Genomic DNA, 288358 nt, shown 5'->3' with positions numbered 1-288358 from the left:
CAGAAACCATGGAGGAAAGAAGACAGCGGGATGATATATTTAAATTACTAAAAGACAAAAAATGCCAAGCAAGAATTCTATATTTGGCAAAATTGTCCTTCAAAAATGAGGGAGAAATTAAAACATTTTCAGACAAAAAGTCACTGAGAGAATTTGTGACCAAGAGACCAGCACTGCAAGAAATACTAAAGGGAGCTCTAGAGACAGATACGGAAAGACAGAAGAGAGAGGTGTGGAGAAGAGTGTAGAAAGAAGGAAAATTAGATATGATATATAAATACAAAAGGCAAAATGGTAGAGGAAAGTACTACCCAAACAGTAATAACACTAAATGTTAATGGACTGAACTCCCCAATTCAAAGACACAGACTGGCAGAATGGATTAAAAAACAGGATCCTTCTATATGCTGTCTACAGGAAACACATCTTAGACCCAAAGATAAACATAGGTTGAAAGTGCAAATGGGAAAAGATATTTTATGCAAATAACAACCAGAAAAGAGCAGGAGTAGCTATACTAATATCCAACAAATTAGACTTCAAATGTAAAACAGTTAAAAGAGACAAAGAAGGATACTATCTACTAATAAAAGGAACAATTAAACAAGAAAACATAACAATCATAAATATTTACGCACCGAATGAGAATGCCCCAAAATACGTGAGGAATACACTACAAATAGTGAAACGGGAAATAGACACATCTACCATAATAGTTGAAGACTTCAATTCACCACTCTCATCAATGGACAGAACATCTAGACAGAGGATCAATAAAGAAACAGAGAATTTGAATATTACAATAAATGAGCTAGACTTAACAGACATTTATAGGACATTACACCCCACAACAGCAGGATACACCTTTTTCTCAAGTACTCATGGATCATTCTCAAAGATAGACCATATGCTGGGTCACAAAGCAAGTCTCAAAAAATTTAAAAAGATTGAAATCATACACAACACTTTCTCAGATCATAAAGGAATGAAGTTGGAAATCAATAATAGGCAGAGTGCCAGAAAATTCACAAATACGTGGAGGCTCAACAACACACTCTTAAACAACCAGTGGGTCAAGGAAGAAATTACAAGAGAAATTAGTAAATATCTCGAGGCGAATGAAAATGAAAACACAACATATCGAAACCTATGGGTGCTAAGACGGAAATTTTTTGCCCTAAATGCCTATATCAAAAAAGAAGAAAGGGCAAAAATTCAGGAATTAACTGTCCACTTGGAAGAATGGGAGAAAGAACAGCAAACTAACCCCAAAGCAAGCAAAAGGAAAGAAATAACAAAGATTAGAGCAGAAATAAATGAAATTGAGAACATGAAAACAATAGAGAAAATCAATAAGACCAAAAGTTGGTTCTATGAGAAAATCAACAAGATTGATGGGCCCTTAGCAAGATTGACAAAAAGAAGAGAGAGGATGCAAATAAATAAGATCAGAAATGGAAGAGGAGACATAATCACCGACCTCACAGAAATAAAGGAGGTAATAACAGGATACTATGAACAACTTTATGCTAATAAATACAACAATGTAGATGAAATGGACAAGTTCCTAGAAAGGCATGAACAACCAACTTTGACTCAAGAAGAAATAGATGACCTCAACAAACCAATCACAAGAAATTGAATTAGTCATTCAAAAGCTTCCCAAAAAGAAAAGTCCAGGACCAGACGGTTTCACATGTGAATTCTACCAAACATTTCAGAAAGAATTAGTACCAACCCTGCTCAAACTCTTCAAAAAAACTGAGTGGAGGGAAAGCTACCTAATTCATTCTATGAAGCCAACATCACCCTCATACCAAAACCAGGCAAAGATATTACAAAAAAAGAAAACTACAGACCAATCTCTCTAATGAATATAGATGCAAAAATCCTCAACAAAATTCTAGCAAATCGAATCCAGCAACACATTAAAAGAATTATACATCATGACCAAGTAGGATTCATCCCAGGTATGCAAGGATGGTTCAACATAAGAAAAACAATTAATGTAATACACCATATCAACAAATCAAAGCAGAAAAATCACATGATCATCTCAATTGATGCAGAGAAGGCATTTGACAAGATTCAACATCCTTTCCTGTTGAAAACACTTCAAAGGATAGGAATACAAGGGAACCTCCTTAAAATGATAGAGGGAATATATGAAAAATCCACAGCTAATATCATCCTCAATGGAGAAAAATTGAAAACTTTCCCCCTAAGATCAGGAACAAGACAAGGATATCCACTATCACCACTGTTATTCAACATCGTGTTGGAAGTTCTAGCCAGAGCAATTAGGCCAGAAAAAGAAATACAAGGCATCAAAATTGGAAAGGAAGAAATAAAACTATCACTGTTTGCAGATGATATGATACTATACATCGAAAACCCTGAAATATCCACAGCAAAACTACTAGAGCTAATAAACGAGAACAGCAAAGTGGCAGGTTACAAGATCAACATTCAAAAATCTGTAGTGTTTCTATACACTAGTAATGAACAAGCTGAGGGGGAAATCAAGAAACGAATTCCATTTACAATTGCAACTAAAAGAATAAAATACTTAGGAATAAATTTAACTAAAGAGACAAAAGACCTATACAAAGAAAACTACAAAAAAATGTTAAAAGAAATCACAGAAGACCTAAATAGATGGAAGGGCATACCGCGTTGATGGATTGGAAGATTAAATATAGTTAAGATGTCAATCCTACCTAAATTGATTTACCGATTCACGCAATATCAATCAAAATCCCAACAACTTACTTTTCAGAAACAGAAAAACCAATAAGCAAATTTATGTGGAAGGGCAGGGTGCCCCGAATTGCTAAAAGTTTCTTGAGGAAAAAAAACGAAGCTGGAGGTCTCACGCTGCCTGACTTTAACGCATATTCTGAAGCCATAGTGGTCAAAACAGCATGGTACTGGCATAAAGACAGATATATTGACCAATGGAATCGAATAGAGTGCTCAGATATAGACCCTCTCATCTATGGACATTTGATCTTTGATAAGGCAGTCAAACCAACTCATTTGGGACAAAACAGTCTCTTCAATAAACAGTGCCTAGAGAACTGGATATCCATATGCAAAAGAATGAAAGAGGACCTGTATCTCACACCCTGTACAAAAGTTAACTCAAAATGGATCAAAGATCTAAACATTAGGTCTAAGACCATAAAACAGTTAGAGGAAAATGTAGGGAGATATCTTATGAATCTTATAATTGGGTCGGTTTTATGGACCTTACACCTAAAGCAAGGGCACTGAAAAAAGAAAGAAAGAAATGGGAGCTCCTAAAAATTAAACACTTTTGTGCATCAAAGAACTTCATCAAGAAAGTAGAAAGACAGCCTACACAATGGGAGACAATATTTGGAAACGACATATCAGATAAAGGTCTAGTATCCAGAATTTATAAAGAGATTGTTCAACTCAACAACAAAAAGACAGCCAACCCAATTACAAAATGGGAAAAAGACTTGAACAGACACCTCTCAGAAGAGGAAATACAAATGGCCAAAAGGCACATGAAGAGATGCTCAATGTCCCTGGCCATTAGAGAAATGCAAATCAAAACCACAATGAGATATCATCTCACACCCACCAGAATGGCCATTATCAACAAAACAGAAAATGACAAGTGCTGGAGAGGATGTGGAGAAAGAAGCACACTTATCGACTGTTGGTGGGAATGTCAAATGGTGCAACCACTGTGGAAGGCAGTTTGGCGGTTCCTCAAAAAGCTGAATATAGAATTGCCATACGACCCAGCAATACCATTGCTAGGTATCTACTCAAAGGACTTAAGGGCAAAGACACAAACGGACATTTGCACACCAATGTTTATAGCAGCATTATTTACAATTGCAAAGAGATGGAAACAGCCAAAATGTCCATCAACAGACGAGTGGCTAAACAAACTGTGGTATATACATACAATGGAATATTATGCAGCTTTAAGACAGAACAAACTTATGAAGCATGTAATAACATGGATGGACCTAGAGAACATTAAGCTGAGTGAGACTAGCCAAAAACTAAAGGACAAATACTATATGGTCCCACTGATGTGAACCGACATTAGAGAATAAACTGGGAATATGTCATTGGTAACAGAGACCATCAGGAGATAGAAATAGGGTAAGATAATGGGTAATTGGAGCTGAAGGGATACAGACTGTGCAACAGGACTGGATACAAAAACTCAGAAATGGACAGCACAATACTACCTAACTGTAATGTAATTATGTTAAAACACTGAATGAAGCTGCATGTGAGAATGATAGAGGGAGGAGGGGTGGGGACATAAATGAAATCAGAAAGAAAGATAGATGTTAAAGATCGAGATGGTATAATCTATGAATGCCTAGAGTGTATAATAATAGTGAAATGTACAATGTACAAATTTTTAAAATGTTTTGGCATGAGGAAGAACAAAGGAATGTCATTACTGCAGAGTGCTGAAAATAAATGATAATTAATACTTTAAAATGTCACCTTATATGTGAGACTAAAGCAAAAAATGTTTGTTACAAAATTTAGATTCTGACTAGAGCATTTCCTACTATAATTCATGTAGATAGTTTGATTGAATGTCATAAGTACTTGGAATCTCAGATAGCACATGAGATTTTGTTGGTTTGTCCAGAGTGATCCCCCAATGAATCCTAGAATGATTTGATCAGTGACTGGAAAAGTATTTGAAAGCCCCCTTCAGGGAATGGTGAGAGTGGGGAGAAATTCAACTTCCCCAAGTTGAATTCTTCATATTCTCACAAGCAGTGTGGACAACCAAAGCTATAGGCTGAACCCCCAGTCCTGGGGTTTGTTCACATGAAACTTAACCCCACAAAGGATAGGTCAAGTCTACTTAAAATTTAGGCCTAAGTGTCACCCCCAAGAGAGCCTCTTTTGTTGCTCAGATGTGGTCGCTCCCTCCAGCCAATATGATGAGCAGTCTCACCACCCTCCCCCTCTCTGCGTGGGACGTGACTCCCAGGGGTGTGGACCTTCCTGGCAATGTGGGACAAAGATCTTGGAATGAGCTGAGACTCAGCATCAAGGTATTGAGGAAAAACCCTAGAATGAGCTGAGAATTAACATCAAGGAATTGAGAGAACCTTCTTGACCAAAAGGGGGAAGAGTAAAATGAGACAAAGTGTCAATGGCTGAGAGATTCCAAACAGAGTCGAGAGGTTATCCTGGAGGTTCTTCTTACGCATTAAGCAAATATCACCTTGTTGTTCAAGATGTAGTGGAGAGGCTGGAGGGAATTGCCTGAAAATGTAGTGCCGTGTTCCAGTAGCCATGTTTCTTGATGACGATTGAACAATAATATAGCTTTCACAATGAGACTCTGTGAATGTGAAAACCTTATGTCTGATGCCTCTTTTAGCTACTATATCAACAGAAGAGTAGAACAGATGGAATAAAAATAAATAATAGGGGGAACAAATGTTAAAATAAATTCAGTTTGAAATAATGGTAAATGAAAGCGAGGGGTAAGGGGTATGGTACATATAGTTTTTTTCTCTGTTATCATTTTATTTCTTTTTCTGTTGTCTTTTTATTTCTTTTTCTAAATTGATGCAAATGTACTAAATGATGAATATGCAACTATGTGATGATATTAAGAATTACTGATTGTATATGTAGAATGGAATATCTAAATGTTTTGTTAATTTTTTTCTAATTAAAAAAAGTTAAAAAAATGTTTCAGTGCTTTTTATTAGGAGGCAATTTTAAGGTCTACTTTTAAAGAATACTAAAAAGAAAGGTGTTTTTTGGTTCAGTGGTAGAAGGCTCGCCTTTCATGAGAAAAACCCAGGATTCCTAGACCACGCACCCCCAAAAAAATGTTTTTTGGTTTTTTGTTTTTGTTTTTGTTAGTTCTTGGCATTCAAGGAAATCTCTACCACTAGCTGGATACAAGCTTAAGGAACAGATGCCTCAGAGCCAAAATCCCAGAAATAACAATTTAAAATACCAGAGTGTCCAGGCTGCAACAAAGACTGCAAAACATACAATGAAATAGGAAGTGATGGTGCACACAGAGGAGATTAAAGCATTAGAAACTATCAATGAGGAGGACTAGATCTGGGACATTTCAGATAAAGACGTTTAAAAAATGGTTCTAAATACACTAAAGAGCTAAAGAAACACATGGACAAAGAATTAAAGTAAATCAAGAAAATGACAGATGAATACAAACAATATTAATAGAGATATGGAAAATGTGAAAAGGAAGGAAATAGAGCTGAAGAGCACAGTAACAAAAATAAAGCATTCCCTAGAGGGGTGAAAAAGCAGACTGGACCTGGCAAAAGAGAGAATAAGTGAACTTAAAGTAAGAACATTGAAATCACTGAGTCTGCGGAGCACAAAATAAAATGAATGAGGAAAATTAAACAGAGCCTGAGAAACCTGTGTAGCATTATCAAGATACCAACATATATATTGTGAGAGTCCCAGAAGGAAAAGAAAGACAGAAAGGGGAAAAGAATACTCAAAGAAATAATGGCTGAAAACTTCCCACATTTAATGAAAGACATGAATATATACAGGCAAGAAGCTCAACAAATTCTGAACAGGATAAACCCAAACAGATATACACCACAACACATTATAATCAAACCATCAAGTACTGAAGATGAAGAGAGAAATCTGAAAGCCACAACAGAGAAACAATGTGTCACATACAAGGGAGCCTAAATGAAATTAAATGCCAATTTCTCATAGGAAACCATGAAGGCAAGAAGACAGTGGGATGACATGAAGTGCTGAAAGCAAAAAACTATCAACTAAGAACTCTATATCCAGCAAAACTATCTTTCAAAAATGAGAGAGAGAGTTAGAGCTCTGAAGCTATAAAAGTCGGTAGTACCCCATACAGGAACTGTTTAAAAAGTTGAAAAATGGATCAGACTTCAAGTAGAGATATGAAGGAAGCTGATCTGGATAGGACTAAGGTAGAGAAGAATACAGGGTAAAGGATAATATCATCCATATTTTAACACTTCAACTTCTGTGTGAGACCAAAGGGAGAGATGTTTATTTGGTGCAAAATTTATATTGGGTAGTGCATTACCTAATTTAACTTGCATGGTCATAAGCACACAGAACTAGAATAGATTATGTTGGTTTGTCCAGGTTAGTGCGATGCCCCATTATAGGCAAGAGTAACTTGGGTAGTGAATAAAGAAGTATTTGCAAGTCCCCTTGGTTGACTGGGGAGAAAGGAGGAAATATTCAGCTTCCCCATTTGGACAATTTCTGATATTCTCATAAGCAGTGGGGACAACCAAATCAATAGGCCATTGATCTTGGAGTTCACCCCTATGAAACTTATTCCTGCAAAGGACAGACTAAGCCTACTTAAAATCAGGCCTAAAAGTCACCACCAGAGAACCTATTTGGTTGCTAAGATGTGGCCTCTCTCTTTAAGCCAACTTTGCAAGTGAACTCACTGTCCTCTGCACCATGTGGGACATGACTCACAGGGCTATAAATCTCCCTGGCAAAATGGGACAGAACTCCTGGGATGAGCCAGGACCTGGCATCAAAGGATTGAGAAAGCCTTCCTGACCAAAAGGGGGAAAAGAGAAATGAAACAAAATGAAATTTCAGTGGCTGAGAGAGTTCAGAGTCGAGAGGTTATCCAGGAGGTTATTCTTATGTATTATATAGATATTCCTCTTTAGTTTATGGTATGCTGCAGTGGTGGGAGGGAAGTACCTGAAACTGTTGAGCTGTGTTCCAGTAGCCCTGATTCTTGAAGATGATTGTATAAAGACATAACTTTTACCATGTGCTGTGTGGTTGTGAAAACCTTGTGTCTGATGCTTTTATCCAGGGTAAGGACAGACGAGTAAAAAAATATGGATAAATAAATAAATAATAGGGAAGATAAGGGTTAAAATAATTGGGTGGATGGAAATACCAATGGTCAATAAGAGGGAGGGGTTAGAGGTATGGTATTGTATGAGTTAGGGTTATCTAGAGAAACAATCAACAGAGAACACTTGCAAACATAAAATGTATATAAGTGTCTCACGTGACCACGGGAACGCAGAGTCCAAAATCCACAGGGCAGGCTGTGAAGCCGATGATTCTGATGGAGGGTCTGGATGAACTCCACCTGAGAGGCTTGCCAGCCAAGACAGGAAGAGGCTGTCTCTTCTGAATCCTCCTTAAAAGGCTTCCCGTGATTAGATTAAACATCACTCACTACAGAAGACACTTCGCTTTGGCAGATTACAAACGGAATCAGCTGTGGATGTAGCTGGCATGATCATGATTGAATTCTATGAAAAGTGCTCATTGCAACAGACAGGCCAGCATTTGTCCAACCAGACAAACAGGTACCACCACTTGACCAAGCTGACACATGAACCCGACCATGACAGTCCACCCCTTGTCAACTTGGCACCTATATATTTAAACCATACCAAATTTCCAAATAAAAAAAATAAAACGCACATTTTTTTTCTTTTACCTAACAATACTCAACTGTCCTGCATATGACTGGAAACACATTAAATCTCGAGCGCAAATCCTCAGGCAACATTCATTCTTAAACTTGATATCTTTCAACTTAAATAGTATAACATGAACAAAACAGAATCACAGCCCTCATTTCTGTAACTGATCACGTGTTTGAAGTTCATATTTATCACTACCTTCTTCCATCACCCACTCCATGTTTCCTTTACCCTCAGCAAGCACTTCAGCTGGCTGTGGTTCTTTGCCTGGTGGGGTGACCCAAACCTTTATTCCTGAAGTTTCAGAGCCATTGGTAGTCTTGCCTGGATTGGGTTGTTGCAGTTTTCCATTTATTTTAATAGCAGGGCATGGTAATACTAAAAGACGCCCTAGGGGATCTCCTATATTCCAAGAAAACTCTTCTTTACCCCCATTATGTAGTTGCAGTCCTACTTCCCCCTGATAGTCAGGGTCAATCACCCCAGACAATAATGTAATCCCCTTCTTGGCTCATTGATCCAGTGGCATAAGTAGCCCACAGTGACCAGGTGGCAATCTTAACTTCCAGTTCAATGGAATTATTGTTGTCTCTCCTGGAGGAAGCACTCCCCATTTTGGAACTAAAACCTGTAGACCAGCAGAGCTCAGGGTCACAGAGACAGGAAGCAAAAATTTTCCTGGTGGATCACTAAGGATAATAGTGAGTGGTGCCACTTCCATTTCCACCCCGTGGTTCCTGGACCCATGGATCCTGGCTATGGGAGAAACAACACCATACAGCGATGCTGATTCAGAGCATATACAGCTTCCTGGAGAACATTACCCCAGCCTTTCAAGGTACTGTCACCTAATTGGCACTGTAATTGAGTTTTCAAAAGGCCATTCCACCATTCTATCAATCCAGCTGCTTCTGGATGATGGGGAACATGGTAAGACCAGAGAATTCCATGAGCATGTGCCCATTCCTGCACTTCATTTGCTGTTAGGTGTGTTCCTTGATCAGCAGCAATGCTGTGTGGAATACCATGACAATAGTTAAGGCATTCTGGAAGCCCACGGATGGTAGTTTTGGCAGAAGCATTGCATGCAGGGAAAGCACACCCATATCCAGAGTATGTGTCTATTCCAGTTAGAACAAATCGCTGCCCCTTCCATGAAGGGAGTGGTCCAATGTAATCAACCTGCCACCATGTAGCTGGCTTGTCACCTCAGGGAATGGTGCCATATCGGGGGCTAAGTGTGGGTCTCTGCTGCTGGCAGGTTGGGCACTCAACAGTGGCTGCAGCCAGGTCAACCTTGGTGAGTGGAAGTCCATGTTACTGAGCCCATACATAACCTCCATCCTACCACAATGACCACTTTGTTCATGAGCCCATTGGGCAATGACAGCAGTTGCTGGGGAAAGAGGCTGACTGGTATCCACAGAACGGGTCATTTTATTCTCTTGATTATTAAAACCTTCCTCTGCCAAGTCACCCTATGGTGTGAATTCACATGGGACACAAATATGTCCATGTTTTTAGCCCACTCAGAAAGGTCTATCCACATACTTCTTCCCCAGACCTCTTTGTCACCAATTTTCCAATTATGGTCTTTCCAAGTCCCTGACCATCCAGCCAAACCATTAGCAACAGCCTATGAGTGAGTATACAAACGCACCTCTGGCCAGTTTTCCTTCCAAGCAAAATGAACAAAATGAATTGCTCGAAGTTCTGTCCACTGGGAGGATTTCTCCTCACCACCGTTCTTCAAGGACACCCCAGAAAGGGGTAGTAGTGCTGCAGCTGTCCACTTTCAGGTGGTATTTGAATATCATGCTGAGCCATCTGTAAACCAGGCCCGAATTTTCTCTTCTTCAGTCAATTCACTGTAAGGAACTCCCCAAGAGGCCACAGCTCTGGTCTGGGAAAGAGAAGGTAATGTGGCAGGAGTGGAAACCATGGGCATTTGGGCCACTTCTTCAAAAAGACCAACTAGGCACTGTTCTAGTTTGCTAGCTGCCAGAATGCAATATACCAGAAACGGAATGGCTTTTAAAAAGGGAAATTTAATGAGTTGCTAGTTTACAGTTCTAAGGCCTAGAAAATGTCCCGATTAAAACAAGTCTAAAGAAATGTCCAATCAAAGGCATCTAGGGAAAGATACCTTGGTTCAAGAAGGCCGATGAAGTTCAGGGTTTCTCTCTCATCTGGAAAGGCACATGGTGAACACGGTCAGGGCTCCTCTCTCAGCTGGAAGGGCACATGGCAAATACAGCATCATCTGCTAGCTTTCTCTCCTGGCTTCCTATTTCATGAAGCTCCCCGGGAGGCACTTTCCTTCTTCATCTCCAAAGGTTGCTGGCTCGTGGACTCTGCATCATGGTGCTGCAGCATTCTCTGCTCTCTCTGAGTCTCTCTGAATCTCCAAAATATTTCCTCTTTTATAGGACTCCAGTAAACCAATCAAGACCCACTCAAATGGGTGGAGACATGTCATCCCCTAATCCAGTTTAACAACCATTCTTGACTAAATCACATCAACCAGGGAGATGATCTCATTACAGTTTCAAACATACAGTATTGAATAGAGACTATTCTACCTTTAAGAAATGGGATTTATATTAAAACACGGCTTTTCTTAGGGGGCATACTTCCTTTCAAACCAGCACAGGCACTGTGCTTCTTTTTTGGGCGTAGGAGGGGCCAGATGCAGGAACTTATCCTTCACCTTAGAAGGGATATCTCGACATGCCCCACACCACTGGACACCTAGAAATTTCACTGAGGTGGAAGGCCCCTGTATTTTTGTTGGATTTATCTCCCATCCTCTGACACACAAATGCCTTACCAGTAAGTCTAGAGTAGTTGCTACTTCTTGCTCACTAGGTCCAATCAACCTGATATCATCAATACAATGGACCAGTGTGATGTCTAGTTGGTCTTTTTGGATTTTGGTGACAACATATTCCTCATTTGAGTGTGCTACTCCAGCCCATTTATCGAGTGATCAGAAAAGCTGCTAATCTTGAGTGGGGACCTGAACAAGAGGAGGCTCTGCCACAGGTCCAGGCTGCTGTACAAGCTGCTCTGCCACTTGGGCTGTATGATCCAGCAGATCCAATGGTGCTGGAAGTGTCAGTGGCAAATAGAGATGCTGTCTGGAGCATTTGGCAGGCCCCTATAGGAGAATCACAACGCAGACCCTTAGGATTTTGGAGCAAAGCCTTACCATCTGCTTAGAACCACCAAGTTACCATGAGACCTGAGTTGCCTATCATGACCTGGGTGTTGTCTGACCTACCAAGCCATAAAGCTGGGCATGTGCAGCAGCACTCTATTGTAAAACGGAGCTGGTATATACAAGATAGGGCCAGAGCAGGTCCTGAAGGCACAAGTAAGTTACATGAAGAAGTAAGTAAGTTAGTCCCTGCGGGCAAGATTATGACATAGGGCTGGAGAGTTGATATACCCCTGAGGTAGGACAGTGAAAGTATATTGCTGACCTTGCCAGCTGAAAGCAAACTGTTTCTGGTGGTCCTTACTAATAGCTATTGAGAAAAAAGCATTTGCCAGATCAATAGCTGCATACCAGGTAGCAGGGGATGTATTGATTTGCTCAAGCAATGATACCACATCTGGAACAGCAGCTGCAATTGGAGTTAACACCTGGCTGAGCTTATGATAATCCACTGTCATTCTCCAAGACCCATCTGTTTTCTGCACAGGCCAAATAGGAGAGGTGAATGGGGATGTGGTGGGAATCATCACCCCTGCATCTTTCAAGTCCTTAAGAGTGGCAGTAACCTCTGCAATCCCTCCAGGAATCCAGTATTGCTTCTGATTTACTATTTTGCTTGGTAGGGGCGGTTCTAGTGGCTTCCACTTGGCCTTTCCCACCATAATAGCCCTCACTGCACAAGTTAGAGAGCCAACGTGGGGATTCTGCCTGTTGCCTAGTATGTTTATGCCAATTATACATTCCGGAAATGGAGAAATAACTACAGGATGGGTCCAGGGGCCCACTGGACCCACTGTGAGATAGACCTGAGCTAAAACTCCATTGATCACCTGGCCTCCATAAGCCCCCACTCTGACTGGTGGTCCAGAGTGACGTGTTGGGTCCCCTGGAATTAATGTCACTTCTGAACCAGTGTCTAATAATCCCTGAAATATCTGATCATTTCCTTTTCCCCAATGCACAGTCACCCTGGTAAAAGGCCCCCGTCAGTCTCCTTGGGGAAGGCTTGGAGGCAGATGAACAGTATAAATTTGTGGCAGTGTAACAGGGTTCTCCCTCAAAGGGACCTGGCCTCCCCTTCATTCAAAGGGCTCTGGGTCTGTAAACTGTTTCAAGTCTGGAAATTGATTAAGGGGCCGTGACTCTGTGTTTCTGTAGTTCAGGTTAGACTTCTGTTCACTTGACCTAGAACTCTTTTGTTTATACAGCTCCAACAAGAATTTAGTAGACTGCCCTTCTATTGTATTTCTAGGTACCCCATGATTTACTAGCCAATGTCACAAATCTCTGTGTTATATAATTTTGACACCTGCTTTGAGTTTGCTGTCTATTATAATAGCCACGTCTACCCTGTCTTTGGTGATTAAGTGCTGCCACCTGGCTTCTGCCAACTTGGGATCCTGTCATGCCCATTGTGTTTAAGGATTCCAGCTCAGTGACAGCAGTTACTGTAGTAATATCTGACCTACAGAGAAGTGCAACCACAGAGCTCTTCAGGGATGATGGTGCTAGTCTCACAAATTTATTTCTCACTGTTCTGGTAAAAGGTGCATCCTCCACACACCTGGGGTGTAACAGCAGGCTTTGCATGATAAATCCACTCTAACATTCCAATCTCTCTAAGCCTCTGGATCCCCTCATCTGCATTATACAGTTTTAGCATTTCAACCTCAGGTAATGTCAGTCACCTTTTGATCCATGTTTCAGCCAACCATCCAAACAAACTTTTAATACCTTTTCTAACCCCTCGAGCTATAACACTGAATGCAGAATCTCTGCTTAGTGGGCCCATATCAATAAATTCAGCCTGATTCAGCCTTATATTCCTCCCACCATTATCCCACACTTCCAATCCATGGAGTGAGTTGGCAAAAGTGATAGTCAAAATATCACCACTCGATTCTTCTAATGCTTTGCTTGTACAAAGCCAGGCTCTGGGGGATAATGTCTTTGACACCTTTACAGAGTTTTGTAGAAATAAGAGGTATAGAGATGTTGGTTGGTTGCTGTTAGATACAGTGGCTACATTAAGGAGTGAAAGGGATGGACTTACGGCTTCAAACGAGAAGCTTAAGCGCCATCTGACAGATGTAGATGTTTCTATGAGTATCCTGAAGGAAAATCTTATTTCCTGTAGCCATAGACTTGAGATCTCTGAAAATCAGACTCAGAATCTTATTGTTAGAGTAGCAACTTTACAACGTAAACTGAAATCTCAATCTTGCATGGTGTCTGCTGTTAAAGTGAGGGCCTTGATTAGAGAGGAGTGGGACCCTGATCTAATTCTATGAAATGTCCTCATTGCAACAGACAAGTCAGCACTTGCCTAACCAGACAAACAGGTACCACAATTTGGCCAAGTTGACACATGAACCTGACCATGACAATGGCTTTTTCTGGAGTGATGTAAATGTTCTAAACCAATGATCATGGTGATGAATACACAGCTATGTTATGATATTTTGGGCCACTGATCATATACCATGTATTGAATGTATGTGTGTGGAGATCTGACAATAAAAATATTTTTTTAAAAAATGAGGGAGACAGGTGCATGGGTGGTTCAGTGGTAGCATGTTCACCTGCCATGTGGGAGAGCCAGTTTTGATTCCCAACCCATGTACCACCACCCCCACCAAAAGGTAAGAAAGAGGGTGGACAGGTAGTTTAGTGGTTAGAATGCCTGCCTTTCATGTGAGAGACCCGGGTTCAATTCCCAAACCATGCACCCAAAAAAAAAAAAGAAAGAAAGAAAAATGAGGCAGAGATTAAGACATTCCTGTATAAAAGCTATGGGACTTCATCACTAGAGCATCCTACAAGAGATGTTAAAGGGAGCTCTACAGTTGAAAGGAAAGATCAATAGATAATAGATTAAAGATATAAAGGTCCTTGGTAAAGTTAACAACATAGGTAAATACAAATGCCAGTACTACTGTATTTTTGGTGTGCAACTCCACTTTTTACTTTCTAGAGAATCTAAAAGGCAAATACATAAAACGTAATAACAATTTAATGGTTTTGCACTCTAAGGCATAAACATGTATTTTGTGACAAGAATTAAACAAAGGTGGGGGAATAGAGGGGTATAGGAACATAGTTGATGAATGCAAATGAAGCTAAATGGGTATTAAACTAAATGAGATTATTATAGATTTAGTATGTTAAATTTAAGCCCTATGGTACCACACACACACACACAAAAAATCAGAGAATATGCAAACTCATAAAGACAAAAAGTAAAGTACAGGGTTTCGGGGCAGAGAGGAGGGGGAATGGGGAGTTAATACATAATGAGTACAGTTTCTGTTTGGATTGATGGAAAGTTCTGGTTATGGATGGTGTCAAGGGTAGCACAACATTGTAAATGCAAATAACCCAACTGAATGTTATGCTTGGGAGTGGTTGAGATGGAAAAATTTATTTTTTTATGTTTCCGCAATTAAAACAAAACAAAAAAAAGAGCAACTAAAGAGCAATGACAATTAAATACAGGACAGCATCTAATAATGGAGGAAAAATAGCTCAAAAGGACATTACTGGGACAGATGAAAAAAATGGAATGTAGACTGAAAGCTTTATATCAATGGTATACTTCATGAACTGGATAACTGTACTTAAAGCAGGTGCATAAGTGAATATCTTTGTTCTTCAGAAATGTACATGGACATATTATGTGTTCAAGGAACATGATATATGCAATCTATTCTCAGATGGTCAGAAAATTATAGATATATGGATCGATAGATGTATAGATAGAATAGACACAGCAATGCAGAAAAATGTTAAAATTGGTGGATCTGGGTAACTGTGGGTGAGGATATGCTAGAGTTCTCTGTATGGAGTTTGTATTATTTTTGCAAGTGTCCTGGAATTTTGAAATTACTTCAAATAAAAAGTTTTAAAACAACAACAACAAAAGGGTAAAACTGTCTTGGACCTAAAAATCTTGGCAGGCACAGGCCTCTAATATTCTGATATAGAAGATAGTTCTCTGGTTGTTAAAAGCACTGGAAGATGGGAAATCCCAGGCTTTGGCAAGGGAGTACACTCCTCCTTCCTTCCTCCAAAGCAGTTCTATTAAAAGGCAGAGCTATGCTCAGAAAAAAACCTCACACAAAATTTAAATTCCTTTTTAAGTTGTCATGAACCTGAATGAACATTTGGAGGTTTAATGTTTTATATTTTGAAAACTACTAACTACCTCTAATTATGAAATGTGACAACTCCATACACCTGAAATGGATGATCCCAAGTAAGTCCACTATCCTGTAGAGAACCCATATTAAGCGGGTCATTATGGAACGGTGATAAATATTGCAAAGGACATGATTCTAGTCACTCTATGTGTGGTTTTCTTGCCAGTAAAAACAGTTCACAGGGTCTAGTGCTACCACTGTGCCTGCTCACCTGACTCACCTTGGTCTCTCTGGAGAGGGGTTGGGGCTGCGGGGAGGAGGCGTGCGGGGCACAGCTGGCTTCGGCGCGATGCTGGCTGCAGGGAGGAGGCCATGGACGATGTGTTTCTGTATAAGTGAAACCCAGCAGAGGTCACTGGTGGGAGTAAGGGAGTCATCTCAGCCTGCCACTATCACCCTGGGCCTGAGAGGGGACACCTGCTCCAACTAACGGGCATCCAGCTCCACCAGGAGCTCCACCCATCCCCTACTGTCCCTATCCCCATCTGGCCAGGCTCTCGTACCCACCCGGGGAGCACCACTTTAGCTGCCCATGTGGCTGGCCTCTTGTCCTTCCCTCCCCAGAGCAGCTTCCCTAAACAAGCCCCAGGCACTCTCTAGCACGTCCACCCAACTCAGGACACAGCCCCCCATGATCCTACGCACTCGCTTGCCTACCCTCTGCAGAATGCACGTTTCCTGAGAGCAGGAAACCTTATCAAGCCCGCAACCCTAGCACCCTGCATGCTGCCTACTACCTAGTAGAGGCTCAGTAGATATTTTACGTGGTTTGCCTCAAAGACTCAGAGTAACAAAAACTAGCTCCTACCCACAATGAAAGTCAGAGAACCCTGCTTTAGGCAAGGAGTCTCTCAAACGCTCTTTTTTTTTTGTATGCTGTATGGTGGGGGTCACATTTCATTCTTTTCCCATGTGAGTATCCCGTTAATGCTGCACTATTTGTTGAAGGTTTGTTTGCTTTTTCTTTCGTTTGCTTGCTTGTTTGTTTTTGGGAAGTGCATGGGTCAGGAACTGAACCCAGGTCTCCCACATGGCAGGCAAGAATTCTACCACTGAACTACCCTTGCGCCCCTTCTCAGACACTTTTGGGTCTAGAGATGTCTTCGTACTCTGCACACTGGCCATTCATTCATACTAGAGGAGGAAAAATGCCATGAAAGCCATGAAAAATCCTTGTCTTCATCCTCAACAAGGTAGAGCACAGGGAAAACACCCAAATACTTAAAACACAGAATTTATGGAATGTGCCAAGACAGGTAAAAACAAAGTGGTGAGGTGGGAAGGGAGAGGAGGGCACTTTGAGGTCGAGGGACCAGAAAGGAGACTCCAAGAGTTTCTCTCTTTCTTGGAGAAAAACACAGAGGCATTTAGAAATGGGTCTTCAAAAATGGCTACTGCTCCCGAAGTTAGGAAATGTGAGGAAAAAGTATTCCAGGAAGAGGCAACAGCATGAACAAAGGAAATGTAGCAAGACATTGGTGGAAGCATGCTAGAAATAAAAAAGTACTCCGGTTCACTGGGATACAGAAGCACTGTAGAGGGAGATGCTAGAGCGGTGGGCTACAGCTAAGAGCGGGAGCCGTTCCCCTTTGAAGGGCTGACACCTGACTACAGGAGATCCTGTGGTCTTGAGAAGAACAGTCATTGAAAGTGGGCCCTGGGAAGACTAATGGCAGTGGTATGCAGAAGGTACAGGGGGAGTAGGGAGGCTAGGTCAGGGGGAGGAGCCAGGGCTCTGGACATCCTTCAGGAGTGAGGTGGTCGGGAAGACACTCCAAACATCTCCAAAGCATTCTCTTCCAACTCTACTTGGATAGATGCCCACATGAGCAGGAGCATTGTGGCATATCCCTCCACTCTCCTCTACCCACTGTGTAGTTCCTGCCACCCTGTCTCAAGCAATTTCACAGTTTTATTTGCCCGCCTCTTCTCAGCCCCAATTGCCTAGGAGATGCTTGAGGACAGGAAAGTTTTAGCCACCTTCGAATCCCCTGGGACTGCATCCAGTACGTCCTCCAGAAATGCCTAGTGAGTTTGTTTTTTGAAAGAGCAAATTCCCCAGACTATACTGAACATTCTTCATTTATACCACTATAATTATTCCCTAACTGCAGTCTTTCTGCCTCCAGTTCCTAAAAGACAGGATGACTCTATCTCTAGCCATCTTGAAAACTCTCAGGATCAGCCTTTCTCTCTCAATAACACAGTCCAGCATGGCAGAGAAAGCTTGCTAAATTGGTTGCTTCCAATGGACCCAGCTTCATTTCTTGCCACCCCTCCTCAACTCCACACACCTTCTCTATGCTTCAGGACTCAGAATTGTCTTCCATTTCTCAAACAGCAAATAATCTATTCCTTTTTGGGTCTTTGCATATGCTATTTTCTCCACCTGGAATTCCCTTTATGCACACCCCAAAGTCCCTGGTCAACTCTCCAGACTGACTTAGCTGCCCTTTTCCTGGTACACATATCTGCAATAGTTCCCGTCTTACCATTTTATGGTGAATTATTTGGGGGCCCGTCTACCCTCTAAATATTGTGGCCATAGGCTGTCAATAAGTTGTAAGAAACAGGTATACACTGTAGGAACTCAATAATGTTTACCACTTTGAATAAAAACTCAATAATCACGCCAAGTTAGCAAAATGGCAATGAAAAAATATGCTTCAATTATGTCACCACTGCTTCTCAACATCCATCTGTTTAAAAAAAATTCTGTATTCAGCCAACTTTTACTGAATACAAAGCTAAATCAAACCGACTCTCTAATCTCACTTTGAATCAACAGTTCAGGAGTGCCCTTATCACATTTGGTTTTCTGTTTGTTTTTGCTCTTAATTGTATTACATTTGTGGAGAACTGAATGAAAGAGGATTTAAGATTTTGGCAGGCAAGTATGGAAGCAGGAGACAGGAGCAAGGGAGGATCTATACAGGAAGGGAGTAGAATGATGGACTGTGGATTTAGAGCTGGAAAAGAGGGCAGTGAGGACACGAAAGATGTAACCACAGTCAATTAAAACATTGCAAGTGGGGGGGGTCAACTAATTGTTGGAATCAGCATATAGGAGGAAGTGAGGAACTAAGACAGAGGAGGCATGGTCAGAGAATGAGATCATGTAAGAGAGTGTGGCCACGGGATGCAAGAGTAATAAGCAGAAGGAACAGCAAAAGCAAAGGCCTGCAGGAACAGAAGTAATGTTGGTGGTATGGCTGGAGAGGAGGGGCGGAAGGCATTGGGTTCTGATGAGGGCAGTGTCAAGATCAGATTGGCGTTTAAAAATAATATCTGTAACTGCTGTGTGGAGAACGTACCTGGGGGAAAGGAAGAGCAAGAGTGGAAGCGGAGAAACTAATGAGGAGGTGCTGGAGGCCAGGGTGGGGGTGGAGACAGCCGCCAGGTGAGATGCGCTGGAGTACACGTGGTAGATGGGTGCGGGGGAGGAATCAGGCATGAGTCCTCTCAGGACATTCCAGTGGCGCAGGTTTGTGTAGGACAGTGGTGAAGTCGCCGCTACCGAACCGTATATCGTAGGAGTAGCAGGGGGTGATTTCTGTCCGACTCCGGCCAACCCTGAGCTAGACAAGTCTGAAGAACTCGTAAAATCAGGGCTCCTCGCAGTGAAAATCACTTCCTTTTTGTGCCCGCATCTCAGCCCAAATCCCAAACCAGCCCAAATCCCAAAACTGCCCGAATCTCTCGACCTTTAACTCTTGGCACCACGGGGTCAAAATTCAGGACGGGAGAGTATCTACTTACAAACTGGCTCCTGCGGCCTCTCCGAAATCCCAGGAGCATCCTTGCGGCAGTGGGTCAGCCAGCCTAGAAGCTGAACTTTCTAGCGGATCTCAACCCTCCCGAGACGACTCCCTAAAGCTTAAAGCTTTCCTCTCGTGGGCCTAGCCCCAGACGCTGTTTCTCCGGATTGGACTTCGCAACTAGTATGTCTGCTATTGGCTCTCTTTCCCCCTTGGCCAATCTGAACTAATTTTACTACCATGCCGTTGCCCTTGACAACGAACGGGTTTCTTTTAAATCTGCAACGGGGCGGAAATAGTCTGCGTTCCCATTCTCTTATTGGCCAGTTCAAGTGTCCGTCTCTGAAGTCACAGCCTATCCGGCGCTCTGGGAGGCGGAGGGCGGGCGGGATGAAGGTCTCAGGCAGCGTGGCGGGCTTGAACTGATACGCCCTCGCCGCTGCGGTAGATTTGTGAGAACCCCTAAGTCAGGGCGCAGTTAGGCCTGCGACCGCCTCAGTCCCCCGCCCGGGACTAAGCTGAGGAGCCGCAGCACGGACCGAGCAGGGGTATCAGGGGCCAGGCAAGTAACCAAAATGAGGGACGCGGCCTCTTGGAGAGGAATCTCCGGATTCTTAGATTTTAGTAAATTAATTCAGCCTTCTGTAGTATGGATCCTGCCAAAGAGACCCCGGCTTCGGGCGGAAATGCGGGTGGGGTCGTGGTGCAGGAGCGCTTGCTCAGGTGCTGTCTGCATTTCCCTCATTAGATCGAGACCACCGATGGAGAGGACCCCCTCAGTTGGCACGGGCCCCGTATGCGTGCCTTTGGGGCACGTTGTGGCCAATGAGAAATGGCGCGGGTCGCAGCTGGCGCAGGAGATGCAAGGTCCGTGGGCATGCAGTCTGTATACCCCCTACTCACCCCTCCCCGCCTTTTTGCCGCCTTTTCCTCCAAAACTCACCAAACGCATCTTTTTGTCTGTATTTTAAGGGAAAATTAAGCTCATTTTTGAGGATGGCCTGACACCGGTGGATTTTCACATATCTAACAGATCCTGCATTCTTTATATCACCGAAGCTGATTTAGTGGCAGGAAATGGCTACAGAAAGAGGCTTGTCCGGGTTAGAAACGTAAGGACAGAATTAAATAAACTGAAAATGAAAGTGGACTTGCAGCCCCGTCCTCCCCCATTTCTCGAAATAATTTATATAAAACCATTGATCCTTCCAAGCATTTCTGCCCCTTTTCCTGAAATCAAAGAATAGCTTTCTTAAGCTTTAAAAGAATTTTGTTTCAAAATGGTTTACTTTTATTTTTTGCTGCTTTGTAGGCCAGTGATCTTCAAGGGATTGTCCTAGTTGAAAAAACACAGATGAGTGAGCAATACTTCTCAGCAGTACAGAAGTTTACCGTGCTGGACCTTGGGATGGTTTTGCTTCCTGTGGCTAACCAGATGGAAGCTTCCTGCCTGATTATCCAATTAGTAAGTGCTTAATTCTACTTCTTCACAAAGCCCTTTCTTACAGAGTCACAGCTGATCGTGATGGATCCTTTAAGTTAGCACCCATCCTTATTATAGTTGTAAACCAGTCAGTCCATTCTTTATCATTCCATGTATTACTTTATAAAACTTTTTTAAGAACTTTAAGCTCAGAAGCTGTCCCTGCATCCAGGTGACCTTACACCTATTCTAGGCACTCTAACAAAATAAACAAATTGGAGACCTGATTTTAGACTCCCAGGACATCATTCCTCATTCTGCACTTAGGCTGATAAAAATGTCAACTAGGAATTGCTTTGTCTAATCCCTACATACTTTTTGTTAAGCACTGGAGCACTTCCATGTGCAAGTTTATAATCTTAAAAAGCATCCAAACAAACCTGGCTTTCCATTGCCCTCACTGGTTTTTCACTTGACTGCACATTAGAATCTTCTGGGAATTGTCAAAACAGTGATACCTGGGCTTTACCTCAGGTCAATCAAAAATCAGACTGTGAGGTTAGGGCATAAGCATCAATTTTTCATTGTTGTTTTGTTTGTAAAGCTCCCCCTAGATTCTGATGCTTGGTGTGGGTTGAGAACCAAGTTGTTTCACTCTCCCTCACTGCCCTTGGTACAATGCTAGTGTCATCTGCTTCACTGTAACCACCTGTACCTTAAGACTGGGCTTCTCCTTTGATAGGCAGCCTTCCTGCAGGTCGTGTATCAAGCAAATGGCTATCCTTTAGCCCTACTCAATTTAAGCTGCTTTATGGACTGTAGCAAAGTGTTTGAATTCCTATGTTTTACATTAGTTTTATCCCAAACACTCCAAAACCTCAACTTTTATAAATTCTTAATTTCTTATGTTACTCCTTTGTGTGATCATATGGTACATCTTTCAATAATTTTGTTCATGTCTGAAAAATTATATTAGTGGTATATGAAAAATCAATCATTTAAGCACCAGTAAGTGGTCCTGAATCAAACAAAAAACTCGATTTCCATAAAACTTTTTAAGAAAGCTGCCAGTCCTCTAGATGGTGCTCATGTGCTCTTTTTCCTTTAATTTCCACTTCAGGTCCAGGAACAAGCCAAAGAGCACAGTAAGAACCCTTTTCTCAGGAAGAAACGGCCCGTGCTCTCTGAGGCATCCCTCCTTCGAACCGTGCAGCAGATCCCAGGAGTTGGGAAAGTTAAAGCTCCCCTTTTGCTTCAAAAATTCCCAAGTATCCAACAACTAAGTAATGCTTCCATCCAAGAACTCCAGCAGGTGGTTGGCCAAGCTGCAGCACAGCAAATCCATACGTTCTTCACACAGTCCAGATGATGGCTCGCCTTACAACATCTACTACCTTTTCTCCTTTACACCACAAGTTACAGGATCTGGTGTTCTTTTCATCTTTCAAAGTGAAGAAAAAGGGGGTGCACGGGTAGAATGGTAGAATTGGTAGAATTCTTGCCTGCCACGTGGGAGAGCTAGGTTCGATTCCTGGCCCATGCACTCCAAAAATTTCAACAAATGGTGCTGTGATAACAAGATAAGATAGAAAATAATGAAATGTGACCTTGCACAGCACACCAAAAAAAATAGAAGAAATATTTCCTTTCACAGCAGCAAGTAAAAGATGAGGCTTGAATGGAGACTGCAAGTTATCTCGCATGGCTCACTGGGGTCAGGCATTTTATTGAGCCCCAGATGGTGCTGCCTTCATTCTGCCAATGTAAACAGGGCTGCAGAAACTGGGCTTTGGGGATCTTCCTAAGGGAGTCGGTTTAATTTAGGGATGCGCACACTCAGCTGAAGCCAGCTTGAACGGAGTTTAATGTGTGATTTGACCGGCATTTACCACAGAAAGTTCTAAATTTCAGGTGGTGGGTGTGAACATCTAAAGAAAAGCAAAACCTCAGTGAAGCGGTACATATCATGAGCCTATTTTTCCTGGTGTCAGAGGGCTGCTCTTAATATACCTGTACTTTAAGGGCTGCCAGTGTAAATAAATTGTACTGCCTAGTCCTACACTTTTTTGGCAGCTGTGTACTTTGTTTATAAGCCCTGAGCATGTCTTCCAAAACACATAGAGCTTTGAAGTTCCCATTTATGTGTGTGAGGGAGGAAAATAACTAAAAATGTAAATGTATGGCCTATTAAGGGGAGGATACACAAAAAAGTGACTGGTAGGGGAGCAGGGACTGGGAATCAAAAGGTACAATTAGCCATTAAAAAAATAAATTAAGGGTAACATATGTTGGGTTTTTTCTGGTTTTTTTTTTTTTTTGCAATGTAACATCTTTATTTTTTAGTTTGGTAATTAGTTTCTTTCCCCAATTGCTAAAGGATACAGATGGTGAAGTAAAGAACAATCTTCCTCAAAGCTATAGGCTGAGCCCCCAGTCTTGGGGTTTGTTCACATGAAACTTCACCCCACAAAAGATAGGTCAAGATTACTTAAAATTTAGGCCTAAGAGTCACCCCCAAGAGAGCCTCTTTTGTTGCTCAGATGTAGCCTCTCTCTCCAGCCAATATGATGAGCAGTCTCACCACCCTCCCCCTCTCTGCGTGGGACATGACTCCCAGGGGTGTGGACCTTCCTGGCAACTTGGGACAAAGATCCTGGAATGAGCTGAGACTCAGCATCAAAGGACAGAGAAAAACCCTAGAAGGAGCTGAGAATTAACATCAAGAGACAGAGAACCTTCTGGACCAAAAGGGGGAAGAGTAAAATGAGACAAAGTGTCAATGGCTGAGAGATTCCAAACAGAGTTGAGAGGTTATCCTGGAGGTTATTCTTACGCATTGAGTAGATATCACCTTGTTGTTCAAGATGTAGTGGAGAGGCTGGAGGGAATTGCCTGAAAATGTAGTGCTGTGTTCCAGTAGCCATGTTTCTTGATGACGATTGAACAATGATATAGCTTTCACAATGAGACTCTGTGAATGTGAAAACCTTATGTCTGATGCTCCTTTTAGCTACTATATCAACAGAAGAGTAGAACATATGAAATAAAAATAAGTAATAGGGGGAACAAATGTTAAAATAAATTCAGTTTGAAATAGTGGTAGATGAAAGTGAGGGGTAAGGGGTATGGTACATATAGTTTTTCTCTTATTTTATTTCTTTTTCTGTTGTCTTTTTATTTTTCTAAATCGATGCAAATGTACTAAGAAATGATGAATATGCAACTATGTGATGATATTAAGAATTACTGATTATATATGTAGAATGGAATGATTTCTAAATGTTTTGTTTGTTAATTTTTTTAATTAAAAAAAGTTAAAAAAAAAGAACAAACTTCCTCATCCTCTGAGTAATTTTGTTTGGTGCTACAAACTGAAATTATTAATTGGCATTAATCAGGTAGTGAGGAAAGCTGGGAACTAAGGGTTTAAAATGAATTCAAATAGAGTGCCCAGATGGCAGCTTAGTGAGGTGTGGGATTTAGTTCATCCTCCAGAACAGCTACTAAATAGCCAGGAACAGTACAGAACAACTCCTGGGGCCACATCAGTGACTGGACACAAAGCGTACCCCAATCTGGACTGACTGCGAGCCCCCCCAGAACCGTGAGTTCCCAGAGCCACCGTGTTGGCGCCCCTTCCCCACAGACTGCTTCCCAGAGGGGAAAGGATAGGGACTTTACCAGCAGCAGGGACTGAGCACAACTAAGCTTCAATTGTGGAATTAATTTACAGATTCTGACTACTAAAAATAGGCCCCCAGCTGAGCTGAACCTGGTCAAAGTGGAGGTTGCTGATTTTTGCCCCGATGCCCAGGGGCAGGGCTGATGGAAAAAGAAAAAAAAATAAAAACGGATAGCACATAATACTTGAAAGGGTCTGGGCCCTGAAGGAAAGGAGGGTGCACATAGGATCTGAAGGTACACAAAGCAACATACCAACTTATGCTCTTGACTGGCAAACCTGAGGAACGAGGGTCCTGCTCTGAGAAGGATTTTTCTCTTTCTTTTTGTGGCTGTGTTTCTATAAGGGCTTCACTGCCTTTGGATACAACGACAGGGCTTCTCAGGCTGCAACTGCCCCAGGCATAGGCAGAAACAAGCTTGTTTGAGAGCTTATCTGTAGCCTATGCCTTCCTCAGGGGAGGGGTAGGACCCAGATCAGGTGGAATTCCTACCCCAAGGAGTTCAGACCCCAAGGTTTGGAAGTTTGAAGCAATTAAAACCAGCCTACCTCTCTTCTCTATATTAACATTCTGTATCTTTTCTGCTGTTTTGCTAGTTCTTTTCCTAAATCGATGCAAATGTACTAAGAAATGATGATCATACATCTATGTGATGATACTAAGATTTACTGAGTGCATGTGTAGAATGGAATGATTTCTAAATGTTGTGTTAATTTCTTTTCTTTTTTTTTGATTAATAAAAAAAATTTTTTTAAAAAAACCCAGCCTACCACCGCTCCTCACACCCCCACCAGGGAGAGTCTGCTGAAGTTAAAGGTATCGCGTGACCTTATGCTGTTAGGACCTGCAGGCAGACAAGCACCACATACTGGGCAAGATAGGAAAACCAGAGTCCAGAGACTTCACAGGAAAGTCAACCTGCTGGGTCTCACCCTCAGGGAAAAATGATGCAGGTATGAGAAAGAACAAAGAAATGTCATTACTGCAGGGTGCTGAAAAAAGATGGTAATAAATATTTTAAAATTTTACCTTACGTGTGAGACTAAAGCAAAAAATCTTTATTTGGTACAAAATTTATATTTTGAGTAGTGCATTTCCTAATATAACTTATGTAGACAGCTTAATTGAACACCATAAGTACATGGAACCTTGAGTAGGACATGAGATTTTGTTGGTTTGTCCAGAGTGATTTGAACAGTGAATAAAAATGTATTTGCAAAGACCCCTTCGTGGAATGGTAAAAATGGGGGAAAATTCAGCTTTCTCAAGTAGAATTCTTAATATTTTTCACAAGCAGTGCAGACAGCCAAAGCTACATGCTGAGCGTTCATATGAAACTTAACCCCACAAAGGATAGGTCAAGCCTACTTAAAATTAGGCCTAAGAGTCACCCCCAAGAGAACCTCTTTTGTTGCACAGATGTGGCCTCTCTCTCCAGCCAACACAACAAGCAAACTCACCACCCTCCCCCTGTCTATGTGAGACATGACTCCTAGGGATGTGGACTTTCCTGGCAACGTGTGACAGAATCCTGGAATGAGCTGAGACTCAGCATCAGGGGATTGAGAAAACCTTCTCAACCAAAAGAGGGAAGAGTGAAATGAGACAAAATAAAGTGTCAATGGCTGAGAGATTCCAAACAGAGTCGAGAGGTTATCCTGGAGGTTATTCTTATGCATTAAATAGTTATCACCTTGTTAGTCAAGATGTAGTGGAGAGGCTGGAAGGAACTGCCTGAAAATGTGGAGCTGTATCCCAGTAGCCATGTTTCTTGAAGATGATTGTATAATGATATAGCTTTCACAGTGTGACTGTGTGATTGTAAAAACCTTGTGTCTGATGCTCCTTCTGTCTACCTTATCAACAGACAAGTGAAACATATGGAATAAAGATGAATGATAGGGGGAACAAATGTTAAAGTAAATTTAGATTGAAATGCTGGTGATCAGTGAGGGGGAGGAGTGGTGGTTATGGTATGTATTAATTTTTTTCTCTTTTCTTATTTCCTTTTGTGAATAGATGCAAATGTTCAAGAAATGATCATGATGATTAATATTCAATTATGTGATGATATTGTGAATTACTGATTATATATGTAGAACAGAATGATCAAAAGATAAGAATGTTTGTGTTTGTTTGGTGTTTTTGTGGTATTTAAAAATTAATTTAGAAGAATGATGCAGGTGACTCTTTACTCCTGACAGGAGGCCAATTTGGTCTGGGAAAACCTAACTGGGGTCTATAATACCTAAGTAGACCCTCCTAAGGGTGGTGGGGGGAAAGGCACCATACAGGCAGGGCAAGAAACTAAAAAACAAACTGAAAAATTCTGTTCTTTTAAACAAAACCTAAGCTAGTGGTCCAGAATAAGCTGAACTGAATGTCAAAGAACAGATAGAAAACAAAGTCATCCAGCAAGAAAATCCTAGGTAAAAAAAGTGAAAACAATCTCCAGAATAAACTAATTAAATGACTAGATGGCAGCAAAAAATAACAAATCACACTAGGAAAATTGAAGATATGGCCCAATCAAATGAACAAACCAGCAATTCAAATGAGATGCAGGATTGAAACAATTCAGAATGTTCAAACAGACATGGAAAATCTCATCAAAAACCAAATCAATGAATTGAGGAAGGATATAAAGAAGGCAAGGAATGAACAAAAAGAAGAAACTGAAAGTCTGAAAAAACAAATCACAGAACTTTTATGGGAATGAAAGGCACAGTAGAAAATATGAAAAAAAATGAAAACCTACAATGTCAGATTTCAAGAGGCAGAAGATAGGATTAGTGAACTAGAGGAAGGGGCATCTGAAATCTGACAAGCAAAAGAAAATATAGGGAAAAGAATGGGAAAATATGAGCAGGGTCTCAGGGAACTGAATGACAACATGAAGTGCACGAATATACGTGTTGTGGGTAACCCAGAAGGAGAAGAGAAGGGAAAAGGAGGAGAAAAACTAATGGAGGAAATTATCACTGAAAATTTCCCAACTCTTATGAAAGACTTAAAATGACAGATCCAAGAAGTGCACATACCCCCAAAGAGAATAGATCCAAATAGACATGCTCCAAGACATTTACTAATCAGAATGTCAGATGTCAGAGAAAGAGAGAATCTAGAAAGCAGCAAGAGGAAAGCAATCCATCACCTACAAGGGAAGCCAAAAAAGAGTATGTATAGATTTCTCAGCAGAAACCATGGAGGCGAGAAGACAGTGGGATGATATATTTAAATAACTAAAGGAGAAAAACTGCCAACCAAGAATTCTATATCCAGCAAAATTGTTCTTCAAAAATGAGGGGGAAATTAAAACATTTTCAGACAAAAAATCACTGAGAGGATTTGTGACCAAGAGATCAGCTCTGTAAGAGATACTAAAGGGGGCACTAGAGGCAGATATGAAAAGACAGGAGAGAGAGAGCGATGCGGAGAAGAGTGTAGAAATGAAAACTACAGTAAAGGTAAAAAGAAGAAAAATTAGGTATGACATATAAAATGCAAAAGGCAAAATGGTAGAAGAAAGTACTACCCATATAGTAATAACACTAAATGTTAATGGATTAAACTCCCCAATCAAAAGACATAGACTGGCAGAATGGATTAAAAAATAGGACCCATCTATATGCTGTCTACATGAAACACATCTTAGACCCAAGGATAAACATGGATTGAAAGTGAAAGGTTGGGAAAAGATATTCCATGCAAATAACAATCAGAAAAGAACAGGAGTAGCTATACTAATATCCAACAAATTAGACTTCAAATGTAAAACAGCTAAAAGAGACAAAGAAGGACACTATGTATTAATAAAAGGAACAATTCAACAAGAAGACATAAAAAATATTTATGCACTGAGCCAGAATGCTACAAAATACATGAGACAAAAACTGAATAGAGAAATAGACACATCTACCATATTAGCTAGAGACTTCAATTCCCCACTCTCATCAATGGACAGAACATCTACACAGAGGATCAATAAAGAAACAGAGAATTTGAATAATACAATAAATGAGCTAGACTTAACAGACATATATAGGACATAACAGACATATATAGGATACACCTTTTTCTCAAGTGCTTATGGATCATTCTCAAGGATAGACCATATACTGGGTCACAAAGCAAGTCTCAATAAATTTAAAAAGACTGAAATCATACAAAACACTTTCTCAGATCACAAAGGAATGAAGCTGGAAATCAATAATAGGCAGAGTGCCAGAAAATTCACAAATATGTGGAAGCTCAACAACACACTCTTAAACAACCAGTGGGTCAAGGAAGAAATTACAAGAGAAATCAGTAAATATCTTGAGGCAAATGAAAATGAAAACACAACATATCAAAATTTATGGGATGCAGCAAAGGCAGTACTAAGAGGGAAATTTAGTGTCCTAAATGCCTATATCAAAAAAGAAGAAAGGGCAAAAATCAAAGAATTAACGTTCACTTGGAAGAACTAGAGAAAGAACAGCAAACTAACGCCAAAGCAAGCAAAAGGAAAGAAATAATGAAGATTAGAGCAGAAATAAATGAAATTGAGAACAAGAAAACAATCAAGAAAATCAACAAAACCAGAAGTTGGCTCTATGAGGAAAATGAGATTGATGAGACCCTCATATGAGGCTGACAAAGAGAAGAGAGTGGATGCAAATAAATAAAATAAAAAATGGAAGAGTAGGCATAACCGCTGACCCTACAGAAATAAAGGAAGTAATGAGAGGACACTATGAACAACTTTATGCTAATAAGTTTGACAATGTAGATGAAACGGACAACTTCCTAGAAAGGCATGAACAATCAACATTGACTCAAGAAGAAATAGACAACCTCAACAAACGAATCACAACTAAAGAAATTGAATCAGTCATTAAGAAGCTCCCCCAAAAGAAAAATCCAAGACTGGATGGCTTCACATGTGAATTCTACCTAACATTCAAGAAAGAATCAGTACCAATCCTGCTCAAACTCTTCAAAAAAATTGAAGATGAGGGAAAGCTATCTCACTCAGACAAAGATATTAACAAAAAAAAATTACAAAAAAGAAAACTACAGACCAATCTCGCCAATGAATATAGATGCAAAAATCCTCAACAAAATTCTAGCAAATCTAATCCAGCAAAAATTAAAGGAATTATACACCATGACCAAGTAGGATTCATCTCAGGTATGCAAGGATGGTTCAACATAAGAAAATCGATTAATGTAACACACCGTATCAACAAATCAAAGCAGAAAAACCACATGATCAACTCGATTGATGCCGAAAAGGCATTTGACAAAATTCAACATCCTTTCCTGTTGAAAACACTTCAAAGGAAAGTAATAGAAGGGAACTTCCTCAACATGATAAAGGGAATATATGAAAAAACACAGCTAACACCATCATCAATGGGGAAAAACTGAAAACGTCCCCCCTTAAATCAGGAACAAGACAAGGATGCCCACTATCGCCACTTTTATTCAACATTGTGTTGGAAATTATACCCAGAGCAATTAGACAAGAAAAAGAAATACAAGGCATCAAAATTGGAAAGGAGGAAGTAAAACTCTCACTTGCAGATGATATACTACATGTTGAAAACTCCAAAAAACCCATAGCAAAACTACTAGAGCTAAAAATGAGTACAGCAAAGTGGCAGGTTACAAGATCAACACTCAAAAAGCTGTAGTGTTTCTATACACTAGTAATGAACAATCTGAGGGGGAAATCAAGAAAAGAATTTCATTTACATTTGCAACCAAAAGAATAAAATATTTAGGAATAAATTTAACTTAAGAGACATAAGACCTATACAAAGAAAACTACAAGAAATTGGTAAAATAAATCACAGAAGACCTAAATAGATGGAAGGGCATACCATGCTCATGGATTGGAAGACTAAATATAGTTAAGATGTCAATTCTACCTATTAATTTACAGATTCAATGCAATAACAATTGAAATCCCAAAAACTTACTTTACAGAAATGGAAAAACCAATAATCAAATTTATCTGGAAGGGCAGTTTGCCCCAAATAGCTAAAAGTATCCTGAGAAAGAAAAATGAAGTCGGAGGTCTCACGTTACCTGACTTTAAGGTGTATTATGAACTACAGTGGTCAAAACAGCATGGTACTGGCATAAGATAGATATACTGACCAATGGAATGGAATAGAGTGTTCAGATATAGACCTTCTCATCTATGGACAATTGATCTTTGATAAGGCAGTCAAGCCAACACACCTGGGACAGTATGGTCTCTTCAATAAATGGTGCCTAGAGAACTAGATATCCATATGCAAAAGAATGAAAGAGGATCCATATCTTACACCCAATACAAAAATTAACCCAAAATGGATCAAAGACCTAAAGATTAGACTAAGACCATAAATCTGTTAGAAGAAATGTAGGGAGATATCTTATAAATCTTATACTAGGAGGCAGTTTCCTAGACCTTACACCCAAAGCAAGAGCATTGAAGAAAGAAAGAAAGAAATAGGAGCTCCTCAAAATTAAACACTTTAGTGCATCAAAGAACTTCGTTAAGAAAGTAAAAAGACAACCTTCACAATGGGAGACAATAAATGATATATCAGATAGAGGTCTAGTATCCAGAATATATAAAGAGATTGTTCAACGCAACAACAAAAGACAGACAACCCAATTACAAAATGGGAAAAAGACTTGAACAGACACTTCTTAGAAGAGGAAATACAAATGGCCAAAAGGCATATGAAGAGATGCTCAACTTCTCTGGCTATTAGGGAAATGCAAATCAAAACCACAATAAGATATCATCTCACACCCACCAGAATGGCCATTATCAATGAAACAGGAAATGACAAGTGCTGGAGAGGATGTGGAGAAAAAGTCACACTTATCCACTGTTGGAGGGAATGTCAACTGGTACAACCGCTGTTGGAGGCAGTCTGGCAGTTCCTCAGGAACCTAAGTATAGAATTGCCATATGACCTGCCAATACCACTGTTAGGTATCTACTCAGAGGACATACAGGTAAGGACACAAACGGACATTTGCACACCAATGTTTATAGCAGCATTATTTATAATTGCAAAGAGATGGGAACAACCAAAATGTCCATCAACAGACGAGTGGGTAAACAAACCATGGTATATACATACGATGGAATATTATGCAGCTGTGAGAGAGAATAAAGTTATGAAATATATAACAACATGGATGGAGCTTAAGGAGATTATGCTGAGTGAGATTAGCCAGAAACAAAATGATGACCACTGTATGGTGTCACTGATATGAGCTGACATTAGTGAGTAAACTTGGAGAATTTCATTGGTAACAGAGAGTATTAGGAGATAGATATAGGGTAAGATATTGGGTAATTGCAGCTGAAGGGATACAGATTGTGCAACAGGACTGATTGTAAAAACTCAGAAATGGATAGCACAATACTACCTAACTTAATACAATTATGTTGAAACACTGAATGAGCTGAATGTGAGAATGATAGAGGGAGGAGGGCTGAGGGCACAAATGAAATCAGAAAGAAAGATGATAAAGACTGAGATGGTATAATCTAGGAATGCCTAAAGTGTATAATGATAATGCCTAAATGTACAAATTTTAAAAATGCTTTTGCATGAGGAAGAACAAAGGAATGTCATTACTGCAGGGTGCTGAAAATAGATGATGTATTAGTTAGGGTTTTATAGAGAAACAATCAACAGGGAACACTCGTAAATATAAAATTTATAAAAGTGGATTCAGAGAGAGCAGAGAATGCTGCAGCACCATGATGCAGAGAGTCCACCAGCCAGTGCCCTTTGGAGATGAAGAAGGAAAACGCCTCCCGGGGAGCTTCATGAAACCGGAAGCCAGGAGAGAAAGCTAGCAGATGATGCCGTCCTCGCCATGTACACTTCCAGCTGAGAGAGAAGCCCTGACTGTGTTCGCCATATGCCTTCTCACTTGAGAGAGAAACCCTGAACTTCATCGGCCTTCTTGAACCAAGGTATCTTTCCCTGGATGCCTTTGATTGGACTTTTCTATAGACTTGTTTTAATTCTCGGCCTTAGAACTGTAAACTAGCAACTCATTAAATTCCCCTTGTTAAAAGCCATTCCATTTCTAGTATATTGCATTCCGGCAGCTAGCAAACTAGAACACAAGACATTTACAAATTTACTTATAATTTCTTTTTTGACCCACGATTGTTTCTGTGTTGTTTAACCTCCATAAATTTGTGCATTTTCCAGTTTTCTACCTGTCATTGATTTTTGAGCTTCATTTTTGTCAGAGAAAATGCTTTGTTTAACTCCAACCTTTTTAAGTTTATTAAGATATGTTTTGTGACCTAGCATGTGGTCTATCCTGGAGAACATCCACGTGTAACGAGAAGAATGTATATCCTACTATTTGGGATGCAATGTTTATGTCTGTTAGATCTAGTCCATTTACCATATTATTCAAATTCTCTGTTATTGATCTTGTGTCCAGATGTTCTATCTATTGATGAGAGTGGTGTATTGAGGTCTCCAACTATTATAGTAGAGGTGTCTATTTCTTCCTGTGCATTGCCAGTGTTAGTCTCATGTTTTTTGGGGGTACCTTTGTCAGGTGCATAAATATTTAATTGTTATTTTTCTTGGTGGATTGATACTGCTATTAATATATGTGTCCTTTTTTGCCTCTTATAAAAGTGTTTGACTTTAAATATATTTTTCCCATATTAAAAAAAAAAATTTATAAAAGTGTCTCACATGACCGCGGGAATACAGATTCCAAAATCTGCAGGGCAGGCTGTGAAGCTGACAGCTCCGATGGAAGTTCTGGATGAACTCCACCGGAGAAGCTCACCAGCCGAAGCAGGAGTGGAACGTGTCTCTTCTGAATCCTCCTTAAAAGGCTTCCCATGATTAGATTAAGCATCAGTCATTGTAGAAGACACTCCCCTTTGGCTGATTACAAATGGAATCAGCTATGGATGCAACTGACATGATCATGATCTAAATCTATGAAATATCCTCATTGCAACAGACAGGCCAGCACTTGCCCAACCAGACAAACAGGTACCACAACTTGGCCAAATTGACACATGTCTCTGACCATGACAGTCCACCCCTTGTCAACTTGGCAGCTATATATATATCACCTTAAACCATACCCAATTTCCAAATGAAAACAATAAAACACACATTTTTTCTTTTACCTGACAATGCTCAACTGTCCTGCACATACTGGAAACACATTAAATCTCTCCATAATAGAGTGCAAATCCTTGGGCAACGTTCATTTTAAACTTGATATCTTTCAACTTAAATAGTATAACATGAACAAAACAGCATTACAGCCCTCATTTCTGTAACTGATCACGTGTTTGAAGTTCATATTTATCACTACCTTCTTCCACTACCCATTCCATGTTCCCTTTACCCTCAGCAAGCACTTCAGCTGGCTGTGGTTCTTTGCCTGGTGGGATGACCCAAACCTTCATTCCTGAAGTTTCAGAGCCATTGGTAGTCCTGCCTGGATTGTGCGGTTGCAGTTTTCCATTGATTTTAATAGCAGGGCATGGTAGTACTAAATGACGCCCTAGGGCATCTCCTATCTTCCAAGAAAACTCTTCTTTACCTCCATTATGTAGTTGCAGTCCAATTTCCTCCTGATAGTCAGGGTCAATTACCCCAGGCAATAATGTAATCCCCTTCTTGGCTTGTTGATCCAGTGGCATAAGTAGCCCAAAGTGACCAGGTGGCAGTCTTACCTGGAGAGGCAGGAGAGTTGATATACTCCTGAGGGAGGACAGTGAAAGTATATCGCTGACCTTGCCAGCTGAAAGCAAACTGTTTCTGGTGGTCCTTACTAACAGCTATTGAGAAAAAAAGCATTTGCCAGATTAATAGCTGCATACCAGGTACCAGGGGATGTATTGATTTGCTCAAGCAATGATACCACATCTGGAACAGCAGCTGCAATTGGAGTTATCACCTGGTTGAGCTTATGATAATCCACTGTCATCCTCCAAGACCCATCTGTTTTCTGCACAGGCCAAATAGGAGAGTTGAATGAGGATGTGGTGGGAATCACCACCCCTGCATCTTTCAAGTCCTTAAGAGTGGCAGTAACGTCTGCAATCCCTCCAGGAATCCAGTATTGCTTCTGATTTACTATTTTGCTCAGTAGGGGCAGTTCTAGTGGCTTTCACTTGGACTTCCCCACCATAATAGCCGTCACTGCACGAGTTAGAGAGCCAGTGTTGGGATTCTGCCAGTTGCTCAGTATGTCTATACCAATTATACATTCTGGAACGGGGGAAATAACTACAGGATGGGTCTGGGGGCCCACTGGACCCACTGTGAGACAGATCTGAGCTAAAACTCCATTGATCACCTAGCCTACATAAGCCCCCACTCTGACTGGTGGTCCAGAGTGACGTGTTGGGTCCCCTGGAATTAATGTCACTTCTGAACCAGTGTCTAATAATCCCCGAAATATCTCATCATTTCCTTTTCCCCAATGCACAGTCACCCTGGTAAAAGGCCCCCGTCAGTCTCCTTGGGGAAGGCTTGGAGGAAGATGAACAGTATAAATTTGTGGCAGTGTAACAGGGTTCTCCCCCAAAGGGACTTGGCCTCCCCTTCATTCAAGGAGCTGTGGGTCTGTAAACTGTTTCAAGTCTGGAAATTGATTAAGGGGCCATGACTCTGTGTTTTTGTAGTTCAGGTTAGACTTCTGTTCACTTGACCTAGAACTCTTTTGTTTATACAGCTCCAACAAGAATTTAGTAGACTGCCCTTCTATTGTATTTCTAGGTACCCCATGATTTACTAACCAATGCCACAAATCTCTGCCTGTCATATAATTTATTTTTATTTTTATTTTTATTTTTTTATTAATTAACGGAAAAAAAGAACTTAACCCAACATCTAGAAATCATACCATTCTACATATGCAATCAGTAATTCTTAACATCATCACATAGATGCATGATCATCGTTTCTTAGTACATTTGCATCGGTTTAGAAGAACTAGCAACACAACAGAAAAAGATATAGAATGTTAATATAGAGAAAAAAATAAAAGTAATAAGAATAGTAAAACAAACAAACAAACAAACAAACAAAAAACCTATAGCTCAGATGCAGCTTCATTCAGTGTTTTAACATGATTAATTTACAATTAGGTATTATTGTGCTGTCCATTTTTGAGTTTTTGTATCTAGTCCTGTCGCACAGTCTGTATCCCTTCAGCTCCAATTACCCATTATCTTACCCTGTTTCTAACTCCTGCTGGACTCTGTTACCAATGACATATTCCAAGTTTATTCTCGAATGTCTGTTCACATCAGTGGGACCATACAGTATTTGTCCTTTAGTTTTTGGCTAGACTCACTCAGCATAATGTTCTCTAGGTCCATCCATGTTATTACATGCTTCATAAGTTTATCCTGTCTTAAAGCTGCATAATATTCCATCGTATGTATATACCACAGTTTGTTTAGCCACTCTTCTGTTGATGGACATTTTGGCTGTTTCCATCTCTTTGCAATTGTAAATAATGCTGCTATAAACATTGGTGTGCAAATGTCCATTTGTGTCTTTGCCCTTAAGTCCTTTGAGTAGATACCCAGCAATGGTATTGCTGGGTCGTACGGCAATTCTATATTCAGCTTTTTGAGGAACCGCCAAACTGCCTTCCACAGTGGTTGCACCATTTGACATTCCCACCAACAGTGGATAAGTGTGCCTCTTTCTCCGCATCCTCTCCAGCACTTGTCATTTTCTGTTTTGTTGATAATGGCCATTCTGGTGGGTGTGAGATGATATCTCATTGTGCTTTTGATTTGCATTTCTCTAATGGCCAGGGACATTGAGCACCTCTTCATGTGCCTTTTGGCCATTTGTATTTCCTCTTCTGGTAGGGGTCTGTTCAAGTCTTTTTCCCATTTTGTAATTGGGTTGGCTGTCTTTTTGTTGTTGAGTTGAACAATCTCTTTATAAATTCTGGATACTAGACCTTTATCTGATATGTCATTTCCAAATATTGTCTCCCATTGTGTAGGCTGTCTTTCTACTTTCTTGATGAAGTTCTTCGATGCACAAAAGTGTTTAATTTTGAGGAGCTCCCATTTATTTATTTCCTTCTTCAGTGCTCTTGCTTTAGGTTTAAGGTCCATAAAACCGCCCCCAATTGTAAGTTTCATAAGATATCTCCCTACATTTTCCTCTAACTGTTTTATGGTCTTAGACCTAATGTTTAGATCTTTGATCCATTTTGAGTTAACTTTTGTATAGGGTGTGAGATATGGGTCTTCTTTCATTTTTTGCATATGGATACCCAGTTCTCTAGGCACCATTTATTGAAGAGACTGTTCTGTCCCAAATGAGTTGGCTTGACTGCCTTATCAAAGATCAAATGTCCATAGATGAGAGGGTCTATATCTGAGCACTCTATTCGATTCCATTCATCGATATATCTATCTTTATGCCAATACCATGCTGTTTTGACCACTGTGGCTTCATAATACGCCTTAAAGTCAGGCAGCGTGAGACCTCCAGCTTCATTTTTTTCCCTCAAGATGTTTTTAGCAATTCGGGGCACCCTGCCCTTCCCGATAAATTTGCTTATTGGTTTTTCTATTTCTGAAAAATAAGTTGTTGGGATTTTGATTGGTATTGCATTGAATCTGTAAATCAATTTAGGTGGAATTGACATCTTAACTATATTTAGTCTTCCAATCCATGAACACGGTATGCCCTTCCATCTATTTAGGTCTTCTGTGATTTCTTTTAACAGTTTTTTGTAGTTTTATTTATATAGTTTTTTTGTCTCTTTAGTTAAATTTATTCCTAGGTATTTTATTCTTTTAGTTGCAATTGTAAATGGGATTCGTTTCTTGATTTCCCCCTCAGCTTGTTCATTACTAGTGTATAGAAATGCTACAGATTTTTGAATGTTGATCTTGTAACCTGCTACTTTGCTGTACTCATTTATTAGCTGTAGTAGTTTTGTTGTGGATTTTTCCGGGTTTTCGATGTATAGTATCATATCATCTGCAAACAGTGATAGTTTTACTTCTTCCTTTCCAATTTTGATACCTTGTATTTCTTTTTCTTGTCTAACTGCTCTGGCTAGAACCTCCAACACAATGTTGAATAATAGTGGTGATAGTGGACATCCTTGTCTTGTTCCTGATCTTAGGGGGAAAGTTTTCGATTTTTCCCCATTGAGGATGATATTAGCTGTGGGTTTTTCATATATTCCCTCTATCATTTTAAGGAGGTTCCCTTGTATTCCTATCTTTGGAAGTGTTTTCAACAGGAAAGGATGTTGAATCTTGTCAAATGCCTTCTCTGCATCAATTGAGATGATCATGTGATTTTTCTGCTTTGATTTGTTGATATGGTGTATTACATTAATTGATTTTCTTATGTTGAACCATCCTTGCATACCTGGGATGAATCCTACTTGGTCATGATGTATAATTCTTTTAATGTGTTGTTGGATACTATTTGCTAGAATTTTATTTAGGACTTTTGCATCTATATTCATTAGAGAGATTGGTCTGTAGTTTTCTTTTTTTGTAATATCTTTGCCTGGTTTTGGTATGAGGGTGATGTTGGTGTCATAGAATGAATTAGGTAGTTTTCCCTCCACTTCGATTTTTTTGAAGAGTTTGAGGAGAGTTGGTACTAATTCTTTCTGGAATGTTTGATAGAATTCACATGTGAAGCCGTCTGGTCCTGGACTTTTCATTTTAGGAAGCTTTTGAATGACTGATTCAATTTCTTTACTTGTGATTGGTTTGTTGAGGTCATCTATGGTTCTTGAGTCAAAGTTGGTTGCTCATGTCTTTCCAGGAACCCGTCCATTTCATCTAAATTGTTGTATTTATTAGCGTAAAGTTGTTCATAGTATCCTGTTATTACCTTTATTTCTGTGAGGTCAGTAGTTATGTCTCCTCTTCCATTTCTGATCTTATTTATTTGCATCCTCTCTCTTCTTCTTTTTGTCAATCTTGATAAGGGCCCATCAATCTTATTGATTTTCTCATAGAACCAACTTCTGGTCTTATTGATTTTCTCTATTGTTTTCATGTTTTCAATTTCATTTATTTCTGCTCTAATCTTTGTTATTTCTTTCCTTTTGCTTGCTTTGGGATTAATTTGCTGTTCTTTCTCCAGTTCTTCCAAGTGGACAGTTAATTCCTGCATTTTTGCCTTTTCTTCTTTTCTGATATAGGCATTTAGGGCAATAAATTTCCCTCTTAGCACTGCCTTTGCTGCGTCCCATAAGTTTTGATATGTTGTGTTTTCATTTTCATTCACCTCGAGGTATTTACTAATTTCTCTTGCAATTTCTTCTTTAACCCACTTGTTGTTTAAGAGTGGGTTGTTGAGCCTCCACGTATTTGTTATTTTTCTGGCACTCCGCCTATTATTCATTTCCAACTTCATTCCTTTATGATCTGAGAAAGTGTTGTGTATGATTTTAATCTTTTTAAATTTGTTAAGACTTGCTTTGTGACCCAGCATATGGTCTATCTTTGAGAATGATCCATGAGCACTTGAGAAAAAGGTGTATCCTGCTGTTGTGGGATGTAATGTCCTATAAATGTCTGTTAAGTCTAGCTCATTTATAGTAATATTCAGATTCTCTATTTCTTTATTGATCCTCTATCTAGATGTTCTGTCCATTGATGAGAGTGGTGAATTGAAGTCTCCAACTATTATGGTATATGTGTCTATTTCCCTTTTCAGTGTTTGCAGTGCATTCCTCACGTATTTTGGGGCATTCTGGTTCGGTGCATAAATATTTATGATTGTTATGTCTTCTTGTTTAATTGTTCCTTTTATTAGTAGATAGTATCCTTCTTTGTCTCTTTTAACTGTTTTACATTTGAAGTCTAATTTGTTGGATATTAGTACAGCCACTCCTGCTCTTTTCTGGTTGTTATTTGCATGAAATATCTTTTCCCAACCTTCCACTTTCAACCTATGTTTATCTTTGGGTCTAAGATGTGTTTCCTGTAGACAGCATATAGAAGGATCCTGGTTTTTAATCCATTCTGCCAGTCTATGTCTTTTATTGGGGATTCAGTCCATTAACATTTAGTGTTATTACTCTTTGGATAATATTTCCTCTACCATTTTGCCTTTTGTATTATATATATCATATCTGACTTTGCTTCTTTCTACACTCTTCTCCATACCTCTCTCTTCTGTCTTTTTGTATCTGACTCTAGAGCTCCCTTTAGTATTTCTTGCAGAGCTGGTCTCTTGGTCACAAATTCTCTCAGTGACTTTTTGTCTGAGAATGTTTTAATTTCTCCCTGATTTTTGAAGGACAATTTTGCTGGATATAGGAGTCTTGGTTGGCAGTTTTTCTCTTTTAGTAATTTAAATATATCATCCCACTGTCTTCTAGCTTCCATGGTTTCTGCTGAGAAATCTATACATAGTCTTATTGGGTTTCCCTTGTATGTGATGGATTGTTTTTCTCTTGCTGCTTTCAAGATCCTCTCTTTCTCTTTGACCTCTGACATTCTAACTAGTAAGTGTCTTGGAGAACGCCTATTTGGGTCTAATCTCTTTGGGGTGCACTGCACTTCTTGGATCTGTAATTTTAGGTCTCTCATAAGAGTTGGGAAATTTCCAGTGATAATTTCTTCCATTAGTTTTTCTCCTCCTTTTCCCTTCTCTTCTCCTTCTGGAACACCCACAACACGTATATTTGTGCGCTTCATATTGTCCTCGAGTTCCCTGATACCCTGTTCAAATTTTTCCATTCTTTTCCCAATAGTTTCTGTTTCTTTTTGGAATTCAGATATTCCATCCTCCAAATCACTAATTCTATCTTCTGTCTCTTTAAATCTATCATTGTAGGTATCCATTGTTTTTTCCATCTTTTCTACTTTATCCTTCACTTCCATAAGTTCTGTGATTTGTTTTTTCAGTTTTTCTATTTCTTCTTTTTGTTCAGCCCATGTCTTCTTCATGTCCTCCCTCAATTTATCGATTTCGTTTTTGAAGAGGTTTTCCATTTCTATTCGTATATTCAGCATTAGTTGTCTCAGCTCCTGTATCTCATTTGAACTATTGGTTTGTTCCTTTGGCTGGGCCATATTTTCAGGTTTCTGAGCGTGATCCGTTATCTTCTGCTGGCGTCTGGGCATTTAGTCAGATTTCCCTGGGTGTTGGACCCAACAGGTTGAAAGATTTTTCTGTGAAATCTCTGTGTTCTGTTTTTCTTATCCTGCCCAGTAGGTGGCGCTCGTGGCACACGTTTGTCTGCGGGTCCCACCAGTAAAAGATGCTGTGGGTCCTTTAACTTTGGAAAACTCTCGCCGTGGGGGAGTTTCGCCAGCCGAAGTGGCTTGGAAGAGTGCCAGCCAGCCCGGGGGTCCTAACGCGGGGAGGGTCACCGGCCGCCACAGCCCGGGAGAGCACCCGTCCGAATTTCCTAGTCGGCCCGGGGTGCCAAGCGTGGCGGGAGGGCACCAGCCGCCGCGGCCCGGGAGAGTGCAGCGTTCACAGCCGGACCGGGGAGTCATGTGTTTGGAAGGGACCCCCCTGGTCACCGTTCTCCGCGGCCTGGGGATTTCTGATACAATTCTCTCAGTTGTTCTGGGGGGCCGCGCGTGGTGGGGGTGCCAGCTGCCGCAGCTTGAGGGGACCGCCTGCTCAATTCTGCCAGCTGTCCCGGGAAGGAGGAGAGGAGGGACTCCGGCCGCTTGCCGCCCCGCCCGGGGAAGCCCACGCCCCTCGGCGATCTCACCGGAGCTGGTTCTCCCAGACAGTCAGCTGTTCCAGGATGGGGTACGCTGTCTTTTTTATTTCTGTCGTGGCTCCGGGAGCTTTTCTGTATTGTTTCTACTCCCCTAGTAGCTGTTCTGGAGGAGGAAAGGTGAGGATGGCAAGGCTGTCGAGGACGGTGGCGGAGGAGCCAGTGAAGGCAGAAGAGGGCATGGTGGTGGTTGGAGAGCCGCTGGAGCAGGAGGAGAAAGGGAAGGATAAGATGGCGGATGGAGCGCTGCCAGAGCAGAAGGGGAAAGAGAAGGGCAAGATGGCGGCGGGAGCGCCGCCGGCGGAGAAAGAGGAAGAGGAGGGCCAGATGGCGGCGGGAGCGCCGGCGGAGAAGGGGGAAGAGGAGGGCCAGATAGCGGCGGGAACGCCGCCGGTGGAGAAAGAGGAAGAGGAGGGCTAGATGGCGGCAGGAGCGCCGCTGACGGAGAAAGAGGAAGAGGAGGGCTAGATGGCGGCGGGAGCGCCGGCGGAGAAGGGGCAAGAGGAGGGCCAGATGGCGGCGGGAGCGCCGCCGGTGGAGAAAGAGGAAGAGGAGGGCTAGATGGCAGCGGGAGTGCCGGCGGAGAAGGGGGAAGAGGAGGGCCAGATGGTGGCGGGAGCGCCACTGGCGGAGAAAGAGGAAGAGGAGGGCTAGATGGCGGTGGGAGCGCCGCTGATGGAGAAAGAGGAAGAGGAGGGCTAGATGGCGGCGGGAGCGCCACTGACGGAGAAAGAGGAAGAGGAGGGCTAGATGGCGGCGGGAGTGCCGGCGGAGAAGGGGGAAGAGGAGGGCCAGATGGTGGCGGGAGCGCCACTGGCGGAGAAAGAGGAAGAGGAGGGCTAGATGGCAGCGGGAGTGCCGGCGGAGAAGGGGGAAGAGGAGGGCCAGATGGTGGCGGGAGCGCCACTGGCGGAGAAAGAGGAAGAGGAGGGCTAGATGGCGGCGGGAGCGCCACTGACGGAGAAAGAGGAAGAGGAGGGCTAGATGGCGGCGGGAGCGCCGCCAGCGGAGAAAGAGGAAGACCTGTCATATAATTTTGATGCCTGCTTTAAGTTTGCTATCTGTTATAAAAGCCACCTCTACCCTGTCTTTGGCGATTAAGTGCGGCCACCTGGCTTTTGCCAACTCGGGATCCTGTCATCCCCATTGTGTTTAAGGATTCCAGCTCAGTGACAGCAGTTCCTACAGTAATATCTGACCTACAGAGAAATCAACCACAGAGCTCTTTAGGGATGATGGTGCTAGTCTCACAAATTTATATCTCACTGTTCTGGTAAAAAGGTGCATCCTCCGGACATTCCTGCGGTGTAAGAGCAGGCTTTGCATGATAAATCCACTCTAACATCCCAATCTCTCTAAGCCTCTGGATCCCCTCATCTACATTATTCCAGGGCAGTTCTGGCATTTCAACCTCAGGTAATGTTGGCCACCTTTTGATCCATGTTTCAACCAACCATCCAAACAAACTGTTAGTACCTTTTCTAACCACTCGAGCTATAACATTGAATGCAGAATCTCTGCTTAGTGGGCCCATATCAATAAATTCAGCCTGATCCAGCCTTATATTCCTCCCACCATTATCCCACACCCTTAAAATCCATTGCCACACATATTCCCCTGATTTCTGTCTATATAATTGGAAAACTCACACAGTTCTTTTGGAGTATAATGTACCTCCTCATGTGTGGTACTTTGTACCTCACCTTTAGGCACCTGTAGGGACTTTAGACTAGTTATAGGTCTGGAGGAAATGAGGGGTGGTGGGGGTGGGTCATGAAAAGAATTATAAATATCTTCCAAGCCATTTGCTTCAGGGCCTTCGTTTGTAGTTTCATCTGGTGAAACAGGATTAATCATTCTAGGGCTAATCCCTTCAGAAGGAGGTTGGATGGCCAACTCCTCAAGGCAGGCTGGAGGTGGGGCGGTTAAGTCCTCAGGGCAAACTATTACAGGGTTATCTAGAGAAGACTCAGCATGATCTCAGGTTTCAACCTCACCCCCGACATCGTTATCAATCCATATGTCACCATCCCATTTTTCAGGGTCCCAACCCTTTCCAATCAATGCCCTCACTTTAACGGCAGACACCATGCAAGACTGAGATTTCAGTTTACATTGTAAAGTTGCTACTCTAACAATAAGATTCTGAGTCTGATTTTCAGAGATCTCAAGTCTACGGCTACAGGAAATAAGATTTTCCTTCAGGATACTCATAGAAACTTCTGTATCTTTCAAACAGCGCTTAAGCTTCTCATTTGAAGCCTTAAGCCCATCTCTTTCACTCCTTAATGTAGCCACTGTATCTAACAACAACCAACCAACATCTCTATACCTCTTATTTCTACAAAACTCTGTAGAGGTGTCAAAAACACTATCCCCCAGAGTCTGGCTTTGTACAAGTGAAGCATTGGGAGAATCAAATGATGATATCTTGACTATCTCTTTTGCCAACTCACTCCATGGATTGGGAGTGTCATTCTGATTACGGGAATGAGTCCTTAGTGTCTTTGAGTCCAGTCAGAGTAGAAAAACATTCATAAAAACCCATTTTTAAGATTCTGTTTCTTAAGAACCACTCTTGTCACCAAGATGTATTAGTTAGGGTTCTCTAGAGAAACAGAATCAACAGAGAACACTTGCAAATATAAAATTTATAAAAGTGTCTCATGTGACCGCAGGAACACAGAGTCCAAAATCCTCAGGGCAGGCTGTGAAGCCGACAACTCCGATGGAGGATCTGGATGAACTCCACAGGAGAGGCTCACCAGCCGAAGCAGGAATGGAACCTGTCTCTTCTGAATCCTCATTAAAAGGCTTCCCATGATTAGATCAAACATCACTCATTGTAGAAGACACTTCCCTTTGGCTGATTACAAATGGAATCAGCTGTGGATGCAACTGACATGATCATGATTTAATTCTATGAAATGTCTTCATTGCAACAGACAGGCCAGCACTTGCCCAACCAGACAAACAGGTACCACAACTTGGCCAAGTTGACACATGTCCCTGACCATGACAAATGGTAATTAATATTTTAAAATTTCAACTTATATGTGAAACTAAGGCAAAAAATGTTTATTTGGTACAAAATTTATATTCTGACTAATGCATTTCCTAATATAACTTATGTAGATAGCTTGGTTGAACAACGTAAGTACATGGAACCTTGGGTAGGACATGAGATTTTGTTGGTTTGTCCAGTGATGCCCAGATGAATCCCAGAATGATTCTATCAGTGAGTGGAAAAGTATTTGCAAACTCCCCTTTGGGGAATGGTGAGAATAGGGGATAATTCAACCCCCCCCCCCAGTTGAATTCTTGATATTCTCACAAGCAGTGTGGACAACCAAAGCTATAGGCTGAGCCCCCAGTCTTGGGGTTTGTTCATATGAAACTTAACCCCACAAAGGATAGGTCAAGCCTACTTAAAATTAGGCCTAAGAGTCATCCAGGAGAACCTCTTTTGTTGCACAGGTGTGGCCTCTCTCTCCAGCCAACACAAGCAAATTCACCACCCTCCCCTGTCTACGTAGGACATGACTCCCAGGGGTGTGGACCTTCCTGGCAATGTGGGACAGAGATCCTAGAATGAGCTGAGACTCAGCATCAAGGAATTGAGAAAAACCCTAGAATGAGCTGAGATCCAGCATCAAGGGATTGAGAAAACCTTCTCAACCAAAAGGGGTAAGAGTGAAATGAGACAAAGTGTCAATGGCTGAGATTCCAAACAGAGTTGAGAGGTTACCCTGGAGGTTATTCTTGCACATTAAGTTGATATCACCTTGTTATTCAAGATGTAATGGAGAGGCTGGAGGGAACTGCCTGAAAATGCAGAGCTGTGTTCCAGTAGCCATGTTTCTTGATGATAATTGTATGATATAGCTTTCACAATGTGACTGTGTGATTGTGAAAACCTTGTGTCTGATGCTCCTTTTATCTACCTTGTCAATTGACGAGTAGAACATATGGAATAAAAATAAATAATAGGGGGAACAAATGTTAAAATAAATTTAGTTTGAAATGCTAGTGATCAATGAAAGGGAGGGGTAAGGGGTATGGTATGTATAATTTTTTTTTCTGTTTTTGTTTTATTTCTTTTTCTGAATTGATGCAAATGTTCTAAGAAATTATCATAATGATGAATATACAACTATGTGATGATATTGTGAATTACTGATTATATATGTAGAATGGAATGATCATATATTAAGAATGGTTGTGCTTCTTCCTTGTAATTTTTTTAATTTTAAAAATTAATAGAAAAAATTTTTAAAAAGTAAATAATAGGGGGAACAAATGTTAAAATAAACTTAGATTGAAATGCTAGTGATCAATGAAAGGGAGGGATATGGGGTATGGTATGTACGAATTTTTTTCTGGTTTCTTTTTATTTCTTTTTCTGAATTGATGCAAATGATCTAAGAAATGATCATGATAATGAAAAAAAAGTGACTACATAAGCACAAAAAGAAAAAAAAAAGATGTAATGGAGTGGCTGGAGGGAGCTACCTGAAAATGTAGAGCTGTGTTCCAGTAGCCATGCTTCTTGAAGATGATTGTATAATGATAAAGCTTTCACAGACTGTGTGATTGTGAAACCCTTATGTCTGATGCTCCTTTTATCTACCTTATCAACAGACATATAAAACATATGGAATAAAAATAAATAATAGGGGGAACAAATGTTAAAATAAATGTAGATTGAAATGCTAGTGATCAATGAAAGGGAGGGGTAAGAGGTATGCTATGTATGAATTTTTTTCTGTTATCTTTTTATTTCTTTTTCTGAATTGATGCAAATGTTCTAAGAAATGATCATAATGATGAATATGCAACTACATGATAATATTATGAATTATTGATTATATAGAACAAAATGATCATAAGTTAAGAATATTTGTGTTTGTTGTTTTAAAAAATTAGAAAATTAATAAAAAAGTAAAAAAATAAATAAATTTAGATTGAAATGCTAGTGATCAATAAAGGGAAGGGTAAGGGGTATGGTATGTATAAATTTTTTTTCTGTTGTCTTTTTATTTCTTTTTCTGAATTGATGCAAATGTTCTAAGAAATGATCATGATGATGAATATGCAACTATGTGATGATATTGTGAATTACTGATTATATACGTAAAACAGAATGATCATAAGAATGTGCCTGTTTGTTGTTATATATTTTTTTAATTTAAAAAAGGGGAGAGATTAAAATTTTCACAAAGAAACAAACAAAAAAAAGAATTCAAATACTATATAGTATTTTACTATATAGTAAAATTTGGGGCTCAAGGCAAGTTGTAAAGGCCTACTCTTCTTTTATCGTGAATCAAGGACTCTCCTCCCAGTACCTGAAATGCAGAGACTTCTAGACTATAGTCATTCTCAGAATTTCTATTGAGTTTTCCAGGCTCACAAGCACTGTTACCAACCAAATTCCACTGTTTCTAGCTAAAGTCACCAAAGTTCAATTCTTGTTAAAAGCTGGGAAAAACATTTTTGTGAAAGCTATTAAAACCTCTGTCAGTAAATATGGTAACGTTAGCAAATTGGTCCTTTCAATTTTTCTGTTTGTCATCTCAATATTACTATCTTTTGTTTGTATGACACACCTATAACCAAAAATAGACAGAACTTTTAGACCTTGTCCCCCAAACCCTAAGAACTAGTCCTCATGAAACTTCATGTGGGAGCAGAAGGCTTCAGCACCATATATTTTAAAGATAATTTCAAAAGACCCAGCCCTGCTTTATGAGATCTTAATTTAAAAAAATACAAATTTTTGTGCATTAAAGGAGAAATCTTATAAACAGGAAGAAATTAAAGGTGAAATAACAGTAAAAAACATCACTACTGTAAATGAACATGTTTATTTAAATATTTATACAAAACATGGTCCTAGGAACACTGGATACACTTTTCCAAAGGTGGTCAATTCCCTTTAAATAATAAGCAATAAAAAATTCTTGTTAATTCTCAGAATTAGATTTCAGTGTTAAGTTTTTAGCTATATACCCATTCTATGTCAACAGTGAGTCTTAACAGAATCACAGTGTCATCCAACTTATAGCAAGAAAAATCAATTGGCAGAATGTCATTTTAGAAAGATCTTTAAGCTAGAATCATTTATATCTTTACCTTATAAAATATCAAACTAGCTTTCAACCCAAGATGCTATTAAAATATACAATTACGTACTTTCTCCCCAAAAGTGGAAAATGTTTTGAGTATCAAACAGTAATATTACCTACCTTGTAGACAGTATCTTCACCTAACACTGCCACTGTGTTAGCATCTTGTAAATGACATGAAACTAGAATGAAAGCTGCTCCTAAATTGTTTTTATTTAATAAGTCATGACCAATTTGGCATTAGACTTTATCTTGAAGTAGCATTCATATTATATAGAAATAATAGTAAAATCTTATTTTAGGTTAATGAATTCCCATTAGGAAGCAGCTCTAAACACTAATTTAAATCTATCATTGTAATCCCCCTGACCTGCCTTAATTCAGGGGTCATCTGAATTCTAAATTATGGAACAGTCTCTTATTACCCACACTTGGAAACTATTACAAATAAGACTAATGTAGGTAACGCAAACTTTAATTCCAACAGTGACTAAAGTCATAATTGTAACCAGTAAAAAGTCACATTTTTAACACTATTCTATTTACAATACTTTCTATAATAAATAACTTGCAACAATATAGTGAACACCTCACATCAGCTTGTTATCCGCACATTTCTAGAGGCTTCAGTTGCAGGTTTACAATGTGAGAAAGGATTTGTGAATTTTTAGAAATTTTCTGTGATGGCACAAATATTAAGGCACAGTCAGCCCTCGGAAATATTGTGGGCCAGACTTTGGTTTTTTCTCATTAGAACAAAGAACTGTCGGTGTTGAGAAGGCTGAACGGAGAGGGCAGCTTCTTCTTGACCTGAGGCCTTTCAACTCCAACAGAAGGAAGGCACATGGTGCTCGCTGACTTCTGTCTGTTCTTATTGGTGCCCCAACTCAAAAAGAAAAGCTTTTTCGAGGTTTTCTTGGTTTTATCAGTTTTATCATCATCGTCTATGGCTAAGCAGATCATGGAGTAAGTTTTCTGCATTCCCACAGAGTATGTGGCGCATTTATTATGCTGCACATAAAAAAGAAAAAAAAAATGTTAGAAACCCTCGAGGTGGTTATAAAGTTTAAGATGCACACTCTGTAAGTCCTCTTTAACACCAAGTTAATATAATTTTGAAACTCAGTGATAAGGCATATGCTCAGTAAGTAGTAATTTAGGCTTAGTAACCACACGCAACTTCAGGTTCTTATTATATAATTTTCTAAGTAATACAGCCTGAGACCCAGGTGCCTGCCCATGCAAAATAAATAAATAAATAAATAACAGTAAAGTAATATATATTCATGGTAAACAATAAGAAAATTCATACAATGAACAGTAGGTCACTCTCCTGCCTTGACTTCCAGGCCCGCCATTGAGGGAACCACTGTGTAATACTTGCATATAGGGATAATTGCATATATAAGCATTCATATGTGTGTAAGCACTATACTATTTGTCTTTTCTTAAAAGGAATAGACTACAGGGGGCTGCCAGGGTAGTTCAGTGGTAAAATTCTCGTCTGCCATGTGGGAGACCCGGGTTCAATTCCCAGCCCATGCACTTCCCAAAACAAACAAACAAAAGAAACCAACAAAAAACAAACCTTATCAACAGATGAGTAAAACAAATGGAATAAAAATAAATAATAGGGGGAAAAATGTTAAAATAAATTTAAATTGAAATGTTAGTGATCAATGAAAGGGAGGGATAAGGGGTATGTTAGGTACGAATTTTTTTCTGTTTTCTTTTTATTTCTTTTTCTGAATTGATGCAAATGTTCTAACAAATGATCATGATGATGAATATGCAACTATGTGATGATATTATGAATTACTGATTATATACGTAGAACAGAATGATCATAATAATAAAAATTTTTTTTTAATTTTTTGAAAATTCAACAAATGGTGCTGCAATAACAGGATACTCACATGGAAAAAGAATGAAATGTGACCCCATCACACAGATACAAAAAAAAAGGAATAGGCTACACACACTGTTCTGCAGTCTGCTTTCATTCACTTAATTCTCCGTTTTTTTTGTTTGTTTGTTTTTAAAAGATTCGAAACCACACTGAAGATATTACTCTAACATACAGGACTCAAATGGGAACTCTGCAGAAGAGTTGTTCACCAAACTATGCCTCAGGCAGTAAAATCAGGCTGTCTATATAAATTTGCATACATTATATCCCAATATACTTTGTACATGAGTTATGTAGCAGTAAGAGGAATATTTGTTGTAAAATACCCATCTTGAGTTACACTCCTTTGGATGAAGGTGTCACTCCCTTTCCTATAAAACTGACCATTAATCCCAACATGCTCTATAGGGCAACATATACTATCATTTAAAAAAACATTTGAGGGTGGTGCGATGGTAGCTCAGCAGGCAGAATTCTCACCTGCCATGCTGGAGACCGGGGTTCGATTCCCGGTGCCTGTACATGCCAATAAAAAAAAAAAAAAAAACTTGAGGACTGCAAACAAATCCTGCTGTACTCATCCTGCTTAGACTCCACTATGTAGCATTATAGTCACTCCCCTACAAATACCTTCAGTTCTCTTCCTCCTCCATACTTACACAGTAAAACGTCAGTACCCTCAGCCTCCCCCAGGCCTGCATCCAAACAGCTGCACATTGCCAGAGGAATTTACCAAGCTGACTGGCTTCCCTAGAAATTCTAACCCTGATCCCCACAAACCCTTAAATACGTACCCAATAGCAACTATACATTTTCCTAGAGCTTTCATTCCTTTCCTCCTAGAAAGCCATTTCATACCTTCTCCTAAAAACACTTACACGCCCTTTTCAGCAGGAGGGCCTTCTGTCTTAAGGATATCCTTGGCTTTATACTTATTAGCATCTGTCTCCAAAGAGCAACCCTCCCATGTGCCTGATCTCAATCTCCTCTCCCTCTTTTGTTCCTCATTAACCTCTCCCTGTGCTCATGAGTTGCCTGTGGCATCTCCTTTGAAAAGCCTTACTTACTCCTGTACCCCCATGCTGGTTTGAAACTGTCCTGTACCCCAGAAAAGCCATGCTCTTTTAATCCAATCTTATGGGTGTAGACTTGCTGTGAGTGGGGCTTTTTGATTAGGTTGTTTCCATGGATACGTGACGCCCACCCATTCAAGTTGGGTCTTAATCAGTTTACTGGAGTCCTTAAAATAGCTCATGGAGAGAGCAAGAGCTCAGAGCCAACAGAGAGACACAAAGATGAACCTAGGACACAGACATTTGGAGAGCTAAGCTAAGAGATGAAATCCAGAGTTTGCCTAAGAGAAGCTAAATGAAGATCCACAGAAGCTTAGAGAAAAGGCCACTGGAATCAGAAGTTGAAAGCAATGAACTGGGAACAAGGACCAGTAGACGCCAACCATGTGCGACAGAGGTGTTTCAGATGCTGGCAGCCTTTCTTCAAAGTATCTTTCTCTAAAACCTTCTGGACCAAAAGGGGGAAGAGTGAAATGAGACAAAGTGTCAATGGCTGAGAGATTCCAGAGTCCAGAGGTTATCCTGGAGGTTATTCTTATGCATTGAATAGATATTGTTATCCAAGATGTAATGGAGAGGATGGAGGGAACTGCCTGAAAATGTAGAGCTGTGTTCCAGTAGCCATGTTTCTTGAGGATGATTGCATAATGATAAAGCTTTCACAACGTGACTGTGTGATTGTAAAAACCTTGTGTCTGATACTCCTTTTATCTACCTTGTCAACAAAGGAGCAGAACATATGGAATAAAAATAAATAATAGGAGGAAAAAAAAGTATCTTTCTCTGGATCTTAATTTAGAAATGTAAATTTGTAACCTAATGAATTACCTTTGTTAAAGCCAATTCATTTCTGGTATATTGCATCTGGCAGCTTTAGCAAACCGAAACAGCCCCCTTCCCACCTACTACCCCGGTTCCTTGGCTTCTTTGCACAGCCACACTTCTGGAAAAGCTGCTCTCTCTGCTTGCCTTCATTTATTCTTTTTTTCCTGTCCTCATCCAGCATGCCCCCCACCAGCCATTCCCCAAATCTTCCTGGGGCACCGCTCTGGACTCTTTAGGGCTCTATGGAGCTCAATTTGAAAACCACTGAAAGTCCAGCTCTTACATCAGATGGATGTGAAAACAGAGAAACAAGGAAGGTACGAACTTGCTGGAGGTTACACAGCCTGTTAGTGCAGACAGGGCCAGATTCCAACTTGTTGATTTTAAACCTTGGCTTCCTCTCACTATATCCGTCATTAACAAAATACACTCTGAAAGGAATGAAGGCTCTCCAACAGAGTCAAGAAAGAGAGGGGCAGGAGGCAGTACTCCAGGCACCAATCAGTTCAATTCAGTGACTGCTGCTCTGGGCTATATGTGTTCTCATTTCTTATTTTGTTTGAAGAAAGGATTCAGAAGCTAAAACAGTACTCAACTGTCATGCTCTAGCAAGCCCATGCTGGGTGCAAAGTAGAAGCAGAAGTCATCATCATCATGGTTAATATTTTGACACCTCTTATGAATTGAAATGTGTCTGTGCCAGGCACTGTCTTAAGAGCTTTCATAAACTAACTCAAAGTCCAGACAACAATCCTAAGTACTTAGCCCATTTTCCTGGAGGCGCAGAACTATTAATATAACTTGCCTAAGATCACACAACCACCGGTAACAAGAATTCAGATCTGGGCAGTCTGGAGGTAGAAACCTGGCTTTTAACCACCACATCAACTTCTTCATTGCCCTCAGTTCAGAGACACGGTAAGAAGGTAGCCTCTTCCGTCTCTCTTCAATGGGAGGGCCTATCCCTTGGTTCAAAGGCATGACAGTAGGCTTCAGTCTCTTTTTGGAAGATGGCCTGCTCTCTAGCCACGCCTCCTTTTGGCTTGTCTCTCTACCCCAACCCTGCAGTCCACAGTTGAACTCTTTTATTTAACCTTCTTTTGAACAAACAACTTCCTTCCTGTTTCTGGCCGGAACCTCTATTACTTTGCCAGCAACTCTGTGGGTTTCAACCCCCCCCCCAAAACACAATTTCCCTTGATTTCTTCTCCAAGGTGCTCTGTGAGTCTACTGACTTCTTTGTCTTCTTTTTGAAAATCAAATTGAATTCATATACCTTAAAATGCACCATTTTACAGTATCCAACTTAGTGATTTCCGGTGCATTCACAACATTGTGCAGCCATCACCATTCTCTACAGAACATTTTCATCACCCCAAAAATGAAATCCCATACCCATTCATGGTCATGCCCCATCCCCTCTTGTCCCTAACCCCTGGCCACCACAGATCCAGTTTCATCTCCATGGATTTGCCTGTTCTGAACATTTCTATCAATGGAATCACCAAATTCCTTAGGTCCACCTTCTCTAGTCAGCTTTCTGTTGCCCCTTCTCTAATGGTTCTTGTTGAGGCCACCCATTACTGACCTGCAGCTATTGGCAGTGGCATGGCTCTGCCTAATTGTATTCAACACAGATGACTGCTCTGTCTCTGAAAGATTTCCTTCAAGATTGATTTCTGAAGCTCTCTCTTATCCTATCTCTCTGAACTCTCCTTCTCAACCTCTTTTGCTCCTATTTTTCTTCTAACCAACCTCTAAATGTCTGAGGAGTCTCAGAGTTTAGTGTGGGACCTCATCCTTCCTGCAGGTGATTTCACTTATTTTCACAGCTTGTATGCTAAAGATGCTCAAATATTTATTTTTAGCTCTGGCTTCTCCCTCGAACTGAACATTTGAACCGCCAACTGCGTGCTTGATGTGTACATTTGGAAGTCCAATGGCACCAATGGCATCAGAAATGTGCAAATCACATTTTTCTGTCTCTGGCTCCCTGCTCTTCCCATCATTATGAAAAATGACTGCCACTCATGCAGTTGTTCACGCCCCAAAGGGCGGCATCGCCCTCCTCTCCCAATCTCCTTTCCACAAATCCAGATGGTACCTCTGTCTCCCCACCTCCACTGCCACCCATAGTCTAAGCCCCTAACATGACCAGCTTGGTGCACTGCCACGGCCAGTTCACTGTCCTCCTGGCTGTCATTTGACCAGCTGCTAGGCAGCAGCTTCTTTTCTAAAATAAACATCAAATGATGTCACTCCTGTTCTGAGAAGGTTCAGTGACTTCTTATCTCCCTATCCCTGCCAACGGGGCCCTCCCTACCCTGCCTCCCTCTCCCACCTCGCTTCCTGTTGCCCTCTCCTGTGTCACAGGGCACCAGGGAACCTTCTGTTCCCTCCTAGAGGCTTGCTTCTTTCTCATCATTCCTGTCCTCATTCCAACTCCAGAGGAGCCTCTCCCTACCCCCTGACATTCTATCATATTACATGTTACTTTTTTAAAAATAATATTTATCAAAATCACAACCGTTTATTTACCTCTTTAGTGTCAGTTTCGTGGGAGCAGGGACTTTCTGTCCCAGTTCCAGCTGTAGAAGATTGCCTGGCACAAGTCGATGCTCAACCAATAGTTGTTAAATGCATAAATGAGTGTTTTTGTACAGAGGAGTGCCTAAGGCATGCATTAACTGCAGTAAAATACAGCAATGTATGTGTGGTATGATTCTCCCACTTGGATGAAAAAGAAACTAAGGCTATAGCTGAGCACATGAACTTTTACAAGCATAAAACAGTGCCCAAGATCCCACAGGAAACCAGTGACAGTCTCTGGAGTAGAGAGGGGCTTTCTCTCCAAATGGTATAGCTTTCCCATACCATTTGGAGCGGCTTTTTTTTTCCTTACCATAAATACTTACTACTTTTGTAATAAAAAATAATTCAATCAGGAACATACTCCAAGTGGTTATTTTAACTAGGGGATTAAAAAAAAGTTACCCCAGTGAATAAAAAAGTATTTGCAAAGTCCCCTTTAGGGAATGGCAAGAAAGGGGGAAAATTCAACTTCCCCAAGTTGAATTCTTGAGATTCTCACAAGCAGTGGGGACAATCAAGGCAATAGGTTGAGCCCCCAATCTTGGGGTTTGTTCATATGAAACTTAATCCCGCAAAGAATAGGCTAAACCTACTTAAAATTAGGCCTAAGAGTTACCCCCAAGAGAACCTCTTTTGTTGCTCAGATGTGGCCTCTTTCTCTGCAGCCAACACAACAAGCAAATTCACTGCCCTCCCCCGTCTACCTTGGACATGACTCCCAGGGGTGTGGACCTTCCTGGCAATGTGGGACAGAAATCCTAGAATGAGCTGAGACTCAGCATCAAGGGATTGAGAAAACCTTCTCGACCAAAAGGGGGAAGAGCGAAATGAGACAAAATAAAGTGTCAATGGCTGAGAGATTCCAAACAGAGTCAACAGGTTATGCTGGAGGTTATTCTTACTCATTAAATAGATATCACCTTGTTAGTCAAGATGTAATGGAGAGGCTGGAGGGAACTGCCTGAAAATGTAGAGCTGTGTTCCAGGAGTCATGTTTCTTGATGATGATTGTATAATGATATAGCTTTCACAGTGTGACTGTGTGATTGTGAAAACCTTGTGTCTGATACTCCTTTTATCTACCTTATCAACAGACGAGTAAAACACATGGAATGAAGATAAATAATAAGGGGAACAAATGTTAAAATAAATTTAGATTGAAATGCTAGTGATAAATGAAAGGGAGGGGGGTAAGGGGTATAGTATGTATGAATTTTTTTCTGTTGTCTCTTTATTTCTTTTTCTGAATAGATGCAAATGTTCTAAGAAATGATCATGATGATGAATATGAACCTGTGATGATACTATGAATTGCTCATTATATATGTAGAACAGAATGACCACACTAAACAAATAAATAAATAAATAAAGTTCCCCGAAGGTGCAAGGGTACTTCAGCGGTAGAATTCTCGCCTGTCATGCAGGAGACCCAGGTTCGATTCCCAGTTCATGCACTTCCCAAAAAACAAACAAACAAGCAAAACAAACAAACAAATTCAATAAATGGTGGTGCAATAACAGGACAGTCACATGGAAAAATAATGAAATGTGATCCCGCCACACAGCACACACACACACAAAAAAACCTCTCCAATTATATGTTTGACCCATGATGAGCAGTTTCCAAGATTATGTGTTATTTTGTGAGATGTGACCAATGCAGGGCAGAGGGCATGGTAAAGAAGTCTGGGCTGAAATCACAATTGTCACCTGCATTACCCTTCACTGTCCGGGGCTGCCAGCACTCACCATGGACAGCGTAGACTCCAGAAGGCTCACGACCTTCATCTCCACACCGTCCTTGCCAAAGCTCTTGAGCAGTTTCATAACCTCACTCACAGTCAGCCACTTACAATCCACGTCTTGAACAGAAACAATATAATCTCCTTCCTTGGCTCCCGCCAGCTGCAAAGGTGTTGTTTAAGTAAAGGTCAATGCTTTGTTCATTCAAAATCCCTGAATCATACAGTCTCTACCTTCATTAACAAAATAAGGGTTGGCCTAAGTTTGCTTCAAGAAAGCAAAATAGGGCGGGCTACAGTGGCTCAGCAAGGCAGAGTTCTAGCCTGCCATGCCAGAGACCCAGGTTTGATTCTTGGTGCCTGCCCATGTTAAAAAAAAAAAAAGAAAGAGAGCAAAATAATTCATACTTTTCTCTCTATACTTTCTTATAAAGTCAGAGTCTGTAAAATGAACCTGCTTCATCAGCGCCCTAAACTCAAGCACCCAGATCAATATGTTTGGGTTGCTTTCTTTGCATTTCATCAGTTTGATCCCCTGACAAAGATGCCAGTGAGTTTTGCTCCAAACCCAGAACAGTGCACACTTACTGCAGCAGAACAGTAAGGATCCAGGAAATGAACTTGAACCGGGGCATTTCCTCTCAAGGTGAACCCCAGGTCTCCTTCTTCTGTGATGAAATGAATGCTCCGAGGAGGTGTCCATCGCTTGCAGGCCGAAAACACAGACAGGGGGCCCTTTGGGATGGAGTGTCATTAGTGGTAGGAATTGAAGACTGAATCAGAAACTTGAAAGTTCAATTGGCCTTGAACTCAGTGAAAAAAGCCATCTGGGAGAGTATGTTCCACAGCAGTCATATCAGAACATTAATAGCCATTTCCCCTTTTACAAAATGTAAAAGCTGTCCTCTTAGGTTATCAGGATAATAGATATTTAACTTACCAGCTTCTGGAAGAAGTCTGTTACTAACATCTTGGAGAACTGCGGTGGTATAATTTCAACTTCTTGTTCAGTTTTAGCTAGAAAAACAGATTAAAAGGGAAAGAATAAATGTTTCTGTACCTGAGAGTTGTTCTTGAACTGAGGGCTTCAGTCTTCTTTCTGAAAGGAGGAAGTCACAAAAACTTGGTCCTAGGAACCTGTCCTTCCCTTACTTTACAAATAGTACAGAAGATGAAATTCTCTTCAACCTCCAGGACCTTCCATTTGGGCACAGCCCCTTCTGGGGCCAGGACAGAGTTGTAACAGACAGGCAAACTCTCTGTCTTCAGGGAGCTTGTATTCTAGCGGAATTCCTTTGGCCCTCAATAAAATCCCACTGAAAAGTCATCTGTTTCCAGAGGAGCTGTTATGAAGTTCGAGGTCTCGAAGTATAATGTCCCAGGTAACGGGCTTGCTGGCTTCACCCAATAATGAAGGAAGTGAAGATTTCACAGCAGGAAGCTATGCTTTGCCAAATTGCGTACAATAGCTACGAATCTCTACCAGCCCATTCCCACAGGCTCTGGCCCCACCCTTTCCATAAAGCTAGTTTGTTTCCAATGAAAGATCCTGAGAGCAAGCAAATTTATAAATCAGCATCAGCAAAAAAAGAAAATCTAAGGGAAAATGGCACCACCAGGGTAGAACACAACCCTGTATTCACAGGATGACCCTGCGGCTTCCTACAAACTGCTAGACACAGCCCCCAGCCCAGGTAGGTAGCCTGTCAGCTCTGAGAGCAGTGCCACCCACCACCCTCGGACAGCCTCACCTAGAGCCACAGGTTTCCCTCTGTGCAGCTGAAGTATCTACCTCCCGACTTCTCAGTACATGGGTGGACAGGGGCAAAGGAAGCGGCTACGGTGTCCACGAAGGAGAATTCCCAAGCTCCATTCCTGCCTCCACCAACTATCAGCTTGGTCACCCAGCACAGGTATTTTGATCTCCCTAAGCCTTTATTTCCTCATCTTTAAAATGGGGGGGATACTAGTACCTCCCTCTTGGTGTTGGAGGGAGGGCCGAATGAGATCCCGTATAACATTGTGCTTAGCAATGTGTCTGGCAGAAGCCCTCAAGTTCAATGGATATTAGCTAACAGAACAAGCCCAGGACTGTAGATCAAGTGGGGCTTTCTAAGGAGCTGATCCTTGCACATCAGGGATAAATGCGAGAGACATGGGTCAGAGATAAAGCAGAGTGGGAGGGGCCATAGACTACCTTTCTCCACTTACCCCTAACTCCTTTGGGAAGGAATCTAGCCATTCCTCAGCGTAAAGCCACCTCTCAGGGAAGGTCTCCCCACTCCACCCACCCAGCAGAATTGATCGTCACCTCCCAGAGGGCAGTAAAAACTGCCTAGTTCATTTCTGATTCCTAAACACCTGAGGGGGCTGAGAAAATGGTGGTGATGAAAGACTAAGATTAGGAAAGGGAATCCAGATGCATTTGGCTTTAAAACGATAGCATTAGAGATAAACCACAAAGAGCTAACAGCAGTTTTTCCAGAAGGCAGCTGGAACCGTGGGAGGTTGTGCATGGAACCTAGCGATGATATTCAGGCTGAAGGCAAAGCTGCAGGAATCTCCTGACTAGAGGCAAATGGTGGAAACCCCAAAGGAGATCATGAGGCTTTAAGGAAAAGAGCTCAGAGAAAGAAAACCAAGTATGCCAGGAGGGGTGGGTAGGATTGGGCAAAAAGGACGGCCAGCAAGGGGACAGAGAGGGAGGTCTCAGGAGGTAGGAAGAGAACCAAAATGGCAGGGAGCCCCTAAAGGACGAGGGGGGCTGGCAAGGTCAGCTGCTACAAGGGATCTATGGGGACAAAGACCCTAAAGCAGCTCCTAGATTTGGGTAGAAAGAAGAGAAAACTCCAGGTAAGAGCAGCACCTTGCAAGCTTACCTCCGTGGCCCTCCTGGGACACAGCACACCAAGATGGCTCATCAAGCCTCTTCAGGATGAACAGATAAATGCCCAGCTAGCTGGGGCACCCCAGGCTCACCCATAAGACATGCACTGCTGTGCGTTTAGCCACTCACAAACAATGTCAGGAGCATCAATCAGGTCCAGCAGATCATCGTCCCCGTACTGAGAATACTTGAGCTGGGTCCGCCGGTGTGTGGCGCAAAGCACTTCCTGGAGCCCCTTGATGTCGCGGAGCTTTTTGCACAGGTTCGCCTCCCACAGGGACTGCCCGTGATGTGTGTTGGCTTTGCACAGATGCGACTTTCCTGCCGACAGAACCAAGCGGCGTGTTTACTGAATTGCAGGTGGGGGGCCAAAGGGCTCCAGGACCGGCCCAGCAAGGGGATCACCTCTTTTCCAAAGGATCTGCCTGGGCGGCTTTCTGCTCCTTAATGTATGTGCATTATGCGCACTTACATCTATACAACATTCATTCATCCAACAAAATAAATATTTATCAAATGTTTTAGGCACTAGAGATAAAGCAGTGAAGCAGCAAAACAGCCCCTGTGCTCATGGAGTGAACACGCTAGGGGCTAAACACAGATCATTAACAAGCAAAGAAATACATAACAGATTATGTGGTGATAAGGTTATGGAAAAAATAAAGCAGGGTGTGCAGATGTGGCAAGAGAAGTCTGGGAATGGGGAGCTGCTACCCTACAATGGTGATCAGTGAAGGGTCCTAAGCAGTATCCTGAAGGAAGCAGCCATGAGGATACCTGATGGATGAGCTCTTCCGAAAGAAGCAAAAGCATATGCAAAGGCCCTGGGGCAAGAGCATGCCTGGGTGTTAAGGACAACAGGAGCTGATGTGGCTGGAGAGCCAGAGCGTGGGAGAAAAGGTTAGGGAGTGAGGTCAGAGAAGAACTGGAGCTAGACCATGCTTGAACCTTGTAAGTGCAGGGTGAGGACTTTCCCCCCTATGCTGGGGGAGATGGAAACCTGTTAAGGGTTAAGCAGAGGACTGATGTGATATGATCCACATGAACAGTCTATGAAGGTGCAAAGAACAAGGCAGAGAGACCAGCCACTGCAAAACACCAGGCAAGACCTCTCTGTGCCTCCATGTCCTCAACTCTTCAATCGGGATCCCACTATACGATCTCATAGGGTTGCTGTGAGGCTTAAGTGAGTTGATGTTTGTTAAGTAGGTGCTTTATCAATGTGCCTAGGACCAGGGTGGAAGGGTAAGAAGTGGTCCAATTCTGGATGTTTTCACAGGGAGAACCCATGGGGATCAACTAATCACATGGAGTGAGAAAGACAAGGGTGGAGGGGGTGTTGACTCTAAGGCTTCTGGCCCAAGCATCTAATAGAATAGAGTCACCATTCCTGCCCTGAGATAGGAATCTGCGGGGGGCAGAAGGGGGCAGGTGGTGGAAGGACTCAGGTCTGGACATGGCAGAGTCTAAACCAGGATAATTCACATCAGTTCTTGGTGCTGCAGCTGAGCCATCAGAAAATCACATATGTGTCTTTCCATATGAGGATGGCAAAGGGCCATAGGAAGATAAGTCAAAGCTACGGCTTCACTGGGATGCCTGAGCCCTCCTGGAGCTCCTATGAGAACCCGGATCTGGAAGCGCTGTGAGGGTCACTGAATCCACAGTGGCCATGGGGATACCACACTTCTTGGGAAGCTGTGAAAACATGGACACCCTACTGTCTGGAGCCTGTGCTGGGGTTTGCCTGGGGTCGCTCAGGGGCACAACCAGCTGAAAGTCACATGCGGTGCAAGGAGGGAGCAGGAGAGCCAGCCCCATACCCAGGGGCAGGGCTGATACACACCCAGCTGCTGGCGCTGCTGTCCATTTTTGAGTGTGGCCAAGGGCGTCAGTCCCTCTGGCATGTGGTCGTAGAGCTGGGACAGGCACTTCTCCTGGTGATCCTCATCTGTGCCAGGCTTCACTGCAACAAGAGCCACGCACAGCCTCTAAGTCCCTCCTTGGGGACATGGCCATGGGCTCGGGAGATGGCCCTGCAGACCCACTTAGGAATTTCTCTCTCAACACCACGTCTCCACATCTCCTTTCTTCTAATTCGAGTGCCAGCCTTCTAAGGCATGTAGGGTCTATTTAACACCCTTGGAAACAGCTCAGGCAATCCGGGCCCATAAGTTTCACTCAGCGCAGCACCAGGCACACACCGGGAGGTTGTGACTTGGCACGGGACTGCCCGCACTCTGTCTCTTCCAAATCACCCAGTTCCTGGAAACTCCTAGCTTAGCTCTGACCCTGTCACTGATCTTCAGGCCTGCAACGAGAGCCATCCCCAGTACCACCCCCACCTTCAACGCCACCCTCCCTGGCACGCTCCCCAAACCACTCTCCCTCGCCTGAACACTTTTTGGACTCCAATCCTTTGCTCTGCTCTTAGCTATCCTTTTCCTCTTTGTTCAAACCTCTGAGAAACTGCCCACATCAATACCAGGCAGAACCAACTGCTGCCTCACTTGGGTCTCTATAGCAATTGCAGAGGTGCTATACTCTTATTTGCTTACCTGTTTAGTTCTCCCTACTGGACTATATAACAATACTAGGAAGTAGAAGCTAACACTTTTTCAGAGAGCTTACTATGGACAAGGCACTGTACTGCATACATACTGTCCCTATCTGAGGTTTCACACAGCCTTGTGAGGTAGCTTCTATTCATATCCCTGTTTTACAGACAAGTAAACTGGCACAGAGAAGCAAGTAACTTGCCTAATGTCACACACCTAATAAATGGTGGGGCTGGGATTTGAACCCAAGCAGTCTGGCTCCAGAGTCTATCCTTTTAAATACTCTGTGGTGCTAATCACAACAAAAATTTTATCCAGCCTCTAATGCAGGGACAGGAATTAGGAAGAGAAAAGTGAGGTAAATTAAAGGGGAGTGTCAAAAACTCAGTAAGATATTTCAATGTAATTTTTAAAATTTAAAATTTTTAAATTTTATTTTAAAAATACTTATTTAATGCAAAATAACCCGTGATGAACAACACATCAAAATTCCTTTTTGTCTCAAGCTCCAATAGGGCTCACTGTCTTCATTTGAACTTTGCAACATCGCAGTTTATTTTGCATTCATTTTCATTTTAAAAAAATATTGCATTAAAATGATACCTATCTGGAGTGGGCCATCATAGCTCAGCAGGCAGAGTTCTTGCCTGCCATGCTGGAGACCCAGGTTCGATTCCCAGTGCCTGCCCACGCCAAAAAAAAAAAAACTCACCCATCTTCCTGGACCATGTACCCTTCTCCCACAAAAAATGTTACCTATCTTAATTACTGAGTTCTTAGCATCTCTTTAAATACTGTGCCTCACACACCACAACATCCAGAACAATCTTCTGGATTTCAGATGAAGCCCTCTGCTACATCCCCAGCAGAGAGAATGCTAGCCCCTCCTCTCACAGCAGGAATTTATAACCCTGAATGGCACATCCTGGCCTATGTGACATTACTTGGGTCCACTCGTAAGTCCCTCCTGCTGCCCTCAGGCTGTGACATCTCCAGTGAAGGCTCAGAATCCCCCAGAGGCAGCAGAAATCATAATATTGACCCAAACCCAGAGAACCCGTTCCCCCAAACCTTACACTGGTGGTCGATGAGGAGGGTGGCGGCGAAGTAGTGGGCCAGGGCTCGGTAGTGGTGGGACTTCACAGAGGCGAGGGTGGTCCAGGAGTAGGGTAGGTGCTCCTTCACCGGTGCCTGGCTCATGGCCGCGTGCAGCTGCCCGTAGACCTCCCCGACCTGAAACAAGGGGGATTCATGAGGGGGCGCCCGGCACAGAGAGTCCAGGTGCACCAGGGAGAAAAGCCTCAACATGGGCTGCTAGAGGATCTGAAAGTGACTCCAAGGGCTCTTCGGGTTATCAGTGTGAACAGAAGACCAGGAACTGTCCTTATGCTGACTTTCAGGCTAAGCTACAGATGGAATCAGTGATCCATATCTGAAACATCAGGAGTTGCCAGGAAAACGCCAACCAGCAGCGCCGGCCAGGGCAGGCATGCTGCCCAGAGGTCACGGGCGCAGCCTGCTGTGGGAGGCCCGTGGCTGCCAGGGGCCTCATCCCCACTGCCTTGCCCCTCAAAAAGCACAAGAACTAGGAGGCACTTACCTTGGCAGCCTCCTGCGACAGCTTCACCAGCGTGAAGAACTCATTCCGGATCCCAGGAAGGCTGATTTTCTCAAACACACATTCCTGGGCTTGTGCGAGCATCATCTTGACCAGCACGCTGAGCATGGCTGGGCTCATGTCGTAACTTGGAGTGTGAGTGAATGTCTCTTTCAGGTAGTTTAAAACCCCTAAAATTGTATATTTTCTGCACGTTAGGTGAGGGAACATATTTAATCCTCTCTGCTTCTCAGAAATATGAAATCAACGGAAGCACAAATATCTAACTGAAGTTCTGATCCATGCTCTAACATGGATGAACCCTGAACTGAAATAAGCCAGCCACAAAAGAACAAATATTGGATGATGGCAGTCAATGAAATATCTAGAAAAAGCATATTCACAGAGACAGAAAGCAGGTTAGAGGTTACCAGGGGCTTGGGGGAATAGGGGTTAGAGGGGTGAGTTAGGGCTTTAACGGTAAAGTTTGGCTGGGGTGATGGAAAAGCTTTAGAAATGGAGGTGGGATAGCAGCACATTGCAAATGCAAATGTGCTGAAATGTACACATAAAAATGGTTAAAATGGCAAATTTTATGTTTTACATATACATTATCACGATAAAAGATATGCACATATCTATATCTATCTGATGTCTGAGAGCATCTTGAAAAAAAGATTCTCTTTCCAGACATCCACATCTGTGTCAAGCAAGGAAGCTAGCCTCCTATGTCCCCCTCCATGCCTGTCTCACCCGGCACAGCTGTGAGGGATTCCATTCACCACCAGGCATCTGATGGGGAGGGGTGGGGGGAGGAGCTGAAAGCAGGCAAGACGACTGAGGGGCTTGCAGGATGACACACACATATAAGACTCAGGATATCTAGAAATTCAGGGATTCCCCCCAGGACCCCAATTCGGTCCCCTCCAATGGAAATTTTCAGGCGTAAGCCCTTGGCTGATTTTTCTATACCTTTGAAAACTAACTGCCACAAACACTAACTGACAATCAACCTGGAGGTGTATTCCTATCCAACTGGTTCCTCCGGTTTTACCACGGGTCATAAATTGCCCTGCAGAAGGGTTAGCAGACACTGGGGGCTGCTTCCTTCTGGGGTTCATGCACACTCCCAATTCTTCTGAAGTTTCATTTTGGACCTGCATGTCTATACCTCCAATCTTGGAGACAACGGCTCTTCCTGTCTTTTGCACTAAGATTTTTTAGACAGACGAGCCCAGGAAAGGATCTGCCATGGAAAAAATCCATTCCTACATGGAATCTCAGCATAGCATTTCAACCCCAGGGACAATCATTTTAACACAACAGATTCCACGTTTAGCCAGGAAGGAAAAGCTACGGTTCATTCTTCCCAGTCCTGCAGAGCCAAGTGAGATGTCGAAAAAAATTCCCTACTAGGGGGCTACACCCAAGGCAGAGAAGGAGCATCAGCTCAGATGGGAACCTACTGTGGAGCCAGTCTGGGGGATGAGGCAGTGGTCTGCACTGTGCCTCCGCTTTTTCCTCAATTCCCATGCCAAATCTGCCCCAGGCACAGGTCCCCCTGGAGGGGCACAAAACAGAACACTGGGCCTCACATGCGCCTCGCTAGTCTTGCCCACGACACTAGGGTCTTGTAACCCCTGGCCGTGTATGGGTCAGCGCTAAGCCAGTATTCTCCTCCATCCTGCACCTGGCTCATACCAAGCTTTCAGGGATGACTCATTGGGGGAAAAAAAAAAAGCTAAAATGGGAAAAGGCTTTGGAAGTCCCATAAGAAGGTGACAGAACTATTAAGCATGCATCACTGAACATAAGGTCAGAGAACAGTAACCTCAGCTGGCAAGTTGTGGAATGAGCATAATGCTGAAGGTATGGGGGGGAACAGGCACACCTCATAAAAGAAAAGAAAGAAGCCCACATTGTCACCATACAGGAATACTCATTCTGCAGGATGGGGGGGGGGGGCGGTGTTTGTTGGTAAAAATAGAAATAAATAAATATTATGTGCAAAGGAACAGCTGATTCCCTGCCATTCTTAGGGCGGTTCATTTGGAAAGATGAGTCGTAACCAAGGACTCACTGTGTACACAAGACTGTGTACTCGGACAGACTGACAAAGCGGTGCTTGGAGCACTCAGACAAGGGAAATCAAAGCAAGCCTTTCAGGCTTGTGCCTCCAAGTGGGGGCCTGATGAGGACCCACAGACCTTCTTCAGCTGGAGTTCCTGGGTTCCAAGTAGCAGGACCCAAGCTCGCTCCTGGGCAGTACCTGCAGAGACCCACCTGGGGAGACCTATGTGTGGAGACTCACCTGGGAGACCCACCTGGGTAGACCCACCTGGGTAGACTACCTGGGGAGACCCACCTGGGTAGACTACCTGGAGAGACCCACCTGGGGAGACCCACCTGGGGAGACCCACCTGGGGAGACCCACCTGGGAGACCCGCCTGGGAGACCCGCCTGGGGAGGCTACCTGGGGAGACCCACCTGGGTAGACTACCTGGGGAGACCTACCTGGGGAGACCCACCTGGGAGACCCGCCTGAGGAGGCCTACCTGGGGAGACCCACCTGGGAGACCCGCCTGGGGAGGCTACCTGGGGAGACTACCTGGGGAGACCCACCTGGGAGACCCGCCTGGGGAGGCTACCTGGGGAGACTACCTGGAGAGACCCACCTGGGAAACCCGCCTGGGGAGGCTACCTGGGGAGACCTACCTGGGGAGACCCACCTGGGAGACCCGCCTGGGGAGGCCTACCTGGGGAGACCCACCTGGGGAAACCCACCTGCAGCTCTCTGAAAGGCGTCCACAGCACTCTCCAGCCCGTCCTGTGCCTGCCGATGGCACCGGGTCCCGATCTGTGTGTAGAGGGCTCCAATGTTAAACAGAATGCTGGCCTTCTCCAGCAGCAAGTTCTGCTGGCTGACTGGTACGCCGGTGAAGGAGTCATACCTATTTAGGAGAAACACGGTTGGAGAACAGGGATCTCTCCGCTAGTTAAGGTCTACCTTTCAGTGAAGACAAATGAGCACAATTAATTTCCTGTATACAGAATGCGTGTAAAAAAGATTAATAAAAGTAAAATACAATTTCTTGAACAAAATTCAAAGAAGCACATGAAAAGAAACTTTGGTTCTAAGCAAGATGACAGGCCTGATTCTACTGAATTTATCCCCCCTCCCCCCCACACACCCATATGCAAAAAAGAAACCTTTTTGCCCCCATAAGCTCTCTCCCAAATGAAATATATGTCAATTCCTAACCCCTCCAAATTTTTCCTGAGGTTTAACAGATTGGGGATTTGTTTTAAAATTCATACATCAGCTGGAAGGCAGACTGGAAGCTCCCTCCTAATTCAAGACTGAGCACAGAGACCTAACTGCATTTTTATGAAAAGTCAGATGCCTTTCCTTTCCAAAAGGAAGGTATCAATAGCTGTCTCCTGTGCTAAAATTAATTTCGAATATGCCCCTTGACTATTGGAATTTACTCTTCTGTAGCCTACACACCCATATGCACCCAGAGAAGGAACATAACCAAATAATCGAAACAATATTAATCTTAGAGAATAGCAATCCTGGAGAGGAATTAAATGTTCTGCTTTTTTTTTTTTTAACTTATGGCAGTAACATACATACAACATAAAATTTGCCATTTTAACCATTTTTAAGTGTACACTTAGAGGCATTAATTACATTCATAATGTTGTGCCAACCATCATGATCACCCATTCCCAAAACTTTTCCATCACCCCAAACAGAAACTCAGCACCCACTAAGAAATAACTCCTGCCTCACCTCCCCCCCACAGTCTCTGGTATCCTCTCATCTATTTTCTGTCTCTGTGAATTTGCTTATTCCAGGTTGTGCTGGTCTGAATCTGTTATGTACCCCAGACAAGTCTATGTCCTTTTAACCAAGACTTGTGAGTGCAGACCTACTACTGGGTAGGACCTTTCTGATTAAGTTTTTTCCATGAAGATGTGATCCCACCCATTCAAGGTGGGCCTTAATCTACTTGCTGGAGTCCAGAAGAGTTTAGAGAAGCTAAGAAAGAAAACACCTGGGGGAGAAGGAAGAAGGACCCACAGCAGCTGAGAGAGCCATTTTGAAACCAGAATGGGAGAGAAGAACGAGCAAAAGTTGCCATGTGCCGGAAGAGTGAAATGAGACAAAGTGTCAATAGCTGAGAGATTCCAAACAGAGTCCAGAGGTTATCCTGGAGGTTATTCTTTTTCTTTTTCTTTTTTAATTAAAAAAATTACAATAAACAAACATTCCCAACACATATACTCAGCAATTCACAATATCATCACATAGCTGCATATTCATCATCATGATCATTTCCCAGAACATTGGAGGTTATTCTTAAGCAATAAGTAGACATCACCTTGTTATTCAAGATGTAATGGAGAGGCTGGAGGGAATTGCCTGAAAATGTAGAGCTGTGTTCCAGTAGCCATGTTTCTTGAAGATGATTGAACAATGATATAGTTTTCACAGTGTGACTGTGTGATTGTGAAAACCTTGTGTCTGATGCTCCTTTTATCTACCTTATCAATAGATGAGTAAAACATATGGAATAAAGATAAATAATAGGGGGAACAAATGTTAAAATAAATTTAGTTTGAAATGCTAGTGATCAATGAAAGGGAGGGGTAAGGGGTATAGTACACATAAATATTTTTTTCTGTTTTTGTTTCATTTCTTTTTCTGAATAGATGCAAATGTTCCAAGAAATGATCATGATGATAAATATGCAACTATGTGATGATATTGTGAATTACTTATTAATATGTAGAATGAAATGATCAAAATAGGAATGTTTGCGTTTGTTTGGTGTTTTTTGATATTTAAAAAAATAAAATAAAATAATTTTTAAAAAAATTTGCCATGTGCCTTGCCATGTGACAGAAGAACCCTGGGTGCCAGCTGTCTTTCTTCTGAAAAGGTATCTTCCCCTTGATGCCTTAATTTGGGCATTTTCATGGCCTTAGATAAAACTTGAAACCTAATAAATCCCCTTTGTAAAAGCCAATCCATTTCTGGCATATTGCATTCTAGGAGCTTTAGCAAACTGAAACACAGCTATTTCATATATGTGGAACATTCCAATATTTGTCCTTTTGTGTCTTGCTTCTCTCATGTCACATAATGTTTTCAAGGTTCATCCAGGTTGTAGCATATACCAAAACCTCACTCCTTTTTAGGGGCTGAATAATATTCCATTGTATATAAATACCATACTTTATCTATTCATTCATCTTTTGATAGACACTTGGGTTGTTTGTACCTTTTGGCCATTGTGAATAATGCTACAAAGAGCTTGGTTAACAAGTATCTGTGCGAGTCCCTACTTTCAATTCTTTTGGTTATATAGCTAGGAGTGGAATTGGCCTGGGATTAAAAAATAAATTCTATTTTTAATTTTTTGAAGAACTACCAAACTATGTTCTGCTTCCGTTTTTTAAATCAAATCCATTTCTCTCTGGTGCCCTCGTCATCAGTGAAAAAACCGCTCCCCACCTCCATCCACCTGAGACAAGAACCTTGCTTCTCATTAGTTTCACCTTCTTGGTGTTAAGCAACAATAAAATGAGGATGAGAAAAATGCCTCTTCTCCTTGGCTCATTTGTTCCAAGAAACAGAAGGTCTAATTGATACCTTCTCCCCTTCAGAACCCGTTCATAAATAAAAACTAACTTATTTACATCTCGCCGTATTGTACTCTCCTGTATGGATGCATCAATCAGGCAAGAGCGGGCCTCAATGCAAAAGTGCAAAGGTGCCCCCGGGCTGCTCAGGATCTGAAACAGCGGCTGAAGTGGGAACCCCCCAGCACCTACCACGTAAACATGATCCCCATCTGTCTGGTGGGCGGGAAGAATCGGCTCTCAACAAAACCCAGCTGGATGAAGTAACTCATCAGCAGTTCCACTCCGGCCTCGTCCCGGCTGGGTGTCCGACAAGCCTGAAAGGAAGAGACCAAGAGGACCAGCGATGAGGGACACAGCAGATGGTCCCTCCCCAGGAGACACTCTGCGCACACACAAACAGGAGACACTCGCTCTTCCCACGGGGCCTGGGACCTGCTGCTGGTGTCGTGAACTCTTGTTCTCCCCTCCTCCCAATAAATGTTTAAGTTTGAAATAATTGCGAATTTACTGGATAGTTTAAAAAATAATACAAACCCAGGCAGTGAACTGCAACATACCCCCCCACCCAGATACTGGATCACCAACTTTTAACATTTTGCCACATCTGCCTTATCATTCTATTATCTATCAACTATCACTTATCCATCTACATCTATTTATCCATACAACTATCCATTTATATATCCATCCATCCACCTACCCAGCTATAGCTATCTGTCTATATCTGTTCACTCGATTCATCCATCCATCTATATCTATCTGTCGATTTTCTAAATATGTGAGAGTAGATTGTAGTCACTGATGCTATGAACTCTTGGAGGGGTGGACAGGCTCTGGGATGAAGTCAGAAGTCCTGCAATCCAGCCCTGGGCACAGCTCCTCTCTTATGGTTTTCACATGTAACAAGTGGAATGAACCATTTCAATGGGCCCTCCCTATCACCTCCACCCATGTGCAATTCTGTAAGACTACATCATGTGAGCCACTCCCTTCCCTGCTGCATCAAACACTTACTTGTCTGAGGTCCATAAGATCTGCTATTTCATCTTCATAGAAGTAGCCATCTTCATTATAATGTTCCAGGATAAAATCCTTTATGAAAAATGAGATAAGATGCTGTGAGATGGGATACAAAACCACAAATATGTAAAACAATACTACACAGCTTTCCCTTTTGCTTCTCATGAAGATGTCACAGCTTCTTTCTATGACTTAAAGTGCTGATGTTTGGAATCAGCTCCTCTACTAATATAATGGAAATGCGTAAAATCTGAAAATGATTTTCAAAAGTTACTAATTATGTTATTGGCAATATTAATTAAAGGGAGGTTGATCTGAAGGACAGGGTTTGTCCAGGGTTTCCTGTGACGTCCCTGAGAGTGGGGGTAAGAGGCCACTTGTAATATCCTTTACACAGCAGCAGGTAGCTCTGACAGCTTCTACTGGGAACATTTGCGAAAATGTTCTTAATGGGTGATAAATACGCTTCTCACAAGATGTTAATCTCATAGAAATCAAAGAGGATTCTGATAAACTCTAAAGGTGTTCCTGACTTTCGAAACTTAGTAAACTAGGACTAGGATGAAACTTATTTACTAGGATAAAAAATATCGAGCTGAGGGGGCGGGCCGCGGTGGCTCAGCGGGCAAAGTGCTTGCCTGCCATGCCGGAGGACCTCGGTTCGATTCCCGGCCCCAGCCCATGTAAAAAACAAACAAAATACAATAAAAACAAGAAGTTGTTTCCCTTTCTTCCTTCCTTCTCTCTGTCTTTCCTTCCCTTCCTCCCTCCCTCTCTCTAAAAAAAAAAAAAAAAAAAAATATCGAGCTGAAACCCACTGCAAACATCAGGGACAAGACAGAGCCATTCAACATCACTGCTATTATTTAGCATAATTCTCAAAGTCTCAAAGCCAACCAAATAAGAAAAATAAGAGATATAAATATTAGAAAGGAAGAAACAAACCATTTTTTTTTTTGCAAAATAAGTGTATCTACAAAACTCAAAAGTATAACTGAAAAACTATTAATCTAATGAGAATCAAGTAAAGTGGCCAAAAAGCTAATACATAAATGCCAACAGTCTTCTTTTCTTATGCAAACAATAACCAGTTAGAAAAATGTAACAAGGAAACAATATGTTTCACAAAAGTAACAAGAAAACAATATCCCTAGGGATTAAATTAATTTAATTAATTATGTAGATATCTACTAAACTGTACAGAAAGACATTATCATATTCTTTCTTTCATTTATGCTTCAAATCATTTTTGAACAGGACAGATGAAGCCCCCACGAAGCTTGCTGTTTGTTGGCATCAGCAATTAGAAATATCATGTTCACAGATGAACACTTACAATATTGTAAAGGTGCAATTTTGGCCAAATTAATCTATGAATCTAAGGAAATTTCAATCAAAGCTCCAAGAGTACTACTTTGGGGGAATCTGACAAAATATGGAAGCAAAAACCTAGAGGAAATGCCAAAAAAATTGGAAAAGCATAGTAATAAAGAGGTTTGCACTCCTTGGTGTTCAAAACACACAAGGATTAAACAGGGGAACTCGTGGGAAAACGGACAGAATGGAATCAGATAAGGTCAAGAAGGGAACTGAAGTAGATTTCAGAATTGGGTACATAAAAAAAAAAAAAGGAAGCATCACATACAAGTGGGGAGAGGATGTAGCAGGCCCAGCGAGAAGGAGGTGGCACATAAAACGGTGTGACTGAGGTGAGGTTAACAAAGGGAGAATTACTTGGTAGGGCAGGGGTGCAGAAAGCCAAAGGGATGGCGGGGTAACCCGGTGTTATTAAAACCTCAGAAGGCTCAAGGAGAAGCAGCAGCTACAGAAACGAGGAGAGGGGGCTGCCTGAGGGGGGCGCCCGAGAGCAGCTGGGGCCATGCCAAATCCTTAACATAGGAGGCAGGTGGCCGGATTCAAGGAAGAATCCAGGGTGCTCAAGGATAACTAACTTGAGCAAATCACACAGCTAAATGGGAAGGGAGTACTGGGGCGATGAGGAATCTTTACACATCTTGATATTTTCTGAATGTTCCACAATAATGACTCTTAATTGGGAAAAAAATCTATTTAAAAGCTAGAAAACAACTTGCGCTGTCTGACAAAGGGAATTTATTTTGAAGGTGCTTTTAAATGCAGCCATTCTAAAGTCCATTTACTCTGAACAAGATCATATTCTGAAGCTTTACTGACCATTAAATGCCCCAGACTCCTAGATTTAAAAGGCAACTTAAACTGCTCTCATTAAACTGGCGAAGCCACTTCTGAACTCTGTGTTGGTCTCAAACACAAATGTGTAAGGGAAAAAACAGAAAGTCCCTATGCAATCTCACTTTTGTATGACTGAGAGTGTATAGTCCACTTCAGGCTAAATGATATGGCTGGACGCCCCAGCTGACCAGCAGTGGTCAGCCCACCACATCTGATTATTTTTTTTAACTTGCTTTCATGTGAAATTCAGCACGTGACACATCTGGATCCTAAGAGATACCCATAAAATTCCTGAGTTTCTCCAGGAGCCTCCCTTCAAAATACCTGCACTCTTGCAGCTCTGGCACTAAGCAACAGACTAAAGCTCCAGAAACTGTTATAAAAAAATGACTAAAGATATTTATACAGACACATGGATTGCCATGAATCCTACAGACCTGTGGCATGTGTCACATCCAAAGGAGAAGGCAGCCTGTGAAAAGGTGGTGTCAAACTGTGGCTCCTAAATTGTTTGCTATCCAGAAAATCAACTTTTTGATAATCCCAGGTCTTACAAGACTACCAACTTCTCTTCTCAAACTCTAAAATAAACCCCAAACTCTCAAGGAAAGGAAAATAATTCCTGGGGGCATTTTTCATGCGGCTGAGATTAATTCTCATCCCTCACGCCCAAACATACGGGAAGGCTCAGAGGCAGGCACTGCCTTCCACCTCGTCTCCTCTTTCTTCTCCTAAATGAAAGTCTTAATTGATTCATGAAAGTTCAGGCTGGTGGGGAGCTGCGGAGTCAGACACAAGGGAGAGGTGGGCATTCCAGGCATGGGAACGCCTCCTGCCCTCAGCCTGGGGATGCTGCCTCTCAATCCCCCACTGAGCCAGAGGCCTGAAGGCAGGACCTGGGCACTGTCCAGCAGCCGGCTCAGAGCTCAGGGCTCAGGGCTCAGGGCTCAGTGACCTGCACAGGTAGGCTCCCTAGTATCTGCTGTATGAAAGTGGAGCCAGGCTTCCTGCTATCTATATACAGTTAAAAGAAGGCCAGATACTATACACTTTAAATAGGGGAATTGTATGGTATGTGAATTATATCTCAATAAAGCTGCTATTTAAAAAAAATTAATTAATTAAAAGGAAAAAAGAAAAGGAGGCCAGATACCCAGGATACATATAGGAAAGGAAAACCCCAAACCTCTAACAGCTAAAGTATTCATTATTTTCATAATAAAGTGTTGGGGGAAATTAATTTTATTCTTCCAAAAATATGACCAGTTATAAAATGTAAAAGCTTTTAACACTTTTTTTTTGCATGGGGAGGCACCGGGAACCGAACTTTAATGGGATACAATTTTAAAATTCAAAGCGCATTCACTCACAGACCCTCTTTGACTTGGCCCATGGGGAGGGCCAGCCTGGGTTCCCAATCCCACATCTCCAGGCACCCAGGAGGAGCTTTCAGAATCGACAAAGATGAGAGCAAGAGCAGGAAGGGAAGGGTCAAGGCTCTCTGCAGAGCCTGCAGAAACCCATCGACCTAAGGCCACTGCAAGGGATACACAATGTCCATATTTTAATTTTAAACACAGTCTAGTGTCCATTGCTTGGAGATTTACCTTGAGCACGACTGAAAAGTCAACGTCTTTGGTTTCCTTCAGGCCAAGGGGAATCAGTGGAATGGTAAATGCTTCCCTATAAGGAACAGAAAAAGGTGTATGAACATCCTCCAGCCCAGACGCTCTGTACCCCAAGCCCCCTTCCCACCAGCGCATCTGGGTTCCCCCACCCCCACCCTCCTTACACCAGTCAAGGACACACTTGGCAGACAGTCTCAATTTCCATAAATGACAGTTCTGGTCATGACCCTGCCTCTGTTTTAAAACTGAATATGGCTCTGTACTGGTTGAAGCTGTTATGGACCAGAAAAGACACGTCCTTTTACGTGATCCAATCTTATGGAGGCAGCCATGTTTCTTTTAATCCTATTCAGTATTGTTGGGTATAAACTTTGATGGGATTGTTTCCATAGAGATGTGACACACCCAGGTGTGGGTGGGACCTTCTGCCCCCTGCGCCTTCCCATGAGATGCTAAGCAAGCCGAAGCCAGAGTTTTGCCCTGAAGAAACTAAGTGAAAGCCCACAGATGGAAACCACAAGCATCAGAAACTGGAAACAAGGAACAGTAGATGCCAACCATGTGCCTTCCCATCGGCCTTTCTTGAGTCAAGGTATCTTTCTCTGGATGCCTTAGTTTGGATCTAAGGGAGCCTTAGAACTGTAAACTTGAATCTTAATAAATTCTCTTTTTAAAAGCCATTCCGTTTCTGGTATATTGCATTCCAGCAGCATTTAGCAAACTAATACAGGCTTCCTGTCACTTCTGATCTACCCATCCTAACACGCAAGGTCCCCTACACTCTGAACCCTGGCTTACCCCTTAGGTCTCAATCCTTCCTATGCCAACTGTGCTCAGACTTGCAGTGTGTCAGGATTTGTCCTTGGTGCACTTGCTGCTTCCTTACCTGGATACACAGCTTGCTGTGCAGTATGTATCAGCCCTCCACTCCCATATCCTGTCCTCCTCCTCCACCTCCTCTCCTCCCTGCAATGGGCCCCACCTCTCTTGCAGCTCTCACCCTGCAAGATCCTCACCTCACAGGCCTGAACTCTCTGCAGCCTCCTCCTTTGGGCACATCATTTAAGAGTCCCATCACCTGCCCAACAAACACCTTAAGGGCAGAGGCCCCACCTGACCCCTAATTACTCCAAACACCCAGAGTGGGGTCAGGCCCAGGTCCGCTGCCTCCCCTCTACCTCCTCTCTCACTACTGACCACTCACTCGGTAACCCCATAGGTCACACTGTGAGTGCCCCCTATGCCCTACACTCTTAGGGGTAGGCCAACAGGAAGTGGAACAGCCTTGTGCCATGTTTTGCAAACAGGGATTTAGCTTCCCTGACCTGTAACAGGAGACCTCCTGCGCTGCTCCGGGAGAAGGCCAGGAATGCTGGGCAGGGTGAGTGGACAATGAAGCTGTAAGCTGAAACTGTCTCTGTGGCAGGAAGAAAACAATGGGGCTGTGCTGAAAGCAGGTGAGTCTCAAGTGGGAGTGTGGCTTCCCCAAGGCAACAGGGGAGGAAGCCTGGTGGAAGGACATGAGGACAGGACAGGCCTCTCTCCTCTGGGGCCCCTGCGACCACCTGGGCTCACCCCATGCAGGGTGGGTGGAAGGCAAGGCCTGTTCTCCCGGGGTCTGTCCAGGCAATGAAAAGGAGAGTGAGTGTCCTGAGGCCCCCACCCCATGGCACCTCCACCCCAATTTTGGCTCTAATGTAACTTTCTACGTGTCCTCAGGTCTTCCCAGGGTCTTCTCATCTGTACACTGGGAGAATTTCCACTCTTCCTTTCTCATGGAAGTGTTTAGAAATCAAAGGGGTGAAGAAAGAAACAAGCTACTTTGAGAAAAGAAGGATGGAGAATTCAAATGCAAGGTGTCCCCACGAATCTGCACCTCTCTACCAGTGGCAAAAGTGATCAGCTCTGGCTACATAAAAGCCACACTGTGACCCACGGGGGTCTTCACTGCATGGCTGTGTGGGAAACGCCCACCAGGGGCTCCTGCTCTGCAAGACAGCAGCCCAAAAGCTTGACCCCTGCTCCTCATGGGTGAAAGACCGCAGTTTAACTGGGAGAATCCTTTATTTTGTCGTTTTTCTAAATAGGTGTTCAAAACTGCAGATGGGAGGGTAAAAGGGTCAAAGTGCATCCCAGGTCACAAAGGGAAAAAGAAGTATTCACATCCTAATGTTTTCCCTTTTGGCTCTGCACAAAGGCAGAGGGGCCATACTGAAGATAAGGAAGCACATTCCACAGGGTGAGGCAAAAGGCCTTCCTTCTGCTAATCCCGGGAACTATTTTCTCTCTCTTTTTTAAAACTGTTGAATCATGGAGAAAGTTTATTTTTAAGTGCCTTACATATTCTATAACATAGAACGCAAATTTTTATTTTTGAAAAGATTGGCAGTCCCCTCTCATTGATAACATGAGTGAGGTATTTATTTTATACAGAAACCTTATGGTTTGATAATGATTAGCTCCAAGAAGAGCCCTGAAATGAAAATATACAAAACAGTTTTAGGAACACATGTATTCCTAAATCATACAAAGGGATATATTTATTTTAAAATAAAGTCTTTGGAAAGGAACCAGTTCACCAAATTTTTTTTTACCAAGAAACGACAAGAAAATACTTTATGCAGTAATAAAAATTAAAGCAGAAATAGCAAACTCAACTTAGTCTTCTAATACCTTAAAAATAGCATCAATCCTACGAATGACTGCTTCTGAGCCAGGGAACTCTCTTCTGACTGAGTTTCCCTGGTGGGTTGCCCAACCTTCCGAGAAGCCTCATTTCCCCATACCGAAAAAAAGCTTTTGAAGCTTTTCCAAGTTATTCCTCCTTCAAGATGGCCATTTCTTTCAGAGGTAGTTCGCCCGAGGAGACTTTCTTAGTTTTCTTATCTCAGAAGCCCACACCTCAATATCCCACCTCCCATGAACACTTTGAAGGGATGCTTTGGATTTAGAATACTATTTTCTCAAATATTTAAAGGGTTACATTTCTGAAGTATCTCAGTTGTACCATCTCAGAGAACTCACCTGGGTCCCAGAATCGTAGATGTAAAAGATCCCATGGCCAATGTGGTTTCTACTTTTTTTGTAATTGTATCAAGAGATACAATTATCCCCAGGCCCTATGCATGGGGGTGAGACGGGGGGGGGGGGGGGTCCAGAGGGTGACAGCGGGGTAAGAAGGGCAAGTCAGCCCCCCTCTGGAAGGTCGACCACACTTGAAGGTATAACCACAGAAGAGATTCCAGGCCCTATTCCTGGTACCGCCCCAGTCCATGTGAGAGAGGCTGTCTTCCCACCTGGACCCAGATGGGTGGCTCTTTATAAAATCACATCCCTCGGGGTCCCAGGACAAATCCCCCTTTTGCTCAACTCTCCAGGCATTTTGCAACAAGCTCCACAGGTTCATCCGTTTAGCTCTGGCACCTGGCTCAACCTCCACCTGGTCATTCCCTCATCTCCTAGTGTGGGGTCAGCCATGCCCTCAGCCCACAGCCCCCCACTTGGCCCATGTGGTGCACCCACCCTAGGTGCAGACACGTCCCAAGGATGAGAAGGCCTCTGGAAGAAGACCTGCCCCACTCACTCTGTGCTCTGATAGACGCCCACCGAGATGTTGAGCCCCTCAAGCTCCTCCATGAGGACCTGCAGGTCTGAGTTCATGTAGCTCAGCTCCAGGCGCACCAGCTCCTGCACCCTGTGGTTGGTGGCTACTCTGTTAAGAAAGAGGAGGATTGTAACCCTGGGCTCTCGTGAAGTGTACGACCATAAAAATGTTCTTTCATGAACTGTAACAAACGTACCACATGAATGCAAGGTGTTGATGATAATAGGGTGGTACATGGGAGCTCTTGATTTTATGCATGATTTTTCTGTAGACCTACAACTTCTCTAATTTAAAAACGAAAGAGAGAAGTGGCCTCAGCCAAGCCTGACAGCTGCTAGGTGAGCACACACACACACCCCCATCCCTGCAGGGAAGCTCGGAGGGTGGGACTGCAGATGTGACAGCCAGATGTGACCAGAGAAGGTGAATCAAAGAAGCGGGTTACCTGCCCCATCCTGTACCACACCTGCCAGCAAACAGGCCTGGGGACAGTAGTCAACAGCACTGGGGAACTGCCAGAGATGAAAGAACAGATAATCCTGCAAAGAATTAGTCTCCAGAAGAGAAATGAGGACTGTTCTTGGTTGCCCACCTAAAAGACCATAAATTATCCCCTTAAAGGAAATGGATGGTGGTGGGTGGGGATGGGGGAGGAAAAAAGGGAATAGGGAATTATTTCTTAATGGGTGCAGAGTTTCTGTTTCAGGTAATGAAAAAGTTTTTTTTTTTTTGAGAGACTATTTTTTTTATTAGAGAAATTGTGGGTTTTACAGGAAAATCATGCATAAAATACAGGATTCCCATAACCACTCTATTGTTAACACCTTGCATTGGCGTGGTACATTTGTTACAATTGGTGAAAGCGCATTTTTTATTAATTAAAAAAAATTAACAACAAACAAAACAATAAGATATCATTCCATTCTACATATATAATCAGTATTCTTAATATCATCACATAGTTGCATATTCATCATTTCTTAGAACATTTGCATCGATTTAGAAAAACAAATAAAAAGACAACAGAAAAAGAAATAAAACGATAATAGAGAAAAAAAAGTTATACATACCCCTTACCCCTCGCTTTCATTTACCACTAGCATTAATGAAAAAGTTTTAATAACAGAAGGTTGTAACAGGAGCACAACTGTAAAAGTTCAGTAGTGCCACTGAACTTATGCTTGAAAAATAGTTAAAATGGGAAATTTTGTGTTTACGTATGTTACAACAATTAAAAGTTAAAAAAAATGAATGGGAAAGTAGGAGTGTGGAACACTTCCCAACTCATTCTTTTTGTATCTATGAGCCTAAGAGATACCAAAAGCTAGAGAAAGGCTGCAAAAAATAAAACTACAGACCAATATTCCTCATGAATACCTAGGCAAAAATCCTCAACAAAATAATGAGCAACCTGAACATACAACAAATACAAAGGATTATATACTATGACCAAGTGGGATTTATCATCTTAGGAATGTGAGGTTTGTCTAATACCTGATAATCAACTGATGTTATATACCATATTAATAGAATAAAGAGGAAAAAAAAAGTCAATGGATGCAGTAAAAGCATTTGACAATAGCCAACACCCACTGATAATAAAAAGTTCCAACACACTAGGAATTAAAAGAACACTTCCTCATCTTAATAAAGGGCATTTAAGAAAATCCACAGCTAATATTGTACTTGATGGTGAAAGCCTGACTGCTTTCTCTCTATGACCAGGAACAAGGCAAGGATGTCTGCTTCTGCCACTTCCAATAAACACTGTACTAGAAGTTACTGCTAGTGGCAATAAGGCAAATTAAAAAACTAAAGGCATCTACATTGGAGAGGAAGAAGTAAAGTAAAATTGCTTTTATTCACCGATGACATGGTCCTACATGTAGAAAATTCCAAGGAATACACAAAACTACTAGAACTAGTAAACAAATTTAACAAGATTACAGGGTACAAGGTCTGAAAATAAAACTAAGAAAGCAATTACATTCACAAAAGTACCAAAAAGAATAAACTACTTAGGAATAAATTTAATATAAGTAGTGCAAGACTTGTACACTGAAAACTACAAAACATTGCTGACAGAGATTAATGGCGAGACATCCCATGTTTCTATGGACTGGAAGACTGATTACTGTCTGGGTGTCAATTCTCTCCAGTTTATGGATATACAGACTCAACACAATCCCAATCAAAATCCCAGCAAGCTTTTCAGTAGAAACTGACAAGCTGATCCTAAAATTTATATGGAAATACAAAGGCACTAGAATGGCCAAAACAGTTTTTTAAAAGAACAAAGGTGGAGGATTTAGGCTATCTGAATTCAAAACTTACTATGGCCTAAGGATAGGCAATGGAACAGAATAGAGTACAGAAATAAATCCTTACATTTTTGGTTAATTGATTTTCTACAAAAGTATAAGACAATTCAGTGTAACAAGCGGGACTAAAGCAGTTGGACAGCCATACGTGTGTTTTACTACAATAAAGCTATCATGTTAAGTATAGCATTTTCAGTGAGTTCTGTGGATCAGTCTAGCAAATTACTGAACCCAAGGGGGTGGCTAAGGCTGGGACCTCCAAACTGGTAGGCAGATATTTAGAAATGTGAGTGTGGTGGGCCCCCCAACTCGTGATAGGGCCTGAAAGACAACCTTAGATGATAACCCTGAACCTGTGGGGCCTAAGGTGGTTACAGTCAGAACTGAATTGAATGGCACCATGACAGTGTTTGCAGATGGTGTCGGAAGCCACTGGGAGTTGACAAAGTTTTTGTATACTTTTAGAACATCCACAGGCAAAAAAAAAAAGAACCTAGACCTAAATCTCATACAATATACAAAAATTAACTCAAAATGAATCATGGTGATACTGTCTGGATTTTAGAACTTCACCTACTGTATGAGACCAAAGGAAGAATGGTTTATTTTTTCCAAAACCTAAATTTTCTGTAGCACATAACCTAGTGCAACCTGTCTCAATAGTTCATTTAAACAACCGTAACATATGGTGCCCAAAATGGGAATGAGGGCTTATAAATCTATGTAGCTTAATGTAATACCTGGATACATTCCAGGGTATCTTGGGCAGATAATTAAAAAGTATTGGCAAAGTCCCTTGAGAGACTGGAGAAAAAATATGGAACTATTAAAACTTTCCCACTGGGGAAACCCTGGATACTGTTTCAAACATTAGGGACTCCCAAATCAATAGGCTAAGCCCTTGATGTTGAGGCTTGCACTTATGAAACTTATTTTTGTAGCAGAGAAGCTAAGCCTACCTATAGTTATGCCTGAGTTACTTTCAGAAAACCTCTTTTGTGGCCTCTTGTTCTCTAAGCCCAACTCTGCAAGTGAAATCATTGCCCTCCCCACCATGTGGAATATGACATCCAGGGATGAAAGTCTCCCTGGCAACGTGGGATATGACTCCCAGGGATGACTCGGTCCTGGCACCGTGGGATCGACAATACCTTCCTGACCAAAAGGAAGAAAAGAAATGCAACAAAATAAGGTATCAGTGGCTGAGAGAGTTCAAATAGAGTCAAGAAGCTATTCTGTAGGCTACTCTTATACAAGCTTCAGCTAGATATTGATAATAACCATCATTTGCCAAATCTCACCCAGTAAGTACCATTCCTGTTAACCCTAAAGAGCACCTAGGGCTCCATCTGAAATTCTACAAAAGTTTCGCACACTAGGATTACTTTCCAAAAACCTACAACTTCTGGATAGTTCCCAGGCCAGATAAGTATGGAAATCCAGTGGGGCCAGCCTCTCCAAGAACATCGAGTTTCATCCCCCATCCCATATTATCGACAGCCCTTTCCAATATGAAAAAGTTAGAATGGGAATAACTCAAATACCCCTAAAGACTGGAGGAAGGATCAAAGGAGGAGGAGGAGTTATAACAGAGAAGATAGGATTTAACAAATGAGTATGACTGCTAAATCATTGTATTGATATTTCTTTTAGTCTCCAGTATATGGGAGCAGCTAGAAGGAAAAAACTAAAATTGTGGAGCCATAACCCATACCAAACACTGAAATTTGGTCTGTAACTACTTGTTACAATGTACTTTGAAATTTATTGGTTTATTTTTGCATATATGTTTTATGTATATAAAAATAAACCAATAAATTTCAAAGTACATTGTAACAGGTAGTTATATTTGTTACATTTCCACAATAAAAATGTTTTAAAAAAATTGATCATGGGCTTAAATGTAATGTTGCAACATTATAAATCTCTCAGGAAAAAAAACAGGAAACTCTTCAAGACCTAGAGATAGGTAAAGACTTTTTAGATCTGACACCAAAATCATAATACATAAAAAAGAAAATTTAAGAAATTGAATTATATTAAAATTAAACATTTTTGTTCTACAAAAGGCATTGTTAAGTAGATGAAAGGACAAGCTACAGCCTGGAAGAAAATACCTGCAAACCATACATCAGTCAAAGGAGTGGTTATCTACGATATGTAAAGAATGCTCAAACTCAACAGTAAAAACATAACTTGAAAGTGGTTAAAATGGGAAAGGTTGCGTTGTATATATGTGACCACAATAAAAAAAAATTGTTTTAATTCAATTAGAAAATGGGCAAAAGACATGAACAGATATTTCACTGAAGAGAATATACAGATAACAAACAAGCACACGAAAAGGCCAACACTACTAGCCATAAGGGAAAGGCTAATTAAAAGCACAATGAGGGGGGTGGGCCATGGTGGCTCAGCAGGCAAGAATGCTTGCCTGCCATGCCAGAGGACCCAGGTTCGATTCCTGGTGACTGCCCATGTTAAAAAAAAAAAAAAAAAAAAAAGCACAATGAGGGGAGTGCAAGGGTAGTTCAGGGGTAGAATTTTCATCTGCCATGCCAATTCCCAGCCCCTGCACATTCCCCACCAAAAAAAAATTCAACAAATGGTGCTGCGTTAACTGGACAGCCACATGGGAAAAAAGAATGAAATGTGACCCCCATCATACAGCATACAAAAAAAAAAACACAATGAGATGTTGTATATACTTTACCAAATAAAAATGCAAAAAATAAACAAAACCATAGAACTAGACAACACAATGAACCCTAATGTAAACTATGGACTGCAATTAATAATATAATTCTATTAATGATAGGGAAAAATAGGAAAGTGATGGCATATGGGAAGTCTGAACTTTCTGCATGATTTTTCTGTAAACCTACTTGTACATGAATGTTTACAGCAGCTTTACTTATAACAGCTTCAAACTGGAAACAACCCAAATATCCTTCAATGGGTAAATGATGAACGAAAACTGTGGTAACTCTATGCCATGGAATACAGCTGCAGAAAGAAAAAGGAATAACCTATACATGTGACAGTTTGGATGGATCTCAAGGGAATTAAATGAATGAAAAAAGCCAATCTCAAATGATTCCATTTGTACAAAGTCTCAAAAGGACAAAATTATAGGCATGGAGAACAGGATACCGTTTGCCAGGGGTTAGGGATGGGGGAGAAGGATGAGTGTGTTTGGGGTTTTTTGGTATGCTATGGGTCACACTTCATTCTTTTTCCATGTGGCTATCCCGTTATTGCAGCACCATTTGTTGAAATTTTGGGTGGGGGGAGGGGAAGTGAATGGGCCAGGAATCAAAGCCGAGTCTCCCGCGTGACAGGTGAGATTCTACCACTGACCTACCCTTGCACCACCTGAGTATGTTTTTTGCTTGTTTGCTTGCTTTTCATTTCGGCAAAGAAGATACTTGATTACGGTTTTAAAGGTGTAGCATGAGGGACCTTGTGGTGATGTAACTATCTATATCTTTATGTGGTAGTGGATACACAAATCTACATAAGCTGCAGAGAACTACACACACACACACACACACACAAATGAACAAAAAATGAATGAAATCTGAATAACCAATGCCAATAACAGTTTTTGATATTACATACTCTTACGCCAGAAATTGCCACTGGGAGAAACTGGGTGAAGGTACCTGCACATCCCTGTCAATTATTGTGCAACTTCCTGTGAATCTATAATTATTTCAAAATTAAAAGTTGAAAGAAACTATATTAAGTGAAAGAATTCAGATGTCAAAACTAAACATACTCCCCTCGAGGGACTGGAGAGAAAGGAGGAAATATTAAACTTCCTCACCTACGGAATTCCTAATATTCTCATAAGCAGAGGGGACAACCAATTTAATAGGCTGAGTCCTTGCTCCTGGGGCTTGCCCCTATGAAACTTATTCCTGCAAAGAAGAAGCTAAGCCCGCTTATGATTATGTCTAAAAGTCACCCTCAGAGAACCTCTTTTGTTGCTCAGATGTGACCTCTCTCTCTCTCTCTCTCTAAGCCAAACTCAGCAGGTGAACTCACTGCCCTCCCCCTACGCAGGACATGACTCCCAGAGCTATAAATCTCCTTGGCAATGTGGGATATGACTCCCAGGGATGAGCTGGGCCCCAGCTACATGGGATTGAGAAAGTCTTTTTGACCAAAAAGGGGAGGAGATAAATCAGACAAAATAAAGTTTCAGTGGCTGATCTCAAATAGAGTCAAAGGTTATTCTGGAGGTTATTCTTATGCATTATAAAGATAGTCTTTTTCTGTTTTTGGTGTATTGGAATAGCTGGAGGGGAATACCTGAAACTTTTGTACTGTATTCCAGCCTTCCTGATTCTTGAAGATGATTATATAACTATATAGCTTTTACAAGTGTGACCATGTGATTGTGAAAACCTAGTGGCTGACACTCCCTTTATCCAGGGTATGGACAGATGAGTGAAAAAAATAAAGAGAAAACGAAGTAAATAATTGGGTGGGTGAGTATAAGGGGTAAAAATAAAATTAGGTAGATTGCACTACTAGTGGTCAATGAGAGGGAAGGGTAAGGGATACGGGATATATGGGGTTTTTCTTTTTTCTTTTCATTTCTTTTTCTATAATGATGCGAATGTTCTAAAAATGATCATGGTGATGAAAACATAACTATGTGATGATTTTGTGAGCCACTGATTGTATAGCTTGGATGGACTGTATGGTTCATGAAGATATCTCAATAAGAATATTTTTTTAAAAAAAACTACACATAGAATGGATGGTGGTGATGGTAGCACAATGCTGTGAATGCAATTAATACCACCAAACTATATACCTAAATGTGGGTAAAGGGGGAAATTTTAAGTTGTATAGATGTTACCAACATAAAATTAAAAAAATAAAACTACATGTGGCATCATTCTACTTATAGAAATGTCCAGAAAAGGCAAATTTATAGAGACAGAGAGCAGATCAGTGGCTGCCAGGACTGGGGGTCGGAGCAGGGACTAATGCAAACAGGCATGAGTGGAGTTTTGGGTGCTGTAAATGTGTTTGCCCAACTCTATACATTTACTAAAAGTAATTGATTTCTAGTTTGTTTAGGTATGGGAAACACGGAACTAAACAAAGTTGAACAGGGACTTCAATATGCCACTCTTTATCATGAATGCCCATAGGGGATTTAGTATGCAGCGCATTAAACTTGATGGCCTACAGAAGCATTTAGTTCTGAGTATCAAGCATCTAGTGTTTCAAGCTCTATATTATGCTGGATTAGAGAACAAGGTACTCAGTGAAGCCTATAAGAGTCAGAAAGAATTTAATGAATTAGGAGGGGTTTTATTTGGCCCTTAAGCATGAATTGAATTTATGTACAACAAGGGAAACGGATAGAAAGTACCAGACATAGGAAAGTGGACTTCATGCCTGACCCATGATGCATAAATGCATTCACACTTGTATGCAAATATATACCCCTGGAAATTACTACTGACCTCTAAATGTTGAGTACCCAGACCCAGATCTACAATCATAAAGTTCTATTAATTATTTTTTCTTTATAAAGTCTCTAATATTGATTTCTTCCTTTAAATCCCTACTTCTGTTTTTTCAATTAAAATTGCATCTTAAAAAGTCATTGAATTTTACAGTACGTAAATTATGCTCTAATATAATTACAAAAAAAAAAAATCAAGGATAAATCATTGTTAGAGGTCCTGTGGGTAAGTGAAGACACACATTTAGGTTAAAGGGGAGAGTCCCACGAGAGCACAGGTGGAGCTTTCATAGCAGCAGCACTTCCCTGGGAGGGAGGAGGCAGTAAGGGGAGGATACGCTCAATCTATTTTATAGTCTCTCCATTGTTTGCATGTATGACTTTCATCATTTAGAATGCTTAAAATGAATGGATTTGCAGACACTGAAAAATATGGACTTTGTATTTTTTCTACAGAGAGAGGGAATGAGGCAAGATTGCAGAATTAGGAGTATAGATTCCCGAGGAAAGAAAAAACGTGTCTTTAACTAAATTTGCAAGCAGAGGGTTTGATACCTGCTCAGGAACCTTCCAGATGCTTCCTCCTTTTACAAATTAGGAAGCCGTGCATAAATATCAGTGACAATGAACACCAGCACTGAACTCTGAACCCTCCCATCAAATCCTCAGCCAATCCTTTGGGACCTCATTTCACGGAGAAGGAAACAGGCTCATCAGTCAAGGTCTCCAGGCAGCCAGCGAGACTGGCGATCTGACCAGGTGCCCATCTTTGGCTACTGAAAGTCTAGCCACCTGCTCAGCTCCCATCCACCTTTCCTTCGGAGCACAGAGGGCTAAAGCTCTTTCTCTAAAATCCGCCCTTTCCACTCAGGCTCACCCCCATTCTAACAGATATTTGGGCCCAGAGGTTTCTGGCAATTATATTACATTTATTCCTTTCCTTCCCTCCATCTTTCCCCCTCCATTCATGGAACTCTTTCTTCTTAATAGACAAACACACCTATGCTTTCCCTCCCCACAAAAGACAAGCTGTACCTTGAATGCATGTATGGTGGCACATGCCCTCTTCCTGCTCAATAGGTTTTCACAAAGGGATGTTTGGGCTTCTTGGCCAGGCATTGGGATTTGTTTTGCTTGTTTGCTTTTTGGTTGTCACCACCAGAAAGAAATACATCTAATATTATAATACAGCACACACATGCAGAGGCACACACACACAGAAGAAACAAAAGCCTCATCAAACCATCCTTAGCTGTACATCATGTGATGCTCTATTCTTTTCTACTCTAATATACTTCCTATTTAAAAAAAAAAAAAATCTGCTTGCAACCCACTGAATTGACTTCATTACACACCACTGTCACAACCTGCAACTTGTAAAAATCTGTACTGCAGAGATATTATTGAGAAAATGGCTGATTCACAAGGATCCAAGGGAGAAAATTCTCTCAGGCATCAATACTGGAGACAGGTTCACTTCTTAGCAACTGGTTTTCTTTGGGCATATGGACATGAAGCATGTTTCAGATCACATTCCCATCCTCATAACAGCTGCTGGGAAACTCGAACTCAGAGACAAACTGCAGCTCTAGTATAAAAAAAGCATTTAGGGTCTCGTGGCATGCGCCTTAAGGCATAAGCCTTACCTCCAGCCAAATCACTTTCTTATTCTTACATTTTCAGTCCCCAATTCCTCATTCACTCACATTTCAATCTTATGTGTTACAGCAGCATGTTCAGGTGCCTTGAATCCGCTTTGGAAGAGGGCAAGATAAATAAATACAACACTGTTGCCTTGCATTTTTCTGTACTCCTCCTGGAACTGGACACAGTTCCTTCCACATGGTGGGGACTTAATAAATTTCAGATGATAGAAGAAGCGACAGAGTGATTTCTATGGGCAGCAGGGTGGCTCATTGATTCTTAGTAGTAGAGGAGGTCCAAGAATTTAGCCCTGGAGCGCCACCACCCAAATATTTGGAGGAGCTCCAAATGCCAACTTTTGATTTTTCACCTCAACAGAATGATCTATTACATTCCCATCCTGATTTGGCAATAATTCACGTTTTAAGATTTGCACCCAATCCATGAGCTGGTTAGATATGGACCTCCATGGGTGGGTCACTCTGGGAAAGGTTGGCAGCCAAGCACAGCCTCGAGCTTGGTTTCCAAAATGCTGACCTTTGGTCTCAAGGTTGATTCAGAAGTCAGCCCTAGAATTTGAGCTATTTTTCTAGTACAGATAATGTACTAGATTCATTGGTGGAGGGATAGGGGCCTTCTGGAAAAAAAGCATGCCAATTCAAGAGAATGAATGTGTTCCAGCTCCATCTATATCCAGGCTGGGGGCATGGCTTGGGGCAATGGACAAGTATAGAACCAGCTGACCCAAATCAAGGATTAGGCCAGAGTCTCGGGTTGGCAATATTGGAGCTCTGCATCTGGGCTGCTTTTCTGGAAGAAAAGAAGTCACTTCTATAGGCTTTGTAGAACCTCTTCTTGGATTCTGTTTGGGTGCACACCACCTTCAAAGCCCCTGTGGGTCTAGGAACTGATATTACAGCCACAAGAGGCCTTGGCCAACTTGGAATGAGGCAGAAGGGTGTTTCTGCCCTTCCCTGCTCAGAGGTTCCCTGCCCAGGTTCTCCAGGGCCTGCTCCTGGCCTGAACCCAAGGGAAGGTCCAATCCCTTGGGTATTCCCTGAAAAGAACACAAGTGCACTGAAAAAGTTAAGAATGCAAAAATGTCCCAATCCACCAGATGTGGATGAGGAAAGTAAAATCACATTCCCCATAGCTACTGACCACAACCACATACACTTGCACTCAAATTTGAACTTCTGAGATCTTTTACACCAAGAGAAGGACCTATGTAATGACAGCTGCTCCACCTTAGTCCAGATTTCTTCGTCTTGAGGATGCATGTGAATTTTGCACTCTGACCTGTAGGTCTCATTTGGTTTGGTAAACTTTTCTTTTTCTCTCAAATCTTTTAGTAAAATTGTCCCTCAGGGAACAGGAACCGCATTGAGAGAGAGATCTGGCAACCCTGGGCCTGCCCCCCATGGACAAAATCGCAGTGCCCCACTCCAGAGAGGGTGCATGGTCTGTACTTCCCCACAGACCCCACCACTCCTTACTGCCTCAAAGCACTGATCTCAACCCCCTTCACTCATTTCCATGCCCACCAGACCCCATAAGCCTCACATTTGGTTCTCTGATCTAGTCCAACAGCTACCAATACAAAAGGGGAGCCAGGAAAAAGTTCTCATTTCTTAAAAATAGGAAGCTTAGAAAGACATCTATCCTGTTTATAGGAATTTGAAAATAATGGTTTAGTTCATAATATCCTTATGAAGTAGATAGCACTAGTCTCATAAAGGTGGAAAAATTAAGGTCTGGGTAACCTGACTCTTTGCCATACAGCTAGAAGATGCATGTCTGTCTGTCCTGCATATATGTTGAAGGAATCTACTCAGAGCCTAATGGGTTTATTTTTAGTGCAGATTTATGGTGTAAATTCTAATACTGAATGAAGACAACTGTGTAAAAGTCAGCATGGCAGCTTGCTGAATTGGAAGTGTGGAAAAGGAAGAGGGGAAAAAAGCAGTTATTTTTTAAAAATATCAATTTCAAGGGCTCTGGAAGAATTTTCCAAAGTCTCTATTTCTTTCTTTCTTTTTTTTTGTTTGTTATAATGTTTTTATTACGATATAATTCACATACGTCTCACCCATTTGAAGTTAAAAAAAAAAAGAGGTGGTTGAGAGCCAGGAGCCCAGAGAGGTTAGTTAGTTCAAACTGAACAATGGTGACAACTTGCTTTAAATCTCACAAAGACCGCATCAGTTTCAGAAAAACATCAACTCATTTCTACCCTAGCTTTGTTCAAGGGAGGAAAGGGAGTTTGGAAAAGCAAGAGAATATTGTCCTTGTCTATCCTGAAAAAGCACATTTAAAATACGTGATTATGGAATAAAAATAAATACTAGGGGGAACAAATGTTAAAATAAATTTAGTTTGAAATGCCAGTGATCAATGAAAGGGAGGGGTAAGGGGTATGGTATGTATAATTTTTTCCTTCTTTCTGTTTCTGTTTTATTTCTTTTTCTATTGTCTTTTTATTTCTTTTTCTGAATTGATGCAAATGTTCTATGAATATGCAACTATGTGATGATATTGTGAATTACCGATTATATATGTAGAACAGAATGATCATATGTTAAGAACGTGTTTCTTTCTTGTCATATTTTTAAAAAAGTTTAAAAATTAATAAAAAAAATTTTTTAATAAAATAAAATATTTGATAACTTCCTACTCAAACTCTAGGAAGTTCACAGACTCTCGGCAAATATGGACCAGAGACCAAGAAGATCTCAAAAGGGCACAGAACACAGCTCTTCACAATGCCTGCCCAGCCGCAATACCCGCCTGCCAACACAGCTAAGGGCTGCTCCGCAACGCCTTCGTTTCCCAGGACATTTTCCCGCACGTGCCTCACCCCCACTTCCAAATGCTCTATCTTTGACCCGCAGCTGCAACAGGACTTCTGGGGGCCTGAAGACAGACAGCCAGGCCAGAAGGACCTAGTTTCTAACTGAAATGACCCCCTGCCCTCAGGGACAGCTACTTCATCAGCTGCCCAACAAGGCGAGATAGACTTGGCAAAATGTCCTATTTGTTTTGAGAAACCGTTGGTGCCAGTTGAGTCAGATTAATAAATACCTTTAGGGTTTTCCTCTGACAACACTCTCCAGAGAGCAGCACTTTGAACGTTTAGGTAGCTGAGGAAATCATTAACAACCAATTTCACCCCTACCCCTCCCAGCTCTACCACCACAGACTTGACAACAAGCCGGAGCCACAAGTGGACGTCAGAGGCTTTTTGCTCGAATCATTAACAGAGCAAGGCAGACAAAACTGCCATAGAAACTCAAAGTCCCCTTCCAAGAAGGGCCTCCCTCTCTAAGTCACTCTCTATCCAATTTCCTTATTTTATTGTCTCCCTAGGAAATATCACTTCTGAATTGCTTACTTGAGGATCTCCAACCAGGAGAGCTTGTTTTTACAAGCTAGACCAGTGGAGTTTAATATAGCAGAATGTGTAAGGTTCACTGACAAGGCTTCAGGTGCTACAATGCAGCTACTATTTCAGAAACTACAATCTGTCCAATTTTGGGGGACATGTCAAAGAAGAATATCCACAATTATCTGAAAGTCTAGTAAAATACTCTTATTTTTCCTAACTACAAATCTGTATGATGCCGGAGTCTCTTCATCTTCTTCAACCAAAATAACATATCACAACAGACTTGACTATAGAAACAGACATGAGAACCCACATGTCTCCTATCAAGCCAAACATTAAAGAGATTTACAAAATTATAACACAATACTACTCTTCTCTCAACGTCTTTTTTTTGTTCTGTTTTGGAAAATATGTCTTCCAAATTCTCACCCATGAGAATTTAAGCATCAGGAAAGTCAAGCCTCGTCTGAATTACTTGCAGCCTGGTCCCCTCCACCTCAATCACTGCCACTTACGAGGTGCTCAACAAATGTGTCTGTTGGGGGGATGAACAGGCAAACCAACTGCAGCCAAGAAGTCACAGCATCAAGATATGATGAATATGCAACTATGTGATGCTATTGTAAATTACTGATTATATATGTAGAACGGAATGATCATATGTTATGAATGTTTGTGTTCGTTTTTGGTATATTTTTTTTAAAATTAGTAATAATAAAAAAAAAAGACTGCCCACCAGCTGGGCAAGGTGTCAACAAGAGGCCACGGCTGCCAAACACAACATGGGCGAGCGAGCTGTGCCCTTCCCAGTACCCCAAGTCCAGCATGTGGCAGGCATTCCCCAAATCTGAGGGCCACTGTGCAGTACAGGGCTGACCCCATCCAGGTCCTGACTCATCTTGAGACAGGGACACTTTCAGACATTTTAAACGCTGAATGCTGCAATATTCTCCCAGTTTCCCACAGTAACAATCCCCCTTTTGCCCAGTTACAAAAATCACTGGAGAAGAAGTTCCCAGACAGTTCCCCTCTCAAGGACCTTTTGTCCTTTGCTGTTTCACGAGTAGCAAAACCAATACAAGCAGAGCATTGTTCATTGATGGAACAGTAGCTTCGGTGGGGGGGCGGGGGTTGTTAAATTATTCTTCTGTACCTTTGCAGTATTTCACAATATAAATAAATAACACACAGGTAAAAGAACATGCAAACATCAGAGGGAGTAAAAAGAAATGCAAGGTCACCTCCAGCCCCTATCCCCTGCTTTTCCCCTAAGCTGACTCTACTAACAGCATTCTTCATATCATTTGGAAAGCATCTGTGCATATACAAAAGCACAGGTACAAATCCTTTAAACACATATGTATACATACACAGGCTATCCTGTCTGTACCTTCTTTTTCCTCATTTACTATCTTCAAGATCTTTCCTAAGGAGCAAATACAGAATGAATTTATCCCAAGTTCAAGGTCAGATACCCTCCTACTGAGTACTCTGTGAGCAGACCACACAGCTCTAGCAGGTCCGTAACCACCAAAACATGAGTGCCTCGGGGCTCTCTCACAAACTTCAGATTTGGTATACTTGTTTTTCCCAATAAGTTCCTGAGCAGCCTCTGGCACTCCAAAGGCCCCATCAATTTCCTGCAGCCTTTGTGTGCCCCCCTCCTTGGAATCTCCAAAAGGCCAGGTGTGGTGGTTTGAAGCTGAATATACCCAAGTAAATCAAGTTCTTAAATCTAATCCATCCCTGTGGGTGTGAACCCACTGTAAGTAGGACCTTTTGATGAGGCTACTTCAATTAAGGTGTGACCCACCTCAATCAGGATGGGTCTTAATTCCATTACTAGAGTTCTTTACAAATGGAATGAATACAAAAAGAGAGAGGGAGAAAGAAAGCCACAGGAAACAAGAAATTGAAAGGGAACCCAGAACAGAAGGAAGAGACCAGGACAAGATGTGGCAGAGAAGCCAACCATCATCACTGGTAGACGGTCTTTGGGAAGAAAGCATCGCCTTGATGATGTCTTGATTTGAACATTTTTCCGGCCTCAAAACTGTAAGCTAATAAATTTCCATTGTTTAAGCCAACCTATTTCACGGTATTTTCTGGAGCAGCCTCGGAAACAAAAAAAAAAACCTGAGAAACCTCAAGCAAATCACAACTGCAAGAAAGCAGACCCAGACACCTTCCCCATCAAAAGGTGAAGGCTTCTGGATTCCAGGTCCCTGTGAAAGCTCAACTTCTCTTTCTGAGTCCCCAGCAGGCTCCTGTCTCACTTCCCAGGGCAGCAGGCATGGTCCTAGCCCAGCCGGCCTCTGCAAGTGGTGGCCTGGGAATGTAAAAATTATCCCTAGATTGTAATATGCTTCCACTGAATGTGACAAAGGCCTCATGCCAAAATTAATGTCAGCAAGTGAGGGGCACTGAGGATGGGTATGGATTGTTTGTGGAAGAAAAAGAAATATCTTCGTATAGATTATGGTGGCAAAGGCATGTCTATTTACTTAGGTTGGACTGTATGACGTGCGAATAAAATTGTTTAAAAATGAACAGAGAGAAACAAGTGCTAGAGAAAATGTGGAGAAAAAGATGCACCTATTCACTGTTGGTAGGGAAGCTGAGAGGTGCAGCCCCTCTGGAGGACAGTGCAGTGGTTCCACAGGAGGCTAGAGGTGGAGTTGTCATATGATCTTGCAACCCCATTGCTAAGGTATATACCTGGAGGAACTGGGGACATGAATGGACGTTAGCACACTGGTGTTTATAGCAGCAGTGTTTGCTATTCACAATGGATGGAGGTGGCATGAGGGTACAAGGACTGAGAAGAGGAAGGGGAAATGGTGGTATTTATATGCAAGGGACTACTGAGCAGCCACAAGAAGGCATGCAACTAGGTGAATGAACCTTAAGGACTGTATGTTGAATGACATGTCAGGAACAAAGAGACAAATATTATCATGCCTCACTCATATGGATTAACTATAATACACAAAAGCATGGGTTATTTATCAGGTTGGGGCCAATTGTAAAGGGTTCTAGATTGTAAACTCTTACTGTAGTCACATATATTCACGAGTTGTAACTGATATTTCTAAATTCTGAAATACTGAGCTATTTGCATATAATCTGGTCATTCTCTGAAACCTCGGATATTCATGTGACATCTGAGACTCAGAGTTAGAGCTCTGAAGCTATATAAGTCAGTAGTACCCTGTACAGGAACTGTTTAAAAAGGTGAAAAAGGGATCAGACTGTGACTAGAGATATGAATGCAGCTGATGTGGATAGGACTGGGGTAGATCAGAAACAGGGTAAAGGATGATATGGTCCTTATTTTAAAACTTCAACTTCTATATGAGACCAAAAGGAGAGATGTTTATTTGGTGCACAATTTATATTTTGGGTAGTGTATTACCTAATTTAACCCGTATCGTCAGTTTAGTTGAACACCAAAAGTACATGGAATCTGGAATAGGGCATGAGATCTTATTGGTTTGCCCAGGTTAGTGTGATGACCCAATATATCCCAGAGTAATTTGGGCAATAAATAAAGGAGTAGTTGCAAAGTCCCCTAGGGGCACTGGGGAGAAAGGAGGAAATATTAAACTTCCCCATCTGGGGAATTCCTATATTCTTACAAGCAGTGGAGACAACCAAATCAAATAGACTAAGCCCTAAATCTTGGGGTTTGCCCCTATGTAGCTTATTCCTGCAAAAGAGAAGCAAAGCCTACTGTTAATTATAGCTAAGAATTACCCCCCAGAGAACCTCTTTTGTTGCTCAGATGTAGCCTCTCTCTCTAAGCCAACTTGGCAGGTGAATTCACTACCCTCCCCCACCCTCCCACTAGGTGGGACATGACTCCTGGGGATGAGCCAGGACCTGACATCACGGGAATGAGAAAGTCTTTTTGACCAAAAAGGGGAAGAGAGAAACGAGATAAAAACTTTCAGTGGCTAAGAGCTGAGGTTATCCTGAAGTTATTCTTAATATATTATACAGATATCCCTTTTTAGTTTATGGTGTACTGGAGTAGCTAGAGGAAAGTACCTGAAATAGCTGAACTGTGTTCCAGTAGCCTTGAATCTTGAAGAAGACTGTATAACTATATATCTTTTACAACATGACTGTGTGATTGTAAAAACCTTGTGCCTGGTGCTCCATTTATCCGGGGTATGGACAGATGAGAAAAAAAAAAAAAAAGGATAAAAATAAATAAATAACAGGGGGAGATAAGGGGTAAAAATTGGATAGATGGAAACACTGTGGGTCAATGAGAGGGCAGGGTAAGAGATATGGGATGCATGACTTCTTTTTTCTTTTGATTTCTTTTTCTGGGGTGATGCAAATGTTCTCAAAAGGATGCTGGTGAAGAATATATAACTACGTGATGACACTGTGAACCACGGATTGTATAATATGGTTGGACTGTCTATGTGGATATTTCTCAATAAAAATATATTTTTAAAAAAGTTATCCTCAGAGCTCTGAAGGAAGAAGAAATTCCACACTCCTTGGACCCAGGGGGAAAGCAGCAGATCATGGTGTCTCTCACTGCATTTAATTGGGAAGCAGGGGAATTTTTATAGCTACCTAGGACACAAGTAAGCCTTTCCTGAGTTCTATGCTTGATAAAGAGCTATTTTACCACCACTGGATAATAACGAGTGATGTGTGTCCCCACGAGCAGAGGACTGTACTGGAAGCCTCATGTTGGAGAGGTTGGACACTGGCAATTAAAAGGCTCCATTCTCTCTTTTCTGCCGCGCTGCCCTTTCTGCAGCCAACAAACATTTACCACACAGCAATTCTAGACCAGGCAAAGTGCCAGGCATGGGAGAAAATAGACAAGTCCCACGAGAAGCAGGGAAAACATACTTGAAGACAGTAACTGGGCTTCCAGTCAGGATGACTGATTGAATCAAGGCCAGTCACCCGATGGTCCCCCTCTGCCCAAACACCCAAACCGGCAGGTAAAATACTTTTTCTCTTGACATGACCAAGTACTAGGTAGGAAAGAGTCTGCCCCAGGTCCTGGGAATTAGGAGGCAACTCACAGCTACAACTGAGCCTGGGAAAAGAAGGCAGGCAGGTCTTCCTGGGAGTTTAGGGACTAAACAGGTACACCTCAGGGAGACCTGACTTGCCAGCTAAGGCACAGAGCCAGAAGACACCTACTTCAGAAGGTTTTCCGCTCCTGTTCTCAGCCGCTCGGCTTTCAGGATCTGCTGGTTCAAGGCAGCCCTTTGATTCTGCAGTTTGCTCCGGCCAGTTTGCGCAAGGGGATTACAACCCTACGGGAAAATGAGAAATGCACTTTCAAAGGTGAGCCATTCTAAAGATCTTTATTACAATATTAACATATTATAATATGCTATTACAATATTTAACAGAACTGATTAAATGTTAATATTTAACTTTTTAAAGTAATCTTTTCTGAACATAAAAGAAACAGCATAGAAAATGCATAAGCTATTAAAAACTATAAAGAAGAAAATAAAAGTCACTCATAACACAACTGTAATACAGCTACTATGAATTGGTCTCCGTCCTTTCCATCCTATTTTATATGTAAGCTGTTATTTCCCACATCAGTGGTTGTCAGGGGTCCCCAAGATGACCCCACATGTGGAGATTTGCTAGACGCAGCATATAATTGTACTCAGGGCTAAGATTTATTGCAGTGGCTTAGTCAGGATAAACAGCTGGGTCATCAGGGAAAAAGACAGATGTGTGGTCAGAAGTAATCCCGTGTGCAGATCCCCTACTGTCCCTCCCTCCCACGAGGGGTCACAAAAAGCACATCCACCAGCTACAAAAGTACAGTGACATTTATGCGATGCTTCTACCCAGGGAAGCCCACTGGAGAATCGGCACCCAAGGTTTTCACTGAGGTCTGTCGCAGAGGCATCCTCTGCCTAGTACTTACCAAAATTCCAGACTTCCAGAAGGAAAGCTGGTGTTCAGCACAAAACACATTCTTTGCACAATCAGCCTAGACACTGCGAAACACCCTTATCTGTTAGGATACGTGGGAACACTCCAAGGGCCGAGTTCCCAGGGGCCAGGAAAGAGCCAATATTGCAGGTAGGACTTTCTAAGGACGGTAGCCTGAGACCTGCTATAGTAAATCTTTTCTGCCCAGGGGTACATGGAGTTCATCATGTTTTTTCACAAAAATCTTATTATGAAATGTTCCTCAAAAACATTATATTTGTGTAATACTGCCTACCTTTTTTTTTGTTTGCTGTTCTTAGGTTTAGCATTTCCTTGAAGGCGGAAATTTAGATTGTTTCCAAATATCTATTATTATATATAATAATTTGATGCACATTTGTGAACATGAATCTTTACACATCTTGAGATCTGTTTTAAGGTATGTTTCCAAGGCAGAGTTACAGCATCAAGTCTTTTTAAGGCTCCTAGTGCACTTGACCCAATTATCCTCCAGGAAAGAAGGCACATGAATTTACACCCTGTGCTCTCTCTCTCTCACCTTTACTAAATGTAAGTTTCCTTAAAAAAAAAAAAAAAAGAAAGTAAATAGCTTTATGGATTATGGAGGTATAATTCACATACCATAAAACTCACCCATTTAAAGTGTACAATTCAGTGGGTTTTAGTATCACTATCTGATTTTACAACATTTTCATCACCCCCATAAGAGACTGCCCAAGTATTCATGGGCAGTCTCTTTCCCTTCCTTGACTCGCTCCCCAACTCTAGGCAACCACCAATCTACTTTCTGTCCTTACAGATTTGCCTATTCTGGACCTTTCATATAGATGGAATCACACAATATGTGGCATTTTGTGCTGGGCTTCTATCACTTAGCATGTTCTCAAAGTACATTCATACTGTAGCATGCATTAGCACTCTGTTTCTTTTTGTCCTGAAATAATATTCCACTGGATGAATATCCCACGTTTGTTTATCCCTTCATCAGTAGATGGATTGAGGGTGTTTCCACTTTTGTTTATTATGAATAAGACTGCTTACTTGTGCAAGCTTTTGTGAGTATACATGTTTTCAATTCAATTATCTTGGGTATACCTAGGAGCGGAATTGCAGTCTTATGGTTTACTCAGTTTAACCATTTGAGAAACTGCCAAACTAATTTCCAAAGCAGCTGCACTGTTTTACATTTCCACCAGTAGTATATGGGGGTTCCACATCTCCCATATCCTCACCAACGCTTGCTATTGTATTTTGATTATAGACACCCTAGTGGGTGAAAAGTGGTATATCCTTGTGGTTTTGATTTGTATTTCTCTAGAACTTAATGATTTTAAGTTTTTTTTTGGTGGGGGGTGGCGGGGGGGGGGTGCTTGGGCCACGAATTGAACCCAGGTCTCGCACATGGCAGGCGAGCATTCTAACACTGAAATATGCGTACACCCTTACTTAATGATTTTTTAACATGATTTCACACGCTTACTGGCCATTTTGCAACTCTTCATTGGAGACACGTCTATTCAAATTCTTTGCCCATCTTTAAACTAGGTCATCTGAGTTTTTATTATTGAGTTATAAAATCTGTTATTTCAAATCTCTGCCAATTTGATTTTTAAATTTGCATTTTTTATTATTAGCGAGGATAAACATTTTTTCATTTATTATTGAGCACTTGAATTTCTTTTCCATTAAATTGTCTGTGATCTCTGCCCATTTTTTTTTCCTGGGGTGTTTAGATTATGTTTCATTCTGCAAAACTTTTAAAAGTTTCATTTTAACCTAAGGGTATTCTTCCTACATCCAGACAGGTAGAGGTTCTGGGTCTGAATTAGGACTATGTTCCTTTTTAAAATTTATCTCCAACAGAAGGGGGAAAATAATTCAGTGGCTGAGAGAGTTCAAATAGAGTCAAGAGGCTACTCTAGAGGCTACTCTTATGCAAGCTTCAGCTAGATATTGCTATTTATCATGGTTTGCCAAACCCCAACCAAAACCATTCCTGCCAACCCTAAAGAACACCCAGGGCTTTATATGAGGTTCTACAAAGTTTCCATACACTAGGGATTACTTTCCAGAAACCTACAAACCCCAGATGGTTCCTAGGCCAGATAAATCCTGAACCCCGGAGGGGCCAGCCTCTCCAGAACATCAATTAGTTCCATTTCCTTATCCCATACTATTAATAGCCCTTTCCAACATGAAAAACTTAGAATGGGCATAGCCCAAATACCCCTAAAGACTGGGAGAAAGATCAAAGGAAAAGGTGGAGCTATAACAGAGAAGATAGGATTTAACGAGTGCATGTGACTGCTGAATCATTATATTGATATTTCTTTCAGTCTTCACTGTCTTGGAGTAGACAGAGGGAAAAACCTAAAATTGTGGAACTGTAACCCATACCAAGCTCTGACATCTGTTCTATAGCTAACTGTTGCAGTGTGCTTTGAAATTTATTGCTTTTTGTATATATGTTATTTTTCACAATTAAAAAAAAAAAAAACCAGAAATTATGAAGAAAAAAATTTATCTTTAGTTTCTGCCCACTGACAATCTGTGGTTACTCCCTGGGAGTGGCCTGGTGGGCATCAGTGAGGAGACTGCCCTTTCCAACTGCTCCCAGCCATCTTAGCTCTTCACATACCTAGCCTCCCTCACCTTTGCCCAAGCCACAACTATGGCCTGGACCCCAGAGAGAGAGCAGTTAGTTATCTACAACCCCAACCTTCCCAGGGATCCCCATATCAGTAGCTTTTGGACTAGTGGGCCAGAAACGAATCTCATTTCTCCTTCCAAAAAATTTCTGATTCCTACCTTCCGGCAGGTCACCTCCACTTGACCCTGAAGACCCCTACCTAATTTTTCAAGTTTCAAAACTGCAGATATGTAGAATCTAAGTTGGAATGAATCTTAAAGTTAGTATCCTTCAAATCATTAAAAGATCCCTGATTTTTTAAAAATAGAAAATGGTCTTTTTTATATATAAAATAGAAATATCTTTAATTTTAAGCTAATTTCATATTAAAGGGCTAAAATCATTACCAGACTGTTTCTACACCCTAAAATGACTTTGAAGAGATGGTTCAATCTGACTCAAAATTACATGGTGCATCAATGCTGTGTTTTATTTTACAAGGAAGCTTTAAGAATTCCTTTATGTGCATTCCCAAGGCTAAGATAAGCAGTCATTCCAGCTTAAGGATAAGAACTTATTCTTTCCTCCTGTGCTTTCCCAACCTCTGGCTGGCCCAGAATCACCCAACAGCCCACAGATGTGGGATCAGGTTTCTAGATAAGACATAGGAATGCTTAGGATTAAATATGACTAATTGGACCCAAAACGACATTACTTTTTACTGACAGGGAGGAATTCCGGGCACTGCTGGAAACACCAGAAACGCCCACAGGGCTATTTAAGAACTTCCCTGAGCTGAGAGAGGTGAATGCAGACAAACCAGCCAGAAACACCCCCTGGTGTCACCAGTCGCCCCTGTTAGGGGTTCCCTTGCTGGTGGGGACCCAGTGCCCACCCTCGGCTCAGTGTCCCCTGGTCTCTTCTATTAACAAGGCCCGAGCCCTGAACAACTTCAGAGCAGACCTTGCAACTTGGTGGCCGAGGTGGGTTCAAGATGGGATGTAAAGAGCTGCTCCAAAACTGGAGTGAGGTTGTGCCCAGCAACCAGGGCAGCACAGTCACACTTGCATGGTCTGGGAACAAGGGGCCCCAACTGAGTTGACCTAACCTCGAGGGGGTCACTGTCTACAAGCCCTATGGTGAAGTGTGACCCCTCTACACTGAGTTTGTTTGGTTGCCATATCAGACAAAGGGCTGGACATTTCTAGCACTCTTGAAAAGTGGAAGCACAGTCTAACAGCCAACACCCAAGAAAAGCAAGTACCGAGAAAAATCTCAGCTTCATCACGAGCTTACTTAGTGGACACCACCCACTGTCAGACAGCCCAGGTGGACCCTGGTACAATATCTCAGATCCCACAGTTCTGAGATTTACAGGTTAAGATTAAGATCCGAGGGCGGGCCACGGTGGCTCAGCAGGCAAGAATGCTTGCCTGCCATGCCAGAGGACCCGGGTTCAATTCCCGATGCCTGCCCATGTAAAAAAAAAAAAAAAGAAAAAAAAAGATTAAGATCCTACAGTCCTGGATAAACAAAACGTGGTACATACATATGATGGAATATTATGCAGCACTTAGACAAAATGATGTCCCGAAACATATGACAACATGGATGAACCCTGAGGATATAATGCTGAGTGAAGTAAGTCAGACACAAAAGGACAGATACTGTATGATTCCATTAGTATGACTCTGATAAAGCCACCAGTATTTTGGAGCAGCTAGAAGGAAAAATCTGAGTTGAGGGCAGAGTAGCCCATGACAAACTCTGGGAACTGTTCTGTAGTTGTTTGTTGAGGTGTGCTTCGAAAATTGTTGCTTTTTTTTCTTTCTTTTCTTTGTGTACATATATATATATATATATATATATGTAAAAAGTTATATTTTGGTTGAATAAAAACTAAAAATGAGAAAATGATTCTAAAATATAACATACATGTATATATATATATATGTATGTTATATTTTAAAACTATAAAGCATTTTAAAAAAACTATAGGCAGTTATAGTAATACTAGATAAGATAAATGCCTGAAATCAGAAATTTGAAAATATTTAGTAACACAGCTCACTACTATAGCAAAGTTGATATTTGTAATAACTTTTTACCTGATATTTTGAGAATGTACACAGTTTTGATAGAATCAAATCATACTTTAGATACTGTTCAATATTTAGAATTCAAGTAACTCCGATATCGGTATTTATAGATTTTTTTTCCTTCCTTGCTTTAATTTTAATTTGGTTTATGAAAAATATTGTACAAACAGGCTTTATGATTTTTAACTTTTTTTTAAATATAACATGATTTAAAAAAATCATGTTATTTTTTTTTAAACTATATGATGATTACTTAACTTTTTTTTTTATATGCCTATGGATAAGCTAACTAAGATATCCATTTTAGGTGGTTAAGATTTCCATATGTTCATTATAAAAATATTTGTATCTTCAAATTTCCTGAAATAAGGAAAATATTTAGTAACAAAGGCCACTACTATACAATACAAATATCTGTAAGAACTTCCTACTTGATATTTGAGAACATTCAGTTTTGACAGCTGATCAAATGGTATGTAAGTCAGTATCTTTTTTTTTTTTTCTTTTTGCTTGAGCAGGTACCAGGAATTGAACCTGGGTCTCCAGCATGGCAGGCGAGAACTCTGTCTGCTGAGCCACTGTGGCCTGTCCTTGTTGCCTTAATTTTAAATTGGTTTATGAAATTACTGCACTAACACAGGCTTTAGAATGATTATACGGATACTTTATTAAATGTGCCCATGGTTAAGCTAACTAAGATGTCTCGTTTTGGTGGTTCTAAGTGTATTGCTTGTTTTTTTAAACTAAAATTAAATTCAAATTAAAAAAAAAAAAAAGATCCTACAGGCCATAACGGTTGGAGGTAGCACTTAAGCTTCTGTGCTTCCTGCTGTTCTAAGATGAGCACCCCCTCATGCACCCCCATGCACCCCCTCAGAGACTAAGGCTGCCTGGTGTTGCCCCACATCCTCTGAGTAACAATCCATGTCCTACTCTCCCACCTCAGCCTATGGCAGTCACCCCAACCTCCTTTCCCAGGGGGTGAACATGTGACTCATGCCTTGGCCAGCCGGAAAAGCAAAGTCCTTGAGCCCCAGAGTTTGGTTCAGTAGTAAACACCCAATGGAGGACAACCAGGTTCAACCAGAGCCATCAGGAAGAGGCCTTCATTCCCCCCCATGGGCCTTGAATCTAGGATGATGAAACGCTGGGCAACTGCAGCCACGTAACCACCAGCTGGGGAGTGCCTCTGCAGAGATGGAGCCAACCTAGAGGCAGCAGAATTGAGAAACGGGGTCTTGTCAGCATCATTTGATCAAGCCGGTCCTGAAGTCACCCCTCTGGACTCCTCGGCTGCAGGAGTCTATGCATTCCCTTATGTGTCTAACCCATTTTAAAATACACAGATTTTAAATGTACCATTTAATGAGTTTGGACAAAGGCATACACCTTGTAACTCCACACAAATCAAAATGTAGACTATTTTCATCACCCCAGGCAACCAATAATCTGATTTCTATCAGCACAGATTTCTGCCTATTATAGAATTTCATATAAATGGAACCACAGAGTTATGTATGCTTTTGTGTCTGACTTATTTTGCTCAACAGCATGTTCTGAGATTTATCCATGTTGCTGCATTGATCAGTGATTTGTTTCTTTTTGTAACTGAGCAGAATTCCATTGAGGGGATGTAACATGGTGTATTATCTGCCTAAGCCATTTGGGATTGGGTTTTCCGGCACGCGCAACTAAAAATGTCCTAACTAGAATGAATTCACCTAGAGCAAAAACTCCCTCCAGCCATCAAAACACACCCACAAGCCCTTAGCATGTACTCAAATTGTTCATCTGGGAAACAAGTACTTAAGGATAGCATCTAGGCAAAAACTGGAGACACTGAACTTCGAAGAAAAGAAAGGATGTTTGACCCCTTCCCACACAGGCCAACCCTGGAAAGGTGGAAAGGCCAGGTCACGTGGAAAGCAGATGCTAGGAATGAAACCGCCTTTCCTTCCCAACTGGGGGGCACTGGGCCCTGACCTCCTCCCGAAACCAATGGAAGTCTTCCATGCACACCGTCAAACATAAAGTCCGCACAGATAGATACGTTTTCAGCAAGTGTTGGTCAAAGTGCGGGTGTGGGAACTCGAGGTCAGGAGTAAGACTGGGGGTGACAGTGCAGGACAGAAGGCAGCTCCAGACCAGAGATCTCACAACAAGGTATGGGAGGGCAGGTGCTTTTAGCTGCTTTTCCAGCATAAAGATATTCTCTGCCTTTCTCAATCCTTCCTAATTATACAATTCCTCACTCAACCACCAAACTCTGGAAAACAGAATTTTACATTTGTGAGTTAGCCAGAAGTTGTCCTCCAGAAAGCACAAAAATAGCCTGCAATACCCTGCAATATAAACACATGCCCAGTTTAACTTTTCACCACACAGCTGACTCAAGGCAGGTTGGAGGGAAAGAATCTTTTTTTTTTAAATTTTGTACGGTGAGGGTCACATTTCATGCGACTATCTCGCTATTGCAGCACCATCTGTTGATTTTTGCGGGGGTTGGGGTAAGTGCTCGGGCCGAGGATCGAACCTAGATCTCCCGCATGGCAGGAAAGAATTCTACCCTTGCACCCCCTGATGGACAGAATCTTGCTTTTCCATGTCCATGAAAATTAAAGCTGTGAATTTGGTGCTTGTGAACAACAACGCCCACCCCGTAGTCCCCACTGGCCCTTCCACGATCTCCCAGGGGTAGGGACTAGAGGGAGAGACGCATTTTCCTCTGGCATCCCAATCCATTCCCACAGGAGTGAGGCCATATCAATCAACACTTAACTGGCTTGCTCCTGTCACTCAGTTCCACAAATCTTTGTACACACCTACTGTGTGCCAAGCACAGTTTTCCCTCGACATGCTGAATAACAAAATTTTACTGTACCTCCATCAAATCTTACAATCACCGTAAAATTTACAATCACCAAATATTACAATCGCTAACATTTCCACAAATCAAAAGTATTTCCATTTGCACACCGATGTTCAGAGCGATATTATTCACAATTGCAAAAAGGGAGAAGCAACTCAAATGTCCAGCGATGGGAAACAGATAAACAAAACATGGTAAATACACACAGGGAATATTACCCATAGAAAGGAGTGACATTCTAATACACAACATTGATGAATCTGAAGACAGCATATTGAGTGAAATATGCCAGGCACAAAAGAACAAATATTATATGATCTTATGTATATGAAATAATTATAATAGGCAAATTCATAAGTCAGAAATCAGAATACAGGTTACCAGGGGCAGGGATGGGGATGGAGAATGGGGAATTAATGCTTAATTGGTTCTGAGTTTCTGTTTGGGATGAGGGAAAAGTTTTAGTAATGGAAGGTGGTGATGGTAGCACAATATTGGGGATGAAACTAACACCACTGGATTGAATATTTTAAATGAGCTAAAATGTGAAAATTTAGGTTGTATACATATTACCAGAATTTTTTAAATGTTTAAAAAACCATAGAAGTGTACAATATAAAGAGTGAATCTTAATGTAAATTAGGGACTACAGTTAATATAATTATAACATTGTTTCATTATTTGTAACAAAGCTCCCATACTAATGTGAAATGTAAACAACAAGGAAAACTGGGGTAGGAGTTTATGAGAACAGTACTTTCTGCGTGATTTTTCTGTAAACCTACAATGCTCTAATAAAAAAAAAGATTTTTTAAAAATTAAATATCTCCAGAACCAACCAATAACTTGTTTATTCCAGATGGTGGGATGCATTCACCAACTGTTAACAGTCCTCATCCAGGGAGTATATAAAAATGTGTATGTGATTTTTAATCTGTACACTTCTTTATTATCTTTCTTACAATATGTTATTTTCATAACACAAATAATATTGAAGAAAAAGAAATTACCTATAAAGTTGATGCTTTCTGTCACCTGCCCTTTCCCCTTCTTTGCAATCAAATGGAAACCTGGTAGTTTCTAAGGGAGTGTGGCATAGAGAACTTGCCACGGGTGTGAGTGGAAAGACCAGAAAAACTCACATCTGTCCCTCATGGTCTCTGTGTCCCTGGTGCTGAGGGTGGGTGGCCTCAAGTCCAGCCGGCACCACTCTCCATCCACCCCCTGGACGTCCAGTGGCGAGGGTGGGTGCAAGCACAAGTGCACCTGCTGTGTGACTGTGTTCTGTGGCCACCTCCAATACAGCCTTTGTGTCACGAGACCTTAGCACCTGAGCCAAAGGAGGAAGTGGTGATCGCACAAAAGCCAATGCCCAGAAGCATCAGGTGGTGTCTTGGGAGCTGTCCAAGTCGCCTCAGGAAACAAGGGACATTTACAGTGTTACAGCTCATCCCACTGACTCTCCTCTGAGTCACCCTGAAAGTTCTGTTTCTGCCAGGGGACACCTCCCGGCTATGAGCCCACAATGTGGGGAGGTACTTGTCAGCGGGCTCTCTGGGCAGTGGCAAGCACCTGTGCAGCAGGCAGCCCCTCACCAAGGCCATGGTCAGCAGAGGCCATGCCTCAGACGGTGGTGGGGTGCAGGGGTAACCTCACCAAGTTTCACACCTTTCCTTTCCTCACTCCCACCCTGGAAAAGTACTCAAGGTTGCAAAGGGATGGGTCCAAACAGCTGGAGGGACAACATAACTCCCCGGTAAGGCTGGAGCTGATGATCCCCGTGACCCACGCTGTGTTCCTTGGATTCAGCTGAGCAGAAGGCTTCCCCATGTATGTGCTCTTAGAAATGATGCACGCAGGTGTCTAAGATGAAATTAGACCCCAATAAAATGAATGGTGCAGAGGACAAATAAGAAACTTCTGGATTAAAAAAAGAAAGAAAGAAAGAATTCTCCTTCCTTCTCTGCCAGAGGCTCCAAGAAGCCCAGAGTAAACAAGGACCATAAATCAGGACACAGCGAACCTTGCTGCCCTGTCCAGCCTCAAGGTTTCTGTGAACAAGAAACAACTTCTACAGCTACTGAGCAAAAACAATGGAGCTGAATTCATTTCGGGTCATTAGTGTTCCCAAAGGATAGAGAGGCAGAGATAAGAACTGACAATGCCATACTTTGTACTGCGTCTCTTCTTCCACTTAGGGCGAGGATTTTCATTGAGAGGGCTTTCAACAGCCCTGGGAAAAGTCTTTCTCCAGTTTTTCTCCAGCTGGCCTTCTCTTGGCCATGAACAGTATTCCCATGGATTTTAGACCTACAGAAGGGGCCCCAGAGAAGGGACCAGTGTCCCAGAAATGTACAAAACTCTATGTAATTTTAGGCCAGAACACACATTCTTCCAAGGCTGTCATTAGGATGAGCACAAAAATCTGTTTGGGAAAAAGAAGCTGCATTTCCCCTGGCTATTCCTTTAAGAAAGTAATTTACACAGTAAAACTATGAAACCATTTAATAGTGAATGTATGGTAGCTGCATAGTAACCTTATTCAGCTGTACCTCTATTCATAAGAAAGAAAAAGAAAAACAAACAGTAGAAGTCTGAAAAAGGTAAGAAAGTGAGAGGTGGTATTTGAATAGACCAGGAATAGTTTATTTTATTTTTAATATTTTTTAATTCAGAGACTCCCCCTCCTCCCCTCAAGCTGCCTGCCCAGGCTAGGAGAACGAAGTCTGTACTGAGCTGTGTCTATGTCCAACATGGGGCCTGGTCAGGCTCTTGGGCTCTGGACAGCCAAGTCTTAAGTGACCCCAAGAAGACCCTGATTTACTAGGGAACCTGCCGCTGTCAGCCACTGTCATGCTCATTCAGGGTCTCTACCCAGTAGACATAAGGGGACAAGTAGTTTTCATGGTGTATGCAAGCCACAGGAAACACAATTGTAACTCTGAATATGGCCCCTGGGCCCCCGCTTCTTGCCCTCTAGATGAAAGCAAAGAAGCTGCTTTCTTTCCAAGCAGGGCCTGAGCCATCCCGACACAACTCCCTGCCTGGCTCGACACCCCAGGAAATGAAGCCAGCTGGGAACTGCCAAAGAAGCCTCGCCCGAGTCAGGGCAGTGTGTGACCCAGAACGTGATAAAGGTCAGGCAAAGAGCGGCCACTCAATAAATGCTTTGGGGATGAATGGAGCAGAATGGCATCTTAAAGACAAGGGGAAGGTGGCGGTGAGGGGGGGAGGTATGACAAAGAAAAGAGGATGAAAGATAAATTTGACTTTAGTAGAAATCAATTGGATCCTTTAAGTGGGTTCAATTCCTAAAAGTTCAAAGACAGGAGAGGGTATCCTGACCGGGCAGCAGCAGTATGAGATCAGGGTGCTCTGACTGCCTCTCCAGTCTCAGGGGCCTCACCTCCTGCCGCTGGTTGCTCACCCTCAATAAACCCACTGCAGCCCTTTCCAATCCTCATCTCCCACGGGGATTCCTGGACCCACTCCACACATGTTCCTTTCACTCATGAATCTTCAACATGCCCCCTCCCCAACTTCTTCAGTTCAGCTTTAAAAAAGGCTCAAGGCTTCCTGTTCTAAAACAAGCCGGTCCTTCTCCTTCTACACCTCCAATCCACTTCTCTGCCCCCTGCTAAATTGACTGTCACCCCAATTCTCCAACCACTCCTTTACTAAAACCCCATGAAAGAGCAAAGCCAGTACTTTCTAGTGCTCTTCTGATTTGTTAGCCATCGTATCTCCACTAAGAAACACTCTTCTCGCCCTGTCCTTGACACAGCCACCCTCCTGACCTGCCTACCACCTCTCTGCCTGTCCCTTAAGTGCATTAGTCCCCTCTGTCCTTTGTCCTCTTTTTTACTTAGCATCCCACACCACTGCCTCCCTAGTCAGGGAGCTCATGGCTGCCAGATCTGTGGAACCGTCTCCTGGTTGCACTACCCCCTTGGATAGCCCAGCAAGGCCTCCAATCCACCTGCCCCCACTCCCTTCCTGGCTCCCCCCACTCAGCGAGCTTCCTGGCCATCCACCCAGACACCTATCTAATTCTGGATCCTCCTTGGCAGTGCCTTTCCCACCATATCCTGCCCCATTAATTCTTTCCAATCCTGCTGACACTGCTTTTGTCTGAGCCCTCATCAGGGTCTACCTCCTCACTGGGCTCCCAGCCTCCAGCCATATCCCTGGGCTGGGTTAGAGGTACAAGTAAGTGGGAAGGCAGCAATTACATAGTGCTTCAGATGACTGGTTGAAAAGGCATCAAGAGTCTATATCACAGTAGGAAGTGTACAAATGAGGTTGCAGGGGGCTAAGTCCCCTAACCCCTTCAACCTGGACCACCGCTGCCTGTCCCCCAGCCCCCACCCAATTAACCACTCTTCCTGTGACCCAAATCTCATGCGTCTGGTCCAGCTCTGAACACTGTGATGGATCCCCATGGCTCCCTGGCTCCCTAGCTGGATGGGGGACCCCATAACAGCCTAGTTCCCACTTATACCTCCACCTCCCGGGGATGACCTGGCAAGCAAGCAAGATTCAAGGCCCCTGCCTGAATTGCTCCCCTTCTTCAGTCTGGGAGCATCTGCTTTAAGTCAAAACTGTTTTGGATCATAGATCAGGTGAGAGTCAATGTCAATACCTTGTTATTTTCCTCACAGAGAACATTCTTTGGGCTGACATAACCTTAACATAGACTTATCAAGGTGAGGGCTCTAAGGTCTCATTTTCAAAACGAATGCTTCCACTCACAAAGAGTGATTCGTCTTATTTTGCACCCATCATTCCTCATCTACCTCCAGAGAAAATGCATTTTAAAAACACCTAATCACGCATCCTTTCACAGCTCGCTGACCATCCATCCCTTCCCCCACACGCACAGGGGTAGCCCATCCAGCCAAGTCCTGTGCCACCCCAAACAGACCCTGCATGTGCAGCTGGGAGACGCTGGAACCTCTCCCTCACAGGCGTGGCCTCTCCTTTCTGACCCTCCCTCTGCTTATCTTCCCCCAGGGCGCCACCTATTCAGAGGACAAACACTGCAGGAAGGAAATCAAGTCCCAGAAAAAAGGCAGCAAGGGGCTGGAGGCCACACAGTAATTTGTGGGGGTGGCAATTAGGGCCCTGGGGTCCCAGAACCCAGATGTAGTCATTCCCAGGGCAGGCCTCTTTCTGCAGTTCCTTTGCCTGTGATCCTATGTCCCCAATGCCACACATAATTAGAAGTTATAATCCTATAATTCTGCGATGACATCTTTGAACTTAAGTATACCTTAAAACTACCTTTTTAAATAAATACTCAAAGCAATTTAAGGAAACTAATTTTTCCTGCCTATGCCCACCTGTTTCCAGATCCCCTCCTCCCATAGGCTTCTGCCCAGCCCTGGGGACCATGGTCACAGAGCAGTAAGCAGGGGCGGAGTCACATAGAAGGAGAAACACCTCAAGATCTTCTACCAACTGGCTCCTTGCAGCTCTGAACAATTAAGAATTTATTGTTCTGTGGGAAACAGTTTCACTTCCCTATTTATAATTAGGTACTGCGCCTTTGGTTTTATCTGTTCTTAAAAAAAAAAAATCTTTCTACCGAGTCACCCTTGGCCAAGCTCTAAGTAGTACTTGGCGTGGTACTTGTCACCTTGACTCCCACCGAAAGCATCTTTTAGCCCAGACCCCGCCGCCTGCGGGCATCAGTGCCCTGTTCCCGGGGGCTGGGGTGGCTTTTGAGAAACTCGGAGGGCCAGACTGACCCCTCTAGGGCGGGAGCAGTTGTGTGCCAACCGGGCACCTGAACGGGCCAAGGGCCCGCGGAGCCCATGCTCGCCACCCACAGTGTCTCTCCGATAACCAGTTCAATCCACTTTAACGAAGTGGGAAGCGGCGTGGTGCTTACACCCTCCTGGGAGTCAGGCAGCAGGACACATCCGTGGTGTGACAGGTCCGGGGGGTGGGGGGTGGAGGTGGGACATTCCGAGGCCCTCTCCCACCGGCAGCTACCCCAACCCTCCAGAGAAAGTTGGAGAAGCGGACACGATGCATTTTGGAGGCAAGAGAATGCCAACCCTTCAGGAGTGGTCCTCCCATAGCCACAGTGTCCCCGCCACAAACCAGAGTAAAAGCTGGTCTCGGGTCCAAACGCCGCGAGCGCAGTTAGGAACCCGACTTGTCCCCAGATGTGCGCAATCATGAGAGGGGACCACCCAGTGGCACCTCCTCCGCCGCACAGCCAGCAAGCTTCGCCAGACTGTCCTGTGCGCCCCCTACCCCGGCACGTACGCAGAAGGGGCTGCCCCGTGCGCCCCCAACCTACCCCCGGGGAGATCCTCTACCACACCTGCCCTGGCTGGCCCGGTGAGCCGCCCCCTCCGCCAGCAACCCCCCCCCCCCCCAGCCTCCTCCCGACGAGCGTGCCCCCTCCCCCTCCCGGCCTGGTCTACCCCGGCCGCGCTCCTGAAGCCCCCTCCCCAGTAAGCGGACCAGGAGGCCGGAGCCCGCAGACTTTTCGGCCTGCCGAAGCCGCCCACCTTCCGAAAGTAGCCATCGCTCTCCTTCTCCAGTGCCTGGCGGGCCGCGGGCACCAGCGCGTCGGTCATGCTGGCGGTGCGGACGCAGAGGGAGGACTGCAGCGCTGCGGCCGCCGCGGGGCCCAGAGGGAGCTGGGACCCGCCCCCGCCCGCGCCCCTCCCCGAACCCGCGGGCCCTGCCAAACCCCGGGAGACCCCGCCCCGGCGAGGCCACGCCTCGGGCCCGCCCCGACTCCGGGATTGGCTGGGACCGGATGGGTACCCCAGGTCCGTGTCTCCAACCCCTGCCGCTGCTCTCCCTGCGCCGCATCGCTCTCCCTCTCCAGCCGTAGGGCCCGAACCCGGACTTGGTTGATTGCCTAACTCTGTGAGCGCCGCGAGGCGCGGGGGACAAGGAGCGAGTCTCCGGGGGCGCGGTGAAGCCCGGGCTGGCGGGACCCCTTGGGAGGGGTCCGTGGGGTAGACGTCCGGGTGGCGGGTGAGGTCGCAGCCAACTGCAGACGCCGCGGGGTCAGTGACTAGGGATCTCCCCGGGGGCAGGTTGGGGGCGCACGGGGCAGCCCCGCCCGCGTACGTGCCGGGGTAGGGGGCGCACCGGACAGTCTGGCGCAGTTTGCTGGCTGTGCGGCGGAGGAGGTGCCACTGGGTGGTCCCCTCTCGTGATTGCGCACATCTGGGGAAGAGTTGGGTTCCTTAACTGCGCTCGCGGCGTTTGGACCCGAGACCAGCCGGGGTCGCTGAGGGAGAGTTGACTGAGCCACCGAGGACCTGGACCCGGCGACTCGGGCCGGTTGGCGCGGCGGTCTCTCCATCGGTCCCCTGACCCTCCGCTGCGCACACAGACGAGGGCGGGTCAGCGCGGGCCTGGCGGCCGCCTACCAAAAAAAGCCCAGAAGGGGTTTTGGTACCGGAGAGCCAAAAGCCCTTAAGCGCTTTTCTTAGCCGCCACTTCAGTTTTCTTATCTGCAAAATGGAGTCGATGAAGCTCTCTCAGGTGCTCTTAGAGTAATAGGGATAAAAAATGCTTGTAAAGGTTTTTAGCCGGGGCCTGAGGATGAGGAAGTCCGCCTTTAGCTCCGAAGTGAAAAGGGAACCTCCGGCGACGGGGCTCTCTTCAGTCTCCTACCCACGCTGACCCTAAGACTGCCCTGGCGGATGCCGAGCTGAACGCGGGGCAGCCCCTGCGGGCCGGGGCCCGGAGCCCCAGGCCACACCCGGGAACCCTTCGCAGCCTCGGGTCCTGCAGTCGCTACTCGCCTGTCCCCTTGCCCCCGGCAAACGGACACCACGCAGCTGTTGTTGAAGTGTTTGGCTGTCGTTGGCGATACCGTCAGGTAGAACGGGACGCGATCTGCTTTCAAAACGAGCCAAGAGTTTCCTTCTCGTATTTAAAAGAAAGGTGTTTGGGGGTGGGGGGTGGGGTGGGAGAGGAGGGACAGAATATTAATCTTGTATGCTTGGATTGAAAAAATAAAAGAAAAAGGGAGGTGTATCAGGGGCTGTTGGAGAGTTTTAAATTAAGTAAATAGTGACAACAACCAAGTAAATGTCAAAAAAATCCACCTTGCCACTGCAGACCAAGAGTGTCGGCAGGAGAAACAGCATTTTCAGAGAGGTCGGTTTCTCTCATTCGAAAGAAGAACCTGCAGTCCTAATCCGCTCAACGCTCGGATTGGTGTTAGGGAAATTCCGACAGATGCAAAGACTTCCCTTCTTTCTTAGAGTCAAAGCGCGTTCCAAGCAAAATTTCAGCACAAGTCGGCTACCCTACACTTGCCCTGGGAACATACCAGCCTGGGGAGGGAGTTAAAACAGCCACTTCTATTCCGATTGTAGAGTGGCGGGTCATTTTATTACATTTGTAATCATCATAATAAAATAAAGCTATCACTTACAGAACTCCTACCCTGCCCAGGAAGTAAAAATATACGCTTAATTCTCACGAGCCTTCTGCAGATAAGTGAATGAAATCATCTCCCCTTCACAAGTAAAAAAAAAACCAAGAAGTGGCAACCGACACTCCCTGCTAGTCGCTGATCTCTGTTTTAGCTCTGGCCTGCTAACTCCAGGCATTTCCCTATCATCTTCAGATTTTGCCCTCCTTTTACTGCTTTGAACCTCAAATTGCCTTTGTGATTGGTCATACATACATGTCACTTTACTGTTACTGCGTATTATTATTAACTTATTTTTTAAAAAATCACTCAACTTTATTTTAAAAAAACTTTATTTTTAAAGTCAACTATGTCATAACCATAAGCAAAAGCCAGTGATATTTTGTCCTAAAGGGACACAGGCATAAAACAAGGGAATACAATGAAAACTAAAGTCTGTTATTTTATCTAGCCAGATGTTGTTGCCCACTTGAGCATGCTTTTTATTTAAAAAGAAGCACAAAAAAAGGAAGCATGGTATTAGAGACAAACCAGCTGGCCTCAAGACTCTTTCCTCTATGTCTTCAGAGGAAAAGGTTCACGTCTCTGAGCGAGACCTAGAGAGACATCCCCTGGCCACCCAATGCCATCCTGAGTGACGCATCTTAGGACCAAGCAAGACCAGTCATCTCTCCCCATTCTCTTGGCTCACATCAGCGGGGTCAATGGCCAGACCCTCTTATCTCTGATCCTGCTGTGATCAGGAAATGAGAGCTGCTGCAGGGAAACAATACCTGTCTAACTTACTTGTCAACCCCTGATGGTAGTTTATGCAACAAGAGCCCCCAATGAGTGCAGAATTTTTAATGAAGTTGATTGTAAATGTTTGAAAATGGTTGAAATGATGATAGCACATTATTCTGAGTGTAATTAATAGTGCTGAATCATGTGTGGGATCGTGGTTGAAAGGGAAAATTCTGGGTCATGTATGTCACTAGAAGGAAAGCTAGAGGATGAAACATGAGACTGTATAACATAGTGAACCCTGTTGTGGTTAATAATGTGTTAATAATTAACAATGAAAGTGGTTAATAGTACAAATACAAGACTGTTCTTCCATGAACTAGAACAAATATATGTCATTATTACACGGTATTAATAGTGGGGTAGCATATGGGAAACAATACACCTAACACACACTATGGACTATAGTTAACAGTATTATTATAATACTTTTCCATCAGTTGTAACAAAGGTACTGGACCAACACTCAGTGTCAATAATAGGGAGGTATAAGGAGCAGGGGGGTTTTCTTTTTGGAGCAATGAAAATATTCTAAAATTGACTGTAGTGTTGAAAGCACAACTCTGTAATTATACTTAGAGCCATTGATTATACACATTGGATGGATTGTATGGTATATGAATAAAACTGCTTTAAAAAAAAAAAAGAAGTGAGTAATGGAATAGCTAAAATGAAAAAGGCCAAAAGTATCAAGTATTGATAAGAATATGGAGCAACCAGAATATTCATACATTAGTGGTGGGAGTATAAGTTGGTACAATTATTGTAGAAGACTGCTATTGCCTATTGTTTCAGTTTGATAAAGGTGCCAGAATGCAATATACCAAAAATGGATTGGCTTTTACAAAGGGGATTTATTAGGTTACAAATGTATACTTCTCAGGCCATGAAGATGTCTGAATTAAGGCATCAACAAGATGATACCTGGACTCAGATGAAAGACTGCCTGCATCTGGAACACTTCTCTTAGCTGGGAAGGCACATGCCTGGCATCTCTATTGGTCCTTGCTCCTGGTTTGCTGCTTTCAGCTTCTGATTCCAGGATCCTCTCTTAGCCTCTCTGGGACAAACTTTGGATTTCATGTCCTAGCTTAGCATCTCCCAGGGCATTATCTGTCCCCAAGCATTGGTGCTTTCGTCAAAATGTCTCCTTCTTAAAGGACTCCAATAGGCAGATTAAGACCCACCTTGATTGGGTGGGGTCATAACTTCACAGAAACAACCTAATCAAGAGATCCCACCTAACAATAGGTCTGCACCTACAAAATTGGATTAAAAGAACATGGCTTTCTGGGGTATGTAACAGTTTCAAACCAGCACACCTACTAAAGTAGAATATATGTAAACCTGATGATCTTGCAATTTCACTTGCAGGTAGATACCCAAACAGAAATGCATTCCTCTCTTTGCTATAAGACATGTACAAGAATGTTCATAACTGTCCTATCCAAAATATGCCCTAACTAGAAACTACCCGAATGTCCATTGACTATAGAATGGATAGTAAATTGTGTCATATTCATATAGTAGAAAATTATGCACAAAGAAATGAAAAACTTACAATTATGTGCATCATGGGTGAATCTCACAAAAATAGTATTGTTGAGCAAAAGAAGCAATGTGCTAAATACTGTAGGATTCCATTTTTAACATTTTTATTGTAAAATATAACATACAAAGCAAAGAAAGAAAAAAAGCGATAATTTTCAAAGCACACTGCAACAAGTAGTTACAGAACAGACCCCAGAGTATGTCATGGGCCACTACTCCACTCTCTCAGCTTTTTCTGTCGGCTCTAAAACACTGGGGGCTAGATGGCATTTTAATAGAGTGATTCAGCAGTCATATTTGTCTATTAAATCCTATTCTCTCTGTTATACCTCCTCCTTCTCCCCTAATCCCTCTCCCAAGCCATAGGAATCCCTGGGCAATGCCCATTATGACTTCTTCATGTTGAGAAGGGGGGTAGATAAAAGATAGGGGGTAGGGTAATTAATTGATAATTTTGGAGAGGTTAGTCTCTCTGGGATTCAGGATTCATATGACCTAGGAATCCTCTGGGAATTATAGGTTCCAGGAAAACAAACTTAATGCATGAAAGATTTATAGAGTCTCAGTTCGAGCCCAAGGTCTTCTCAAGAGTTAACAGGATACTGGTTGGGGTTTAGCAAACCATGGCAATCAGCACTATCTAACTGAAGCTTGCCCAAGGGTTGCCTCCAGAATAGCCTCTCAACTCTACCTGATCTGTCTTGGCCACTGATACTTCACTGTATTAGGTATCTTTTAATGCCTCTTTTCCTCCCCTTGGTCCAGAAAGCATTGTTGATCCCATGGTGGCAGGACCAGACTCATCCCCAGGAGTCATGCCCCACACCACCAGGAAGACCTTCACCCCTGAATGTCATGTCCCATGCAAGGGAAAAGGGCAATGACTTTTCTGGCAGACTTGGGCCCAAACAGAGAGAGGCCATATCTAGGCAACAAAGAGGCCACCCAGAAAGAACTCCCAGGCCTTGCCATGTGTAGTCCTAGCTTCTCCCCCACAGAAACAAGTTTCATAAGGACAAACCTCAAAATCGAAGGCCTGCCTCATTTTCCTGGAAGTCCCCAATAGGGGAGAGGGTACCCAGGGCTTCCCAGATGGGAAAGTTCAATAATTCCTTACATATACATATATACACACCTCCCCCACCCCCACCACTTCAGACCCACTACAGTCTGAGATGTGTCCTGGCATTTTACCAAGCTACACAGAACTACAAAGCCTCATTCCCACTCTGGACCCCAAGAGTCTGGGGCGTTCAAATGAGCTATCCAGACAGGTTCATTTAGATTATGTTTTACAGAAGCTTTAGATTCTAAACATAATGAACCTTTCTGCCTTTGGTCCCATATGGTAGGTGAACGTATAGGGTACATACACTATCATCTTTTACCCTGTATTCTGATTTACCTTAGACCCAGCCAGGTTGGCTTCATTTTAAACTCTAATTGAGGCCTGATCTCCCCTTTGATTACTTTGTTATTGTACGTAGCTATGCGAACCTTCAGGGCTGCAGCATGCCATCTCTGGGTTCCAGGTGTCACAGAGTCACTCAAAGTCCCAGGGAAATACTAGCTGATACACATACAGCCCCCCAGCATTCAGAAATACACTTACAACTTCATCCAGACTAAGTGTGACTGCTATAAGGGCTTACAAATCTAGGCTCCAATTTTCTTATAAAGATAATCGAAAGAGACCTTAGCATGTTTGTTCTTTTGTTTCTGGGTTATTTTGCACAATAAATTGTCTCCAAGGTTTATTCAATTCATTACATGCCTCTTGACATTCTTCATTTTCGTAGTCACCCTGTATTCCATCATATAAATGTATCACATTCACCATTCTGCTTCTCAGTCATTGTACTCTTCAGCTCCCTCCCCTACTGAGCATCATTGATAATGTTCAAAATAAATAAACCATGTCTTAACAATTTGCACAATCAGCAGCACTCTCAATTTTAGACCATTTTCATTGTTCCTTACCAGAATCATAATAGCAGAATCCTGCAGTATCTATCCTTTTTTGTCTGATTTATTTCACTCAGCGTTATATCCTCAAGTTTCATCCACGTTGTCAGATGCTTCAACACCTCATTTCGTCTTACTGCTGCATAATATTCCACTGTTATGTGTATACAACATTTTGTTTATCCATGCCTCTGTTGATGGACATTTGGATTGTTTCCATCTTTTGGCAATTGTGAATAGTGTTGCTATGAACATCGGTGTGCAAATGTTTGTTCATATTATTGCTTTCAGTTCTGGATAAATACTGAGTATCGGTATTGCCAGGTCACAGGCCAACACATTATTTAGTTTCCTGAGGAATTGTCAATGTGTTTTCCCTAACTGCACCATTTTACATTCTCATCTGTACAGGCCAACACAATATTTAGTTTCCTGAGGAACTGTCAATGTGTTTTCCCTAACTGCACCATTTTACATTATCATCTGTACAGGCCAACACAATATTTAGTTTCCTGAGGAATTGTCAATGTGTTTTCCCTAACTGCACCATTTTACATTCTCATCTGTATGGTTCCATTTTATATAAAGTATAAAACAGACAAAAGTAGTCCATACTCAGATTATTGCTTCTGGGATTGTGGAGATTTTCTATTTCTTGATCTGCATATTGCTACATGTGCTCACTTTGTTAAAATTCATTGAACTGTGCCACAATAATTAAAAAAAAAGTGATATCAATTTCCAAGCACATAGTCAGAGCAGGTCTCTTTGGAATCTATGAGTGACCATTACTCTGCCAATACTGCCAGCACTGACGTGTGGAAAGGAGAAAATATTACTCTACCAGCCTCCCCAGATGAATCAGCCCCCTCTCTTTATCTCCAGTTTCTTGATAAGGTCCTGAGATATGTGCATTCTTGCCTGTGTGAATAAGAAAGAAAGATATGTAATGTTTAAGCTGCTACCGCTTTGCATAAAACACTGTGCTGTTTCACCCTTCCCTCTGCCAAGAATTGGGCATATTGGATATAAGAGACCAGGGCTCAGATAAAGCATTCCTAATCATCCCCTTGTGAAGAACAGCTGAGAGTTATTCCTTGAGGACGCTGCAAACACTTTGAAGGGCCCCCTTTCTCCTGAACCTCAGTAGTCAGATCTCAGAAGGCTTGGTTTATTACAGTTTTACCAATCGCTTATGATTGTCAAGAATCCACTGATGTGAAAACCTCAATAATAAATTTATTGGGTTTTCTTTGCCCCTTTAGAAGCTATAAACCATAATAAAATAAATTTGGGTTGTTTCGAAATAGAAACAAGGATTTTCGTGACTTGTCTGGGTAGATGGATTTGTCCACAATCTACTTAACTTCCCATATCTACATTGACCTTCACAATAATTGTTGATGATCAGATGATGATCCTAGGGCTTGGCCAGCTTCAAGAAACAAAGATCCTTTTCTTTTAGTATGATAGGTTGAAAAATGAAAATTAATTGTTAATATAATTAATGTCACTGAATTGAGTACTTGAAAGTGGTTAAAACAAAAAAAATGTTATGTCGTATATAGGTTACTACAATAAAAATTAAAAAAAAAAAAAAAGAAAAAGAAAACTATACCACTGGCATGAAAATGTTTTGGAGAGAATGAACCATGGACTTGCTTAGAAATAAAAATCCAAACAGTATACGGCACCCACGTGTATCCCTCCTACCCTGATATGGTTTGTTTAGGAAATCACTGTTACTGGTTCTTGAGGAGTTGACTAGAGATAAATTGTGAATATTTTCATATATTTGTGGATATATTGCCCTTCCCAACGACTTGGCTATTATTTTTTCTTTCAACACAAATAGCAGCATCTTGGGTACTCTGCCTCACCCCTGCTTTTCTCATTTAACAACATATATTAGAAATCACTCTTGATCAGCATTTATTTTAAATACAGTATTCCATTATATGGATTGTTTATGTTAACCTGCTTAACAAATTATGATGGTTGGGGCCTCAAGCTGGATCCTGGGCTGGAATATCTATATATATAGCCTCTCCATGTGACTTGGGCTTCCCCACAGCATGGACGTTGGGTTCCAAGACCAAGCATGGCAAGAGACAGAAAGGTAACATTGCCAGCTTCTTAAAGCCTGGGCCTGGAAAGGACTACACTGTTACTTTCACTGGATCTTTTAGGTGGGCAATCACAGAACCCTGATTCAAGGGGAGGGGACAGAGACTCCACTTTTCAATGAGAAACCCTTCAAGCAACTTTGGAGCTATATTTTAAAACCACTACAGAAGTACATGACTTATTTAACTATTCCTTCCTTCATTCTCTCAAAAATAATTTACCAAGCACCTACTTTGTGCTAACTGTTCCATGCTGAGAATACAGGAAAAGAAAAAAAAATCTATGCTCTCATGGAGCTTACTTTCCAAGGAGGGTAGACAGACATAAAAAATAAGTAAATCAAATTATACAGTATGTGAGAAGGTGATAAGTGCTGTGGAAAAATATGAAGCAGGCAAGGGGGGATAGGGAGTAGCAGAGAGGGATTAATTTTTAGAACTAGAAATGTGTAAATAGGGTCAGAGAGGACTTCACTGTTTGAGCTGGGAAGGAGGTGAGGGAGTGAGTCATATGATATATGGAACAGCTGGGAGTGTGCTTGGAATGCACAAGGAACAGCTCCACTCCCAGATAATCAGATTGAAGAAGCCTGAGGGGATGGGGAGTGAGAAGAGACAGGAATTTCCTTTTAACAAGATCCCAGGTGATTCTAACTCAAGTGACCTTCTGACTCCAGTTTTGAAAATCTGGCCTTCCCAAAGAGTTTTCCCCTCAGTCTCACTCTTTACTAGTTGAGCTTCAATTTCCATTTTTGTAAAAAAGGTCTGTGGGTGGGCCAACAGCACCCAATTTGACAGATATGTTTCTTTAGGTTCAGTAAGGCAGACGCCAGCCCCCACTCTATATAAGCCTGTTGCTTATTTGCATTTCCCCCCCTTTTCATTTCAGTTCTCTCTCTCTCTCTCTCTCTCTCTCCCTCCCTCCCTCCCTCTCTCTCTCTCTCTCTCTCTCTGTTTATTCCTTCCTTTCCCTTTCTTTTTTCCCCCGCACCCCTTTCTTCTTTTCTTTCATTCTCCCTTTCTTTTTCTCTTTGACCCGGTGTTGTTCTCCTGGGCACTGAAGCTTCCAACGGTTGTGAACCCTTCCAGGGGCCTGCAAGGGGACTCCGCTTACTCCTACAAACCCACAGTGATAAAAAGGTGATATATTCCAACCCCCCTTCCGCTGTTTACAACACACATTTCTGCATCTTCTATCCCCTCCCCTCTATCAACAATAAGTGAAACAACAGCAGGGAGATCTGGCATTTTCGAGAGAACGCAGGCACTTTCCCTGCAGGTGGCAGGTGGCGGAGAGGTCCGGGGAGCGACGTGGAGGTGGGCGGAGTGGGGCAGGCAGCCGGACAGTGACAGCTGGCAGAGGAAGGGGCGGGGGGCGGTGGGTGGGTGTCGGTTCTCGCAACCCAGAGAACCTGCCCCGCGGCCAGACAGCTGGATGGCTCTATCCTTTCCCAGGGGCCTCGCCTGCTGGGATGGCTGTCAAATCCCTCAAGGGAACTCATGCCCGAATCTGTGTCCCCAGTGATTGGCCCAAGAACCCCCAGCGGAGGGTCCGAGGCGTTAGGGAGTTTGAGTCGGAACCGGCGCCTTCCCGGCCTTGTTGTGGATCTAGGCCCTAGAGCGCCGATTTTGTTCGTGGAGCAGAAAGGGCGGAAGGAGTTTGGTCCGTCGAGGCCGCCGTAGCTAGGGGGCGGAGCCTATGAGCTGGCAAAATGGCGGCGCTGGACAGTGACAGCGATGAGGACCTGGTCAGCTACGGGAGGGGTTTGGAGCCGCTGGAAGAAGGTGCAGGCCGAATTGGGTGGTGGGGCCTGTGGAAAACAGACCGAGGGTCCAGGATTCAGGGCAAACACATGCAACTCTTTGCACGGCTTTAGCTGGCTCCTGGGAAAGGGCTTGCTCACTACCGGAACGTAGAGACGAGGGAGGCGTGGACCTCGTTTTCGGGGCGCTTATGTTCTGGAGGGACACATGAAAGACTCAGAGGGATGGAAGATGTAAAAATGACGAAACAGGCTCGTGTGAGCGTGTGGGCAATATCTTTCTCAGGAGGGCACGTTTGTCCCCAGACTTGAACCAACCATGGGAAGATCTAGGGGCAGCATTCCAGGCTGAGGGAACAGCAAGTGCAGAGACCCTGAGGTAGGAGCCAGTTTGATAAATTGAGGACAGGCAGGACTAGTGTGGGTGCAGCAGTGGGCATTAGGAGGAAATCGTTTGGAGATGATGTCAAAAGGGCAGCAGGAGCTAGATCTTACTTGCTATGGTAAGAAACTTGGATTTTATAGTGTGTTGGAATCGTGGAAGGGTTGCACAAAGGAGGAATGTATATTTTAAAGATTATTGTATCTTTCATTTTGAAAATAGATGTATTGGGAGGAGGCAAGAGTGAAGCAGGAAGACTAGTTATGAGACAGTGGTGGCACGGACTGGAGCGGTAGTGGTGGTGGTAAACAGGGGTCTGAATCAAGATATACTTTGAAAGGCAGAGTTGACTGTACTTGCTGGTAAATTGAATGTGGGGATGAGGGCACAATGAGTTAAGGATCTCACGTGTTTCTGGTCTGATCCATTTCACTGACTTGAGTCACTCAGCAGATACTTATTATATACCTATTAAGGGCTCATGGCAGTGCTGGACGCTGTGGGAATGACAGAGGAAACATGGTAGCAATGTTGGGCTAGAAGTTACATGCAGACCTCCTATTGGTGGGAACTTCTCCCTCTCCCCACCCTCTCAGTTGGCTGTTTCTTTTCTTCTGGCTACACCTAGCCAGGTTGTGGTTCTGGGGCAGTTCACCATGCTCCTTTTAGATCCTGGACCAACTTCTATCTTCTGCATAACAAAAGGTAAAGAGAGACCAATCTCCTGATTACTTTTTATGTGTTTGAAGACAACCCTTGTGTTTTCTGTAAGACGTCTCTGGCCCATGCTCAACATCCCCCAGTTCCATAATAAATTATGTTTAAAGTCCCCTCAACCCTCCTTGAGATGCCCAAATTTTTCAGAGTCCTTCTCCAAGTATTGGTCCAGAGTGTGTGTACAGCAGGGCCATTGTGATACTTTCTTTATTCTAGAGGGTTGGCAAGCACATTACCCCATAATTTCAAAGAATTTGTTGATAAAGTTCCTTTCAATTTTTTTTTTTTTTTTTTTTTGCATGGGCAGGCTTCGGGAATCAAACCTGGGTCTCCGGCATGGCAGAAGAGAATTCTGCCACTGAGCCACCATTACACCGCCCAATAAAGATCCTTTATCTCAGGAGTTTTAAATCTAGATGAGAACAAAAGTGCAAGATTCACATGTGCTAAAATGAATATTGTAGACAGGAAATAACCTACAACCTATATAAGCTTACAAAAACTGGGATGGAAGGATGGGGTTCCCTTGAAAACTGGTTAGAATTTAGCTACGTAGGAAGAAGAAACATGCATTGGTGGAGGTCATTACAGCAGTATTAGACAGCTGTTCATATAATTTCTACATTTCTGGTTATTTTCTTGTGAAGTAATATACTGTTTTTCTCTGTTTTTTTTAAAATTTTTTTGTCATTTTATCTTGTGAAGTGATGTATTGTAAGTCATCAAGCTCTGACACAAATTTTTCTAATCCTTCCTGTTTTGATGGTGCACAAAATCTAAATGAAACCTACTTTTTGAAGTAGAAGGAAGGGACATTTGATTTGCAGACTTTTTATTTCTGGCCTAAAAAATCCTTTAACTTCTTGATGTTAGAAAGTTTTGAAGATTAATTCATTGTTTTCTAAGCACTTTGAAGTTTAGATGTACTCTTAAACTACATTTTACAATATGACATACTAGACCAATAACCACTTTTACTTCCTGCTTTGAAGTTTTAGTGACAGGTTAGACAAACATTGGTAGAGGAGGGTCCCCACACGTTAATTTATGTTGCTGACCCTGACCGAAAGGTTTATTGGGTACTTAACTAGGGAGCCTAGAGGCAGTGGCTGAACTTATAGACATATAGGCCCTCTGACCTGAAAGGAATGAGTTACCAGCACTTATTTCCTCTTTCCCTTGAGACTTTCATTTGCCTCTGGAAGATTCCTTATCTCCAGTTAATTCTGTACCCAGATTAATTTTAGAACCATTTTCCTGTTCCTCAGTGGTGTGACTCTCCAGTTTCCTTTGCCCACAGAACATGCCACAGACCCTGCAGCACCGTGTACAATGCCCTCTGCACTGTCTCCTGTTCTGGCTCCATCTTCCACTCCTTCCCTGCCCTCCAGTCAGAGTGGACTACCCTTTCGTTACACCCGGTGGTGTCCTTTTATACCATCCTTCTGTTTACTCATGGAATTTAGTGCCTCTGTTGGGAATTGTGTCTCCATATGCAAAGATCAAAATTCTGTTCATGCCTAAGGATGGCTGTGATATGGTGGTCCTTGCACATTGTCAGAAGAATTTTTGTAGTGCAGCAGTTTCTTCTGCTGGACTCTGAGCACCCTGAGAACAGGGATGGAGTTGTGTTTGTTTTTCCAAACCTGTGGTTTAGAATAGGGCTGTCTCCGTGGCAAGGTCCTTTGTAAATTTGTGGTTGGGAAAAGAGTGAAGGATGATATGGATGTCATCTGAACTTGGAGGGAGATTACACACTTGATTTCAGCTTTATTCTTATTAGCAGCCCACCTCAGGCCAACTGCCTAATCAGGGTATCCTCATCTATAAAGGTGCGATACATGAGATAATAAGTGTGAGATGAAGGGGTTAGTTATTATTAGTGGCAATGATTATAACAGGGCCTAGCTAAAATGCCACATCTTCCCTGAAATATCCCCTGTTACTGTGGGTAGAGGTGGCATCTCCTCCCTAGGAACCCTGTGGTCATGCTGCCTGGCACTCATCACCTGTCGCCACAATTCCACTTAGTTGTCTGCAGATCTTATCTCCCCTTTGAGATCAAGAGCACCTGCAGAACAGTGAGCACAGCACCTAGAACTGGTGGGATCTGCCCTCTCTTACTTAGCCAGGTGGTTACACACCCCACTCCACCCCACCCCTAAGGGAATTTAGCAATGGCTAGAGACGTTTTTGGTTGTCACACCTTAGTTGAGAGAGTACTACTGGTATCAAGTGGGTAAAGCCAGAGATGCTGCAATGCACAGTACCAACTCCCACAAGAATTGTCCCAGGCACACATGCAGTAATGGAGTGTGTTTACTGCATTTCTGAGAATTGATGAAGATTTTGGATGGGGGACCAAAGTTGTAATTGTTTAGAGTAAAATGAAATTGTAATTGATATTTACTGAGCTTCATTAGGCACTGTGCTTAACTCTCTGTAGATTTATTCCCCTTCACGGCTAGATGAACTCCATTAATACCCTAATTTTACGGTTGTGGAGAAGCTTAGAGAGATTAAGTAACTTGCCCAGGGCCATGAAACTAGCAAGTAGTAGAGTTAGGGGGATTTGAACCCAGATCTGTTCTTCAGAACCCACTGCCCTGATGTGGTTCATATTACAAGAATGACCTGAAGACTTCACAAGCTGCAAGTAAGAATTTAGAACTATGAGGTTGGAAACGCCTTTACTTTTTTTTTTCTTTTTTGATTTTTAACTTTTTTTATTATATAGTATAACATATATACAAAGCAAAGAAATAAAAAAGCAATAGTTTTCACAGCAGTCTTCAACAAGTAGTTACAGGACAGATGCCAGAGTTTGTCATGGGCTACCATACCATCTTCTCATATTGTTCCTTCTAGCTGCTCCATAATATAGGCAGCTAGAGGGCTTAAATATTTTTTTATCATCACAATTGATTGACTTTCTTTCTTTTTTTGTGTGAAAAATAACATAAATACAAAAAAGCTATAAATTTCAAAGCACAGCACCACAATTAGTTGAAGAACATATTTCAGAGTTTGATATGGGTTAGTTACAATTCCACAATTTTAGGTTTTTACTTCTAGTTGTTCTAAAATACTGGAGACTAAAAGAAGTGTCAATTTAATGATTCAGCATTCATATTCAGTTGTTAATCCTATCTTCTCTGTATAACTCCACCATCACCTTTGATCTTTCCATCTCTCTCTGAAAGGGTGTTAGGCTATGGCAATTCTAAATTTTTCATATTGGAAGGGTCTGACACTAATATGGGGTAGGGAGATGGAACTATCTGATATTCTGGAGAGGCTGGGCTCAATTTCAGGACTTATCTGGACCAAGGACCCATCTGGAAGTTGTAGATTTCTGGAAAGTTCCTTTACTGTTTTGTTCTATCTTCCAGAAATTGAAACAGAAGTAACAGGTACATGTGGACTTTAGAACACATCTCACCTACTGTACCTAATTATAATAATAGTAATAGCAATAGCAGCTAGCATTTTGAAAGTATTTATTGTATGCCCCTGTTCTTCATAAGCACTTTACAGGCATTACCTTGTTTCATTTGCATAACAACCCTAAGATATAGATGTCACTATTAGTCCCATACTCATTTTACAGACAAGGAAATGGAGGCACAGAGAGATTCCAAGTTGACCAAAGTCCCAGAGCCAGCGCAGGTGGAGTTGGCCTTAAAATCCAGAGCTCTGTGACTCAATCTCATGCCCTTACCCACTGTATAACTTAACTTTATAACGAAACCTTTGAAAATAACTTCATGGTTATTTTTTGTTTTAAATAATTTCAGCATTTTGAATTGGAGTTCATAAAATTAGGCTGTAATTTGTGTTACAGTACCTGACATGTCAGGAAGTAAGGCTAAAATGTGTTGGATTAAATTCCTTTTGCTTATGTGATACAGCAATCCAGCCCTTTTCAACAAAGTAGGAAAAAGAGTAAGATTCTGGGAATCAGGAGATCTGGGAATAAGTAAACTTAAGGTCTGGGGGAAATGGGCAATACCAAAGAAGGCTTCTGGATTCAGGGAAATACCGTAAAGTTCTAGAAGAGCTATAAAAGTGTTCTTTCTGTCGATAGCCTCTATATGCCATGGTCATCACAGCATCTGCCTCCTTCGTTGTCAGGAGATTTCAACTCCATCTCTTAGAATTCTGCCCCCACTCCCCCTGTATAATTTGGGTTTTGTAATGGAATTTAGGGAGAAAAGCAGGCCATTTTTGCTAAAATATTCTTCTATCGTTAATAAGAGATACCTATAATTATCTTAGAACTATAAAGAAGCTTGATAAACTATATTGTTTCTAAAGTATATAAGAAAAATTCATTATGTTTAAGAAATTACATTTATGAATGAAGCCAATCAGGTTGGCATTAAGGTAATTCAGAATACAGAGGTAAGGAAGAGATTGTCTGTATTTTAGAACCTCATCTACTCTTTGAGACCAAAGGAAAAAGTTTATTTTGTCCAGAACCTAAAGTTTCTGTAGCATGTAATCTAATTTAGCCTGTCGGGATAGATTATTTAAATAATCCAAACATAGGGAGCTCAGAATAAGAAAGAGGGCCTTTAATCCTATATAGCTTAATGTATTACCTGGACAAATCCCAGCGTATGTTAAGCAGGTAATCAAATAGTATTGGCAAAGTCCCTTGAGGGATGGGAGAAAAATTGTGGAACTATCAAACTTTACCACTGGGGAAATCCCTGATATTGTGTCAAGCATTAGGGGTACTCAAATCAGTAGGCCAAGCCCTTGATCTTGAGGCTTGCTCCTGTGAAGCTTATGTATGTAGGGGAGAAGCTTAGCCTACTAATAGGTGTGCATTATTATTATTATTCCGGAGGACCTATTGTTGCTCAGATGTGGCCTCTCTCTAAGCCCAACTCTCCAAGTGAAATCATTGCTTCCTTCCCTGTGTGGGACATGACATCCAGGGATAAAAGTCTCCCTGGGAGTATGGGAGATGGCTACCAGGAATGAGCCTGGCCCTGGCACCGTGAGATCAACAATGCCACCCTGACCAAAAGAGGGAAAAGAAATGTAACAAATAAGGTATCAGTGGCTGAGAGAGTTCAAATAGAGTCGAGAGGCTACTCTGGAGTAAGCGTCACTTTTACGCAAGATTCAGTAAGAATTTAAATTCCTAAAAAAAAAAAAAAAAAAAAAAAAAAGACATTTTCCGAAAATCCAAAATACTTTCTAAGCCAACATCCCCTTGTCTCCTCATTCAAAAAAAATTTCTTTTTTAGGTGAAAGACCGAAAAAACCAATTCCTCTTCAGGATCAGACTGTTAGAGATGAAAAAGGAAGGTATAAGCGGTTTCATGGAGCCTTTAGTGGAGGTTTCTCTGCTGGGTACTTCAACACTGTTGGCTCAAAAGAAGGTATGATTTTGTTATTTATAGCTATTGTATTGCTAAAGCAAACAATTAAAATAGTATAAGATACCCTCTCAGCACCACCCCCCCAACCGTGTTCTAGTTTGCTAGCTGCCGGAATGCAATATACCAGAAACAGAATGGCTTTTAAAAAGGGGAATTTAATCAGATGCTAGTTTACAGTTCCAAGGCCAAGAAAATGTCCCAATTAAAACAAGTCTATAGAAATGTCCAATCTAAGGCATCCAGGGAAAGATACCTTGGTTCAAGAAGGCTGATGAAGTGCAGGGTTTCTCTCTCAAGTGAGAAGGCACATGGCGAACACAGAGTTTCTCTCTCATCTGGAAAGGCACATGGTGAACACTGCATCATCTGCTAGCTTCTTCTCCTGGCTTCCTGTTTCATGAAGCTCCCCAGGAGACATTTTCCTTCTTCATCTCCAAAGGTCACTGGCTGGTGGACTCTGCTTCTCATGGCTATGTTGTTCTGCTCTGCTCTCTGAATCTCTTTCATTCTCCAAAATGTTTCCTCTTTTATAGGACTCCAGAAATTTATCAAGACCCACCCAAATGGGTGGAGACATGTCATTACCCAATCCAGCTTAACATCCACTCTTGGTTAAATCACATCTCCAGGGAGATGATCTGATTACAGTTTCAAACATGCAGTATTGAATAGGGATTATTCTACCTTAATGAAATGGGATTTTGATTAAAACATGGCTTTTTTAGGGGACATACATCCTTTCTAACCCCCCCCCCCCCTTTTATTTTCTTTAAATATTTTAGCACATGTACCATAGTATCCTTTGAATGTTTGGAATGTTTCCAGAATTAACTTCTGTGTTATTCATGAATTAAAACTTGAAGATGAGAGAGATTCTTTCTACTTTAAAAAAATAATAGATGCAATCTCACAAGATGATTAAATTATAATAATGACTTCCATTTTATTGCATTTTACCATGTGCAGTGTACTCTCACAGATTTATTTTGTTAACCATTAAACATCTGTTGGTTCCCATACAACTCGGTGACTAAGGAGGGCAGGTAGATACAGCTATTTTATGGATGAGGCCATGTGAGGGTCAAAGTGGTAAAGGAGCCAGCATAAGGTTAGATATTGCTGCTGGTGGAGCCAACAGCTGCTCTTCTGCTGATGCTGGGATCTACAGCATCACTGCAGATCTATATGCTTTCAACCTGGAGAAATATAAATGAAACTTTTCACATTGTGCAGTGTAACAAGTTTCATATTGTTTTAAGTAATGTGTGTGTATATATGTATATATATACTTTTAACAGTTTAACATAGAAACTTATTTTAACTGGAAGGAAATGGCTTTATATATCTCTGTGATTAATGAAAAATGAACTGATTAATAGCACTTATCAGGAACAAGAAGGGCCAGATATTATATAGATTAAAAAAAATAATTTAGACACAGAAATAATAGTAAAATAACGATGAAAAGCAGTAGAAGAAAGGGGAAAAAAAAGCAAGGCAAGAAAAATACTTGGGATAAATAAAATGGTTGAAGTTTGATATCCAGAATATTTAAAGATCAGTCTCCAATGATCAAATGGTCTAAGTATTTGAATAGTTGACTCCAGAGGAGCTAGAAATGCTATCTGGACTATTCAGCCTTATTATTAAGAAAAGCAAATGAAAGTAACCAAAGCTCTATTAAATCGGCACACCTATTAAAATGGTTGGAATGACAGTAGAGTTGTGAAGTAACAAGTACCCTAATACATTGCTGATTGTTGGGTAATTTCAAGCAGTGTATCTGGAGGTGGTTTGATCTCTACTTAGGGTACTTTATTCTAAAGAATTAAAAGAACAACAGTAACCCTCTTTTTATCTGTATTACGATTATAGCTGTGCTATATATTATAAATAAGTTGCTTGTGGGGGGTTAGGTAGACTGTGGTATATTAATGCACTGGAATCTCTTTTTACCATTATGAGTGACAAATTAAAGGACAATATAGAAAGAAGGCAAAGACTGTAGAAATCCAAAGTGAGGAAGGTGCTGGGCTCATATCCTAGGGAATATGCCACTGTCACTCCTCACAGGCTCAGAAACTTGCTGCTCCCACCTACCAAGAGTATTCCTCTCCTACACTCCTCAGCTCCACAAGACCCTGAGGAAATCAGAAAGGAGGTGCACCAACTCTTAGAGAAAACTAACAAAATTTGTCTGCAGAAGGTTTTAGATAAATTTGAGCTCCATAACATTCTCTCTAGAGACATGGCATATACTTGGTGATCTTGGGTGGTGAGGAAGAGGTATCAGTTATAAAACTCAGGTTTGATGGAATTGAGGGTCTAGTATAGCCATCACTCTTGCTTGGACCAGACACATCTGTTATCTAAATTTTTGAGAGTGGGTTGTATACATCATTTTCCTCTAACACTTCACACTTCCAAGTACATTTCTTAAGAATAAGCATACTCACTGTGTAAGTGCCTTAAGTATAGCTACCAATTTCAAGAAATTTAACTTTGATACAAAGCATACAGTGTTACTCTCTCTTTACCCATCCTTTCCTGGCTATCTAATATATCTTGATACATTGTTTCTTTAGATATGTTAATATGTTAGTGCAGATTGCTGTTCTGCTGTGCCCTTTAAGGTAACCTTGAATCTTTCTACTCAGATCTATCTGTATTCATTTCACAGTTTAACTTTCAGTGCATAATTTGATTTTTCTTTATTCCAAGTTCTTATGGGGAAACCTCACTGTATCCACTAAGTTCTGACAGTAGGGGACATGGGGATTAATAAGAAGATTAAAGAATAATTATGTATATATAAGCAGTGAGATGGGAAAATAGCTACAGAGTTTGTAGTTATTAGATGTTTCAAATCTGTACATGTCATTTAATTACTTAGTTATAAACCAAAATACTATGAAGTTTATAGTATTATATATATAAAGTTTATTATATGAAATTTATAGGATTATAAAGTTTCTCTTTTCTTTCAAGGATGGACACCCTCGACCTTTGTATCTTCGCGACAGAACAGAGCAGACAAATCTGTTCTTGGTCCTGAAGATTTTATGGATGAGGAGGTGGGTGTGCAAAACTTCAATTGCCTTTCAAAGCTAGTGGGATGTGTGTAGTCGATTGTAGTGGCACATTCTTTCTCCCCAGAACGTCTAATGTAGGATTTCCTCTTTGTAAGGCTTTATCACTTAAGTGTTTGAATTACTGTGCCCTCTATGGTAATGGATTCTTGTTCACTGGGGCAGCATCTTATGCTGGGGCTGGTTTCTAAAGTCAAGAGTGTAATGGAAAAATCATGTACAAACAGCATTGCCCCCGAAATGAAGTACCCATGGGCACCACTCTACAGCTTTCCGCAGACTGCACACTGCAGTTTAAGGAACAGTGAACAACACAGAGAGAGGAGTGAAAGGGTGGCACCCACAGGTGTCTGGGAACATTGTTAGAGCAAAAAATACCCAGCAACATCTTAGAGGTAAGGAGGTTGACCAGGGAATTCCACAGTGGTTCTATCAGCCTACATGTGTACTCCCATTTTCATTTTAAAATTAAACCCCTGTTACCTTAATACCTAGTTATAGATTTGTGATGAAGATTAAATAAAACACTTAGGTCAGGATGCTCTCCTCGCAGGCATCCCCTGCATGGCAGCTTGTCCTTATACTAGCTTTCCTCATGGTTGCAAGACAGCTGTAGTCATTCCAGGTGGCACAGCCAGCACAACAATATCCAGTGGAAGGAGCATGTTTTTCTTGATATCTTTTCTTAAGAACCAAGAAAACGGGCGGGCCACAGTGGCTCAGCAGGTAAGAATGCTTGCCTGCCATGCCCGAGGACCCGGGTTCGATTCCCGGTGCTTGCCCATGTAAAAAAAAAAAAAAAAAGAACCAAGAAAATTTCACATAAATCCTACAGTGAAATTCCCCTTATATCCAGTTGGGCTAATTGTTCCACATGCCCATTCCTAAAGCAATCTGTTGCAAGGAAAGGGAGACCAAAAGATATGATTCTTTCCAACTCCTTCTCCTCTACTTCCCCTGCTTCACCTGGGTGCTAGCTGGTACAGAGAAAAGCAGGTGCCTAGGCAATACTAGGGCACCCAGAAAAGAGGAAGGGGAGTGGGTTTCGGACAGACAGCTGACAGTATTTGCTCCAGTAAACACGAAAGCACTACACTCAAGGCCTGTCACACAAGGGCACACAGTCTTGCTAGTTGTGAAACTAAGATTTACTCCCTTCATATTAATCTTTGAAAAATTGTCAAAAAGAACTTGGCCCACACTTACTGTCTTCCCAGCTTGGTAGTACTTGTTGTGGCCCCACTGAGCAGCTCCCATTATGTCTCTGTCCTTGACCACTGGCCTTAGCTTATATGAGAGTGAGGTTATGAGTCAGTGTGTAAAGAGAGTCTCTCCACTTATCCCTAGCTGCGTTTCATAGTTTCAACTTTTTTTTTTAAATAAGTAAAGCTATGAGGTATAATCACTTTTCAAATAGAAATATAAGTAATTCTGTTTGAATTTTTTAAAGGATCTTAGTGAATTTGGGATAGCACCAAAAGCGATTGTTACAACAGATGATTTTGCTTCCAAAACCAAAGACAGAATACGAGAAAAAGCCAGGCAGTTAGCAGCTGCTACTGCCCCCATTCCTGGAGCCACTCTACTTGATGACCTCATATCACCAGCAAAGTGAGAAGAATTTAATTCTAGATTTTTCCATTCTTGGCATCCCTCCTTTGAGCATGTGTGATTATCTTAGCTAGGAGTAGTTTGTAAGTAAGAGTAGCCTTTTCAGCATGAATGAAAAGATGAAAAGGGGAGTTTGTCAAAAGAATATTGTACTGTTACTGCATGGAGCTCAAAAGCTCCAGCCACTGACCATGCTGTTTGGGCTCATGGAAGCTAAAGAAGTGAATCAGAGCAGCTGCTCTCTCATCCCCTTTTTCACAAACCTGTGAACTCTCCTCCCTTACTCTGCTCTCTCTTTCTGCAAACCTCCTTGTTTGCCTGGGTACATGATAACATAATGTGACAGCCTCAGATCTTTCTGATTTCCCAGGCCACATGTTTAGAAAGACTGTAGAGTCTCCATGTGCCCATTCCAGATGCCCAAGAGAGATGGCATCTCATGGACTTCCCCAGGTCAGGTGTCCATGCCATGTTTAGTGAGCTGTGGCTGGAGTGGCAGGGTCACACAGCTCTGACAGGAATAGGGGAAATGTCTCAGGCAGGACAGGTATATGAGCTCAGCAGGAACCCCAGAACTGGTTATTTTATACTGTTCCCTAATGTTGTCAGAAGACGTTCATGTTCAGTGTTTTACTATCCTAGATTATCTGTGGGTTTTGAATTGCTAAGAAAGATGGGGTGGAAGGAAGGACAAGGAGTTGGTCCTCGTGTGAAGAGAAGGCCACGACGACAAAAACCTGGTAAGTATACTGATTGTCATTCTTTCTACAGGATACCTTTTTTTTTTTTTTCTGGATCTTAAAATTTATTACAAAGCCACAGTAACCAAAACAGCATGGTACTGGCACAAGGACAGACATATAGATCAATGGAATTGAATTGAGAGCTCAGAAATCAACCCTCACATTTATGGCCAATTGATTTTTTTTTTTTTAATTTTTAATTGGAATTTTTATTGAGATAATTATAGATTCACATACAATTATATGAAGTAAGACAGAAGGATCCCTTGAACATTTTACCTACTTTTCAAGTAACATCTTGCAAAACTCTAATACAATATCCCAACCAGGACATTTACATTAGTACAATTCACTGATTTTAGTCAAATTTTCTCAGTTTTACTTGTACTCATCTGTGTTTTTTTGTAAATTCTGTAAAATGTTATCACATATGTAGACTTGTGTATTCAACATGATGGTCATGGTACAGAACAGTTCCTCAGCCCAAGTACCCCTCATGCTGGTCTTTTATAATCACACCAACCTCCTTCCTGCATCCTCCCATCCTATCCCTGGCAACTAGTAATCTTTCTCCATTTCTATAATTTTGTTATTTCAAAAATGATATATAATTGGAATGCTACAGTATGTGAGTTATTAGGGTTGGATTTTTCCACTTGGCTTAATTCTCTAGAGATCCATCCAAGTTGTTACTGGTATCAGTAGTTCATTCCTTTTTATTGCTGAGTAGTATTCCATGGTATGGCTATATTGCAGTTTGTTTAACCATTCATCCATCGAAGGACAATTGAGTTGTTTCATTTTATTAAAAATAAAGCTGATGTAAACATTTTTGTACAGGTTTTTGTGTGAACATAAGTTTTTGTTTCTCTGGAATAACTGCTTAGGATTATTTCACTAGAATAAAAGCCAGTTACTGAGTCATATGGTAGTTGCATGTTTAGATTTTTAAGAAAGTACTAAAAACTATTTTCCATAGAGGCTGTAGCATTTTACATCCTATCAGCAATATATGAGTGAGCCAGTTTATGTGCACCTCCACCAGAATTTGTTATTGGCATTATTATTTTTTATTTTAGCCACTGTATTGGCGGTGTATGACATCTCCTTGTAGTTTTTTTTTTATTATTAATTAACGGAAAAAAAGAAATTAACCCAACATTTAGAAATCATACCATTCTACATATGCAATCAGTAATTCTTAACATCATCACATAGATGCATGATCATCGTTTCTTAGTACATTTGCATCGGTTTAGAAGAACTAGCAACACAACAGAAAAAGATATAGAATGTTAATATAGAGAAAAAAAATAAAAGTAATAATAATAGTAAAACAAACAAACAAACAAACAAACAAAAAACCTATAGCTCAGATGCAGCTTCATTCAGTGTTTTAACATGATTACTTTACAATTAGGTATTATTGTGCTGTCCATTTTTGAGTTTTTGTATCTAGTACTGTTGCACAGTCTGTATCCCTTCAGCTCCAATTACCCATTATCTTACCCTGTTGCTAACTCCTGCTGGACTCTGTTACCAATGACATATTCCAAGTTTATTCTCGAATGTCCGTTCACATCAGTGGGACCATACAGTATTTGTCCTTTAGTTTTTGGCTAGACTCACTCAGCATAATGTTCTCTAGGTCCATCCATGTTATTACATGCTTCATAAGTTTATCGTGTCTTAAAGCTGCATAATATTCCATCGTATGTATATACCACAGTTTGTTTAGCCACTCTTCTGTTGATGGACATTTTGGCTGTTTCCATCTCTTTGCAATTGTAAATAATGCTGCTATAAACATTGGTGTGCAAATGTCCGTTTGTGTCTTTGCCCTTAAGTCCTTTGAGTAGATACCCAGCAATGGTATTGCTGGGTCGTACGGCAATTCTATATTCAGCTTTTTGAGGAACCGCCAAACTGCCTTCCACAGTGGTTGCACCATTTGACATTCCCACCAACAGTGGATAAGTGTGCCTCTTTCTCCGCATCCTCTCCAGCACTTGTCATTTTCTGTTTTGTTGATAATGGCCATTCTGGTGGGTGTGAGATGATATCTCATTTGATTTGCATTTCTCTAATGGCCAGGGACATTGAGCATCTCTTCATGTGCCTTTTGGCCATTTGTATTTCCTCTTCTGGTAGGGGTCTGTTCAAGTCTTTTTCCCATTTTGTAATTGGGTTGGCTGTCTTTTTGTTGTTGAGTTGAACAATCTCTATAAATTCTGGATACTAGACCTTTATCTGATATGTCATTTCCAAATATTGTCTCCCATTGTGTAGGCTGTCTTTCTACTTTCTTGATGAAGTTCTTCGATGCACAAAAGTGTTTAATTTTGAGGAGCTCCCATTTATTTATTTCCTTCTTCAGTGCTCTTGCTTTAGGTTTAAGGTCCATAAAACCGCCTCCAATTGTAAGTTTCATAAGATATCTCCCTACATTTTCCTCTAACTGTTTTATGGTCTTAGACCTAATGTTTAGATCTTTGATCCATTTTGAGTTAACTTTTGTATAGGGTGTGAGATATGGGTCTTCTTTCATTCTTTTGCATATGGATATCCAGTTCTCTAGGCACCATTTATTGAAGAGACTGTTCTGTCCCAGGTGAGTTGGCTTGACTGCCTTATCAAAGATCAAATGTCCATAGATGAGAGGGTCTATATCTGAGCACTCTATTCGATTCCATTGGTCGATATATCTATCTTTATGCCAATACGATGCTGTTTTGACCACTGTGACTTCATAATATGCCTTAAAGTCAGGCAGTGCGAGACCTCCAGCTTCGTTTTTTTCCTCAAGATGTTTTTAGCAATTCGGGGCACCCTGCCCTTCCAGATAAATTTGCTTATTGGTTTTTCTATTTCTGAAAAATAAGTTGTTGAGATTTTGATTGGTATTGCATTGAATGTGTAAATCAAGTTAGGTAGGATTGACATCTTAACTATATTTAGTCTTCCAATCCATGAACACGGTATGCCCTTCCATCTATTTAGGTCTTCTGTGATTTCTTTTAACAGTTTTTTGTAGTTTTCTTTATATAGGTTTTTTGTCTATTTAGTTAAATTTATTCCTAGATATTTTATTCTTTTAGTTGCAATTGTAAATGGGATTCGTTTCTTGATTTCCCCCTCAGCTTGTTCATTACTAGTGTATAGAAATGCTACAGATTTTTGAATGTTGATCTTGTAACCTGCTACTTTGCTGTACTCATTTATTAGCTCTAGTAGTTTTGTTGTGGATTTTTCCGGGTTTTCGACGTCTAGTATCATATCGTCTGCAAACAGTGATAGTTTTACTTCTTCCTTTCCAATTTTGATGCCTTGTATTTCTTTTTCTTGTCTAATTGCTCTGGCTAGAACCTCCAACACAATGTTGAATAATAGTGGTGATAGTGGACATCCTTGTCTTGTTCCTGATCTTAGGTGGAAAGTTTTCGATTTTTCCCCATTGAGGATGATATTAGCTGTGGGTTTTTCATATATTCCCTCTATCATTTTAAGAAAGTTCCCTTGTATTCCTATCTTTTGAAGTGTTTTCAACCGGAAAGGATGTTGAATCTTGTCACATGCCTTCTCTGCATCAATTGAGATGATCATGTGATTTTTCTGCTTTGATTTGTTGATGTGGTGTATTACATTAATTGATTTTCTTATGTTGAACCATCCTTGCATACCTGGGATGAATCCTACTTGGTCATGATGTATAATTCTTTTAATGTGTTGTTGGATACGATTTGCTAGAATTTTATTGAGGATTTTTGCATCTGTATTCATTAGAGAGATCGGTCTGTAGTTTTCTTTTTTTGCAATATCTTTGCCTAGTTTTGGTATGAGAGTGATGTTGGCTTCATAGAATGAATTAGGTAGTTTTCCCTCCACTTTGATTTTTTTGAAGAGTTTGAGGAGAGTTGGTACTAATTCTTTCTGGAATGTTTGATAGAATTCACATGTGAAGCCATCTGGTCCTGGACTTTTCTTTTTAGGAAGCTTTTGAATGACTAATTCAATTTCTTTACTTGTGATTGGTTTGTTGAGGTCATCTATGTCTTCTTGAGTCAAAGTTGGTTGTTCATGTCTTTCCAGGAACCCGTCCATTTCATCTAAATTGTTGTATTTATTAGCGTAAAGTTGTTCATAGTATCCTGTTATTACCTCCTTTATTTCTGTGAGGTCAGTAGTTATGTCTCCTCTTCCATTTCTGATCTTATTTATTTGCATCCTCTCTCTTCTTCTTTTTGTCAATCTTGATAAGGGCCCATCAGTCTTACTGATTTTCTCATAGAACCAACTTCTGGTCTTATTGATTTTCTCTATTGTTTTCATGTTTTTAATTTCATTTATTTCTGCTCTAATCTTTGTTGTTTCTTTCCTTTTGCTTGCTTTGGGATTAGTTTGCTGTTCTTTCTCCCGTTCTTCCAAGTGGACAGTTAATTCCTGCATTTTTGCCTTTTCTTCTTTTCTGATATAGGCATTTAGGGCAATAAATTTCCCTCTTAGCACTGCCTTTGCTGTGTCCCATAAGTTTTGATATGTTATGTTTTCATTTTCATTTGCCTCGAGGTATTTACTAATTTCTCTTGCAATTTCTTCTTTGACCCACTTGTTGTTTAAGAGTGTGTTGTTGAGCCTCCACGTATTTGTGAATTTTCTGGCACTCCGCCTATTATTGATTTCCAACTTCATTCCTTTATGATCCGAGAAAGTGTTGTATATGATTTCAATCTTTTTAAATTTGTTAAGACTTGCTTTGTGACCCAGCATATGGTCTATCTTTGAGAATGATCCATGAGCACTTGAGAAAAAGCTGTATCCTGCTGTTGTGGGATGTAATGTCCTATAAATGTCTGTTAAGTCTAGCTCATTTATAGTAATATTCAGATTCTCTGTTTCTTTATTGATCCTCTGTCTAGATGTTCTGTCCATTGATGAGAGTGGGGAATTGAAGTCTCCAACTATTATGGTATATGTGTCTATTTCCCTTTTCAGTGTTTGCAGTGTATTCCTCACGTATTTTGGGGCATTCTGGTTCGGTGCATAAATATTTATGATTGTTATGTCTTCTTGTTTAATTGTTCCTTTTATTAGTAGATAGTATCCTTCTTTGTCTCTTTTAACTGTTTTACATTTGAAGTCTAATTTGTTGGATATTAGTATAGCCACTCCTGCTCTTTTCTGGTTGTTATTTGCATGAAATATCTTTTCCCAACCTTTCACTTTCAACCTATGTTTATCGTTGGGTCTAAGATGTGTTTCCTGTAGACAGCATATAGAAGGACCCTGTTTTTTAATCCATTCTGCCAGTCTGTGTCTTTTGATTGGGGAATTCAGTCCATTAACATTTAGTGTTATTACTGTTTGGATGATATTTTCCTCTACCATTTTGCCTTTTGTATTATATATATCATATCTGACTTTGCTTCTTTCTACACTCTTCTCCATACCTCTCTCTTCTGTCTTTTCATATCTGACTCTACTGCTTCCTTTAGTATTTCTTGCAGAGCTGGTCTCTTGGTCACAAATTCTCTCAGTGACTTTTTGTCTGAGAATGTTTTAATTTCTCCCTCATTTTTGAAGGACAATTTTGCTGGATATAGGAGTCTTGGTTGGCAGTTTTTCTCTTTTAGTAATTTAAATATATCATCCCACTGTCTTCTAGCTTCCATGGTTTCTGCTGAGAAATCTACACGTAGTCTTATTGGGTTTCCCTTGTATGTGATGGATTGTTTTTCTCTTGCTGCTTTCAAGATCCTCTCTTTCTCTTTGACCTCTGACATTCTAACTAGTAAGTGTCTTGTAGAATGCCTATTTGGGTCTAATCTCTTTGGGGTGCGCTGCACTTCTTGGATCTGTAATTTTAGGTCTTTCATAAGAGTTGGGAAATTTTCAGTGATAATTTCTTCCATTAGTTTTTCTCCTCCTTTTCCCTTCTCTTCTCCTTCTGGGACACCCACAACACGTATATTTGTGCGCTTCATATTGTCCTTGAGTTCCCTGATGCCCTGTTCAAATTTTTCCATTGTTTTCCCGATAGTTTCTGTTTGTTTTTGGAATTCAGATGTTCCATCCTCCAAATCACTAATTCTATCTTCTGTCTCTTTAAATCTATCATTGTAGGTATCCATTGTTTTTTCCATCTTTTCGACTTTATCCTTCACTTCCGTAAGCTCTGTGATTTGTTTTTTCAGTTTTTCTGTTTCTTCTTTATGTTCAGCCCATGTCTTCTTCATGTCCTCCCTCAATTTATCGGTTTCGTTTTTGAAGAGATTTTCCATTTCTATTCGTATATTCAGCATTAGTTGTCTCAGCTCCTGTATCTCATTTGAACTATTGGTCTGTTCCTTTGACTGGGCCATATTTTCAATTTTCTGAGCGTGATCCTTTATCTTCTGCTGGCGTCTGGTCATTTAGTCAGATTTCCCTAGGTGTTGGACCCAACAGGTTGAAAGATTTTTCTGTGAAATCTCTGGGTTCTGTTTTTCTTATCCTGCCCAGTAGTTGGCGCTCGTGGCACACGTTTGTCTGCGGGTCCCACCAGTAAAAGGTGCTGTGGGTCCTTTAACTGTCGAAAACTCTCACTGTGCGGGAGGTTCGCCAGCCGAAGCGGCTTGGAAGAGTGCCAGCCGGCCCGGGACTCTGAACGCGGGGAGCGTCGCCGGCCGCTGCAGCCCGGGAGAGCGCCCGTCCGAATTTCCTAGTCGGCCCGGGGCGCCAAGCGTGGTGGAAGGGTACCAGCCGCCGCAGCCCGGGAGAGTGCATCGTTCCCACCTGGACCGGGGAGTCACGTGTTTGGAAGGGACCCCCCCGGTCACCATTCTCCGTGGCCTGGGGATTTCTGATCCAATTCTCTCAGTTAGTCCGGGGGGCCTCGCATGGTGGGGGCGCCAACCGCCGCCGCTTGAGGGGACCGCCTGCCCAATTCTGCCAGCTGGCCCGGGAAGGAGGAAGGGAGGGACTCTGGCCGCTTGCTGCCCCGCCCGGGAAAGCCCGCGCCCCTCGACGATCTCACTGGAGCTGGTTCTCCCAGACAGTCAGCCGTTCCAGGATGGGGTACGCTGTCTTTTTTATCTCTGTCGTGGCTCTGAGAGCTGTTCTGTATCGTTTCTACTCTCCTAGTAGCTGTTCTGGAGGAGGAAAGGTGAGGGTGGCAAGGCTGTCGAGGACGGTGGCGGAGGAGCCGGTGGTGGTTGGAGAGCCGCTGGAGTAGGAGGAGAAAGGGAAGGATAAGATGGCAGATGGAGTGCCACCGGAGCAGAAGGGGAAAGAGAAGGGCAGGATGGCAGCGGGAGTGCCACCGGCAGAGAAAGAGGAAGAGGAGGGCTAGATGGTGGCGGGAGTGCCGGCAGAGAAAGAGGAAGAGGAGGGCTGGATGGTGGTGGGAGCGCCGGCGGAGAAAGAGGAAGAGGAGGGGTAGATGGCGGCGGGAACGCCGGCGGAAAAGGGGGAAGAGGAGGGCTAGATGGAGGCGGGAGCGCTGGTGGAGAAAGAGGAAGAGGAGGGCTAGATGGCGGCGGGAACGCCAGCGGAGAAAAACTACAGTATACCTTTTAAAACAGTTTTTATTGTGGTAACATATATAACATAAAATTTGCCAATTTATTCTTTTAAAATGTACAGTTCAGTGGCATTAATTACATTTAAATGTTATGCCACCATTACCATCTTCCATCACCAAAACTTATTGATCACTTCAAATAGAAACTCTGTACCCATTAAGCAATAATGAACCATACCTCCCTTTTTCCAGTCCCTGGTAGCCTCTGAGATCTACTTTCTGTCTCTGTGAATTTGGTTATTCAATATTTGGCCTTTTATGCCTGGCTTATTTCACTTAGTATAATGTTTATCCGTGTAATTGCATATATCAGAACTTCATTCCTTTTTATGGCCGAATTATATTCCATTGTATGGATTACCACATTTTGTTTATACATTCGTTGATGGACTTTTGAGTTTCCACCTTTTAGCTATTGTGAATAATGCAGCATACTTTTTATTTTCTTGAAGTTTTTATTTTAAAATAATTTCAAACTTAAAGGACAGTTGTAAAAAATACAAAACCCATATTGAGAAATCCAAAATTCTGCCTCCCCAGATACCCAAATCCACCAATTTAAACATTTTCTTCATTTGCCATATCATTCTTTCGTCCATCCATCCATCCATCCATCCATCCATCCATCCATCCATCCATCATCTATTTCTGAACATTTGAGAGTAAGTTGTGTACATCATGCTCCTTGAACATTTAATATTTCTATGTATATTTCCTAAGAACAAGGATATTCATTTATGTAAATACCTTAATCCAGTATTTTTTGGGGGGGCTGAGTACAGTGTACCTTATTGGTGGCTCATGACAAAGTAGGGCTCTCTTCCCCTTCCTCAGGGGGTCTGGAATGAGAATTGTGGAGGGTGGGAGATTCTCAGTGTTGGGGGATTGAGTGGGGGTAAGGACTCCCCAGAAGCTGACTGTCTCTCTCTTCCTTTTGTGCTATTGCTAGGGCTGGTGGTCCAGGAGACTCTTATTCCTTAGAGGTTGTGTGGACCATAATTTTTGCCATTCTTTGCAGTAGCCAAATTCATTGTCATACTAGGAAATGAGCTAGACAAAGTAGTCATTGAGAGCATTGTCAGCTACAGCATCAAAACTGAGAGGTGCTCCAGCCACCATTTTGTGTTCAGCTAGGTGCCTGTTTTTGCAAGATCATGAATAAATCCTTTTCTCCTCCACAATCGGATGAGCATTTGTTCTCCTTCAGGTACAGCATTCTTTCTAACAACTTTAGGGGCTCATCCAGGATCCGAGGCTTTGGAGGAGGACCCCCAGGGAGGATGGTGGGAAGGCACACCCCACTGATTAAGCAGTCTCAAACTCCACCGCTGGGGGCCTGCTTCTGATAGCCAGAAAGACCCAAGACCGGATGCTTGGATCCACTGATTGTGGACAAGAAAGAGGAAGGGCTGCCTCACAGTCAGCAGTCAACCCTGTTCATGGACCAAGAGAATTTGAGGTCCCTGTATTTTCTGAGAAGGAAGTAAAGGAACTGGAACAATTGGGAGCAAGCCCAGACATTCAGAGGAGATGGGTCCTCCTGGATGGCAGGCACCAAGGCTTGCTGGCCCAGACCACACCTCTTGAATTTGCTGTCCATCAATACCAGCCCAGTAGTTGGATCCTCATCAAATCTTGGAAAGAGTCCAAACTCCAACCATCCTGGGAAAAACTCTATCAAATTCTGTTGACAACTGAGACAGCCATCTGAATGGCAGAGAAGGGCTGGATCCACTATAACTGAGTGAAAAGTCCAGTACCTGAGCCAGACAAGAAGTTTGATTCCTGGGAAATAAGTCCGGCTTTGAACTCTTTAAAAATTAATGTTGAAAAGACGATAGTTGGGGGATGTTCTAGTTTGCTAGCCGCTGGAATGCAATATACCAGAAACAGAACAGCTTTTAAAAAGGGGAGTTTAATAAGTTGCTAGTTTACAGTTCTAAGGCTGAGAAAATGTCCCAATTAAAAAAAAGTCTATAGAAATGTCCAATCTAAGGCATCCAGGGACAGATACCTTAGTTAAAGAAGGCCGATGAAGTTCAGGGTTTCTTTCTCAAGTGAGAAGGCACATGGTGAACACAGTCAGGGTTTCTTGCTCATCTGGAAAGTCATGTGGCGAACACAGTGTCATCTGCTAGCTTTCTCTCCTGGCTTCCTGTTTCATGAAGCTACCCGGGAGGCATTTTTCTTCTTCATCTCCAAAGGTCGCTGGCTGGTGGACTCTGTGCTTTTCGTACCTATGTCATTCTCTGCTCTCTCAGAAATCTCTCTCATTCTCCAAAATGTTTCCTCTTTTATAGGAGTCCAGTAAACTAATCAGGACCCACCCAAATGGGTGGAGACACGTCTCCACCTAATCCAGTTTAACAACCATTCTTGATTGAGTTACATCTCCGGGGGGATGATCTAATTACAGATTCAAGTATACAGTATCGAATAGAGATTATTCTGCCTTTACAAAATGGGATTTTGATTAAAACATGGCTTTTCTAGGGTACATACATCCTTTCAAATCAGCACAGGGGATAAAGGGGATTTTTGGATTTGGGGGATTTTGGAGTCTGTATTTTAACTTAACATAATTAATAGTGAGCCTGGTTAAAGGACAGATGAGGGATCTGAGGCCTAATTTAAAAATGAAAATAACTATACTAGTCATAATGCTCCAAATTGGGGATGCAGTAAGTCCTGTCAAGTTCCTGACGAGTGTAGCTGAAGGTTTAGAGCCCTGAACTGTGTAGTTTAATGCTTGCCAAGTGGTGGACCATAGAAATTTAATGAGTCAACAGTGATTAAGTTGGGGAAATGGGTACCTGTGTCCAGAACTAGTAAGGAATTACTGGAGGGGAGTCTCTGGGAAGATTCTGGATGCAGGCCTTCTCCCCAACACCAATAATGCACTTTTCAATTGGTCCTTCAATAACACCTAAAAACACTGAGCTAGAGGTTAGTTCCCTAATACAAAATAATCCCAAAGTTGTCAGGGAGGATAGGACAGAAGAATTAGAGCAAACAGTAAGGGTAGGGACAGGTGCAAAGATACAAATGCCTAGGTGGAATGAATCAAATATATAGTCCAGAATCTATACAAAATCAACTGTTATGCTTACACAACAGGCCAACCCCCTGTTCTTGTCGTTCCCTTCCCAGTGGGTATGGAGGGACATGAAAAGGAGTTCAAGTGCATGGTACTCCTTTTTCAGAATACTACTCCTGGTAAGAATTATAGTATGTTGTCCTCTGTTTTCCCTCCAGTCAGGAGCGAAAAGGTCAAGACCATACTGGCTTCTCGCCTTAGTTTAGGAAACCACTCTGCCTTTCTATCTAGACAGAAAGAAGAATTCCAGAACCTTGGGACCGTGGTCTTGCATACCTCAGCATGGGTTGTGACTGAGGATAGTACTGGCAATTTCTCCAGTTTCACCACACCATAAGCAGGTCTTGGTGGCATTGTGAAAATGGCATCTTAGACCAGTTTTGCCCAAGAAGTGAAAGGGGGCCCGTGCTCTGGTCCAATTGGCCATTTCATTCACCCTGACATTTGAAAAGAAGAAGGATCAAGTTGATTTAGACAGTATAGGGGTGCCAAGGGAAATCCCAAATAAGTTTAAGGCTAAAAACCAAATACCTGTAGGATTTGAGTCATTCTGGTGGATCACAGTCAACAGAAATGTGGATTGGATTAATCAGAAAAGGATGCAGTTAAAGAAATAGCAAAACAGTTGGATACTACTAGCTGAATGACCTAGGAAATTAGGATGGCCCTAAACATAATGTTAGTGTGGTGGTTAGGTTCAGGTGTCCGCTTGGCTTGGTGAAGGTATCTAGTTCTATTGCTGTGGACATGAGCCAATGGCATGTGAACCTCATCTGTTCCTGATTACATCTGCAGTCGGCTAACAGCATGCCTGCTGCAATGAATGATGTTTGATTTAACTGGCTGGTGTTTAAATGAGAGTGCTCAACGTAGCACAGCCAAAGCATACCTCATTTCAACACTCACAGCTCAGCCCAGGCCTTTGGAGATGCAGAAAGAAATCACCCCAGGGAAAGTTTGGAACCCAGAGGCCTGGAGAGAAGCCCAGCAGAGCTTGCCCTGTGCCTTCCACATAAGAAAGAACCTCAGTTGAAAGTTAGCTGCCTTTCCTCTGAAGAATTATATGTTAACTGAATAAATCCCTTTTATTAAAAGCCAATCCATCTCTGGTGTGTTGCATTCCGGCAACTAGCAAACTAGAACAGATTTGGTACCTAAGAAGTGGGATGCTGCTGTGGTTTGCAGATACCAGATATGTTGGAATGGTTTTTTGGATGGATAAGGGGAAGATTTTGGAGGAACTGAGAAGAGAATGATGGAGAAGTCCTGGAGTGCTTGAAGAGACTGGTGTAAACAGAACCACTGTCAATCTGGACAAAGGGAGACACAAAAGGGACAAATTGGAATTTGCAGAGTGAGAACCATGGAAGTTTGGGTCTGAAGCCAAGAAACCTTGGCCAGGAGAGTGGACCCACCCATATACATGGAGAGGATGAGTCTCCCACCTCGTTGCAGTGGAAGAATTGTGCTGCCTCAGGTCTTAGAGAAGGTACAGCACACTCCTTGGGGACTGGGGAGAGCCTGGCTGCCCCAAGATGGAGGCGTTGAGCGTGTGCCCCAGAAATGGCAGAGAGCCCAGGTGTGGCCCCGATGCCTGGACAGGGTGGAGCTGAGAAAAAGGTAGTCTCCTCACTGTCTCCCAAGGTTGATTTGGAAAGAGGCGGGCCACTACATAGGCCCTTGGAAAGGGTGGGACTGCCACTTCTTAAATGACTTTCAGACTTTGAAATCCAGTGATGTTTGCCCTGCAGGTTTTCCTTCCAATTTCTGCCTGTGGATCCTGTGACTGTCCCTCCTTTGCATATTGGCACTGGTAACTTGTTTTGAGATTCATAGGTCCACAGGTAGAAGAGAATTTTTTGCAGTTTAATATTGTTTAAAGTAATGAGTATAATTGCCAAGTTGACAAGGGGTAGACATGTGGTGGTTAGGTTCAGGTGTCAAGTTGGCGTGGTGAAGGTGTCTAGTTCTTTTGCTGTGGACATGAGCCAGTGGCATGTGACCCTCATCTATTCCTGATTACATCTGCATTTGGCTAAGAGGTGTGCCTGCTGCAATGAATGATGTTTGATTTAGTTGGCTTGTGTTTAAATGAGAGTGCTCAACATAGCACAGCCAAAGTAGCTCAGCATGCCTCATCTCAGCACTCGCAACTCACCCCAGGCCTTTGGAGATACAGAAGGAAATCACTCTGGGGCAAGTTGTTGGAACCCAGAGGCCTGGAGAGAAGGCCAGTAGAGATCACCCTGTGCCTTCCCACATAAGAAAGAACCTCAGTTGAAATTTAGCTGCCTTTCCTCTGAAGAACTATACGTTAACTAAATAAATTCCCTTTTATTAAAAGCCAATTCATCTCTGGTGTGTTACATTCCAGCAGCTAGCAAACTAGAACAGTTAACCAAAAAGGAAGGCGTTGGGGGTAGTTGTTGTACATTTATCCCCAATAATATAGCCCCAAATAGAACTATCATCAAAGCTTTACAAGGTCTGAGGGCCTTATCTGAAAAATTCAAGCATTAATGACTCTCTCACATAATGGTTAGAAAACAGGTTTGGGGACTAGAAATTGTGGCACTGTCTGTGCTAACTTCTTTAACAGTCATAGCTGGGGTACTCACGGTTCTTAAGCGCTGCATTATCCAGGTACCTAAGGGTTAGTTCAAATACTCACAAGGCCTTCTTAAAGAGGAAGACACCTAGGATGAAAAGTGTAAAAGGCTCTTATCAGGTTTGAAGAAGAGATTAAAATGTGAAACTAAAGGTTTAAAAAGAAAGGGAGGGGTTTTGTAAGAATCAGACTTTAAATTTAGCTTTCACAAAGGTGACGCAGGCAGGAAAAGGGAGGGCCTCTGATGCAAGCTTAGAACTGGCACCAGGGTCATTAAAAATGTAAAACATAATCAAAGGGGGAACCTTTAGCAGGAAGTACAAATTAGTTAGATTTCCCAGATAGGCTGTATCCTCTGGAATATCCGATCAGCAGAGAAACAGGGAAGGGACTTTGGGTCAGGTACAGGTATAACTGTCTTGGCGTTCTGTTGTTTGGTGCGCCAGCCATCATTTTGTGTTCAGCTAGACACCTGTTCTTACAAAATCATGAATAAATTATTTTCTTGCCCCCCAAAAAAAAGAAAAAAAAATGTGGACGAGTGGTGTCACTGTTAAAATTGCAGGAGTCAACCTGGTCCTTAGTGTAGCCCAGGAAGCCCTTTAGGGGGTCCTCTGACACCTGCTTAATCACCTTCTTCATGTCATCATATTTGGTCACCTTCTTCAGATGTTAGGTTACGTTCGTGACACATTGGGGGTGGGAACACAGAAGGTCATACCAGTGGCTTCCCATTCAGCTCAGGACTAACCTTGCCTACTGCCTTGGCAGTGTCAGTAGATGCAGGGATGATATATTGGGCAGCCCCATGGCTGTCATACCACAGTTTCCTGGAGGGGCCATCCATAGTCTTCTGGGTGGCGTTGATGGCATGGACTGTGGTCATGAGTCACTTCATGATGCCAGAGTTGTCATGGATGCCATTGCTCATGGGGACAGACAGTTAGTGGTTCAGGAGGCATTGCCAACAATCTTGAGGGAATTGTAATACTTCTTATGGTTCATACCCATAATGAACATGGGGGAAGAGATGATTCTTTTGGCTCCACTCTTCCAGGGTGTCCCAGCTTTCTCCAAGGTGGTGAAGACACCAGTGGACTCTACAACATATTCAGTGCCAGTGGGATCTTGCTTCTGGAAGATAGAAATGGGCTTCCCATTGATAATAAGTTTCCTGTTTTTAGCCTTGATAGTGCCTTTGAACTTGCCATGGGTGGAATCATGCTGGAAAATGCAGACCATGCAACTGAGATCGATGAACGGGTCCTCCATGGTGACTGCCTCCACTTTGCCCACATTAAAAGCAGACTTTGTGACCAGGCACCCAATATGGCCAAATCTATTTGCTCTGACCTTCATCATCACGTCTCAGGGGTACAGTCAACACTGTACAAGAAGATGCGGCTCTCTGTTGGATGAGGAGGGACAGAGAGCCAGTACAGCATACTTTTTAATGGCTATATGTTTCTCAAAATTGTTGAGTCTAGGGATGTACTTTTTTTTTTAAGCCTTTTTATGTGCAATGCATGATAGCTTTCCAGAAGGATTGGACTAGTTTATATTCCCACCAGCAGTGTATGAAAATTCTTGTTTCCCAAAACTTTAAAAAAATCGTTTTGCTAAGTTGTTAGTGGAAAATAGTAACCATTCTATAGTTTAACATCATTGTTTCCTATTTATTTCTTGTTCCTGGTCTCCTCAGCCAGACTGTGGACTCTTTGAGGGCAGTGATCATTTCTTTTGGGTTCTCCATTGTGCTGGGGCAGTAGAGGTTACTCACTGAGTACTTTATTGCCAGAGTATGCGTGGAGCAGAGGCTGGTGGAAAGCAATTTCAGAGTGATAGTCCTCTGAACCTAAAGCTATAGCCCCTTTTACAAGCACAGTCATACTTGGGCATGTACTTCTGAAGAGTCAGTGAGTTGGGTTTCTGTCTTTTCAGTAGCTCAGGACTAATGCCTTCAAAATGTCCTTTATAGATCCTGGAGTGAAAATCTATGGCTGTGCATTACCCCCTGGAGGCTCTGAAGGCTCTGAGGTATTGTATGGGATGACTGGTTTTCAATTTGTTTCATAGCAACTGATACTTTATGATTATGAAATTTTAGGGTCGGAAACAGTTTTAGAAATCAGACAATACCCGTATTCTAATACTGTTCTCATTATGTCAGAAAATGTATTCAGCAACATGCCAGCACCATACCTATCCCAAGTTCAGATGTTCATATCCTTAAAATGGAGTGGTTTGTGTTATTATCATTTGTGCAGGGATTTGATTTAATCATTTGTAATAGTGTAATGAAAGTTTGATAATTATTCCATTTGGAATTAATCATTGATTAAAATAGCATTTCACAGGCTTACTTTGCAGCATGCAATGACTCACCCTAATTCCATTTTAAATATTGGAAATAGGATGAAGATGATGATTACGTGCCAGATAATGTTACCTTTGCACCCAAAGATGTTACACCTGTGGATTTTACACCTAAGGATAATGTACATGGATTGGCTTACAAGGGCCTGGATCCCCAGCAAGCATTATTTGGAGCTTCAGGAGAACATTTTAATCTTTTTGGTGAGGGTTCTGAAAGGGCCAACAATCTTATTGGAGACATCGGACTCAATAAAGGAAGAAAATTGGGAATATCAGGCCAGGTAAAAGTGTTTCTATTTTGTAAATGTGGGACCATTGAAAAATGAGTCTCATATTCATATTAAATGTGCCTCATGGCACTTATTCACTGAATAAATGAAGACTTTGAAGGGGTTATATTTTCTAAGGATCTTATCTGAAGACATGTGAGGCATATGCCTTCCTTATTTTAATACTGTTCTCCTATGACCCAGGACCTAGTGTTTTTGGTGGAGTTAGTACATTCCTAAAAGTGAGAACTACTTTACCACATGGGCTGAGCAGAAAACCACCCCTAATTTTTGTTCAGGGGACTTCTTCCTTTGGAGAGATGGGGAGCTTTTACTGATTGAAAGTTCTGTCAGATTGATTCAGAGGTTCTTTCTTAAAATGCATTTAGAAGATGAATTCGTACTTCATTTCATTATTACCTTTTCTTTTCTATACTTTTAGCAACCCTTTTAACAACTTTTACTTGTTGGAGACCTCTCTCCACAGAAGATCAAGAGCTTGTATAGCTGCTGTTAGACTAGCAGTGGTCATCAGCCCTCAAGTTGTCGCCAGTACTGACCCCTACCAACTGATGAGCATCTCTGCCTCTCTCTTTTGGGAGGTGCCTTTTTTGCCCTGGTCTCACTGTTGCCTGGGCAGGTCCTCCATTCCTCTTCTTGTGCTAGGACCCTAAGGCTGCTTTACAACCAGAGGCCAGCTCCAGTGCTAAAAGCTTGGCATTCCCTTCTGGTCCTGTTTTTCAAGAGACTTGAGTCTGTGTGTTAATGTTGGCCTACCTTTCACTTCTCTTCTTGGTATTCCTGAATGAGAATCCAAGGAGTCTATTCAATTGGATCCTTAAAATAGCTTTATTCTTCGATGTAGACATCCCCTAAAACCTGTAATTGCTCAGTTTGAAACCTTTTCCCTGAAGGCTTTCGGTGTAGGTGCGCTGGAAGAAGAGGATGATGATATCTATGCCACAGAAGCGCTATCCAAGTATGACACCATTTTGAAGGATGAGGAACCTGGAGATGGATTATATGGTTGGACAGCGCCCAGGCAGTATAAAAGCCAGAAAGGTAATTCCATAGACCTACAGCTGATGGGAGAGTAAAGGGATTGCAGGATTGAAGCTGGAGTGTCAGCCTCCATGGAGTAGGTGATTGCAGTGAAAGATGCAGGGTCAAGAGCAGTCCAGTGTAGGAAATCGAAGTAATGCTTTGACTAGGTCAAGGCCAAAGTGAACTATCAAAATGGGGCCAAGGTGGGGTAGAGGGAGAGGCCTGCGGTGGAGGGAAGCAGCCAGTGTGTGGACAGGTGCTAGTGTTGCAGGTCAGAGCTGGGAGTGGGTCAGAGGGAAGCACTCAGAGCTCTAGGAACTGGGCAGGTAGCCAAAGTAGGCCAATTCCAGCAACAGTTCAGAGGCCAGGTGTGGGGATCCGGCAGTAGATACACTGAGAGCCTGCAGCAAGGGGGAGCCTGATGCCCAGCGTCTCTCCTTACTTGAGTCCCTGCTCTTACTGAATTTCAGGTCAGTTCCTAACACAACCTGAATTTCAAGTCAGAGTCCATGGCAATTTAGCTTCTATGGGTCTAAGTAATATTTCTGTCCAGCTGCATAACCTTGGGCAAGACTTGTAACCTCTCTGGACATCAGAGTCCTCATTTTTAAAGTGAGGATAAAATCTACTTGAGTTAATGTTATGAGAACTAAGTGACATGGCTTGGTGTTTGGCACAGTACCTGCCTCAAAGCCTGAATAAATGGCAGCTACTATTCTTGTGGTTATAATAAAATTTACAACCTAAATAAAGTTTGGGAGGTTTGAGCTGATGGGAAATAATCTGTTTTGACATTTTTAGCTATAGTCTGATAAGTTTGATCTAACTCTTGTAAAAAAAAATTACATATAAAATATACCTATTGAAATAATCTCAGTATTGTAGAAGAATATATAAATGTATCACCCTCAAAATGATGTTTGTTTTACATTGGTAGGTGAGAAAAAACAGGTACAAAACAATATTCAGTAGAAAATCCTTACATTGTTCCTATTTTTTGCTGCGAGCAATAGGGCTATAACAAATATTCTTTATGTACAATTGTTATTTCTTCAGACTTCTTCAGAATAATTTCATAGAAGTGAAACTGTTAAGTTTTCAAAGAATACAAAATTCCAAGAATATGAAGTGAATTCCAAATTACACTACAAAATTTTAGGAATTTTCAGAAGCTGATACAAAAGTTAAGCATGAGCTAAGGTACCATGAATCATCTTGTGGGGAAAGGTAGTCACATGATGACGTTTGCTTATCAGCTGCTGAAAATCTCAGCCCTGCCTCTCCTGGCAGGTGGCAGCAGTGCCTTGTCTAGGACCAAACACGCTTGTGTGAGTGCACATGGTTATCAGGCAGAAGGGGCTTTTTGGTCACAGAAAATGTAATTTGTGCATATGAATATTTGATACAGCCATTAGATTCATTAAACCCTTGGAAACTCTGATTCAAGGGGACTCTGATCTGCATGACCAGGGAAAATCCTGACTTCAGTCAGAGGGCACCATCATTCAGTTTCCAGAATTTGTGATCTTTATCTCTTGTCAGAATTTCATTTGTGAAAATGATCATGATGATGAATATGCAACTATGTGATGATATTGTGAATTACTGATTATATATGTAGAATGGAATGACCATATGTTAAGAATGTTTGTGTTTTTTTCTTGTCATATTTTTTTTAAAAATTTTTTTAAAAAAAGAGAATTTCGTTTGTGAAAAAGACAAAAAGTTCCTTTTAATTAGTACTAAGATTAGATTCCAGGATGACCTGGTTTTATTGCTTTTTTTTTTCCAATCTTTTTTATTTTTTTATTATTTTTTTTTTTTGCTTTTCGTACCTTATTTGAATAGTTGCTAAGGGAATTGGTAGGTAGTCTCCCAGTGGTTTTTTTTACCCAGTTTTAGAAAGGACTCTTTTGCAGTTATGACTATTATTTTATTCATACCTGTCCTTTTGACTATTTTTCTTGAGACTTCTTACTCCACAGCATTTGTATATTTCTTGGTGCTCCTTAGCTTAGGACCTAAGGCACTTTCTGTCGATACAAGGTTGAGGTACTTGTTTGGTAGGGCCAAAGTCTTGTGTCCTGGCAGCCTAATCGGTTTCCTGGGGGTGGTGTGGGCTGGGCCTCCTGTCCCTGAGTCAACAGAGGTGTGAGCATTTGACGTGTCATTCTTTCCTCCCCTTGCTGCTATCTTTGAATGATATTGTATGACATGTCGTATTTTTGTTCTTGGAGATATAAAGCTTCTGACGTCTATTGTCTTATTCTAATCTTCTCTGCCTCTGGAATTAATCAATGACATCATTTTGTAGAATCAGAGAAAGATCTTCGATACATTGGCAAAATTTTGGATGGATTTTCCTTGGCTTCTAAACCTTTATCTTCCAAAAAAGTAAGAGATCTTTCTTTTTTTAAATGCTTTTTATTGTGAAATATAACATATATACAGAAAAGTGATAAATTTCAAAGTACAGTTTGACAAGTAGCAAATTTCAAAGTATGGTATGGGTTACTGTTCCATATTTCAGGTATTTCCTTCTAGCTGTTCAAATACACAAGAGACTAACATGAAATATCAATATAGTGATTTGGTAGTTATAATGATTTGTTAAATCCTATCTTCACTGTTACTACTCCTCCCCCTCAGTTAATCCTTCTCCCAAACTTCCGGAATATTTGGGCAGTGACAGTTCTAACTTCTTCATGTTGAAAAGGAGTGTCAGCATTATGGGGTAGTGGGAGCAACTAGTTGATGTTCTTGGAGAGACTGGTGCTTCTGGGTTTCAGGGCTTATCTGGCATAGAAACAAGCTGGTGGTTTGAGAACCTTTTTTTTTTCTTTTCCATTATTGATTTAATGCTTAAAATGTTTGCCGCTATATAGTCTGTTATTATGATAAAATGGAAAAGATAGGTAAATTCTATTTTCATAAAGCAGTAGCTTGCTTACTAGTGATTGTCCAGGAAAACATGTTCTACGTTAGAAATGTCAGTTAGTAGCCACATTGAATTCAAACCATCTCATTGCTAAACTTTAAATCCAATGTTTAAAGAGTGGTTGTTTCCCTTAAAAATGAAATACATTAGAAATAGATGGCAGAATAAAACTGATATAATTCCACGGACAATGTAACTTTTTTTAAAAAAAAATAGAAACCTTTTAAAAAGCTGTAATCAATTCTGACTCCTTCCCAATGCTATGAAATAGCTAGTGCAAGCAAGGTTCCTGATGCTTTGTCCGGGAGGAGCAGAAAGTTGAGAAGCTGTGTGTGCGCAGTTGAGTTGTGGGGAGAACTCCTCGCACATTTCCAGATGATTTTGTTTTGGAAGATTTGTTTTAGCCACATGTGAAAATCTGCTCTTAGACCAAAGACTGCCCCAGCCAGGTGGGTGTCCTTCCTTTAACAGAGCAGGTCACTGGAGCCACCTGCTCACGGTGCAGCTATCATAGCATATACCCAGGAGTTATTGTGGGTCCTGGGTAGCTCAGTAGAGCTGCCTGATTGTTTGCCTTGTTGATATTCCTTTTTCAGATCTTTCCATGCTTAAATGAGCTTTTTAGTTTTTATTTAACAAACATTTGGTAAAGACTGCTAAGGCCCCCTGGCCTTCCCCCAGGGGGCAGTACAGCCTAAAAACTCATACTCAGTGGCTTTGATGAGAATAGTGATAGTGAATGTGTTGTGAAGCAGGCAGCATATCCTGCTGGCGCAGGGCACAGGCAGCAGATGGCCACGATCTCTTACTGGCTAGGTAACTTGGGGCATGCTCCTTACCCTGTCTTTGCTTCAAGTTCTCATCTTTCAAATGGGATTAATAATGGCATTACCTCATAGAGTTGTTGGGAGTTCTAAATGAATTAATACATATAAAATATTTAGGAAGGAACTGGGTAAGGGACTGTTATTACTGGAAATGTCAAATTAAAGTTAAAGGAGAATGTGAAGTTTTTACATGTTGAAAAGGAGTATAGCTTAAAAAGGCTGAGAAGTGCTTGCTCAGTTCAGGGATTTGAGGAAAATAGGAGTAAGTTCTGGCCCTGATGTAGCGCCCTTCCAGGAAGGGCGCCAGACAGGTGAATGCATTGTAGTGGGGTAAAGTGCCCTAATAGGAAAACCAGAAATCAGGGCCAGGGCTTCCTGAGGCTGCTGCATGCTGGATAGAGTTGTGGGTAGGAATGACTCCAAGGATGCTGGGTTCACCTAACCTTTTACAGATATATAAGGTTTCTAAATCTGTGGCTAAAACCCAACGTCTGGCTCTAGAGGCAAAACAGAACAGTGACTTTACATGGGAATAGAAATACTTTGAACCTAACAGAGGATATAAAGAAGAGCCATGTCCTTACCCCTCCTTTCTGTTATGTCCCTCTTTTTTTTTTTTTTTTTTTTTTTTTTGTAGTTGTAATATGAGAATGTTTGGCAGCTGATTTGGGAGTCTGTTTGAGAGAAGGTAGTGAGGGCTGTGAAGAAAAAAAATGAGGTAGGTAGAGGAAGAACAATTGCTATTTTTAGCAAAAAGAATTGTAGAGAATCCCACCTGAGGACATCTTCATCTGCATTCCATGCCTAAGCAGGGACCATCCGTGCTGGCCAGATTTCCTAATGATAATACCAGTCTCTCATGGACTTTCAGAGGGCCAGGTCCTCAACCCAGGCTGCACGTTACAACTGCGTGGGAGCTTGGGGAAATACAGTGCTATCAGACCCTCTGGAGGTGGGATGCAAGCATCAATTATTGTTAAAACTCCCCAGCCATGTCCAGTGTGCAGCCAGCATGGAGAACTGCAGTCACAGAGGATGCTTCTCTGGTTAGAGTTCAGGGTTGATTCAACTCTTGCTTTCAGGTGGTGTAAAAATCTAAGAATTGGGTGGGCCATGGTGGCTCAGCAGGCAGAGTTCTTTCCTGCCATCCCAGAGACCCAGATTCGATTCCCGGTACCTGCCCATGCAAAAAATTAAAAAGAACAGGGAGACCATAAAGTGTATTCATTAGTTAGGGTCTTTTCACAGTTATTTGAAAGTACCTAATAATTTCCTTTAACGTATCTGTTCTGCCACCCTTAATGCCATTCAGTATTAAAAGTACCTGTATTTCCTAAATAAGTTTTAATTTCATTGTCAACTTTTGAATTAGAAATATCTTGGATGAAAAAGCAGAGAGTGAAGGACAGTGTGACCGCGGCTCAGTGGCAAAATTTTCACCTGCCATGCTGGATACCCGGGTTCGATTCCCAATGCCTGCCCATGCCAAAAAAAAAAACAGTGAAATTTCAATTTGGAACTAAAACATAATTAAACAATGAATGCTAAATTTAAAACATAACTTATGCAAATCATTGTTTTCTTTTTCTTAATTTTGAATTACACTTTTTCTGAATTTCCTGATTTAGTGTGGGCCATCTCTGCCTGTGGGCCAATGTACAGTGTTGACCGTTAATCCCTTTATAGTTGTTATCATATTAAACACGCATATTAGCATCTCTGTAGAAGTGACAGTAAAAATATATGACCATTGGAACAGCATGGTTCTGGTGATCCTCCAGATCCATAATGGATACAGGCAGGATATCTGGACAGGCTGTCCAAACGCAAAAACTGGCTGAATGGTAGCCTGGGAAGGAGCAGGGTTAACACCACTCAGAGGTTTCTTGGTTAAGTCAAGCATAATTTTCTTTTTTTTAATTTTTATATTAAAAAAAATATATAACAACAAACACAAACATTCTTAACTTATGATCATTCTGTTCTACATATATATTCAGTAATTCACAATATTATCACATATTTGCATATTTATTCATCATCATGATCCTCTCTTAGAACATTTGCATCATTCAGAAAAAGAAATGAAAAGACAACAGGGAAACATTCATACATACCATACCCCTTACCCCTCCCTTTCATTGATCACTAGCATTTCAATCTACTAAATTTATTTCACATTTGTTCCCCTTATTATTTATTTTTATTCCATATGTTCTACTCATCTGTTGATAGGGTAGATAAAAGCAGCATCAGACACAAGGTTTTCACAATCACACAGTCACATTGTGGAAGCTATATCATTATACAAATCATCTTCAAGAAACATGGCTACTGCAACACAGCTGTAAATTTTCAGGCAGTTCCCTCCAGCCTCTCCATTACACCTTGACTAACAAGTTGGTTTCTATTTAATGCATAAGAATAACCTCCAGGATAGCCTCTCGACTCTGTTTGGAATCTCTCAGCCATTGATACTTTATTTTGTCTCATTTTGCTCTTCCCCCTTTTGGTCGAGAAGGTTTTCTCAATCCTTTGATGCTGAGTCCCAGCTCATTCTAGGATTTCTGTCCCATGTTGCCAGGAAGGTCCACACCCCTGGGAATCATGTCCCACATGGACAGGGGGAGGGTGGTGAGTTTGCTTGTTGTGTTGGCTGGAGAGAGAGGCTATATCTGAGCAACAAAAGAGGGTCTCTTGGGGGTGACTCTTAGGCCTAATTTTAAGTAGGCTTGTCCTATCCTTTGTGGGGTTAAGTTTCATATGAACAAACCCCAAGATTGGGGGCTCAGCCTATAGATTTGGTTGTCCCCACTGCTTGTGAGAATATCAAGAATTCTCCACTTGGGGAAGCTGAATTTTCCCTCTTTCTCACCATTCCTCCAAGGGGACTTTGTAAATACTTTTTTACTCATTGTTCAAATCACTCTGGGATTTATTGGGGCATCACTGTGGACAAACCTACAAAATCTTATGCCCTACTCAAGATTTCATGTACTTACGGTGTTCAATTAAGCTGTCCACATAAGTTATATTAGAAACTGCGCTAGTCATAATATAAGTTTTATACCAAATAAACATTTTTTGCTTTAGTCTCACACATAAGTTAAAATTTTAAAATATTAATTACCATCTATTTTCAACACCTTGCAGTAATGACATTCCTTTGTTCTTCAAGCATAATTTTCTTGCAACCATTTTTTTAAATTAATTTTTATTATGGTAAAATACATATAACATAAAAAGTCATTTTAATCATTTTTAAATATAGTATTCTGTGACATTAATTATAATGACATATTTTGTAACCTTCATCATTGTCTATTACCAAAACATTTTCTACATAACCAGTTTTTCTGATTTTTGCTTTTTAAGATTTATCCACCACCTGAGTTGCCAAGACACTATCGACCAGTGCATTATTTCAGGCCAGTGGTAGCTGCAACCTCTGACAACTCCCACTTAATCCAGGTATTATCAGAGTCAGCTGGGAAGGCAATGCATGACTCAGAGGCACACAGTAGGCACCAACTGAATGCCTCCAAGCGCGGGCTGCTGCTAGGCGAGACGCCTATCCAAGGTAGGTGCCATGGAGCAGAGTGAAGTCATTATATTTAAAGAAATGAGTTATCCAAACCAAAATGTAAGGTTTTTTTTCCCCATTGAAAATTATTTTATAAGACTTTGTGTTCCTAAATTGTAGAAATAAGTTATTTTTTCTATGAATTGCATTCATGATAATATATATAACCTTTACTTTATACTTGTTTTTTATCATCAGTGTGGATTGTGCTATTAAAATCACAAGCCATATCTTAAGCTCAATTGTTTTCAGAATTTTCATAATTAACCAGGAATGGGGTTAAGACCAGGGATGTTTGTAGCTTCACTTTCTCTGCCCAGCCAGGAAATGTATATATATATATATATATACATTTTTTATATATATATATTTTTATTTTTTTTGCCCCCCTCAGGAGAAGAGAGTACTGTAGTTCTCCTGAGAGCCTAAAAGGAATGAAAAAATCTGAAAGTTTGTGAAATGTAGAAAATCCCCTGAAGATTGTTGCAAAAAGACCCAGTTTGAGAGGTAGACTTGGACTTTTGAGGGGCTCTTACTATGCAACATTGCCATTTGGGAGCCTAATACATATTTCAAATATGATTGATTAAAAAATAACTTTAAGTTCCTTGCTCCTGTCCCTAAACTGACTCTTCCCTATCTGAGTAAATGGTACCACTGTTGACTCACTGCTCAGACCAGAATGTAGGAGTCCTAATTCTTAGCTCCTTTCTTTCCCTTCTTTCTCCCACCATACCCAGTCTACCAGCATGTCCTTTCAGCTCTAACTCCAGCACATGTGGGGAATCCATTCACCCATCTGCATTTCCACTGCTTCCACTTTGATCCAAGTCCCCATCCTCTCCCACCTGCATAATTGCAGCAGTCTCCTCATTGGTCTTTTATTTCCTCCTCTTCTTTCCTGCAATCCATTCCCCTCGACAGCAGCTAATTGAAGCAGTTATACCATTACCCCCTTTAAAACCCTCTAGTACCCCTTACACTTAAAGTAAAAGCCCCACAAGGCCCTATGAGATTCAGTCCTTGCCTGCCTCTCAGGCCATATCTTGTACCCCTTTCCCCCAGTTCATTCCCCATGGTCCAGCCTCACAACTTTCTTTTCTGCCCCTTGAACCTGCCAAGCATGATCCCTCCTCACGGCCTTTATGTTTGCTATTTTCTTTGCTTCTGTTCTTCCCCTAGATTTTTACAGATGTGGCTTCTTTTATTATTTAGGTGTTATCTCAAATATTACCTCTTCAGAGAGACTTTCCATGCCTTCCCTGACCACAATGTAAGGAAGTTATTTCTCTTTCCATCCTCGACTATCATCCCACTGGCTCATCACCATCAATCACACACATCACCCTAGTTTATATTTTTTATAGCTCTCCTCTCATAGCAGTGCTCTGGTGTTTTTTTAATGTCCATATCCCTCACTAGTGAGAACAGGGACCTCATCTGCATTGTCCTCCCAGACCCTAAACCAATGCTGTCACGGAATAGGCACTTAATGAACAATTGTATGAGTGAACGCTTGATGGATAGCTGTGCTCTGAACAGGGTATGTGCTGTACAGGACTTGGAAATGGTGGCCACTGCAGACTGAAGTCTGGGTCCTGGGATGTCAGGTTCCTCATGCTAGGACCACTCACCAGCCCTATACACAACCATGTATTAATGTCCACTTTTGCCAACTGTAAAATAGGACTGTCATTAGGTTATTATCATCAGTTCACAGGGATAATAAGAAGATGAATGAAACGTTAAACATGAAAATACATTACCTATATAAATTTGTGATATTGAAAATGTAAATACAGAGAAAGCTTGTCTAAAGATACTTTTCATCTCTTATTACTGCTTTTGTTTAGGCTCAGCTACTTCAGTTTTAGAGTTTCTGTCCCAAAAAGATAAAGAGAGAATCAAAGAAATGAAACAGGCAACTGACCTTAAAGCTGCTCAACTCAAGGCCAGGAATCTGGCCCAGAATGCCCTGAACTGCAGATCCCAGCCCTCCTCTTCAGATGTTGGACACTGCTCTTGGCACATGGCATTGGGTGGCAGGACAGCCACCATAGGAACCAGCAAGTTCAAACCTTTCTCAAAAGATCCAGAAAAGCAAAAACGATACGAAGAGTTCTTAGCAAGTATGAAACAGGGACAGAAAGGTGAGTGCTAAACTGAAGCCTTTCACATTTCAACAAGGGGTAGCCTTCCTGCTAGTCTTGCCCTAGTATCCTGCTTTGCTAGTATGTTTGCTTTGTCCTGCTGCACATAATGCAAAGGTTTTAGGCCCAGGCATTTGACCTTGGAAAGAAAGAACAATTAGCCAATTAATTGTTTCTCTACATCTCAGGCCCCAAAGGTAGCTGTTTAAATTGGCATTGGCTAATGCTCAATTACAGACCATTGGCTGTTTGCAAATGCTTGACTTCTGTAAGTTTTACATCTCACACCAAGAGAGCAACCTCATCTCCCATTTTATCTTAGGATCCTAACCGTCCAGCCCTAAATCATAGTTTCAAATATGACTTAGAAAGATAAACTGATTATAAAAAGTTGAATCATTATATGGGAAGAAAAAATCACTCTGTGATCTATGATATAAATACGTCCAGGATGAAAAGGGGAATTGGCAAGGATGGGTAGAGGGATTGCTGTTATTTGTAGTAGTCCTTGTGAGAGGGTGTCAGCAAATTAGAGTGGCTTTTCAAAGGCATAACTTTGGGGAATGTAAAACCCATCTACTGTACTTTACTAACCCATAGCCCTAATGTTCATTTGTTAAATTATTTATAAAATTAGGGAAAGAAGTGTTTTTCTGCAAAAACAGAAATATAATTGGGATGAACTTATCACTGCCTGGGAGTAATGACAAGTTACTTGCTTCAGAAGATTTAACTGTTAATCCTCAAAATGTTTTTCTCTGTTATAAGCAATAGACAGAATTAAATAAAAGCATCATTTTGAGGGTGAGAACGACATTACCTGCCAAGTGCTTCCTTACCACCACCCTTGGAGCCCTTCAAGGCAAAGCTGGTCAGCATTCAAGGATAGGTTGGAGTGATGACTACCAGGTGCTCCCCTTTAAAGCTCCCTTTTCCTACAAATTAAACAGGTTCTTGTTCTTTGTACCATAGATGCTCTAGAAAGTTGTCTGGATCCCAGTATGACTGAGTGGGAGCGAGGCCGTGAGCGGGATGAGTTTTCTCGAGCAGCTCTGCTGTATGCATCTTCCCATTCAACCTTGTCCTCCAGGTTCACTCATGCCAAGGAGGAAGATGATGCAGACCAAGTAGAAGTTCCTCGAGACCAAGAGGTCCGCCACCATCATGCCCCTGCCTGGTGAATTTTAAAATTAAAACACTGTATAGCCAAATACCAACTATATAAAATCCCTCAATGAAAATATTAAAATATGCATGGTGTAGTTGCATAAGAACAATTTTATGATTTAGCTTCTAGCAACTACCAAGTACTTTATAAAAAATGTTATGGCCTTAGCTGTTTTGTAATTTTAGATTATTTGGGAATTTTTAAGCAGAAGAGATAGTGAAGTCGGTTGTGTGACCACTTGATGAAACTGAATGATTTTATTTTCCCAGAATGATGTCAATGATAAGCAGTCAGCTGTGAAGATGAAGATGTTTGGGAAGCTTACCCGAGACACATTTGAGTGGCACCCTGACAAGCTTCTCTGTAAGAGGTTTAATGTCCCTGACCCTTATCCGGAGTAAGTTGACTAAATCTCCTTTATACAAAAGCAAACCCTGTTCACCATATTAAAGCTGACTTTCCCCCTTACATGCTCATATAAATTCCCTTTTTTTAGATGAAGTTATGTGTAAATACTTGGAGTTGAAAAATTTATAGGTTTACTTTAACTTCTATTAATTTATTACAAAAAACTCTCCAGAGAGCAAACCTCATTACATATTAAAGATATGGAACTTAGATTTGTCAAATTACAAATCTTACTGCCTGTCTAATTTGCCACCCTTTAAATGTTGCTTATACAGTTTAAATTTAGAAAAGCATAAGTTCACTTTCTAACATCTTTATAAAAGCGCAACATCTTATTTGGTCATAAACACTGCAAGAAAGCATATACAATTGAATCAGAAACATTGTGAGAAACTTTCAATTTATTTTCAGCAGTGGAAATTTTCTTTAATGAAATTCATTTTCAAAGTTAAATTCTAGCCCTTATTGTAATAAGAAAACAGTAATGAAGTCAGCCTTTGTAAATTCTTGACCTTCCTTGAGAGACAAAAACACCTTAAGGATGTTCTTAGCTAAGTAGAAGAGTTGGTAAAAAACATGATATGGAAAGCTTTATAGAACGTGGATTTTATTCTAGCAGCTATTATTAAAATTGTATATTTTTTCCTTTTCAACTCCCAGTTCAACTATAGTTGGATTACCAAGAGTGAAACGTGACAAATTCTCAGTCTTCAACTTTCTAACACTCCCAGAGACAACTTCCTTGCCTGCAACTCAAACATCAAGTGAAAAAGTACAGCAGCACCGAAGTCTTGACAGTGAGTAGGCCGCCTGCAGGTCTATGTGTTGGCTAAAGTCTCAACCCTTAGCCTGCTGGGAAGACAGAAGTGAAAGGTCATCTAAGGATACCCATAGTGTGAATTCACCTCCCTCCTTTGGAGAATTGCTCAGATTAGTAAATTGGCTTCTTTTGTAATGCTCCAGGTGTATGCTCTTTGGGATTGAGGCATTGTCTCAGCATCTGCTGCATCACCAACCCCTTGCACAATGTCTGGCCCACAGTAGGTTATGAATGAAGAATGTGCCTTTTTGGCTATACTGTTTTTTCTTGCTACATCTAATGTTGTGCCTGTGTCCTATCTTTCAGAATCAAGAAAACCTTCCAGATGGGATACATCTAAACAAGAAAAGAAAGAGGATTCCATTAGTGAATTTTTAAGTTTGGCTAGATCAAAAGTTGGTGCACCTAAACAAGAGTCCTGTCCACTAATAAGCAAAGAAGAGGAACATGTAATAGAATCACCCTCAGATAAGGTATTTGGGGGCTTCCAGGAGCTCTTTGCCAGGCTGACTGTGGCTTTTGCCTTTCTCTATAGTGATGTCTTCACTCATTACTTGATAGCAAACTTATCAAGGTTTGAGTCAGCAAACCTTTTCTGTGAAGGGCCAGATAATAAACATTTTAGGTTTCATGGACCATACAGTCTCTATTGCAATTACTCACCTCTGCTGTATACATATCAAGATATATCAGGGTTGGGTATAGCTGTGTTCCAATAAAATTTTATTTGCAAAAATAGGCACCAGGTCAGATCTAACCTGTAGTCTGCCAACTCCTGCTCTGTAGTCCAAGATTTCAGTCATAGCTTTAATCATGTGAGAAGATGTCATAAACTTCTCTCAAATGGTTTCACTTAGCATTAACCATTGAAACAAATTTCATTGTATTCATATTGGAAAATAAATTTTCCAAGTAAGTGTTCTCTTTTGTGGAGAATGCAGAGAAAATATCTGTTGCTTGTTTGTTTGATTTTAGTTAGTATTCTTTAGATGTACATTTCAATTAATTTTAATACCTGCATAGATTTGTATAATTGCTACTACAGTTAATATGCAAAATAAGTTCATCACCCCAAAAAACCCTTCATGGTGGTCCTTTATGGTTATTCTCTGTTTCCACCCTGAACTCTTGGCAACCAGTGATCTGTCTTCTGTCCCTCTACTTTTTCCCAGAATGTCATATAAATAAAATCATAAAATATGTAGCTTTTCAGACTGGCTTCTTTTCACTTAGCATAATGCCTTTTGAGTTTTATCAGTAGTATTGCATTTATCAATATTCATTCCTTTTTTTTTTCTGAATAGTATTTCATTGTATTGGAATACCAGTTTTTTTTTTAACCTATTCACCTTTTTAAGGACATTTGGGTTGTTTCCAGCTTTTGGCTATCACATTTCTGTGCAGGTTTTGCTTGAATATAAGTTTTCATTTGAGGGTAAATAGTTAGGAGTGATATTGCTGGGTAATATATAAGTATATGCTTAATTTTATAAGAAACTGCCATATTGTGTTCCCAAGTGCTTTTTGCTTCATGTATTTTGTGTAGTTCTCTTGTTAGGGCATGTACATTTAGGATTATTATGTCATTTTGGTGAACTAACCCTTGCATTTATCATTTTGTAATATCTTTCTTTATTCCTGGTAATTTTCCTTTCTCCAGAGTTCACTGTCTCTGATATTAATATAGCACCCCAGCTTTTTTTTTTTAACTTTCATTTGCATTTATTTTAAACTAAATTTATTCCTGAGCCACAGATTTTTGTTTCTTCAGTTTCTTCTGGGATATCTTTTTCTTCTATGCAACCTCCTGTTCTGATTTAGGAACAATTTGCTCTTTCTCAGTAAGGATCATCTCAGTGTGACGAGGGGACTCGTGTGGGTTAATCCACTCATGAGCTCTGTAAGTCCTGCAGCGCATCTTTGGGGTTCACCTGGGTGTGCTCAATGACCAGAGAATCTACATCTAAACCCTTAAGTTCAGCGTTACTGTCTGCATTTGTAAACACGTGCAACAAAAATTCAGCACTCTTTTTGGGTCCTCGACCCTGCATCCAGCCCCACTCTTTGGCCTGGGCACACCTACCAACACCATCATTGTAACAACGGAATGGAACAGATTGCTTCTGTAAGGTGATATCTTTAAGATACTTGGTGGCTTTTCGAATATGCATACCCTTGATGGCTTGAGCAGTTTCTTGGGTGTTCTTAAAGTGAACAAGAAGATTTGAATCTCTTGATTTGCATGATTTTGTAGGGTTTTCTGAGTCAAGTGAATAGTAATCCATTTTTAGCGATCACTTTGGGCCACTTATTTGAAGAGGAACCCCCCCCCAGCATTTTTTGCTTAGTGTTTTCATTGTATATCTTTTTCCATCTTTTCATTTTTAACCTATCTGTTTTGTTATGTAAAGTAGGTTTCTTAGCATGTCACTGGGACTTTTAAAAATGTATTCTGATAATCTTTATCTTTTAATTTATGTTTTTATTTGACTATTTGCAGTTGATATAATTTTTTTTTTTGCATAGGCAGGCACCTGGAATTCTGGCATGGCAGGTGAGAACTCTGCCTGCTGAGCCACCATGGCCTGCCCTATAATTGTTGATATAATTAAATTTCAATCTGTAATTTTATTGTTTTCTATTTGTTCCCTCTATTTCTTCTTCTGTCTCCCCTTTTCTGCCTTATTTTGAATATTTTTTCAGTATTCCATTTTAGTTTAGCTACTGTTATTTCTTTACTCTATCTTTTGTATATTTTTCTGGTGATTTCTCTAGCAATTACAACAGGCATATTATCGTTTCACAGTCTACTTAGAATTAATATTTTTCACTTTGAACAAAATGTAGAAATCTTACCACTATATAGGTCCCTTTACTCCTCCCCTTTATGTTGTCTAATGTATATATGCACTAAAAATTCCACCAAATAATGTTATAATTTTTGTTTTCAATCATTATACATATTTTAAAGAACCGATAGGGAGAACAATAGTCTATTAAATTCATCCAGATATTTACCCTTTCTATTTCTCTTTTTTCATTCCTGAAGTTCAAAGTTTCTCTCTTCTATCATTTCCTTCTGTGTAAGAATCTCTTTTAGCATTTTTTAAAAAGCAGTGTCAGTGACTAATTATCTTAATTTTCCTTCATCTGAAGATGTCCTGTAATTTAATCTTCAACCCCAAAGGATATTTTTGCTGGGTATGAATTCTGAGTTCTTTTCCTTCGGCTCTTTAAAAATGTTATGCCTCTTCCTTTTGGCCTCCATGGTTTCTAATGAGAAATCTGCAGTCACTCAAATTATTGTTTCCGAATTTCTAAAGAGGTGATTTTTTTCCTTGGGCTGCTTTCGGATTTTCAGTTTGTCTTCGGTTTTCAGCTGTTTGATTATGGTATGTCTAGGGGGTAAACTTATTTGCATTTCTTTTGTTTGGGTTTTGTTCAACTTCTTGAATCCATAAATTTATCTTTCTTTAAATTTGGGGCATTTTCAACCATTAATTCTTCACTATACTCTCACTTCTCTCCTGGAACACTGATGACATAAATGTTAAGACTTTTGATATTGCCCTACAGTTCCCTGAGCCTTTGTTCATTTTTTTTGAAGCTTTTTCTTCTCTGTATTGTTCAAATTGGATAATTTCTAATGACTGTCTTCATATTCACTAACTTTTTTTCTCTCATCTCCATTGTATTGAGCCCATCCAATGAATTTTTTTTTTTTTTTTTTAATAATCAAGTTTATTAGTGGCTTATCTTAAGAAGCAAACCTACTTCGGAGCAAGGGATTCTTTGACTTAAATATTGTTTGGTAATATAATCTCTTGCTAAATGTTGGATTTTCATTCTTTTTTTTTTTTTTTTAACTCTTTTATTGTATGGTATAACATATATACAAAGCAAAGAAATAAAAAAGCAATAGTTTTCAAAAGCTCTTCAGCAAGTAGTTGCAGGACAGATCCCGGAGTTTGTCATGGGCTACCATATGATTCCCCTCAGATTTTTCCTTCTAGCTGCTCCAGAATATAGGAGGCTTGAAGGCTTAAATATTTTTTTATTCTCACAATTGACTTTTTTTTTCTTTTTAGTGAAAAATAACATATATACAAGGAAGCGATAAATTTCAAAGCACAGCACCACAATTAGTTGTAGAACATATTTCAGGCTTTTTATTTTTTATTTTTTTTTAAATACCAAAAAACACCAAACAAACGGAAACATTCTTAACTTTTGATCCTTCTGTTCTACATATATAATCAGTAATTCACAATATCATCACATAGTTGCATATTCATCATCATGATCATTTCTTGGAACATTTACATCAATTCAGAAAAAGAAATAAAAAGAAAACAGAAAAAATGTCATACATACCACACCCCTTACTCTTCCCTTTCATTGATCACGAGCATTTCAATCTAAATTTATTTATTTATTTTTAATTTTAAAAAAATACCAAAAAACACCAAATGCAAACATTCATAACATTTTTTTTATTAATTAAGGAATAAAAAGAAATTAACACAACATTTAGAAATCATTCCATTCTACATATGCAATCAGTAATTCTTAACATCATCACATAGATGCATGAACATTCATAACATTTGATCATTCCGTTCTACATATATAATCAGTAATTCACAATATCATCATACAGGTGCATATTCATCATCATGATCATTTCTTGGAACATTTGCATCTATTCAGAAAAAGAAATAAAAAAAAAAACAAAAAAAATCATAGATACCATACCCCCAACCCTTCCCCCTCACCAATCACCAGCATTTCAATCTAAATTTATTTTAACATTTGTTCCCCCTACTATTCATCTTTATTCCATATGTTTTACTCATTGTTGATAAGGTAGATAAAAGGAGCATCAGACACAAGGTTTTCACAATCACACAGTCACATTGTGGAAGCTATATCGTTATACAAATCATCTTCAAGAAACATGGCTACTAGAACACAGCTCCACATTTTCAGGCAGTTCCCTCCCGCCTCTCCACTACATCTTGACTAAGAAGGTGGTATCTATTTAATACATAAGAATAACCTCCAGAATAACCTCTTGACTCTGTTTGGAATCTTTTAGCCATTGACACTTTCTTTTGTCTCATTTCACTCTTCTCCCTTTTGATCAAGAAGATTTTCTCAATCCCTTGATGCTGAGTCCCAGCTCATTCTAGGATTTCTGTCCCATGTTGCCAGGAAGGTCCACTCCCCTAGGAGTCATGTCCCATGTAGACAGGGGGAGGGTGGTGAGTTTGCTTGTTGTGTTGGCTGGAGAGAGAGGCCACATCTGAGCAACAAAAGAGGGTCTCTTGGGGGTGACTCTTAGGCCTAATTTTAAGTAGGCTTGTCCTATCCTTTGTGGGGTTAAGTTTCGTATGAACAAACACCAAGATTGGGGGCTCAGCCTATAGATTTGGTTGTCCCCACTGCTTGTGAACATATTAAGAATTCACTTTGGGGAAGTTGAATTTTCCCCCTTTCTCACCATTCCCTGAAGGGAACTTTGCAAATACTCTTTTACTCACTGTTCAAATCACTCTGGGATTTATCGGGGCATCACTCTAGACAAACACCAAAATCTCATCTCCTACTCAAGGTTCCATGTACTTATGGTGTTCAATTAAGGTGTCTGCATAAGTTATATTAGGAAATGCACTAATCAAAATATAAATTTTATACCTAATAAATATTTTTTGCTTTAGTCCCACACATAAGTTAAAATTTTAAAATATTAATTGCCATCTATTTTCAACACCCTGCAGTAATGACATTTGTAGGCTGTGATTTTAACATTAGTTTAGTTTTTGGAGTCTTTTATAATGCTGTTCAAATCATTTCCATATATGTACCACCCAGTGGCCAGTCTGGGACCTTGGTGGTAAGTAATACTGTAGTTCTATTTGAGGAACCTTTGTTTTACTGTTTAGGGTCAGATCCATGCATGCACAGTTCGGAGGTGAGCTGAGACGTTTATACACAACTCTATGGGGTCATTCTCTTGAGTTCTCCATATTTTTCCTGATACTTTCTAGTTTTTTTGGATCCCTTTCCATGGTACTCCAGTTAGAAGCTGGGGCTTTGAATTCCTTGCTCTGCCTTGTACTTCCTATGTCTGTGTCTGGGGTCAAATGGCAGGAGGGCAGAAAGAAAGAAAAAAAGAGCAATGGGATTTGCTCCAGACTCTTGGGACCACAGCCTTCTGTGTTCAAAGAGGAGGGTTCCCCTCCTTCAGAATTTTAGGTGCCTACCTGGCAGTTGCTGCTACCACCCCTGCCACCTCAGACTTGAAATTTCTCCATTGGTTATCCTGCTATTTTTTAAATAGTATGAAACCCTCATTCCCTCATTCAGGGATTCTTGCTGTTATGTGGCCATTAGATTAGAAAACCTTCTTAGATTTTCTCAAAAATTACATTATATAATATTTGGATATTTTTGCCTGGAAAAAGTCTTGGTTCTTAATTTTTCACTTAATAGCCATGTGACCTTGGGAAGGTTTCTCTCCTTCTTTGGATTATGTAATTTCTTTCTTTGAAAACTTCTGAATCAATGCAAATGTTCATGTACATACTTTTTGGCAGAATTAAGATGGAGGACAGGGTTGAGGGAACTTTGGAAATATGATCCTTGTACATTTGGTATAAGTTGTTGTTGTTATTTAATTCCAATACTGCTCCTGTCATATTCTGGGAAAAATTTTTTTTTAAGTTCAGCTCCTGTAGCTGTCTAAGAGTTGAATAGCTCACATAGTTACGGCAATTCTGCTTGTACATTTAGTATTATATTCCTCTTTTTTAAAGCCCAGAAATGACTGTGAGAACAGATTAGCCAGCTGTCATTCAGTATATGATCCATGCATGTAGCATTGGTTTCTGTGGTTTGTTATAAATACATCAGGTTCATGACTTTTCTTGGGAATTGTTGCCATGATTTCCTATGCTTTACTCTCAGGCCCTCTTCTGACTTGTAAAAACTTTTTTTAATTTTAAAATAGTCTTAAAAATATAAATAAAATTCAAAGAAATTTTTTCTGAGTCACTTGAGATTAAGTTGCCACTCAGATACCCTATCACCCACTAATACTTGTATGTAGTGTGTAGTTCCTTCATGGAAGGACATTCTCGCATATAACCAAATGACCATCAAAATAATTGATACATCGATACATTACTACTATTTAATCTTCACATCCCATTCAGGGTCCACCAATTGTGCTAATAATGACTTTATAGCAAAAAGAATGTAGTTTAACATCACTTATTCCATTCAAGTGTCACATCTTTTTAGGCTTTTTCTTTCAGTCTGGAGCAGCTCCTTCATCTTTTCTTGACCTCCATGAGTGATAATTTTGAAGATTGTAGGTCAGTCATTTTGTAAAATGACCCTTAGTTTGGACATGTCCTAAGTTTCCTTACAATTAGATTCGGCTTATAAAAAGCTTTGGCAAGATTGCCTCCGTGAGGATGCTGCATTCCCATTGCAGCCTCTCCTGTAGTGCATGATGTTGACTGTCCCATTACCGATGAAATTCATTTTGATTATTTGATTAAGGTGGAATCTGCCAGGCTTCTACATTGTAATGTTACTCTTTTCCCTTTGTAATAAGTACTTTTATTAATTTTTTATTAATTTCAACCTAATTATTTCTAGTAAGTATTTAGGAATGCTGGGTATGTAAATACTCTGTTACTCATCAAATATTTAATTTTCAAATTGCCCCAGGTTTGGCTACTTGGAGCACCTTCAAGTTGGTTTTTGTGTCCTTTCTTTGGGTACACCAAGATGTTCTGGGCCTTACTTTCGCAGCCCAACTCTGGAATTGGCCCTGTTTTCTTTTAGTGAGGAATGGTATTTTAAAAACAACATCTGAGCACTTTCCTGATTTTTTTTCCTCTTTTTTTCTACGAAAAGAGTTTATTTTAAAACTATGAGCTCTACTGTCTTGTACTGGTTTTCCTCATGTGAATATTGCCAATCTGCTCCACAAATTAGAGATGGTGTGTTACAGTGGACAGATGACTCACCAAGAGTGAGAAGGATTGAACTGTAGAATCCAGACCCACCTGTTGGCACACTGAAGGAATGCGGCTTTTACAAAGTGTCTTGCTTTTTCTAACGTGGTTCTCCAGAGGAAAATGGAAGAACTGAAGTGGTTCTGCTGTCGGCTGGTCCTGCAGCTCTCCAGCATTGCTACTGTTTACACTTGGCCCAATCGATTACCCTCAGTGACCTGAGTGGTGGTGAGCTGTTCACCTTTGCTTCATGGTTATTGGATTGAGTTTATACAAAGTTTACTGCCTCTTTATCTTATTAATTTGAATGTCCTTAACTTGGGTTTATTTTAGGAAGGTGATGTCTAATTGCAAAAGGAAATCCCATGACCATATTTTCAGTGTGCTCCTGCCTCCTTTCTATTCTGAGAAGAGCCCAGTTTCCTTTCAGTATTGTCCCATACTAGACTGTCTTCATTATTTTTGAAATCAAATCTCTGAAGGCTTAGGTAGATGTTGATTGCTGTTACAAGGTAGGATTGTTAGCAGAGTGCATAGAAAATACTGGTAGTGATCAAAAAATGAAATTTGTGTTTTAGGAATCTCATTTCACTCTTGAAAGTAGGACATAGGCACTGTACCATCCAAACTACATTTTCTGGGCCCCTTGCAATCCTGATCAATGACTAATCTCTACGAGAGCCCTTTTTAATGAAGATTTCAGCTGCTTTTACCTATTGGCACATTCCACAGTTGCTGACTCACAAACACCACAGAAAAAAAGTGTGAGTCATCGCTGTTTAGTTTGGCACTGTGTGAGTATAGATCCCCATGTATGTGAGCATAAACATAATGTGTTATTCTAGAATGTTTAGCTTTTGTCACCCTTGCTTCTTCATTCTTGACCCTTATTTCACTGTTAACACAGATGATAAACAAAGGTGCGGATTCACAGACTGAGGGAGAAGGTCTTAGCCGCCCATCCATGGACTTATTTAAGGCCATATTTGCCAGCTCCTCAGATGAAAAGTCCTCGTCCTCTGAGGATGAGCAAGGCGACAGTGAGGATGATACAGCGGGCACCGGGGAGGCCAGCTTCAAGAGTTCCCAAGAGATTGAGTTGGTGGAAACATCAGCTATGTCACACAGTATGTCAGTATTTCAGACTTCGGAATCTAAAGGATGATATCTCCAGAGAAACTGCCTCTTTCCTCAGCATGTAATCTTAAACCAGGGCAATTAGCAGTTGCTGGTGTTTAATCTTTTTATAGATTGCTTTGGATTGGAGCAGAGTTCTTTTTTTTTTTCAATCTGATATAAATCTCAAGTATATTTTTAGGCCAACTGTGGAGTTGATTTTGTCAACCCTAGTTGAGAAGACTTCAGAAAGAATAAGTTTCTTTGAAAAAAAAAAAGACTGGTGGATGATAAGTTACCAGGATTATTGGAAAACATTTCATCATGAAAATATACAGGGCCGCTTCCAGTTTTCCTCTCTGTAGAGCAAATTGTATATTCTGGATCAGCCATCAGATAGGAGTTGCTTGGTGTGCAGTAGCTCTTGTTAACTACACAGCTGACACTTGTCTGAGGCGTAGTTGCTCCTGCTTGTTCTTGATGCCCCAGCTAGTAGTTTTGGGCACAAGAAAGGAAGCTGTCTGGGACTTGTGGTCATGGAAGAGTTTTCAGGTACCTGGGTGGGTAGATAAAATTTCCCCATCTCTTAACATATTTTTCCTGCTCCTGACAATCTATTGTGGATTTGAGTATTAATTTTTCAGGGCCTTTAACCAAAAAGCTAATAGACATATAACATTTTATTTGTTCTTAAGTGATTGCAAATGTCAGCCCTTTTCTATTTGTTTCTTTGGTAAGAAAAAGAAAAGCTTACTTTCTTATTACAAAAGTCATATATACTTGTATTTAAAAAGTTAAAATATATTGTAGTATAGAAATCTTAAGTCACTTGTAATCCTGCTTTCCAGAGATAACCACCATTAACACTTTGATGCATAGTTTTCCAGACTTTTCCCATTTTAAAATTTATTTTCTACTCTGAAAATATAGTAAGTAATCTGTTAAAAATGAGGTTATTAATATGAGCATGAAAATTTATTTTGAGTGAAATTAGTCTCAGTTTTTTGAAGTGGGACATGGTCATACATTCCTATTTGTAAGATTTTATTTCTTCTCAGATGGCCCTTCCTCCAGGCTGTGTTTTGACTTTGGGTCTCCTAAAGTGTGTACTCATAGGCATACTTGCCACCCCTGTATTTTGGCTCACAAGTGCCCATGTGTATCTGATTCCTTCCAGAGAGCAGAAAATGGGGTTTGCTGTGTTCCCTGCTGAGTCCTTACCACCAGGTACAAGCTAGTTAGGTGTATCGTGACAAAAGTATGCGTTATTTGGTGGTAACAGACATTAATTACAGACTCAAATACATTAACATTTAACAAATAAATGAAATTAATACTCTGGTGTTTTTCAGCTAAGGAGCCAACACCCCTGGAGCCTGCACCTTCCTTCCCAATACAGAAGATGCAGGTAGATGAAAGAGAAGAGTTCGGCCCACGGCTGCCTCCTGTCTTCTGCCTCAGTGAGTTGAGACCATATCAAAATTTATATGTGGGCATTATAGGAAATGATAAAATGGATAATAGAATTATGATTTATTTATCTGGCCCATGCTATCAAAATTTTGTTGACCTTCTTCCAAAGAGATGATAAAAAGCAGAGAAGAGTAAAAGGGGCAATGTTTTGAAAAACTGCATACCATTATTCCAGACTATGGGGTTCATGTGCATGATCCCATCTAATCCTTCTAGTATCCCTAAAAGGCATAGGGGTTCTTATTATCCCCATTTTACAGATGGGGAAACTTAGAATTGGAGAGGTTAAACAATGTAGTCAAAGCATAGTTGAGGTTCAGACTGTGGTCCATCCCTGAGTTTACCTGAGGATGTTAAATAAGAAAGTCTTGTGAGCATTTTGGTCTGACTTTATCTTCACCTGACTTCATCTGGCACATAAAGTTATGTGATAATACTGGTTAAGTTATACAGGTCATATGTTGAGGTTTCTGGCAGCTGTTTTAGTCTTTCACTGGATGCCCAATGCCTGAAATTCCTCATTGTAGTGTCTGCTGCTTTATGTTGTTCCTTGAATGGGCTAGTTCTTCATATTTCTTTTGTTTTAATTTTTTATTAATTAAAAAAATTACAGGAAACAAATATTCCCAACACATACACTCAGCAATTCACAATATCATCACATAGTTGCACATTCATCATCATGATCATTTCCCAGAACATTAGCATCAATTCGGAAAAAGAAATAAAAAGACAACAGAAAAATATAACAAACAGAAAAAAAAAAATTTTACAGGCCATACCCCTTACTGATCCCTTTCATTGATCACTAGCATTTCAAACTAAATCTATTTTAACATTTGTTCCCCCTATTATTTATTTTTATTCCATATGTTCCTCTCATCTGTTGACAAGGTAGATAAAAGGAGCATCAGACACAAGGTTTTCACAATCACACAGTCACATTGTGAAAGCTATATCATCATACAATCATCATCAAGAAACATGGCTACTGGAACACAGCTCTACATTTTCAGGCAGTTCCCTCCAGCCTCTCCCTTATATCTTGGATAACAAGCTGATATCTACTTAATGCATAAGAATAACCTCCAGGATAACCTCTCGACTCTGTTTGGAATCTCTCAGCCATTGACACTTTGTCTCATTTCACTCTTCCCCTTTTGGTTGAGAAGGTTTTCTCAATCCCTTGATGCTGGGTCTCAGCTCATTCTAGGGTTTTTCTCAATCCCTTGATGCTGAATCTCAGCTCATTCTGGAATTTCTGTCCCACGCTGCCAGGAAGATCCACACCCCTGGTAGTCATGTCCCACATAGACAGGGGGAGGGTGGTGAGTCTGCTTGCTGTGTTGGCTGGAGAGAGAGGCCACATCTGAGCAACAAAAGAGGTTCTCTTGGGGGTGACTCTTAGGCTTAATTTTAAGTAGGCTTGACCTATCCCCTGTGGGGTTAAGTTTCATATGAACAAACCCCAAGACTGGGGGCTCAGCCTATAGCTTTGGTTGTCCACACTGCTTGTGAGAATATCAAGAATTCAACTTGGGGAAGTTGAGTTTTTCCCCGTTCTCACCATTCCCCTAAGGGGACTTTGCAAATACTTTGCCACTCACTGATCAAATCACTCTGGGATTCATCAGGGCATCACGGGGACAAACCAACAAAATCTCATGTCCTGTACAAAGTTCCATGCACGTCAGGTGTTCAATCAACTATCTACATAAGTTATATTAGGAGATGCACTAGTCAAAGTATAGATTTGTACCAAATAAACATTTTTTGCTTTAGTCTCACACATTAGTTGAAATTTTTAAATATTAAGTACCATCTATTTTCAGCACACTGCAGTAATGACATTCTTTTGTTCTTCCTCATGCAAAAACATTTTTTTAATTTGTACATTTAGTCACTATCATTATACACTCTAGGCATTCCTAGATCACACCATCTCAATCTTTATTGTCTATCTTTCTTTGTGATTTCATTTATGCCCCAGCCCTCTTCCCTCTATCATTCTCACTTTCAGCTTCATTTAGTGTTTTAACATAATTGTATTACAGTTAGGTAGTATTGTGCTGTTCATTTCTGAATTTTTATATTCAGTCCTGTTGCACAATCTGTATCCCTTCAGCTCCAATTACCCAATATCTTACCCTATTTCTATCTCCTGATGGTCTCTGTTACCAAGGAAATATTCCAAGTTTATTTACTAATGTCAGTTCATATCAGTGAGACCATACAGTATTTGCCCTTTTGTTTCTGGCTAATCACACTCAGCATAATGTCCTTAAGGTCCATTCATGTTGTTAAATACTTCATAACTTTATTCTGTCTTACAGCTGCATAATATTCCATCTTATGTAAATGTCACAGTTTGTTTAGCCAACTCTCTGTTGATGGACATTTTGGCTGTTTCCATCTCTTGGTAATTTTTAATAATGCTGCTATAAACATTGGTGTGTAAATGTCCATTTGTGTCCTTGGCCTCGTGTCCTTTGAGTAGAGACAGCATTTAGATGGTTCCTGTTTTTTAATCCATTCTGCCAGACTATGTCTTTTGATTGGAGAGTTTAATCCATTAACATTCAGTGTTATTACTGCATGGGTAGTACTTTCTTCTACTATTTTGCCTTCTGGATTTTATATGTCATATCTAATTTTCCTTCTTTTTACCTTTATTCATAGTCTTCCTTTCTACACTCTTCTCCACAACACTCTCTTCTGTCTTCCTATCTGTCTCTAGTGTTCCCTTTAGTATTTATTGCAGAGCTGGTCTCTTGGTCACAAATTCTCTCAGTGATTTTTTGTCTGAAAATGTTTTAATTTCTCTCATTTTTGAAGGACAATTTTGCTGGATATAGAATTCTTGGTTGGCAGTTTTTCTCTTTTAGTAATTTAAATATATTATCCCACTGTCTTCTCGCCTCCATGATTTCTGCTGAGAGATCTGCGCATAGTCTTATTGGGCTTCCCTTGTATGTGATGGATTGCTTTTCTCTTGCTGCTTTCAAGATCCTCTCTTTCTCTTTGACCTCTGACATTCTGATTATTAAATGTCTTGGAGTATGCCTATTTGGATCTATTCTCTTTGGGGTATGCTGCACTTCTTGGATCTGTAATTTTAAGTCTTTCATAAGAGTTGGGAAATTTTCAGTGATAATTTCCTCCATTAGTTTTTCTCCTCCTTTTCCCTTCTCTTCTCCTTCTGGGACACCCACAACACGTATATTCATGTGCTTCATATTGTCTTTCAATTCGCTGAGTCCCTACTCATATTTTTCCATTTTTTTCCCTATAGTTTCTGTTTTTTGTCAGATTTCAGATGTTCCGTCCTCCAGTTCGGAAATCCTATGTTCTGTCTCTCGAAATCTACCATTGTAGGTTCCCATTGTTTTTTTAATCTCTTCTATTGTGTCTTTCATTCCCATAAGTTCTGTGATTTGTTTTTTCAGACTTTCAGTTTCTTCTTTTTGTTCTTTCCTTGCCTTCTTTATATCCTCCCTCAATTCATTCATTTGGTTTTTGATGAGGTTTTCCATGTCTGTTCGTACATTCTGAATTGTTTCAACTCCTGTATGTCATTTGAATTGTTGGTTTGTTCCTTTGACTGGGCCATATCTTCTATTTTCTTAGTGTGATTTGTTATTTTTTGCAGGCATCTAGGCATTTAATTACCTTAATTAGTTTATTCTGGAGATTGCTTTCACTTCTTTTATCTAGGGTTTTCTTGCTGGATGAATTTGTTGTCTATCTGCTCTTTGACATTCCGTTCAGCTTTATCTGGACCTTTAGCTTAAGTTTTGTTTAACAGAGGAGAATTTTTCAGTTCTTGTTTTCTTGTTTCTTGCCCTGCTTTTGTGGTGCCTTTCCCCCACACACACTTAGGAGGGTCTACTTAGATATTCTATCCCCCAGCCAGGTTTTCCCAGACCAAACTGTCCTCCTATCAGGAGGAAAGAGTCACCTGAGTCGGTTTTCCCTGAGGGTGAGACCCAGCAGGTTGAAAGACTTTCCTGTGAAGTCTCTGGACTCTGTTTTTCTTATCTTGCCCAGTATGTGGTGCTTGTCTGACTGCAGGTCCCACCAGCATAAGATGATGTGGTACCTTTAACTTTGGCAGACCTCCCTGCTGGAGGCGTGGTGGAGACAGAGGAGAGGTTGTAGGCTGGTTTTAATGGCTTCAAATTACCAAGCCCTGGTGTCTGAATTCCTTGATGAAGGGATTCCACCTGGGTGGGGTTTCACCCCTCCCCTGGGGAAGGCACAAGCTCCAGATAAGCCCCCAAAAGAGCTCACTTCTGCCTATGTCTGGGGCAGTTGCAGCCTGAAAAGTTCTGCCGCTGTATCCAGAGGCAGTCAAGCCTTTGTAGATATACAGCCACAAAAACCTCTGTTTCCTTCTTTTTTTTTTTTACCCTTTTTCTGTCAGTCCTACCCCCTTGGTGCTGGGGCAAAAATGAGCAACCTCCACTTTGATCAGGTTCACCTAAGCTGGGAGCCTATTTTTAGTAGTCAGAATTTGTTAATTAGTTCCACAATTGGCGTTTGATTGTGCCCAGTCCCTGCTGCTGGTAAAGTCCTTTCCTTTCCCCTCTGGGAAGCAGCCTGTGGGGGAGGGGTGCTGGCCACCACAGCTTTGGGAACTCACGGTTCTGGGGGGTGCTCGCATCCGGTCCAGCTGGTCCAGACTGGGGTACGCTGTGTGTCTGGTCACTATCGTGGCTCTGGGAGCTGTTCTCTACTGTTTCTGGTTATTTAGTAGTTGTTCTGGAGGACGAACTAAAATGCGCACATTGTTAAGCCGCCATCTTGACCCGGAACCTGTTCATATTTCTTTGTATGTTTTGTGATTTTGTTGCTGTTGTTGTTGAAATCCATTTAATGTGTTAACCCTGGAAATCAGATTCTTGCTCTTTCCCATGGTTTGCTGGTTTTTTCCCCCTTATTGTTGAAGGGTACCATAGTCTGTTTTTTTTCTTTACACTCAATCAGGCAAATATTTAATGATAGAATGCCCAAATCCCTTTTAATTCCATTTCGAGTGACCACATTTTTTTTTCTCAAGATTTTTTTTAACTAAAAGAATGTATCATTTAGTTTTTTCATTTATTTTTAAAAATTTTTATTGATAAAACCAATCAACATACAATATGAACTTTTTTTATCACATAGTTGTATAGGCATCGTCATAATCATTTCTTAGAACGTTTACATCGATTCAGAAAAAGAAATAAAAAGAAAATAGGAAAAAAATTCATACACACCATACCTCTTACCCCTCCCTTTCATTGATCACTAGCATTTCAATCTACTAAATTTTTTTAACATTTGTCCCCCCTATTATTTATTTATTTTTAATCCATATGTTTTACTCATCTGTCCATAAGGTAGATAAAAGAAGCATCAGACACAAGGTTTTCACAATCGCAGTCACATTGCGAAAGCTATATCATTATATAATCATTATCAAGAAACATGGCTACTGGAACACAGCTCTGCATTTTCAGGCAGTTCCTTCCAGCCTCTCTGTTACATCTTAATTAAAAAGATGATAACTATTTAATGCGTAAGAATAACATTCAGGATAACCTCTCGACTCTGTTTGGAATCTCTCAGCCACTGACACTTTATTTTGTCTCGTTTCTCTCTTCCCCCTTTCGGTCAAGAAGGTTTTCTCATTCCCTTGGTGCTGAGTCCCAGCTTATTTTAGGATTTCTGTTCCACGTTGCCAGGAAGGTCGAGTGACCACATTTTTGTCTGAAGTACATATCTGAAACGGTACAAATTGTGCTCCAATTTTAAACATGAATTAAGCAAATTAAATGTCTTAAATATCTTCCACTCATCCCTCTCTTCTCCTACTCACTCTCACACGCCTGAAATGATTTCAAGATATCTGGCTCAATCTTTAAGAGACAATGTGGGAGCAAAATTCTGTTGACAACAGGCTAAGATTGGCCGTGGGCCTGGGCAGGTCACTGTGGACTCTGAGCTGCCAGCTTTCTACTAGGAGCCAGTCTGTTTTCTACTGTTTTAATCCACTTGGCTCAGATGAATGGCAATTCAGTAGGTACCGACTATTTGAGTATACCATAGTCTATTTATTTAATGATTTTCCAAAACTATGCAAAGACTGTATCCTTTGATGTATGCAGTTATTAAAGTCTCTGTTCCTTAAGCTTGTAGTCAGCTAGTGTTAGGACAGAGATTTCCTTGAATGCCAGGAGCTAACAACAACCATGAGACAAAAAAGAAAAACAAAAAAGGAAAGAAAACACCTTTCCCAGTCTTTGCACATTGGCTCTGTGTGGGTGCTCTCCTGCAGCACTTAACCAGCCTTCAGAAGGAGCCTAAAGAACAGCCTGGAGCAAAAGCATAGAGTTCTCCCAGGTCTTTTCTGAGCATGCATTTGTCCTAGGCATGCACTCATGGTTTTATCAGTTCCCTCAGTTCCCTCATATACGCAGATACTCTGAATGCTCCCAATTTTCCCCAGGAAATTTGCAGGTTTTTATCCAGTAATCCCTTGCCCCAGGCAGCTGTGGTTTGATTGATTTCTTAAGTATTTTAGCAGCCCTAACAGCTGCTTCTATATCCAAAGCAATTTCTGGGACTGGCAAGACCGAGATGAGCATCCTGGATCAGTCCTTCATGTTACCACCTGATGAATTGGCATAGACACACATGCACCCCAGTATACACAGAATGGGTTACTGTGCTCCCTCTGGAATTAAGGACCACTGGGAGGGAGAGTTAGTACTACCTAAGCTGGGGGTACAGGGGGGGAAAGGCCAAGAAGGGTGTCACAGACTTACTTTCTACTCTTTTTTTTCACATGGGCAGGCACTGGGAATTGAACTTGGGTCTCTGGCATGGCAGGCAAGAACTCTGCCACTGCTCCACCATTGCCCACCGTACTTTCTACTTTTAAGCTGCCTTTTTCTTGATTTCGTTTTTATCCAGTTACTGCAATCCTATATCTATTTTCCATAGCCCTGAGAAAGTTGAATTTGCTAGTTTCTGCTGGGTTTTTCAGTGTTGCTATGGTGGGATGGAACCCTAGAGCTTCTCACAGTACTATCTTGCTTTCTGGCAGCTTTTTAAATATAGAGCTATAATGCAGTGCACATTATGATCCATTCATTTCCTAATGAGGCTGAAGCAAATCGTAGAGCAGGAGTTCTGTTTCAATGTTAACTATTCCGTCGAGATCGTATTCCTAGTTCAGTAATTAAGCAACTTCCTTTTTTTTAAAATTTAGCTTTTATTTTTCCTCTTTAGTTCATGAGTTTATTACATTTCTGTTTCAGATGCTCGTCAGAAACCTGAGACACCTCAAAAGGAGAAGCATAAGAAGAACAAAGAAAAACACAAGACCAAGAAAGATCACAAACAAAAGAAAGAGAAGGTGAGTAGCTTCTGGGCATCATACAATCGGTATCTGGGGTCTGATGTGCCTACTTCTGTCTTCCAGTAATAATACAAAGCCAGTTAGAGTATCCTATGGCCAGGGGAAGGTGAACACAGGTTTCTGCTCTTTAACAGATGTTGACATTCAGTGCCAACCCTTAGCTTTTCTATAATTTTATTTTCCTTTCAGAGCAGAATATTTTAATTTGTTCAGTTTTTTTTTTTTTAATTTTAGTTTTTTATTTGTGAAAAGCAGGAAAGGGGGCATTTCAGTATCTTAGGGTAATGGTTGCGCATTAAATACTTAAAACATATTTACTGACTATTCTTTCAATATTAAAGGAGGATATTATTTTGAACATTTCTCAACTGTTTTGTCTTTATTGCAAAAAGAGATTTTAGTCTGTAGGTTACCCTTTGAAGTAAAGGAAACTTGAATGGAAGGAATAATGCCTGCTTTTCTGTTGACATCACTTATCTCTGTACTTATGTGTGCTTTTGAAAATAATTTTGTTTATGTTGTGGCAAAATCCATGAAGCAGCTAATTCTGTTTCTAAGAAATCAACCAGACTGTATGGTGGTTTATATTGTTGGCTTTTTGGCTACGTTGGTTTATTTGAATCTTCTCATGAGAGATTGTGAGGCTATCAAAAAGGAGTGGTTAACTAATGATCCCAGGGCCAGTTGCTAATCCCAGGAATGAAAAAAGCATGAGTTGTAGTTTTTCCAGGTTCAGGTTATACCATTTTATTTTATTGCTGATTAAAAGTGAACTCTTCCCAAACAAACAAACAAAAAGAGTTAAAAAATAGTGCATTTATTTTCAACCCTGCCCCAATCAAGGTGGTGGAGTGTAAAGCTTCAGGGCTCCATTTCCCCTCAGAAGATTTGAACAACCAGCAAAGAACTGGCAGAAACATCTTTCTCAAAGCTTCAGAAAACAGTTAAAAGATTGCAGTAACAAAATAGGAGTTGGAAGGGGAGGAAAAAAAGCTAAACTAAAATCCTTTTTCAGAGCAAACCCCCAGCCTCCAAGGGTCACAAGTCAGGTGCGGGAGTTGATACCCAGCTCTATAAAGGGGCACAGCCCTTTTCCAGTGTTCTGAGCTTGGCCAACTCCAGAAGCCTCTGTTTTTGTTTGTTTGTTTTCCTTCATCTGCCCCTGTTCTTCTCTGCAGGAAGACAGAGACCTCAGGGTTACTTTCCTGTCTTCTCTGGGTTTATCTGTGCTTAGAGCTTGTATTCAGCACTCCAGATTTGTTAATTAAAACCTCAGTTGGAGGTTTCTGGGGCCCTTGAGAGGGAAAGATCAGCTTCCAGGGGGCCCTTCTGCTTGTGCTCTGCCATGCCTTGGGTCTCTGCTTGCAGAAATGGGGAAAGTGTGTGGGCTGCAGTCGCACGTGGACCAGGATGTCGTGAGTCCCAAGGGGGAGGCCGAGCCCAGGCCTATGCCCCCAGCCCTAGCAGCGCCCCCCATGCAGACCGTGACGGCATTGCTTGGGGAAAGGAATGGGTGTTCACAAGCGCCAACAACTTCACCAGAACCAAGATGGATACCCATGCCTTGGTGCAGAGGCTGGACCTCAAGGAGAGGAGTGTGGCCTCTGTCAGGAGAGGTGTGCAGGCAAAGACCATTTTGTCCAAAAAGGAAAAGCTGATGCAGAGGCGCAGGAGGTGGCTGCAGAAAATAAAAGCCATAAAGCTGGCCAAGCAGAAGCACAAGGAGGAATGGAGGTTGAGGGCCATGGCAGTTGTAGGGGATCTGCACCTGTTGATGGAGGCCCTTCCTGAGCTGCTGCAGTTGGAGACGCCTCAGGCCACAGCCCACCAGCAGGGGGACCAGCCAGCCCAGGCCTGTGGAACTCCGTTGGATGAGTGTGGCCCAGAGGCTGCAGCTCCTAAAAGGAAATACTGATCCTCCAATTCATATAGAATCATGTGAGCCCCAGAATAGCCAAAACAATCTTTAAGGAAAAGAAAAAAGTTGGAGGACTAACACTTCCTGACTTCAAAACTTAACTACAAAGCTACAATAATAAAAATAGTGTGGGCCTGGCATAGGGATGGACATTTAGACCAGTGGAATCTAACTGAGAGTCCAGAGATCAATCCATACATCTGTGGCCGGTTGATTTTTGACAGGGGCGCCAAGTTCATTCAATGGGGAAAGAATGGTGCTGGGAGAATTGGAAACCCACAGACAAAAAAATGAATGTGGGCCCTACCTCTCACCAGATATAAAAATTAATTCAAGATGCACCAATGACCTAAATATAAGAGTGGATACTATAAAACTTTGACATGAAAACATAGGGAAATTATCTTCAGGACCTATATTAGGCAATGGCTTTTAGATTTTACACCTAAAGCACAAGCAGTGAAAGAAAAAAATAAATAAATTGGTCTTCAAACAAATAAAAAATCTACTATTGTGCATCAAGGAACGTTATCAAGAAAGTAAAAAGATGACCTACAGAATGAGAGAAAATATTTTAAAACTGTATGTCCAATAAGGGTGTGCTAGCTTGAAAGGATTATGTGCCCTAGAAAAGCCATATTTTAATCCTGATACATTTTGTGGAGGCTCCTTTCTTTTAATCCCTATCCAGCACTTCAGGCTGAAAATTGATTAGATTATCTCCACGGAGATGTATTGCACTGAATTGTGGGTATTAACCTTTGATTAGAGGGAAATATGACTATACCCATTCCAGGTGGGTCTTGATTAGTTTACTGGAATCCTTTAAAAGAGGAAACATTTTAGAGCCACAAGATCTGTGAGAGCCACAGAGCCCATGCAGCCAAAGACCTTTGGAGATGAAGAAGGAATACACCCCAGGGGGAGCTTCATGAAACAAGAAACCTGGAGAGAAAGCTAGCAGATGTCACCATGTTTGCCATGTGCCCTTTCTGTTGAGAGAGAAACCTTGACTTCTTTGGTCTTCTTGAACCAAGATATCTTTCCCTGGATGCCTTAGATTGGACATTTCTATAGCCTTGCTTTAATTTGGACATTTTCACAGCCTTAGAACTGTAAACTTGCAACTTATTAAATTCCTCTTTTTAAAAACCATTCCAGTTTTGGTATATCACATTCTGACAGCTAGCAAACTAGAACAAGGGTTTAATATCCAGAATATGTATATATATATATACATACATAGATATATATATAATTTATTTTAGGAATAAAACTCAGAAACAAAAAGACAAACAACCTGATTTAAAAATTGGCCGATGATTTGAATAGACATTTCTCCAGAGAAGATATTTAAAAAGCCAATGAGTATATGAAAAGATGCTTTTTTTTTTTAGCCATTAGAAAAATGCAAATTAAACCTAAGATACCACTTCACATCTACCAAGATGGCTATTAAAAAAATGAAATAAAAAAATAGCAAATGTTGGTGGGGATGTGGAGAAATAGAAGCCCTCATATGTTGTGGGTGAGAATGTAAAATGGTGCAACCACTATGGAAAACAGTTTGGCAGCTCCTCAGAAAATTAAGCAAATGACCTGGCAATCCCACTCTTAGGAATTGAAAGCAGGGATTTGAGCAAGTATTTGTACATCAACGTTCATTGCAGGATTAGTTACAATAACCAAAAGGTGGAAGAAACCCAAGTGGCCATCAACCAAAGAATGGCTCAACAACATGTGGTGTATCCATATAATGGAATATTACTCAGCCGTGAAAAGAAGTACAGTGCTGGTCTATGTGACAACATGGATGAAACTTGAAGACCGCATGTGGAGTGAAATAAGTCACAAAAGGGAAATATATTATTTCTCTTAATGAAATAGAATCAGTCAATTCATCAAGACAGAAAGTGAAACAGTGGCTACCAGTTATGGGTGGAGGGAGAGTGGTTTTCAGTTTCTGATGATGAAGATAGTTTGAAAATTGATCCTGGTGAAAGTTGTACAATATTACCAATGTACTTAATGTCAAGCAATTGTCACCTACAACTCAACAACAAAAAGACAAACAACCCAATTAAAAAATGGGCCAAGGGTTTGAATAGATATTCCTCCGAAGAGGATATTCAGGTAACCAGTGGGCACATGAAAAGATACTCAACCTCATTAGCTATAAGGGAAATGCAGATCAAAACCACCAGATGCCATTTCATACCCACTAGAATGGTTGTTATTAAAAAAATGGAAAATAACAAGTGCTGAGAGGACGTGGGAAATAGAAACACTCAGTTATTGCTGGTAGAAATATAAAATGGCACAGCTACTGTGGAAGACAGTTTGGCAGTTCCTCAGAAAGTTAAGGATAGAGTTACCATATGACCTGGCAGTCCTCAAAAGAATAGAAAGCAAGAACTTAAACAAGATATTTGCACACCAGTGTTCATGGTGGCACTATTCACAATTGCCAAGAGGTAGAAACAACCCAAGTGCCCATCAACAGATAAGTGGAGAAACAAACTGTGGTATGTACATATGATAGAATATTATTCAGCTGTGTAATGGAACAAAGTTCTGTCTCCTGCAACAACATGGATGAACTTTGAAGACATCACGTTGAGTAAAATAAGCCAGATACAAAATAACTAATATTGTATGATTTCTCTTATATTAAATAGTTAGAATAAGCAAATTCATAGTGACAGAAAGCAAGAATCAGTACCGGAGTGGACAAAGGGAAAGGATTAATTGCTAAATGAGGGAGAGTTTGGGTTTGGGAGGATGAAAATAGTCTGGATATAGAGGTGAAAGTTAACAATATTGCAGTGTACTTAATGTCTAAGAACTATCTACTTAAAATGGCTAAAGTGATTGTTATATTTTACTACCAATAAAAATGTTTAATAAAAAAATAAACAAATAAATAAATAAAAACCCTCAATTAGAGCTTGGTTGATCTACCTTCTCTTACTCCTAATAGAGTTGTTTCTTTTTCCCCACTGGGAAGTATTTCCAGCAGCCTAACTTGCCAGTGGGAGAGGGGTGCCTGCCTCTACAGTTCAGGACTTTACTCACAGTTCTAAGGTGTGATCTCTGGCCCTTCCACCCATTCCACACTGGTGTACGATGTGTGTCCAGTCTGAATGTCCCCCAAACAGTTGTTCCAGACAGTTCTTGGATATTTACTAGCTGCGAACTAAATTCCACTCCTCCCTATGCCACCATCCTGCCCCCTATTCCTGGCAGACTTTTAAGAAACTGAACATGCAACTACCACTGCAGTCCTGAGCATTTTGTCCCAGAGGAGTGAAAACTTATGTGTACACAAAAGCCTGTACATGAATGTTTATAGCAGCTCTGTTAGGTAATAGCCCAAAACTGGAAAAGAACCCACATGTCCTTCAATGGGTGAATGGTTAAACAAACCCTGGTATATCTATACCATGGAGTGCTACTCAGCAATAAAGAGGAACAAACTATTAATGCACACGCCAACCTGGATGGATCTCCAAAAAATCATGCTGAGTGAATAAAGCCAATTCCAAAAGGTTACATGCTGTATAATTTCATTTATGTAACATTTTTGCAATGGCAAAACTATGGAAATGGAGAACAGAAACGGGAACAAAAGTTTAAGTGGGTCTGGCTGTGAAATGGTCTTTGTGGTGATGAAAACGTTCTTTATCTTGAGCATGAGGGTCTTTGTGGTGGTGGCATGTTCTTTATCTTGACTGTATCAATGTCGGTTTCCAGTTGTGATGTTTTACTCTAGTTTTGCAAGATGTTACTATTAAAGGAAATTGGGTAAAGGACACACATGATCCCTCACTATTTCATACAACTGCATGTTAGTCTACAACTATATAAAAATAAAATTTTTCATTAAAAAAAAAACGAAAAAGCACCCATAGCCCTATGACCCAATGGCCCAGAGAATATAGCTGTAACTGTAACATTTGGGCATATTTATTTCCTTTCAGTCTTTTATTTACCTTATTTGTTTTTGTTTTTTTTTTTTTTACATGGGCAGGCATCAGGAATCGAACCCGAGTCCTCGGGCATGGCAGGCAAGCACTCTTACCTGCTGAGCCACTGTGGCCCTTTACCTTATTTGGAGCACACTATAGAAAGTTTGGACTCTTCCTTTTTGCATTCATGGGCATTTTTACATGTTATCTACAATGCCTAGTAAATCTTATTGTAAAGGACTGCAATACCATGGTCTCATAATTTAACTATTCCCGCTTGATTTATTTTTAGGTTGTTCACAGTTTCCTTCTTTTACAAACAGGCATCTTTGTCCCCAAATCTTTGCATTCTAATTATTTCTCTAGAATAGATTTAGTGAATTTGCTGGGAAAGCCTCTCCCCTGCCAGGCAAACTGGCACCCAGCCCATTAAGTATCAGGGACACTTTGCAAGTCTGTTAAGCATTGTGCCTCTGACTTCTAAGCCTTTCATTTACAATTTCAGGACCCCGCAGGTAGAGGCATTGGCTCCTGCTCCACAGGACACCCACAGCTAGGCAAGAAATTCCTTCCCACCAAGCCACTTTCATTCTGTAATCCCCACCCCAGTGGCAGGGGCTGTGCCATGAGCCATCTAGAGTTTCATTATGAACCATGTGTCAGAGCAGAAATGATATCACAGGTGAACATGATTTGTTGATTGTTAGAGGAGTTTTATTGGGTACCCAAAGTGACCTGGGACTCTTAGTAGAATATAGTGGAAGAACAGCTCCATTATTGACTACCAGAAATAAAGGATTCGTGAGCATGGAAAATAACAGAAGTTCTCTTCCAGTCAAAGGAAAAATATTAGTGCTGACAGATTTGAGAGCCCATTTCCATTTGTATCTTCCAGTATATCTGCTGTTCAATGACCTTCTGTTTGTTACTTCTGTGTGCTTTTCCAGGGTGCTTGTAATTTTCAGTTGCCCAAAAAAAGTAAGGCCAGTCAGACTTCCAGAAGGTGGCAAGGCTATCTCTGCAGATGAGGTCTTGACTGCATCTGTGGTCCGGCGTGTCTGCTTCTAGAGTACCACCAGCCCTGCTAGCGTGTGCACGGTGCAGAGCAGGCACAGCTGTTCCATTTCTGCTTCACCCAATGTTAGGCTAAGGCTCACCCCAATGTGGGGTTTTGGTTGGGATTTTTGATTGACTTCAGCAACCAAAGGCCTAATTATTAGCCTCTCATTGGAAAAACAAATTTGTTCCCACCCCCTGCTTTTTGTTTTACAGAAGAAGAAGCACAAGAAGCACAAGCACAAAGGTAAACAAAAGAATAAAAAGTCAGAGAAAAGTAGTAGTTCGGAGAGTACCGACAGCAGTGACAGCCAGAGTGATGGAGAAGGGCCCACAGACATGTCACCCCAGGAGCTGCTGAGACGGTAGGTCATGGGAGACCAGGGGCTTTTCAGAAACCTTTCAGAAATGCATTGAAATCTTCATATATTTGTTTAGAGGCAAATGTCAGAAATGATAAGTTTCTATTTTAACTAGACTTTTTGAATTACATAAGTAATATGTGAATAGATTCTCATTGTGAAAATTCATCCCTTATAGATAGATAAGCTTAAAGTGCCTGTTCTAGTTTGCTAGCTGCCAGATGCAATATAGAAGAAGCGGAATGGCTTTTAAAAAGGAGTATTTAATAAGTTGCAAGTTTACAGTTCTAAGATCGTGAAAATGTCCCAGTTAAATTAAGTCTGTAAAAATGTCCAATTAAGGCACCAACAAGAGGTTACACTCAAGAAAGGCCGATGAAGTTCAGAGTTTCTCTCAACTGGAAACGCATATGGTGAACATGGCGATATCTGCTAGCTTTCTCTCCAGCCTTCTTGTTTCATGACTCTCCTCCAAGGGTGTTTTCCTTCTTTATTTCCGAAAGTCTCTGGCTGCATGGGCTCTGCTCCTTCTTGTGGTTCTCTTCCTGCTCTCTCCAAAATGCTTCCTGTTTTATAGGATTCCAGTAAACTAATCAAGAGCCACCTGGAATGGGTAGAGTCACATCTCCATCTAATTAAAAAGTTAATACCCACAGTTGAGTGGGCCACATCTCCATGGAGATAATTTAATCAAAAGACTCCAACCTACATTATTGAATAGGGATTAAAAGAAACGGTTGCTCCCACAAGATTGGATCAGGATTAAAACATGGCTTTTCTATGGTACATAATCCTTTCAGACCAGCACAGTGACCCTTGACCATTTCTCCAAACCTATCCTCTCTCCAGAGTAACCTCTGCTATCAGTTTCATATGTAACCTTAAGAGCTTTTTTATGCAACCACACATATATGCATGTCCTTATGCACATGTATACACACATTTTCTATGCATTTTTAGATATAAATAATACGATGTTATATAGTATAAGTTGATAGGATATGAGCATTTATGATGAATAAATCCTGCCAAGTTGCTTTCTAAAAGTGGCTGTATGCATTTAAATCATGAAAGCATCTTGTTATTACACCACTTATTATTACAAAATGTTTACTAGTTTGCTGTCAAAAAAAAAAAAAAGGTTTCTCCTTTGCATTTGCATTTCCCTGATTACTGATGAGGTTGAACATCTTTTCATGTTTCTCAGTCCTTGCTAAATGCTCTTTTGTGAATAACCTCCCTCATGTCCTTGGCTCATTTTTCCATTTCCTGTTGGTTGTTTGACTGTTTTATTGATGTCTAGGTATTAAAAAATATTTGTTTATTAATTTCTGCCTTTTAGGGTGTCACAAATATTTTCTCCCTATTGCATGGTTTTTAACTGTCCGTTAAAGAGAAATTTTCACTTTTTTGATGTACTCAAATTTATCAATTTCATTTTTTTGACATGTTTCACATTTTTATCTCTAGGAGACCTTCCCTACCCAAGGCTATACATACACTATTCTAATACTTCTATAATTTTGTGTTTTATTTAGCTCTTTCATCTATTTGTACTGTGGGGGCAGGGGTTACAGAGTGAGGCAGGATCTAACTTATTTTTCTATAAATGAATAGCCAGTTGTATTAGGATAAGTAAACTGGCTGTGATAAGAAACAACCCACAAATCCCAGTAGCCTAACACTGGGATCACCAGTAGAAGCATTAGTCTCATAGGGAAGGGAAGTCACTCAGGATCCCAGTTTTTTCCCACTCCAGCACTTGGCCTTCATGCTGGAGATGGCTGTGGTCTGTGTGAGAGTCACAGTCATTATTTCCACCCATGGTCCATGGGCCAGAGTCAGTTGCCTGGCCCACCTGGCTTCCACAGGGCTAGGAAGAGGAAGTCCAGCTGTGACCCTGTGTGAAGTGGGAAACTGAGTGAGTCCTGGCTGCTATGGCCCCACCCAGTATTTTATTTCATTAAGGGAAATGTAGTTGGATCTTGTTCGAAAGCCCTGTGCCCATATAGATCTGTTCCAGACTCTATTCTGTTTTCTTAACCTTTTTGTATTTTTTTGTTGTTGTGCTCCTGTTTTAATTACTATGGCCTTATAGCGTATTTTGCTATCTGGAAAGACAAGTACCACCTTCTTTTTCTTTTTTACTTATTTTTTTAGAGTGGGATATACATTCTCATGCGTCAGAAATCCAAAAGTGGTATTGCTGTATCAAAGGAGATGAACATTTAGGTTTTTTTATATTGGTCCTGCATCCCCTACAGTAGCTGTATTGGCTCCCATTTCTGTTCCTTTTAGTGCATTAGTGAAAAGGTAGCAATGGGTAGCATAATGTACTTCAACTCATTTAATTTCACACAGCCCTGTGAGGATACTAGAGTCATCATGTCTTACAGATGGGGAAAACAGGGAGAGTAAGTCACTTGTCCAAGACCACCTATCTGGTGAGTATAAGAGTCACCTCACCAACACCTGACATTATTGATCTGAAACACTTTTGGTCACCAGATAGGTCATTCTTGCAGGGAAGCTCTTGCCCATGTACATATGGGATGCCACATCAGGAACCCCTCAGTGCCCATCAGCAGGGGCACAGGTATTCTGCAGAATCCAGAAAACATAGGCAGATCGGTGTGTACTCCTGAGACTAAAACTTACCATTAAGAGGGACCAGAAGTTACAGAGCAGTGTGTTTATTAGGCATTGTTGATATTAAAAAGTGGTCGTCAGGCTTACACATTTCCCTGAGTGCACATACATACCCATTCTTGCATAGGAAGAGGGCTGGAGGGTTTCTGACTACCCTGACACAGGCACTTACCTCTGAGCAATGGGCTGGATAGGGGAAGGAGAGTCAGGTATGAAATATATATGAATATTACTCTTATGGTTGATGTAAGTATAGTTCCCACAGCTTCTCACCCCTAAACCTCCTGGGCAACCCCCCTTAAGGAACCTGAAGGGGCCCTCCATCTTTTATACCTCAGTCCACTCTGTGCATTGCCCGCCTATGTCTGTCTCTTGGAAGGGGTATTTTGAGTGTCATGGACCTGTGGGTCTTATTTGTATCCCCAGCACCTGGTATGGCGTCTCACCTTTGGCAAGGACCCCTAATACTTTTCTTCCATGACACTACAACCTGCTTCTGGTTGGAATTGAGTCTACCCTAATCCCTAACCAAGGAGACCACCGATCTCCTTCCTGTTGCTATAAATTAGTTTTGCCCATTGTAGACTTTGGTTTAAATGGAATCATACAGTGAAGTAAACTTTTTATTGTACCACAATACACATGCATAAATGTGTACAGATCCTATACTTATAGCACCATGCATTTCCACTACCCAAAGATACCACTCTCCTCACATCGATCACTGTTGCCAGTTCTTGAACTTTATCTAAAAAAATCATGTAGCGTGGCTGGCTTGTGAGATTCCTCTGTTTCATCATAGGGAGCAGTAGCTGCTTCATTCTCAATGCCATGGAATCCCCCTTTGTGTGAATCCACTACAGTGTATTCATCTATTCTACTACTGTGGACATTTAGTTCTCCACTTTGGGTCATTTAATGAACAGAGCCACCATGAACATTCTTTTTGTGCAAAATTGAGATTTTAAAATTTAAAACTCAGCGGCCTCTGGCTCTGATGTGAAAATGTTTTTAGTTTCTTCCCTGTGATCATACAGTGGATGAGGTTAGCCAAGATCAGAGTTTGTCCCTATAAAAGGGTCAAAGAATATGAGGTGTGTGCACATGAGTCTCTGCATTGTTCTTAGGGTAACAGAAGAAGCATTTTAAGAATATAGATTAGGGAGAGGGGCTCCACCACAATCAAGATAGCAAAGTAAGACACCTCAGGGCTCTGTTTCTCCACAGAATTTGAACAACCAGCAAGAATTGATAGAATGTCTTTCTCAAAATTTCAAAAAACAGTTAAAGGACTGTAGTAACAGGGAGAATGGGATGGGAAAAATGCTATTTAAAAGTGGCAGGTTCTCATGGTGTCTTGGCTCACCTCTCCTGCACCCCTCATTAATTCAGTGCAGACATGGCCTCTGCTCCCAGTATGGATCCCTTGTTCAGTTCTGGAGGGAGCAGAGTGACCCTTGTAAACTGGGAGCATGTATATCTGGCCCAGTCTGTCTGGTAGTGGCCTGAGAGACTGAATCAAGACACTGGTCATATACTTGCTTTTCCTTATACTCGCTTTTTCATAGAGCTCTCCTACAGAGCACTGTGGGAGAGCAGTCAAGTGACTGCCTGGGACAAGGAATTGCTGGATGTAGAACTTAAGGTGTAGTGCTTAGTACTGTGAGGAGACTATTTTCTAAGGGAGAGTGGAACATTTGTATCTGTGTAAATGGGGGAATTCCCAGGGCTACACGCACATGCCCGAGACAAGGCATATGCACAGAAAGGATCAGGACAGCCCCTAGACTTTGGCTTGTAGCTATTCTCTAAACTCATTGTATGGGTAAGTTCTGAAGGAGAACGCTTGCAGAGTCAATCTGCAAAGACTGGGAAAGGGCTTTTCTTATTTTTCTTCTTTTTGCCAGCTCCTGACATTCAAGGAAAGCTCTGTCATGACACTATTGGATATAAGCTTAAGGAAGAGATACTTAAGAGTCTAAATTCTAGCAATAACGCATTAAAATAGAAAAATGTCCAGGTTTCAACAAAAGGTTACAAAACATACAAAGAAACAGAAAACAATGGCCCAGGCAAAGGAGGAGCATTAGAAACCATCAATGAGGAGGGCCAGACTTGGGACATACCAGACAAAGACATTTTTTTAATTGTAGAGTATAACCTATATACAAAGCAAAGAAATAAAAAAGCAATAGTTTTCAAAGCACTCTTCAAAAGTGGTTACAGGATAGATCCCAGAGTTTGTCATGGGCTACCATATGATCCTCTTGTATTTTTCCTTCTAGCTGCTCCAGAATATAGAAGGCTAGAGGGCTTAAATACTTTATCATCACAATCACCTTTTTTCCTTCTTTTTTTTTTGTGAACAATAACACATATACAAAAAAGCTATAAATTTCCAAGCACAGCACCACAGTTAGTTGTAGAACATATTTCAGACTTCGACATGGGTTACACTTTCACAAGTTTAGATTTTTACTTCTAGCTGCTCTAAAGTACTAGAGACTAAAAGAGGTATCAATTTAATGATTCAGCATTCATATTCATTTGTTAAGTCCTTTCTTCTATGTATAATTCCACCATCACCTTTGATCTTTCCATACCTCTAATTGGGGTTGTTAGGCTATGGCAATTCTAAATTTTTGATATTGGAAGGGTCTGTCACTAATATGGGGTAGGGAGATGGAACTATCTGATGTTCTGGAGAGGCTGGGCTAGGTTTCAGGGCTTATCTAGACCAGGGACCCATCTGGAGGTTGTAGGTTCTAGCACATTACTCTAGTGACTGGAACCTTTGTGGAAACTTATAAATTGCCCTAGGTGTTCTTTGGGATTGGCTGGAATGGTCCTGGTTGGGGCAGACAAAGACTTTTTTTAAAAAATGGTCCTACCAAAGGAGGAGATGTTTAGTTGGTGCAAAATTTATATTTTCTGTAGTATACTTCCTAACTTGTATGGTCAGTTTATTCAAACACCATAATTACATGGAACTTTGAATTGGGAGTAAGATCTTGTTGGTTTGTCCAGGTTAGTGTGATTCTCCAGTACATCCCAGAGTAATTTGGACAGAGAATTAAAAAGTATTTGCAAAGTCTCCTCAGGGACTGAGGGAAAATATGGAAATACTAAACTTCCCTACCTGGGAAAGACCTGATATTCTCCCAAGCATTGGGGACTACCAATTTACTAGACCAGGCCCTCTGTTTTGGGGCTTACCCTTAAGAAACTTATTCCCGCAAAGGAGAAGCTAAGCCTACTTATAACTATGCCTAAGAATCACCCCTACAGAACCTCTTTTGTTGCTTAGATGTGGCCTCTCTCTCTAAGCCAAATCTGCAGGCCAAGTCACTGGCCTACTCTGGCATGACTCCCAGAGGTATAGTTCTTCCTAGCAACATGGGATATGACTACTGGGGTTGAGCCTGGCCCTGGCATCGTGGGATTGAGAAAGCCTTCTTGATCAAAAGAGTGAAGAGAAATGAAACAAAATAAAGTTTCAGTGGCTGAGAGATTTCAAATAGAGTCGAGGTCATTTTAGAGGTTATTCTTATGCATTATATAGATATCCCTTTTCAGTTTTTAGTATATTATAATAACTAGAAGGAAATACCTGAAACTGTTGAACTATAACCCAAGAACTGTGATTCTTGAAGACAATTGTATAACTATATAGCTTTTACAGTGTGACTGTGTGATTGTGAAAACCTTGTGGCTGACGCTCCCTTTATCCAGGGTATGGACAAATAAGTAAGAAAATAAGAGCAAAATATAAATAAATAATAGGGGAGATTAGGGGTATGGTACATTTTGGGTGTTTTTATTAATTTTTATTTTGGGCATAATGAAAATGTTCAAAAATTGTGATAAATGCACAACTAAATGATGATACTGTGAACCACTGATTCTACACTTTGGGTGATTGTATGGTAAGTGAATGTATCTCAATAAAACTGCATAAAAAATAAAAATTAAATAAAAAGTGGTCCTAAATACATTCAAAGATCTAAAGGAATGCATGGGTGAAGAACTAAAGAAAATCAGGAAGATAATAGATGAACACAAAGAGAATATCAATAGAAAGATTGAAATTATGAAAACGAACCAGTCAGAGTTGAAGATCGCAGTATACTGGTTTGAATCTGTGGTGGAGCCCAGAAAAACCATGTCCTTTAATCCTCATTCAATATTGCTGGCTGGGAGCTTTTTGATTGTTTCCATGGAGATGTGACCCACCCAGTTGTGGGTAACTTTTGATTAGATGATTTCCATGGAGGTGTGTCTCCACCCATTCAAGGTGGGGTTGCTTAGTAGAGCCCTTTAAGAGGGAAGCATTTTGGAAAGAGCTACAGAGCCCCAGAGAACTTTGGAGATGAAGAAGGAAAATACCCCCACAGGAGCTTCATGTAACAAGAAGCCAAGAGAGAAAGGTAGCAGATGCTTCTGTGTTTGCCATGTGCCTTTCCAGGTGAGAGAGAAACCCTGAATGTCATCAGCCTTCTTGAACCAAGGTATCTTTCCCTGGATGCCTTAAGATTGGACATGTCTATAGCCTTGCTTTAGTTGAGACATTTTCATGGCCTTAGAACCATGGACTTGCAACTTAATAAATCCCTCCTTTTAAAAAAGCCACTCCATTTCTGGTATATCACATTCCAGCAGCTAGCAAACTAGAACACAGGGTAACAGAAATTTAAAAATCCCCTAGAAGGATTTAACAGCAGATTGGAGCTGACAGGAGAAAAAATCAGTGAACTTGAAGATAAGTCAATTGAAATCATTCATTTTGAGGAACAGCAGGATGAAAGAATGAAGAAAAGTGAGCAGAGCCTGAGGAACCTGTAGGACACCATCAAATGAACCAATATACACATTGGTATATGCGTATGTTGAGACTGGAGTCCCAGAAAAAGAAAATGGGGCAGAGAGAATATTCGAAGAAATAATAGCAGAAACCTTCCCAAATTTAATGAAGACATGAATATATACATCCAAGACACTCAATAAATTCCAAACAGTATAAACCCAAGTAGATCCAAGCCATGGCATATTATCAAACTATGTTGAATACCAAAGATAAAAATAGAATTCTGAAAGCTGCAAGGGAGAAGCAGTGTATCAAGTACAAGGGAGACTCAATAAGATTAAGTGCTAATTTCTCTTGTCTCATAAAGACAAGAAGGCAGTAGGATGATGTATTTAAAGTGCTGAAAACAATAAAACACCAACCAGGAATTCTATAGCCATCAAAATTGTCTTTCGAAAGTGAAGGAGAGGGTGAGCCATGGTGGCTCAGCAGGCCGAGTTCTTGCCTGCCATGTCTGGGAGTGGGGGGGGGGGGGGTGCGAAAGAAAAATTGAAGGAGAGATTAAGACATTCCCAGAAAGACAAAAGCTCAGAGAATTTGTCACTACCATGCTAGCCCTACAAGAGATGCTGAAGAGAATTCTACAAGGTGAAAGGAAAGGACAATAGGCAATTGGTTGAAGCTGCATGAAGAAATACAAATCTCTGGTAAGAGTAATGAGAGGGATAAATATAAATGCCAGAATTATTGTACTTTTGGTTTGTAACTCCACTTTTTAATTCTTACAGGATTTAAGAAGCAAATTCATAAAATCAAATGATAAATCAGTTGTTTTTGACTTATAATGTAGAAACATGTACTTTGTGATAAGAACTACATAAAGGTGGGGAAACAGAAGGGTTTAGGAACTTAGTTTGTGTATACCATTTGCATTAGTTTGCTGATGCTGCCAGAAAGCAGTATACCAGACATGGAACAGCTTTTGAAAAGACAACTTAGTAAGTTACAAGTTTACAGCTCTAAAGCCATAAATATATCCTAACTCAGGCATCCAGAGAAAGATAGGCTTAAGGAAGACCAGTTTGGGAAGGCACATTGCTGGCATCTACTGATCCTTGTTCCTGGTTCTGTTGCTTGCAGCTTACGATGCCAGTGGTTTCCTCTCTAAGGGTCTGTGGGCCTTCACTTAGCTCTTCCAGAACGTAACTCTGGGTTCTGGCGTGCTTAGCATCTTATGGGAAGGCACATGGCAACATCTGCTGGGCTCTGCCCATGTCTAAGCATCTACTCTCTCTGTCAACACTCCAAGCATCTCCAAACATCTGTGCCTCTGTCAGCTTGATGCAACTGTTCTCAAAAAGCACCTGCATCTGAGTTTTCTTCGAAATGTTTCCCTTTCTAAAGGACTCTAATAAACTAATCAAGACCCACCTTAAATGGGTGGAGTCTTATCTCCTTCTAACTAAAAGGCCACACCCAAGTTGGGCGCGCCACATCTTCCTGGAGATAATCTAATCAGAAGAGTTTCTACTCTACAATATTGAATCAGGATTAAAGGACATGGCTTTTCTGGGGTACACAACACTTTCAAACTAGCACACCATTGATCTTAAGATGGTATCTAAGCAAACAAAAGTGTTACATTTAGGGTATTAAATTTAAGCCCCATGGTAAATACAAAAATACATGGAGTATGCAAACTCATAGAGGCAGAAATTAGGGTACAGTTTGCTAAGGTTGGGGGGCAAGGGAAATGGGGAGTTAATGGGTATAGAATTTCCCTTTGTGGAGATGGGAAAATTTTTGTAATGGAAGGTAGTGAAGGTACTAAACATTGTAAATATGGGTAATATCCTGACCTACCCCTTCCCCCTCATGTGCTTGGGAGTGATTGAGATTGGAAAGTTTATGTTATATGTATGTTCTCACAATTTTAAAGAAGAATGGGCAATTAAAGGGACAATGACAATTAAATGCAGTATGTGATCCTGCATAGGATCTGTGAAAGGAGGAGAAAAGCCTCAAAGGGACATTATTGAGACATATGAAAAAAAAGTGGACATATGTAAGCTTTTATATCAATTTTAAATTTTTTGAGCTTGATAACTTCACTTAAGGTAGATAAGTGAATATCCTTGTTCTTAGGAAATATACATGGCAGTATTAAGTGTTCAAGGAGCATGGGGTTTAAAGAGCATGCAACTAACACTCAAGTGTTCAGAAAATTGATTGATAAATAGACAAATAGATGGCTAGACAGATGGATAGATTGATAGCTAGGTTGGAGGAAAAGAGGGACGGAGGGAGGGAGGGAAGTGAGGAAAGAAAAATGTCAAATGTGGCAAAATGATAAAATTGATGGATCTGAATATCTGGGTAGATAGGGGTATGTTGGGGTTCTTGGTATGAGGTTTGTATTATTTTTCTAACTGTCCTGTAAGTTCAAAGTATTTCAAAATAAAAAATAATATTTAAATATGGGCAGGCCACAGTGGCTCAGCAGGCAGAGTTCTCGCCTTTCATGCTGGAGACCTCAGTTCAATTCCCGGTGCCTGCCCATGTTTAAAAAAAAATATATATATATATATAGAGAGAGAGAGAGAGAGAGAGAGCAAGAGAGAGAGATTAAAGGGTGCTTTCATGGTATGTAGCCATCCCAGTTTTATGGATGGAATCGTACCACTGGGCCTCAAGAGTGTGGCTTGCCGTTCTGGGCCCTATAGAGCTGTTTGGATTTTCAACTTCTGTCTAACTTCTCTATCTGTTCTGTGTTCTGTTCCAGGCTGAAAAGTCTTCCAGTAAGGAGGCAGTAATTGAATTGAATTCTTCCCTGGCCAGTCCCAATATCAGATGTCCTCCATGATGGAAGATCATTGATTGTTCAATTAATATATTGTAAGACTGTATGTACATGTAAATATATATTGTAAAATAATGTTTAAAACCTTGACATTTCAATGGCTGCTTTGGGAGGTTGCAGAAATTGATTCTTATTTTTAACTTCAATTAGTGGCTGAGGAAAAAGTTCAGACTGTATAGTTTAATTAAAGTGGAATTTTTTTATTTTCTTGATTTTTTTTTTAATTTCCTGAACCTTTAAAAAAGAAATCAAAAGTGAAGGTTTTGCTCTGGTTCTATTATGTAGAAAGCTGAATCCAGACGGACACCTTGGATTTATTTAAGGCAGGTTACTGTGTGGGGGTGGCAGTGCCTTGCCTCCTCGCTGTTGTTCTTTCAGTAAGTCTCCTCCCTCTCGTGGGTCCTGACCAGTAGCCTCCACCTCTAGGGTAGATGTCACTCAAGTGTCCTTGGAGATGGGCACATCTTCAGAGCCTGAGAATAGGAAAATTCATACCCACTGTCCAAGTCTCACCAGCTTTGGGTGTTTGCCCTGCAGCTCTGGGTCTCCCATCTGAGGCAGCCCCCTCTGCACCTATGAGACATTTTGAGAAAGTCAATTCCAGGTTTTTTCACATTATGAAAGTGCCATAGAAAGATCAGATAAATTATAAAAAGAAAAAAGAAAGTAAAAAATTACTTCTAGTTCCCTCCCAACCTGAGATGACAAAACTTAATATTTTGGCATCATTCCTTCCAATCTTTTTCTAGCTGTGGGGCTGTGGACTGGTTAGAGGTAACATTTTGTTCTCTGTCATTGTCACTGGTGTTGTGACAGATGTTCCTTCCAGCATCCATGCTCTCAACTGTGGTCCTCCACTGTGCCTCCCCAGCATTTTCACTCCCGAAGGCCTGAAGGAGAAGGACAAATGAGAGACCTAGGGGGGCACAGGGAAAGGCACTAAATTGCACAGCCCCACAGAGACCATGCCAGCAGAAAACCCCAGCCCTGCCGCAGGATGTAAACTACCTAATTCAGCTACAGTTCTGGTGAAGTCCCCTCATGCTCGTAAATTGTAGGTACCCGCCTCTAATTGCTGCCACCCACTGCATCCGGGGCCATTCCATAACCTACTGCGTGTCTCTGGTTTGCGCATAGAGTGGGCTGGCCAGGAGCCCCCACACAGGCAGAGAGGGAGCCAGAGGGAGGCTGGGCCCCCGGTATTACTGGCACAGCCTTGTGCTTCTAATGTCCAGAACTCCAAGCCCATTTTTCTGAGGAAACACATTTTGGTCCCGCGAGCAAGGAGGCCGCGAGACGGCCAGGCCTAGGGCAGGCGAGGGGGTGCGTGGGGTGGGCAGACTGGCCGCAGGGGCGGCGCGTGGCGCCACAGTTTGTTCGCTGCCAAGCCTGCCTGCCGGCCCCCGGCAGCCCGCTCCGTGATGGCCTCCCTGCCACCGCACCAGCCCGGCTCCCCGAGAGCCCCGGACAGGGCCGAGAAAACTGCGCCTCCGCGGCAGGTCCGCACGCAGCAGCCCCGCGGGCTGCCCTGGGCCACGGTGGCCAGAGCCTATGGCCGCTTCAAGCTGCCGGTCTCCAAGGCCCGTCAGGCCCGGCTGCTGGCCAGCCTTGACCCTCTGTCCGTGGGCAAGTACTCGCCGCCGCCCGAGAGGCTCCCGATGCCGGAGAAGGAGTTCTGGGGTGACCAGGAGCCCCTCTCCAAGGTCAGATCTGCCTTCGGGGAAGGGTTGGTGGCCGGTTCTCCACAGGTGGGGAGGGGGAGCAGGCCAGGGAGGGGGCCTGTGGGGGTCTACCTGGCTCTGCTAGGATCCCGGATTGGAACCCTGCATCCGGTGCCCCATGCTGTACTGTGCTTTTAGTCATGGTATTTATTTTGATGTTTAATTAAAATGAAAGGAGAGTGCAGGTATTGTATTTTATTTATATTCACAATAGAACATTCCCAAGGTTTGCTTTAAAAGATGAAAAGGTTGTCTCCAATGGAAAGCCTCCCCAGCATCCACCTGTGCACACCTAGTGGGCAAAGGCTGGGAAGTGGAATTTGGAGGTGGTCCCACAGGGTCTGCTGGAGAAGAAGCAGAGTGGTCTGGGGTGGCCTGGGGTTTCCAGCTGCTGCCCCTGGGGGAGACAAGGAATCTGCTGTGGGGAGTGGGACTGTTCCAGAGCCATGTGCATGGACTTAGTGGTCCCCAGCTGAGCCATCCCCATGGCCGTGCAAAAGCAGACCTGAGAGTCGGTGAAGGAGCCCTCCCAGTCCATGAATTAGTTAGCCCCGGAAGCAACAGAAAACTTGATGAAGAAGAAGGAGAAGGAGAGGGAGGTGGGAAGGAAGATTAAATCCTAACGACACTGTTTGTATTCTCAGTGGTTTTTGAAGATCCTGACTTTGATGAAATAAAAGCTAATGACTGGCAAAAGCAAAGAAACTGCAAAGAATTCTTAGGGATGAAAAACAGGATTTCCAAACCAAAATCCTCCATGGAGATGTAAATCAGAGTAGAGAATTGAAAAAAAATTTAGAAAACAAGCACATGGGATCCTCTCAGAATGCTGAGAACAAATATAAAAGCATAATAACTATGAGAGAAAAGATTTTTAAAAAAAGAAAAAACATGCAAGAGATCTCCAGAAGAGGGCAGGCCATGGTGGCTCAGCAGGCAGAGTTCTAGTCTGCTGGGTTCGATTCCCGGTGCCTGCCCATGCCAAAAAAAAAAAAAGAGAGAGAGAGAGAAAGAGTTCCAGAACAGCCCATACACAATTCAGTGTTGGACAGAAGGAGGAGGAGGAGGAAAAAGTAATACGCAAAGAAGCAATGAAGATAATTCGAAGCGATCAACCTCAGTGCTACATTGGAGGGAACTAGAACCTCCATCTGGTGAATGCCTGAATTGCAAGAAAAGGGAAATAGACCTTTCCTTTCCCAGACAGGAAACCTGGTAGCCTGAGATGCTAGATTTCTAGAGGAGTTCAGCCCACAGCAGGGATTATCAGTTGGGTGACAGATTCCCCTCCTTCACTGGGAAGGGCTATTGCAGGTCCCCAAGGGGAGGCAGAAATGAAAGCAAAGCCATGTTAACAGTGCTTCGCTGTGCTTTCAGTCATGATATTTATTTTGACTTTTAAGTAAAATTAAAGGAGAGAATAGGAATTGTACTTTATATTCACAATAGAACATTCAAATTCAAAATATATGAAAGTTATTTACAATGAAAAGTCTCCAAGTCTCCCCAGCACCCCTGCCCACTAACTACCTCATTTCCCTATATAAGAGGCAACAAATGTTCTAGTTTCTTCTGGATCCTTAGAGTGATATTTTATGCATGTATCAGCATATTCATGTGAATTTTCCTTTCTTCCCTTTCTACACAATGTTAAAAATACATATATAGGGCAGACCATGGTGGCTCAGTGGCAGAGTTCTTGCCTGCCATGCCAGAGACCCGAGTTCAGTTCCCAGTGCCTGCCCATGTTAAAATAATAATAATTATATATATCTATATAGATATATAGTAGCATAACTTACATCCCTTCTGCACTTTTTTTTGTTCACTTAATGTTTTTTAGAGATCCTTCCATATCAGCACATAAACAGATTCCTTATTCTTATTTATGGATATGTAGTATTCCATTGAGTAGACAGTCCCTGATTTTACTTAACTAGTCTCCTGTAGATGTACATTTAAATGGTTTCTGATTTGGGAGACCCTAAGGATTTAATGATGGGCCAGGTTGACAAGTTGAGAAGTTCTATAAAGCACTGAGGTTAGTGACCTAATTTTGTACTTTTAAAAAGATAACAAAGACATTTTCTTCACATCTGCAAAGACTCAGAAGGGATGCCTCTCTTTGAGGAAAAAAAATTACTCAAGATTGTACTCCAGCAAAAAGACAAATAGCAACGAAAATCAAAATTAAGAACTCAAGAGGAAGAGTGATCTGGAATAAACGGGAATAATGAATGAAAACAGTACAGTTTGGAGGTGTTTATATAGTGAAGTTAATGTGGCTGTGTAGCTTATAAGAATGTTAACAAATGAATCTTTAAAGTAAAGATGCATATTGCAAAAATAATAATGTTCCAAAACTAACAAGCCAGATGACTTTTATGAAAATCTCTGAGCTGGTTTGCTGAAGAACATTCTCAATAGTGTATCTTGGCCACGATTTAATGCTCACACACACAGACATGTCCCAATATTTTTTAATAATTGGCTCAACACCTCACCCAGCTTCCTGGCACATTTCAGGTGAAGTCCGGGGAGCTGACCATGATCTTCCAGGGCATTTCGAATCTGGTTCGACTCCTTGTTTTCATCACCTTCTTCTCTGCCTTGCTGACCCCCTGCCTTCAAGTCCTGGGGCCTTTGCCCTCGGTACAATCGATGTCCCCTTGCCTCAGGTCTGCTCATATCCTCCCTGGCAAGGACATCACCTCCTCAGGAGGTGGTCCTTGACCACCCATCTGAAATAGCCTGGATCCCCTGTTTGTTCTTCATAGTTCTGGCCATGAGCTGACATCATGCCCTGGCCCTATTTGATGGCTGCATGCCTATCCTCCAGCCCCTCATCACGGGAACCTGTTTATTACCTCCCTCTGAGTCCCCAGCACACTCCCGAGGTTGAGTCTTTGCTCTTCCTTCGGTTTCTGCTGGGGGGGGGGGGGGGGGGGGGGCGGGGCACGACACGACTCAGGGACATTTGTTGAAGAAATGAATGAACACTACATATATAAAAAAGAACTACCAGCTTCGTTACACATGCTGGACCATCCATCCTCTCTACATGCATATCTGTCAGCGTCTCAGAAAACGTATGACTATCTTTGGAGCCTGTCTCCGCAGCTGCCCGGGTCCTCCTCCCTAACAGACGGCAGTGCACAGGGGGTCCCCAGGAATGGCTGGGCTAATCTTTCTGTCTTCATCCTCTTGTGGATATGTACGTCCAGGACGAAGTTTCGCTTTTGTAGTAAGAGAAAGAATTCAGTCCTCTGGTTTCACCGAGAAGCGAAGGCAACTGTAGAGGCGGGGCGCGGAGGCTGAGGGCTGGGGATTTTCAGCGCCGTGGGGGTCGAGGGCCGGGAGCCGGAGACTGGGGTCAGGGTCGGTTCGGCGGCGCCTCGCCGTCCGCGCCCGCAGCACCCACCGCTCGGCCCGCCTGCCCGCGTCCCCACGCCCTCGTCTCCTGCGTCTCCGCGCCCCCTGGCGGAGAGTTCTGGTCCCATGCCCCCGCATCCCTGAGTCTCCCTGGCCAGTGAGAAGCCCAGTTCCTCCGCAGCCCCACACTCCCGTGCGTCTTATACAGCCGGCCCCGTTCTCCGCATCCCCGCACATCCGGCTCTGCCCTGAACTCCACATCTCCTCATTCCTGCACCTCCCGAGAGCCCCCCTCTCCCCGATCGGGTACGGCGTCCCGGAGTATCCGTACCCGCACGTCCCAACACCCCTCGTCTCGGTGTCCCCACGTACCCTCACGCCCCCTCGTGTCCCGACAACCCAGCAGCCCCATATTCCCGCAGCTTTCCCCTTCCTGTGACTCGCAGTGGAACAGAGAGTTTTCAGGCTTGCTCAGTCTATCATTTTTTAAAACAGTTTTATTGAGATATGAGCAACATGCCATAATTTACCTACTTAGAGAGTACAATTAGATGGCGTTTACTGTATTCAGAGTGGAGTGCAATCAGCGCTACAGTCAATATTAGAACATCTTCATAATCCCCAAAGAAGCCTGTGCTTATTAGGTGTCACTCCCACATTTCCCCTCAACACTTCCCACCCCCATCCCCACGTGCTCTAGTTTGCTAGCTGCAGGAATGTAATATACCAGAAACTGAGCAGCTTTTAAAAGGGGGAATTTATTAAGTTACAAGTTTACAGTTCTAAGGCTGTGAAAATGTCCAAATTAAAGCAAGTCTATAAAAATGTCCAAATTAAGGACAAGGTAACCAACAAGAGATTACCTTCACTCAAGAAAGACTGATGAAGTTCAGGGTTTCTCTCTCAACTGGAAAGGCACATGGTGAACATGGCGATGTCTGCTAGCTTTCTCTCCAGGCTTCTTGTTTCATGAAGCTCCTCCAGGGGCAGATTCCTTCATTATCTCCAAGGGATTCTGGCTGTGTGCCCTCTGCAGTGTTTTCCAAAATGTTTCCTCTTTTAAAGGATTCTAAATAAACTAATCAAGACCCACCTGGAATGGGTGGCGTCTCATCCCCCTCTAATCAAAGGTCAAGCCACATCTCCATGGAGATAATCTAATCAAGTTTCCAACCCACAGTACTGAATAGGGATTGAAAGAAACGGCTGCCTCCACAAGATGAATCAGGATTAAAACATGGCTTTTCTAGGGTACATAATCCTCTCAAACTGGCACACCACCCCTAGGCAACCACTAACCCTCTGTCTGTCTCTATGGATTTATCTTTTGTGGACCTTTCATATGAAAGGAATCATGCAGTTTGTGGACTTTGTGATTGACTCCTTCCACTTGGCATAATGTTTTCAAGGCCATCCATATTCACTTCTTTATTCCTTTTTTTTTAATGGCCAAATAATATTCTAGTGTATGGATATACCACATTTTATTTTATGCACTTATCAATTGACGGACAGTTAGATTGTTTTCACTTTTTGTCTTTTGTGAATAATACCGCTGTAAGCATATTTTTTACTTTGTTGTTCGTTGACTTTGGTGCCATACTTAATTAACTATTGCCTAATCTGAGGTCACTAAGATTTATATCTATGTTTTCTTCTAAGATTTTATAGTTTTAGCTTTTACATTTAGCTCTTTGATCCATTTTGTTGTTATTTTTGTCTGTAGTATGAGGTAGGGGTTCAATTTCATTCCTTTGCAGGTAATATCCAGTTGTCCCAGCACAAATTGTTGGAGACTATTCCCTCCCATTTAATTGCCTTGGCACTTTTATCAAAGATCAACTGCCTGAAAATATTAGGGTTTATTTCTAGATTCTGAATTCTAATCCATTGATCTTTAGGTCTTCTCTTATGACAGTTCCACACCATCTTGATAACTGTAGCTTTAGAGTCAGTTTTGAAATAGGAAGTTGTGAGTCCTCCAACATTCTTCTTTATTTACAAGACCATGTTGGCTATTCTGGTTCTCTTGAGTTTCCATATAAATTATAAGTTTGCCAATTTTTGCAAATTAGTCAGCTGGGAGTTTGAGAGGGATGGTGCTGAATCTGTAGATAACTTGGAAAAGGATTGCCATCCTTACAATGAAGTCTTTGGATCCCTGAACACGTATGTCTTTCCATTTATTTCAGTCTTCTTTACACTTTTTTCTTCTTGCACTTTTGTGAAATATATTCCTAAGCATTCTTCTTTTTCCTTTTTATATGCTGTACAGTGGAGGTCACATTTCATTCTTTTTCCATATGAATATCCTGTTATTGCAGCATCATTTGTTTTTTTTTTTTTTTTTTTTTTTTTTTGGTGAGGTGGGGAGTGCATGGACAGGGAATTGAAACCAGGTCTCCCACGTGGCAGGTAAGAATTCCACCACTGAGCTACCCTCGCACTCCCACAAGTATTCTTTTCGATGCTATTGTAAATGGAATTGTCTTATTAGTTTTATTTTTGGACTTCTCATTGCACATGTATAGAAATACAAAAAAATTTTCGTATATTGATCTTGTATCCTGAAACCTTGCTGAACTCATTTGGTTTAATATTTTTACAGATCCCATTTAAAATTCTGAAAGGGCATGAGAAGGCAGTGAGTTCCTGCCACTTCTGTGTAGATGACAAGAAGCTCCTCACTGGCTCCTATGACCACACCGTGAAGCTGTGGGTAGGTGGCCCCATATTGGGTTCTGGAACTAAAACAACTCATAAGCTTATTTTACCTTTTGTAGAGAGTTCTCAGTACTGAGTTCCTGAACACTCAAAAATCCCAGAGGTTTCAGCAAAGTGCGACGGGTAATATGAGGGCACCCCCCTTCCATGCTCAGCCCCTGCTCTGGTGCCCACCTGCTGGAAGAAGAGGAAGTTAGTAGTTGCTGCCAGCCTGTTGATTTGGAAACAGTGAGACCGGGGATAAAGACCACTGGCCCAGCAGAAAACCCCCAGCTTTTATTGGAGGGGGGAGTGTGCCCCAACTGTACCTAGTGCCTACCTGGGGTCTCTGTGCTTTGCTATCTCTCACAGTCTTCTCCATATCTGGAAAACTCGGTTCCATCCACAGAGACTGTATGGCCAGACTGAGTGGCAGTAAGGTGGCCGGGCATGAGACCTGCCTGCGAGGGATGTTTGGGAGAGACAGGTCTGAGCACAGATCGGCATCCCAAGGGACAGGAGGCAGGGGTCCAGGAACAGAGTGGTGAGTCAGACAAAGTTGAAGAAAGGTAGCTACCTGGAACCCTTCTGGAACTTTCTGAGCATAACTGGCAAACCCTGGTAAGCCCATTTGGGGGCATTGAAAGGAGCAGGGCTAAGGGATAGCAGTGGTGAGACCACAGATGGCTGTGTGCCTGTGGCTGTGGCCCATGGGTAGGCCAATTGGTTCTGAGTTCTGCCATCTTCTTGGTCTTCATGGGTAGGAGAGGGACAGGGTGGAATGAGTCAAGGCTGGTTCCCAGGTTCTGGTTCAGGTAGCTGGGCCGAGGATAGCCTCTTGCCCTCCAGTGTGTCCCCTCAGGCAAACCAGGGAGGAGGGCTGTGGGCATTGTCAAAGTGGCTTCAGGCCCAACAGTTGGGATGCATTGAGTTCTGGGTCTCACTGAGCTTCCCTGTACCTCACAGGACCAGTCATACACCTGGGGCTAGTCCAGGACCTACCTGGTCCAAAACAACTCCTAGCGGGTACCTATCCCCTCCTTCTGTTGCTGCCCTAAACAAATTCCACCTCCCCTCCAGCTCCATGACCTTCTGGTTGGGAGAACCCTGGGGTAACCCAGAAACGCTCAGGGCAAGGGACCTCTGCTGACTGCTATCACCCACGGGACAGGGGATAGCAGATTTCCAAGTGTTTTGCCAACTTCAGATTCTCCCCACTTTCTTCTCATGTTTTGAAGCCATGGAAGGACTCAAGGAGGTTTCTTCTGTTTTGGCTAAATGTCTCTTGTCTCTATGTGGGAAATCCACTTGTTTTTCCTTTCCTGGCAGTTGTTATCCCATGATTTGGTGTTATCCCCAGATTAGGGACCATCATAAAGATGTCCTTGGCTTCCCACCAAAGCCTCATTGCCCTTGTTTCCCTCCTGTTCTGGGCTCCATATATGTCCCTTGGGCCTCTTCGACATTTTTTAGCTTTCTTCCATGAGAAAATGCTTCTCCCCAGCCCAGAAAACGCCTCCAAGGGCTCCCTCCCCAAGACCTGACTCACAGCCCTACTCCCTTCAGCTGCATTCTCCAGGCAGGCCGTGCATCCCTGTTGCTCCCGCTCTCCCTCCTTCTGTCCTTCACACTTTTTTTTTTTTAATTTTTTTATTAATCAAAAAAAAAAAAGAAATTAACACAACATTTAGAAATCATTCCATTCTACAAATGCACTCAGTAATTCTTAGTATCATCACATAGATGTATGATCATCATTTCTTAGTACATTTGCATCGATTTAGGAAAAGAGCTAGCAAAACAGCAGAAAAAGATATAGAATGTTAATATAGAGAAGAGAATTAAAATAATAATACTAATAATATATATATATATATAAAGGAAAAAGAAAAAAACAAAAACAAAAGATACAAACACACACACAAACAAACAAAAAACCATATTTCAGGTGCAGCTTCATTCAGTGTTCCAACATAGTTACATTACACTTAGGTATTATTGTGCTGTCCATTTTTGAGTTTTTGTATCTAGTCCTGTTGCACAGTCTGTATCCCTTCAGCTCCAATTACCCATTATCTTACCCTGTTTCTAACTCCTGCTGGTCTCTGTTACCAATGATATATTCCAAGCTGATTCTCGAATGTCGGTTCACATCAGTGGGACCTTACAGTATTTGTCCTTTAGTTTTGGGCTAGACTCACTCAGCATAATGTTCTCTAGGTCCATCCATGTTATTACATGCTTCATAAGTTTAGTCTGTCTTAAAGCTGCATAATATTCCATCGTAGGTATACGCCACAGTTTGTTTAGCCACTCGTCTGTTGATGAACATTTTGGCTGTTTCCATCTCTTTGCAATTGTAGATAATGCTGCTATAAACACTGGTGTGCAAATGTCCGTCTGTGTCTTTGCCCTTAAGTCCCTTGAGTAGATACCTAGCAGTGGTATTGCTGGGTCGTAATCCATTCTGCCATTCTATGTCTTTTGATTGGGAAATTCAGTCCATTAACTTTTAGTGTTATTACTGTTTGGGTAATATTTTCCTCTACCATTTTGGCTTTTGTATTATATATATCATATCTGATTTTCCTTCTTTCTACACTTTACTCCATACCTCTCTCTTCTGTCTTTTCGTATCTGACTCTAGTGCTCCCTTTAGTATTTCTTGCAGAGCTGGTCTCTTGGTCACAAATTCTCTCAGTGACTTTTTGTCTATAAATGTTTTAATTTCTCCTTCATTTTTGAAGGACAATTTTGCTGGATATAGGAGTCTTGGTTGGCAGTTTTTCTCTTTTAGTAATTTAAATATATCATCCCACTGTCTTCTAGCTTCCATGGTTTCTGCTGAGAAATCTACGCATAGTCTTATTGGGTTTCCCTTGTATGTGACAGATTGTTTTTCTCTTGCTGCTTTCAAGATCCTCTCTTTCTCTTTGACCTCTGACATTCTAACTAGTAAGTGTCTTGGAGAACGCCTATTTGGGTCTATTCTCTTTGGGGTGCGCTGCACTTCTTGGATCTGCAAATTTAGGTCATTCATAAGAGTTGGGAAATTTTCAGTGATAATTTCTTCCATTAGTTTTTCTCCTCCTTTTCCCTTCTCTTCTCCTTCTGGGACACCCACAACACGTATATTTGTGCGCTTCATATTGTCCTTCAGTTCCCTGATCCCCTGCTCAAGTTTTTCCATTCTTTTCCCTATAGTTTCTGTTTCTTTTTGGAATTCAGATGTTCCATCCTCCAGTTCACTAATTGTAGCTTCTGTCTCTTTAGATCTACCATTGTAGGTATCCATTGTTTTTTCCATTTTTTCTTCTTTGTCCTTCACTCCCATAAGTTCTGTGATTTGTTTTTTCAGATTTTCTATTTCTTCTTTTTGTTCAGCCCATGTCTTCTTCATGTCCTCCCTCAATTTATTGATTTGGTTTTTGAAGAGTTTTTCCATTTCTGTTCGTATATTCAGCATTAGTTGTCTCAGCTCCTGTATCTCATTTGAACTATTGGTTTGTTCCTTTGACTGGGCCATATCTTCAATTTTCCGAGCGTCATCCATTATTTTCTGCTGGTGTCTGGGCATTTGATCAGATTTCCCTGGGTGTGGGACCCAGCTGGTTGAAAGCTTTTTCTGTGAAATCTCTGGGCTCTGTTTTTCTTTTCCTGCCCAGTAGGTGGCGCTCGTGGCGCTCGTCTGTCTGCACGGCAGTCGGCCCGGGAAACCGCGCGTGGAGGCGGGGGTCGCTGGCCGCCGCGGCTTGGGAGAGTGCCGGTCCTAATTGCCCAGCTGGCCCGAAACGCCAAGTGTGACAGGAGGGCCCCCGCTATCCAACGTTCCCAGTCAGACCGGGGAGCCACGTGCGTGGAGGGGACCCCAGTCGCCAGCCGCCCCGGCCGGGAAAACGCGCGCCCCTCGGGTATCTCACCGCAGCAGATTCTCCCTGCCCGTTCAGCTGTTCCAGAATGGGGTACGCTGTCTTTTTGGTCTCTGTCGTGACTCCGGGAGCTGTTTCGTATTGTTTCTGTTTCTTTAGTTGCTTTTCTGGAGGAGGAACTAAGACCCGCGCATCTTACTAAGCCGCCATCTTCTCCGGAAGTCTGTCCTTCACACTTTTAACACCAGGACCCATAATGGTCAGTTCTCCTCTGGGTCCTGCTGACTGCCCAACCAAGGACTCCTCTTTCTGCGCTGTCTTCTTCCCCTTCTACTGGCTCCTCTTGCACCCCATTGCAGATCTCCCCGCCCCAGCCTCTGCTTTCATGGCACTCTCTTTCTGTCCCTCATCATAGATGATGAAGTCATTTCCCTATAAATGTTACCTTCTCACCAAAATGTCCTCCTCCCTCCCCTGCAAGCCATCCTTTCCTCTTCACTGCTTGTCTCCTGTCCCTTCTCCCCATCTCACTCTGAAATGAAACATCTCATTTAATCTTTTAAAAGTCCCCCTTTCCCTCATCATAGGTCATTGTGAATAATTCAGAAAGTCCATAAAAGTATAAAGAAGCTGAGAAAAAAATTCTTAATCCTACCATCCAATCTCCTTTTAATATATTGGCTCATTTCTTTCTACTCATTTTCAAAAATAGCTATTGTTGTGTATTAATTTGCTAACACTGCTGGAAAGCAATATACCAGAAATGGAATGACTTTTAAAAAGGGAACTTAATAAGTTACAAGTTTACAGTTCTAAGACCATGAAAATGACCTAATTAAGACACCAACAAGAGTTACCTTCACTCAAGAAAGGCTGATGCTGTCAGGAGCACTGCTGGGAAGTCCATGAGGCTGGTGTCTGCTGGTCCTTGTTCCTGGTTCGTTGCTTCCACTTCTGATGCCAGTAATTTCCTCTCTAAGCATCTGTGGACCTTCAGTTAGCAACTCCAGGACACAACTCTGGGTTCTGGCTTGCTTAGCTTCATGGGAAGGCACCTGGCGATGTCTGCTGGGTTCTGCCCATGTCTCTGTATCTGCTCTCTCTACCATGCTCCAAGCATCTCCAAACGTTCGTGTCTGTCACCTCTGAAACAACTGTTCTCCAAGTGCCTGCATCTGATGTTTCTTCAAAATCTTACCCCTTTCAAAGGACTCCAGTAAACTAATCAAGACCTACCTTGAATGGGTGGAGTCACATCACTATCTAACCAAAAGGCCACACCCACATCTGGGCAGGCCACATCTCCACGGAGATAATCTAATCAAAGGGACTTCCACCCTACATTGTTGAGTCGGATTAAAGACCATGGCTTTTCTGGGAGTACACAACACTTTCAAACTAGCACAGGTAGTTTTTCTCATATTACAAAGGTAATATGATTTTATTACAGAAAATTCGTGAAAACACAAAGAAGGGAAAAACCCATAATTCTACCACCCCAGAGTTAAGATATGAAAATGTTGGTGTGTATCTTTTTTTCTTGTAAACATATATACACACACACTTACAAAAGTAAAAGCATATAGAAATACTGTTTATGTAACCATAATGAACTTGGGGTGCAAATATTTTCATATCTTTATCTTTTCAACCATTTATTTAAAGCCCCCTGCTCGCCATTCATTGAAACTCCAGCCAGTGCCCCACCCCTCTTAGATTGTCAGTCCACAGGGGTGGGGTCTCACTTTCAAATGCCAGTGGAGTAGAAGCTGTGTACCTGTCTTGCCTGTCTTATCTGTCCATGATGGCTGCCCCTGCCCTTGGCCATCTGCTGTCACCACGGAATACTGAACTTGCCCAGCCCCACGGATGCTGGTTCACTATAAGTCCCAGGATGACCCTTTTCTCAGCTCACAGTCATGTTTGTTCCCCGGAGCAACTCACCCATCGGGAGGCTAGAACCTGTTCTTTCTTCCCAAACCATTAGGCTTTGGAGCTCAGGCTACCAGCCTAGATATTACCTGGCCCTGGTGAGTTCCTGTTCGGGATCCCTGACATTCCTTCTTGCAGAGGGCTTCTATTAGGGCTTTCTGGATTCACCCAGAGATGACTCCGCTGTTTCAGGTCTCAGGGAGCAGGGTCTGGGGATTTGCATGTGTGCAGAAAAGAGTTCACATAGCAGGCCTGAGGCTACTATCCTTAGAAAGGACTGCTGGCAAGGTTGGCCCTTGGCTGGTGTCTGGGAACTCAATGGGTAAACAGTCCTTAATTTGATGTGAAACATCCCCTAGAGAATACGGGTGGCTCATTGTGCCTAGACTGTGTGCGCAAACAGTGTAGTATCTGTTGGACACCTGCTTTCCTTCTAGAAGTCTGGCATTGTGGTGCATGCCAGGGAGGGGGTTCCCCAATAAAAGCCTTGAACTCTGAGGCTCAGGCACACTCCCCAGGTAAAAATACTTCTCATGTGTTGTTATAACTTGTTGGGGAAATTAAGTGTGTCCTATGTAATTCCATGGGGAGAAGACTCTTGGAAGCTCATGCTGGGTCTCCTCCTGTCTGGCTGTGTACCTACAGAATAGGTTCTGCTGAAGTTCAATGGGAACGTAAGACCAAAAAACAAAGCCAGCCACTTCATATAGCAAAATAGAAACAGCTTATTAGGGAATTTACAGCCTGGAAGCTGGTCCCGGGCAGCTGCAGGGTGTTCAGAGTAGCACTTCCTGCTGCCTGAAGATTACAGGGGATTGTATTGGGATAAGAACAAGGAAGCCACAGAGCCAAGTTGGAATTTGCAAGATTATAAACAGGTTTTTTTAAGTTACTGACATGTAGCAGGAATGGTCGTAATATGGATAGCAATTTGTGCTTAGGCATGTGCAATGTGCACTTTTAGATGTATTTACAGGGGGCAGGGTTTGCCTTATCTAGGAATTTTTGGCTCCTCTGGTTATTGGCCTCACACTCCACCTGTCAGAAACCCCCACTCTTACATTCTGCACACCCCTCTTCTGCAAGTGTTCCTGAGCAGTAATTGGAGGCAGAATCCACAACAATGATATAAGACACATGAACAAATACCTATGCCTGCTAATGTCAAGAGGAAAATTAGTAAAGCAGATCCCCAAACCCCACTCTGTTGGGTTAAAAGGCAATTTTGTTCAAGGCATTTCATCTCTGGTGGAAATTGGCAGCTACCCACACACCCAGCAGTCAGTCTGGTATGATCTGACGCCACTTAAATTGCCCATTTCCTTTTGCTTATTCCGATGTTATTTCTGTTCTTATTGCCGGTGGAATGGGCATCGGGTTCATATGCTGAAACATTGATATGCTGAGGTTCATCCAGCCATCAGTGCACTATTAATCCTAATTGCTTCTTGTAAGCAAGGTGCCCACCCGGGCAATGAGTGGATGGGAAGTAACTGCTTGTTCTCGTTTGCTAGCTGCTGGAATGCAATATACCAGAAACGGAATGGCTTTTAAAAGGGGGAATTTAATGAGTTGCTAGTTTACAGTTCTAAGGCCGAGAAAATGTCCCAATTAAAACAAGTCTATAGAAATGTCCAATCAAAGGCATCCAGGGAAAGATACATTGGTTCAAGAAGGCTGATGAAGTTCAGGGTTTCTCTCTCAAGTGAGAAGGCACATGGTGAACACAGTCAGGGCTTCTCTCTCGGCTGGAAGGGCACATGGCGAACATGCTAGTTTTCTCTCCTGGCTTCCGGTTTCATGAAGCTCCCCGGGAGGCATTTTCCTTCTTCATCTCCAAAGGTCGCTGGCTGGTGGACTCTCTGCTTTGTAGTGTTGCTCTCTCTGAATCTCTCATTCTCCAAAATATTTCCTCTTTTATAGGACTCCAATAAACCAAGACCCCACCCAAATGGGTGGAGACATGTCATCACCTAATCCAGTTTAACAACCATTCTTGACTAAATCACAACATCCAGGGAGATGATCTCATTACGGTTTCTAACATATGGTATTGAATAGAGATTATTCTACCTTTATGAAATGGGATTTATATTAAAACATGGCTTTTCTTAGGGGACATACTTTCTTTCAAACCAGCACACTGCTATAGCTGTTTCTTCAAGATACCATTTTTTCCTCTCTATCAGACCAGCGGCCTGGGGGCTGTATGGCAGATGAAAGTGCCAGGCAATTTCACTTTTGTGTGCTCAGTCCTGGACATGGCATCCTGTAAATGAGTCCCTTGGTCGCTGTCTATGTGTTTTGGTTAGCCACACATGCAGGAAAGTTTCTCAAGTTCTCCCATTATTGAAGCTTGATTCGCTCATGAACATCTATAATCCTGCAGAACATCTGAAGCAGTAACTACACAGGTTAGTGTGCGCTTCTGTCCATTCGACAGAAGACGGGGGTGGGGTGGGGTGGTGGTGTCTCTATAGAGTCTATTTGCCAGTTTTGCCTGGCCTGTGTCCCTTGTGGTATCTGCCCCATATTATGAGATAGGAGGCACCTCCATTGAGCACATGTTGGACAGGACTCACAGGCAGTAAGCACATATATATTTCGAAGGAAGATGCAACCTTTTACATAATTCCCATACAGTCTTAGGGCTCTTGTGGTCCTGATTTACAGTGTAGCCAATCTGCTTGGTCACATTTTACATCAACCCATCTAATTAAACGAAGGTGTTGGCTTCCAAATTTCCTGAAAGCATGCGAGAAGGATTGGCTGGATTGTGCCAGATTTTTATTTTGCCATCAGAGTTTTGTGCCCGAACCCAGATATTTTCCCACAGGGCTTTACCCCATATGTCCTTACCAGCTATGGCTCATTTCTCCCGTTGCCACGATCCCTTCTAGAGAGTCAGACTGTTGGTGCGTCTGGTTCCTGGACTATAACCATCTGCACGGCTCCTAGCTCAGCCCATTGACTGCTCTGACATTCTCATCCATCCATCCATATGGTGTCCCTAGTTATTGGAGCTGCTATTGTGAGCCTTCCAGGGAGGGGTTGTCCTCTGCAGGAACCGTCAGGGTGCCAGGTATCCTCCAATGGGGCTCCCACACCCTCTCTTTTTGATGCTGCTTCCTCTATCACTGGCATGGGTGGTGTAGGAGAGTCTGCATTCTGTACATACACAATTGGCCCTAATACTTTATGAAAATCCTCAGATGGTAGGCTGGTATGGAGAGAACTCCGTGGTTGTAAACAAACATGCCATTTTTGTAGTGTACTAGATGGGGCACAAGCACTTTGGGGTTGAATGCAAGTGTCTTTGCCCCATCCACTTATCGGCAAAGATGTTCGCATAGTTATTGTTCAAGTCGTTGTTTTGGGCTCCGTTTGCATAAGAGCAGGATATACCGCTCACAGTAGTTTTCCATAAGTCTATATTGCTGTTCTGTTCCTCTCCACAGCTGGGACCACGTCCGAGTGGTACTCGCTTCCCATATTGTTTTTGCCACAGGCTCCACCCGAGCTCTTCTCGGTGCCTGGCAACGTCCAATTCACAAGCTTGTCCTGCAGCTAAAGTACTTAGAGACTGGATCTGTTTTACAGCTATTTGTGCTTGCTCAAAAGTTTACTCAGCCTCAGTGTCCCGATGCCAATGAGCACCCCCCCTTTTTATTAATCTATTTAATGGTTGAAGTATCTGAGCTAGGTGGAGTATAAAGGGTCTCCAGGAATTTAATAAGCCCATAAAGGCTTGTGGTTCCTTTACGGTGCAGGGAGCCAGACGCGTTTGTACTGTATCTACGACCCCTGCTGGAAGGACCTTCATCTTACCCGACCAAACCACTCCTAGGAATTTTACAGACTGTCTAGACTGCTGGGTCTTGGCATCGTTGATGGCCCATCTTTGGCTTGCTAAAAAGCGCTGTTAATGGCAGGGCGTCCATTTCTAGAGATGACATACTATCAGAAATAAGCATAATATCGTCAATAGAGTGAAACTCAGTAACGTTTTGTGGCTTTTCCCATCTTGCTAAATCAGCTGCCACCATTCTGTGACAGGTGGTGGGACTATTTAGGTACCCTTGTGGCAGAATCTGGAAAGTTCACTGCCGCCCTCCCCGCGTAAATGCAAATTGATCTTGAATATCTTCAGCTACTTGGATACCGAATAAGGCATTAGCTAAGTCTAATACATAATGAGACTTTCTTAACTGGGCTGGTAAGTTATCAAGAAGCACTGCAATATTAGGCACCATTGTGTGAATGGAAGGAGCAACCTTATTTAATCACCTGCCATTTTCCAACCCCCATTAGGTATTCTCACCGGCCATGCAGGACTTTTAAATGGGCTCTGTGCTGGTCCTGTGATCCGCACTCTGGACAGTTCTTTTAGTGTCTCACTGATTTCAGCATGTCTGCCCAGGAGGTGATATTGTTTGGTATGGGTCAGGCTCTCTTGGGTGGAGGCAGGTGTACTGGGGACCAAAGAACAGCACCCTGGATAACTGATTTCACCATGCAGACACAACGATGAGGTTCACATTCACCCCTAATATATATTTGTGAATGGGAGAAATACCTACAATGTACTTTTGGGGGGGTGAGGCACCCAATTTGCAATGTTTGGGTAGACCGCATTACTCATATGGCTTTGTCCCCTACCCTTCTATCACCTTTAGGCGCCCATTAAATCTCTGGGTTTTCCATAGATGAGTATGTATTCTGCTCCTGTATCAGTAAGGGCTTCAACATGCAAATGGAGAACAGTGGATAATTAGCTCTATGTGAGGAGAGGCCTCCAATCGCCTGCTGTCACCTGTATTTGAAGTCAACCACGACCCCACCCCTAGACTTCAGGGGTAGGGAGTACCCAACTCCTTATGCCAGACTTGCTTTCCTCTGGGGGTGAGGGGTACTAGGGGACTGATAACTGGTAGCGCAGAATTAGAGGCTGATATTTTTACTCCTTTGATGGCTTTTGCCCAAGTCCTACCAATATAGTGTTAGGTTATTTATGTTTTCTATTGGGGTGCTTGCGGCAATTAAATCGGCCCATAATTGTTAACAGGTTATACGTACAGGCCCCCACCCACCCCCAGCTCTTTTCCCCCTTCTTTCCATCTCACCCAAGTCTACTAGTGCCTGTGCCACCCTGTGAATGGCCTGGCCAACTAGGGGGCTTAGAATAGCCACGGATGTCCGATACCAGGCTGGAGGCGCAGTTTGCAAGATTTGACCCTTCATACCGGCTGTGAACAGCTCATCATCAGGTCCACGAAAGTGTTCAGCATAGGTTGCTTGCTTCATTCCCAATTCTCTGACTATATTCTGTAGTTCCTCCATAGATGACCGTTTACCTATTGTGGATGGCATATCACTCTCGTTAAGACAAGCCACTTTTCCTCTCTTTCTAAGCTAACTCGGCAGGTGACCCCACTGCCTTACCCCTTACATGGGACATCTCTCCCTATGTCCCATGATCTCAATAACCCATCAGCTATACTCTCTTAGTCTTTTGGTTTAAACTTTTCTTTAGTTCTACTAATTCTATGGGGATATACTCCCTCATTACTGTCTGCTTCTGAGCAAGGATCTCTTTCCAAAGTTATTGGAATCCCTGGTTGCGTTCATTTTTGGTAGTTATTAATGGCCTTTCTTGTTTAAACTCGTCTTCAATTTCAATTTTCTCCTCCTATTCTCCCTCTTCTGTACTCTCCCAGGGATCCCACACCTTCCAATCCCAGCCTTTCCTCTGGATATCCGCTGGGACCTGCCAGCACACATCTTCCATGCATTTTCACAACTTTTCGTGCCATTACTTTTCATTGTCCATCTTAAGTTTGTACCTTTTTTGCTCATACATTAGTGTCGTTGGAGCATGCTAACCTAAAATCCTCTTCTAGAGCTAAAGCCTCTTCTTATCTCCTCTCAGTTTCTGCTTTTAATTGGGCTTCAGCAGCAAATTGAACTGCCCGTGACAATGGCCACATGGTGGCAGCAATAGCTTCTTTTCCTTGCGAAATCTATTTGTTCCCAAAGTTTCCAACTTCAGGACAAATAATGCTCCAGCTGGCCCAAATTGGTCCAAATAAACGAGCTACCTTACCCCCCACCCCCCCTCCCGGAAGCTGACCTCCCTGGGATTGGCCCCGCGGATTCCCATGTTCAGAGTAGCTCTCTGTATCACCCAGGTCATTACAGGGATCATATGGGCAAGAACAAGGATGGCTAGGAGCCCAGCCTGGATTTGCAGGATTGTAAACAATGGAGGGGTAAGGGGAATGAGATGCACGTTTTTTTTTTCTTTTCTCTTTTTATTTCTTTTTCTGGAATGATGCAAATTTTCTAAAAATGATCATGGTGATGAATACAGAACTATGTAATAATGATAAAGTGAGCCATTGACTGTGTACTTTGGATGGACTGTATGTGTGTGACGTTATCTCAATAAAAATATTTTTAAAAAGAAAGCAGATTAGAGTTACCCAGGAAGAGGAGTTTGGGGAAGGGGCAAGGGAGAGCATCTGAAACGGGAAAACAAAAGTAATGCAAAGGAAACTTTGGAGTGGTGGAGCCGTCCTGCCTCCTGTCTGTGATGTGGTTACACAGATCTGTGCATGTGTTAGAACTCAACACATAGAACCGTACTCCATAAAAAGGTGGATTGTACTTGTACGTAAATTAACAGCTTTTTTAAAAGGCAAAAAGATATTTTTAAAAAGTCCCCTTTGTTTCCCGGTGCCTGCCCATGCAAAAAAATAGTTCTTGCATGTGCTCCCCCTGTTGTATCCTGTCAGTCAACATGGAACAGCATGCCCAGGGGAGCTGCTAGCTCAAGGACAGGACTGGAGGTCATCTGCCCCCTACAGTGGAGCTGCCTTACCCTCCCTGCACACCAGTGAGCAAGCAAAACTGTACTTTGCTATTGTAAAGCCATGGAGATTTCGAAGCAAAAAATTGACTAATACAGTTATGCCAAGACTATGAAGTCCTGTTCTGAAAAATACCTATTAGCATTTCCCAGAAGAGAGCATCCCACAGAACCTGCTGCCATGGGAAGGAGAAAAAAAAAAAAAAAAGATCATAAACAAGTTTCTTTGAAGTTACTGATGTGTAGTGGGACCAGTTCTGGCACAGACAGGCTATTTGTGCTTAGGGATGTGCACATAAGCTTAAAGATGCTCCTACAAGGGGGCCGGGGGGGGAGGAAGCTCATCTAAAAGTCTGTGGCTTCTCTGACCTCACACCTGTAGCCCTCTTGCCAAGCGCCTTTCCCATTGCTGACTGTGCTGTGTTTTCTCTCGCAGTCATAAATCTCAGACATAGGCGTGACTGTGGGCTGAGTCCTGTGGGTCCTTGCAAATCACCGAACCTGGCCGTGATCTTGGGGTCCTAATGCACATGACGGGTATCGTCGCAGGCCTGCCCTTGGTGGACCCAAAACTCCCCATGCCCTTGTACTGCATTTTTACACAACAGCACATGCAAGGCTGTTCTTGTAATTCTTTGTCTTGCAAATAACATTTGTTTCAAGGGAATGTCCCACCACTGCTTACCCTGAAAAGCTTTTGGCACATTTCTTCCTAAGTGGTTTTCCTCTCTGCCACGCAGGAGGCATTCTTTTGTGTTGGGACCTACTTTATTATCATCATATTTTCTAGTTTTTAACCCTCAGCATGCTTTTTAGCAGTTGCCAGTGCCTCACTGTTGGATATGCGGTAATTTGTTTTAAACATTCCCATTTAGATGACACTTAGATTATTGACAGCATTTTTGCCCTTGCCGGTAATGCGTGATGAGCGCTGTCATGCATAAATCCTTGACCACAATTTTGATTATTTCCTGAGGAGAGACCCCTGGGAGTAAAGTTACCTGGTCAAAGGGTATGAACTTTTTTTGAAGTTCTTGAATCTTATCCCTAGATTCTGCGAAACCTTTTTTGGCCAGTAGAAAATGAGGGTGGCCAGTTCCATCTGGTTCCCATGGAACTGTGGGGGAGTTTTCCATTGATGTTGGGTGAGATGTTGGAAAGTCCTTTTGCTCTTTTGAGCTGAGCAAGAGTCATAGGACATTGGGGTTCTCCTACTTTGCCTCTGAATCAAGTTAAGAGCTGCTGCTTAACTCAGTCCACAGCTTCAGCAAGCCACAGTGACCATTCTCTCTTTCTCTCTCTCTCTCTCATTTATTTGAGGATGCTGTCAGTGGAGTTGTTATTCGGAATTTTAAGCCCGATCCCAGAGCTCCTGTTTTAGAATGCAGCATCACGGCTGACAGCAGGAGGTGACCTTTCCTTCATCTTACCCAGCTCAGGAAAAGTGAGAGCAAGGAGTACAGGCACAGCTCTGACAGTTTTTTTTTTTGTTTTGTTTTTTTAATTTTTAAGCAAATAGATAAACATACTCCCATATTTCCATATATAAGTTTTATGGATTCCTTTTTGCTTTTTTTTTTTTTGCTGTGAGAACCAAGTAGACATGATAACATGCTATTGTGGTGAATACACAGATAGTCTATATTTTCCTCATGAAGTTTCTTTCCTTAGTCACATGTGGGGCAGCTGCAGCTGCGAGAGGTCTTAGCGATTTAATCCAGGCCCTCATTTCGCAGGGGAAACGGGGGCCCAGGGCAGCAGAGGCCCACCCCAGCCTCTCATCTGGGAAGGGTCAGCGCTGCCGGGTGGCCACACACAGAGAAGGGCCTCTGGATGCATTTGCTAAAATCCTCTCCTGTAGAGGTAAGGTTAGCCTTCAAAAGACAAGGGGTTTTGATTGAAAATGGATTTACTTTTACCCTGAGCAGCAGCTGCAAAAGAAATTTTTGTAAAAACCAGGATAGAAATTTGTTTCATTGGAATTTATTTTATAAATAAACCAAAAAATGTATAATCTGTAGCCTGCAATATAAGAAGTGCATTTATATAATTTTACTAAAAGTACAAGGAAACATTCCCGAATGAAAGAGCTGTCTATTAAACCATTTTCTGATAAAAAGAGAAGACCAGTGAGCAGAGCAGGAGGCTATATTCCCTTAGGAGTCAGTAAACCGAGAACAGAAGAAATGATACCTTAAACGCTCTAAATGTAAGGAATGCGTTTGGGTGGCTGAAGGATTAAGGAAGATAATGGAGCTGGAGTGCCTTTTGCATTAGCTTCTCTCTGTGTCCAGTGAGTTCTAAGAGGAAAGCTCCTGACAAACACAGAGGTGGGGGTCCCGGCTCTGCCCCAGCCGTCCTTTGAGTCAGCTCACGTAGGCCACATCTGGGGCCCCTGGCTGGGGTCCAGGGGTCTTCATAGAAGAGCATGGGTTTGGGGATGTCTCTGGAGAGTGGAAGCTACCTGTGTGATGCCACCAAGCCAGGCCCAGCAGTCCCAGCGGGCCTCAGGGGCTTGGGGACCCAGGGCTTTTGCTGGAGGCTTCCAGGGGAGGGGGTTTCCTGGTGGGAGGCACCCTATGGGAGGAGGGCAGGGGGGTGCTGGGAGCATGAGGCCGGTAATCACTCAGGAGTGAAGACCATGTCCATATTACAGGCAAGACTAGGCCATTTAAAATAGTTTTAATTAAATCTAACTGCTAACATATTTCCTGGGAGCAGCTTTTGGAAGCCTAGGGTATTGTTTGCAATCTCAGTGCCAAATTTCAAAATTTTTCCATGAAAAAAACACCCTCATAGAAACCCCAGGCCTACTTGTCTCTGCCACTGAGACCCTGTGTTTGTTGCATTTTATTTCCAGAGTTATTGCAGCAGACTATGACAAAACCATCAGGGCCTGGGACCTGGAGACAGGAAAGCTTCTGGTACGTTTGTCCCGCCTTGGTGCGGGTCGGGGAGCATCGCAGCCAGTGATCTTGACTGGGGGTCTCGGGCAGCCTTGGCTGGGCGTGCGGTGGGGGAGACGGCAACAGCTTCAGTCTTCGAGGGGAGGAGCATTTTCTTAGTGACCCAAGACGAAGATGTGAAAAGCACCCTCCAGGAGCCACTGCAGATGACGCAGGGCGGGGATTGGGCCACGAAAGCCTCTGGGACTTGGCTGACCCTGGGATGGATCTTGAAAGATGGAGATTTGGTTATGCAGAAAGAGGTGGGGGCAGGGCCTTCGGGGAGGGGGGCGTGAGGTGGGGGAGCACAGGGAAAGGGACCCCCCTCTGTGGGATGTTTAGATTTGATGGGACAGGAAGTAGGGTCAGAGGTTATGGGATAAAGGCCACATGGCCAAAGCCCAGCATTTCCAGGACCTTCCCTGCCTGTTCTCTGTCTATCTTGGACCACCATCCATTCATCCAAATAGGTCAGAGATCCGGGAACTCCCTCCCTCCCCGCCCTGTGCTCAGGCAACCCCAGTCCTGCTCAGGAGGCCACCCTGGGACCTCCCATCTCCTGCCCTACTGCCGTCCCTCGCCCCTCCACTCCCTTCCTCCTGGTTCACTCCTTAAAAAAAAAACAGCCTTTCTTCTTAGTGCAAATGCCAATATGTACTCACTGTTAGCATGAAATTATTCTATTACTATTTTAATGTTCTAGTATTAGTATTCTAAAAATTTTTTTAGAAAGACGAGGTATGCCAAGTTGAAAAAAATAATTGACATTTTCATCAATTCCTTGTTACAGGACGCTGAGGCCATTTTCACTTTTTTTCCTATTACTAGCAATGTTATGATGAGGGAAGTTTGTACGTACTTTTTATGCATAGACTATAGTATTTCTTGAGCTAAATCTATAGCTAAATTTCACTGCTAATTTGAAGGCTATAGAAAACCTGAATCTTGAAAAATTGCCCAGTTGCCTTCCAGAAAACTGTGCCAACTCATACACTAGGCATTCAACGAAGGCACACCATCTCCCCACCCCCACACGCTGGGCATCAGGATTTAAAAAATTTTTAGGCAACTTGGTAGGCAAAGAATGAGGCTGGCATTGATTACTCCTGGCTTTGAGCATTTTCCCAAACTTTTATTTCTTCCATAAATTTCCTGTTCTTGTCTCTAGCCAGTTTTTCTACCTGGGGTACTTGTCTTTTCCTTCCTTAAAAGTGCTTTTAATATTTTTTTAAAATAAATATATGAAATCTATTTCAAGGCATTAATATCTTCACCATATAAGGAAAGTTTACAAATTAATGAGAAAAAGTGAGGACCTTGGGCAAATGACATAAACAGATCATTATTTTACCAAGAATATTAATGGTCAACAACCATATGAAAAAAGTCAATCTTATCAACAATTCAAAAATGTAAATGATTACAAACAATGTGAATAAGATATCTTTTCTTAACATATTGGCAAATATTTTTTAAAATTTTTTAAATTCAAGATAATATCTAGGACCACTGTGGGGCATGGTGATAAGAAGGTAGTTATCTCATAGGAAAAAGTACTTTTAATTTTGCTGCACAAGTATTCCATACCATTTGCCAACTATGTGGCTGAATTTATTATCTAATTATCTGCTGCGGCTTGACAGACTGCTCCAAAACTTAACAGCTTGAAACAGCAAACACTGATTATTTCATGGAGCAGTTTAGCTGAGTGGCTCTGGGGTCTCACAGGAGGCCACAGTCAGGACCTCCTGGCACCTGAGGGTCTGACTGGAGCTGGAGGTTCGCCGCCAGGATGGCTCCTTGCCCTGGCTATGGGCAGGAGGCCTCAGTGCCTCTCCGTGTGGCTGCTCCACTGGGCTGTTCGAGTGTCCTCTGGACATTAACTTCCCCAGAGTGAGGGACCCAAGAGAGGGTAAGGAGGGAGCCCTGGTGCCTTTTATGACCTAGGCCTACACCTTCACCTCTGCCGTGTTCTGTTCGTTAGGACTGTGTCACTAAGTCCAACCCACACTCAGAAGGAAGAGGAACTGGCCCCAGCTTTTGGAGGGACGACTGTCAGAGGATTTGTGGGTGTATTAAAAAACGGTCACAATGGCAACACCCTAACTTAACATATCCAGAGAGATCCCCCTTCCCTACGTTGGTGAATCATTCATGCTTTCGTCTTGTGATTTGGTGGCAGCCACCCTGCCGCCAGGGGACTATGAGCTTCCCCAAAGGGCAGGGGCTGGAGTGTCACATGCCTGGGGCCAGGCACAGAGTGACCAAGCAGGAATTAACATGGCCACTACTTGCACCTTGCCACCAGCTCTGCCATGGGCTCTCTTTGCCTTGGTTCTCTGCCTCATATGAATCAAGAGTTAAAAGAGAAAAGAGAAAACTTAAAAATTATTCATTAAAAATAATGAACTAGGTTTGGTCCCGGATTTTAGCACCAAAATAATAATAATAATGAACTAAATTCAAACAAACTTAGAATTCCACTTCCTTATTTACACTGGTCTCATTTCAAATGCTTTATGAACACATGCAGCTTGTGGCAGCCATATAGGACATTTCCATTATCACAGAAAGTTCTACTGGACAGCTGGTCTAGAGAAAAAAAGTCTTAATTTTTTTTTTCCTCAGAGTAGTTGTAAGTTTACAGAAAGATCATGTAGAAACTACAGTTGCCCTCAGATACCCCCTCACTTTTCCTTTTTAACATTTTGTATTAGTGTGTTACCTTTGTTACAACTGAGGAAGCAATGTTATTATAATTATAATATTAACTCTAGTCCTAGTTTACCTTAGGGTTCACTCTTTCTGTTGTACAGTTCTATATTTAAAAAAAGCTTTTTTTGTCCTGGTAACACATATAGAGCCATTCTCATTTTAACTGCTTTCAAATGTACAATTCAGTGTTAATTTCTTTCACAGTGTTGTGCTGCCATTACCACCATCCATCCCCAAAACTTCTCCATCACTCCAAACAGAAATTCTGTATCCATTAAACATTAATTCCCCATTCCCCACTGCACCCCCACCTGGGTAACCATCACTCTAATTTCTGACCCTATGAATTTGCATATTCTAATTATATCATGCAAGTGAGATCATACAATATTTGTCTTTTTATATCTGGCTTGTTTCACTCAATGTGATGTCTTCGAGGTTCATCTATGTTGTAGCACAAATCAGAAAGTCATTCCTTTTTATGGCTAAAAAATATTCTGTTGCATGTATTTACCACATTTTGTTTTTCCATTCATCCATTGATGGACACTTGGGTTGCTTCCACCTTTTGGCTACTGTGAATACTGCTGCTATGAACGTCGATGTGCAGCTATCTGTTTGAGCCCCTGCTTTCAGTTCTTTTGGGTATTCACCTAGGAGTGGGATTGCTGGGTCATATGGTAATTCAAGGAAGCGGGAAAACAAACTTTCGATTGTTGTCCCATTTCAGTGGAAGATCAACCATGATAACTTCATAGTCTCCTGTAAGTTTTCTCCTGACGGTAAATATGTGGTCTGTGGCTTGGATTTGGATTGCGGAATCTGTGTAATGGATGCAGAAAACACCACCACCGTGGCATACCTTAAAGGTAAGTTGCACAGGCTCTGCTTGGTGCTTTATGAGCCTCTCTGTGTGGCTGCTCCATTGGGCTGCTTGAGTGTCCTCTGGACATTAGCTTCCCCAGAGGAGGGACCCAAGAGAGGGCTCACCACTGTCACGGCCACTGGGCACCTGTCCCATCGTGACTTGATTGCTTTGTGTGGTGAAACCATAATGGTACGAGCCTTGCCACTGAAGCTGGGACACTGATCGGCAAAAGCAGACAGTGACGTCCAAGGCTGATTCTTATCCATTAAGGCTTTCCTGTTCAATCTTGTTCTTGTAATAAATGAAACAGTGTTCTGCTCCAACTCCTTTGTGGACATTTGAAGTCTAATCTTTTAATGAGTAGAGGCTCAGCCTTCTTTGCGTTACCTGTATTTTAAAAACATAAAATAAGACATAGTCATTGAATGTCGGTTTCCTGCTGTGATACTGTGCTAGTGTTATGCCAGATGCCACCATTGGGGGAAATTGGGTGAAGTGCCTGTGGGATCTTTCTGAATTGTCCCTTACAACTGCACTGCACAGGAATCTACAATTCTCTCAAAATAAAAATTTTAAAAATACATAATCATTGTAAAAAGTTCTGTTAATATGCCTCTTCCCCTCCCAAGGGGGGGCCTATTATTAAGAGTACATTGCACATGCACGTACACAGACACACACACACTACTTCCCATATTTTATTTTATTTTTATCAGCCTGGAACTGTGATATGGGTGGTGCCCCAAAGCAGGCATTTCTCATGCTCTGACTTTGATGTCTCACTGCACACCAGGCTTCTCCACGCTCTGTCCCACCTCCAGGCCTCTGAAGATACTGTTCCTTGTGCCTAGAGCACCCTTTTTTCCTTGCTGACTCTTAGGTCCCTTTCTGACCCCTCCAGGCTGGGAGCCACGATGAGTCTCATGACGTCACATCGTGTCACCACCCTTGGCTCGCTGACAGGTGCTGCCTGCCCTAGGTTATCTTTCCCCTCAGGCTGTGCTCATCGTTCAAAGCCTGGCATGTGGCAGGCAGTCAGGAAACGTCTGAGTGAAGAGTCCCTTATAGAGTCCCTTGCATTTCCATCACATCGTTGCTAGCTGGGGGGCAAGGGTGAGGCTCCCAGTCCGGTGATGCATGGGGCTCAGAACACAGAGCACGTGGTGACGAGTCACTTTCCCTGTGCCTCAGATCATCACAAAAGGTCCATCACGGCGTGCTGTTTTGACCCCGACAGCCAGAAAGTGGCTTCCGTCTCCTCGGACAGGAGCATCAAGATCTGGGATGTGACTTCCCAGACCACGCTGCTCTCCATCACAAAGTGAGCTGGGGCCGTGGGACGCTGGGCAGCAGCCTGCAGCAGGGAGGTGGAGGGGAGGCCCCATGCATGCCTCCTGGACTTGGCGTGCACACCACTCCTCTCACGTCCAGCTGTGAGCCAATGTGCACATGGAATGGGGACATTATAAGGAAGCCAGAGACTGGGAGAAGGAAGGAAGCAGGCAGGCCAGGGGGGAGCCACCAGCTGTGGCCTGAGTGCCCAACTGGGTGTCAGGTCATATGTGGGCCAACACTGGACAATATTGCATGGAGTTTCTCTCCCATCCCCACCCCCAAAATGATGTTTAACAGCTCCTTAAAAATGAGAGATCTGATGACCCCTGCCAGATGGTGTGAGCCCTCTCCAGCAGCCCACGGACCCCTCCAGCCAGGATCCCAGAATATATCTTCACTTGGTCACCCTGCCAGCCCTACTTGATGGTGCTTCCTGCTGGCCTAGTGGTCTGGCCAGATGTTCACAGTGTTTAGGTTCCCATCCTCTGTGGGCTTCGGCCTCAGTTTCCCCACCTGAAAGCTGAGCATAATAGCAGTGGCTATCACATGGGGCTGACGTGAGGTCTGGAGATAATACACCAGTGTACTTAGCTGGGAGGTGGCCACATGGTGGGCACATGGAGTTATCTCCATGGGAACCTGGGTTGGGAGTGGGTGCAGTGAGGAAGACACAGCTCCTGCCATGGGGAAAGCATTGCCATCCACTCCATTCTGTTGCCCCAACAGTAGCTTAAGGTTAAATAAGAGAAATGTCCATTGGTATTTTTGATTTACCTGAATTTGTGATTTTTCTAGAAACGCAGCTTTTAGCCAGAAAATTAGTGAGGAGTCTCAGAGCTACAGGACATGGATGGCTTTATGGGTGTGCAACCTGTGGAGTCACAGGGGACACTACCTCCCACCAACTCAGAGGAGCCCCGTGCTTCAATTAATGCTCTGAAATTCTAAATGAATAAGGCACCCTGCATTTTAATTTTGCACTGCGCACTGCCTGCAAATTACATAGGATTTAAAACTTTCATAATCCTAACTGATTTTTGAAGTTTGCAAGAAGTAAACATCAGAACTTTGTTATAGTTTTTGGCTTTAACCCTCAAACATTTGGAAAACTCAAGAGAAGAAGGAAAGTCTATTGTATTTACTCATATGTTGCTTACTGCATTGTTCCTTAATTCTTGGTGCTCCATGTTTCTTTCTTTTATAGTTTCCTTTCTGTTTAGAGAACTTCCTTTAGCTGTTCTTTTAGGCCTGTCAGCAACAAATTCTCTTAGTTTTCCTGTGAAAAAATATCTTGATTTCCCTTCATTTCTGAAGGCTTTTTTTTTTTTTCTGGATCTAGAAATCTGGGTTATCCTTTTTTTTTTTTTTTTTAGCACTTGAAATATGTCATGTCACTTTCTTCTGGTCTCCATGGTTTCTTTCTTTCTTTCTTAAACTTTTTTATTGTATAATATAACATATACACAAAGTAAAGAAAGGAAAAAGCAATAATTTTCAAAGCACTCTTCAAAAAATAGTTACAGGACAGATCCCAGAGTTTTCATGGGCTACCATACCATCATCTCAGATTTTTTTTTCTAGCTGCTCCAGAATATAGACTCCATGGTTTCTGATGAGAAATCCTCTGCCATATAAATTGTTTTCCCCTACAGGTATTGTACCATTTTTCTCTCACTACCTTCAAGATTTATTCTTTGTTCAATTCTGAGAAATTTCAGCTATCATTTCTTCAAATACTTTTTCAGTCCTACCAACTTTATCCTTTCCTTCTGGGGCTCTGAGAGCACAAATGTTAGATCTTTCATTATAGTTATACAGGTCTCTGAGATATTTTTTTCAATGTATTTTCTCTCCCTTCATATTTCATATTGTTCTGTCTTCAAGTTCACTGATTCTTCCTCTGTCCCATTCATTCTGCTGTCAAGCCTAACCCTGACCCAGTGCTTTTTTTTTTTTTTGATTGTTGTATTTTTCAGCTCTAAAACTTCCATTTGGTTTTTTATATCTTCTATTTCTCTGCTGATAATTGCTATTTTTTCATTTGTTTCAAGCAAGGCTACAATTGTCCATTGAAGCATTGTTACAACAGCTGCTTTAAAATCCTTGTCAGATAATTCTAATATCTCTGTCATCTTGGTGTTGGCTGCCTTTTCTCATTGTATTCTTGGCATGATGAGTGGCCTTTAGTTGTATCCTGGACATTTTTGGTATTTCACTATGGGACTCTGAATCTTATTTAAATCTTCTCATTTAAACAGGCTACTTTCCGCTCTGCAAGGGAGGAAATTACTGACAGGGGTGGTTTGGGGGCTGTAGTTTTTCATATAGTGTTTGGATGGTATAGGGCTATTATTGCCTAAAAGTTTTCTGTCTTTCTAGGCTTTTTGTGGGGACTTTTTTTTTTGCATGAGCAGGCACAGGAATGGAACCCAGGTCTCCAGCATGGCAGGTGAGAACTCTGCGTGCTGAGCCACCATGGCCCACCCATTATGGGTACTTTTTGTCTGAACTCATTGGTTTCCTGGTTCTAGGCTTTTCCAGAAACGAGTCTGGGATATATGAGGCAAAATAAAAACCCAGGAAACCTATGGATGCTATTTGAGGTCCCTGGCTACTCTGCCTTTTCTCCACCTTTCAGAGTCTTCTTGTGTTTGTTTTATAGATAATGCCCAGGGTTTTTAGCTGTACTCAGCAGGACAGATAGGGAGAAGTGTATTGAATCCATCTTTTGGAACTGCAAGCCCAACATAAGCACTTTTCTCAAACTTTCATACTAAATAAAATGGAGATGTAGCATTTATTTGAAACAAGAGCCCCATTTCAGAGAACAGAGAGTCTCAAACTCCAATGACAATGTCTGGATTCCAGGGAGGGCTTGTTGTCTGCCTTCGGTATATGCCAAGCAGTCTACAGACTACTGGCCTCTGGAATTTGGGAAGTTTTTACCAATGTCAACCCCCTGGGAAATTGACATTTCTTCTTCATTGACCTTGTCAGATAATCTAACATCTGTGCCTTTCAAAGAACTGAAGCCCAATACTCTGACCTGAGCTTTGGAAATTTTTTTCAACCTTTCTTCATAAAATGACTGATTTAATGATCCAGGCTACTCAGAGATGCTCATTTATATTTATAGGTTCACGTGAAAACTGTTTACAACAAAAGATGATAATCACAGGTAAAATACTTTGAGATTCACAAACAAAACAAAAAGCAGAAAATTCTGGGTTTTTTTAAAAGAAGACGTTTAAAATTGAGACCAAGTAATTATTGTATTAAACACACAACTTTAAACTCTACTTTAATAAGACTGACGATGGCTGAGGAGAGAATTCTTAAACCCTCCAGGAGCGAACGCATTAACATGCACCCCTCCTTCTGTGTTTCAGGGCCCATGAAAACTTAATCTCAAACTGCTGTTTTACCTTCAGCGGCCATTTCCTGTGTACAAGCTCCTGGGATAAAACCCTGAAAGTCTGGAATGTCCACACAGGGGAGTTTCGGAACCACGGAGCCTGTGTGACTCTGATGCAGGGCCATGAAGGTTCTGTAAGCTCCTGCCAATTTTCCAGAGATTGTGAGTAATTAACATGTGGCAGGATTCTATGCTATGGAACCTGTGGGAGTGCTGGGAAGTTCATTATTTTCCATTCACAGACTTGCTACAAGACAGAGGGGTGATTCCAAATGATGCCTCCAGTAACGTGGCCAAGAAGGAGATTCAGAGGCACAAGTTTATGAGTGACAGAAACGCAGCTCAGTGTGGCTGAAGCATTGTAATGAAAAAGCCCAGGAGCAGGTCTGACTTGATGCATGGCTTGCTCTGGATACCCAAATGTCTTCCAGATCAGCTTCCCTCTTGTGTAGGCCTCTGAGGGTCCAGGTTTACATGGTCCTGGCTGCTGGCAGTCCTGGAGAAAGACCTACTTTCTGACCGTGACCCCTCAAGACCCAAGGAAGACTCCCATTGACTTAGCTTGACACATGCATCCATCCCTGAACCAATCACATTAGCAGGGCATGGAAGGCTCTGATTGACCAGGCCTTGGTGACTGGCCTATTCCCAGAGCTAGGGTGGGAGTTGGTCCTCTCTGAACCAGAGGGACTGAAAATAGACAAGGGGTGGTTCCCCACAGGAAAATTGGGGAGCTGCTGCCAGATGAAGGGTCATGGATGTGAAAAGGTGCGATGTCAGGCAGCTGTCAGGAGTGGCCAGCCCCTGTGAATGAGCCAAATGTTTCCCTCCCCCATCCTTATGGGGGTAGGGGAGGGGCTGGCCTGTACACACGCAGTTGGGGCCAACTTTGAGAGATGCTAGGGTGTTTCTCTCTCCAGAAGCATCCTATATCTAAGTCAACCTCACACTCCCAGTGTGAGGTCCCCTATGAGCTTCTGTCCTCAGATTTATTTGGTTTGACGTCGCATCATAGCTTGGAGCTTACTGAGCCACAGCAGGAAGGGGTTTCAGTGTCCTCAGTATGAGCCATTCCTCCAAGCTCAACCTCAGCCGGCTTCAGCCTCACCAGAGGAGGGGGCATTTGGCTGCAAAACACGATCTCCCCCAGCCCAAGACTCTTTTCACTTTGTGTTTCAGCCTCCTTCCTCGTGTCTGGAGGGCTTGACAAGACTGTGGCTGTTTGGGATGTAGGAGAAGGCTACCGGAAACTGTCATTGAAGGTAAGAGTGCCAGCACCATTGTGAGTCATCCCATGCTGGGTGCTGGGTGCTGGGGAGGCAGCTGTGGGTGAGACAGACCTACACGCCCCTAATGGAGTGGACACCCCTGTAAGGAAGGATACACAAGCACCCAGCAAAAAAATCACTGACAGTGATGAGTGAAACCAAGAACCCACAACAGGGTGATGTGATAGAGACAGACTCTGGCACTAATCCATGTCAGGTTTTAGATGGTAGCCGACTGAGAAATCAGAGAAACTGAGTCCGAGTTTAAAATTTTATTGTCCTGGGGCGAGGTTCCCGGGTCCGGGTGCTCAGGGTGCGGGCCGGGGAAGTCGCGCCCCTCTAGAGCTGCGGAGTTAGATATAGGCTAGCTAGTGAGGGGTGCTGACGATGCCTATGGGACCTCCTGTGGTAGGTTAGGAGTTTCGCAGGCTTTAGGGCCGGGGGCATAGCTACGGGGCCCTGGGTCCTTTGTTTGTCAGGGCAGGTCCTGATTGGCTGAGTTCGAACAGCTGTATGTCCGGATGTTCACGGGTTTTAGTTCGGGTGGGGGCCTTCCAGCCAGAGGCTACCAGGCCAGGTTTTACAATCTAGAGTGGCAGTATTTGAGCCAAGAACTGGCTGGCAAGGTGGAACTGGAGGAGCCAGGATCCTGGGGAAGGGCATCCAGGCAGGTGGGATGGCAATTGCAAAATCCCAGAGCAGGTTTGGACAGCAAATGCTGTCCAAGAACAGCAGAAATTACCTTGCAGAGGGACAGATGCCATAATGAACCCTGCACAGAAAGCTGGGGGTTTCCAAAATGGGGTGGGGTGGGGACTCATTAGAGTACTTTGGACTGAAAGTTAGAGGAGACCCCACTCGGAGTGGCTCTATGATAAAGGAATGGATTATCTGACACAGCAAGAATCCAGAGGTTGGGTAGTGCCCTCTGTTCCATGGGACCTCCTACCATGAGATTTCTGCAGACTTCAGGTCTTGCATGGGCATATCTGGCTCGATTCTTGCATCTGGACTCTTGGTTTTTCTGTTTCCCTTGATGCAATGTAGATGGGATGCTTTGAGCAGCACAAAGTTTGGAACCCCACCTTGTCCTCCCCCCGCCCTGCACATCTCTCTGAGTTGCCTTCCCTTAGGGTTTGGGGGAGACAGAGGGAATTTACATCACAATTTACATCACAATCACCATCTTGCAAGGGAATGTTTGAAGTTCCTTTGTCTGTCCATCAGGCTGTTCTGTTCTCTCTCCCCCTCTCTGTTCTTCTATGCTCAGATTCCTTCCTTTGCAGAGAACCTAACCTCCCCTCCTGGTCCCCTTCCCTCTGCCATACCACATTGCCTCCTCATCTACCTCTTTCCAAAAGAAGGTAAAGATGCTAAGGCAGAGCCCTGGGGTCATTAAGTGTCATAACCAGCAGGGGTATCTGTCTCCCCTGAGCTCCTTTTTACAACCCCCTATTTGCTTAAGGCCCAGTGGTTGGCTTGCAGTTTCTTGCAATCACTGCCGTGGCCTCTGTCTGCTATTTCCTAAACAAAGAAGTTTCCTCTGCAGGAGGTGTTTCGGGATCCACTGAGAAGATAATCTACTCTTCTCATCCTACTAAATCCCGCACTATTATTTTTTAAACTACAGACAGTGCCATGATATACACAGGCACGGTGAGCCTTTGCACTCTGTGTTCCACCCTAGATGTTGAAGAAGCCAGGGAAGTGCAATTAGTTGCTCCTATACAAATGTAAGCAACACTAGATTCCTGGCTTGTGTTTTTTTTTGGTTGTTGTTATAAAGGCATTTTCTCCAGGTCTTACATTAAAATCTTGTTTTTCTTCAGGGCCATGATGACTGGGTGATGGATGTAGCTATTAGCAACAACAAGAAATGGATCCTGTCTGCTTCGAAGGTAAAGGTGGGCAGCCATTGAGGGACTTAAATTCTCTATCGCATTCATCAGAACTGGTGAAAACAGAGGTGTTATTGCCACAGAAAAGCCTGGGCAGGCTCAGTCTAGGCGCACACCTGGCTAGGTCATCCTCATCAGGAAGCCACCTGGGGACGTGGGAAGCAGGAGTAGGAGTTGCTGGGCATTCAGGTGTCCAGACCATGGATACTTGAGCTCGGGGGGCCAACCCTTGAGGGACAGAGCCCCCCAGAGGCCTCGGAGGGGAAGCCTCAGTTCACTGACAAGCAGCAGATAATAATTAAGCAAATAATATGTGAGAAAAATATCAAAATACTTTATAATATTTCTTTCTGTACTCTGATACAGCAACTTATTTTTCTGTTTGGAAAAACACTCTTTGTTAGAAATTTACGCTGTATAGACTATGGTATTGTGTATTCTTAAGATACATAAATGTAAGACCTTTGCAAAACAGAACCTATATATAACAGAACCGACTAAGCAGATATTACCTACATTTAATAAAAAAAGATATTTCTTTCTGTCCCATAATACAGTAGGATATTTTCATTCTTTCTGTTTACTTTTCCAAAAAGACTTCTCTGAACTGCCCGTAGCCTATAGGACATCCTTCTTTGTTTTGTGTAGTGGTAAAACTGTATACTGACAAATGTAAAATTCACTTTGACTTGCAACTCTGCTATCATCGAGCCCGTGTTACATTGATTCTTAGTTGTCAGCCCAATGTGATGACATCAAGCTAAGTACCTTCTTAACAAAAGTGTTTGCATGCAGAATACTCCAGATTTTACTTACTGACCTCAACAGTTTTTTTAATGCAATTTTATTGAGATATAGCTACATACCATATAATCATTCAAAGCATACAATCAGTCGTTCACAGAATCATCACATAGTTGTGCATTCATCATGACAATAGATTTTTGAGCATTTACATTATTCCATAAACAATAAAAATAAGAATAAAAATAAAAGTAAAAAAGAATACCCAAAACATTCCATACCCCTTAGTCCCCCTATTATTTATTTATTTTTTGTCCTTATTTTTTTTTACTCATTTGTCCATACACTGGATAGAGGGAGTGTCTGTCATACGGTTTTTGTAATCACACGGTCACACCATAAGAGTTGTATAGTTATGCAATCAACTTCAAGAATCAAGGCTATTGGATTACAGTTCAATGGTTTTAGGCATTTTTCTCTATCTACTCCAATATACCAAAAAGTGAAAAGGGTTATCTATATACTGCCTATGAAAATCTCCCAGAACGACCTCCTGGCGCTATTTGAAATTTCCCATCCACTGAAACTTTATTTTGTTTCATTTCTCATCCCCCTTTTGCTCAAGAAGTCTTTCTCAATTCCATGTTACTAGGGAGATTTACACTGCTGGAATCATGTCCTACATAGGGGAGGGCAGTGAGTTTACCTGTTAAGTTGGCTTAGAGAAAGGGGCAGCATCTAAGCGACAAAAGAGGTTTTTGGGGGTGACTCTTAGGCATAATTATAAGTAGGCTTAGCTTCTCCTTTGCAGGAATAAATTTCATAAGGGCAAGCCCCAAGATCGAGGGCTTGGCCTATTAAATTGGTAACCCCCAATACTTGTGAGAATATCAGGTCTTCCCCAGGTAGGGAAGTTTAATATTGCCACATTTCTCCCCAGTCCCTCAAGGGGACTTTGAAAATAACTTTTTAGCTTCTGCTCAGATTACTCTGGGATGTATCAGGGAATCACATGCACCTGTATAAATCAACAAGCTCTCACTCCCTATTCAGAGTTCCATGTAGTTATGGTGTTCAAATAAACTGACCATACAAGTTAAATTAGTAGTGTGCTACCGAAAATAAAATTTTTGCAGCAAATAAACATCTCTTCCTTTATCTCACACAGAAGTTTGAAGTTTTAAAGCATAGTCAATATCATCCTTTATCATCTGATTTACCTCAGTCCTAACTAGATCAGCTTCATTCACATATCTAATTGATGTTTGATATCTTTTTCATCTTTTTAAACAGTTGCTATTTATGGGCGTAATGCTTACTTTCATAGCGGCAGAACTCTAGCTTTGAGTTTCAGGTGTCACACAGATACCCGAAGTTTCTGGGGACAACCAGGTTATAAACAAACAGCTCAGCACCTCAGAATTTAGAAATAACAGTTACAACTCTGGAATAGATGTGACTGCTGTAAGAGTTTACAACCTACAACCCTTTACAATAAGTTTTCCCCTGATAACCCATGCTCTTGAATTCAACTCTCGGGTTTGCACATGGTAGTTAGTTCCTGTTAGTGAAGTGTTATAATATCTGTTGTTCATTCCTGGCTTATTTCACTCAACATACTGTCCTGAGGGTACATTCACCTAGTTGCGTGCCTCAAAACTTCATTCCTTCTTGGAGCTGCTCAATATTCCATTATATGTTACATCACAGTTCACCCTTCCATTCATCAGTCAATGTACCCTTAGGTCACCTCCATCCCTTGCAAATCATGAATACTGCCACCATAAATACCAGGGTGTGAATGCCCATTTGCATGTTTGCTTTCAGTTCTTCCAAGTGTATACTTAACTATGGGGTTTTCTGGCTGATATGGCAACCCTATACTTATCCTTCTGTGGAACCACCTGTCTAATTGCTCTGGCTAGAACTTCCAACACAATGTTGAATAACAGTGGTGATAGAGGACATCGTTGTCTTGTTCCTGATCCTCAGTGGGGAAAAACTGAAAACTTTCCCCCTAAGATCAGGAACAAGACAAGGATGTCCACTATCACCACTGTTATTCAACATTGTGCTGGAAGTTCTAGCCAGAGCAATTAGACAAGAAAAAGAAATACAAGGCATCAAAATTGGAAAGGAAGAAGTAAAACTATCACTGTTTGCAGATGATATGATACTATATGTTGAAAACCCTGAAAAATCCACAGCAAAACTACTAGAGCTAATAAATGAGTACAGCAAAGTGGCAGGTTACAAGATCAACATTCAAAAATCTGTAGCATTTCTATACACTAGTAATGAACAGTCTGAGGGGGAAATCAAGAAACAAATTCCATTCACAATTGCAACTAAAAGAATAAAATACTTAGGAATAAATTTAACTAAAGAGACAAAAGACCTATACAAAGAAAACTACAAGAAACTGTTAAAAGAAATCACAGAAGACCTAAATAGATGGAAGGGCATACTGTGTTCATGGATTGGAAGACTAAATACAGTTAAGATGTCAATTCTACCTAAATTGATTTACAGATTCAATGCAATACCAATCAAAATCCCAACAATTTACTTTTCAGAAATAGAAAAACCAATAAGCAAATTTATCTGGAAGGGCAGGGTACCCCGAATTGCTAAAAGTATCTTGAGGAAAAAAAACGAAGCTGGAGGTCTCATGCTGTCTGACTTTAAGGCATATTATGAAGCCACAGTGGTCAAACAGCATGATACTGGCATAAAGATAGATATATTGACCAATGGAATTGAATACGGTGTTCCAATATAGACCCTCTCATCTATGGACATTTGATCTCTGATAAGTCAGTGAAGCCAACTCACCTGGGACAGAACAGTCTCTTCAATAAATGGTGCCTAGAGAACTGGATATCCATATGCAAAGGAATGAAAGAGGACCCATATCTCACACCCTATACAAAAGTTAACTCAAAATGGATCAAAGATCTAAACATTAGGTCTAAGACCATAAAAGAGCTAGAGGAAAATGTAGGGAAATATCTTATAAATCTTATAATTGGAGGTGGCTTTTTAGACCTTACACCCAAAGCAAGAGCACTGAAGAAAGAAAGAAATAAATGGGAACTCCTCAAAATTAAACACTTTTGTGCATCAAAGAACTTCATCAAGAAAGTAAAAAGACAGCCTACACAATATTTGGAAACGACATATCAGATAAAGGTCTAGTATCCAGAATTTATAAAGAGATTATTCAACTCAACAACAAAAAGACAGCCAATCCAATTACAAAATGGGAAAAGACTTGAACAGAAGTTCTTTCTCAGAAGAGGAAATACAAATGGCCAAAAGGCACATGAAGAGATGCTCAATGTCCCTGGCCATTAGAGAAATGCAAATCAAAACCACAATGAGATATCATCTCACACCCACCAGAATGGCCATTATCAACAAAACAGAAAATGACAAGTGCTGGAGAGGATGTGGAGAAAGAGGCACACTTATTCACTGTTGGTGGGAATGTCAAATGGTGCAACCGCTGTGGAAGGCAGTTTGGCGGTTCCTCAAAAAGCTGAATATAGAATTGCCATACGACCCAGCAATACCATTGCTAGGTATCTACTCAGAGGACATAAGGGCAAAGACACAAATGGACATTTGCACACCAATGTTTATAGCAGCATTACTTACAATTGCAAAGAGTTGGAAACAACCAAAATGTCCATCAACAGACGAGTGGCTAAACAAACTGTGGTATACACATACGATGGAATATTATGCAGCTTTAAGACAGAATAAACTTATGAAGTATGTAACAACATGGATGGACCTAGAGAACATTATGCTGAGTGAGACTAGCCAAAAACAAAAGGACAAATACTGCATGGTCTCACTAATATGAACTGACATTAGTGAATAAACTTGGAATATTTCATTGGTAACAGAGACCATCAGGAGATAGAAATAGGGTAAGATATTGGGTAATTGGACCTGAAGGGATACAGACTGTACAACAGGACTGAATACAATAACTCAGAAATGGACAGCACAATACTACCTAACTGTAATACAACTATGTTAAAACACTGAATGAAGCTGCATGTGAGAATGATAGAGGGAGGAGGGCTGGGGACAAAAGTGAAATCAGAAAGAAAAATAGATGTTAAAGATTGAGATGGTATAATCTAGGAATGCCTAGAGTGTATCATAATAGTGACCAAATGTACAAATTTTAAAAATGTTTTTGCATGAGGAAGAACAAAGGAATGTCATTATTGCAGGGTGCTGAAAATAGATGGCAATTAATATTTTAAAATCTCCCCTTATGTGTGAGACTAAAGCAAAAAATGTTTGTTACAAATTAATATTTTAACTAGTGCATTTCCTAATATAACTTATGTAGACAGTTTGATTGAACACCATAAGTACTTGGAATCTCAGGTAGGACATGAGATTTTGTTGGTTTGTCCAGAGTGATGCCCCGATGAATCCTAGAGTGATTTGATCAGTGAGTGGAAAAGTATTTGCAAAGCCCCCTTTGGGGAATGGTGAGAACGGGGAGAAATGCAACTTCCCCAAGTTGAATTCTTGATATTCTCACAAGCAGTGTGGACACCCAAAGCTATAGGCTGAGCCCCCAGTGTTGGGGTTTGTTCATATGAAACTTAACCCCACAAAGGATAGGTCAAGTCTACTTAAAATTTAGGCCTAAGAGTCACCCCCAAGAGAGCCTCTTTTGTTGCTCAGATGTGGCCTCTCTCTCCAGCCAACACAACAAGCAAACTCACTGCCCTCCCCCTATCTATGTGGGACATGACTCCCAGGGGTGTGGACCTTCCTGGCAACGTGGGACAGAGATCTTGGAATGAGCTGAGACTCAGCATCAAGGGACTGAGAAAAACCCTAGAATGAGCTGAGACTTAGCATCAAGGGATTGAGAAAAACTTCTCGACCAAAAGGGGGAAGAGTGAAATGAGACAAAGTGTTAATGGCTGAGAGATTCCAAACAGAGTCGAGAGGTTATCCTGGAGGTTATTCTTATGCATTAAGTAGATATCACCTTGTTAACCAAGATGTAATGGAGAGGTTGGAGGGAACTGCCTGGAAATGTAGAGCTGTGTTCCAGTAGCCATGTTTCTTGAGGGTGATTGAATAATGATATAGCTGTCACAACGTGACTGTGTGATTGTGAAAATCTTGTGTCTGATGCTCCTTTTATCTACCTTGTCAAGAAAGGAGTAGAACATATGGAATAAAAATAATAATAGGGGGAACAAATGATAAAATAAATTTAGTTTGAAATGCTAGTGATCAATGAAAGCAAGGGGTAAGCGGTATGGTAGGTATAATCTTTTTTTTTTCTTTCCTGTGTTCGATTTATTTCTTTTTCTATTGTCTTTTTATTTCTTTTTCTGAATTAATGCAAATGTTCTAAGAAATGATGAATATGCAACTAAATGATGATATTGTGAATTACTGATTATATATATATGTTGATGTTTTATTTGGTTTCTTAATTTTTTTAATTAATAAATAAGAAAACAAAAACAAAAAACAAAAAAATAAGGAATAGGGGGAACAAATGTTAAAATAAATTTAGTTTGAAATGCTAGTGATAAATGAAAGTGAGGGGTAAGGGGTATGGTATGTATAATCTTTCTTTTCTGTTAATGTTTTATTTCTTTCTCTGTTGTCTTTTTATTTCTTTTTCTGAATTGATGCAAATGTTCTAAGAAATGATGAATATGCAACTATGTGATGATATTGAGAATTATTGAATATATATGTAGAACAGAATTATATGTTAATGTTTTTGTTTGTTCTTAATTTTTTTAATTAATAAATAAATTTTAAAAATTTTTATTGGCAAAACAACATACAAACACAAACATTCTTAACATATGAACATTCCAAACTTGGTGTACAATCAATGGCTCACAATATCATGGCATAGTTGTATATTCATCGTCATGATCATTTTTTAGAACATTTGCATCACTCTGGAAAAAGAAATAAGAGAAAAAAGACAAAAACCATACCCCTTACCTCTCTCTCTCATAGACCATTAGTATTTCCATCTACCCAATATATTTTTTATTAATTTTTAAATTTATTAAACATAACAACAGACAAACACAAACATTCTTACCATATGATCATTCCATTCTACATATATAATAGCAATTCACAATATCATAACATAGTTGTATATTCATCATCATGATCATTTCTTAGAACATTTGCATCAATTCATACCATACCCCTTATCCCTCCCTTTCACTGATCACTAACATTTCAATCTACTAAATTTATTTTAACATTTGTTCTTCCTATTATTTACTTATTTTTGATCCAAATATTTTACTCATCTGTCCATAAGGTAGATAAAAGGAGCATCAGACACAAGGTTTTCACAATCACACAGTCACATTGCGAAAGCTATATCATTATACATTCATCTTCAAGAAACATGGCTACTGGAACACAGCTCTACAGTTTCAGGAACTTTCCTTCAGCCTTTCTAACACATCATAATTTAAAAAGGGGATATCTATATAATGTGTAAGAATAACCTCCAGGATAACCTCTCAACTCTGTTTGAAATCTCTCAGCCACTGACACTTTATGTGGTCTCATTTCTCTCTTCCCCCTTTTGGTCAAGAAGGTTTTTTCAATCCCTTGATACTGAATCCCAGCTCATTCTAGGATTTCTGTCCCACATTGCGAGGGAGGTTTACACCCCTTGAAGTCACGTCCTATGTAGAGAGGGGGAGGGCAGTGAGTTTGCTTGTCGTGTTGGCTGAGAGAGAGAGAGAGAGGCCACATCTGAGCAACAAAAGAGGTTCTCTGGGGGTGAATTTTAGGCCTAATTTTAAGTAGGCTTAGCCTATCCTTTGCAGGGATAAGTTTCATATGAACAAACCCCAAGATTGAGGACTTGGCCTGTTGATTTGGTTGTCCCCCACTCTCCTTTTACTCTTACTGATAGCCTTCATTTCTACACTCTTCTCCAGACTTCTCTCTCTTGTCTGCCTGTACTGTTCCCTGTATATTTCTTGTAGAGCACGTCTCTTTTTCATAGACTCTGTCAGTGTCTGTTTGCCTGAAAATATTTTAAACTCTCTCTCATTTTTGAAGAACAGTTTTGCTAGATATAGAGTCCTTGGTTGGCAGTTTTTCTCTTTCAGTATCTTAAATATATCACACCTCTGCATTCTTGCCTCCGTAGTTTCTGCTGTGAAATCCATACATAGTCTTACTGAGTTTCCCATGTATGTGATGGATCACTTTTCTCTCACTGCTTTCGGAATTCTCTCCTTGTCTTTGACATTTGGCAATCTGATTAATAAGTGTCCTGGAGTATATCTGTTTGGATTTGTTCTGTTTGGGGAGCACTGTACTTCTTGGATCTGTAATTTTATGTCTTTCATAAGAGATAGGAAATTTTTAGTGATTATTTCCTCCGTTATTCTCTCTGCCCCTTTCCTCTTCTCTTCTCCTTCTGGGACACCCATAACACATATATTTGTGTGCTTCATGTTGTCTCTGAGACCCTGCTCATATTTTTCCATTTTTTCCCTAACTGTTCTTTTGTGTGTAAGAGTTCAGATGTCCTGTCCTCTAGTTCCCTTATCCCTTCTTCTGTCTCTTCAAATCTGCTGTTGTAAGTCTCCATTGTATTTTTCATCTCTTTATTGTGTCTTTCATTCCCATAAGTTCTGCCATTTGTTTTTTCAAGCTTTCACGTTCTTTATGGTCACCCAATGTCTTCTTTATATCATCCTTCATCTCTTTTGCCATACCTTCCCTCAACTCATTGATTTGAATTTTGACTTGATTTAGCATGCTTGTTTGAATATGTTTAATTATTTGTTCAAACTCCTGTATCTTGTTTAAAGTGCTACTTTGTTCCTTTCACTGCTTATATCTTTGTTTTTCTTAGTATAACTCGTAATTTTTTGCTGGTGCATATGCATCTGATTTCCTTGATTAGTTTATTCTGGAGTTTTCACTCTTTTATCTAGAGTTTTCTTGTTGGTTGGCTTTGTTTCCTATCTGTTCTTTGGCATTCAGTACAGCTTATTCTAGACTTGTAACATGGCTTCTGTTTAACTGATCAGAATTTTTCAGCTTTTGTTTTTCTGGTTCTTGCCCTGCCTTTATGGAACCTGTTTTGAGAGGCTCTTCCCAGATATTATTAACCCCAATCAGATTTTCCAAGACAAGGCAGGCCCAAGTCTTAGGAGAAGGGTGGAATCAGTATCAAGTTATTTTGAAGATAAGAACCAGCAGGTTGTTTGACTTTCCTGTGGCGCCTCCAGACTCTGTGCTATTTACTGTGCTGCCCGGCAACTGGTGGTTGTCATTCCACAACTCCCCACCGGTGTAGAGTGGTGCACAGTCTTTAATTCTCACCCTGCCAGTGGTGTGGTAGAAGGCATGTTTAAGCTGTTTCTGATGCCCAACCCTGGTGTCTGACTTCTTTGAAGGCAAGCTGCCACTTGAACTGGGCCCCACTCCTTTAATCGGGGAAGATATGCCCTTTAAGGAATTGTCTCCTTCACTTCACTTCTTACTTTATCTCTCAGACCTTTTTTTTTCTTAACTTTTTTTATCATATAATATAACATATATACAAAATGAAGAAAGAAAAAAATCAATAGCTTTTAAAGCATTCTTCAACAAGTACTTACAGGACAGATCCCAGTTTGTCATAGGCTGTTATACCATCATCTCAGATTATTCCTTCTAGCTGCTCCAGAACATTGGAGTCCAGAAGGAATATTTTTTTATCATCACAATCAACATTTTTTTGCATGTGTGAAAAATAGCATATATTCAAAAAAGCAATAAATTTCAAGGCACAGCACAACAATTAGTTGTAGAACAGATTTCAGAGTTTGGTATGGGTTACAATTCCCCAATTTTAGGTTTTTACTTCTAGCTACTCTAAGATACTGGAGACTAAAAGAAATATCAATATAATGATTCAGCAATCATACTCGTTTGTTAAACCCTACCTTCTCTGCATAACTCCACCATCACCTTTGATCTTTCTATCCCACTTGTTGTAGTTTGCTAGCTGCCAGAATGGAATATACCAGAAATGGAATGGCCTTTTAAAAAGGAGAATTTAATAAATTGCTGGTTTATAGTTCTAAGGCCAAGAAAATGTCCCAATTAAAGCACATCTATAAAAATGTCCAAATTAAGGCACCAAAAAGAGGGTGCCTTCACTCAAGAAAGGCCAATGAAGTTCATGGTTTCTCTCTCAACTGGAAACACACATGGCAAACATGGCAATGTCTGCTAGCTTCCTCTCCAGGTTTCTTGCTTCATGAAGCTCCCCCAGGGGCATTTTCTTTCTTCATCTCCAAAAGTATCTGGCAGCATGAGCTCTCTGATTCATCATTCTCGTGACTCTGCTCTGTTGCTCTCCTGTTATTCTCAAGCTTTCTCCAAAATGCTTCCTCTTTTAAAGGATTCCAGTAAACTAATCAAGACCCACCTGGAATGGGTGGAGTCACAGCTCCCTATAATGAAAGGCTAGTATCCACAAGTGGGTGAGTCACATCTCCGTGGAGATAACCTAATTAAGTTTCCAACCTACATTATTGAATAGGGATTAAAAGAAAAGACTGCTCCCACAAGATTGATTAGTATTAAAACATGGCTTTTCGACGGAGAAGGCTCCCATAGCTCATGGAGGACTTGGGCCACGTGCAATGAATAGACTGGAGAACAACTTACAACAACTAGAAATGGAAGTTGAAGTAAATGGTCTATTCACAACAGCAACATAAAAAATAAAATAAATTTAACAAGAAAAGTCCCATGTGAAGAAAACCATAAAATATTATTGAAAGACATAAACAGCATTGTGAATGAATGAAAATACATACCATATTCTCAACAGTCATGTGACATTGATGCTCATTCCCCCCAAAAAGGGTTTATAAAAGGAATCATTTCCAACTGAGGGCCTAATAGGGTTTTAGGGGATGTTGGGAGATGGACATGAGTGTTTTTAAAGTAATCTATTTTGAAATAATATCAATAATGTAAAAAATTACAAGAGTGGGTACAAAGATTTGCTGATCCCATTACTAAGTTTCTCCAGCTGTTAGGATTTAACCATATTTGATAACAAACAAACATTTCATAAAAATACTCCATTAGAGTGGAGAGAGACTTCTGGAGAAGATGGCAGCTTAGTAAGATGCGCGGGTCTTAGTTCCTCCTCCAGAACAGCAACTAAAGAAACAGAAACAATACGAAACAGCTCCCGGAGCCATGACAGAGACCAAAAAGACAGCGTACCCCATTCTGGAACGGCTGAACGGGCAGGGAGAATCCGCTGCGGTGAGATATCCGAGGGGCGCGCGTTTTACCGGCCGGGGCGGCTGGCGACCAGGGTCCTTCCCACACACGTGGCTCCCCGGTCTGACTGGGAACATTGGATAGCGGGGCCCTCCCACCACGCTTGGCGTCTCGGGCCAGCTGGGCAATTTGGACCGGCACTCCCCCAAGCCGCGGCGGCCAGCGACCCCCCCTCCACACGCGGTTTCCCAGGCCGACTGCGAGATTCGGATTGGCAAGTTAAAGGACCCACAGCATCTTTTACTGGTGGGACCCGCAGACAGACGAGCGCCACGAGCGCCACCTACTGGGCAGGAAAAGAAAAACAGAGCCCAGAGATTTCACAGAAAAACCTTTCAACCAGCCGGGTCCCACACCCAGGGAAATCTGATCAAATGCCCAGACACCAGCAGAAAATAATGGATGACGCTTGGAAAATTGAAGATATGGCCCAGTCAAAGGAACAAACCAATAGTTCAAATGAGATACAGGAGCTGAGACAACTAATGCTGAATATACGAACAGAAATGGAAAAACTCTTCAAAAACCAAATCAATAAATTGAGGGAGGACATGAAGAAGACATGGGCTGAACAAAAAGAAGAAATAGAAAATCTGAAAAAACAAATCACAGAACTTATGGGAGTGAAGGACAAAGAAGAAAAAATGGAAAAAACAATAGATACCTACAATGGTAGATCTAAAGAGACAGAAGCTACAATTAGTGAACTGGAGGATGGAACATCTGAATTCCAAAAAGAAACAGAAACTATAGGGAAAAGAATGGAAAAACTTGAGCAGGGGATCAGGGAACTGAATGACAATATGAAGCGCACAAATATACATGTTGTGGGTGTCCCAGAAGGAGAAGAGAAGGGAAAAGGAGGAGAAAAACTAATGGAAGAAATTATCACTGAAAATTTCCCAACTCTTATGAAAGACCTAAATTTGCAGATCCAAGAAGTGCAGCGCACCCCAAAGAGAATAGACCCAAATAGGCGCTCTCCAAGACACTTACTAGTTAGAATGTCAGAGGTCAAAGAGAAAGAGAGGATCTTGAAAGCAGCAAGAGAAAAACAATCTGTCACATACAAGGGAAACCCAATAAGACTATGTGTAGATTTCTCAGCAGAAACCATGGAAGCTAGAAGACAGTGGGATGATATATTTAAATTACTAAAAGAGAAAAACTGCCAACCAAGACTTCTATCTCCAGCAAAATTGTCCTTCAAAAATGAAGGAGAAATTAAAACATTTATAGACAAAAAGTCACTGAGAGAATTTGTGACCAAGAGACCAGCTCTGCAAGAAATACTAAAGGGAGCACTAGAATCAGATACGAAAAGACAGAAGAGAGAGGTATGGACTAAAGTGTAGAAAGAAGGAAAATCAGATATGATATATATAATACAAAAGCCAAAATGGTAGAGGAAAATATTATCCAAACAGTAATAACACTAAAAGTTAATGGACTGAATTTCCCAATCAAAAGACATAGAATGGCAGAATGGATTACGACCCAGCAATACCACTGCTAGGTATCTACTCAAAGGACTTAAGGGCAACGACACAGACGGACATTTGCACACCAGTGTTTATAGCAGCATTATCTACAATTGCAAAGAGATGGAAACAGCCAAAATGTCCATCAACAGACGAGTGGCTAAACAAACTGTGGCGTATACCTATGATGGAATATTATGCAGCTTTAAGACAGACTTTATGAAGCGTGTAATAACATGGATGGACCTAGAGAACATTATGCTGAGTGAGTCTAGCCAAAAACTAAAGGACAAATACTGTATGGTCCCACTGATGTGAACCGACATTCGAGAATCAGCTTGGAATATATCATTGGTAACAGAGACCAGCAGGAGTTAGAAACAGGGTAAGATAATGGGTAATTGGAGCTGAAGGGATACAGACTGTGCAACAGGACTAGATACAAAAACTCAAAAATGGACAGCACAATAATACCTAAGTGTAATGTAACTATGTTGGAACACTGAATGAAGCTGCACCTGAAATATAGTTTTTTGTTTGTTTGTTTGTTTGTTTGTTTGTATCTTTTGTTTTTGTTTTTTTCTTTTTCCTTTATATATATATATATTTATTAGTATTATTATTTTAATTCTCTTCTCTATATTAACATTCTATATCTTTTTCTGCTGTTTTGCTAGTTCTTTTCCTAAATAGATGCAAATGTACTAAGAAATGATGATCATACATCTATGTGATGATACTAAGAATTACTGAGTGCATGTGTAGAATGGAATGATTTCTAAATGTTGTGTTAATTTCTTTTCTTTTTTTTGATTAATAAAAAAAATTAAAAAAAAAAAACATGGCTTTTCTAGGGTACATAAATCCTTTCAAACCAACACACCACTCTTTAGAGGTATTGGGGCTATGCCCATTCCAACTTTTTTATGTTGGAAGGGGCTGTCATTAAATAATATGGGGTAGGGGGAAGGAACTAGCTGATGTTCTGGAGAGGCTGGCCCTCTAGGTTTCAGGATTTATCTGATCCAGGGACCCATCTGGAGATTGTAGGTTTCTGGAAAGTTACCCTAGTGCATGGAACCTCTGTAGAATCTTATATATTGCCCTAGGTGTTCTTTAGGATTGAATGGAATGGTTTTGGTTGGAGTTTGGCAAGTTATGGTAGGTAATGTGTAAAAGTGACCTCCGGAGTAGCTGCTTGACTCAATTTGAACTCTCTCAGCTGCCACTGATACCTTATTAGTTACATTTCTTTCCCCCCTTTTGGTCAGGATGGCATTGTTGATCCCACAGTGCAAGGGCTGGACTCATCCCGGGGAGTAATCTCCCACGCTGCCAGGGAAACTTTCATCCCTGGATGTGATGTCCCACGTGGTGGGGAGGGCAATGATTTCACTTGCAGAGTTGTGCTTAGAGAAAATGAAGCCACATCTGAGCAACAAAAGAGATCCTCCATAAGTAACTCTTAGGCATACCTATAGGTAGGCTAAGCTTCTCTGCCATGTAATACATAAGCTTCAGAAGAGCAAGCCTCAAGATCAAGGGCTTGGCTGATTGATTTGGATGACCCTAAGGTTTGACACAGTATCAGGGGTCTCCCCAGTCATAAAGTTTAATAGTTTCATTTTTTTTCTCCCATCCCTCAAGGGATTTTGTCAGTACTTTTTGATTACCTGCTTAATATATTCTAGGATGTATCCAGGCTATACAGGATTAAGCTATACAGGATTAAAGGCCCTCATTCTTATTCTGGGCTCCCAGTGTTTTGATTGTTCAAATGAGCTATCCAGACAGGTTGAGTTAGATTATATGCTACAGAAAATTTAGGTTCCAGACAAAATAAACCTTTCTTCCTTTAGTCTCAGAGAGTAGGTGAGGTTCTAAAATATAGATAATGACTTCCTCACCCCTGTATTCTGAATTACCTTCATCCTGACCTGGTCAGCGTCATTCTTATCTCTAAATATCAGGTTATACATATATAAAACAGCCTCTCAAAATCCAGAAATAATAATGATCATTCTGGACTAAATGTGACTGCTATAAGCGCGTACAATCTAGGACACTGTTTTCTTAGAAGCATTTTCTAAAGGAGACCATACAATAATTGCTGTTTTGCTTCTGGCTTACTTTGCCTCACCCAGTGTCCCACAGGTTTTTCACAATGTTGCATGCCTCACATCTTTGTTCTTATTTGTAGCGGCACAATATTCGATCATATATATATATGCTATCGTTTGCCAATCTACTTCTCAGTCAGTACATCATTTAACCACCTGCATTCATTGGGCATCACGTATAATACTCAAATCCCAAGGTCCTTTGACACCCTCAATTTTAGATAATTTCATTGTTCCCAAGAGAAAGATAACCAGTAAACATACCCTTACCAAAGAGGAAATCTAAACCTCCTCTTAACTCTTGTTCCTCCCCCCATTATTTACCCCTGGTGTTGCTATGGTACTGCTGATGTTTTCTTGCTAAACATAGCCCATAGCTTGCAATACCATTTTCCCCCTGTACCCTGAACTTGAACACTCTTTGTACAAGAATTATACCTTTGAAGTAATTTATGCCAGAACATATTTATATTTGTAGTGCTAATCAGTGGGACACATAGGTCTATACAACCTCTTTCAATCATGTTCACCTTCAATATGGTAATATTACTTATAGACTCACTATAGAACTGCCTTCACTTCTATCAGTTCACTTACATTTAAGTTCAACCTCATTGGCTAACTGTTCACCCACTTCTAGCTTCCCTGTATCTCTAAATTCCCTATATTCTGTATTATAAGCCTCTGTTTTTGTCTCAGACCTATCTTAACTCCGCCCTGCCTGAGTTAGCACTGACAATTGAAAATGCCTAATGCATTCTCTAATGAACCACTTAGAACACTTAAAAAAAGAAAAAAAAAGAGAAAAGAAAAAATAAATAAAATCCCTTTTCTGAGCCAGTCTCCCTAGCCTCCTAGGTTCACCAGTCAAAAGCTGGAGTTGGGATCCAACCCCTTTTTCTTGAGGCACACACCTTTTTTAGTATTTTGAGCTTGGCCAACTGCAAAAACCTCTGCTTTTTTCCCCCCCTTTGTTAGCCCCATCTCTTCTCTGCTGGGAGAGACCTTAGGGTTTTTTCCTGCTTCCTCTGTGCTCGGAGCTTATACTCAATTGCCCAAATTTGTTTACCAAAACCACAATTGGAGATTGGTTGAGCTACCTTCCCTTGCTCCTAGTAGAGACTGCTTCTTTTTCCCATATGGAAGTGTCTCCAAAAGCCTGCCATGCCACTGGGGGAGGAGAGCCAGCCTCTGCCATTTGGGAGTTCTATTTACTGTTCTGTACTGTGATCTCGGCCCTTCTGCCCTTTCCAGACTGGTGATGATGTGTGTCCGGTCGTGGATGTCACCCTTCCACCCACCCCCAAACCAAACCAAATCAAACCCCAAAATAGTTGTTCCAGATAGTTACTGGCTATTTACTAACAGTTCTAGAGGACAAAGCAAATTCCATACTTCCCTATGCCGCCATTTTGTTCCTCCAACAGGTTTTTAGACTTAGGAATTAGTTTCCAGCTACCCAGCAGTGTCCATCCACCTTAGTGAAGCCCCAGTTATCTATTTTCTTCTTTTTCTGCTTATGCTTTTGGTGTCATAACCAAGAAGCCATTGCTAAACCCAAGGTCACAAAGATTTATACTTATATGTTCTTCTAAGAATTTTATAGTTTTGGGTCTTACATTTAGGTCTTTGTCATTTTAACTTTGTACATGATATAAGATAGGAGTCCAGTTTCATTCTTTTGCCTGTGGAAATGAAGTTGTCCCAACACCATTTGTCGACAAGACTGTTCTTTCTACCATTTAATTGTCTTGGCGCCTGGCCAAAAATCAATTAATTGACTATAAATGTAAGAGTTTATTTCTGAACTCTCAATTAAATTCCATTGGTCTGTTTGTCTGACCAGTACCACAACTGTGTGTCAGTTTGTCAGTGTTTGGAAAGAAGTCATTGGGATTGTGATAGGGATAACTTTGAATCTATACATCACTATGGGGAATACTGCCACCTTAACGATATTGAGTCTTCCAAGCGATGAACATGCAATGTCTTTCTGTTTATTTAGGTCTTTTAAAATTCAAGTTTCGCATTTCTTTCGTTAAATTCTTCCTAAATTTCCAGATTATTCAGTTTAGAAATTTACCAAGCTCAATTTTGAAGAAGCAAAGGAAAAATGAATACTAAAATAGCTCTGTTAGGCCATGTCTAACTATGAAGTGAATATGAGCTAGAAAAAAAATCCTTATTATGACTTTTCCAAAAGAGAACTGTATAATTAGAATTTGACTGTATCCCTTGGGAAATTAGTTAAACAATCATTTTTTTAAATCTCCAATAGCAATATTCTATACATTTGGCTTAAGATGTCTGGGTTAAGGTTTCCTTCCACCCACTGAAAATTATAAGATGATTTACTTGTATGCTGTGAGGAGAGCTATATATTGTAAGTCACCTAAAGACTCAACAATATGTCTTCCTCATCCTTGCTGTTCTCTCGAAGTATAACATGCTCTGTAATGCTCTAAGGCAGGGACTCAAAACATTTTTTTGAATTAAGTTAATGTGTGATTATTTGCAGATTCAACTAAGTTAACATTTCTTGGAGAGTTAAGTATATAATTACCATATGACCTGGCAATTCCACTCCTGGGTATATATCCGAAAAGACTGAAAGCAGGGACTCAAATAGATACTTGCACACTAATGTCTGTAGCAACATTATTCACACTAACCAGAGGTGGAAGCCACCTAAGTGCCCATCAACAGGTGAATGGATAAACAAAATGTGGTAAAAACACATGATGGAATATTTTTCAGCTGTAAAAAGGAATGAAGTACTGATTTGTGCTACAATGTGGATGAACCTTGAAGACATCATGTTGAGTGCAATGAGTCAGACACAAAAGGACACGGATTGTATGGACTCACTTATATGATAGAAGCAGAATATGAAAATTCATAAAGTCAGAGACTAGATACAGGGGCAGGGTGGGAGGGTAGGGAATGTAGAGTTAATGTCTAATTGGTACAGCATTTCTGTTTTAGGTGATGGAAAATGTTAGCAAAGGATGATGATGTTGGAGGCACAACTTTGGGAATGTAATCAACAGTTAATTTTATATTTGCAAGTGGATAAAATGAGGAATTTTAGGTTATATATGAGTTATCAGAAAAAACTCCACAGAACTATACAACCCAAAGAACTTTAATGTAAACTATGGGTTATGTACCATAGTAATGGGGAAAAAAATTCCTAATTTTTTTGTTATTTCTGAAGCTATTGTAAATAGGCTTTTCTTAATTTCATTTTCATATTGTTCATTGCAAATGTACAGAAATGCAACTGATTTGTGTTTATGGCTCTTACATCCTGCAACCTCACTGAATTCTTTTATTAGTTCTAATGGTTTTTAGTGGATTCTTTAGCATTTCCTATATACAATTTCAAGTCATTTGCAACTAGAGATAGTTTTACTTCTTCCTTTCCAATTTGTAGGCCCTTTATTTCCTTTTTTATTTTCTTTTTTGTACATTTGTGTCTTTAGAGGAGATGAAAACAACTTTTGATTGATTTAGAACTGCCTGACTGTTTCATTCCAGACTTGTGAGATTCTATTTCATATGTGCTTTTACATTCCTCTCACCATACCCAATCCCAAATACTCTCTGCATATTGTGCAATATGCTTTTTCTGATTACATGCCTCCCTAATCTTTGTTAGCTCATGTAAAATCTTCTTTTATGTGTCCTTCCATTTGTGGTATTAAAATAATACAGTTTGCCTTCTTTTTTGTGTGTGTGATATCTGGGTCATGCTGGCATCGGTCTATAATTTTTCTCATTTTCACTATTTTAACTCTTAGAAAACACAATCACAATGCTAAAAAGTATATGAGCACTATCAGGATACAAAGTACACCAGTTAATCCACAAAGTGTGAGGCATACTGTAAACACTTATGATTACAATGATTACAGCACATTCAGTTTGCACACTTGAGTGCAGCCAAGTGTTGCAACAATGAACAATTCATTCTTGTGAACTGCAAATCATGCCAACACCAGCCATGGGGAAAAAAATGACAGGAGCTATGGAAGTGGATGAACTAAATGTATCCATTAGACACTAAAACCAGTTTTGCTTTCAGCTCCTATTTTTGGAGCCCCTATGTGGGTTCTGTACTAACCTCCACCCAAAACTTCTTTACTCATCGCTGAAAAATGGGTCTACATTCCAGAAGTGGTTTGATGGGATGGTCCCCCTCGCTCTCCTCCTCTGCAGGTAGAGGTTCTCCACGTATAGCCTGGATGCAGTGCACCTCCCTGGGTGCACCTAGCCTCATGAACCTCTTTGGTGACAGCCTCTTTTGCTGTTTCACTGTTTTAGGATACAACCATGAGACTCTGGCATATTGAAGAAATTGACGAAATCCCTTTGGTGATGGAGTACAAAAGGGCCAAGGGCTTCAAGTTTACACAGGTTGGTATTGGGTAAAATTAAGCCCAATGAAAGCTTTCATTGGTTCTCTCTACAAATTAATTCATTCTTTAACAGACATGTATCGAGCAACTGGGGATATAACTGTCCGCAAACAGACTAAAATTCTTGCCCTGAGGGAGCTTAAATTCTAAAAGGGAAGTGAAACAACAAATAAAGAAACAAGAAAAATATGTAGTAAGGCACATGGTGATAAGTACTTGGGAGTAAAATAAAACAGGGAAGGGAAATGGGAGTACTGGGGGTTGCATTATTTTGAAGAGAGGTTATGATAGGTCTCATTGAAAAGGTGACATTTGTGCAAAGGCTTGATGGAGGTGAGGGAGTGAGAACTTCCCAGCAGAGGGAACAGCCAGTGCAGAGACCCTGAGGCAGGAGTGAGCCTGGTAAGGTTGAGGAACAGCGAGGAGGAGGAGGAGGAGGAGGAGAAGGAGGTGGGATTGGCCAGGGTGGGTGAGCAGAGCTGGTGGGGGGCGGGTAGGTCTGAGAGTGTACTGGTCCAGGAGGAGCGGCTGACAGCCAGGGCTGCTATGACAAATACCACACAGTGGGTTAGCTTGAATGACCGGAATTTATTGGCTCATGGTTTGGCAACTAGAGTTCCACCATCAAGGTAGTGCCATGCCATGCTTTCTCCTGGAGTCAGTAGAGTTTTTTGCTGGCTTGCCATGATCCTTGGAGTTCCCTGGCTTGCATCTCTGCCTCCATCACTTGGCGTTCTACATCCTTGGCTTTCTCTGATTGCTCCTTCAGACAGACGTCCAAGTTTCCTTTGCTTATAAGAACTTCAGTCAGTACAGATTAAGGCCTACTTTGATTCAATTTGGCCTCATCTCAATAGGGTTTTTGAAGCTCCTATTCACAAATGAGTCCACCAATTAACTGATAATATCTTAAAAGGTCCTATTTACAAATGGGTTCATACCCACAGCAACACAGAGAAAGACTTGAGCTGTCTTTTTTAGGGACTGTGACTCAGTCCCCAAGAGGCCTCCTCTGCTCTTGCAGCAGACACTGTAGCCAGACCCCACAGCCCCACTTCCCGCGGAAGGGGCTCAGGTGCCTGCGTTTCTCTAGTGGAAGAGCTTGGATGGACCCATATTCTGCTTCACCAGGCCCAGTCAGGGCTGGGCACAGAGGCTGTTCCAATATCCCTCCCCTGGGTAGTGGAGCCAGTTCCTGCTGGGGCCTCGCTGTGCAGATACCTGAGTGCCACCTCATAGAAGCCGAGGAAGCTGTATGACTTACTTGAGAATCCTGGACCCAACTAGACTTGTCTCCACTCAGATGGCCAGGCTGAGAGCCATTGCTTCCTGGGGAATGGCAAACTGGGGGGCTGGCAAGTAGCCACTTCCCAGTGCTGTGGAAAAGAGAAGTGAGGGGTCGGACTGCATGGACCTCATCTTTATGGTCAGCCAGTAATCAAGGCCTTTGTGGCCATGTTGGTCCTTAGACCACAGCTGGTGAACTACACAGTAGAGCTTGCCCCAGTCCTGCCCCTGCAACTGGGGCAGGGCCCGGAGCTGCCTCCACTGCAGGTGCTGCTGTTCTGGGGTTGGGCCAGGGGAAGTTGTGCTGTAGAACAAGATAGGTATAGGATCTGATGTCTTTCTTGCAAAAGAAAGGAGACTTTTCTGAAGCTGTAGGAAAGATAGACCCATGGCCTTTGACTTGCTCTGAATCAATATGAGAAACCTCAGATGCCAGATTTGTCAGAGGGCCTGTCCCAGGCAGAGCTTGTCCCACCTGCTCCTGCAGGCCCAAAGTGCTCTGGATAGCAGGATGTTGTGTGGCTCTCAGGCCTGAGATCCCCATGCTGCTTTCTGCTCCAGAGAGAGAGGTACAGAAGCAAGGGCCTGTATGCCCTGGAACGGGTAAGGAGGATAAAGCCCTCAGGCTTGAAGGGCTACGGCAGGGGCATGCCTCTTTGTAGGCTCATCTTTCAGTGACTAGAAAGTGGTGGGAACCCATAAGAGTCCTGTGCCCCTGGCCTGAGTGTCACCGCCCTGTAGTGTGGCCTGCTTGCTTCTGTGAGGCAGATGTGCCATCTCTGTGCTCTTTTCTCACTGTGCTTTAGCCAGAAACAAAGCCAAATGGAAACAGGGGCAGAGGAGAGAAAGATGCTGTATTAGTTTGTTAAACTGCTGGAACACAATATACCAGAAATGGAATGGCTTTTAAAAGGGGAATTTATTAAGATGCAAGTTTACAGTTCTAAGGCCTTTAAGATGTCCAAATTAAGGCACTAATAAGAGGTTACCATCACTCAAGAAAGGCTGATACCATCCAGAACACCTCTGTCAGCTAGGAAGGCATGTGCTGGCATGTGCTGGCCCCTTGCTCCAGGGCTCTGTGGCTTTCAGCTTCTGTTTCCTGTGGGGGTTCCTCACTTCACATCTGTGGATCTTCACTTAGCTCCCCCAGGACACAACTCTGGGTTCTGATTTGCTTAGCATCTCACGGGAAGGCACATGGCAGTGTCTACTGGGCCCTGCATCTCTAAACATCTGGGTCTTGTGTTGGCTCTGTCAGCTCCGAAACAACTCTTCTCCAAGCCTCTGTACTGGCTCTCTAGTTTCTCCATGTTTCCTCTTTGAACTCTAGTAAACTAATCAAGACCTACCTTGAATGAGTGGAGTTACACTCTATCTAATTAAAAGGTCACATCCACAGTTGGGTGCACCACATCTCCACGGTGATAATCTTATCAAAAGTTTCTGTCCTACAATATTGAATCACGATGAAAAAAAACGGCTGACCCTCTCCCCCAAGATTGGATCAGGATTAAAACATGGCTTTTCTGGGGTACATAATAGATTCAAGCCAGTACATGCACTCAGTCCTGTATTGGGTGGCCCAGAACAAAGAATTTCTAAACAATGCTTTGTTTAGAAATCTAACCTGCTTGCCTTTCCTGGTTCTATCAATGCTGGGTGTCTCTAGGGTCTCAGGGAGTCAGGACATCCCCTCAGACCTTTGAAACTCCTGTTTTCCCCATCATCTGCCCAGGTTCCCCACTGCAGGGGATGTGAGGGCGTTCAGTTTAATACCGGCTGGTACCTGAATAACTTCCGAGGACAAAGTAGGGGAGGGGAAGCCTGTGGTCATTCAGTCTCAGAGGCCTGCAATTTCCACATTTATGGCGTTTGGGGGCCAGAGAGTGGAAGCTATTCTATAGCCTTGGTCTAGCCCAAAGTGATGGGATCAAGTGGGAGTATTCTAATTGCATGCCTTGTTCCCCTGTGACCAGCATCTTCTCTCTATTCTTTTAAAATATTTCTTGCCAGTGCAAAGGATGCGACAAGCCTTTCTCCATCTACGAAAGTGACACGTCTTCTGAAATATTCACCAAATGTGTGTTTTGCCGGATAGATGAAAGGGACTTGTCAGCAAATCCCTCATTGTCGCAGGGAAAGGAGGACTCGCTGGCAAGGGAGCACAGCCCATGCAAGGATGACATGGCCACTGGCACTCTGAGTGACAAGCAGGGGTCACCGGTCACCTAGGCTGTGGGACTCTGTAGGGGCCTTTCTCTGGGGCCACTGTATGGCTGGGTGAACAGATGAGATTGTGGCAAGGGCCAAGCCTTGGCTGGGCTCTCACCACAGTTCTGCCCCCTCAGGTGCACAGCACCCTTGGGGAGCAAATACTTTCTTTTGTATTTTTCCTGCAGAATAAATCTAGATGCCTTTGGAAAACAAGCGTGCGTGTGAATTTTAGAAGCATCTTTACTATTTCTCAGTTTTATCTCCTAGTATTCCTCCTGTCTTATTTTGGACACCCATTATGGATTCCCATCCCTCTTGGTGTCTGGAGTTGCCTGTAAGGCAGCTTTAGGGGCCTGGCACCAGTAGCTGGAGGAAGTGTTTGTTGAATGAATACAGGGATGTGGGGGCGCTCTCCGTGGGTGAGGCTGTACCATGGCCAGGCAATGTGGGCGCCTCCCTGGCGCAGGCCTTCAGTTGGCCGAGTCCCCAGAGCAGCGGAAGCCTGGTTAGGTGGGGGTTGGGAGCTTGGGGTGAGTGGGCCTTTCCATCAGAGGATGTTTCATGCTTTCTCCCTAAGATTCCTGAATTTCCAGAAGGCCCATGCACAGGTGCAGCCCTTTTCTGCTTCTACGGCATAACATACAATAGAAACCAAATACTTCAGAACAGCCAAGGTCCTTAAGGAACATGAAGGACCCCCTTTTCCATTTGACATGGCTTATGTGACTTTCACTAAATGTCACTTGTCTGCCCTTAGGATCATTTTAAAAAGTTAATTGTAGAATTAATTTATCTAGCCTCAACTGTCTGGTATCCAATGATTTTGCACGTGAGCATCATAACCTGGCACTTATTATTTGGGCAGGTCCCATGCTTGATGCCACCTTGGTATTTATGCATTTATTTACATGGATGATGTGTGGACACATGATCCTCAAAATTCCACTTCACGTCCTTCCATTGATGGGATCCCCTTCGCAGTCAAGTCCTGCTACTAGCGGTCTCTGTCCTGCCACATGGTTTTGAGGTCTTCAGACTCATGGAGACATGCATAGATGTATTCTCCACCCCTTCCCCCCGCCCGCCCCGTACAGGATGCCCGGACTGGATATACTAACGGCTTCCTCCATTGATGGGCGCTTAGTTTGTTTCTCCTTTTATATTATAAGTAATACTGAAGTGTGAACCTTCTTGTATGAATGGTTTCACATTTCTGTTGGTGAGAATCCCACTTCAGGAACTGCTGGGTGAACGGGTGAGCAGTGTTTTGTTGTTCTGATGCCCAAATGCCCTCTGAGAAGTGCTGGGATGAAGTGGAGTACGTGTCTGAGTGAGGGAACTCAGGAGAGGCAAATGACAAGCCCAGGTGGGGTGGCCTCGCCTGGCTCTGGTAGCAGAAACCAAGGGCTGGGACCCCTTCGTGGCCAGGATCCCTCCCTGCCCTCGTACCTGCTAAGGCCCCCTTCACCCTCAGCTTCTTCCTCGGCTCAGGGTCCCGGGAAGTGGCGGTCCAATCGTTAAGGGTCTGGTCTCGCCGGTAGGGCGGACAGGCAGATGCCAGCAGGGCCAGGATCCGGCAGGTGAGTTAGGTATGCGATCTCGCCAGCGCCCGAGGAGCCAGCGGCCGGGCTGCATTGGCTGGGCCGGGGTCTCCGAGAGCGCGTGGTGGCTCGGCCTCGCCGGCGCACGAGTGGCAGAGCTTCCCTGGCCCAGTTCCGGGCGGCGGGAGACCCGAACTTTGCCAGCGAACACCCCAAACCCAGGCCGTCCGGGCTGCAAACCCGAGCACATCCCAGCTAAACCAGGGAGCGGCCGGCCGGGATCAGGACCCGCCTACTAAGTGCCTCTGAACGTCCGCCCGAACTGAAATCTATAAGGCGCGTGCGCGCTGTCAGCGAGACCAGGTGCGCATGTGCGGGAAGTTACAGTATATAGTGATGGGGAAGTGATTCTCGCGGTATCCGTGCGGGTGGCGCCGTGGCTTAGTTGGTTAAAGCGCCTGTCTAGTAAACAGGAGATCCTGGGTTCGAATCCCAGCGGTGCCTTCGTAAAGGGTCTTCTTTTTTTCCTTCTTCCTGCCCACCCGCACCCCCTTAACTTTTAGGGGTGAAGTTGAACGACCAGGCTTCTTCAGACAAGCTCTGCCAGTGGCCCCAGAGGCCACCTCCCCGGATTTGCCCTGTCCGCCGGGACTACATGTGTTACGCGCCGTCCGAGTCAGGGCTACGCAGGACCAGGATGCTGAGTGGCGCCCTGGACGCGGGGGCGGAGCCGAGAGGCTGTCGTTTGTTCGAATTGTTTGTTTGTGTGTGTGTGTGTGTGTGTGTGTGTGTGTTTGTGTGTGTGTTTGGCGTCGTGCCTCGTGCCAACCAGACTTTCCCGTCGTGCCTCGTGCCTACCAGCCTTTCCCGTGCCCACTGCCCGGGAGAGCGGTCCGCACCGAGACCCCGGATCCCGGCGGCAGCGGCTCGACGGCCACAGCTGTACGAAACCGCATCTCCCTCGGCGCCGAGCGCCAGTTTGCGCTCTTCTTCCTCCACCGCGCGGCAGAGCGTGGCCATTTCACAGATGGAAGACCCGGGCGGGACGAGGCCGAGGGAGACCGGGAAGCAGGCAGGGGACTAAGTGGGGGTCCGCTCCAGGACAGCGGGGACGGTCCGCTTCTGCAGAGGCCACGTGTGCGGCTGACCTCTAGGGCTGTGGAAATGTGGGGGTGTGGGGCCCTACCTCAGAGCGACTGCATCTGAGTCTCTGGGGGGTGTACTGATGCGTTCGAATTTTTAAAAAAGTTCATTAGAAATACTCACGTCAGACTCGACAAAACTCCTGTGGAACCCAACAGGATAGTCTAAGTGAGCTGCAGAAATGCAGTCAGCGCCCTGCTGTCCAAATAGGTTCATCTGTCCTAGGAGCGGCTACCCCCCCCACCCCCCCATGGCTCTGGGTCTACTGTCTGCTTTGTCTTTTTTTTGTGGTCACCCCCTGCAGGCTTGTTTATTTTTTATTGTCATTGGGAATGAAAAGTTACAGTGGTACTTTGAGGCTCTGGGTGATACCTTCCTCCAAAGTGGATTTGCCTTGGATGGGGGCAGGCGGTTCTGACAGGAGCATTTGCCCAAATCCAAGCAGGGATGAGCAAACTGAAAACTGGGCTGAGTCCCTCGGGGCTGATTTACTTCTGGTTCATCTTTACTCCTAGCCTTAGGTTTTCCTATCAGTTTGGAGCCTATGTCTGCTTCATGGCATAGTGAGGGGTGAGAGTCGGGCTCAGGGAGGTTCAGCTGAAGACAAGCATTTGGGAGCCATCAGCAATGCACATAAGCAGATGGATTTGAAGCTGCAGAAGTGGATGAGCACCTCTGGGCAGTGAGCAATGCCAAGCTAGTCTCGCTTTGAGGCCTTTGCATTTGCTGTGCTCTTTGCCTAGAATGTTGTCTTCCTGGACTTTTGCATGACTGGGCCTTCTCACCTTCTGGCTTCCGTTTGGGAGGCCTCCCCTCCACCACCCTCTGTACAGGCGAGCCAACCTCTCCCAAGCCAGTTTCCAGTACATCCTCATTTCCTTCACTTAATGAAGTTGATTAAACTCCACAGTCTGGAATTATCTTGTTTGTCTTTTGTCTGTTTCTCCAAATGAATTAAGCCCCGAGGAGGGGACTACATGTGTTTATATAATCTAGTGTCCCCAGAACCTAGAGGTATTTGTGGACACATGCCTTTTAAAAAATGATCATATTATTTTGGTTAGATTATGCAATTTGAGATTTTTGGATAGCTAGTCCATCTTTTTGAATGCTATAAGGCAGCCGTTCTCAAAATGTGGTTCATAGACCCTTGGGGCTCCCCAAAAAACTTTCAGCAAGTCTGCAAGGTCAAAACAATTTTCATGGTAATACTAAGACATTATGGTCCCCTTTTCACTGCATTGACATTTGCATCAATAAGCAAAAGTAATAGTGGGTAAATCTGCGGGCCACCTTGGTAGCATTCAGGCAGTGGCACCAAAGGGCACTGGTTATCTTTGTATTTATTCTTTATCACCACATTTTTGAATTTTAAAAATAGAAAAGCTAGTTTCACTTAACAAAGTCCTTAATGAAGCAGAAAACATTAATTTTATTAAATCTTGACCCTTGGGTACACACCTTTTTAAATATTTTGTACAATGAAATGGAAAGTATGTATAAAACATTTCTGCCACGAACGAAGATAGAACAGTTGTTTTGAGAGAAGGTACTTGTGTGATTGTTTGAATTCCCACTGATCTGGCCACATTTTTCATGGAACATCATTTTTACAAGATAAAATAACTGACAAGCAATCTATGCTTATTTAGATGTGGGTACTTAGTGACATTTTCTTGACAATGAATAAAATGATCCTGTCACTTCAAGGAAAACAGCTGGCATTGTTTGTTGCCAAGGATAAAATTTGAATTTTCGAGCAAAAGCAAAATTTTGGAACGCTCATATCTGCCAATCTTGACAGCTTTCCAGGATTTAAGAACTTTTCTGATTATAAAAAAAAAAAAAAACAAAGAACTTTTTTTATGAGATCAGTGGTAATAATAAGGAATGTTATTTTTTTGACATTGAATAATGAAATGTCAACATTTGGAAGTCTGCATAACTCAGTGAATCAATGTTTTCCAAATAACGAATCAATGATCTATGTAAAGAACAAGCTATAGTGGTATATTTTAATGTAACAGGGTATGAAAGGTTCATTGATACAGTTTCAGTATCCATACTGCAATTGATCTTAAAGAAGCTACCATTATTCAGTTTTGGTGTGGTATCAAAGAAGAATATCCATAATTATCTGAAAAGGCTATTAAAATTCTCCTCTCTTTTCCAACACATATGTGTGTGAGACCAAATTTTCTTCCTATGCTTCAGCCAAAATAACATATCACAACAGTTTGAATGCAAAAGCAGATATGCTAATCCAGCTGCCTTCTATTAAACCTGACATAAAAGAGATTTACAAAAAATGCCTTTCTTCTCGCTAAATTTTGTTTTCTTTTGGAAAATGCTGTTTTCAGTTGGAAAATGACATTGCTATTTACGTCCATTTTGTACTGCTTTTATTATTATTTAAAAATTGATAGATATTTTAAGATTTTTTTCTTAATTTTAATTTTTAATGTAGTAACCATTGACAGATGTAATCCACATCAACAAAAGCTTATTTGAGATCTTAAATTTAATTTTTAAGAGTGTAAAGAGGTCCCAAGAGCAAAATCTTGACAACCTACTGCTTTAATGCAAAAGCTTTGGGGATCTTGCAGGATCTTAAGGGAGGCGGGATAAGTGCAGTATTTTGTGTGTGTGTGTGTGTGTGTGTGTGTGTGATGGTAGAGGTGGAAGGGAGGTTGCTTAGAATCCCTTTAACGTGACTTCTTTGAATTATGGAGACTGTGGATAAGAATATGATGACAGCTCTGCTTTTATTGATTGAATGCGTTATGCTTGTTTATTGAAACCAGGATGATTTCTTTGATGTTGAATTATATTGATTAAATCATGCAATTATACTTTAAGTAAAGTTTTAAAACTACACAATCCTTGCACCGATATATCCTTGTGATAAGAATCCAAATAAATACATTGGATAAAATATATGTGTAAGTGTAATGGTTAAGAACACAGACTTTGGAACCAGGCTGCTTGGCCGCATATTAACTGGGTGACCTTGGGCACATCTCTTAACCTTTCTGTGCCTTAGTTTCCTCATGTGCAAAAGGGGGATAATAATAGTAGATACCTCGTGGAATTGTCCTGATGGCTAAATGAGTTATGAATGTTTACACTTGCATCTCATGAGGAAAGTGCTCCATAGGGAATTACTGTCATAGGGAGTGAAACAGGAACGTCCTTCATCAGTTTGTGTGCCTGCCAGACCCTTCCCTGGGCACACACAGAAATGACCTGTGTGCCCAGAATTTAGTTTTGTGGGTGTGCACATACTGTCGTTGTAACAGCTTCATTAAGCTATGATTCACATACCACGTAATTCAGCTTTATATATTCTAGATATTAAACCCTTTTCAGATATAGGATTTGCAACTATTTTCTCCCATTCTTTAGGTTGTGTTTTTGCTTTCTCATTAATGTCTTTTGATGCATGAAAGCTTTAAATTTAATTGTCAAATTTAATTATTTCCTTTGTTGCTTATGTTTGGGTACCATGTCTAAGAAACCATAAACGTCAAAAAGATTTACCCCTACGTTTTCTTCTGAGAGTTTTATAGTTTGGGCACTTACATTTAGGTCTTTGATACATTTTGAGTTAATTTTTGTATATGATGTGAGATAGGGGTCCAACTTCATTCTTTTGTAGGTGGTTATTCAGTTGTCCCAGTACAATTGTATAAAGACTGATCTTTCCCCCATGAATTGTCTCAGCATCCTTGTCAAAAATCAACTGACTGTAAATATGGGGGTTTATTTTTGGATTCTCAGTTCCATTCCATTGATCTATATGTCTGTTCTTATGCCAGTACCATACTGTCTTGATAACTGTAGTTTTCTAATATGCTTTGACAGCAGGAAATGTGAGTCCTGCAACTTATTTCTTTTTCAAGATTGTTTTGTCTGCTCTGGATCCCTCAAGTTTCTATATGAATTTCAGGACTGGTCTGTCAATTCCTATGAAGAAATTGTGCTTAATCTTTAGATCAGCTTGGGAAGTATTGGCATTGTTATGCAGTGTCTTCTGATGCAGGAACACAGGATGCCTTTCCATTTATTTAGATCTTATTGACTTTTTCAACACTGTTGTTTTAGTTTTCATAGTATAAGTTTTGCACTTCTTTCATTAACTTTATTCCTAAGTATTTTACTCTTTTTGATACTTTTGTAAGTGAAATTGTTTCCTTAACTTAGTTTTGGATTGTTCATTGCAAGTGTATACAAATGTAACTGATTTTTGTATGTTGATCTTATATTGTACAACCTTGCTAAACTTGTTTATTAGTTCTGATAGTTTTTAAGTGGATCCCTCAGAATTTTCTCTATAGGATAATTATGTCAACTGCTAATAGAGATGATTTTTCAGTCCTCTTTCAGTCTGGATGCCTTTAATACAATGAGCAAATATCCTTGTCTTGTTCCCGATCTTAGGTGGAAAGCATCCAGTATCTCACCATCAAGTATGATGTTTGCTGTGAATTTTTCATAGATACTTTTTATTGGATTGAAGAAATTCCCTTTTATTCCTATTTTTTCTTAGCAATTTTTTTTATCATGAAAGGGTGTTGGATTTTTTTTTTTTTTTTTTACATGGGCAGGCACGGGGAATTGAACCAGGGTCCTCGGGCATGGGAGGCAAGCATTGCTGCCTGGTGAGCCACCGTGGCCCGCCCAGGGTGTTGGATTTTGTCAAATGCTTTTTCTGTGTCAGTTGAGAAGTTCATACAGATTTTGTTTTTTATTCTCACAGTAAGCATGTACTTATATTAATTAGTACTTGGATCTTAAACCAACGTTACATTCCTGGGATAAATCCCGTGCTTTTAACATAAATATGACCTCCACGTTCATGGTGGAAGTTTTTCCAGGTCAGTGCTCTTAGATTCCTTACCTTCCCATTTACCACCAGCGACATTCTTGTCTTGGCCTATGACATGAATCACAAGACCCCTCCCCTTTGTTGGCGGACATCGTGGTGGTGTGAGGCTAGTTTCCAAGTCTCATCACGACAGCTGTGATGCCACTTCCCTCACATACAGGCTTCCGTGTGCCCAGGCACTGAGACAGATGCCAGAAGGGATTGCTGGATGGAGGGTGGGCATGCTTTATATTTAATAGTTGCTGCCAAACCACTCTCCCTAGAGCTGTGCCTGTTTCCTGTTTCCCCTCTTCCAGTGGGTCTGATGTGCCTGCTTTTTCATACTTTGCCAGCACTGGAGTCTGACAATGGCATGGACAGTTTTGCAAAAACACTATTTCATTATTGTTGTAATTCACATTTCCTCTGATTATTAGTAAAGTTAGACATCCTTCCATATGTTTCTTGGCCATTCGTATTTTTTCTGTGAATGGCCTTTGTCATTATGTCAGTTGTTATTTGTTTTTCTTAGTGATCTGTAGATGGAATTTATATGAGATATGAATTCTTTGCCTCTTACAGATGTCGATATTATCTTGCAGTCTGTCATTTGCCTTTTAGCTTTGTTAAAGTGTCTTTTGTCTTTTCATTTATTTGGGTCATCTTTCAAAGCCTTTGGTAAAACTGTGTATTTCTTGCTGGGTTGATTTATATGGTGAATGGGATGGAACTGCACACTCCTGATGTGTAGAAACATCTTTGATGTTTGGATGTGGCTCTTTGAAGCAGCCGTCTTGCCCGGCTCTTATAATGGCCAATAGTTTGTTAGACTTTTTGGCAGATACTAGGTTATGCAAGTTGGAATATTGGATGATAAATTTGAACTTGCAGAAAAAATACAAATTACAAACTGGAAGAAAGTATCAACCATACACATGCATGACAGAATTTTCAGCCAAAGAAAGGCCCAGTGGGTTTAAAGAGCAGTGGACTTTACCTCATTTTATCATTTGAGTAGCCAGTTTATCACAACCCCACTCTCCGACATTTACCCAAGAGAAAAGAAAGCAGTGTCCACAAAAAACCTTGTAAACAAATGTCCACAGATGCGCTAAATACAATAGCCCAAACTGGGGTCCATCAGAGGAGATGGATATACAGCCCGTGGTATATCCAGGCACTGGATATCCAACAACAAAAAAGGAACTGCCTCTGATATCACCATGGGTGAAATCTCACACTGTACAAAAGGGAAGAGTACATAGCTAATGGTTCCATTTATGTGAAATTCTACAAAATGCAAATCTGTAATGACACAAAATAAATCAATACTGCCGATGTGTGTGGGGGGGCACAAAAGAACTTTTTTGGGGTGATAGAAATGGTAGAGATGTGGGTTACGTGTGCATATGTATCAAAACCACTAAACTGCATGCTATGATTTATGCATTTCACCGCCCAAACATTTATCTCAATAAAAAAAAATTAAAATAATGAAAGTCATGTTGCCAGGTGATCTGGATCCTCACCCCAGACTCTTCCCTGGCCCCAGGGGGACTTAACCCTGTCTTGCCCACTGCCTGTGCCCTCATAGGAGAGCCAGGCCTCGTTCTTGGAGTTGTCCCCTTACCACCCATTTCCACCTCCTCTGCTAGTCTGGCTTGAGGGGTTCTAGATACAGCGGGGGAATTATCATATGGACTGGGAAGGCAGAGATATTAGCTGCTCTCTGGGAACGGTTCCACTTTTAATGGTTGTCTGGGCTTCAACTTGAGTGTGGGAGAAGAGCCCCCCACAGCCTCTCAGGGGAACCCCACTTTACTGCCCCGGAGGGCCAGGTGTGTGGTCTTCACTGTGCTGGGTACTCAGCTGAGGGAGACCGCATCATTTATCAGTGCCCCTAACCCTACCACCTTGTCAATTTCAATCGTGTGGTTATCATTAAAGCACAATTTAATGTAGAATATGTTTGTACAAATGAGATGTATACAATTGTAATTTAACAGGTTGACTGATGTAGAAACAGAAAACACACAGTTTCACGCCACGTTTTCTTATAATTGATTTAAATATACCGAATACACAAAATGCATCAAAATGTAAAGTCAGCAAACATGGCCTGTCCACTGGGTATAGAACGGTTCGCTGTGTGCTCTGGGGATGTAAGGCCAGTTTAGAAAGAAGAAGGGGCAAAAATCAGAGTGGCAGCACGAGAATGGAGAATGAGGGGCTGGTGCAGGAATGACTGTGCACAGGTTTCTAGCCTTCGTATTTATGTTTTTAAAAAATAATAATATTTTAAATTGTGGTAAAATGTACATAACACAAAAAATCATTTTAAGCATATTAAATGAGCAAGTCTTTGTGATAGTGACTGACATTCAGTACATTGGCAATACTGTGTAACTTTTACCACTATTCCCAGACTGTTTTTATCACTCCAAACCAAAGCAAGTTTAGCAATAACTCCCCTTTTCTCTCTTCCCCCCACCCCTGGAAACCACTATTCTTCTTTCTATCTCTATTAATTTGCATATTCTAAGTATTTCATATAAAAGAAACCATACAGTATTTGTCCTTCTGTGCCTGGCTTATTTCATTCAACACAATTTTTCAAGGTCCATGTTGTAGCATGTGCCAGCACTTCACTTCTTTTTGTGGCTGAATCATAGGCCATTGTAAGGAAAGACCACATTTTGTTTATCTACGTATCAGTTGATGGACACTTGGGCTGCTTCCACTTTTTGGCTATTGCTGTTGTTGTGCAAAACGTGAGCATGCTGACAATGTGCAAAACAGCCGATCTCTGACACCAGCTAAGGTTTCAAAGAGAGAAAGAGCTTTATTACAAAGTGCAATAAAAGGAAAACAGGAGGCTTGTGAACCTTCGATCTGTCTCCCGGGACTGGAAAGGTTTATAGTATTTTGGCAAAAGCGAGTATTTATACATAGATACTATCCGAGCATAGTATTTATGCTCAGGAGTACAGTGGCTCGAGATGAGGTTAGAGATGGTCTGATGGTTGTGCATGCGCATGGGTCATAAGGCACGTAAGAAAATAGAGGCCTTAATAAGATGATGAGCATGATTTTTTTTATTTTTAAATTTATTTATTTATTAATTAAAAAATTAAGAACAAAAACATAAACATATCATTCCGTTCTACATATATAATCAGTAATTCTCACATACTTGCATATTCATCATTTCTTAGAACATTTGCATCAGTTCAGAAAAAGAAATAGAAAGACAACAGAAAAAGAAAGAAAACGATAACAGAGGAAAAAAAAAAGATTATACATACCATTCCCCTTACCCCTCGCTTTCATTTATCACTAGCATTTCAAACTAAATTTATTTTAACATTTGTTACCCCTATTATCTATTTTTATTCCATATGTTCTACTCGTCTGTTGATCAGGTAGATAAAAGGAGCATCAGACACAAGGTTTTCACAATCACACAGTCACATTGTGAAAGCTATATCATTATTCAATCATCACCAAGAAACGTGGCTACTGGAACACAGCTTTATATTTTCAGGCAGTTCCCTCCAGCCTCTCCATTACATCTTGGTTAACAAGGTGATAACTACTTAATGCGTAAGAATAACCTCCAGGATAACCTCACGACTCTGTTTGGAATCTCTCAGCCATTGACTCTTTGTCTCATTTCACTCTTCCCCCTTTTGGTTGAGAAGGTTTTCTCAATCCCTTGGCGCTGGGTCTCAGCTCAATCTAGAGTTTTTCTCAATCCCTTGATGCTGATGAGCATGATTTTTAGTGTTATGAAGCAGCATAGGTTACTATAGGCTGAAGGTTTAGGCTCCTGCACATATCAGTTTGGGCCAACTCTGGTTAGAACTGACTTTATCTAACAACATAGACCAGGAATTACAACATATTGACTCAGGTTTCTTCGTTAAAAAAATTAAGGGAGCTGTTAGCAGGATCACAAGACTTCCACATTACAAAACAAGATAACAGGACAAATACAGGGTCAGGTAGTTGTTATAAGACTGCTCAGTTACAGTTACAAAGCAAAGCTTTAAAGCACCTTGGGTTATGGTTCAATGAGTTACAACAGTTACAGATTCTTGGCTTCATTAATATATCAGGATGTTGAAAGGCACAAGTGGGTTACAATTCAGTTAGCTGTAATTATATTCTCAGTTACACCGTGGGTTAGATTGTGAATAATGCTGTGATGAACAAATATCTGAGTCCCTGCTTCCAATTCGTTTGGGCAAATACCTAGGAGTAGAATTTCCAGGTCATATGGTAATTCTGTGTTAACTTTCTGAAGAACTACCAAGCTGTTTTCTAAAGTGGCTGCACCATTTTACATTCCCAGCAACATATGAGTGTTCCTGTTTCTCTGCATTCTTGTAAATACTTGTCATTTTCAGATTTTTAAATAATAGTCATCCTATTGGGTGTGAAGTGGTATCTCATAGTTTTAATTTGCATTTTTAATGACTAATGATGTTAAACGTCTTTTCATATGCTTATTGGCCATTCAGATATTTTCTTTGGAGAAATACCTATTCAAATCTTTGGCCCTTTTTAAAAATTGGGTTGTCCCTAAAGAGTGGGAGTAAGATCAAGGTGATGGTGGAGTTATACAGAGAAGGTAGGGCTTAACAAATGAGTACGATTGCATTATATTGACATTTATTTTAGTCTCCAGTATTTTAAAGCAGCTAGAAGTATAAGCCCATACCAAACTCTGAAATCTGTTCTACAACTAATTGTTGTGATGTGCTTAGAAATTTATTGCTTTTTTGTATATATGCTATTTTTTCACACACAAAAAATGTCGATTGTGATGATAAGTGCACAGCTAACTGATGATATTGTGAGCCACTGATTGTACACTTTGGATGATTACACGGTATGTGAATATACAATTTGTATCAATAAAAATAAGTAACTTTCAAAAAATCAAAGGAAAAAGTGGAATTATAAAAGAGAAGATAGGATTTAACAAATGAGTATGACTCCTGAGTCATCATTATATTGATATTTTTCTTAATCTCAGTGTCTTGGAGCAGCCAGAAGGAAAAACCTAAAATTACGGAACTGTCACACATATCAAACTCTGAAATCTGTTCTATAACTGTTGTTGTGTGCTTTGAAATTTATTGCTTTTTTGTACATATGTTATTCTTTAAAATAAAAAAAAACTGGGTGGTTTGTCTTTTTGTTGCTGAGTTGTATGAGTTCCTGGATATTAAACCTTTATCAGATATATGGATCCCAAACATTTTCTCCCATTGGTAGGTTATCTTTTTACTTTCTTCATAATGTTCTTCGATGCACAAAAGGTTTTTATTTTGATGAAGTGTATTTTATCTATTTTTTTCTTTCACTGCTTGTGCTTTTGGTATAAAATGTACTCCATTCCTACATTTAAAAAATTTGGGTGCTTTATTTGCATGTACCATTTTGATTACCCTTGTTCTTCCTTTTCTCTATATATTTTTAGTTATTTTCTTAATGGTTACCTTTGAATTTTTAATTAACATCCTAAACTAATAACAACTTAGTTCAACTGGTTTCAGTAGTATATACCTGCTCTGCTCCTATTATTTTGTTATTGTCTCTGATTGCATCTTTATACATTGTTTGCCCCTTAGCATAGATTTTTATATGTTATTTTCACATTTGCCTGTTAGTTTATATGGGGCTGGTGGTGGCAGAAAGCAGTTATCAATTAAAAGTACAATAATACTGCATTTTATATTTATTTACCTGTGTAGTTACCTTTACCAGTGTTCTTTATTCCTTCTCATGGCTTCGAGTTACTGTCTAGGACCCTTTTATTTCATTGCAAAGGACTCCCTTTAGCAGTTTTTGTAAAACAGTCCTCTCGTAATGAACTTTTTTCAGTTTTTGTTTGTCTGTAAGTGTCCTAATTTCTCCCTCATTTTTGAAAGATAATTTATAGGATTCTCAGTTGACTTTTTTTTTTCTTTAAGAACTTTAAAAATATCAACCCACTATCTTCTGGCCTCCTGTGATTTCTGATGAGAAATTCACTATTAATCTTATTGGAGATCCCTTGTATATGACAAGTTGCTTCTTTCTTGCTGCTTTAAAAATCTCTTTTTCATTGGATTTTGACAATTTCGCTGTAATGTGTCTTGGTGTAAATTTCTTAGCGTCTGTCCTGCTTGGAGTTTGTTGAGATCTGGCTGTGTTTCAAATGGGGGAAATTTTTAGCCATTATTTCTTCAAATACTTATTCTACCTGGTTCTTGTCCTTCTGGGACTCCAATGATGAATATGTTGACAGGCTTGTCCCACAGGTCCCTCAGGCTCTATTCATTTTATCTTCATTATTTTTTATTTCTATTCCTCACACTGGATCATTTTAGTGATCTTATCTTCAAAATCACTGATCTCTTCTGCCTGTTCAGATCTGCTGTTGCATCTAAGGAGTTTTTCATTTCAATTAATGAACTTTGAAGCTCCAGCATTTCTGTTTCCATTTTATAATCGCCATCTCTTGATTATGTTTCAGACAATGTTTTCACAATTTCCTTTATAGTTGATTGAACATATTTAAGATGGTTGATTTAAACTCTTTGACTAACAGTTCCAACATATGAGCTTCCTCAGGGATGGTTTCTGACAAATTCATTTTTTTCCTGTAAATCAGTCATATTTTCCTGTTTCTTTGTTTGTTTTGTAATTTTTTTTTTGTTGAGAACTGGCCATTCTGTGTATTATGTTGTTTATAACTCTAGAAATCTATTTTTCCATGCCACTGGAATTATTAAGTTTGTTGTTGTTTCTGAGGGTGGGAGCTGCCAATTTGTGGCTTTCCCAAACTATTTTTGCTCCCAGTTGTTGAATGGAAAGAGTAAAGAGGGAGGGGGAAAGGGACTGTCTCTTAAAGACTCCTCGCCCACTTTTACCCTAGGGGGATTGGAACAATGGCTGCCCTCAGAGCCAGCCCTCCAGAGAAAAAGCTGACCAAAAGCAGTGATCAGTAATCAGACCATAACCTTCTCCCACCCCCATGGATTTTGATGGACTAGGTTCTTATAGCCCACTGGGATACCAGCAAGCGGCAGCAGGAGTCAGGCTGCAGCTGCGGCTGCTGCCTGCCATGTGACTAGGGGATGGCACATGAGAGCCTCTGCAGGGAGGGTGAAATTCAACAATACTTACTGCAATGTACCAGCCTTTTCCCCCAGCTCTTCCCTGGATGCTGCACAGCATTCCACAAAAATAGTTTATTGATTCAGACAGTTCCTGCCAGGTCAACAGTTATTTTGGTGGAGGGACTGATTCCTGGAGCATCCCCAAATCCTCCCCCTAGACTGACATTTTGATTCCTCACTGATCTGGCCCCCCAAATATCCCATCACTTCTCTCTGATCGGAGAGTAGCTGTTGTAATAGGTTATTGTTCAAACTAAAACGTCGCCAAGCCATCCACTAGCTGTGCTCACCCTGCTATATGTGGCAGATTGCCTGGTGTACCCATGCATGTCTGGGACTGGGTTACATGAAGGAGCTTGGGAGCCTGGCATTAATGAGGGATCTAGAGGCCGCTGATGCTCCAGGGAGCGAGTCTGCTCCGGAATGCCTCCACAGTGCTTCCACAGCTCAGCCCCAAGGGCCCAAAGCTAATGGTGGCTGCAGTGGTGGGGAGCAGGCACCTGGGACGGCTGCCAAGCAAGTGACTTTCTGTAACTTCACACTTTTGGGAATCAAGCCCTGGAGATGTCAGAGTCTTTGGTTGCAGGAACAGATACCTCTGCATTTACTCTGTCAGTGGGTCCCAGAGTTCTTGTTAATGCAAGATATTAAAATGATTTTGTGATTTTGTTCTAGTCACCATAATTATGGTATATAAACCCATCTCATCAAACAGGTATTTCTCTAGACCACATTTTCTCAGCTTATATATTGTCCTTAATACTGAAACAAGAATATATTCTAGATCGCAGCCGTTAGAAGTGAGATTTGAGGTAAACTAATGAAGAAATTGGCAATTATTATTTTTATCTTGATTCTTTGCATCCTAAAACTAACATAGTGTAGTCAGCACATAGTAATCTGTTAGCTGCACAAACATGTACACTTTATCCAGATCATTTAAAAGTTATGCAGGATTTTATACCATACAAATATGAAAGCAATATAACATAGACATGCTTATTGTTGTACCTTTTCCTCTACAATTTTTATTAAAAATTTTAAATAATGGTATACTTTGAAAAATGTTGCTGCCGCCAAAATACTAACCGGGAAACTAATGTTTTTCATTGAATATGCAAATATCACTGATCTGTTCTCCATCCTTGCAGTTTTGCATTTTAGAAAATGTCATGTAACTGGAATCATGCAGGATGTAGCCTTTTGAGTCTTATTTTTTTTTCACTTACTGTAATGCATTTGACATTTTTCCATGTTGTTTTGTGTGTCAATAGTTTGCTCCTTGACAAGAGGCCAAAAATGTCTACAAAGTGGATGCAAACAAAGCGGGTTTTGTCGCCTGGGCCCCGAATCTGCCTGTGTTCTGTGGCACTTTCGCTGGTGCCTTTTGGGGGGTGGGTCCAACCCAAAGAGAAGGTGTTAAGGCACATGGAGGCCAGGAGGGCAGCTCTGGGCCAGCTCACAGGACTTAAGCCCTGATGGGAAGGGAGGTGGCGACTCAGACAGGAAGGCAGGCAGCCTGGATCTGTAGCTGCCTCAGGTCTGGGTCTTCATTTAGAAAACAGAGTGTTTGCTGACTAGTGGTACTGGGCAGTCCCAAGGCAGCACTGGCTTCTGACTGAGGTGGCTCCAGGGTTTCCGACAACGTCCCAGGACCCACTCATTTTCCCTCCCCTGGCTTTGCTTCCTCTGGGGGTGCCTCCATTTCAGGCAAGAGGGGCCTTGACTGCCAGGGGTCGCAGACTGACATCTGCTACCCCACCAGGTCGTGGATATAAGGAGTCTCTGGCTGCTTCACAATCTTGCCCTGACCCTTGTTCACCAGAATCTGGTCTCAGGCCATCGCTGAGACAAGGGGGTTGGCACATAAAATGAGCTAACATTGGATCGGGTATGGCCCAAAGGCCGGTCCCTGACACTGGGCATTCTCCACGGGCTGAGCGTGAGGCGGCAGAGAAGGCCAAGAGAAAATTGGAGATGCTGTTACCAGGAGGAAGGGAGGGAAGGCGGGGTGGGCAGAGCCAAGGGGGACCTCCCGTGGCCCTGGTGGCAGACACCTCAGCTTCTGCTGCTGAATGACCTGAGATACTTTCTGAAGGGACCCTGAAAGTGCTCTCTGTTCGGGAGGTTACGTGCAGTGTTACAGTGTTTATGCTTCAAAATAACCGCACAGAACCCAGATGGTAACTTTTCTACGGAATAAGTATATAGGGATGTAAAAATTGTTTTATTGAAAAGTCAGTAGGCTGAGTGTTAAATTCATTTCTGTGTGGGGACAACCAAATCAATAGGCTGAGCTCTCGATTTTGGGGTTCGCACCAATGAAATTTATTCCTGCAAAGGATAGGCTAAGCCTACTTAAAATTTGGCCTAAAAGTCACCCCCGGAGAACCTCTTTTGATGCTCAGATGTGGCCTCTCTATCTAAACTGACACAGCAAGTGAACTCCCTGCCTTCCCCCCCTACAGGGGACATGACTCCCAGGGGTGTAAATCTGCCTGGCAACGTGGGACAGAAATCCCAGGATGAGCTTCAAGGGATTGGAAAACCTTCTTGACCCAAAGAGGGAAGAGAGAAATGAGAAAAAATAAAGTGTCAGTGGGTGAGAGATTTCAAACAGAGTTGAGAGGTTATCTTAGAAGTTATTCTTATGCATTATCTACGTATCTGTTTTCAGTTTATGGTATATTTGAGTGGCTACAGGGAAGTACCTGAAACTGTTGAGCTGTGTTCTAGTAGCCTTGATTCTTGGAGATAATTGTATAAAGATATAGTTTTTTACAATGTAACTGTGTGATTGTGAAAGCCTTGTGCCTTGTGCTCCTTTTATCTAGGGTATAAACAGATGAGAAATAAACACATAATGGGTGGGCCACGGTGGCTCAGTGGCAGAGTTCTCACCTGCCATGCCCCAGACTTGGGTTCAATTCCTGGTGCAGACGGAAATACTAGTGGTCAATGAGAGAAAGGGTAAGGGGTATGGTATGTATGAGTTTTTTCTTTTTTCCTTTTTTATTTCTTTTTCTGGAGTGATGCAAATGGTCAAAAAAATGATCATGGTGATGAATACACAACTATGTGATGATATTGTGAGCCATTGATTGTACACCATGTATGGAATGTGTGTATGTTAAGTTTTTTTTTTTTAACTTTTTTTATTGTATAGTATAACATATATACAAAGCAAAGAAATAAAAAGACAATAGGTTTCAAAGTACTCTTCAACAAGAGTTTGTCCTGGGCTACCATATGATCCTCTCATATTTTTCTTTCTAACTGCTCCAGACTATAGGAGGTTAGAGGGCTTAAATATTCTTTTATCATCACAATTGACTTTTTTTCCTTCTTTTTTTGGTGAAAAATAACATGTACACAAAAAAGCTATAAATTTCAAAGCACAGCACCACAATTAGTTGTAGAACAGATTTCAGAGTTTGACATGGGTTACAATTTCACAATTTTAGGTTTTTACTTCTAACTGCTCTAAAACACTGGAGACTAAAAGAGATATCAATTTAATGATTCAGCATTCATATTCGTTTACTAAATCCTATCTTCACTGTATAACTCCACCATCACCTTTGATCTTTCCATCCCTCTCTTTAGGGGTGTTTGGGCTATGACCATTCTAAATTTTTCATATCGAAAGGGTCTGTCACTAATATAGAGTAGGAAGATGGAACGTTCTGATGTTCTGGAGAAGCTGGACCCTCTAAGTTTCAGGACTTATCTGACCCAGGGACCCATCTGGAGGTTGTAGGTTTCTGCAAAGCTACTCTATGCATGGAACCCTTGTGGAATCTTATATATTGCCCTAGGTGTTCTTTAGGATTGGCTGGCATGGTCCTGGTTGGGGGTTGGCAGGTTATGATAGGTAGCAAGATCTGACTGAGGCTTGCATAAGAGCAACCTCCAGAGAAGCCTCTAGACTCTATTCGATCTCTCTCTGCCACGGATACTTTATTAGCTATACTTCTTTTCCCCTTTTTGTGTCAGGATGGAATTGTTGATCCCATGGTGCCAGGGCTGGATTCATCCTTGGGAGTTATCTCCCACATTGCCAGGGAAACTCTCACCCCTGGATGTTATGTCCCACATAGGGGGAGGGCACTGATATCACTTGCAGAGTTGGGTGTAGGGAGACTGAGGCCACATCTGAGCAACAACAGAGGTCCTCCAGATGTAACTCTTCGTTATGCCTATAGGTAGTCTAAGCTTCTCCGCTACCTACATAACCTTCACAAGAGTAAGCCTCCTGATCAAGGGCATGGCCTATTGATTTGGGCGGCCCTAAAGTTTGACACAGTATCAGGGAATTCCCTGATGGCAAGGTTTAGTAGTTTCATATTTTTCTCCCATCCTTCAGGGGACTTTGCCAATACTTTTTGTTTATTTGGTTAATATACTCAAGGATGTATCCAGACATTACAACAATCTATACAGGATTAAAGAACCTCTTTCTTATTCTGGGCTCCCTGTGTTTCAATTGTTCAAATGAGCTACAGATAGATTGAATTAGATTATGCATTACAGAAAATTTCAGTTCCAGACCAAATAAACCTTTCTTCCATTGGCCTCAAAGAGTATGTGTGGTTCTAAAATATAGACACTGTCTTCCTTACCCCTAGGTTCTGAATTACTTTAACCCCAACCTGTTCAGCTTTATTCTTATCTCTAAATATCAGGTTATATATATAAAACAGCCTCTCAAAATCCAGAATTAATAATCACCATTCCAGACTTAATGTGTCTGCTCTAAAAGTTTACAATCTAGGCCCCTGTTGTCTTATAAGCATTTTCTAAAGGTGACCACACCATTGTGGTTCTTTTGCTTCTGGCTTATTTTGTCTCACCAAATGTCCCACATGTTCATTCACATCATTGCATGCCTCATGACTTTGTTCCTTTTTGTAGCAGCACAACTTTCGTTCATAAGTATCTACCATCGTTCGCCAATCTACTTCTCTGTCTGTGCATCCTTCAGCCAGCTGCCTTCATTGGGCACCATGTAGAGGGCCCAAAGTCCACAGTCCATCAAGATTCCTTTTATGCTGGTCATAAAAGTGGAATCATACAGTATCTAACTTTTTGTGTCTGGCTAACTTCACTCAACATTATGTCTTCAAGGCTCATCTATCTTATCATGTGCTGCAGGGCGTCATTTCGTCTTACTGCTGCATAGTATTCTATCATATGTTTATACCACATTTTGTTGACTCATGTGTCTGTTGATGGGCATTTGGTTTCTTTCCATCTTTTGGCGATTGTAAAAAATGCTACAATGAACATCGATGAGCAAATGTCTGTTTGTGTCCTTGTTTTCAGCTCTTCTAGGTATATACCAAGTAGTGCTATTGTTGGGTCATAGAGCAACTCGATATTTAGTTTCCTAAGGAACCACCACACAGTCTTCCATAGTGGTTGCACCATTATACATTCCCACCAGCAGTGCATGTGTCCCAGTTTCTCCACAACCTCCCCACCATTTATAGTTTCCTGTTTGCTATTTAAAAATAGCAACCATTTTTAAAAATTTAATTTATTTAATTTATTAAACATACCAACATACAAACACAAACATTCTTACCATATGTTTATTCCATTCTACATATATAATCAGTAATTCAAAATATCATCACATAGTTGTATCATCATCATCATGATCATTTCTTAGAACACTTGCATCAATTCAGAAAAAGAAATAAAAAGAAAACAGAAAAAAATTCATACATACCATACCCCTTACCCCTCCCTTTCATTGATCACTAGCATTTCAATCTACTAAATTTATTTTAATATTTGTTCCCCCTATTATTTATTTATTTTTAATCCATATATTTTACTCATCTGTAAATAAGGTAGATAAAAGAAGCATCAGACACAAGGTTTTCACAATCACACAGTCACATTGCTAAAGCTTTATCATTATACAATCATCTTCAAGAAACATGGCTACTGGAACACAGCTCTACATTTTCAGGCAGTTCCCTCCAGCCTCTCTGTAATGCCTTCACTAAAAAGGTGATATCTATTTAATGCATAAGAATAACCTCCAGGATAACCTCCCGACTCTGTTTAGAATCTCTCAGCCATTGACACTATTTTGTCTCATTTTGCTCTTCCCCTTTTCGGTTGAGAAGGTTTTCTCAATCCTTTATGCTGAGTCCCAGCTCGTTCTAGGATTCTGTCCCACGTTGCCAGGAAGGTCCATGCCCCTGGGAGTCATGTCCCACACAGAGATGGGGAGGGCAGTGAGTTAATAGCAGCCATTCTTACAGGTGTGAGGTGGTATCTCATTGTAGTCCTGATCTGCATTTCCCTTATAGTCAATGAAAATGAGCATCTCTTCATGTGCTTTTGAGCCATATGTATTTGCTCTTCAGAAAAATGTCTATTCATATCTTTAGTCCATTTTATAATTGCGTTGATTGTTCTTTTGCTGTTGAGTTGTATGATTTCTTTGTATATACAGGAAATCAAACCTTTGTCCAATATGTGATTTCCAAATATTTTCTCCCATTGAGTTGGCAGCCTCTTCACCTTTTTGACAAACTCTTTTGAAGTGCAGAAGCATTTGATTTTGAGGAGTTCCCATTTATCTTTTTTTTTCCTTTTGTTGCTTGTGCTTTGGGTGTAAAGTTTAGGAAGCTACCTCCTATTAGTTGGTCTTGAAGATGTTTCCCTACATTTTCTTCTAGAAGCTTTATGGTGCTTGCTCTTATATTTAGGTGTTTGATCCTCTTGGAGTTAATTTTTGTGTAGGGTGTAAGATAGGGGTCCTCTTTCATTCTTTTGGCTATCGATATTCAGTTCTTCCATGCCCAATTGTTGAAAAGACTATTTTGTCCCAATTGTTTGTTCAGTTTTATCAATAAAAAAAAGAAAAAAGTTCATTTCTGTGGTTACCTTTGAGAAGGAGGAGAGGAGAATCTGATGGAGAGCCAAGAAGACTTTGGCTGCCACATAATGGACTAACTTTTCAACTTAATTTAAATATAATTTACATATGAGAAGAGTTATTCTTTTTGCTGTATACTTTTATGAGTTTTGACAAATGCATAGAGTCACTCAGCCACCACAATGAAGATACAGAACAATTCCATTAACCAAAATAAAGCCCTCAGAGTGAAGCTGTGTGGAGTTAACCTCTCCACAAACCCCAGCTCCTGATAACCACCAAGTTCTTCTCTATACCGAGACTTCTGCTTTTTAGAGAATGTCATATACATGGAATCATACAGTAGGTAGTTTTTGAGACTGATCTCTTTCATTTAGCATAATGCATTTGACATTTACCCATGCTGTTATGTGTATCATTAATTCCTCCTTTTTTGCTGACTCATGTTTCATTGTTTGGATGTATTGCTGTTTATTTATCATGTTGAAGGAATATTTGGATTATTTCCAGTTTGGAATGATTATGAAAAAAACTATTAGAAACATTCATTAACAGCTTTTTTTGTGTGTTTGATGATACAGTTTCACTTTTTTAGGGTAAATACCTAGGAGCAGAATTACCTGGACTTAGGGAAAGCATATATTTAACATTATAAGAATCTGCCAAACATTCATTATTGCCAATAGATGAATAGCCCAAGACTCCATCAATTGATGAGCGGAAGGGCAAACTGTGGCGTATACATATGATGGAATATTGTGCGACTGCAGAAAGGAATGAAGTCATGAGCCATTCAACAAGGTGAATGAAACTTGAGAACATTATGTGGCGCGAAATAAGGCAGAAACAAAAGGACAAATACTGTATGGTCTCACTAATATGGTTTAGGTCTAATGAGCAAACTCTGAGAATTAAATTCGAGAGCATAAGTTACCAGGAAATAGAAAGTGGGCAGAATTGAGCAATTGATGATTAAGGAGTCCAGAATGTTCAATAATGTCATTGTAAAGGTTTGGAAATGAATAGCATAATCCTACCTGATGGCACCACAATATTGTAAATGTAATTAACAAAGCAGGGTGTGACTATGATTGAAAAAGGAAGGCTGGAGTCATGTATGCACCAAAAGCAAAGTTAGGGGATAAATATTGGGACTGTATAACTTAACGAAACCCAGAGTGGACAATGACAGTGATTAATTGTATAAATATAAGAGAGTCCTTACATGAACTAGGACAAACATATGTTACTATTATAAGGTGTTAATGCTATATGGGGAAAATACAATTAATGTAAACTAAAGTGTATAGTTAACAGTAACATTATAATGTTCTTTCATTAATTGTAACAAAGGCACTTTCATTAATTGTAACAAAGCTAAATGTCAATAATAGGGGGATATAAGGAGTTTGGGATTTTTTTTCTTTAGAAGAAATGAGAATGTTCTCATATTGACTGTAGTGGTGAATGCATAACCATGTGATTATATCAAGAGCCATTGATTGTACACTTAGGATGGATTGTATGGCATGTGAAAGAAACTGTTATATAGATATGTTTCTAAAAAATAAAAAAAAATAAGAAGCTACCAATGTGTTTTCCAAAGTTTCTGTTCCATTTTGCACTGCCACCAACAATATATGAGTGTTCTAGTTGCTCCACAAACTTGTCAGCACTTGGTATTGTCAATATTTTTTATTTTAGCCATTTTAGTAAGTGTGTATTGGTATTTATAGTGCTGAATTTTAAAAAATTTTTCTTTGGAATAATTTTGGACTTACAGAAGAGTTGTGAAAATAGTACAGAGAGTTTACAGAAAAGTTGTGAAAATAGTACAGAGAGTTCCCATGTACCTTCACTCAGTTGCCCTAATATTAGCTTAATACATAAGCATAGTTTATTAAAATGAAAAAATGAACATTGCTACAACAGCATCAATTAAACTATAGACTTTATTCAGATGGGTTCCTAGACCAGATAGGTCCTGCAATGCCGATGGTCCAGTCTCTCCAGAACACCAACTAGCTCCATCCCCCATCCCATATTATCAACAACCCCTTTCAACGTGAAAAAATTAGAATGGACATAGCCCAAGTACCCCTAAAGAGTGGGAGAAAGATCAAAGAAGATGGTGGAATTATACAGAGAAGAACCCATCTGGAGGTTGTAGGTTTCTGGAAAATAATCCTAGTACGTGGAATCTTGGTAGAACCTCATATAAAACCCTAGGTGTTCTTTAGGGTTGGCAGGAATGGTTTTGGTTGGGGTTGGCAAACTATGGTAGGTAGCAATGTCTAACTGAAGCCTGCATAAGAGTAGCCTCCAGAGTAGCCTCTCGACTATCTGAACTCTCTCAGTTACTGATACCTTATTTGTTACACTTCTTTTCCCCCTTTTGGTCAGGATGGCATTGTTGATCCCACAGTGCCAGGGCCAGGTTCATCCCTGGGAGTCATATCCAATGTGGGAGGGAGATTTTCACCCCAATCCATTCATTTGGTTTAACCAAATACAGTGGTTTCATCACCGAGGCTACTCTATCTTGGGTTCCCCCGACACGTTGCATGATTTCTAAATATTTGCATACAGTAGCATTCACTCTTGGTGGTGTACAGATCTATAGGCTTTGACAAATTACACTGACTTATTTTCCAATGTTGAACTGGCCTTGCATTCCTGGTTGTGATATATTATCCTCATAACATATTGCAGTATTTTGCTAATATTTCTTAGAAAATTTTGCATCTATGTTCAAATGGTATATTGATCTATAGTTTTCCTTTCTTGCAAAGTATTTGTCCAATTTTGGTATCAGGATAATTCTGACCTCATAAAATGAACAAGGAAGTGTTCCTGTTTTATTTTCCTGGGAAGATTGCATAGAACTGGTATTATTTCTTCCTTAAATGTTTAGTAGAATTCAACAATGAAACCCTCTGGGAATGAAGCTTTCTTTATTAGAAGACTTTAAATTACAAATTCAATTTCTTAAATGTTAATTAAATGGCTAAATAATAATTGCTCTGTTCATGTTACCTATTTCTTCTTCTTTTTTCCCCAGCACTTGTAGTTTTCTGTTTCTTTTCTTTTTTTTTGTCATAGCAGTGCATTCATCATTACAATAAATTTTTTTGTGTTAAACTTAAAAAAATTTATTAATAAAACCAATCAACATACAATATGAACATTCCTTTTTATCACATAATTGTATATTCATCATTATGATCATTTCTTAGAACATTTGCATCAATTCAGAAAAAGAAATAAAAAGAAAACAGAAAAAAATTCATACATATCTTACCCCTTACCTCTCCCTTTCATTGATCACTAGCATTTCAATCTACTAAATTTATTTTAACATTTGTTCCCCCTATTGTTTATTTATTTTTAATCCATATATTTTACTCATCCGTCAATAAGGTAGATAAAAGGAACATCAGACACAAGGTTTTCACAATCACACAGTCACATTGTGAAAACTATATCATTATACAATAATCTTCAAGAAACATGGCTACTGGAACACAGCTCTACATTTTCAAGCAGTTCCTTCCAGCTTCTTTGTTATGCCTTAACTAAAAAGGTGATATATATTTAATGCGTAAGAATAACCTCCAGGATAGTTGGAATCTCTCAGCCATTGACACTTTATTTTGTCTCATTTCTCTCTTCCCCCTTTCAGTTGAGAAGGTTTTCTCAATCCTTGATGCTGAGTCCCAGCTCATTCCAAGATTTCTTTCCCATGTTGCCAGGAAGGTCCACACCCCTGGGAGTCATGTCCCACGTAGAGAGGGGGAGGGCAGTGGGTTTGCTTATCATGTTGACTGAGAGAGAGAGGTCACATCTGAGCAACAACAGAGGGTCTCTTGGGGATGACTCTTAGGCCTAATTTTAAGTAGGCTTAGCCTATCCTTTGCAGGATTAAGTTCATATGAACAAGCCCCAAGATTGGGGGCTTAGCCTATTGCTTTGGTTATCCCCACTGCTTCTGAGAATATCAAGAATTCTCCACTTGGAGAAACTGAATTTCCCCCCCTTTCTCACCATTTGCCAAAGTATGCAAATACTTTTTTATTTACTGTGCAGATCCTTTCGGGAACCTACAAAATCTCATGCCCTACTCAAGGTTCCATGTACTTATGGTGTTCAGTTAAGCTGTCCACATAAGTTATATTAGGAAATGCACTAGTTGAAATATAAATTTTGTACCAAATAAACATTTTTTGCTTTAGTCTCACACATAAGTTAAAGTTTTAAAATATTAATTACCATCTATTTTCAACACCCTGCATTACTGACATTCCTTTGTTCTTCCTCATGCAAAACATTTTTAAATTTGTACATTTAGTCACTATCATTATACACTCTAGGCATTCCTAGATTGTACCATCTCAGTCTTTATTGTATATCTTTCCTTCTGATTTCATTTGTGCCCCAGGCCTCTTCCCTCTATCATTCTCATGTTCAGCTTCATTCAGTGTTCTAACATCATTGTATTACAGTTAAGTAGTACTGTGCTTTCCATTTCTGAATTTTTACAATCAGTCCCATTGCACAATTTGTAGCCTTTCAGTTCCAATTACCCAATATCTATCCCATTTCTATCTCCTGATGACCTCTGTTCTTAACTGAAATTATCAAGTTCATTCATTAATGTTAGTTCATATCAGTGAGGCCATAAGTATTTGTCCTTTTGTTTCTGGCTAATCTCACTCAGCATAATGTCCTTCAGGTCCATCCATGTTGTTACATACTTCATAACTGTATTTTGTCTTACAGCTGCATAATAGTCCATCATATGTATATACCACAGCTTGTTTAGCCACTCGTCTGTTGATGGACATTTGGGCTGTTTCCATCTCCAGGCAATTGTAAATAATGCTGCTATAAACATTGGTGTGCAAATGTCTGTTTGTGTCTTTGTTCTCATGTCCTCTGAGTAGATACCTAGCAATGGTATTGTCGGGTCATATGGCAATTCTATATTTAGCTTCCTGAGAAACTGACAAACTGCCTTCCACAGCAGTTGTACCATTTGACATCCCCACCAATAGTGGATAAGTGTGCCTCTTTCTCCACATCCTCTTCAGCACTTGTCATTTCTGTTTTATTGATAATGACCATTCTGGTGAGTGTGAGATGACATCCCATTGTGGTTTTGATTTGCATTTCCCTAATAGTCAGGGAAGTTGAGCATCTTTTCATGTGCCTTTTGGCCATTTGTATTTCCTCTTCTGAGAAGTGTCTGTTCAAGTCTTTTGCCCATTTTGTAACTGGGTTGTCTTTTTGTTGTTGAGTTGAACAATCTCTTTATATATTCTGGATACAAAACCTTTATCCGATATATCGTTTCCAAATATCATCTCCCATTATGTAGGCTGTCATTTTACTTTCTTGATGAAGTTCTTTGGTGGACAAAAATGTTTAATTTTGAGGAGTTCCCTTTTCTTTCTTTCTTTCTTCAATACTCATGCTTTGGGTGTAAGAACTAGAAAACTGCCTCCAAGTATAAGATTTATCAGATATTTCCCTACATTTTCTTCTAACAGTTTTATGGTCTTAGACTTAATGTTTAGGTCTTTGGTCCATTTTGAGTTAACTTTTGTATAGGGTGTGAGAGATGGGTCCTCTTTCATTCTTTTGCATATGGATATCCAGTTCTCTAGGCACCATTTATTGAAGAGACTGTTCTGTCCCAGGTGAGTTGGCTTGACTGCCTTATCAAAGATCAATTGTCCATAGATGAGTGGGTCTATATCGGAACACCCTATTCGATTCCATTGGTCAATATATCTATCTTTATGCCAGTACCATGCTGTTTTGACCACTGTGGCTTCATAATATGCCTTAAAGTCAGGCAGTGCAAGACCTCCAGCTTCGTTTTTTTCCCTCAAGATACTTTTAGCAATTCAGGGCATCCTGCCCTTCCAGATAAATTTGCTTATTGGTTTTTCTATTTCTGAAAAGTAAGTTGTTGGAAAAAGAAATACAATGCATCAAAATTGGAAAGGAAGAAGTAAAACTATCACTGTTTGCAGACGATATGATACTATACGTCGAAAACCCGGAAAAATCCACAACAAAACTACTAGAGCTAATAAATGAGTACAGCAAAGTAGCAGGTTACAAGATCAACATTCAAAAATCTGTAGCATTTCTATACACTAGCAATGAACAAGCGGAGGGGGAAATCAAGAAACGAATCCCATTTACAATTGCAACTAAAAGAATAAAATACCTAGGAATAAATTTAACTAAAGAGACAAAAAACCTATATAAAGAAAACTACAAAAAACTGCTAAAAGAAATCACAGAAGACCTAAATACATGGAAGGGCATACTGTGTTCATGGATTGGAAGACTAAATATAGTTAAGATGTCAATCCTACCTAAATTGATTTACAGATTCAATGCAATACCAATCAAAATCCCAACAACTTATTTTTCAGAAATAGAAAAACCAATAAGCAAATTTATCTGGCAGGGCAGGGTGCCCCGAATTGCTAAAAACATCTTGAGGAAAAAAAACGAAGCTGGAGGTCTTTCACTGCCTGACTTTAAGGCATATTATGAAGTCACAGTGGTCAAAAGAGCATGATATTGGCATAAAGATAGATATATCGACCAATGGAATCGAATAGAGTGCTCAGATATAGACCCTCTCATATACGGACATTTGATCTTTGATAAGGCAGTCAAGCCAACTCACCTGGGACAGAACAGTCTCTTCAATAAATGGTGCCTAGAGAACTGGATATCCATATGCAAAAGAATGAAAGAAGACCCATATCTCACACCCTACACAAAAGTTAACTCAAAATGGATCAAAGATCTAAACATTAGGTCTAAGACCATAATACAGTTAGAGGAAAATGTAGGGAGATATCTTATGAATCTTACAATTGGAGGCAGTTTTATGGACCTTAAACCTAAAGCAAGAACACTGAAGAAGGAAATAAATAAATGGGAACTCCTCAAAATTAAACACTTTTGTGCATCAAAGAACTTCATCAAGAAAGTAGAAAGACAGCCTACACAATGGGAAACAATATTTGGAAATGACATATCAGATAAAGGTCTAGTATCCAGAATTTATAAAGAGATTGTTCAACTCAACAACAAAAAGACAGCCAACCCAATTACAAAATGGGAAAAAGACTTGAATAGACACCGCTCAGAGGAGGAAATACAAATGGCCAAAAGGCACATGAAGAGATGCTCAATGTCCCTGGCCATTAGAGAAATGCAAATCAAAACCACAATGAGATATCATCTCACACCCACCAGAATGGCTATTATCAACAAAACAGAAAATGACAAGTGCTGGAGAGGATGCGGTGAAAGAGGCACACTTATCCACTGTTGGTGGGAATGTCAAATGGTGCAACCACTGTGGAAGGCAGTTTGGCGTTCCTCAAAAAGCTGAATATAGAATTGCCATACGACCCAGCAATACCATTGCTGGGAATCTACTCAAAGGAATTAAGGGCAAAGACACAAACGGACATTTGCACACCAATGTTTATAGCAGCGTTATTTACAATTGCAAAGAGATGGAAACAGCCAAAATGTCCATCAATAGACGAGTGGCTAAACAAACTGTGGTATATACATACGATGGAATATTATGCAGCTTTAAGACAGGATAAAATTATGAAGCATGTAATAACATGGATGGACCTAGAGAACATTATGCTGAGTGAGTCTAGCCAAAAACTAAAAGACAAATGCTGTATGGTCCCAATGATGTGAATCGACATTCGAGAATAAACTTGGAATATGTCATTGGTAACAGAGTTCAGCAGGAGTTAGAAACAGGGTAAGATAATGGGTAATTGGAGCTGATGGGATACAGACTGTGCAACAGGACTAGATACAAAAACTCAAAAATGGACAGCACAATAATACCTAATTGTAAAGTAATCATGTTAAAACACTGAATGAAGCTGCATCCGAGCTATAGGTTTTTGTTTTGTTTTGTTTTGTTCTTACTATTATTACTTTTATTTTTTTCTCTATATTAACATTCTATATCTTTTTCTGTTGTGTTGCTAGTTCTTCTAAACCGATGCAAATGTACTAAGAAACGATGATCATGCATCTATGTGATGATGTTAAGAATTACTGATTGCATATGTAGAATGGTATGATTTCTAAATGTTGGGTTAATTTCTTTTTTTCAGTTAATTAATAAAAAAAAGTAAGTTGTTGGGATTTTGATTGGTATTGCGTTGAATATGTAAATCAATTTAGGTAGAATTGACATCTTAGCTATATTTAGTCTTCCAATACATGAACATGGTATGCCCTTCCATTTATTTAGGTCTTCTGTGATTTCTTTTAACAGTTTCTTGTAGTTTTCTTTGTATAGGTCTTTTGTCTCTTTAGTTAAATTTATTCCAAAGTATTTTATTCTTTTAGTTGCAATTGTAAATGGAATTCGTTTCTTGATTTCCCCCACAGATTGTTCATTACTAGTGCATAGAAATACTACAGATTTTTGAATGTTGATCTTGTAACCTGCCACTTTGCTGTACTCGTTTATTAGCTCTAGTAGTTTTGCTGTGGATTCTTTAGGGTTTTCAACATATAGTATCATATCATCTGCAAACTGATAGTTTTACTTCTTCCTTTCCAATTTTGATGCCTTGTATTTCTTTTTCTTGTCTAATTGCTCTGGCTAGAACTTCCAACACAATGTTGAATAACAGTGGTGATAGTGGACATCCTTGTCTTGTTCCTGATCTTAGGTGGAAAGTTTTCGATTTTTCCCCATTGAGGATGATATTAGCTGTGGGTTTTTCATATATTCCCTCTATCATTTTAAGGAAGTTCCCTTGTATTCCTATCTTTTGAAGTGTTTTCAACAGGAAAGGATGTTGAATCTTGTCAAATGCCTTCTCTGCATCAATTGAGATGATCATGTGATTTTTCTGCTTTGATTTGTTGATATGGTGTATTACATTAATTGATTTTCTTATGTTGAACCATCCTTGCATACCTGGGATGAATCCTACTTGGTCATGATGTATAATTCTTTTAATGTGTTGCTGCATTCGATTTGCTAGAATTTTGTTGAGGATTTTTGCATCTATATTCATTAGAGAGATTGGTCTGTAGTTTTCTTTTTTTTTGTAATATCTTTGCCTGGTTTTGGTATGAGGGTGATGTTGGCTTCATAGAATGAATTAGGTAGCTTTCCCTCCACTTCAGTTTCAGTTTTTTTGAAGAGTTTGAGCAGGATTGGTACTAATTCTTTCTGGAATGTTTGGTAGAATTCATATGTGAGGCCATCTGGTCCTGAACTTTTCTTTTTGGGAAGCTTTTAATGACTGATTCAATTTCTTTAGTTGTGACTGGTTTGTTGAGGTCATCTATTTCTTCTTGAGTCAAAGTTGGTTGTTCATGCCTTTCTAGGAACTTGTCTATTTCATCTACATTGTTGTATTTATTAGCATAAAGTTGTTCATAGTATCCTGTTATTACCTCCTTTATTTCTGTGGGGTCAGTGGTTATGTCTCCTCTTCCATTTTTGATCTTATTTATTTGCATCCTCTCTCTTCTTCTTTTTGTCAGTCTTGCTAAGGGCCCATCAATCTTATTGATTTTCTCATGGAACCAACTTCTGGTTTTACTGATTTTCTCAATTGTTTTCATGTTCTCAATTTCATTTATTTCTGCTCTAATCGTCATAATTTCTTTCCTTTTGCTTGCTTTGGGGGTTAGTTTGCTGTTCTTTCTCCAGTTCTTCCAAGTGGACAGTTAATTCCTGAATTTTTGCCCTTTCTTCTTTTTTGATATAGGCATTTAGGGCAATAAATTTCCCTCTTAGCACTGCCTTTGCTGCGTCCCATAAGTTTTGATATGTTGTGTTTTCATTTTCATTTGCCTCGAGATATTTACTGATTTCTCTTGTAATTTCTTCCTTGACCCACTGGTTGTTTAAGAGTGTGTTGTTGAGCCTCCACATATTTGTGAATTTTCTGGTACTCTGCCTATTATTGATTTCCAACTTCATTCCTTTATGATCTGAGAAAGTGTTGTGTATGATTTCAATCTTCTTAAATTTGTTGAGACTTGCTTTGTGACCCAGCATATAGTCTATCTTTGAGAATGATCCATGAGCGTTTGAGAAAAATGTGTATCCTGCTTTTGTGGGGTGTAATGTACTATAAATGTCTGTTAAGTCTAGCTCATTTATTGTAATATTCAAATTCTCTGTTTCTTTATTGATCCTCTATCTAGATGTTATGCCCATTGATGAGAGTGGGGAATTGAAGTTTCCAACTATTATGGTAGATGTGTCTGTTTCCCTTTTCAGTGTTTGCAGTGTTTGCCTCATGTATTTTGGGGCATTCTGGTTCGGTGCATAAATATTTATGATTGTTATGTCATCATGTTGAATTGTTCCTTTTATTAGTACATAGTATCCTTCTTTGTCTCTTTTAACTGTTTTACATGTGAAGTCTAATTTGTTGGATATTAGTATAGCTACTCCTGCTCTTTTCTGGTTGTTATTTGCATGAAATATCTTTTCCCAACCTTTCACTTTCAACCTATGTTTATCTTTGGGTCTAAGATGTGTTTCCTATAGACAGCATATAGAAAGATCCTGTTTTTTAAATCCATTCTGCCAGTCTATGTCTTTTGATTGGGGAGTTCAATCCATTAACATTTAGTGTTATTACTTTTCAGGTGGTACTTTCCTCTACCATTTTGCCTTTTGTATTTTATATGTCATATCTAATTTTCCTTCTTTTTTTTTTGAGATTTCAATGGGCTTTATAAAAGGGAAAAACAACCCTCAGGTGACAACTAAAAACAAAACCATGGAAGAGGTATCTGCTGCATGTGGCAACACAGGTACAACAAGTGCTTGTCTAAGGAGATGATCTGTATTTGGACATAGGTGGAAATGCACAGTAAGGGTGAAGCAATGCAAGGCAAAATGGCAGGTGGGTAGAAGTTTTATGACCCTTTGCTCTGATTTAATGTAGTCTAGTTCTGCTTTTGAGATTGAAAACGATCAGCAGGTCATTTTACAAAGAACTTGAACATCAAAGAACACTTTTGAAAGTCTAAACAGAACAGGGGTTGTTACCAAAGTTACATAGGGATGTCAGTGGCAGGAGGTGGGTGGGGGGTGGGTAGGGGTAGGTGGGAAGGGGTTGGTTCTCTAAAGATATTTTGAACAATGACAGAACTTAAATCTAGTTACATGTGCTTGCTATAGAAAAGATGAAATGTTTTAATAAAGACTGGCCTTCTTCATGATTCACAGGAACTCTTGCTCATTGACTTCTCCGTCTCCATCTCGATCAGCTTCATCAATCATTTCCTGTAACTCCTCATCAGTGAGGTTCTCGCCTAGCTCCTTGGCTATGTGTTTGAGATTCTTAAAAGATATCTTCCCAGTTTCATCATCGTCGAAGAGCTTGAATGCTTTCAGAATTTCTTCTTTGGTATCTTTCTCAGACATTTTCTGAGTCATCAAAGTCAAAAAGTCATTGAAATTCATTTTTCCTGTCCCTTCTTTATCAATTTCGCATATCATCTTCTTGATCTCTTCTTTCTTGGGTTCGAAGTCCAGTACCCTCATGGCCACCTTCAGTTCTTCAACATCTATGGTCCCAGTTCCATCAGCATCAAAGAGATCAAAAGGCTCCCGGATTTCCTGCTTCTGCTCTTCAGTGAGCTCAGGCTTAGGACTCATCCTTTTTCGCAGGGCAGTTGATGCCATGTTGGCCTTCTTAAAGCTGGAGGCCATCGCCAACGGACTCCACTAGCTGTTGTTAGGGCAACCGATGTACACACTGAAAAGGCGCCTTTCCCACCGCCCGCGCACGTAGCCCCACTCCCCAGTGGTGTCTAATTTTCATTCTTTTGACACTCTTCTCCACACCTCTCTCTTCTGTTTTTTTGTATCTGTCTCTAGTGCTCCCTTTAGTATTTCTTGCAGAGCTGGTCTCTTTGTCATAAATTCTCTCAGTGATTTTTTGTCTGAAAATGTTTTAATTTCTCCCTCATTTTTGAAGGACAATTTTGCTGGGTATAGAATTCTTGGTTGGCAGTTTTTCTCTTTTAGTAATTTAAATATATCATCCCACTGTCTTCTCGCTTCCATGGCTTCTGCTGAGAAATCTACATATAGTCTTATTGGGTTTCCCTTGTATGTGACAGATTGCTTTTCTCTTGCTGCTTTCAAGATCCTCTCTTTCTCTTTGACCTCTGACATTCTGACTAGTAAGTTTCTTGGAGAATGTCTATTTGGATCTATTCTCTTTGGGGTACGCTGCACTTCTTGGATCTGTAATTTTAGGTCTTTCATAAGAGTTGGGAAATTTTCAGTGCTAATTTCTTCCATTAGTTTTTCTCCTCCTTTTCCCTTCTCTTCTCCTTCCTGGACACTCACAGCATGTATATTTGTGTGCTTCATATTATCATTCAGTTCCCTGAGTCCCTGCTCATATTTTTCCATTTTTTTCCCTATAGTTTCTGTATCTTGTCAGATTTCAGATGTTCCATCCTCCAGTTCACTAATCCTAACCTCTGTCTCTTGAAATCTACCATTGTAGGTTTCCATTGTTTTTTTTTCATCTTTTCTACTATACCTTTCATCCCCATAAGTTCCGTGATTTGTTTTTTCAGACTTTCCATTTCTTCTTTTTGTCATTCTTTGCCTTCTTCATATCCTCCCTCAATTCATTGATTTGGTTTTTGATGAGGTTTTCCATGTCTGTTCGTATATTCTGAATTAGTTGTTTCAGCTCTTGTATCTCATTTGAACTATTGGTTTGTTCCTTTGACTGGGTCATATCTTCAATTTT

General features: G+C 41.4%; 5 protein-coding genes, 1 non-coding gene and 2 pseudogenes across 7 annotated transcripts in view; 5 read left to right on the top strand and 3 right to left on the bottom strand.

Annotated features, from left to right (window-relative positions):
* The window catches only part of CEP89 (centrosomal protein 89), a 215418-nt gene extending 195275 nt beyond the window's left edge, over positions 1-20143 (bottom strand). Inside the window, exons 1-2 of the mRNA XM_077132246.1 lie at positions 19668-20143; positions 16129-16235 (exon numbers count right to left, since the gene is read on the bottom strand). Of these exons, the coding sequence (XP_076988361.1) occupies positions 16129-16235; positions 19668-19706 (146 nt within the window). The 5' untranslated portion in view covers positions 19707-20143. The remainder of the gene's footprint in view (positions 1-16128; positions 16236-19667) is intronic.
* FAAP24 (FA core complex associated protein 24) lies at positions 20032-24353 on the top strand. Its single transcript, XM_077132245.1, has 5 exons — positions 20032-20228; positions 20415-20533; positions 20639-20778; positions 20979-21131; positions 22210-24353. The coding sequence occupies exons 2-5, from the start codon at positions 20428-20430 to the stop codon at positions 22456-22458; spliced, it is 648 nt and encodes a 215-aa protein (XP_076988360.1). The 5' UTR covers positions 20032-20228; positions 20415-20427; the 3' UTR covers positions 22459-24353.
* Positions 24354-47372: 23019 nt separating this feature from the next.
* RHPN2 (rhophilin Rho GTPase binding protein 2) lies at positions 47373-109999 on the bottom strand. Of its 2 annotated transcripts, none has more exons than XM_077132243.1 (15): positions 109874-109999; positions 94973-95088; positions 76933-77061; positions 73329-73404; positions 69505-69582; positions 68680-68804; positions 65620-65786; positions 62839-63026; positions 62315-62471; positions 60527-60646; positions 58810-59001; positions 56734-56810; positions 56382-56528; positions 55801-55956; positions 47373-48663 (listed from the first exon to the last, which is right to left on the bottom strand). In XM_077132243.1, the coding sequence occupies exons 1-15, from the start codon at positions 109940-109942 to the stop codon at positions 48403-48405; spliced, it is 2058 nt and encodes a 685-aa protein (XP_076988358.1). In that variant the 5' UTR covers positions 109943-109999; the 3' UTR covers positions 47373-48402. The 2 variants fall into 2 exon arrangements, with proteins under 2 accessions (XP_076988358.1, XP_076988359.1); XM_077132244.1 differs by lacking the exon at positions 109874-109999 and adding an exon at positions 104492-104662.
* A 9857-nt stretch (positions 110000-119856) lies between these two features.
* Positions 119857-197677, top strand: GPATCH1 (G-patch domain containing 1). Its single transcript, XM_077132241.1, has 20 exons — positions 119857-119978; positions 126317-126451; positions 129440-129525; positions 130991-131151; positions 131794-131891; positions 147136-147194; positions 147572-147814; positions 148717-148864; positions 151161-151240; positions 155987-156191; positions 158048-158344; positions 159317-159495; positions 159782-159909; positions 160581-160717; positions 161047-161213; positions 169678-169897; positions 171239-171346; positions 178664-178761; positions 185923-186071; positions 196304-197677. Exons 1-20 carry the CDS (start codon positions 119906-119908, stop codon positions 196332-196334), a joined length of 2802 nt encoding a protein of 933 aa, XP_076988356.1. The 5' UTR covers positions 119857-119905; the 3' UTR covers positions 196335-197677.
* On the top strand, positions 180103-181865 carry LOC143659361 (ribosome biogenesis protein SLX9 homolog pseudogene; annotated as a pseudogene).
* A 92-nt stretch (positions 197678-197769) lies between the features above and the next one.
* WDR88 (WD repeat domain 88) lies at positions 197770-254115 on the top strand. The gene is made up of 11 exons (XM_077132240.1): positions 197770-198084; positions 204083-204193; positions 218167-218255; positions 219707-219770; positions 223237-223375; positions 224566-224695; positions 228099-228286; positions 229304-229386; positions 231222-231290; positions 250312-250404; positions 253710-254115. Exons 1-11 carry the CDS (start codon positions 197803-197805, stop codon positions 253926-253928), a joined length of 1467 nt encoding a protein of 488 aa, XP_076988355.1. The 5' UTR covers positions 197770-197802; the 3' UTR covers positions 253929-254115.
* A 1766-nt stretch (positions 254116-255881) lies between these two features.
* Positions 255882-255955, top strand: TRNAT-AGU (transfer RNA threonine (anticodon AGU)). Its single transcript has one exon. It is a non-coding gene; the product is annotated as a tRNA-Thr (tRNA).
* A 30610-nt stretch (positions 255956-286565) lies between these two features.
* Positions 286566-287351, bottom strand: LOC143660254 (centrin-2 pseudogene; annotated as a pseudogene).
* Positions 287352-288358: the final 1007 nt, after the last annotated feature.

Source organism: Tamandua tetradactyla, chromosome 16 (assembly GCF_023851605.1).
Source record: "Tamandua tetradactyla isolate mTamTet1 chromosome 16, mTamTet1.pri, whole genome shotgun sequence".
NCBI classification, from domain to species: Eukaryota; Metazoa; Chordata; class Mammalia; order Pilosa; family Myrmecophagidae; genus Tamandua; species Tamandua tetradactyla.
The sequence above is the reverse complement of the archived record's forward strand: the minus strand, read 5'-3'. Positions and strand labels throughout refer to the sequence as shown.

Coding starts and splice junctions, on each gene's coding strand:
- WDR88 (XM_077132240.1), top strand. CDS start 197,803: ATGGCCTCCCTGCCACCGCACCAGCCCGGCTCCCCGAGAGCCCCGGAC. Junction 219,771..223,236: donor TGGAGACAGGAAAGCTTCTG/GTACGTTTGTCC, acceptor GTCCCATTTCAG/TGGAAGATCAACCATGATAA. Junction 250,405..253,709: donor AGGGCTTCAAGTTTACACAG/GTTGGTATTGGG, acceptor ATTTCTTGCCAG/TGCAAAGGATGCGACAAGCC.
- GPATCH1 (XM_077132241.1), top strand. CDS start 119,906: ATGGCGGCGCTGGACAGTGACAGCGATGAGGACCTGGTCAGCTACGGG. Junction 131,152..131,793: donor GACCTCATATCACCAGCAAA/GTGAGAAGAATT, acceptor TTACTATCCTAG/ATTATCTGTGGGTTTTGAAT. Junction 147,815..148,716: donor AATTGGGAATATCAGGCCAG/GTAAAAGTGTTT, acceptor TTTTCCCTGAAG/GCTTTCGGTGTAGGTGCGCT.
- RHPN2 (XM_077132243.1), bottom strand. CDS start 109,942: ATGACCGACGCGCTGGTGCCCGCGGCCCGCCAGGCACTGGAGAAGGAG. Junction 68,805..69,504: donor ATCTTATGGACCTCAGACAA/GTAAGTGTTTGA, acceptor TCTTCCTTTCAG/GCTTGTCGGACACCCAGCCG. Junction 62,472..62,838: donor TGTCGCAGGAGGCTGCCAAG/GTAAGTGCCTCC, acceptor CCCTTGTTTCAG/GTCGGGGAGGTCTACGGGCA.
- FAAP24 (XM_077132245.1), top strand. CDS start 20,428: ATGGAGAGGACCCCCTCAGTTGGCACGGGCCCCGTATGCGTGCCTTTG. Junction 20,534..20,638: donor GCTGGCGCAGGAGATGCAAG/GTCCGTGGGCAT, acceptor CTGTATTTTAAG/GGAAAATTAAGCTCATTTTT. Junction 20,779..20,978: donor GGCTTGTCCGGGTTAGAAAC/GTAAGGACAGAA, acceptor GCTGCTTTGTAG/GCCAGTGATCTTCAAGGGAT.